The sequence below is a fragment of the Lissotriton helveticus genome, chromosome 5_1 (genome assembly GCF_964261635.1).
Source record: "Lissotriton helveticus chromosome 5_1, aLisHel1.1, whole genome shotgun sequence".
Lineage (NCBI taxonomy): Eukaryota > Metazoa > Chordata > Amphibia > Caudata > Salamandridae > Lissotriton > Lissotriton helveticus.
Window position 1 is genome coordinate 555,754,538 of NC_136065.1, and position 288,358 is coordinate 556,042,895.

The 288,358-nt window shown below is 45.5% G+C and overlaps 1 protein-coding gene across 2 annotated transcripts; it reads right to left on the reverse strand.

Moving 5' to 3' along the window:
• Window positions 1-34,309: 34,309 nt before the first annotated feature.
• Window positions 34,310-229,753, reverse strand: FAS (Fas cell surface death receptor). Of its 2 annotated transcripts, none has more exons than XM_078642877.1 (8): window positions 229,651-229,752; window positions 223,198-223,348; window positions 205,642-205,767; window positions 194,236-194,347; window positions 165,152-165,210; window positions 76,350-76,433; window positions 76,084-76,151; window positions 34,310-36,528 (listed from the first exon to the last, which is right to left on the reverse strand). In XM_078642877.1, exons 1-8 carry the CDS (start codon window positions 229,684-229,686, stop codon window positions 36,526-36,528), a joined length of 639 nt encoding a protein of 212 aa, XP_078499003.1. In that variant the 5' UTR covers window positions 229,687-229,752; the 3' UTR covers window positions 34,310-36,525. The 2 variants fall into 2 exon arrangements, with proteins under 2 accessions (XP_078499003.1, XP_078499004.1); XM_078642878.1 differs by having other exon boundaries at window positions 34,540-36,528; window positions 223,198-223,391; window positions 229,647-229,753.
• Between the last annotated feature and the right edge of the window lie 58,605 nt (window positions 229,754-288,358).

Here is a 288,358-nt window from a genome sequence, read left to right on the forward strand (position 1 = left end):
TGGCTTTGGCTAATAACAAAGCAGTGCTGCTGGTCTTGTTGGATCTGACAGAAGCCTTCGATACGGTCTCTCATCAGAAAATGATTTTTCAACTGAGAGAGGCTGGTCTGCAGGGACAGGCACTGAATTGGCTTGTCAGCTTCTATGACCAGCACAGCCAGACCATCAATCTGGGTCCCTTCCGATCCCAAACCCTGAAGCTTACCAAGGTGGTGCCCCGGTGCTCTTGTTTCAGTCCTACCTTATTTAATATCTATGTGGCCCCACTGGCCAAGATCATCAGGGAGTACGGTTTTACTCCGTTTTCCTACACTGATGATACGCAACTACTCCTGTCCTTTGATAAGGACACAGAGTTTATCGATCAGCGTTTTGAAAAGGGCATGCTAGTGGTGGTGGCCTGCAGTGTTTGGCCCTGCCCCTTCTCTTACTACAGTGACAAAAAATCTAGGGGTCCGTTTGAATGTATTGCTATCAATGAAGTATCAAATCATGACTACTGCAGGGACCTGCTACCATACCCTGAGCCTTTTGCGTAGAGTGTTCCTGTGGCTGCCTCTTTCTTTACTTAGAACTGTGATTCAGGCTTTGATCATTGGCCGCCTGGATTATTGCAATGCTTTACTAGCATCAGCTAACAAATCTCTTCTCAGCAGATTACAGATTTTACAGAATGGTGCTGCATGACTGGCTCTCAAAAAGATGCCTCACACCTCCCCAGGGCCATTGTTGAAACAACTCCACTGGCTCCCTATCCGCCAGAGAATTAAATTCAAGCTTTGTTGCCTCGCCTATAAAGCTCTTTATGGTACGAGCCCTAGCTACCTGGCGGACAGGTTTAAAGTATACTGTCCGAATCGTCGACTCAGATCGGAAGGTAAAGGGTTGCTAGTGGTCCCCTGCTACAGAAAAATATGAACAGGAGGCAAAACTGTCGCCTACCTTGCCCCGAAATACTGGAACACCTTGCCGGAGGACTTGCGCAAATGCCCTAGTCTTTTTCGCTTCAGGAAACTCCTGAAGACGGAATTATTCCGGGAATGATCTATGTCTGTCTTGCACCCTCTCTATGGTAGCGCAGAGATACCACTGTGGAGGTGATTCCAGCGCTTTACAAATCCCTTACATACATATATACAAACTAAGTGAACAGAAGGAACATCTAGAGACCCCACATACTAGGTAGGAATATTAGATGTGATAAAAGAGATGCAAATGTTAAGGCTCCAGAAAGAGATGACATCTCAAGAAATATGTAGCAAAAGGTTACTGGTACCATGGTAGACAAATTATTGGAAGTGTATTAGAAAGCGAGGTAAGCGAGTCGCTTACAGCACCTATGAGGTAAGCATTGATCACTTTAATTCCTAAGGTGGACAGAGAGCATACAGAGATGCCATCCTACCGCCCACTCTTGATGCTTAATGCAAATATTAAGATTTTGAGCAGGCATGAGCCAACAAGCCACTGAGGTTTTTTTTTTTTTTTTTTTTGAAAACTTTTTATTGATTTTAAAACAAGAAAACAAAAGAACAATACAAAACAAGGCAGTACATTAAAACGTGTCAGCACGTGGTCCGTGGGGGGGGTACATAGAGGAATCAATCGGTAGTGCAATCAATAATTGGGGGGGGAGGAGAGGGGGGGGAAGGAGACCAAAATATATACAAAACAACTATATTCCTGCGGAGGAAACGTCAGGTTGGGAGGAAGACAAATCAGCATCAAATTCCGACATTGGGGGAGTACATATATCTCCACGGTATGCGTTCCATTGGGTCCACACGTTCCCCCACTTGCCTGGTTTGCCACGGGAAACATACACCGTTTTTTCTCGAAACATGCACCAATCCATGTTTTGTGTCCACCCCAGAAGTGTCGGAGGCTTCTGAGCGCCCCACAATTGGGCAATATCACGCTTGGCTACCATGTTGCCCAAGGTCGCCCAGCGGAGCTGCGCTTGATTGTAGTCATTCGGCTCCCAGACATTCAACAAGCATCTTCGCGCTTCAGGCATTAATCGCACTCCCGTGACCTCACTCATTACTTCATACACGCGGTTCCAATAACGTATCACAGCAGGGCATTCCCAGATAATATGAAGGAACGTAGCCACCATACCGCATCCGCGCCTGCACAATCCATCCATCGAAAATCCCATTCGAACCAGACGTGGGCCAGTCACATACACCCTATGCAAGATTTTCAGTTGGACGAACCGAAGACGTGCCGGGATAGGCACTTCCTTCGGGGAAGAAATAGCGGACTGCCAGTCCTCATCATCGAGTTCTAGACCATCTCTGGTCCACAACCCTCGAAGACTATCTAGTAGATCAGTCCTGGTATTGATCAACTTTTTATAAATTAGCGAGATCGTGCTATCAGGAACGTGACCATCCAGAATCCGATCCTCGAGCGGGGATGCCTCCGGCACGTCCGAGCCTAGTGGAAAAACAGACAAGACCGCATGCCGGACTTGCGCATATCTGAAGAATTCCTTATCATTCAGCCCATAATCAACTTTCAATTCCTCAAACGTCTTGACCCTGCCCTTGATCCATACGTCATCTACCCTACTGATCCCGATCATGTCCCACCGGTCAAATCCCTTCGATTGCCAAAGGGAGCCCAGTTTATCCGAAGCATATAGTGGGGTAGCCCGGGTCGGCCTGTCGGCCCATCCCGTGGCCGCCGTAGCTCTACGCCACACCTGCACTGCTGTTTTGGTGGGGCCCGTAAGAGTTTCGCCAGCTGATTTCGCATATAGAGCCCTATTGTAGTCCCCACCGGGTAGCAACCATCTGTCCATCGCAAAAGCCGGGTTTAGTGGGGGAGTGTAGGTGCCATGGTTGATGGCCCCCAATTGAGAGGCCCAGTAATAGCGACAAATGTCCGGGAGAGCGATGCCGCCATCGTACCAAGGGAGTGTAAGCTTCGAGAGGGCGATGCGAGGACGGCCCCCCCATAACAATTGCCGCTGTAGACTCTCAATCTCACAAAAATATTCCGCTGGCACTACATCAAGCGTGTTTTGAAGCGCATAAAGGAATCGGGGGAGCGACATCATCTTAAACAACGCAGCTCGTCCCAAGGGAGAAAGGGGGAGTCTGCTCCAAGTCCCGACATCCGCCCGAAGGCGTCTGAGAGGGGGCAGCAGATTGCGCTCATACCGAAGTGTGGGGTCCAAGGTGACAAAGATTCCCAGATATTTGAAACCATCTAGTACCACCGGAATAGGACAATCACGGGGCAGGAGAGGAGTATCACCGGAGAGAACATAAACGCAAGATTTAGACCAATTTATAACTAAGCCGGAATTTTTACGGAAAGAAGTCAAAACGTCGAAAAGGACGATTAACGACTTTCGGGGCGATGTGAGGTACAAAAGGATATCATCTGCATACAGAGATACACGGTCTTCAAATTCCGGAGACCATCGAATGCCCTTCATGGATGGTTCCCATCGCAGCCAAGCCGCCAGTGGCTCTAAAGCAAGGGCAAACAAGAGTGGGGACAGAGGACAGCCCTGGCGCGTACCTCTACCGAGAGCAAAGGAGGCCGAGACACGTCCATTCACCACTACCTGGGCTAAGGGATCAGCATAAAGCAATCGAACCCAACGGATAAAGGTGGGCCCAAACCCGAATTTGGAAAGGACCGCCCAAAGATAGGGCCATTCAATCGTGTCAAACGCCATGGTGGCGTCCAAAGACGCCAAGATGGCCGACTCTCTCAATGTCCCCGCTCGCGCGAGGACTCCATGCAAGCGCCGAAGATTAAGTGCCGTATTGCGATGTGGTATAAATCCGGACTGGTCCGGATGAACCAGATCGCCTATAACAGCCACCAGACGATTAGCAAGAACTTTGGCCAGGATCTTGGGTTCAGCATTTATTAGGGAAATAGGCCTGTATGATTCGCAGCGGTCACGTGGCTTACCCTCTTTATGAATAACCACTATGGAAGCCAATCTCTGGTCAGGAGGAAGAAACCCTTCCGCCAGTGATTCCAAAAACATAGATCGCATATATGGTGCCGCACATCCGGACGGAGCTTGTAGAGTTCTATAGGGAGTCCATTAGGGCCCGAGGCCTTCCCAGAGCGGATCGAACGGATAGCGGTCGCAACTTCATCCGCCGTGGGCGGAGCTTCCAGCAGGTCCCTCTCAGAATCAGACAAGCATGGTAGCGAAATATCGCGTAAAAGCATGTGGGAGTCCTGCTCCGGTCTATCGGACACAGGGGAGTACACTATCCGAAAATAATCGGCGAACCTCTCAACAATCCCAGCAGGGTCCGTGATACTTTCACCATTCGCGTCAACTATAACAGGAACCACTCGACTCGCGCATTCTCTCCTATCCAACCAAGCAAGCAACTTCCCAGCCTTATCTCCCACATCATACAGACGTCCCTGCTGTTCACGACTCATCTCCTTCGCTGCATCAGTCACCAGAGCTCTGTACTCATGTTGTTTTAGGTCCAACAGATGAAGCCTCTCAGGGGAGACCCCAGCATCAAACTCTCCCTCAAGAACGGTAATTTCAGTCTCAAGACGAACAACCTCCTCTCGTCTACATCTCTTAACATTGCCAATCGACGAGAGGGCCTGCCCCCGAATTACAGTTTTGTACGCCTCCCACAAGGAGACAGAAGAGGATACCGACCCCACATTTTCGGCAAAGTATTGATCAATTGTCTTAAGTAGTTCCGCTCTAATCTTAGGATCACGGAGGTACCATGGGTTGATCGGGGCCACTCGACCCTCCGATCCCCCATGTGCGTTCACAACCAACCACAGTGGGGAATGATCCGAAATACCCCTGGCAAGATGTTTCACCTCCCCTATACGGGAAGTCTGGGAGGAGGGCATCAAAACATAATCCAATCTCGAAAGGCTGCCGTGGGCCCCAGAGTGAAAGGTATACTGTTGTTGCCCAGGATGATGTAAGCGCCAACAATCGGTCAGCCCCAGCGCCTCCATGAAGTCCCCAAGCCAGGATTGGAAGTTAGCGAGAACTCGGGGAGGGTAACGATCACACATCCCAGATACTACTGAATTAAAGTCTCCCCCGACTACAAGCAAACCCTCGGGGACTCCCAGAATCACTCTTCCCAGATCTGCATAGGTCGGAGTTTGAAGACCTGGGGGTATGTAAACAGAAAATAATGTAACCACCCTACCCTCCCAACGCCCCACAATGGCGGCGTACCGCCCTCTATCATCAAGTATAATGTCGTCAACAGCGAGGGGGAGGGAGGTCCGGATTAGAATGCCCACCCCTCTGGAGCCAGAAGTGAAACCTGAGTGTGCAATGAGACGATAGCCACGCCTATTCATGGCGTGACACGTATTACCCAGCAAGTGCGTTTCCTGAAGCAAAACCACATCAGGGGACAAGCGTCTCAGTAACTGCAAGACCACTCCCCGTTTAATTCTGTCTCCCAGACCATTTACGTTCCAACACAGTATCCGTAGTCCCCTACCCTCCATCCCAGAGTCCACCCCAAGTCCCCCCCCACACCAGCCGCGACACCACAACACAGAAGATAATCAGCATTATGCCTTGAAAAAAACAAAGAAACACATCCCTGAACTTCTCAACCCCCCAGAACAACATCATACCCCCCACCCCGCACCCCTGCGTTAGACTCAAAAGCCACCCCAACTCGCAGCGTGCCTGTCGCCCTAACATACAACTAATCTACGAAAAGAACCCCAGAGGAGGAAGTCTCACCCGCCCCTCACCCACACCCCAGTAAGACAATGGAGTAGCAATCATTATCAGTATAGCATCGAACCACTGCCGAAAGTCAAAACGTTGGTCCGGGGGCCGATGTCGCTCCCTATTCCTGCTCCGTCGGGCCGCCCTCCGCTCCACCGTAAGGTTCCGATTGTTCAAATCGCCCTCGTCCCGTAGGCAGCGAGTCCAACCAGTCATTAGCCGCTTCAGGATGGTCAAAGAAAAATGTTCTATCGTCGTGGACGATACGCAATCGAGCCGGGAAAAGCATGGCATATTTCATGTCCCTGTCTCTCAGTCTCTTCTTCACTCCTTGAAATCCCAGCCGCTGCTTCTGGACTTGTTGGGTGAAGTCCGGGTAAAAGCTGACCGCGGCGTTCTCATATTCCGTGGGGCCTGATGTGCGGGAAGCCTGCAGTATCACATCTCTGTCACGAAAGTTGAAAATCCGCGCAATGATGGGGCGCGGAGAGGCACCCAGCTTGGGCGGGCCACCCGGGACACGGTGGGCCCGTTCTACTGCAAAAAACTTGCTCAGGCCCTTGGGCGCTAAATGATTTAGGACAAGGTCCTCCACCAGTAGGTCCACAGCTGACGATTCCGTCTTCTCCGGGACACCGACCAGTCGGACGTTGTTCCGTCGTGCTCGGCCCTCAAAATCGTCCAAGCGACGGGAGAGATAGTCACGGGCGGATCTCAGATTACCGACCTCCGTCTGTAGGTCAGAGACGTCGGTGATAAGACTAGTAGTCTTCAGGTCGAGAGACTTGACCTTTTCGTTGGTTTTTGCAAGATCCGCCCTGATCAGATTGACATCTATGGCAACAGTGTCCAGCTTGTGGGTTAGGGCCTCATACTGTTGTCCCATCGCGGCCTTCATCCCAGCAATGGCGCACATGACGTCTTTCAACGACGGGTCATCACCCAGCAGGGATTCGTCCTCAATGCCGGCCGGGGGTTTAGCCATTCCGCTCGGAGAGCTCTTAGTGAGGGTATATCGGTCCATGACGTTGTATTGGACAGAACCTCCTCGAGCTGCCGGTCTGGTCTTGCGCCTCTCTGCTTCAGGCTTGGTGGCCATCTTAGGTCGTGTGTCCCGGAGGGTATTCTGAGACTTAGTGAAAATGGCTACACTCGATGTGCCCGCAGAAGCTCAGAGAATAAAGTGAGGACCAATCACTAGGCAAAGAGCAAGAAAGTCCGGATCTCCGAGCGATGTTGCGAATAGTTGAGTGAAGCAAGCAACCAGGGCGACCAAGGCAAGGTCAATGACGTAGGATCGTCAGAATCGAAACCGAAAGTAGAAGACCGGGCAAGGGAGGTTAGCGCAGGCCGTTGTTATTCAATTACTACCCGGCTGGCAGAGTAGGCAAGCCCGGGGCAGTGCCATGGAGCAGGCCGCAAATATTCAAAAATCCATATCTTCGGTTCCCGGAGACCAAATCGAAATTCGCAAACGGATAAGTGATCAGCAGGGTCTCGACCACAAAAGCCCGTCGTCCAAATCAGGATTAGTTGCAGGATAGTCGATGGAGGTGGCGAAGGTCCGGGAGCTCTGAGCTCACGCGACCATCTTTGGTGCGCGCTAAGCTCCTCCTCTGCCACTGAGGGTTGTTGATAGATTATTGCACACAGAGCAGTGTTGATTTATGCCAGGGAGAATACAATGCAGAATCTGAGACAGGGGGCACATAATATGGATTCATAAGCGCTATTTGTGGTGCCTGGTGCCTGGGTGGCGCTTGAAAGTGAACATGCATTTGATGCAGTCAGCTGGGGCAACATGTGGGTGGTAATGGGCAAAATAGGCATGGGCAAAAATTCTTGACTTGGGTCAGATTCATTACACACCCAACCAACCGCCAGAATGCATACTTGTGAAATCACCTCTGACAACTGAACGCTGGAAAACGTTATTAACAAGGCTGTCCTCATTCTTCATTACTATTCACCCTAGTGATGAAGTTGATGGTGTGTAGATTATGAGCAGGGCTGGTCAAACAGGGCCACAAGATATGGAGCAACATGCATACAGTGTTTGTGTCAGCTGATGTCTCCTTGGTATACATAGAGGAGCCCCAGTGCTCCATTCTAGTCTTCATGCAAGGCTTGATAAATTTGGGGCAGCATCTAGATTGTAAACTAACTGGGACACATCCAAATAATTTCCAGTGCGAGCACTCAGATAAGCGGAGTCGTCTGCCTTACCAAGGTTAAATATACAATGTCAATTTGTAAGTCTCAGACACTTAGGCATTAGAGTCAACTGGAACCCTAAACTGCTCAATACACGTCTAAATATGGGGAGAGGTCTGAGTGGCTTTCGCAAATCTACAAAATTCCAGAATGTACTCCCATTGCCTATTACAAGCTGTATGTCATTGGCCAACATGTTCTTTTAGCCGTCATGTCTTTATGCCTTCCAAAGCCAGGGGCCAGATGTACAAAGACGCTCGTCACAAAAATAGGTTGTAAATTGCGACTGTTCTTTTTGTGACCATTATCTTATTTTTGCGAACTGACCTATGTATTAATAGATCAATTAACAAAATACAGAATCGTAGGGGGTCAGAAACTGAACTGCCTAATTAGTATTAATTGTAAAGGTTGCAATTTGTGATTCACTACGGTTAACCACAATCACAGGTAATATAGACTGAAAAGGTCAGCAAACCATTATACCCCGCTTTAAAGATGAAAGTTCTTGTTTCCAAAATGTTTCAGTGAGAGTTGACAGCGGCCCCCACTACAACTTGGGAGTCAGTAACTTTTCAACCAGAATTCGTGCTGAAAACCATTGATAAATATGGCACCAAATCTCAATTTTGAAAGGACACCTACACTTTTTAAAATGGGTTTAGTATATAAAACAAGACTTTTTAGCAGTTGCAATCCCATAAACGTAGCAAATGTTAAGGTTATAGACACCGCTAACAGGTTTTGTACATCCGGCCCTAGATTAGTTTAAGAGTGCACTAGAATGGGAAGGTAAATTGAGCGGAGTTACTCTTGAAATACTAAATATGGACTGGGAGCTGGGGTGACTGGGGCTGGCAGAACATGTTACTATAATATTTGGCAACACAGCTGCAGCACAACCAGCTGGTCTGCAAACGAGCCGAGCCAAACTCGGAAAACAACCTACTGTTGGGTTCACTTCCGTACAGTACACTGCAGGAAAATGTTATCACAAGAGATTACTCCTAAATGGGCCATCAGGTAGCCAATGTATGAGAAAAAATTACTTCATAAGGTCCTGTGACGGCCATCATTCACACTAGATGTGCCGCAGTCAATAGTTAAAAACTTTAAACATATGAGCAGCAAAATGTTTGTGGCAGAGTGACGGAGGGGCAGACGTGAGATGATTGGTGACTTCTAGATTAACAATAGATTATAGGCATTAGAGGCCTGCGGGTTGGTGGAAGACAGTATTTACAGTATGTGGAGTTGATGCATATGGTACAAGAAACTTGGACGACATTCCAGATGCCCCAAAGGCACAGATACACTGACAAAAATCCTTGATTCCGCTGGATGTGGGAAATTGGTCACCAACCTTATTCCCCAGTTAGAAAGTACAACACAAGAAGAAGCAATCAGAGCCAGTGAGTACTATTGGTCAGTAGAAAGCCCAGGAGAATTGATGCAAGGAGAAGGGAAAAAAACCTGTAGACAGGAGAAACAGATATCCGCTAACACTGGATTTAAACTAACTCGGTTTCATTACCTACACAAAACTTACTTCACACAACAAAAACTTGCCAAAATATACCAGGATTAAGCCCTAGATGTGGAAGAATGGAGGCAGCATTTACACATGTGGTGTGGGATTTACCAGCTACACAGAAATTCAGGAGGCAGTGGTATCAGCCCTGTATAAAACAAAATCTACAGCACAAGAAGACAATATTCAACAGTGTCTGCAAGGTATTTCACCTGACAGGAAAGATTAAAACTGAATTATATGTTTGTGTCAGAAGAACAGTAATAGTGAAATGCAGAATTGTGATTCACTGGGTGAAAGAAAATGCACCAAGGTGTGAGGGGAGGATGAGAGAAGTGATGAATGGCCGACTGAAAGAATAATACATAAAGTAACATAAGACAACGAAAAGGTGATTGAGTACCTCTCTGAATGGGCTGAACTGTTAAAGCGGGCCACAGACCCATCAGATATCAAGCCACAATGAAAAAAAGGCTTAGGATTTGAGTGACGATTATTCCATGCAATGTTGAATTAAAGAGGAATGGGTAACATATATCAATGTCACTGAACTCTAGTAGAAGTAATTCAGGAACATTTAATTGTATGTAACCAAGTTGGAAAACCCAATCATTGACTGAAAGGGACTGTGAATCAATGCTTGCAATCCAGGATCATTTAGCTTTCTTTTTTCTTTTTTGCTTTATTTTGCATTTCCATCAAAACAAAGAATCAAATATGCATGTAAATACAGCAGTCCATAGAGTTAGCGTCTACAGTGTCAATAATATGTTTGACAAAACACCAAATAATAAGACCAGTGGCATTAACAATAACATGTCATAATAGGGTCCGTGACCCGACCCAACTCATGGTTATGAACATTAGTGATAATTCACCTCCAACAGTCATATCTCCCGCTTCCACTGCCCAGCCCAGTTTCTCAACGTGGCGTATTTGCTGTTAACCTCTTCCATGCTGGTGACGGAACCGCTCTGTTACCAGCCTCGGTCGTGCTGTGCTGGTGACGGAGCGGTTCCGTCACAGCCCGCTCGTCGTGCCTGCGGGCGCTGATTTTGTGCCTGCGCGGAACGTTCTATTGAGCGGGCGGGGACGTGACGGAACCGTTCCGTCACAAGCACAGCACTCCCGAGGCTCGTGACGGAGTGGTTCCGTCACGAGCATGGGAGCGCTGCGCGGCACCCCCTCCCCCCCAGCGCTGTGGCGGAATTGCCGCCGCAGCGAAGGTGCTAAAACATGTAAACCAATTATTCAGACATTATCACCCCACTCCCGCTGGGACATTTCCCTGCTTCAGCTGCGATTCATTTTCTTGTCTAAGAGTCTCGACATATGTCTTGAATGGCCCCCAGAAGTCCTTAGGGCAAGACGTACTGGGCAACATGTCTGCATAAAGCTCACTGTTCACATTACAATATGCGAGCAGCAGTGGGCCCATTGTTTGTCTGTGATAGTAATTCCCAGGTCCTGTTCCCAGTCTCTGCGACTTTTAATGTCTTGTAACGGCTTCAGTGAGTCACTAACCCTGTAAAGCTTGGATATCAGGTGTGTGTTATCTTCTTTATCTATGAGTAGCGTTAGTGGAAGGAACGAGATCGGCTCTCATGGGAATGTTGGGAAGGTGGAGAGCAGTGCGGAGAAGATGCGTCATCATACAAATTTGTCCAAAAAGACCGCTGCGCAAAGCGTGTGTCTTCTGTCGGAGAGAAAATATGGGCGTCCGGGTATAAATCTCCCAGTTTAGTCAGGTCAAACTGTGTCAGAGTTCGCTGCACCAGTCGTTCGGATGTAATGGGAATCAGTCGAGGATTAACGACAGGTTGTGCGGAGGAGTAAAGCTTCTCCATTCCAGTGATTCGACAAAGTTTATGCCATGCCCAGCTCGTGGAGGATACAGTCTGAATATCGACAGGGTCTCTGGGAAAGCCCACAGGTAGTACCGCCGAGAGGTGCCCGGGTAACACCAGATCTGACTCTGGTCTCAAATAGGGGATACGGGCGTCAGGGTGATACCAGGGATATGCATAACTACACTGTACCACCAAATAATAGAGCTGAAAGTCTGGCACACTATAACCCCCTCTCTCATATGGCAACTTGAGGACTGCCCATCGTACCCGTGTCTGTTCACCCCTCCAAACATGCCTACTAAGAAGCGAGCAAAGTGTGTTAAAAAAGTTATTGGTGAGGGGATTCGGTATGTTCTTAAAAAAATATAAAAATGTGGGTAGGACAACCATTTTTATAATGGCCACGCTGCCTTCTATTGACAAGGGTAATTTCAACCATTTTTCTATCTGAGTGTCAAGTGCGTTTTTAGCCCTTTGGTTTTGCTCTAAGTTGGCAAGGTATGCTCAGACGTGGGTCACTTGCTCACTTTGCCACTGGATTCAAGCTAGCCTGGCTGATGACTGCTGATTAGCCAGAAACCGGTCCCAGGATGCTAGTTTCCGGTCCAGGGAAGACATGGCTTGGCAGTTCGGGCTGGACTGTTCCCATGAGGCACAGGGTCAGGCTGATTTGCATATGGCCATGTCTGAACTGGGGTGGCGGAGTGAGCTAAAGAATGATGATGGATTAAACCCCGATCAGTTGACTGGGGGTGAGTGCTTGCAATGTTTAACACTCCGTCCATCATCCCCTTTGGTTTTGCGTTTATAGCCCTGCCATAGTAATACTGAGTATTTGGGCAGTGTCCAGGTGGATGTGGATGCATAAGTGTTTACCAATTCCGTACACCATTCAAGGGGAAACTCCAGTTCCCATGGTTTTGTACTGGGTGTCAGTGGAAAGATGACCGATTTATGCCAATTTATTCCCCGCCCTGAAAAACTGCCAAATCGAATATTATCTCTAATCAGCTCCGTTAAATTATCCTGGGGGTGTCTAACATACAAAATAGTGTCGTTGGCATACAATGATACCAATAAAGGTGCAGTATTGAATTGTAATCCCCTATGGAGATGTTTTTCATGGAAATGATGTATGAGGGGGTCCATAGCCAGAATGAACAATAAAGGGGACAGTGGACAGCCCTGCCTACTTCCTCACGTTAGCTGAAAGGGATTAGAAAGAGAGCCATTCAACCGCAGCCGGGCAGTCGGTGTATTATATAAAAGGGCTGTTGTGGCAATAAAGCCCATGGGCATGCCCATGCGGCGCAATATGGAGAGGAAAAAGGACCATTCCAAGGACACAAAGGCCTTCTCCGTATCCAGTAGGATGACGGATGCAGGTGTCTCAGGGTCAATCCTGTGGAGGACCGAAAACAACATGCGGAGATTCAGGGAGGTGGAGCGGTGATGTACAAATGCGGATTGAACTGGGGAGATAATGAATTTCATTTGTTGAGATAACTTAATGGAGATGACCTTTGCTAATATTTTGAAATCTAAATTTAGCAGGGATAGCGGACGATATGAGCTACATTGCGTAGGGTCCTTGCCAGGCTTGGGGAGAAGGATTATGATCGCCTCGCGTAGAGTAGGGGGAAGAATCTGCCTTTCAAGGGCCTCTGCGTATACTTCAATAAGTTTAGGGGCCAGTATGTCTTTGAATGTTTTGTAAAATTCTCCTGTGAATCCGTCTCACCCGGGAGCCGAAGAGCCACGAATGGAGTCGATGGCAAGCGGCACATCCGCTACAGAAATAGGTTCAGCTAAGAAGTCCTGCATATATTTTTCCAGGAATACTAACGCAACTTCGTCTAGGTAGGCCTCTTGTGCTTCTTTATCTTCTCCGAGAGTAGACTTGTAAAAATTGGAGAAGAACCTCTGGAAGCTACTCTGATGTCTTTTGTGGTGGTGTAGGTGTGTGAGTCGGGGGACAGTAGCTCAGTGATGTATGTTTTGTGGTAAGGTGGATGCAATAACTGTGCAAGGGCCCTTCCGGGCCTCTTCCACTCACTGTACCGTCTAGCAGTCTGGTATTTTCCCCAAAATAAAATGTTGCTGCCTGCTGTGTCCCTGTAATCCTCCAAAAACACCAACCGTCTCTGTTCATATGTAGGAGATGTGTGTTGTGTTGTGTTGATGTCTCATCTAGTGTTTTGAGATCCCGCTCCAGTCTGAATAGTGTGTTTCGTAGATCTGTGAGGACGCCTGCGTGTTTTGCTATGCATGTGCACCTGAGGACCGCTTTGAAACTCTCTCACAGTACTGCCCATGAATTTACTGAGCCAGTGTTTAAGTCAAAATAATCTACAATTGCCTCTTGTATTTCTGCCCTGAAAACTTCATCCTGTCGTGCGCGGTTAGGGAACTACCATTGGCGTTCAAATCCCTCCGGACGGGGTAACTGTAACTGTAATTTAATCGGAGAATGATCCGAATAGGTCCTAGGAAGAGTTTCCATCTGGGCGCACTTGCCATAGATGTCCGGAAAGAGTAACCAAAAGTCTATCCTAGTCCAGGTGTTGTGTTGCCCTGAATAATGTGTGCATTCTGTCGTGTTTGGGTTGCGTTTCCGCCAGACATCTAATAGCGAGAACCTATCACATAGCTCCTTGAGTGCACGGCGAGCTCGGGGTTTAGTGTCCTGTGCCCTGGATGTGCTGTCCATGACAGGGTCAGGCAATAAATTAAAGTCTCCGCCCACTATCAGCGTCTGTGAGTCCAGCTTGTCTAGATGCGAGGACGGGGCATGGAAAACGTCAGGGGACATTTATGCAAAGAAATGTCTCTTTCCTGCTAGACAGGATTTCCAGAAACTGTTAAATAGCGTCCATCACTGTCCTGGTGAACGGAACTCATGCAAAAAGGCACCCTATTATGAATTAAAATGGCTGGCCCTTACTATAATTTGCAAAATATCTATTTGCTCCCCAGCTAGACCCAAAGTTTGCCTTGTCAATCTTTGGCAGGTGGGTTTCTTGTAAGAGTGCAACATCTACCATGTGCCTCGTTAAATAGTGTATGATCTGTTGTCGCTTTGTATTGTCATTCAAGCCCCGAACATTCCATGAGAGTAGAGTGAGGCATAATGGACCCTCCACATTACCGAACCTGGTCATCTGGATGGAATGACGATCTCAGTGGTGCAAACTAGTGACTATAAACAGCAGTGAACAGTCCATGACGCTGTGAACAAGCCTGTAAGAACTGACTCATGAATGAAATAACCCACCCACCACCCAGCCGGACACCAACTGGGGAAGGGCCAAACCCCAATTGAAAGTGACAGTGGAGTACAAAAATACTTTACACAAAAATGACATTCCCAAAGAACAATACCCCAAAATGAACCGAACCATAAAAAAAGGATATAACACGGGGGCAGCAACGCTCCGGCTGGACTCCAATAACTGTAATAACATTACAAAATGATGTGACGTGTTCCTGCAGAGCGAAACATAAAAGAGTGTCAAAGAAATTAACTGATCATCCCGTGCCAGCACTCGAGAACAGTTCCGCGCTTGCATCTGAGCCGCTGTGTGGGGGTGAAGGCATGGACTTGGCCTGTTTGTGGGATTGTTCCTCTGTTTATACATCTTGCAGAACTCCTGTGCCTCCGACAGATTATCAAATATTCGGGTCCTGCCATCCACATCTACCTTCAGTCGAGCAGGATATAGCATACCATAATGTAAGTTCAGGGTTCTCAGGGCGGCCTTGACGCTGTAGAATTTCTGCCTAGCATCCTGCACCACGGCAGTGAAGTCTGGATAGAAGGATAATTGGAAACCTTCAATCACAGAAAAGTCCCTGTTATGGTTGTAGCAGACTAGGATCGCTGAAGGAAAACTAAGGGGAGGTGTTAAGTTTTGTCTTCCTTAACTAGTGGGGATTTTGCAAGGCAAACTACATAACTCAATAAAATCTAGTTACTAAGGTACACAAAAGTGACTGGCACTGCTACAAACAATTTATAAAAGTATACAAAATGTATTGTTAGTCTCCCAACTGGGTCACATTCTAAAACATAATTCAAACATTAAAATACCACCTCCCTGACATACATGACAGGGGAACCTCCCTTTCTTTGAGGTGTAATTTGAAACCTTGCCATTCCACGTCACCCTTTTCTCTCACCAAGCGAAGGATCGTGTCTCTGTCCCTGACGTTCATAACATGCGCCACGATAGGCCTGGGAGGAAGACCAGGATTTGGACGAGGGCCAAGTGATCTATGTGCCCTTTCTATGCCATCATGCAAGTGAACTACACGCGACCCCGTGTACGGCTGATTGAGCCCCTTGGAGCAAGTTGATGTTTTGCGCACACGCTCCGAGAACCACATCCTCCGATTAATGGAGTAGATACCCAATGTCCCCACCATGGGAAATATCGAGCCAAGATCTACTCAGTGACCATCAGCGTCCCACCACCCTTCTGCAGTCTCTGAAACTTATTCTTACAAGAGGCATTGTGTTAAGCACCAGGCACTTTAATACATAGTCCTGATGATGATCCCTGTATCATAGGAGATTGGGATCGAAACGTCATCGACAATAATCAGTACCACTTCTGTTTGAATTCGATAAAAGTTGTGGTTACTGTTGATGGTTAGCTTACTTGACTCTATGACCACACCAAGCAACCATTGCTCCTTTGTTGCCTGAAAAACCCTTTATGCCTTTTGCGTTGTATGTTTTCTCTGTAACTTTTCCCCATGTTGGATGCAGGATTGTGTCCCGTTCATTACATGTGTCGCTTTGTGTATGTATAAAATTCCTTCAATTTATAACTCATTAAAATTCTCAGTCCGGCTGGACATTGAAAGTCTATAGTACACATCAAGATCTATATGTTATCCTTTCTGTGTATAATTTACCTAAGGACCATTGTTCCCAAAAATACTCTCTATGACAAAGCCAGGGGTGAGAGACTCCTTACCGAACAGTCCCAATAGCAAAGTTTTGATAAACAGATCCGTGCGGCCTGTGGGGGTTGACTCAGGGTCACCAAGAATTCACACGTTGTTTCGGCGGCTGCGCGCTTCCAAATCCTCATTTTTAATGGCCACTTCTTTTAAAATGTGCTCTGCTCATTCCAGACGTTTAACTGACTGTACTGTACCATCCTCAATGTCCGATATTCGGGCCTCTGCAACATTCAACCTTCTATCGTGCGCTTGTACTTTGGTGCCAAGGCTTGCGATGGTGGCGTCGAGGGAGTCAAAGCGACTGTCTAGCGCCTTGAAGTTGGAACGCATCTCTTGAAGTAATGAGATTGCTGAGTCCGGGGATCCTTCTCCCAGAGTCAAACCTTGTGCAGCTTCTGCCATGGTGGAGGTTTGCGCGACAGAGCTATCAGTGAGTTTCTCGAAAGGAAGCGTTCTGTTTTGGGTCCTTGCGGCCCATGCCTTCCAAGGTGCAACCGCCGTGCCCAGCAAGGTCTGAGATGTGTTCTTGGGATTGCGATCAGGCGGTGACCCAAAGTCCCCAGCGACAAGACTTGAGGGGCCGAGGCCTGCCTGTAGGAGCGTTGTGTCTATGTAGAGCGAGGAGGCACATCGTCTCACGTGCTAGCTCACTGGCTGCAGAGGGGAACCCTGCAATACAACCGTCTATGTTCCAAGTGCCTCAAGTGTAAAGGCCGCTGAGGGGAGACCGGTCCCAAACTTCCGGAGGGAACCAGTGTCCTTAATGTGCGAATTGTACTGCAGGTTATAGAGGTGTCCGTGTTATGAGGCGCCCTGATACGAGCTCTCCGTGTGGGCCAGCCGTCAATGGGGATGTAATTGCTGCCTGTCGATCCGCAGTGACAAGCGTGGTGATCCGACAATGTTTCAGTAGAATCTTACACTGCAGGCCTCAGTATAAAAATTGCGCTGTTCAACGCTCTGTGGGCCTATACCGGGTAGCGGCCCTGATATAGGATGGCAGTGCACGCTGTGTTCATTGCGTGCCCTTCCCCCTGCATGTCCTGTGCGATTGGCAGTGAAACGCTGCTATGCCGGTACCGAAGTATCTCCCGGCCAGCGGCAGAGGTGAAGAGTAGCTGCGGGAGGTCTTCACTGCGGGGGGACGAGGCGGCACTCACCAGGGATCCACGCTGACCTGGACGCTCTGAGCCGTTGCGGCCTCAGGCATCTGGCCAGAGACGTGCATCGATCTTGCGTGCGGGGGGGCGCCTCATCACAGGGCCCCTGCCGTCATCTCCAGGCATCAGGCTACTCCGTTCTTCGACCGGACGGGTCTGCGTCGTTGTAAGCTTCTATTTACCCCGTGCTCGCATCTCGATGTCGGCGCTGGACACAGGAGCACGCCAGGATATTGGAGAGCCGTATGGAGCTTCAAAGCCGAGCGGCGATCTTGGTTGCCGGCTTGGCCACGCCCCCCCATGATCATTTAGTTTTAGATGTAATGCTTATAAACCTAATATATTATATTACATAAAAAGCTAATTTGGACTTTGCCAAAGGGAAAGGTAAGCTATTATGCTTCTGCTGCTTTTCTTACTACCGAAGTGAAAGAAAATAAAATCCTCTAAAAAAAAAAAAACACATTAGGAATTTTGCCTTCTGGAGAGGTGTCCAAATAACCTACATCTCGTAAATCCACGTAGATGCCAGCATCAGTGCTCTAAGAGAGAACCTGGTTCTCAGTTGCTGTCCTCTGTATTCTGTGATCTTCTTCAGTCATGACAAGCACCTCAGATTTGGACCTGAAAATTTACCGCATTGGGTCCTTGAAAGGGGCTCATCATCATAGCAGTTTTAAACTTTGTCATGTCATTCAGATGCTGCCAGCTGACAGAAGGTTTCAAAGTTAGCACCAAGAGCGGCTTTCAATGTCGACGCTTGTGTTGTAGTAAGATCCTAACACATTGAGGATGATGACTTGGAGGGCATTTACTTATTTGGAGGCACCGAGAATAAAGCATATACAGCCTGATTCATGAAGCGAAATAGCGCCCGCAATGGCAGCGAAAACGCAATTGCGGGTGCAAAACATGGAATCGGCATTCATGTACGAAATAGCGAAATCGCTAAAAAATAATAGCGAGCGGAATAGCGATTACGCTGTAAAAGTCGCAGACTCCGGGAAGTCGAGCATTAGCGAAAATGAAATAGCGACCAACCACGGAATCTGCGAATTGAATAGCGAAACGCAATACTGTCTCAATCGGCATTCATGAAAGAAATACATTAGCGAAAAATCGCTAAATCGCACATTAGCGCGGCGCAATTTAAGGACAACTCAAAGCAGGTGGTAACCATAAAAGCCATGATTAACCAAATTTTGAAAAACTGTTAGCCAATCACCAACAGGTCCAGGCCTGACCAATCACACATAAGGACATTCAGCAGCAGCAATAGGCGTTCCACAATGCCTGGGATGTACATGGTGGTGAGGCGGCGAAGGCTACAGCGAGCAGCATGGAGGAGACGCATGAGGCAGGCACGGATTTACCGGCAGCGGGTCACCTTGCTGGGGCAAACCAGAGAACAGATTTATGCCAAATACAGGCTGAATGGGGAAATGATCACCTGGCTGATACAAGAACTCGACCCCATCATGCAGCACCCAACAAGGCGAAACAATTCTGTGCCCACACATGTGCAGGTATTGTGCAGCCTGCACCTCCTGGCATCCGGCAGTTTCCAGGGCATAGTAGCCGCTGCTGGGTGTCATTCCCTGGGTGGCTGTGTATTTGCGCACTTTGGAACCTTTCGGGCCGCATTGTGGTAGTACTACATTGTGGACATACTACGTCTCCCACAATGCTTCAGGGCATTTCCTGATGCACGGCATGACTAAGGGCCAATGAGTGAGCCTATTTGGTCATGGGCGGTCATAGGGACAGGGTCGCAGTCGCATGCCACTTACCTTGGGTGTCTTGGGTGGGGCGGGAGGAGTCCAGAGGGGTGACGCCAACACACGCCTCCCTCTCCAACGTGTCCTCTACCCGGTCCTCCAGGGGGGTGTTGGGTGGGACAGTCGGGCCACCTCCTCCGGTGCCTGATGCCTCACCAAGGCGCTCCGCAACCCTCTCCTTGGCACGCCCTCGGAGGTCGTACCACCGCTTTTTTAATTCCTCAAGGGACCTGTCCGCAACTCCCACAGAGTTCACACTTGCCGCAATCCCCACCCAGATCCTCCTCTTCTCCTGCTCCGGGACCCTCCGGGAGTTTGCACCAAACAGCTGGTCGTGGTTGGCCACCACACCCTCTATGAGGTTCTCCAGCTCCTGTTCCGAAAATTTCAATTTGCGCTTTCGGCCAGCGCTGTTGCTGGGTCCTGCCTGCGGGTCCTCTGCCATAGCGGTCGCTATTTCGGCGGGGTCGGGATGCGCAAACGGCGGGTTGGTGGCAGCTTTCCGTCGTGGACAGTCGACTGTTAGCGTCACTGTGGTGTTTGGGGGTGGGATTTGGCAGCTTCCTGGTTGTGATGTCATCACGGTGCTCGGAATGCGTCTTCCCGTTTTCCTGATCCCGCGAGAATGCGACTCGCAATCCCGTGCAATCGGGATTGCGAGCGCAATCTCGTGCGATCGGGATTGCGAGTCGCAATCCCGATCGCAGGTAGCCGGAAATAGCGATTATTCTGCGTTTTTGGTGGGTCGCTAACGGCTTTAGCGCCCGCATGCGAGTCGCTATTTTTTCTCAGAAAAGTACATGAATGCCGTTTTGCGTTTCCTCAATAGCGAGTCGCTATTGATCGCTATTAGGGACACGCAAAACGGCCCGTACATGAATCAGGCTGATGGAGGCGCTGAGTCAAAACGCTGTATAAGTCACCAGACCTGCAATACTGGGTCCACCAATTGGAGGTACCCAGAAGTAACAGAGACATCTAGAAAAGATCTAGCATGGCAAGCTGGAAGACTTGACCTTGGCAGCGTCAGCCGATGGAGTCAGAAATTCAGGCTTCATCGTTCATAACTCTTGCATTTGAAACAGCTCCAATGAGAAACAGCCTATCATTTAAAAACAGCACCTGACTCGAAACAGTCTACATAGCTGAACCATTTCCTGGAGGAACAAGAGGATTTCTTCTTCCAATTGTGTTTTTTGAGTGATTACCTTTTTGGAAATCGTTCCTTGGTGGGCACTTTACCTGAAGAAGAACGGGAGTGCGTTAGTGCATCCTTTTAGATCTAAGCCGCCCACTCACTGATGGCCTTGGAAAGCATTAAAGAACAGGAATCGCAGGCCAAGAGGTCATTTCTAGCACCAACCTACCCCACTCAGATGTCATGGGACTCCAGCAAGAATATCTTTATATACCATTTGGGACAGGGTTTAAACCCTGACATCCTCTGTGCAATCAATGTAGAAGCCTAGATCCCTTTTAGAAAAAACTTGATGGAGCCTATCCTCTTTCAAAAAGCAAAATGGAGAAAAAATCCTTAGCAGACTGATAAACTGGCTGGGTGAAAAGTCAGGAAAAAAGGATTCAGTGGTCTTCAGCACCATTTTGTCCAGGAAGAAAGGCTTAAGGTTTCTTGAACCAAGAGTGCCTGTGGTTCACTCAAATGGCGTGCAGAAGTGATGGAATCTGGAAATCCATTGTGAGCCTTGAGAGAAATTGGGCTATAGGTTGGTGGGGGCAGGGGGGGGGGGTGAAATCCTACTCATGCAGCAACTACAATCCTTGTCAGGAAAAGGCACAAGCATACCACAAATTACCCTGTGCTCAACCCTCTGGTAGATTGGCGCAGAGAAGTCAGGCTTAACTAGAGGCAATGTGTATAGTATTTATGCAGCACTTCAAACAGCGATAAAGTGGAAACACCACGCAAGAAAAATCCCACATCACTTAAGAAAGATCGAGCAAATTTAATAAATCAATCAAGACTAAAACAACAAAAAAACAGAGCAATGCAACCAGAGGCATGCATTTTTAAAGCTTTAAGTGAAAATAGCACTAAAAATCCCAAAGCACCACTCCTGGAAATCTTGTCAAGCAAGACCGGGAGAAAGTCATAAATGTAGGCGACCACGATGTAAATGTAAATGTAAATGTGGGTGTACTTGTAAAGCGCACTGCGACTCCATGGAGTATCCTGGCGCTGAAGACCGCTGGGGAACCCGTCCTAGTTTTCCCTGTGAGATGGTCCCTTTCTGGGTATCTCCAAGGTGAAACCAGGCATCCCCGGCGTCTGTGGGGGGCCGTAGTAGAGATGAGGCAAGCTTAATGCCCAGAGTTGCCGAGTGTGTTCCCTGGTTAGAGTAGGCACCGAGGCGAGAATTATCAAGTCCGTTTTGACCCTGGTCCACGACCCTGACGCGTCAGGAATTGAACCCTGGTCCCGGGCCGTTCTCTGCTTACGGGTCTGCCGCCTCTAACCAGTGAGCCACACCACTCCACTAAATGATGCAAATGCAAACGATGCAGTGCAGGTTGGATAAACGGACCAGGTTAGACCATCTGAAAAGTTACCTTCTCAGTGCAGCGCAAAGAGCAGGTAAGCGTTGCAAATAGTCATCGATGTAGTGCGAAGAGCAGGTCAGGCATTGTGAATGTGTAGCTGTAGCGCAAAGAGACTGCTGTCATAGCAAATTGTCAAACCAGAGCTTCGCAGTGTCAGTCCCTACAAGAGGTTGATGCTGTAGCGCAAAGGGTCGGGCTGATGGAACTTTGCGTTGCCGTGCTGTGCGAGTGACTAGGTTTTGGCACTAACTGGCCCACAAACTCTATGAGGCCCAGCAAAGGGTCCAGAGCCTGAGGAGCACCACTTGGGGGCCGGGGCTTGATCCAGCTGGAACTCTGTGCTGAATAATGTGATTGTGAGCCTGTTATGTCCCTGTGGCTTTGAACAGGAGGCCAGCAAACTAGCCCTTGGACTCACTCTGGGAACCCTGGGTTCAGGTGTAGGTTCAATCCCTCTGACCAGGCAGCAATCCAGCAATCCAGCAGAGTGGCAGCCCTTTCAGCAGCACAGCAGCCCTTCATCCTGGCAGAGACTCCACAGGTCTAGATGTGTACTGAAGAGTTGGTGTCTGAGGTCCAATATTTAAAATGGGGTCTTCGTTTGAAGTGGGAGATGCTTCTAGAGGTTTCCCTTTGAAGTGTACAGGTTACCTATCTCCCCTACCCTGGCTCCACACTAACTATCGGGAGTATGTAGCCCTTTGTGTGGAGGAAGGACAAAGCCTATTCAAGTGCAACTAGGGCTGTGTCCAGCTCTGCGCTCCCATCCTGCCAGTGATGGCCAATCCGGGCATAACTAAGCTCTCTACTGTGTGTGGCTGTTTAGGAGGTGTTCACAAAGCCCAAATGTCAGCAACACCCAGTCACGTGACCCAGATAGAGGCCGCAGGCACTAAATGACTGAAACAAGAAAATGTCATTTAAAATCTGACCGCCATAAGGGAGGATTTTTTCATTACAATTCAAAAGACACAAAAAATGAACTAGTTAACCGGTTCCCATTTGAAAGTTACAGCTTATTAAATGTAATAAGGTAACTCCAATGTTATTCAACGGGAGAAGTAGGCCTGCAGTAGTGGAAAACAAATGTAAGAGTTTTTCACTGCCAGGATATGTAAAACTTAAACGTACATTTCCAACTTTTGAAATACAATGTATCCTGCCCTCTCTGCTGTCTAGGGCCTACCCTGGGATTACTTATATATATAATAAAGGAAAGTTTAGGCCTGACAAAAGGTTTATTTTGCAAGGTCGACATGGCAGTTTAAAACTGCACACCGGCTGCAATGCAGACCTGAGATATGTTTAAAGGGCTACTTAAATGAGTGGCACAATCAGTGCTGCAGGTCTATTAGTAGCATTTCACCCTAGTAGCATTTCATTTACAGTCCCCAGACACAGGCAGTACCACTTTACTAGTAAATTAAATATGCCACTTGGGTACACGCCAATTCTACCATGATTTAGGGCAAGAGCACAAGCCCTTTAACACTGATTAGCAGTGGTAAAGTGTGCAGAGTTCTAAAGCCATAAAAAATTAAGCCAGCAAAACAGGAGGGTTGTAGGCAAAGCGTTAAGAGGGAAAACCATGCCAAGGATGCCAGGTCTAAAAAGTATCAGTTTTCGTAGCAAGCAGCTGTGCATTGATTCCAAAGACATTCACGTAAGAATCATTAACACTAAGCTCACAACCGACTGGGGCATGACAAATGATTATGGGGGAAACATGGGAGTCAGAACTTTGGAAAGATGCAGCACATCAAGTGATTTAAATAGACAAGATTGATTGGGTAAACACAGCAAACCTGAAAAGCAGATAACCTATAACTACGCCTGTGCCAGGCATTGATGGGCCAATGATAAAACAAACAAACAACACAACCAAATATTTAGCCTGCATGGAGTGAGTGCCACACCAGGCAACAAATTTCTCCCAGCACATAACGTAGATGGATTTAATCAAAGCTTGTTGCAAGGATACCATCTACTACTGTGGATGGCAGTTCAAATGTATTTAACTACAGTCGCTAAATCTCCATGCACAGAGATATAGGTTGCAATAGTTCAAGTGAGGGACCCCCCTGTTGCTGAGACGAGGTCCTTCAAAATTGGAAGCCAGAATGGAAGGCAACTGCTCATGTTAAGGAGCTCTGAGTTCCATATTCTCTGACCCTTTCTCATAACTCGAAGATGGAGTGGGAGTGGCGGAAAGCATGCAAAAGACCTGTGCTCCTTTGCAGTCTGAATGCATCTCCCAGACAAAACTCTGGTGCGGAGTAGTTTTGACATTGTGCGTTCTTGCTGCTGGTAAACAGATCAAACCTAGGCACGCTCTGCAGATTCATGATGCCCATCAGAGAGGCCAAAGTTAGGCTGAAGAAGAGCACAGTAAACTGGAAGTGTTCAGACCCCACCGAGAGCTGCAGATAGCACCCGTGGGACTGCATGACTGGTGTATCAATATATATGTCTAACAAGTCCAAGGACACGATTCAATCACCTGAATCAGCAGCAGAAATAATCTGAGACAGGATGAGTATTCTGAATTTGCCTTTCTGAATAAAGGCATTTAGTGGGCGGTCCTCCAGTGTAAGCCTGAGGTATCTGTAATTTAGTATGAGGAAGTAGTGTGTACATTACCCATTTTATCTCTCTAAAGTTGGCATCCACTCAATGGCACAAAGTGACCTGATCCTACTTCAAGAACAGTTTGGCTTGGATTTCTACGTGTGTTTAGCTTCCACAATTTTGTGTGCTATGTTGGCAGTTATTCATATACCATCTAGCACTGGGAATCCCTGTTCTAATTTTTGTTCTGTTCCCAGTCTATCTTACTCATGTTGGTATATGTGTGACCTATGTGTGAGTGTTCCAGGTTCCTAATGTCCTCCAAGACTTTCTGTTCAAATACTGGGACTTCAGGGCCAACCATGTAACTGGTTGGGCAGAATTGAGAAGGGTGATGAAGGTTGGTAGCAAAATAGCCAGTGTAGGTTTAGCTCGCTTTTAAATCTAATATCGAGGTTCCAGAGCATCAGGTTCCACCTTATTAGGGGTCAGATTTTACAAGCACTAGGGAGATGCATCCTAGCGCTCACATTACCATTATCTTCACCAGTGGTTTTATTACCCTTTCACTATATCTGCACAATATCTTTGGTTGTTATGTTTTGGTATGGTTGTGCTAATGATGAGAACCTGAGCCCACTGGTGAGAACCTACCAGTGGACTCCCACGGTGTTACTTCCGTGAGGCACTCCATACCTGTTCACTCCTATTTTTCATTTCTTTTCATTCTTTAGAATTTATGTCGCACCACACACTGGGTTGCACATGCAGGGAACACAACAAAAAATAGAACAGGGATTCGCGGTGGTAGATAGTATATGAATAACTGCCAACATAGCATACAAAATTGTGGGAGCTAAAGACACGTAGAAATCCAAGCCAAACTGTTCTTGAAGTAGGATGAGGTCACATTATGTTTAATACATTGAGTGGGGGGTTGACCTGATCCATATAGAACCCCTATAGCTCCTTTTTTAACTAAAATCCACTCAATGGCACCCTGGGCCTTCAGCAGAGCGACCTCCTGCAGCATGATTAAGGAATGGCCTGCTTAGAGTCGTTCTTACATAGGGGGTAACAGGATGGAGAAAAACTGAAAGATAGGGTGTAGCCTCTGTGAATGATTTGCAAGACTCATCTGTTCTACATTATAGATATTTAGCTGGGAAGTAAATGTTGTATCCTGCCACCTACTGGCTGAGAATGGATCTGCAAGGGAAAGATGAAGTGGCATGGCAGCCATGCCAAGAAAGCAACTAGGCCTGTTGTTGCTGCACAGGTTAGGAAGGCTGCAGTTGTCTGTATACTAGGCCCATGGGAAAAACCGCTAAACTTCCTGTACTTAAAGCGGAACTGCTGATGGTGGGGGGCAAGAACTCATAGTATCATTGCTGTGGCTTGACTATCCTTCAATAGCTCACAACAGAATCAGCCTTCTTCCTAAACAATTTAGTCAACAAAGGGCAAGTTCGAAAGGAGCGCTTTAACATCCCCTGAAAAACCCAACTGATTGCAACCAGGTGTGGGGTTTAAGCAATACGCTGGTCCCAATTGCTCTTCCAAGACAGTTTGTCATGTGCAAACCAGCCAGTAAGGCAAACTTTGACAGGTCCTGGTCGTCACAAATTGCTTGTGTTAGCGAGGCCCTGATGTCTAGGACAGCTGGCAAGATCACGCTGACCATGCCCCATAAAGAATGTGTGTACCTGTCCAGAAAGCACAGTGCTTTCAAGGATCCTAAGGTTAAACTAGTCAAAAGACAATTCTCTTTCTGGAGCCATCCATACGCTTTGACTTTCTACACGAAGATTGGTCAGGAAGGCATTACGAGTGCCCTTACTCGTTGACAGCAGCATCCACAACCTTTCAAGGGTAGAAGATCAGGATCAACAGAGTCTGGTCTATGTCACCTGGCAACAGGTCGAATGACCAGAGGGACAAATCACAGCTTGGACCAAGTACCCATTAGAGTATCTGTAAAAGTCTAGTTGAATGGCAATAGTGGCCGTGAACAGGTGGGACATGTCTAAAGAATCTCAGTATGGATAATGTTACTTAACCAGAAAGCATCTGTTCTTGGCATGTAGAGCTGTAGATTCACATGCTTTGCATACTCCTGCCATCTTGTGTTGGGTTCGGATGTTTGCACTTTGTTTATCTTCGAAGAAGTCTTTCCAGTCATAAGGTAGGTGACTACTCCTTTCGGTGATAGTGCGCATGGGCATCGACACCATTGTTAGATTGTTTTCCTGCAGAGGGAGAGAATGGAGTTAGTAAGAGCAGAATAGAGATGTCCATGTGTGTGTATATAAAGTAAGAGAGAACTGCAACAGGTATAGTGACCCGGCGAGGGGGGTGGGCGCAGTGAATCTACAGCTCTACATGCCAAGAACATATGCTTACTGGGTAGGTAACATTATCTGTTCGAGGCTTGTGAGCTGTAGATCCCATGCTTTGCATAGACTATACAGCCGTACTATCCCAAAGCGGTGGCTAACCTGTAGCTGTTGCAGTTGTCTGAAAGAGTGTTCTAAGTACTGCCTGGCCTACATTAGCTTGTTGTCTCGCTAACAAATCTACACAATGGTGCTTGGTGAATGTGTGCGGTGTAGGCCATGTTGCAGCTTTACAGATGCCGGCTATGGAGATGTTTCCTAAGAAAGTCATAGTAGTCCCTAGTTTGCTGGTGGAATGCGCGCTAGAGGGTATTGGTAAAGTCCTCTTTTCTTTTGCATAGCATGTTTGAATACATTTAACTATCCACGAACAATACAAGATTTAGCAATAGGATTGTCTTTGTGTGGTGGGGCAAAAGCCACAAAGAGCTGTTTAGTTTTACAAAATGGTTTTGTTCTATCTATGTAATCCAATAATGCTTGTTTAACATCTAATGTGTGTAGAGCGTGTTCAGACACTGAATCTGGTTGAGGAAAGAACACAGGCAACTCAACGGATTGATTGATGTGAAAGGCAGATATAACTTTGGGTAGGAATTTGGGTTGAGTGTGAAGGACCACTTTGTTTTGGTGGACTTGACATAATGGTTCCTCTATGGTTAGTGTCTCAAGCTCACCCACTCTCCTCAGTGATGTAATAGCAATGAGGAAAGCAATTTTCCAAGTGAGAAATTGCAGTTCACATTTATGCAATGGCTCGAAGGGTGGACCCATTAGTCTGGTGAGGACAATGTTAAGATTCCGCACTGGAGCAGGTGGAAGTCTTGGTGGAATAACTTCTTTGAGTCCTTCCTTATTTTGAAGGTAAGCAGCTATTGTAGCGAGATGTAAGCGTATGGATGTGTAAGCTAATCCTGACTGCTGTAAATGTAATAATTACCAAATGATATTTTGAATGGAAGCATCTAGCGGTTTAATATGGTTGTTATTACAATATATAACAATCTGCTGCCATTTAGCCGTGTAGCAACCCCTTGATAGCCAAACTCTATGATTTGAGGTGCCAGATCGCTATGTTGAGAACTTTGGGATCGGGATGTCTTATCTCTCCATGACTCTGTGTGAGGACACTGGATGTGAGATGTAGTTTTTGATAAAAAACTACTGAGAGCACCAACAGGGTAGTGAACCAAGGTTGACGTGTCCATGTGGGGGCTACTAGTGTCAGTGTGAGGGATGTTTGTCTGAGCTTCTGAACCACCAGTTGAATGAGTGTGGGAAGCGGAAAAGCGTAGGCAAATATCCCAGACCAGTTCATCCATAGTGCATTGCCTATGGACAATGGGTGTGGATACCTGGAGGCGAAGTTTGGACATTTTGCATTTTGGTGTGTTGCAAACAGACCTATCTGTTGAAAATCCCACATTTGAAAGAATGGGAGGAGAACTTGTATGGCCTACCTCCAAATGGCTTGTGCAAGGCTTGACAGCTGAATAGTGTGTGCCCCTCCCCTATTTCTGTATGTAATACATGGCTGTCATGTTGTTGGTGTGTATCAGGATAGTTTTGCGTGCAAGGTAAGTCTGAAAGGCTTTGAGCGCTAGAAATACAGCTAGCAGCTCATGATGATTTATATGAAGTTGCTTTTGCTTTTGACTCCACAAACCTTGAATCGTGTGAGTCCGGAGATGAGCTCCCCAAACAGTGAGCGATGTGTATGTTGTTAGCACTGTCTGTGGAACTGGGACGATGAAGGTCACCCTTTAGATAGGTTTTGTTGATTCCATCACTGTAGAGAGCGATGGGTGCGGCCATCTACCAACACTAGATCTGACAATTAACCCTGAGACTGATTCCACAGACGTGCTAAGCATTCCTGAATTATTGCCTGGAAAACTATTATGATGCAAGACGCCATCATTCCCAGTAGTTGCAAATATATACTCGGGCTGGTAATGATTGGTTGGGCTGAAACTTTTAAATTAGAGCCTGAATATTGCAGATTCTGGCTGCATTGGGACAGGCTAGAGTTTTTTGAGTATTGAGAGTGGCTTCTAAGTATGTTTGCATGTTGGAGGGTTGGAGATGGGACTTCAACACATTTACTGTGAACCCGAGATCGTGCAGTAACATAACTGTTATTTGAGTGTACTGGAGACACTTTGGGTAAGAACTGGCTTTGCTCAGCCAATCGTCCAAGTATGATAAGACATGAATATGTTATCTTCGCAGGTGAGTAGCGACTACTGCCAGGCATTTGGTGAATACTCTGGGAGCAGTGGGGACTCCAAATGTAAGCACTTTGAACTGGTAGTGTTGTACCGCTACCACAAACCTGAGATATTTGCGATGAGCAGGATGTATAAGAATATGGAAATATGCGTCCTTTAAATCTAGAGTAGACATAAACTTGCCTTGCTGTAGGAGTGGGAGCACTTGTTGAACTGTCACCATGTGAAAGTGATCTGAGAGAATATATTGATTTAACTCTCTTAGGTCCAACATAGGCCTGAGATAGCAGTCCTTTTTGGGTATTAGAAAGTATACAGAGTACATGCCGGATGTTTGATATTGTAAAGGTACGGGCTCTATATCTCCCCTTTGCAAAAGAGAGTGAACCTCCTGCTTGAGGAGGTGTAGATGCTCTGGTGACATTTTGTGTGAATGTGGAGGAATGTTTGGGATCATTCCTAGGAGCCATCTGTCTGAAGTTATTTTATGCCAGAGGGGGAGGAATTGAGAGAGACATCCCCGACAGGAGTGGAAGGTTCGGAGGAAGAGGATGAAAGTCTCTGTTTCTTTGTTGAGGGAGGCGTACGGGGTGTGGAACCTTTACCTCTTCCCTTGCCATTATTGCCTCTAAATCTACCTCAAAACTAACCTCTTGAAGAGGGTGACTGACTGTTGCCTCTATACGATGTTGAGGTGTTGTCTGTAGACATTCGTTTGAGCCCCCCTGTAGAAGGAGCAAAACAAAAGAACACCAATTGGATGGGGACTGTAGGGCTCCCATAGATTTTACAACGTCTGTGTTCTTCTCCATCTTCTCTCAGAAAATGTCTACCACAGGACTAAAGAGATGCTCTTTATGAAAAGGTAGATTTAGGATAGAAGCCTGGACTTCGGGTTTGAACCCTGAAATTCTAAGCCAGGCGTGCCTTCTTAGCAAGACACTAGTGTTGATTGCACGAGCGGCACTGTCAGCCGCATCTAAAGCGCATCTAATAGAAGTGTTCGAAATTAGTTTCTCTTCCTGAATTAGGTTGTGTGACTTAGCCTTATGGTCATCAGGTAGAACTTGGAGCAATTGTTTCAATTCATCATAGTGCGCTCTATCTTATCTAGCTAAGAGAGCCTGGGTATTCACAATACGCCAGTGATTGGCTGCCTGTACAGCTACTCTTTTTTCCGAGGCATTTATTAGTTTAGATTCCTTGTCTGGAGGAGGGGCATCCACCGAGGTTTGTTAGTTTGCCCATTTATGGGCATTAGAAACCACTAGGGAATCTAATGGTAATTGACCGTTGATATAAACCGGATCTGTTGGTGCAGATTTATACTTATTTACCCTCTGGTGACATTTTGTGTGAACGTGGAGGAATGTTTGTGGGATTGTTGGTAAGCTCCAGGCAATAACCAGATTAGATCATTTCTAGGACCCATCTGTCTGAAGTTATTTTATGCCAGATGGGGAGGAATTGAGAGTGACATGCCCAGACAGGTGTGGAATGATTGGGGGGAAGAGGAGGCAATCACTGTTTGTTTGTTGAGGGGAAGGTGCCGGGTGTGGAATCTTTACCTCTTCCTTTGCCATTATTGCCTCTAAATCCGCCTCAAAAGTAACATCTTGAAGAGGGTGACTGACTGTTGCCTCTATATGATGTTAAGGTGTTGTCTGTAGATATGCTTTTGAGCCCCCCTGTAGAAGGAACGATGTAAAGAACCCTGATTGGATGGGGACTGTAGGGCTCCCATAGATTTTGCAATACCAGTGTCCTTCTTCATCTTCTCTAAGGAAGTGTCTACCACAGGACCAACGAGATACTCTTTATCAAAAGGTAAATTTAAGATAGAAGCCTGGAGTTTGGGTTTAAATCCCAAAATTCTAAGCCAGGCGTGCCTTTTTAGCAAGACACTGGGGTTGATTGCACAAGCGGTAGTGTCAGTTGCATCTAATAGAAGCGTTTGAAAATAGTTTCTCTTACGGAAAAAGGTCGTGTGACTTAGCCTTATGTTCATTAGGTAGAAATTGGAGCAATTGTTCCAATTAAATCGTGCGCTCTGTCTTATCTAGCTAAGAGAGCCTGGGTATTGGCAATACACCAGTGATTGACTGCCTGTGCAGCTACTCCTTTTTCCAAGGCATCTATTAGTTTATATTCCTTGTCTGGAGGAGGGGCATCTTCCGAGGTTTGTGAGTTTGCCCGTTTACTGGCAATAGAAACCACTAGGGAATCCATTGGCAATTGACCCTTGATATAAACCCGATCTGTTGGTGCAGATTTATACTTATCTACCCTTGGTGTAAGAATTCTTCAGCAAACGGGATCTTCAAAAATGTCGTCCGCATGTTTTTGCATGCCCTTAAGCATAGGCAGTGTATGAGTTGATCTCTGGGAACAGCTTAGTGTTTCAAAGAGAAAATCCTCCTCAAGTGACTCTTCATGAAGCTGAACTCAATGATATTCAGCAGCCCTACTTATTAATTCTATGTAGCATACATTATCATCAGGTGGAGAGGGTTTTGTAGGGTATAAATCTGGTTTGTTATCTGCGTTTGGCTCTGTATTATATTCGTCCCATGGATCAGGACTATTATCGTCTACCCCATCCCAATCATCTTGGTTGTCAGGTGATTGTCGTGAATTTGTGGGTGTTATTATTGAATTTGGGTTAGGTGGGGAAGGAGGTGATAGAGGAGGAGGAGAGGGATTAGTACCAACATGTTTTCTCTTAAGAGGAATGTGGTGGTTGTCCTCCGTTCTGATTTGGGTTTTAATGGCAATTGTGCATGAATATGTCCAGTTTTGGGATTGCTGACCAGTAAATTCTTTATTGTTTGATTATTTAAAATCTTACAATACTTCCAATATACAAACATTTTCAAGTTATATAGTACGATACAATAATAAAAAAAAAGACAGTTTTGTCCTTAAAATTGAGATGTTTGGGTCTTAAAACCAGAAATAAAATTTAAAAATTATTTATTTATTGGGATTGCTGACCAGTTCCTTTTGTTTTGGTTTGAAGGCGGGACGTTGAAACAATGCACCTTTGATGGAGTAGTAGAGGTTTTTTGTTTCGATGCCAATATTTTTTGAGCCGATGTTTTGGGCGTCAAAGTGTTAGTATCCGAAGATGATTTTGGTTTCGGTAGCGAAGGAATTGTTACCAAAACGTGTTTCGGTCTCGGTGCCGGGCCCAAAGGCGGTACGTTCGAAACATGGTCTCGGTGCCGACCTTGACCCGAATGCAGAGGAGGGACAAGAGCATTTTTCTTGGGCAGAGGCAGAGTTTGGGGCAGGTGAGGATCGGTATTCACGATACACTGACCCTGGGGGATGTCTTCGTCCATGTCGGAGTCGGCTTCTGAAACGGAAATGTGTTCTCCTTCTTCCTCGGCTCCTTGGGCGTCGAAGACATCATGTTCGGAATCTTCTCCAAAAAGATCTGGAGCGGAACGGCTGTGTTGTTGTTGCATTTCGTGATATAGAACCCAGGGGTCATGGAGCGTCTTCTTGGATCGGAAGGGTCTGTACGCATTACAGTCTTGTTCGTCGTGCTCCAGGGCGAGGCACAAGTTGCACACTTCATGAGAGTCGGTGCGCGGGAACTTGGCGTGGCACAAAGGACAGAATTTAAATGAAGTCCGTTCCATAGACTGCGAGCTGGACCAACGTGGCTAGGCCCATCGTCCTTCCACAAAGTTTCCGATCGAAAAAGATTTTTTTGAACATTACGATACGTGGAGAATGGAAAACCGGATCGAATAACAATACTGTCAAGGGTAAGTGGATTGCGCACCGAGGGGAACCCGAGAAACGGTGTCGAACCGAAGCGCAGCAATTCATGTCCGAAACAGATGGCGGAAAAAATACAATCTAACAATGGAGTCGATACCCATCCTCACTATTATTGGAAGGAGGAGTCACCTACCTCGTGACTGGAAAGACTTCTTCGAAGAAAAACAAAATGCCAACTTCTGGACCCTACAATAGATGTCAGGAGTATGCAAAGCGTGATCTACAGCTCACATGCCTCGAACATAAAATTACCTTGTTTGAACAGTAGGCAACTGTAAATTTAGGACTTCCACTGCGTTTCACATAAGTACTGTGAAGGAGGCACCTTCTTCTGTTGGCAGCCTACATAGCGAGTCTAGCACAGTCTCTGGAGATGTATCCAGCGCCCTAGTATTTTGTAAATCAATGTATAACCTATCGTCAGTAAACAGAGAAGCAAGTAGGTTGCCTGCCTCCTCATTAACATCAGTGTCATGGGAAACATTTTGCATACTCAGAACCGCTTTAGAGTTATTTTCTGACAGTGCTGGCATTGAGACAGTGGTAGAGGATTAAAGTCTGGTTGCAAATTCACTGGTTGTGCTTTCATAATCAAGTAGCACAACATATGCCTACAAAGGGTTCAACATTGATTCAAGGTTACAAAGTGGCATCCAAATAGGGTCCTCATGAAGTGAGTATCAGCACTGGGATGGAAGGTACTGGTATGAGCCATAGGGCTAGAGTGTAGACTCTGTAATAGGCGCAGGAGCCTCTCAATGCTCCATGGGTCCCAAAGGTACACTAGAGGGTGCGCTGAAGTGTCTGAAAGAGCTGCAACATGGCTACTTCGAAATCAGTGATTTAAAGCATGATCTACGGCAGGACCCAGTCAGAGTCTGTAAGTGCTTATAAGTCCTTTCAACTGACGACCTTGCACTTCTCATCTACTTTTGAGTGGCTGGACAGGGTAGAGTCTCACTTAGATGTATTCTGCTTATGGTGCATTCCATTTCAGCTTATCTGAAAGACTTCAAGCAGGAATGGGACTTTCTTTGGAACAGACTCCACGAACAGCAAGTGGCATGTAACTTGGAGTGGAACTTCTGCAAAAACCATAACATCTTCTTGTATTAAGTGATGTAGTTACACCACTCGGTACCGCATCGCCTTTGGGTGCATGAGGGCACATTTATTGAATACGTTTGAGTCTTGCCCGGAGCCCAAGCACCATTGGCTCATGCCACACCAGTCCATGACCGACATCTGCTCCCTACAGCGGCAGCACTTCATGAATCTGATCAGTTTCAGGGAGATATTGTCCCTGGCACTCTAAATGAGAAAAGTATGATGGCATCAGAAGACCGACAGAGTTGAGTCAGAGCTCCGGATCCTCACTGAAAGGTGCGACAGGAAAGGAATTGATGTTATTATGCAGAAGTGTTGCTCTTTTCCATCTCTTCCACAGTAGTATGGATTCACTATAGAATCACATCGGCCACCGATCGAAGGAAGGGAGCATTGTTAAAGCATTCTCTATACCTAGTTTGGGACCTGGGGATATTCAAAAGTTGAGGAATCTGCCGTTAGAAGTAACCAGCAGAAATTAGTTTGGTGTCCTGTAGTTTCACAGTTGGGGCCAATAACTTTGCAGCCTTACTTTAAACGCGAATTGTGCATTCAAACAAAGTAACATTAGTGCAAAAGCAACACACTCACCCTCTCCATTGCAATAAACATCAACTGGAATAAATGGTTACAAGGTGATCACCGAGTCGCTTGGCTGGCATTGATTCCAATAGTGATCAGCACAAAGAGTACACCATGCAAGAAATTCAAGTACCTTGAAGAGAGCTACACTTATTTACGCAAGGTGAGCTGCAGGAGAGTTCATTAAAATGTACTGACCATAAGTTTGCTAGGTCAACGGCAGCGGCGGTTATCTTTGGGCTAAACCAAGACCTGTGTTATTAACTGTGGTAACTGCAGTCACATGTTGTTCTATGTCAAACTATACTTCTTTCACCTCCATTCCAATTCAAGCATGCAGCGTAGCAAATATTATTCACGATTTTCAATCATGTTGCCATCATGAAAGTACATATCCAAAAATTCAAAATCAGGCCATCCGTGAAACGACATATTGGCGTGATCAAAGTTGATAAGGCTATAAATGGTTGCACTAGTCACACAGAGGATGAGAGAAGTGTTGTTGTTGTTGCTGATGTAGGCACAAGATGGAGATACTGAAAAACTGACGCTAGATTTTGTCATCAATCTGTGTTGGTGACTCCTTATCAGTCTAGGATTCTACATTCACGCTAGTGTAATCTGCTCAAAAGTGAAACCTACCCATTCTAATACCTGGGGACAGACCAAGAGGGAGTAAAATCATGTGGAGCAAGAACTAGAGATTTCCAAATGCAAAGAGGTCAAGGAGCAAGATCTAATGCAGGCACAGAGACGCCTGCACACAGACAAAAGCGGCAATTCAGCTAAAAGAGGGTGCAGCACAGCTGACATCTGCAATTGCATCACAGGACACCAAAAGAGCATGACAAACCACACCCATCTGGTTATGTATGGTGCATGACCGTCTACTTTGGTGACTGAGGGTAACTCCCATTCGAATCATATACATATCCTCAGCCCACTTTGCTGAGCTCAGATGCTAGTTACTGCACCTGCAGCCCAGATCCAGCAACCCGTCTTATCTCTGAAACCAAGATCTCACAGCAGTGTAACCCGACAGCACCACAAGTCTTCAAATTATTATTAGCTCTTTATTCCACAATTTCTTAATTTGCATGTACATCAGATGTATAGCGTCATTCGCACCTAGATTGAAGTTGAAGCCAAAGGAGATGATGTCACTGAGAAAGGTGGTAGCAGAAGAAAGAGGTCCGATGATAGAGTTCTGGAGTGCATCAGCATAGAAAAGTTCAGTGGTAAAAAACCAAGAGGAGCACTGGATGCCCAGGAATAATATGCCAAATTGGATGAGAAACATTCCAGTTCAATACTCATGATGAAGAGAGGAAGGAAGTTATCAACAAGGTTGGGTGGTCAACCCACTTAAAAGACAGTAAAGAGTTGTAAGAAGGTAAAATTGTTGGAGGCATCGAAGAGGGCTGTTGCTGTAGAGTGAAGCTCATGAAAGCCAGATTGCAGCTGAATAATTAGACTGAAAGAGGATAAGTAGAGTGTGAGATGGCTGGATATACAAAAACATATATACACAAGCTGAATACTGAATGTGAAAATAGGGAAGCAGCATGTTTAAAATATGCAATGTTCTAGGGACACAGTCAGTCAGTCAAAATATCTTTATTCGGCTAACTACAAGCCATAAAAGAATACATCAACAGAACATTTGAAACAGATTAAAAACATAAGTAATATGTTATAGAACAATAGCAAATTCACTGTCAGAACATCGAGATTATAGTTGGTGGTATAACACAAGATAGCAGCATTTGAGGAACGGGTCATAAATACATTCATAACAGCCCCCTGTCCCCTGTCCCAATAGACGGTAAGCCCAGAGGTACTTATTTAAAAAATAAAAATTTAAAAAAAGTCATTCACCAACAATATCACATAATCGAACAGCCGAAGAAATATATCAGTAAATCATTAAACAGGGACACAATATTCAACATGAACCACAATGTAAAGATGTCACTAAGTTGTGGCAAATTTGCGGTGCATCAAATAACTTATGAGATTCATTAAAAGTGCAAAACATACCTGGATATGTTTTTGGTAAATTCACTGATTGACCTAAAAAAGGAAGAGAGGATTAAGTACATTTATTTTTTACCCAGCAGAAAGTCAATGTTACAAGTGCTTACACAATGAGAACGGTGCTTTGCATATGCTAGTTTATCGCTAGTAAATCAATATTATTATAATTTATTTATGGCTGTTAGAATTCAAGTTGTTTACATCTGTGTTGACCTGTGATCTACCTTGGGAACTATGCCCACATCATGGTACCATGCTAAGCTGCACTTTCACAATTCACATTGATTCTGGTAAATAATAAGGCAATGATTTCGACATTGAAGGTCAGGAATGTTTATTAAACGATAAAAACGACATACAATTCAATTTCCCAACTTTTGCACATGGTCCAATTTAAGACCACATATCCCTGCACACAGTGACACATATTATGGTATTTTATTTCATTGACCGTAGGGAATTTGTTGCACTCTGTTTATTGACCTCACCCACTTTCCATACTCATAATGTATGGAGGGGATTTAAAATAAGGGCTGAAAACAATGCTTTCAGGCCCCCCTCCCCCCAAACTATCTAGCCCATTAGCTTCCTAAAATAATTGTAAACAATTTCAAGTCAATATATAAAAAAGTGGACACATTCTCTTCCTGGTTCTAAAGAACCAAATACACCTTATGCTTGCAAGTTATATATGACATGCCAATTGGTGACTTAGCTGTGTTCTGCTCAACGATGATTTACATCACACCACCCTCATGAAGTCCAGTCTAGGCAACACCAACTCTGCAAGCCATAGGTCCAGCGCCCTCATTTTGTTCTTTGAAAAGTCATTGGATCCCTGGCCAGCTAACAGTTTGCCACACACATTGATACACATGCCATTCTTGATCATTTATAAAAAAACAACAATAATCTGCTTCTTGGCTAATGATGCCACATTGTATTGTACTGTATTGTAATTGCATTTATACAGTGCTTACTACCTCTGATGAGACGTCAAAGTGCTTTTTCGGGTAGTCCATTAAAGGATTAGTTGTGAATTAGTATGGTGAAAATATGAAAGTAATTTGAGTGGTGGATATGTTAGTCAGTTATTTGGATTGAGAAGGATAGCGAAGGGGTAGAAGAGGTAAAAAGGTTTGCATTTATATATCTCTTGCTATCCTTGATGAGGTGCTGAAGTGCTTTTTCGGCGAGTAGCACGCTAGATAGTTTACATCTCCTTCGGTCAAGCAGTCTTTGTTTGTTCTGACTCAAGAGTGGGTAGACTCTGTGTTTGCCTTCTTTGATAATTAAATCAAATCCATCTATGCCTACCTTCCCACCTATTGATCCATGCCAATCTCTGCAAAGCAGGAACCCACCCACGATATCCTCTTTTGAGGAAATCAATGATGCGCCACGGTTAATGGAATTTGAACCCGTAACCATTGATGAAGTACTTGAAGGCCTAAGTAAAATTAAATCGGGTTCCCCAGCAGACCCATTTTCTCCCCGCGCCTGCACTAAGATTACGCCGCTTCTTGCTAATTCTTTAACCGAAATTTTCAACATGTTATTAGAGCAAGCCAATGTACCGATTAGGTGGAAACATGCGCAAGTCAAGCCAATTCTTAAAAAACCATCAGCTGATCCTTCCCTACCAGCTCATTATCGTCCCATTTCCCTGCTACCTTACTTTGGGAGGGTATTGGAGCATTTAATCAACAAACGGTTCACTGCTTACATAGAGAACTACGGTCTCTTGGACCCGTCACAGTCCGGCTTCCGTGCTGCCCATGGCACGGAGACTGCAGTGCTTGAGATTGTTGACAACATTAGGCTCACATTGGACAGAGGGGAACCAGCAATTTTGGTTCTCCTTGATTTGTCCGCGGCATTCAATACCATCTCCCACAGTATCTTGAAACATCGACTGTGGGAGGTGGGTATCAGAGGGAAGGCTCTGGACTGGTTCCAGAGCTGTCTAACAGACCGTTTTACCACCGTTCATGTTGAGTCATTAGTCTCATGCAGTCGTCCTGTCACAGGGCTCTATACTCAGCCCAATGCTGTTTAATTTGTATTTAACTCCATTAGCTCATATCATCAGATCGTATGGTTTTGAGACTGTGTCGTATGCCGACGATACACAACTACTTGTCACCTGTGGCTCTGATTACGTTGGCACACGTTCACGCTTCAAAAGTTGTATGATCAATATAAATAACTGGATGAGTAGTAACAAGCTACAATTGAATGGCAACAAAATCAAAATTATTCTTTTTGGTAAAGCAGAGGAATTCTGGTCACAAGATTGGTGGCCTTAGGAATTAGGCTCATGTCCCTCTCCTAAGTCAGCAGTACGAAACCTATGAATTACAATCGACTGGACTTTTTCAATGAAAACCCATGTCAATCAGGTCCTAGGTATCTGCTATGGGATTATGCGCAATCTCCGTAAAATCTTTAAGTGGATTCCCACTGAAGCAAGGAAACCGCTGGTGCAGGTTCTAGTCATCAGCCGTCTTGATTACGGAAATGCCCTGCTCACAGCATCAAATGAAGATCTTTCCAAGCTTCAGATCCTTCAGATTACTGCAGCCAGATTGGTCCTTGACCTTCCCCCCAGATCTCCAGCTGCCCCTAACCTTAAAAATCTTCACTGGCTCCCAGTGCGTCTAAGAAGCCATTTCAAAATTCCAAGACTTACCCATAAGACAATGTACGATACCGGCCCTAAGTATTTAGCAAAAAAGCTCCAATGGTATATACCAAAGAGATTGTTAAGGTCTGGCACCAAATCATATTTGGTTCAGCCGCGTGCACGTACATCTCGTAATGGCTGTCACTCTTTTTCTTATCTTGCTCCCATGCTATGGAACAAACTGCCATCACATCTTGTATCCATAGTGGATCATAAATGTTTCTGTAAACATCTTAAAACTTGGCTTTTTCCTAAGTAAACACCTTCATAAATAATTACTTGGCCAGGTCAGGAGTTGTGGTCTTTTGTCGCTGTTTGTTCTGCTGCAAGCACCTTGAGACCTTCCAGTGATAAGTGCGCTCTATAAGAATATTTGAATTGACTTGACTACTACGGAACCCATAAAGGATTGGTTGTGAATTAGTATAGTCTGTTATTTGGATTTCAAAGGATATTGGAGGGATAGGAGGGAAGGATTTATAATTGGTTTTTTTGTTTGTATTTTTGTTTATTTGTTTTGGAGCTCATAAAAGTAGGAGGAGGCTTGGGATGAGAAAAGGGGAGGTGGAGGGTGACTACTAAAGGGAGGTGGAGGGAGGAAGAGTCAGAGGGAGGGTTAAAAAAGGCTTGTTTTGGGTGATGAGAATAGTAAAAAGAGGTATAAGATGATGCAAGGAGGGGGGAGTAGGGAAGAGTGTCGAAAGTGTTATTTTGGGGATCATAGTAGTGGCATGAGGTTTGGGATGAATGAGAGAATGAGATGTCCTGCACATCTAACCTGGGCTTCTATTGGAATCCTATAACGCATATTAGCAAGCCCATTGTCGCCGTTTTAGCGGCAGTTTCCTGCCGCTAAAACTGCGATCATTTTAAAGAGGTTCTTGCTAATATGCCCCATTGTTTCCAAACTCAATGGTACTTGTTTTATCTACATCGGAGGATGACAAGCTGAGTAAACCCAGGTTGGGATTTAAAACTGTGACCATAAGGTCACACACAGATATATGCAGCATTAGACCCTGCGTTGTATGGCTTTACACATTTGTTTAAGAGAAGAATTGAGCCGGTTTGAATGTAATGATAATTTCCCACATTCAAACGTTTGCTGTAAATTTGAGGAACTTACTTTTGAAATTCCTCATACCGAAATTAGGGAAAGGTAGTGTATGCAGATACACACATATTAAAAATATTATGAACAACTGCTGTTTTACTGGGTAATGAACTTTATATACGCCATTCAATATACAATTTATTCTTATGTATCACTAAATCCGATAAAAGGAAAGGAAAATGCTTCTTACCAGTATGCATCTGTTCTTGGCATGTAGGGCTGCAGAACCACACACTATTGCATTAGATCACCATCTGGTGGTGGGCCCTGATGATTACACTTTGTTGTTGTATTGGAAGAGTCATTGGGCCAGATGTAGGTAATTCATATTTACCGACTCTTAAATACCGAATTTTACCGATTCGGTATTTAAGAGTCGGTAAATATGAAGGGGGGAGATGTAGGTATTACAGAATCTGTAAATACCGAATCTTTAAGATTCGGTATTTACCGATTCTGTAAATACCGAATCGGTATTGCCCATTGATTCCTATGGACCTTGAAGCCCATAGGAATCAATGGGCAATACCGATTCTGTAATTACAGAATCGGTAATACCGATTTTAGCAAGGGTGCAGGGGGTGTCACTTTGACACCCTCTAGCACCCCAAAGACGGGCATGTGAGCCATGTGGCACACATTAGGGCATGTCTGTCTGTCACATGGCTAGGGTGTGCATGCACACATGTGCATGCACACCTGGATTCGGTATTTTACCACACAATTGGATTGTGTGGTAAAATACCGAATCTGTAAGGCCTGTGGCACTCTCAGGAGTGCCACCTACATTTGGATATACCGAATCGGTAAAAAATACCGATTCGGTATTTTACAGAATCGGTAAATTTACCGAATCGGTAAATTTACCGATTCTGTAAAAATATGCCCCTACAAACCAATTCTTACTTACCGGTCGGTAACGGCCGAAAATACCGATTTTCGGCCGTTACCGACCGACCTACATCTGGCCCTTTGTCTGTTGGATGACTCCTCCCTTAGATCGTAGTGCGCATTGGCATCAACTCCATCGTCAGATTGTTTTCGCCATTGGGCAAATGATGGAGTTGTATGAGTACAGATAAAGATCACCATTTGTTGTGTACCTAAATAAGATAATACTGCAACAGATACATGCAGGCGGGTGGGCGTGTGTGGTTCTGCAACCCTACATGCCAAGAACAAATGCATACTGGTAAGTAGCATTTTCCGTTCGAGGCATATGGGCTGCAGACCACACACTATTGCATAGATTGCACAGCAGTTTCTCCCTTAGCGGTGACCACCCGCATCTGTTGCAGTAGTTTGAAATAATGTTTTGAGTACAGCCTGGCCCACACTTGCTTGTTGTTTTGTCTGCACATCTACACAGTAGTGTTTTGTAAATGTGTGCGGATTAGACCATGTAGCTGCTCTACGGATGTCATCTAATGGTATATTTCCTAGGAATGCCATAGATGCCCCTAATTTACGGGTAGAATGAACCCTGGGGGAATGGATAGAGTGTGTTTTGCTTTTTGGAAACAAATTTGAATGCACTTAACAATCCATCTTGCAATGCCTGATTTTGAAATAGGATTGCCCTTATGTGCTTATGTGGAGGAGAAAAGGACACAAACAGTTATTTAGTTTTACGAAATGGTTTTGTCCTATCAATGTAGTAGAGAAGCGCTCTTTTTACATCTAATGTATGTAGAGCTCTTTCTGCAACTGTTTGCGGTTGAGGAAAAAATACTGGCAACTCAATAGATTGGTTGAGGTGGAAAGGTGAAATAACCTTTGTCAGAAACTCTGGATTTGTTTTAAGAACCACTTTATTGTGATGAAGTTGTATAAATGGTTCTTGAATTGTTAATGCCTGGATCTCACTTACTCTTCTGAGTGAGGTAACAGCTACTAAAAGAGCAACTTTCCAAGTAAGGAACTGTAATTCACACTTATGTAATGGTTCGAAAGGAGGACCCATAAGTCTTGTGAGAACAATATTTAAATTCCATACTGGAGTGGGTGGTATTCTGGGAGGAATTATTCTTTTGAGTCCTTCCATAAACGCTTTGATTGCAGGTACTCTAAACAATGACAAATGTTGTCTGTTTTGAAGATATGCTGCTATAGCAGCAAGATGTAACCTGATTGAGGAGTACGCTAAGTCAGATCTTTGCAGAAGTAACAGGTAGCATATGATGATTTGTATGGAAACATCTAAGGGGTTGATGTTGTTATTTGTGCAATATACAACAAACCTTTTCCACTTTGCTGCATAGCATGCTATAGTGGTAGGACGTCTTGCTTCTTTTATGACATTCATGCAATCAGGTGGTAAATTTAGATATCCAAATTCTAAGACCTCAGGAGCCAAATCGCTAGATTGAGCTGCATTGGGCCTGGATGCATAATCTCTCCATGGTTCTGTGTCAGTAGATGTGGGGAGAGTTTTAATTTGTGATGTGGTACTACTGAGAGCTCTAGTAGCGAGGTGTACCAGGGTTGTGTTGCCCACGTTGGTGCTATGAGAATCAATGTGTGAGAATGTTTCTGTAGCTTGCGTACCACTAATGGAATTAGTGGGAGAGGTGGAAAAGCGTACGCAAATTTGTTTGACCAGTTCATCCATACCGCATTGCCTTTGGATAATGGGTGTGGATAACTGGCGGCGAAGCTTGGGTATTTGGAGTTGTGGTGTGTAGCAAACAGATCTATATCTGGTTGACCCCACTTTTGAAAAAATGGCTAAAGAACTAGATGATGAAGTTCCCATTCGTGTATCTGTTGTCTCTGACGACTTAACAGATCTGCAACTTGATTGTGAACTCCTGGTAGATGTTCTGCTAACAGAAAATTTTTCTGAGGAATGGCCCACTTCCATATGCTCTGCGCCAGCCGGGAGAGCTGTAGGGAGTGTGTTCCTCCTTGTTTTTGAATGTAATACATTGCTGTCATATTGTCCGTCCGGACTAGTACAGCTTTGTTCGATAGGTAATGCTGAAACGATTTTAGAGCTAGAAAAATCGCTAGTAACTCCAGATGATTTATGTGGAGTAGTTTTTGTTGCAGTGTCCATGTACCCTGTACTGTGTGTCTTTGTAAATGCACTCCCCATCCTGTGAGAGATGCGTCTGTGGTTAGTATAATTTGTGGAACCGGTTCTATAAACGGCCGGCCCATGGAAAGGTTTTTGGTGTTCCACCATTGCAGAGAGCGATATGTCCGGTCTTCTACCACCACCAGACTGTTATTTGTTGCTGAGCCTGATTCCACTGACTTGCCAAGCACTCTTATATGGGGCGCATTTGTAGTCTTGCGTATGGTACTATGAAAATGCAAGATGCCATTATTCCAATTAGTTGCATGAACACTCGAGCTGGTAGTGAGTGTTGTGGCTGGAATCTTTTGATAAGATCCTGCATAGTTTGTATTCTTGTTGGGTTGGGGTACGCTATTGCCTTGGAGGTATCTATTGTGGCACCTAGATACTGCTGCGACAGGGACGGCTGGAGATGTGACTTCTTTTGATTTACTGTAAATCCCAGTTTGTGTAACAGGCATATTGTTTGATGCGTGTGCTGTACACATTGGTTGTATGACTTGGATTTTATTAACCAGTCGTCCAGATAAGGGAAGACATGAATGTTGTCCCTTCTTAAGTGTGCTGCTACTACTGCTAGACACTTTGTGAACACTCGAGGTACTGTAGTTACTCCGAAAGGGAGTACCTTGAATTGGTGGACCTTCTAGTATGAACCGTAGGTACTTTCTGTGCGATTGATGGAAGTGAAAGTGGAAGTAGGCGTCCTTGAGATCTAGGGCTAGATGTAGGTAATTCTAATTTACCGATTCATAAATACCGAATTTTACCGATTCGGTATTTATGAATCGGTAAATTAGAAGGATGCAGATGTAGGTCATTTTTAAATAACAATTACCGATTCTGTAAGATTCGGTATTTACCGATTCGGTAAATACCGAATCAGTATTGCCCATTGATTCCTATGGGCCTTGAAGCCCATAGGAATCAATGGGCAATACCGATTCGGTATTTACCGAATCGGTAAATACCGAATCCTGCAAGGGTGCAGGGGGTGTCACTTTGACACCCTCTAGCACCCCAAGTACAGGCTTGTGTGACATGTGGCACACATGCATGCCCTAAGGGCATGTCTGTGTGTCACATGGCACAGGTGTGCATGCACAGATGTGCATGCACACCTGAATTCGGTATTTTACCACACAATAGAATTGTGTGGTAAAATACCGACTCTTAAGGGCCTGTGGCACTCTTCGAAGTGCTAGCTACATCTAGAATTACAGAATCTGTATATTTTCCCATTCGGTAATTTACCAAATCGGTAATTTTACCGAATCGATAAATATACCGTTTCTGTAATTTTAAGCCCCCTACATTGCAAAACCCAAATAGTGGTCGGTAACGGCCGAAATCGGGCGTTACCGACCGGTATTTGGGCTCCTACATCTGGCCTCTAATGTGGCAAGGAAGTCGCCTTTCTTTAGCAACGGTAGAACCTGTTGTAGTGTGACCATATGAAAGTGGTCTGGCATGGGGTGTATTTTGAGTTTCTATCTCTTTTAAGCATTCAATATGTAAAGTATATATTACTAATATTGAATGTTGAGATATTAGGAGCGCGCGAGACCATTGTCTAAGCGACTTTAGTTATTGGGATCGTTAGTGATGGAGGAGTAATAAGGGGGTATCGTTGGGAAACTTCGGTTCTAACATATCCATTGGTGTAGTAGCCATACTGAGATGTCGTCGATATTCTGTTGGGAATTTGATTGCTGTAAGACCTTGGACTGAGTAATTGAGGTTTACTGAATCGCTTTTGATAGAGGAGTCATTGAGGTCGTATATATGGAAACCTAGGTTATAATATATCATTGATTGGAGAAATCACCATTCTAGAACAGCGTAGTTTTTATTCTGAAAAAAGTATAGCGTCCTCCTTTGTTGTGTGTGTTGCACACTGAAACCGTTGCTTGACAAACTTTTGTTGAACCGATATTGGGTTTTATTACGGGAGAAATGTGGATCTTACTGGGAGAAGGTGAGCTTTCATCATATAGTGTGATGTGAATCTGCCGTTTCATGATGGCGCCGCCATGGAGAGAGGAATGTAGTCACCTTCTCTATTTTCAAAAGATGTTCTTAATCTTGAACTCTCACGAGATTATCGTGTCACTGGATTCTGTGGGACGCCGAAGATTAGCGGTTACAGGTATGCCGGGGTTTACAAGGCTGAAAGTTTGACTACGAATTTATACCAGATAGTGGGGCATAATAATTGATTGGTAATTTCCTAACTTACAGGTTTCCCCGTACTGCAGGGACCGGTTGTCAGAAACGGAACGATTGGTTCCGTGTATATAATATCATTGCTCAGGTATACGATCGAAGTGTTAAGAACACAATCCCAGGTACGTTGGTGGGAACAATAGTAGTGTAAGAGTGTCGCACATTAGGAGTTGATAAGAATTCAACTGAGCAGCCTCGTATACATATCTTTTCAGGCTGCCACTGACACTTAGGAACCTTTGGAATACTGAGACTAAATGGTTTCGCGTTAAACATTCGAAGGAGAAGATTTTGATTTAGATGTACAGCGGCCATTTTCTGTAAGTAAGTACTGGGATTTGAGTACTTTTGAGTAATAAACATTATGGGCCCAATGTAGGTAATTCCAGATTACCGATTCTTAAATACCGAATCATACCGATACGGTATTTAAGAACTGGCAATCGGGATTTAGGTAATTTTACCGATTTCATTACAGAATCGGTATGATTGGGTAATTGCCATTCATTCCTATGGGCCTGTAGGCCCATAGGAATGAATGTCAATTACCGAATCGGTAAATACCGATTTGGTAATTGAGGGAAACATTGAAGGGTGGCAGGGAGTCACTTTGACACCCTGTTGCACCCCTCAATTGTGCATGGGTGCACATGTTGCAGACATACATGCCCTTAGGGCATGTATGTCTGCAACATGGCACTGTTGAAAAAGCAAAAAAAAAATGCTTTTTAAAGGTTTTTTTTTATTATTTACCACCAACTTCTAGTTGGTGGTAAATAACGAATTCTTAGACCCCTGTAGCACTGATTGCAGTGCTACCTACATGTCAAAATACAGAATCGGTAATTTTACCGATTCTGTATTTTACAGAATCGGTAAAATGACCGATTCTGTATCTCAACATGCCCCTACATCTCCATCTTCAAATACCGGTCGGTAACGGCTGAAATCGGCCGTTACCGACCGGTATTTGGCGACCTACATCGGGCCCTAAGATCCTGCATCTTATATTTAGGTTTTTGTGAAATAAGTGTAGTGACATATAGTTGAGGTCTCATGCCTCCGTTGTTTTTGAATCCTAATAAAGTGTTGTCTGTTTTTTTTCTTGATTTGAGGTGCTAAAATGATTCACGGGTGTTTGTTAATTCATAACCACACACGGGTCTGTTTTTTAGTCTGATTCACTTGTCACTATGGGGAGTATGAGGTACATGACTATAATCTTTTTAACCAAATGTGCCGCATTGATTATATACTGCTCGCATGCTAATAGTTGCTGAGAGGATGCAGAGTGACCACAATCCTCTGTGTCTTAGCTTGCTAGCAATCTGTGGTAGCCATTTACCAGACACTCTCCTGCCTCACCTTTCTGGCAACACTGAACTAATGATATGCCATGCCTCAAATGGCACCAAGTCTCCGCCCACCCTAATACCCTGCCTGCCTTTAGCTCTGACTTGTAAGTTGTCATTGCCAAGTTGAATTCTTGCCCCAGTGGGGAAATCGACGCCCTTGAAATGGGGGACCAGCACAAAAAATTCTTTAATCACATTTTGTCATATCTTATGGCCCTTATGCCCCATTCCTCAAGGTGCTTTCACAAGCGCAGCTCTTGATTTAACAAGGATTGCATAAAATCTAAAAAACACTTTGCATTGCCCATCAACTTTAAGGAAATTGCCTGTAACCAGTCTTCTAGGAAAGCTTTTAAGCTAAGTTTATCTAAAGCCAAGCAGAACTGGGATAACAAGAGGTGGCGGGATCTACTGGAGGCTTGCTCTGCAAAGACACCACTAAATTTGTATCTTCGGTCAAATGGGGAAACAACGCATCTATGTCCCAACCAGTATACTATACCTTACCACTAGTCTGGTTTGAATGTATACACCAAATGATTCCAGTGCCTCTATTGACGAGTTTCCTCCATTAGGTTAACCCCCAAGTCATGCAGCACCATTGTTTGAATTACAAGATATAAATGCCTCCCTTAATGCCAGTACAAGGGGGAGGGCTCCTGAGCCCGATGGCGTACCCGTGGACATTTTTATACACAACGAAGAAAACTGATCAATACACATAATGGTGCTTTTTAATGCCACTGAAAAAGGAGCCCAGATTCATGGAATGTAGCTGAAGTAATTCTAATCTATAAAGAAGGCGATCTAAATGTTCCAGTAAATTAAACTATTAAATCTAATAATCTAGTAATCTATTCAGTTTAATAATTACATTCAAAAGGTTTTCTGTCGTCTATCTCTGAATAAAATTCAGGACTGGATTTACGATAATGATATCCCAACACCTTTTCAAGCTGGTTTAAGCAGAAAAACGAGTACCATAGGCCAGGTTTTTAATTTTTTACTTCTGTACCGGAAGATAATACTCATCGGCAGAGGCAACTTGTATGTTGCCTTTGTCAATATTAATTCTGCCTTTGACCTCATTCCCCGCCAAAAGCTATGACACATTCTCCAGGAAATCGGAATGCCCCCTGATATTTTGTCATTAGTTATTCAATTGCATGATGGCAATTATACTAAAATGTGTTGGGGCACACAGGGACAGCTCATTGACCGAATTCCTATTAGTGAAGGAGTCCGGCAGGGCTATGTCCAAGCCCCTACATTGTTTTCCCTTTATCTTAGTAACAAGGTACACTTTCTATCCCAGTATCCTTCTAATGCGCCTTCCCTAGCTAGTGTAAAAACACCCATTTTACTTTTCGCTGATGACACTGCTGATCTCCAAAACCCCCAGCGGACTTCATCACTTGTTGATCCGCTTTGATGAGTTTTGCCGCAGCCACGGATTATAGATCAACACAGCAAAGCCTAAATTTCTGACACTCAACCAGCACAAGAACTACAAGGGGAGGCTTGTCCTATGGGTTGAGCATTTCGAAAAGGTGGAATTGTTTGATATCTTAGACATCAAGCTGACTGTATAATGATGTGGAAGCCCCATGTAGACAAAATGACCATAAAACACAGATGAATAGTGGGTGCCATCCTCAAGGAACACCGTATTTCATTTACCAAACCTACAGCACCAGCTTTGCAGATCTTCGAAGACAAAGCATTGGGAGCTGCCCTTTACGGCACAGTTTGGGGCTTTTATAACACCCAGGAGATGACTATATCAGAAAACAAGGTGCTAAGAAACTTAGCTTTCAAATTAGTACACCCTTACATCCTCTCACATTTGACATGGTGTCAGGTGGACACCAGTGAGAAGGAGGATAGCGACAGATTCGGTGTCATGTAGTGCTCAACGACCCCTTACCTCCTCACCCCTCTCTTTCCCTACAGTTCGTAGAAGGAAGTCAGGCAAAACTAGTGGGGACATTATTGACTTCCTCCCCTTTGTTGGACAACAGGAAGTGAGAGGTGGAACAGCCAATAGGAAAGGGGCACAGTCCTTTTAAGACAGAAGACGGAACAAAAAGCAGAGGAGATCCGGAACTGGCAACGAGATTTACTGAGCTAGTGGGAGCGGAGCTGGCTTCTCGGAGGACTGATGCTACGGCGGGGTGGTGGACCATGAGTGAGGAAACGCTGGAGGCGGTTCGCTTACTAGGGATTGAAGACGAAAGAGATCTGACGCAACAGATTCCGCCACACCTAAGAGGATGAGCAGATGTTATTGGAAGACCCTTTTTTTCTGAAATAAAGCATATAATAAAAAGAATAGACAACATGTCATGTGTATTAAGTGCTGCACATGATGGAGAATGTGTGCAACCCTTCGTTGATAGAAATGGATGCAGTAATACAACAACTGGTCCAGGGCCAACGGAACCTGGAATGGGCCCTCGAGAGGCAGATGTCCTCCGCCAAGACCTTTTTAGGGATGCCATGAAGACTCACGTGGAAAGTTTACACAAAGTTGCAGGGGATCAGTTTCAGCTTACTTCTAGCCTTTCAGGAACTCGAATCATGAGTAGCATAGGGACAAACATAGCACCACAAAAGTACGTACCCGGAGAGGACCTAGATGAGTTTTTATCAACCTTTGAGAGTGCGACAATGGCTTGTGCTTGGCCTCCAAGAAATTGCCTTTTTTCTTGGTCCCTTTGTTAACAGGAGAAGCTCAGGCCGCATATCAATTTGCCAGCGCTCAGGAAAACACTCCCTTTGATGATATTAAGACCAATATTCTAGATAATGGGCATGGATGCCGAATCGTATCGGGTGAAATTTTGTAAAGAAAAGGGAGCTCTTGGAGACAATCCCAAAACGATTTTCTTTAAGCTAAAGATGACAGTGGATTAATGTTTAAAACCCAGAGAAAATACTAAAGAAGAAATAAATCAGATATACCTTGAACAATACTTGGAAGCTCTGCCAGTCGCAACCCAAAAGTGGCTTTGACAACATACACACCTCACAGTGGGAGAAACTGTTGAAATGGCCAAAATCTCCTCAAGAGCAGAACCTTGTTTATCCACATGGAATCCGAAGAGATGTCATTGCAACCTACTTGGGGTTAGAAAAAACGAGACAAAAGCCCAAAAATGTGCCCTAGAAGGAACTATAACCAGAAACACGAAACCAGAAGTTGCCCTGTACGGAGTACCCCATTGTTTCGACTGTGGGGAGTATGGCTACATTGACGATTTTGTCCCACAACCGATGGAAGTTAATTGTGTCCCCCTCTCTATTTTGAATACACAAGAATGTTGGCATTGTTTCTATGTAAGTCTACGAATTATTGGTAAATGGGTAACTGCACTGCTGGACTCAGGATGTAGACAATCCATGAGAAAGAGCAATTTAGTACAGTCATCTCAAATCTGTCCAGAGAGGGCGTTTTGGATACGCTGTGTGCATTGGGACATTGAAGACTTATCCTGTAGCCCTTATAACTGTAACAACCTTGAGGAAAGAGAAAATAGATGAAGAAGTTGGTGTCCTTCAGAGCCTATCTGAAGATTCAATCTTGGGTACAGAGAATCCCAACTTCCTAGACATGTTTCTTAATAACCTTAAGGCCATTGGACAGGTAAGGAAATCATATTAACAACAAGGGGAGACCCAAGAGCTATTAAAGATACAGGTAAGGAAATCCCCAAAAGAAGTCTCTTTCCACAACATTTTACTTGCCTCTAAACCCTAGGAGTTAGACAGAGACTTCCACCATACCCAAGGAAATGATGTGACCTTACAAAATGCCTGGAGGGAGGCATGTGCAAATGAGGTAAATAGCAGTCCTGTATACCCTCAATTTATCATCAAAAAAAGATTGTTATATAGGTTAGGTAAAATCGGCGACAAACCTCCGTTATTAGTACCATATGATTTCAGGGAACAGAGTATGCTTTTTCCCCATTCCTACCTGCTCGCCTGATACACCAGGACTCAGAAAATCACTCAGACAGTACTGGGCCTGGCATTTACGCAGCAATAAAAAAAAAAAAAATACTGTCGAGAATGTGACATGTGCCAAAGGAAGAATCCTTATAAATCACCTCCTATTCGCCTCTCTATTATTGGAAAACCTTTTGAACGTACTGGAATGGATCTTATTGGCCCACTCCAGAAATCGATGCAAAGGCAACCAATATGTCTTTGTCGGAGTAAATTATTCCACCCAGAAGGTGTTCTTGGAAAGCACCTACCACCAAAATGAATATGCTACTTACCAGTATGCATCTGTTCTTGGCATGTAGGGCTGCTGACATTCATATCTATAGCATAGATCGCCGCCTAGTGTTGGGTCCGGATGATTGCACATTGTTGTCCTGGAAGAGTCTTCAAAGTATCACGAGATAGGTGGCTCCTCCCCTGGACTACAGTGCGCATGGGCATCGACTCCATCCCCAGATTGTTTTTAGCCATTGTGGTGAAGATGGAGTGTAACAGTGTGAGCGATGACCATGCTAAGAGTAAGTGTAAATTCTGCAGCCGCTACAGGCGCCGGGGAGGAGGGCGGGCGATATGAACGTCAGCAGCCCTACATGCCAAGAACAGATGCATACTGGTAAGTAGCATATTCAGTTTGAGGCATGTGGGCTGCTGAATTCATTTCTATAGCATAGAATATATAGCAGTCCCTCCATTATCGGTGGCCGCCTGTGCCAGCTGCAGACGTTTGAAAAAGTGTTTTTAGAACAGCCTGCCCTACAGCTGCTTGCTGCTTGGAGTGCACATCTACACAGTAGTGTTTAGTAAATGTGTGTGGGGTAGACCATGTGGCTGCCCTACAAATGTCTTCCAAAGGGATGTTACCAAGGAAAGCCATGGAGACCCCCAACTTGCGGGTGGAGTGGGCTCTGGGGGGGACCGTTAAAGTGCGCTTAGCTTTGAGATAGCAAATTTGAATACACTTAACGATCCACCTGGCTATACCTGCTTTGGAAATGGGGTTGCCTTTGTGTTGGGCAGAAAAGGCAACAAAGAGTTGGTTTGTCTTCCTAAAATCTTTGGTCCTATCGATGTAGTACATCAAAGCTCGTTTGACGTCAAGAGTGTGGAGCATTCTTTCAGCCACTGTTTCAGGATTTTGAAAGAACACAGGCAGTTCAATAGTCTGATTGACATGGAACTGTGAAACCACCTTAGGAAGAAATTTAGGGTTAGTGCGCAGCACCACCCTGTTTGAGTGAATCTGTATGAATGGCTCCTGTACAGTGAGCGCCTGGAGCTCACTAACACGTCGCAGGGATGTTATGGCTATTAGGAAAGCCACTTTCCATGTTAAGAGCTGAATCTCGCATGAATGTAGAGGCTCAAAAGGTGGGCCCATCAGTCTGGTGAGGACCACATTCAGGTTCCATACAGGAGCTGGCGGGGTTCTGGGAGGAATGACCCGTTTCAGACCTTCCAGAAAGGCTTTAATGGCAGGCACTCTGAAAACGGAGAGATGCTGCCTGTTTTGGAGATAAGCCGCTATGGTGGATAAGTGTATCCGAATGGAAGCGTACGCCAGATTGCATTTGTACAGATGTAACAAATAACAAATTATGTTTTGAGTAGAAGCATCAAGCGGGTTGATGTTGTGTTCTGCACAGTAAATGACAAACCGCATCCATTTGGCCGCGTAGCATGCCCTGGTGGTGGGCTTCCTTGCCTCCCGTATGATATCCATGCAGTCAGGAGGTAAGTTAAGGTAGCCAAATTCTAAGACCTCAGGAGCCAGATCGCCAGGTTGAGCTGTTGCGGATCTGGGTGCTGAATGTCGCCATGGCTCTGCGTCAAAAGCTGGGGTGTGAGGTGTAGCCTTTGATGCGGTACCACGGAAAGTTCTAGAAACGTGGTGTACCATGGTTGGCGTGCCCACGTTGGAGCAACCAGGATGAGTGTCATCGAGTGTTGCTTTAGCTTTCTTGCCACCAGCGGTATGAGAGGTGCTGGGGGAAAAGCGTACGCAAATCTGCCTGACCAGTTCATCCATATTGCATTGCCCTGCGACTGTGGGTGCGGGAACCTGGCGGCAAAGCTTTGGCATTTTGCGTTTTCCCTTGTGGCGAATAGGTCTATCGTCGGATGACCCCACTGCTGAAAGTACGGGCGGAGTACTGATGGATGTATCTCCCACTCGTGCATTTGGTGGCTGTACCTGCTGAGCAGATCCGCCATCTGATTGTCCTTGCCCGGGAGGTGTTCCGCCATGAGGAAGATGTTCCTCTGAATGGCCCACTTCCACATGCTCTGAGCTAGATGAGACAACTGTGGAGAGTGTGTACCTCCCTGCTTTTGAATATAGTACATGGCTGTCATGTTGTCCGTCCGGATCAACACGACTTTGTTGCACAGATGTACTTTGAATGCCTTCATCGCCATGAAGATTGCCATCAGTTCTAGGTAGTTGATGTGCATCTTCTGTTGCTGCGTTGTCCATATACCCTGCACCGTGTAGTGGAGTACATGAGCTCCCCATCCCTGGAGAGATGCGTCCGTTGTCAGAATAATCTGTGGCACAGGCTCTTGGAACGGTCGGCCCTTGCAAAGGTTGTGTGGAGTCCACCAATGCAGAGAGTTGTATGCCCGACCGGTCACCAACACTAGGTCTTTCAACTGTCCTTGAGCCTGATTCCACTGATGTGCTAAGCACTCCTGAAGCGGACGCATATGTAGTCTGGCATGCGGGACTATGAAAATGCAGGAGGCCATCATGCCTATCAACTGCATGAACACTCGTGCCGGAAACGAGTGTTGCGGTCTGAACTTCTGGATCAGCGACTGAATGCTGTTGACCCTCACAGAATTTGGCTGAGCCGTGGCTGCCAGAGTATCTAGTGTCGCGCCCAGATACTGTCGCACCTGGGCCGGCTGAAGGTGCGACTTCGGATAGTTCAGTGAGAATCCCAGAGTGTGAAGAAGGTGAATGGTATAGGACATGTTGGAAGCGCACTGCTGGGCCGACTTTGCTTGGACAAGCCAGTCGTCCAGATAAGGGTAGACGTGAACGTTCTGCCTCCTGAGGTGCACAGCCACTGTCGCCAGGCATTTTGTGAAGACCCTGGGCGCAGTGGTCACCCCGAAAGGGAGGACCTTGAATTGATAATGCTGATTCTGAATGGTGAATCTGAGGTATTTTCTGTGTGATGGATGTAGTGGAATGTGAAAATATGCATCCTTGAGATCCAGTGTTGCGAGGAAGTCTCCCTGAGTGAGCAATGGAAGAACCTGCTGCAGCGTGAGCATGTGAAAGTGTTCTGAGAGAATGTACTGATTTAGGGTTCTGAGATCCAGTATGGGTCTGAGGGACCCGTCCTTTTTCGGGATCAGGAAGTACAGGGAGTACACTCCGGAGCCCCTGTCCTCCACCGGCACGAGCTCTATTGCCCCTTTTTGCAGCATGACGAGCACCTCCTGCTGCAATAATTGCAAATGCTCTGTTGACATAGGACGGTGCCTTGGTGGGATGTTGGGTGGAGTGGACGTTAACTCCAGACAATAACCGTACTGGATAAGTTTTCTGACCCACCTGTCTGTGGTGATGGATTTCCAGACTGGCAGGAACCGTTGGAGTCTCCCCCGACAGGTGTTGTATGGTCGGGGGGCAGTGACAAGGCGTCACTGTTTGTTGGCGGCGGAGGATCGGGAGTTGTTGTTTCCACGACCTCTGCCCTTGGTGCTGTTGCCACGATAGCCGCCTCTACTCTGCTTGTTGTAAGAGGTCTGCGCCCCACTTTTATTGTACTGTGTTTGCTGGGGCATCTGGCCTCTGGAAACACCTCTATTGCTTGAGTGACGAAAAGTACTACCCCTGAACTGCTGGGACTGGAGAGCCCCCATGGACTTTGCAGTCTCGGTGTCTTTCTTTATTTTTTCCAGGGTGGTATCCACCTCAGGTCCAAATAGGCGATCAGGGTTTACAGGCTGATTGAGGATGGTGGTTTGTATCTCCGGTTTGAACCCGGAGATCCTGAGCCAGGCCTGACGCCGCAGCATCACACTCGTGTTAATTGCCCTGGCCGCGGTGTCTGCTGCGTCCAGTGCACACTTAATAGAGGCATTCGAGATGAGCTTTCCTTCCTGAATGAGCATCTCCGCTGCCTCCTTATACTCATCGGGCAAGTGCTGTAACAGGGTCTCAAGTGTATCATAGTGTGCCCTGTCATATCTGGCCAGGAGTGCCTGAGTGTTTGAAATACGCCAGATATTGGCCGCTTGAGCCGCCACCCTCTTCCCTGATGCTTCTAGCACTTTTGATTCCTTGTCAGGGGGAGGAGCATCACCAGTAGTTTGAGAATTCGCCCTCTTCCGGCCATTAGAAATGACCAAAGAGTCCAATGGCAACTGGCCCTTGATGTAGGTAGGGTCGCCAGGTGCCGGCTTATACTTTTTCTCGATCCTGGGGTTTATAACTCAGGCACGTGTGGGTTCCTTAAAAATGTCTGCAGCATGTGTCAGAACCCCCTTTAGCATTGGAAGAGTCTTGACAGTCTTTTCAGAGGTGGAAAAGGTATCAAAGAGGAAGTCCACCTCAACAGGGTCAGCATGCAGCTGGACGTCATGATTTGTAGCCGCCCTTTCAATGAGAGCATTGAATGCCGCAGAATCCTCAGTAGGGGAGGTTTTGACATTATACACTTGAGTGTCCTGCACAGTGTGCGGATCATCAGGGTCCCCCGCATCTGCCCATGAGTCCTGTTGATCCTCAGTATCAGTGTTGGCAGGGAAGTTGTACTCCTGATCATCCCCCTCCCCAGCCTCCACATCTGAATAAGTGGGTGAGGATGGAGCTATGGCCTGAGGACGTGGATCAAGCGGCTCCACCAGAACTGGGGAATCCGTAGAAGGCTTTTTGCGCTTCAAGGGAATGATGTAGGACTCCATAGGCTGAGCCGGCGTGATCTTTCTTTTGTAGAGTGAAAGTTTACCGGTGTCGGCGTCGATAAAGTGTTCTGACTGCTCCTCCATCTGGGGAAGTCGATGCTTCAAGCTCACCACCGGCTGTGGAGGCTTCGAGCTCGTGGACACCTTGACGGAAGCGTCGTCGACCGTTCTTGGTGCGAACGCCTTCGGCGCCACTTTCGGTGGTAGAGTGAACTGGATTGGCGCCGAGGACTTCTGCTTCACGGCAGCGGGTTTGAGGGTGGAAGAATCCTTCGGATCGACCCCGGAAGCCTTGCTCCTGATGCGTTGTAAGGAGTCCGACACCTGCTTCGTGAAGGAGGCGGACGGTTGCGTCGACCCGACAGGCGTCCTCGGTCTACCAGCATGTGCCGACTCGAGCGCAGAACTTTTGGCCTTCTCCGGTCGATGCGTAGGAAGTGCCTCTTTAGGAGCGCTGTGTCCTCCGGCCGTGACGACGGCCTTCGGTGCCGACGGTTGCGGGTCAGCGGCCTTGACAGTCGGCGTCGGTGCCCCAGTCATCGGCTCGACGCCCTTGAGCGATTTGGCCTCAACGCCCTTGAGCGACTTCGGTTCGATGCCCTTGGGCGCTTTAACCGGATCGACAACCTTCTTCGGCTTCGGCTGCCCCGACATGTCGGAAGACGAGGAGGCGACCGGAGCGACAGACGTCTTCTGTTTCGATGGCGTCTCAATCACTTTCTGTTTCGTCGAGACCGAAGCTTTCACTTTCGGTTTCGATTTCACCAATGGTGGCTCAGCAGAAGTGTTCGTAGTCGGGCCCGTAGGCGAGACCGTGGATCCAGTTGTAAGGTCTTGGGTAAGGCCATGTGGCGATCCCTCGACCTGAGCCTCAGTGATTGTTCGATCGGGGCATAGCTCTTCGCCTGAGCTATCTTCTGTGGCTCCATAGGCCTCATTGTCGTCTCCTACCTCGTCGACGACTTCTTCTGCATCGATTACTTCGACGTCCGCGTCGTAGGTGTAGTCGATCTCCTCAGCCGGAGTAGAAAGCGGCTCTCGAACTTCCTGCTCGTCCGCTTCTTCCCCCTCGAAAATGTCCACCGGTGCAGGTGCTGACCACTGGGCTTCCTGGCGCGCCACGCGCCGAAGTCGAATCGTCTTCTTCGAGCGAAAACGGGAACAAGCCATACAGTTGGCTTCATCGTGATCCGGCGACAGGCACTTGTTGCACACCGGGTGGACGTCGATGTGGGGATACTTAGATCCGCACACGGGACATTTCTTGAACGGGCTCCGTTCCATGATGTGTAGTCGAAAGTCTGGTTGCGTAGACTGGGCCTCGAGCACCGAAGAGCCTCGCGACTCCTCTGGAAGTCCGACTCGGGAACTGAGTCGGAACAGAGCTGGGCACCGAACGCAAGACAATACCGACGCTAAGGAAAGGCCTTCGGGCCTAAAGGAAAGTTTCTATCGATTCCGATCTTGAGTGATCAAATATGCATCCGAACCCAATGGCAGAAAAAAACAATCTGGGGATGGAGCCGATGCCCATGCGCACTGTAGTCCTGGGGAGGAGCCACCTATCTCGTGATACTTCGAAGACTCTTCCAGGACAACAATGTGCAATCATCCGGACCCAACACTAGGCGGCGATCTATGCTATAGATATGAATTCAGCAGCCCACATGCCTCGAACACATTGCCCAGGTCCTGATTGAAGTATTTTCGAGAATAGGCTACTCTAAAGAAATACTTACAGACCAAGTGACCCACTTTGTATCCATCTTATAAAAGAAGTGTGTAAAATCCATAATCTTTCCCACACAAAAACGTCTGTTTATCAACCACAAACAGGCAGATTAGTCAAGCATTACAAAGGTACCTTGAAACTTACCTGAAAGAAGATGCTCACAGGGGAAGGGAATAACTGGCATACAATACTTGGTATGGCTCTTTTTGTTATACGAGGGTCAGTACAAAGAAGCCTGGGTTTAACCTCTTTTCAATTGCTATATGGGAGACAACCTCATAGTCTTATGGAGATGACAAAAGAAGTGCAGAAAAGAGATACAGGAGACAAAGCCCATGATTTCCTGGAATATGCCCAACAGCTAAGATCAAGGATAGGGAAATTCTGAGACCTATCTCACTCTAACTTAGAGAGAAACCAGAATAGACAAAAATACATTTATGAAAAGGGAAAAAAATGTCAACAGTATTTAAGTAAACAATTAGGTGCTAGTTCTCTTACCCACATCCAATACAAAAATTAAGATTGAATGGAAGGGACCCTACAAAATCATTAACCGAGTAGGGAAAACGACCTCCTGCCTACAAATGTTCCCAAAACCCAACAAACGTATCATATAAACCTTTTAAAGAAATGGTGCTTTTTCAACCCCTTACGGACTGTTTCAATTCACTGTCCTACCTTTTGTGCTTCATGGAGCCCCTACTACCTTTCAAAGATTAATCAATAAAGTGCTATAATAACAACATACCTATTCTGCCCTCTGCCTGCTGTATGTCTTCTGAGCCCTCTTATGGCTGAGACATGCAGGCAGTGCCATTCCCCTGAAGGAACTGCTGTGGTGGCACGATTCACTAGCTACTTAGTTTTCCCAAGTGACCCTGTATCTGTGCTCTATGTGCAATGGCTTTTCAGTAAAGGGGTGGATGCAGACACAGAGATCAAAAGAGCAAGAGAGTGTACTTGCATGTTTGACTGTATGAGAGTTTTCCTGCTCCTGTCCATGATGTACCTCTCTTATCCTAGCATGTGAAAGAAGCTTACTCCTTAGCTAACCCAGACATTGGAGCATTTGTCTTGCGATAATTGCCCTATGTGAATGTGGTACCACCTAATGTAGAACTCATGACAAATACTCTTGATGCATAAGGTTTTGAATAAATAGTCACTTTTGGTTTACCTTCAGTGATATTGGTATATTTTAATAATATGAATACAATACATACTTGGAAAATATGTGACACCATTGAATAATCACTGTTTCTTACCATTCCATAGAGGAACTCTTTCCTGAAAAGAACAAAATGAGAAAATGATAAATTGTATTTTTTTTTCTATTTCTCACATTTATACAGCGTGCCTTAACCTAACAGGTTTTAGCTCATGGTACAAGACAGCACAGGCATTGTTGGTTGGTTTTTATACTTCTATTTTATACAATCAATGTTTTTTAGCACACATGTTCACATAGAAACCACAGACTAGTGTTGCAAAAGTGGTACTAAGACAGTCACACCACTGTAAACGACATCCCAGATACATATCATAGTGCACATGTATATGGTATAGAAACAGCACTTCTGCCAAGTGCCAGGTAGGTTTAATAAAGTAAAAATACCATGTAAGTCACTGACAGGGTTCCACTAGCTGAGCTGACTATGTGTTCAGATCACCTGCCATATGGCAGTGAGAGGACCATTTGTAACAAGAGGGGTTTTACTCTGTCTCCTGATGTCACATTGTGTAGGGTGGAAGGAGGGGAGTATAAATGCAAGACATAAGACAGTAAAATAGAAGCAATGAAAGTTCAAACTGAAGACATAAATCTTGAGGATAAAACAATTGTTGATTTAAGATTACATTAATTGAATATGCTACTTACCAGTATGCATCTGTTCTTGGCATGTAGGGCTGCTAACATTCATATCTAGTGCATAGATCGCCGCCTAGTGTTGGGTCCGGATGATTGCACATTGTTGTCCTGGAAGAGTCTTCGAAGTATCACGAGATAGGTGGCTCCTCCCCTGGACTACAGTGCGCATGGGCATCGGCTCCATCCCCAGATTGTTTTTAGCCATTGTGGCAGAGATGGAGTGAAATAGTGTAAAGGATGTCCATGCTAATGATGAATGCAAGATAGTGTCTGCAGCCGCTACGGGCACCGGGGAGGAGGGAGGGCGATATGAATGTTAGCAGCCCTACTTGCCAAGAACAGATGCATACTGGTAAGTAGCATATTCAGTTCGAGGCATGTGGGCTGCTAAATTCATATCTAGTGCATAGAATACATAGCAGTCCCCCCATTAAGGGCGGTTGCCCGTGCCAGCTGCAGAAGCTTGAAAAAGTGTCTTGAGAACAGCCTGCCCTACAGCTGCTTGCTGCTTGGAATGCACGTCCACACAGTAATGTTTGGTAAACGTGTGCGGTGTGACCCATGTGGCTGCTCTGCAAATGTCCTCTAAAGGAATGTTCTCTAGGAAAGCCATGGACGCCCCCAACTTGCGTGTGGAGTGCGCCCTTGGGGGTATTGTTAAAGTGCGCTTAGCTTTTTGATAACAGATTTGGATGCACTTAACAATCCATCTGGCTATTCCCACTTTGGAAATGGGGTTGCCTTTGTGCTGTGCTGAGAAGGCAACAAAAAGTTGTTGTGTTTTCCTGAAGTGTTGTGTTCTGTCAATGTAGTACATCAACGCCCTCCTAACGTCCAGTGTATGGAGCATTCGCTCAGCTACCGTTTGTGGGTTTTGGAAGAATGCGGGTAGGTCAATAGTTTGATTGATATGAAACTGTGACACCACCTTAGGAAGGAATTTGGGGTTAGTGCGTAGCACCACCCTGTTTGAATGTATTTGGATGAAAGGCTCTTAGATTGTGAGCGCCTGCAGCTCACTAACGCGCCTAAGCGATGTAATAGCAATGAGGAAAGCCACTTTCTATGTTAGAAATTGAATTTCGCAGGAGTGCAGTGGCTCGAAGGGTGGACCCATCAGCCGCGTGAGGACCACATTGAGGTTCCACACCGGAGCTGGTGGTGTTCTCGGAGGAATGACTCGCTTCAGTCCCTCCAGGAAGGCTTTAATGGCAGGCACCCTGAAAACGGAGAGGTGCTGCCTATTTTGGAGATAAGCCGCTATGGCGGATAAATGTATCCGAATGGAAGCGTAAGCCAGATTGCATTTGTAAAGATGTAACAAATAGCAGATGATGTTAGGAATGGATGCATCTAGCGGGGTGATATTGTTGTTAGTACAGTAGATGACAAACCGCTTCCATTTTGCCGCATAGCAAGCCCTGGTTGTGGGCTTTCTTGCCTCCCGACTGATGTCCATGCATTCTGGAGGCAGGTTGAGGTAGCCAAATTCTAAGACCTCAGGAGCCAGATCGCCAGATTGAGCTGTTGCGGATCTAGATGCTGAATGTCGCCATGGTTCTGCGTCAAGAGCCGGGATGTGAGATGTAGCATTTGATGCGGTACCACGGAAAGTTCTAGAAACGTGGTGTACCATGGTTGGCGTGCCCATGTTGGAGCAACCAGGATGAGAGTCATCGAGTGTTGCTTTAGCTTTTTTGCCACCAGCGGAATGAGAGGCGCTGGGGGAAAAGCGTACGCAAATTTGCCTGACCAGTTCATCCATATCGCATTCCCTTGCGATTCCGGGTGAGGGAACCTGGCGGCAAAGCTTTGGCATTTTGCGTTTTCTTTTGTGGCAAATAGGTCTATCTTTGGATGACCCCACTGCTGGAAGTACGGGTGGAGCACCGATGGATGTATCTCCCACTCGTGCATTTGATGGCTGTACCTGCTGAGCAGATCCGCCATCTGATTGTCCTTGCCCGGGAGGTGTTCTGCCATGAGGAAGATGTTCCTCTGAATGGCCCACTTCCACATGCTCTGAGCCAGATGAGACAGCTGTGGCGAGTGAGTACCTCCCTGCTTTTGGATGTAGTACATGGCTGTCATGTTGTCCGTCCGGATCAACACGACCTTGTTGCACAAATGTACTTTGAAGGACTTGAGCGCCATGAAGATTGCCATCAATTCTAGGTAGTTGATGTGCAATCGTTGTTGCTGGGTTGACCACAGTCCCTGCACCGTGTAGTGGAGCACATGCGCTCCCCACCCCTGGAGAGATGCGTCCGTTGTTAGGACAATCTGTGGCACAGGCTCTTGGAACGGTCGTCCCTTGCAAAGGTTGTGTGGATTCCACCAATGCAGAGAGTTGTATGCTCGACCGGTCACCAACACTAGGTCCGTCAGTTGACCCTGAGCCTGTGTCCATTGATTTGCTAGGCATTCTTGGAGGGGGCGCATGTGCAACCTTGCGTGCGGGACTATGAAGATGCAGGAGGCCATCATGCCTATCAACTGCATGAACACTCTCGCTGGCAGGGAGTGTTGCGGTCTGAATCTTTGGATCAGTGACTGAATGCTGTTGATTCTGACTGCGTTTGGCTGAGCCATAGCCGTCAGGGTGTTTATTGTCGCGCCCAGATACTGCCGCACATGGGCTGGTTGAAGGTGCGACTTTGGGTAATTCAGCGAGAACCCCAGACTGTGAAGGAGTTGAATAGTGCGGGACATGTGTGAGGCGCACTGTGTTTCCGACTTTGCTTGTACGAGCCAGTCGTCGAGGTACGGGTATACATGTATGTTCTGTCTCCTGAGGTGCGCCGCCACCGCCGCCAGACACTTCGTAAACACTCTGGGGGCAGTAGTCACTCCGAAGGGCAGCACTTTGAACTGATAGTGCTTGTTGTGAATGGTAAACCTGAGGTATTTTCTGTGGGACGGGTGGAGTGGGATGTGGAAATAAGCATCTTTGAGGTCTAAGGTTGCTAGGAAGTCCCCTTGGTTTAGAAGGGGAAGTATCTGTTGCAGTGTCAGCATGTGGAAATGTTCTGACAGTATATACATGTTGAGAGGGCGTAGATCCAGAATGGGTCTGAGGGATCCGTCCTTTTTTGGGATGAGGAAGTACAGGGGATAGACCCCTGTTCCTTCCTCCTCCACTGGCACGAGTTCGATTGCTCCTTTTTGCAGGATTACTAGCACTTCCTGCTGCAATAAGTGCAAGTGCTCTGCCGACATAGGACGGTGCCTTGGGGGAATGTTGGGAGGAGTGGATGTTAACTCTAAGCAATACCCGTACTGGATTAGTTTTCTCACCCACCTGTCCGTGGCGATGGACGACCAAACCGGCAGGAACTGCTGGAGTCTTCCCCCGACAGGTGTTGGATGGTCGGGGGGCAGTGACAGGGAGTCACTGTTTGTTTGCGGCAGAGGAACGGGAGTTGGTGTTCCCTCTGCCTCTGCCCTTGGCACTGTTACCTCGGTAACCCCCTCTACCTTGCTTGGGGTACGAGGATTGCGCACCACCTTTCGTGAATTGTGTTTGTTGTCCCATGTGTCCTCTGGTAACACTACGCGCACCTGAGCGACGAAAAGTGTTGCCCCTGAACTGTTGTGATTGAAGTGCCCCCATGGACTTAGCAGTCTCGTTGTCCTTTTTAATCTTTTCAAGTGTGGTGTCTACATCTGGACCAAACAGTCTGTCAGGATTGACTGGCTGGTTGAGGATTGTAGTTTGGATGTCAGGCTTAAATCCAGATATACGAAGCCAGGCTTGGCGCCTTAGCATGACGCTAGTGTTAATTCCCCTAGCCGCTGTGTCCGCTACATCAAGTGCGCATTTTATTGCAGCGTTTGATATAAGCTTTCCCTCTTGTATGAGCATTTCTCCAGCTTCTTTATACTCATCAGGCAGATGTTGAAGGAGCTGTTCTAGGGTGTCGTAATGCACCCTATCGTAACGCGCTAACAGTGCCTGTGTGTTTGCGATACGCCATACATTAGCAGCCTGCGCAGCCACCCTCTTGCCAGATGCCTCAAGCACTTTCGACTCCTTGTCTGGGGGAGGAGCTTCACCAGTTGTTTGGGAGTTTGCCCTCTTGCGGGCATTTGCGACCACCAACGAATCCAGAGGCAATTGTCCCCGAATATAGGCAGGGTCCCCAGGCGCAGGCCTGTATTTTTTTTCAATACGTGGGTTTACCACTCTCGCTCTTGTAGGTTCTTTAAAGATCTCTGGCGCATGTTTAAGGACACCTTTCAACATAGGAAGTGTTTTGACTGTTCTTTCGGAGACAGAGAAAGTGTCAAACAGGAAATCCTCTTCCACTGGGTCAGCATGCATATCTACATTATGATTTCCAGCTGCCCTCTCAATTAAAGCATTGAAAGCTGCTGAATCCTCAGTTGGTGATGTACGTGCCCCAAAACCTTGTGGGTCCTGCACCACCTGATGACTTCCCTGGTCCCCCGCGTCGTCATACGAGTCCTGATTCACATCAGGGTCATTGCCAGTAGGGAAGTTGTATTGTTCATCTTGGTCATCATCCTCACCCCCTTATTGGTTGGGGGAAGGTGTTGGACTCCTCCTTGGGGGAGGTTGCAGAGGTTCAACAAGGGCAGGTATGTCCTGTGTTTGCCTTTTCTTTTTCAGTGGAATTACAAATGACTCCAGTGGCTGGGAACTGATCTTTCTCTTATAAAGTGTCATTTTCCCTGTGTGGCATCGATATAATGCTCACAGTCGTCTTCAGATGCTGTTTGCCGAGGCAAAATAGCACTGGACGTGGAATGTTCCGAAGTCCCCGAGGTCTTCGGCACCGTTTGGGGTGCAAACGCCTTTGGTGGCACCTTTGGCGGTAGTGTGTAGATAAGTTTCGTCGCCTTTTTGGCAGGTGGCTCCATCGGTTTCGGATCCGATGGCGCAGTCTTTGTCGACGGCAGGGCTTTCTCCCGAATCCTCTTGAGCGACTCGGTGACCTGTTTAGTAAATGAAGCCGAGGGTTTGACGACCGATGCTTCATGTTCGTCCGCTTTGGAGGCCTTCGGCGTGGCAGAAGAAGGCACCGATGAATCCTCGACTCCAACGGTTCGCTGCCCTTCAGCTTTCTTAGGCGCCGACGCCGTCGATGCAGATCCGGTGTCTTTGTGCCGAGGAGTACTGGCTCCGGCTTTCGGATCTTGGCCTGTAGTGGTCTTCGCTTCGACCGTCTGTTTGGAGGTTGACGCTCCAGCTGTCGAGACGTGATGGACTACCTTCTTCGAGGACGTGTCCTTGGCCACCGCGTGTGGCGCCGGTGACTCGACGGCCTTCTTCGGCTTTGTAGGGCCTAAGGGCGACAGAGTCGAAGACGGAGCCGTTTGTTTCGGTTTCGTTTTGGACGTGTCTTCGGCCATCTTAGATGTTGTTGAGACCGTAGGTTTCGGTTTCGGTTTAGGCGTGACGTCGGCCATCTTAGATGTTGTCGACTGTACTGGTTGCGGTTTCAGTTTCGATACGCGCAACAACGGCTCCTCCGGTGTATCCGTGGCCGGGCCCGAAGGCGGGGCTGGGGATATCGCTGCAGGGTCGTGGGTAAGGCCGAGTGGCGATCCCGTGACCTGAGCCTGAGTCGAGTAACTTTCGGGGCATAGCTCATCCCCTGAGCTATCTTCCGCGGCCCCAAAGACTTCTTCGTCGTCCCCTACCTCATCGACGTAGTCAAGGTCTTGGCTCTGTCCTTCGATGTATTCGTCTGGATCGGCCTCGACCTCTGTTGATGGCGGTGAAATTTGAAGATGATGGCTTCGGCCGTCTTCTGCGGGGTCGTCGAATATGTCGTCGGGTGCCGGTGCTGCGTGCAAGGCCTCGAGGCGCGCCGCGCGCCGATGCTTGAGAGTTTTCTTTGACCTGAATTTGGAGCAGGCCATGCAGTTGTCCTCGTCGTGATCCGGCGAGAGACATTTATTACAAACTGGATGCACGTCGATGTGTGGGTACTTGGACCCACACACGGGGCAGCGCTTGAACGGACTCCGTTCCATGATGATGTCGTCGGTGTCTCGCTGCGAGTACAGGGCCTCGATGTCCGAAGAGTAGCAACTCCCCAGAAGTCCGACGCGAAGAGTCGGACGATGCTCGGGACCGTTCGCAACAATACCGACGCGAGTATCGAAGGCCTTTTGGCCTTAAGGAAGTAAGTGTTCGATTCCGACAAGGAGGCGTCGAAATCACATCCGAACCCAATGGCGGAAAAAAACAATCTGGGGATGGAGCCGATGCCCATGCGCACTGTAGTACAGGGGAGGAGCCACCTATCTCGTGATACTTCGAAGACTCTTCCAGGACAACAATGTGCAATCATCCGGACCCAACACTAGGCGGCGATCTATGCACTAGATATGAATTTAGCAGCCCACATGCCTCGAACTGGATTTATATATTTTTTAATGACTACCAAAGTCACGATATAATGATTTGGATTTGAGCCTTGACAAAGAGGGTTACCTTGAAGCACATATTGGCTTGTTCAATACAAGGCTGTGTTGGAATTGTGCTATAAGCTGGACGACTATCTTCCTAACCAAAATTGGTGTTTGCCAATTTGATGAAGCTTTAAAGGGAAATTAATATATTATACAGATAAGACCTCCTATAAGGTTTGACAGGGAATGATGTTGGCGGTGAAAGTGCCACACTAATTATCCGGATACTAATAGGGCTGTAATTACCACAATGCAGAAAAAGGCCAATTATTCACACAAACTGAGGCCAATCCATTGTTGTACTGGTTCATGATGTTAGACCATCCCACTTATCAGTGATGAGGGTGCATAAAGTGATCGAATGTTCACAGAAGCCGATCTTCCAACTCTATGGAGATTTGTAAATTTTTACCACAGAATGTGCTTCTGGGGGCTTTCCTTACCTGGTAGGATTTACCACCAAGCCAGTCACGCTCGATGATGTCAGTGATAGAGTTCCTGATCACAATGACTAAATGTACCCTTTGAAAATCAATTTTGATATATTGATGGCTGGAGGTTCTGTACTGTACTTTTTTGGTTTTGGCTACAGGCCGCATCAGTAAGCTGTAGGTACTCTGAACTTTGGGTCAGTCTTTTGCACATTATTGAATGGGTTTACCTATATCAGCTCCTGAATCAATGAACGTCCTCTCCATTATTGTGTTTTTTTCCGCCCAGGAGTATATTAGTATCACTGACTGGATGTGCCTTATCCTTCCACCGGATACTCATGAGGATTCTTTATTTTTTTAATTTAGCAGTCCATGGGAGTGCATGTGTTGCCTAGTTCTCTCCCCCACTACACTGCCCACCTCCCCTTGATAACATTAGTATTTTTTTGTCATACCTGTCACACTCTCTTTTTATCACACACCCATCCTGCTCCCCATGTTGAGATATTTCTTTTTCTATTTTCAATTTCTTTTCCAGGCTCCAGCAGCAGTAAAGTGCTGCTGGGCTACTCTCTCACTTTTCTGCATTTCGCACTTACTTGTTTCAACTTTTTTTCATTTTAATTTAACGTTCTAACATAGCTACCTGCTATGTTAGAATGATAATTCAAAAACTGCGTCTTCAGTCATGAAGCACATGTCATGACACACACATGCCCATCCATCACACTACATACATTATAAGTAGACATCCTGGAATGGATATTTTAAATAGAGATCTATTAAAGAAAATCCATTCCGAGATTGCCGGCAATGAGTGCACATGCACTTGATGGATGAGCATGTGTGTGATTGTAAACAAATACTGGAAAGGCCAATAACTCGCTCTTTTAGAGACAAGACCTACTGGTTTTGGAAGTGCTGGGGTGGATGGGTGTCCAACTTTCCACTGTGCTCACCTTACCTGCGTGCAACCTGTATTTTATTGCACCTGGTGACTCTTTCAATGGGCACTAGACATACGCCTGGCTCAACAGACTCTCCCTCCCCTGGATCTTGAACTGTTGATGCGTCTCCTGATGGACCATTATCAGGACTGTTCCTTGGGTGAGCAACCTCGGCAAAATCCTACTTTGGAGCAAATGGCCAACAGGAGTTCCTATGTATCGGCACAGTGATTGCTAGGTGAGAGTTTCGTTGAAGTCAATGCACGTTGCCTGGTGACAGTGTCTGCACTGGTTGGAGCTGAAGATCATGTCTGTTCTTTGGAACGTATTAACTGGGCCATAGATATATCCATCTATATGGAGTCGGACCCCATCATGGAGTCCTTTGCTTCTACTATGGCTGATTACATACTGAATTCCTCCGACATGCACCTACTTATTCCCCCTTTTTCCAAATGTTCAATTGCTGGAGCCCGATATTAATTATAATCTTGGTGAGGTCTTTGAGTTTGCCTATATTTTCGTTCTCTTACCTTTTACGTGCTACCTTCCTGACCAAGGGGAGTGTGTCATGTGTTCCATACATGGCCCATTGTAGTTTTCCCTATGTTAGCCTAACTGTGCATGACACAGGACCTATTAGCTTTGCACACGTTACTATATAAACACATGTTTACATAGTAACGTGAGGGCATGAATGTGTGCCACGTGGCACTTTAAAAAAAGCAAAAGGAAAATGCTACTTACCAGTATGCATCTGTTCTTGGCATGTAGAGCTGCAGAGTTGTACACTTAGCATTAGATCGCCACCTGGTGTTGGGCTCGGATGATTGCAGGTTGTTGTCTTGGAAGAAGTCTTTGTAGTCACGAGATAGGTGACTCCTCCCTTGGACAATACTGCGCATGGGCATCGGCTCCATCCTTAGATTGTTTTTCGCCATGATGGGAAATGATGGTGTTTTTCGCCATGATGGGAAATGATGGAGTTAGTATAAGTAAAGAAAAAAGGATGTCCATGCATGTGCATCTAAGTAAGATGAAAACTGGAATGGATACAAGTCCCGGGGAGGCGGGTGGGCGTGTACAACTCTGCAGCTCTACATGCCAAGAACAGATGCATACTGGTAAGTAGCATTTTCCGTTCGAGGCATATGAGTTGCAGATTGTACACTTAGCATTGATTGTACAGCAGTGTCTCCCCTAGCGGTGGTCGCTTGTATCCGTTGCAGTGGTTTGAAAGAGAGTTTTAAGGACAGCCTGGCCTACTGCAGCTTGCTGCTTGGCTTGCACATCAACACAATAGTGTTTAGTGAAGGTGTGTGGTGTAGACCATGTTGCTGCCTTGCATATGTCCTCTAGGGGTATGTTTCCTAAGAAAGCCATAGAAGCTCCTAGCTTGCGAGTGGAGTGCGCTCTAGGAGGAACTGTTAATGTACGTTTAGCCTTCAGATAGCATATTTGTATACACTTTACAATCCACCTTGCGATCCCACCTTTAGAGATGGGATTGCCTTTGTGTGGAGGAGAGAAAGATACAAACAGTTGTTTTGTTTTTCTAAAAGATTAAGTTCTATCTATATAGTATAGAAGAGCTATTTTAACATTTAGAGTGTGTAAAGCCCTTTCTGCTACAGAGTCTGGGTTTTGGAAAAACACAGGTAACTCTACGGATTGATTTAAGTGAAAAGAAGTGATGACCGTTGGAAGAAATGTTGGATTAGATCTAAGAACCACTTTGTGAGGATGTATTTGAAAAAATGGTTCTTGTATAGTGAAAGCTTGTATCTCACTTACTCTTCTAAGAGAGGTAATAGCAACAAGGAAAGCTGTTTTCCATGTTAGGGATTGCAGTTCACATTCATGTAGAGGCTCGAACCCATGAGTCTTGTAAGGACAATATTAAGGTTCCACACAGGAGAAGGTGGCAACCTGGGTGGGATTATTCTTTTTAATCCTTCCATGAATGCTTTGATTGCAGGCACTCTGAATAGAGACAGATGCTGTCTGTTTTGTAAATACGCTGCAATTGCTGCAAGGTGCAGGCGTATGGAAGAATATGCTAAGTTAGACCTTTGTAGATGTAAAAGGTAACAAATGATATTCTGGATGGAAGCATCCAGGGGATTAATTTGATTGTTTCTGCAATATATTGTGAATCTTTTCCATTTAGAGGCATAACACGCTCTGGTAGTGGGTTTCCTAGCCTCTTTAATGATGTTCATACAGTCTGGTGGTAGATTTAGATAACCAAACTCTAAGACTTCAGGAGCCAGATCGCTAAATTCAGTTGTTTTGGGTCTGGGTGTCTGATTTATCCATGGTTTTGTGTTAACAGGGAGGGTGTGAGCTGTAACTTTTGATGTGGAACCAGAGAGAGATCCAGCAGTGTGGTGAACCACGGTTGGCGTGCCCATGTGGGAGCTACCAGGATGAGTTTGAGAGACTGTTGTCTGAGCTTGCGCACTACTAATGGAATCAGTGGGAGAGGCGGAAAAGCGTATGCAAATCTGCCTGACCAGTTCATCCATATTGCATTCCCCTTGGACAATGGGTGTGGAAACCTGGTGGCGAAGGTTGGGCATTTTGCATTTTCGTGGGTGGCAAACAGATCTATGTGTGGATGACCCCACCTCTGGAAGAATGGCTGAAGAACTTGTGGATGTAGTTCCCATTCGTGCATCTGTTGTGACTGCCGATTTAACAGATCTGCTATCTGATTGTGAACTCCTGGAAGGTGTTCTGCCAGAAGATGTATATTTGAGGAATGGCCCACCTCCACATGTTCTGTGCGAGCTGGGACAGTTGCAGAGCGAGCTGGGACAGTTGCAGAGAGTGTCCCCCCACCCTGTTTTTGTATATAGTACATGGCTGTCATATTGTCCGTCCGGATTAAGACAGCTTTGTTTTGTACTTGTAGTTGAAAAGTCTTGAGTGCTAAGAATATGGAAAGGGCGTTGGGAGCACACTGCCTCACAGTCCCAGCACAGTTCACCCCTTTGCATCCTGGTAAATGCAGTACACAGTTCAAACTTACTTCAAAATTAGCTGGAGTTTTTCACCAAAGTTGATGCAGACATTGCTGTATATCTCTAGACACGTGTTTCTGGGTTGAGCCCGTCTTCAGTAGAGAGCAGCAGTATTAGAGATCAAAGAAAAATCATCTGGGGTTGCTGGAAATGCTGCCAAGTTCCTCTCAGGTTACAGTACCACTCACAGGCACACAGGTGCATCTCCAAAGCTCGTCAGCTTGCTAGCTCAAGGGAGCCTATTAAACAGAAAGGGGGTTGGGAGCACATTGCCTCACAGAAAAACTCCAGCTAATTTTGAAGGAAGTTTGAACTGTGTACTGCCTTTACTAGGATGCAAAGGGGCGAACTGTGCTGGGACTGTGAGGCAGTGCGCTCCCAACCCCCATTCTGTTCAAAAGGCTCCCTTGAGCCAGCAAGCTGACGAGCTTTGGAGATGCACCTGTGTGCCTTTGACTGGTACTGTGACCTGAGAGAAACTTGGCAGCATTTCCAGCAACCCCAGAAGATTTTTCTTTGCTCTCTAATACTGCTGCTCTCTACTGAAGACGGGCTCAACCCAGAAACACATGTCTAGAGATATACAGCAATGTCTGCACCAACTTTGGTGAAAAACTCCAGCTAATTTTGAAGGAAGTTTGAACTGTGTACTGCATTTACCAGGATGCAAAGGGGCGAACTGTGCTGGGACTGTGAGGCAGTGTCCTCCCAACACCCATTCTGTTCAAAAGGCTCCCTTGCGCCAGCAAGCTGACGAGCTTTGGAGATGCACCTGTGTGCCTTTGAGTGGTACTGTGACATGAGAGAAACTTGGCAGCATTTCCAGCAACCCCAGATGATTTTCGTGGCTCTAGAATACTGCTGCTCTCTACTGAAGATGGGCTCAACCCAGAAACACATGTCTAGAGATATACAGCAATGTCTGCACCAACTTCGGTGAAAAACTCCAGCTAATTTTGAAGGAAGTTTGAACTGTGGACTGCATTTACCAGGATGCAAAGGGGCGAACTGTGCTGGGACTGTAAGGCAGTGTGCTCCCAACCCCGATTCTCTTCAAAAGGCTTCCTTGAGCCAGCAAGCTGACGAGCTTTGGAGATGCACCTGTGTGCCTTTGAGTGGTACTGTGACCTGAGAGAAACTTAGCAGCATTTCCAGCAACCCCAGATGATGTTTCTTTGCTCTCTAATACTGATGCTCTCTACTGAAGACGGGCTCAACCCAGAAACACGAGTCTAGAGATATAACGCAATGTCTCCACCAACTTTGGTGAAAAACTCCAGCTAATTTTGAAGGAAGTTAAAACTGTGTACTGCATTTACCAGGATGCAAAGGGGCGAACTGTGCTGGGACTGTGAGGCAGTGTGCTCCCAACCCCCATTCTGCTAAGAATATGGCTAGCAGCTCTAGATGGTTGATATGGAACAGTTTTATTTTATTGTTCCATTGACCTTGAGTTGTATGTTGTAAGAGATGGGCTCCCCATCCTGTGAGAGATGCATCTGTTGTGAGCACTAACTGTGGAACAGGTTCGAGGAACGGCCACCCCCTTGTCAAGTTTTTAGTGTTCCACCACTGCAAAGAGCGATGCGTGTGGCTGTCCACCAACACCAGGTCTGTTAGTTGACCTTGAGCCAGGTTCTACTGGTGTGCTAGGCACTCTTGTGAAGGGGGCATTTGCAATCTTGCGTGTGGTACTATGAAGATGCAAGATGCCATCATACCTATTAGTCTCATGGACACTCTGGCTTGCAGAGATTATTGTTGTTGGAAGACTGTGACTAAGGCTTGCATGCTCTGTATCCTTGCTGGACTGGAATACGCTAGAGCTGTAGATGTGTTTATTGTAGCCCCTAGATACTGGTGTACATGAGAAGGCTGCAGGTGCGTCTTGGTGTAGTTGGTCGTGAACCCCAAGTTGTGCAACGTTTGAATTGTTTGATGTGCGTGTTGGACACATTGATTGAATGACTTGGCTTTTATGAGCCAGTCGTCCAGATAAGGGAAGACATGTATTTGCTGCCTTCTGAGATGTGCTGCTACTACTGCTAAGCACGCGTGGTGCTGTTGTTACCCCAAATGGAAGAACTTTGAACTGATAGTGTTGTCCTTGTATTACAAACCTTAGGTACTTACTGTGAGCAGGGTGTATAGGAATGTGAAAGTAGGCGTCCTTTAGGTCTAGTGTTGAAAGGAAATCGCCTTGTTGCAGTAGTGGGAGCACTTGTTGCAGAGTGATCATATGAAAATGATCTGATTGTATGTACTAATTGAGGGGCCTGAGGTCGAGAATTGGTCTTAGTGTCCCGCCCTTTTTGGGAATTAGAAAATACAGCGAGTATACCCCTGTTCCCTGTTCTTCTAAAGGAACTAATTGAATGGCATCCTTTTGTAAAAGTGACAGAACTTCTTGTTGGAGCAGAGTCAGGTGGTCTGTAGACATTGGACGCTGCCTGGGAGGTATGTGTGGAGGGGTTGTTGTAAGTTCTAGGCAGTAGCCATGTTGGATAATCTGACTCACCCACTTGTCTGTTGTGATGGAGTTCCAGACAGGCAGGAACTGTGTTAATCTGCCCCCTACAGGAGTGGAATGCTGTTGGGGGAGCAGAGGGAAGTCACTGTCTTGTGGCGGAAGGGGATCGATTGTTGTTGTTACCGCGACCTCTTCCTTTGTTATTATTGCCTCTGTATCCTCCTCTAAAACATCCCTTGTTAGAGGATGTTTGTGTATGAGATTTGAAAGATGTTGTGGTGTCTGCTCCAGTTTGTTTGGAGCCCCCTCTGTAGAAGGAGCAACGAAAGGAACCTCTAACTGGTGTGGACTGTAAAGCCCCCATAGACTTGGCGGTGTCCGTATCTTTCTTCATCTTTTCAAGTGCAGTGTCCACATCTGGGCCAAATAATTGGTTCTGATTAAATGGTTGGTTTAAAATGGTAGTTTACACTTCCTGTTTAAACCCGGAAATGCGTAGCCACGCATGTCTCCTAAGTATGACACTGGTATTCACAGCTCTAGATGCGGTGTCTGCAGCATCTTGTGCACATTTTATTGAGGCATTTGAAATTAACTTACCTTCTTGTATGAGGTCAGTTGCCTGAGCTTTATACTGATCTGGTAGATGCTTAAGTAGTTTTTCTAATTGATCATAATGAGCCCTATCGTAACGAGAGAGGAGGGCTTGTGTATTAGCTATACGCCATATGTTAGTGGCTTGTGCAACTATTCTTTTACCGGACGCATCAATTACTTTGGATTCTTTGTCAGAAGTTTGAGAAATTGCCTGTTTCCTAGCATTGGACACGTCTAAAGAATCTAATGGTAGGAGTCCTTTAATGTAGACTGGATCTGTGGGTGCAGGCCTATACTTTTTCTCAATTCTGGGGTTCAAAATTCTAGTGCGTACCGGGTCTTTAAAAACTTCCGGAGCAAGTTTGATGACCCCTTTAATCATGGGAAGAATTTGAACAGACCGTTGAGACTGTTCAAAGGTATCTAAGAGAAAATCCTCCTCAGTCTCATCAGAATACGTGGTGACTTTGTGGTAAGCAGCAGCTCTGTTTAATATATGACCAAAACCAATGTTATCCTATGGAGGGTAAGGTTTTGAAGGGTATAACTGCGGGTCAGGAATGTCATGCGCATTTTGTGGGTTTGGCAAGTCCCATATAACGTCATCCACGTGGTATGGGAAAGGCTCATCTGTATCATCCCCTCCACCCAGACTATATTCATCATCATCCTGTTGAGGTGAATGTGATGATAAAAGTGGGGAATGTGCTGGAGAGATTTGAGGTGATATGTGAGGAGGAACAGGAGGAGAAGGAGGAGGTGTAGGAAAGCAAAAGTCCATAGGGAATGTTGCACAGTCCTTTTTCTTGGCAGGAACCACAGGTGTGGGCGGTGCATCTGCTGATCTCTTCTTGTGAGGTGTAGCTTCTACATGGCCTGTTTTTGGGTCGATGTAGATCTTCTTTTGTCGAGGATCTGGCAAGAAAAGTTCCTCCTCATGTACAACCTTCTTGGGCGTCGATTTTTTCGGTTGTAGCCGACGTTGTTTTGTGTCTTTAGACTTGGGTGGTGTTGAAACGTCCTTTGGCATAGTTTTCGGTGCCGAAGGTTTTGTTTTCGGCTTAGTAGGCAGGTTCAAGGGCTTCGGGCACATCGGAATCGGGCCTTGCGGGCTTCGGCACTGAAGAAGGTGTTTTCGGTGTGGGAGCTGGTGTCGTCGGCTTCGAGGCGTCGGATGATAGCTTCACACTTTTAGGTTTAGAAGTGGACGGCTTCGGAGCCGGTACTTCTTTCGGTTCCGATTCTTCTTTAGGCTTCGGTGCTGAGAGGTCTTTCTGTTTCAGTGCCGAGCCATCCTTTAGTTTCGGTGCCAAGCTAGCTTTGGGTTTTGGTGCCGATGGAAGAGGTGGAATCGGCACGTGCGGCTTGCTCGGTGCCGAGGCACTAGAAGGCTTAGTTGTTTTATTCTGAGCCGGGCTCGAAGGCGGGGCTTTCGAACCGGGTGTTCGGTCTTGACTGGGCCCAGCTGGCGGAGTGCTGACCTTTGCCTTCGGTTTGGGACTGTATGTGGTGCAAGGGCAGTAGTACTCATGCACTGACCCGATGGAATGGAGTCATCTGAGTTGTCTGCCTCTGATACGATCTGGAGATCAGGTGAATCTTCTTCGGGAACGAGCAGGACCTCTTCATCGAAGATATCTTCCGGTTCCGGAGCTGATCTCCTCATTTCGTGTCGACGGGCCCTCTGATCCCGGATGGTTTTCTTTGATCGGAAGGATGCACAAGCTGTGCAGGTCGATTTGTCGTGTTCTGGCGATAGACAGACGTTGCAGACCTCGTGGTGATCGCTATGTGGAAACGTTGCACGACATACCGGGCATCTTTTGAACGGAGTTCTGTCCATGAGGTGTAGGCCGCAAGGCGTCGATAGGCCCAACGGCCCGCGTGGATGACCGGAATGGAACTGATGGCGTCTAAACTATTGTAGTCGATGTCAAGGGTAGTTTTTTGAAGTTTGAGGAAGTTTTGCGCTTCGATGTGCTTGAAAAAGTGTTTTGCTAGCCGGAGCGGAGAAACTTTAATCCGAACCCAGTGGAAGAAAAAACAATCTAAGGATGGAGCCGATGCCCATGCGCAGTATTGTCCAAGGGAGGAGTCACCTATCTCGTGACTACAAAGACTTCTTCCAAGACAACAACCTGCAATCATCTGAGCCCAACACCAGGTGGCGATCTAATGCTAAGTGTACAATCTGCAGCTCATGTGCCTCGAACAAGTGCTTTTTTAAAGGAAATCGCTAATTACCACCAACTTGAAGTTGGTGGTAATTAGCGATTCCTTAAGGCTAAAGTGCACTTTCTTTTGTGCTACTTACATTGCATTTAGGAAATCGCAATTTCCAATTCCTTAAATTCAAGAGCAAAATTGCGATTCCTTATTTTGCCAGTGGGTTTAAACTCGCCTAAATTGCTCGCAGCCAAATAGTGATCTCAATTTCAGCATTAGCGCTCGCTATTTGGCCACCTACATCTGGCCCTTATTGTTTTACCCATTTGATAATTGTATTTGATATTTTAGTAGTTCTCGATGATTCAGTGCCATTCTAATAACACGTGCCAAGATCCGTGCACATACTTCAATGTTTCTAAATGGTATACAACAGGAACTGTAGGACATGTACTTTAACAACACATAAAGAAAAATGTATATGTAATGCAAGTGACATTACGCTCTTCAAGAAGGCATGCCTTACTTTAGAGACTCCTGCCTGCGCTGTTGAAGGGTTCCTTTTGCAACCTGAAAAATAAAAAGATACATTTATTTTTAGAAATGTTTTGCCTGCTAGTTAAAAAGGGACACAATAGGTGAAATAATCAGATGCACAGGTTTCACTGACAAAATTACGAAATCTCAGGATCAATTCATTTTGAGGTGATCAGCTGCAGAAAGGAGCACGCCGTTGCTATAATATGAAAAATGAGGCTCTGCACTCACAGAGTACTGCTGCGGCCGCTGTCACTATCAGCACAAACGTTACCACGATTGCAGCGAGGAGAGCCATTCGTGTTCGGTGATTTTCTGTGAAGGACAGGAAAGAGCACATTACCGAACTTCAAATAAAGTGATGAAAACGTAGAATAAAAAAAAAAAAACTGTGTCGAAGTGAGTTCTACTGACTTCAATTAGAACTAAAGAGCTTTTCGGCACTTTACTACCCTCTCTGATGATTTCAGCACAGTCTCCAACTCTGCCCTAAAAAGATATAACTTCTTGAGCAATGTAGAACGTATATTGACATGAAAAATGAACATTGGCTCAGCCAAAAGGTTTTAGGTTTCACCTTTTGTAGAGGAGGCGTTAGTAAATAGATGTGTGACCTTGGGTAAGTGTTGCCTCTTGCTTTCCTAGGATGAAAATTCCATAATGTATAGACATTTCAAGCAACAGCCATACAGAAGTCGGGAGTATGGCTCCTTAACTGTGTAGACTTGTAGTGAACAAAAGATAGTCCGGTTCCAAGTAGTTTCCATGGAGATTTATTTAAGATCAGATGTTACAGCGTGGAGCCCCACCAGGAGCAGCCTTCCTGCTGCTCAGCCCATGCTCCAACTGACATTCTCACTCATCCAACATTCTCTCACCACAGTCACACTGGCTGAGCAGCAGGTATAACAAGACCCCACTAGCAGATTACGCTTTGCCATAACAGTACACAGTATAAAAAGGAATTGGAAGACAAAGCCATGAGTATGATGACCATTCCATTCTAAGGTTCCGCGTGATCTGACTGACTATTCAACTGTATCCTACATTTTGGGCATCACTTTGGGAGGAGAGGAGACTGACCTGAAACAGTCACATGGTCTGGAGTAGGAGAGCGACTGGTCGGGCACCAGAGACCGGCGCTCCCTATCCCCAGACTCTCTATTACTCTAGCCCACTGATAATAGGGAATGTCACACTGAAGAATAGAAAACATGGGAGCCACAACAAAGCCAATGGTGGTGCCACTGACGCCCCATTGTACCTGCACGCCCCATTGTATCTGCACCAAAATTTGGGCCAGTAGCCACAGTGCACGTAATGCTCATAGGGCACCATCATTGATGAATGCCATAATACAAATTATATCCGAGACCCCACTCGATACCAGGGATAACAAATATGCTGAGTTTCTCAAAGTGCCTGACTTGTATTCAGACAACTAACCCATCATTCTCAATGCTCACCGTGCACTCACTGCGATCCCACTGTATTTCCAACGATCACCATGCACTCACACCATTCACCCTCCTCTTAACCCTGCACCCACAGGAGCAGACCTCTCAGCCTGCACTCACATGACACTCCACTCACCTGTCACTCTCACCCTGCAGTCTCACCACTCACCCTGCACGCAGAGCAATCACACTGTACTTACACCACTCACCATGCACTCATGTCGTTCACCATGCACACGTTGTTTACTCTGCACTCACATGATATTCCACACAACTGTCACTCTTACTGCTCACCTTGCAGTCTCACCACCCACCTCTGCACTTTCACCAACACCCAAACTCAAATGGGCACATCCCTCACCCTGCACTAACATCACTCACCCTGCAATAACTCCTTTCACCCTACTTTCACAGGCAAATTTCTCATCCTGCACTTACATGGGCACTCTGGTCACTAACACAACTCATCCTTCACTCAAATGAGCTTAATACTCACTGTGCACTCACACCACTCAAACAGGCTCACCTCTCAACCTGAACTCACACCACACACCCTGCACTTTCTTCTCTCACCCTGCACTCACAGTCCCACTGCTCAGCCTGCATTCACACAGGCACTGCATTCACTCATCACTCACACAGCTCACGCTTCTTGCACACAGTCACAATTGTCTGCCATAACTCACAGGGACACACCACTCACCCTGCACTAACTTCTCTCACCATGCGCTCACTATCACAGCTTACCTTTCACTCTTGCGCTCACCTTGCAATCACACAGGTGCACTGTTCCCACAGTACACACACAGGCACATAACTCACTCTGCCTTCACACCGCTCACACCACTCACCCTTCACTCATTCCTCACATTCTGTGTGCACTCCTCTCACCCGGCACCCACATGGGCCTTTCTATCACCTTACACTCATGTAGCTCACCCTGCAGTCACATCGGCACACCTTTCACCCTACACTCGCAAAACTCATGCTGCATTCACTCACACTGTTCACAATCACCCAACATTTATATGAGCTCACCTCTTATGCTGCACACATAACAAGCATTGGTAAAGCCCCTTGCTATATAACATATGTCTTGCAAGCTGGAGTGCATGCGCAAGTAGCACATACTCTTTCACAGGCAAGACCTAAAGGCTACAAGGCACCTACAAAATATCTGTTCTTTCTACAAAACTAGGGGCCTCATTTACAAAGTAAAATGGTGCTCTGTCGCAAGCCATTTAGATGCGCTGAGCTGCGTCATTGTAAAAGCACAGGGATACGTAATTTAAACAACAATACAATGCATTTGAGTGATTTCCCCTGCACTGGCTCACAGTTGGCTGCCATGCGCCAGTGCAGGCACCCTTGAGTATTGTTGCAACGGTGCCTGAGTTGTGGGGATTTTTTTTGTGTGTAGAAAGGGGCACCTTCCTGCACAAAATCAATAATTGATGGCATTTTCCTCTTTCTATGCGTGCTGCAGAAAGAAATATGAGAAAAAAGCATTTCTCCTCTTTGCACCATACCTACACCTCCCATGGGGAGGCATAGGATTCTGATGCATTCCCAGCTTTACAAAACTTTCTTAATCTGGGAATGTCTCAGGTTCCATGGATGTTGCGTGGGAACACCCGCAGCAACACCCATGGAATGCCCCTTTCATGCAGAGTAATGTTTGAAAGGGGCCCATATTTACAAGAACTGTCCGAGACTGTGGGCACCAGCACCAGTTTCTTTAGGACACTTGGGCTCACATTTCAACAATAATTCAGATGAGTGGCTGAGGCTCGTAAAAGCACACCAAAGCTTCGGCTCTGCATGGGAACACAGGAGCTACCATTGAGGTTTTCTGTTCATCTTCTCAGTTCAGGCACGTTCAGTTGCTGTTACTACATAGAGTGACCAAAGGCTTGCAAATGATGCTATAGTATTTGTCCAATAGCCCCTTGGACTTGTCACTGTGGTGGGCAGTCCATTTTTAGCAGGCTTCAGTATTTTGATGAGTTTGAATGTTTTACATTTATCACTTGAATTCTAACATCTGCACATGACATGGAATCTTTGCGCATTCACCATTTCAGTGCATAGCTTTTGATTCGTTCAAAAAATTAGGCCAAAAATCATAGAGAGAAACTTGTTTACAAACTTTTTGCATAGTTGCCCATTGTACTGTGTGAAACCTACAGCCATTCTTGGCTTTCCATTCACCACAATGCTTCATTATGGAGCATGTGTGTTTTTTTTACATTGTATGTTGGGTCTGAAAATCCCAAGATGCAAAGTGCTACTGGATAAAAAAACATGTTTGCCAAAGCAGTCAAGCAAGATCATATGGATGTTGTGATATTAATTTTTAAAGGGTAGATTAGTTTGTTTACAATAGTGTTACTACTGTGAAAAAAAAACACACATCACAGTATTATACCAAGTATCTTAATTTTTCTAGACTACTGCATGAAGTTATGTCATGGGTTGCCATGACATAACTCATTATTCAAAAACAGTGTATTGTTTTTTTCAACTCTATCAGTTTTAATCAAAATTGTAGTTTCCATTTATTTCCTCTCATGCATTTATTGCCAATAATCTTACACAGTTCCTATATGCACCCACTGTGCCTTGGACTCTCACTGAAATCTTAGTAAGTGAATGACAGTGACTCCATAGAACTAGGTAGTGCACAGGTTTTCTGTCGGACTATGCATTAGAATTATGAGTAGGTAGCCGAGAAAGCTGCTGACTGAAGCCATACTACCTGATGCATGTCTTGGTTTAGAGGAACCTGCCCTATGTCCTGTAGAGATGACCTGTGGCCTGAAGAGTAGACCGACCCTGGTCAAGAGACCCAAACATGAGACAGGCAATCTGAACGGGGGAGGTGACGATGGGCCTCTAGATGACAAACCCACTGGAAGAGTTAACGGGTAAAAGGATCCTTTAACCACAGTAACTGAAGTGGCAGTACCTTAGGAAATCCAGATGCCTTGGCAATACAGTCAACGGCCTCTGGACTTTCCCTTGCTGTGTGCCTGGCACACCTGCATTACTTCAAACCTCTAAATGATTTTAGACCCCCTCCATCCCTTTCCAATGCTCAATCACAATTCCAATACTGCTGCACTGTTCACTAGAAAACAAATTATGAAAAGAACCACGAGTTAACTAACCTTTAACCTCCGGATCACAGAGGACTTCAATAAAGCTTCAAAAGCATGTAGGACAGCACCATCACTGGTAGAAATATGTTCTGCTCATATATGCAACAATATCCTCATTAATAGCTCTGCAACTGATCTAGCCAGAACTATCAACAACTCCTAGGATAAAGGTGTCTTCTCAAAACAACTCCCTAAAACAAACAAAAAGGCTTTCAAACAAGGTCTCCTTCTAACTACCAGACAATAACAAACTGTGTACAGGCAAATAGATTGAAAGCTCAGCGTCAAGACAAATAACTACATTAATTAAAGAAGGTAACCTTCTCTTAAATTATCAAAACAGATTCTGGTATGGCTGTGGCATAAAAGCAGCACTAACTTCCACACAGATTGATTTAAACACTGGAATGGATTCAAATGGAGTACCGGCACACCTATTACTTGACCTCTCCCTTGCCTTTGATTCTGTCAATCTCTTAGACTTGGAATTGGACAAATCTTATTAAAAAATAACTTTGTATCTATAGTCAGCTAGGCCTCTGCAATTGGGAATGGCACCTCTGCCCATAATACTCACTACTAATCAACTTTTCTGGCAGCTTGTCTTAAACAGCCTGGTGCATTCCTACTGAATGTGGCTCGATATGTTTACATATATGGGAACAGTTCAATGTGGCGTGCTAACAATAACCATTGTCTTTTTTTTTTTTTAGTGCCGCACAGGTGTGTGACAGTACATATACATGAAGTAATATTACCAACTCATTGGCACACAACTTCGGAGGAAGGAATGGTATTTAGGGAATTAAATCTATGGTATACCAGCTACCTACCCCAAAGTCATGTGTGGTAACCCAAAAAGCAGTCCTTAATTCATAAAATCATAAAGGCTGGGGCCCAAAGTTTTGTTCAGGATCCTGTGCCCGGCAAGTTCAAATGTCAGGAGAGCTGAATACCAACACTGCCAAGGCTTGATTCTACTGTGTGTCAATTTCATTTACCACCAGGAACTCCGTGCCCCCTTATCTCTCTCTTGCAGGTTCTATTTAATTTTTGCTTTCTCGTTTTGTCATAATTCCTTTCTCCCTTTTGTGCTTTTCTCTCTCTTGTTCTGGAGCAAAGTCTGATGAGGAAGAATTACTGCAGGACCCCGAAAATTACTCCATGTGGGTTCCACCTGCAACTACTGGCTCAAATTAGGCACTGCCACTAAGTCTAACACTTTGAGACCTGTACGTATGGGAAGCTTCAACTTTGAATATTAGGCAACATCCAATTGGGTAAACTAAATTATGCCTTCAGTCATTTACGGAGCAGGAGCATATTTCTGGACTTTCAATTATAAATATTTCACAAGCACATTGTCCTGCACAGAATAAATCAGGAAATTGTCAAAAAGAGTGTTGTCTTGAAATAACTTTTTGACAACATGTCTTAAGTGCTTTGGATTCAACTTTATAGAAGCTGGTTTTAATTATCAATGCACTCAGACTGTTTTTCAAAGATCACTGTGAGTAGATTGGCAACAGTGTAATCTGTTTTTCAAAGATCACTGTGAGTAGCCTAGGAACATTGTCAAATCTACAAAAACATGCTTTTCACAATATCACGTTTGTCCAATATGTTTAAAAATTGCATAGTTTGTCACTTGTTATTCTCATATTGGCTATGAGGATACCTCGTACTCCACTTCTGGAAATTCTTGTCCTGCCCCATTGCTGGAAGTATTAGCCTCCCACGAATTTGGCTCTAGTTGCACCCCTGGTTGCCACCAACCCTTCATCTCACCCCCACATAGAATCAGACAAATTGCAAAATCCTTGGGTTTCAGGACAAGATAAGACATTGAGACCACCCACAAGACATCACCGTCACATGCAGAACCTAACCATGTGTTATTGATGAAATCTTACTTCACTTACCCTAACACCACCAAGGATAGGACACAGCTCCAGTCTGTTTGAATAGCCTCTGGACTTGGTCAGTGCAGTTTACTCTGTCTGAAGACCAGAGAGCTGCAGAGGCTCGATTCAGGACACTCAAGGGCCCCAACAGTGGGGGCACTACCAGCAGCATCAGTCATCTGTGGGCCCCTTGTCATAGCAGAAAGCATGATTCTAGTAGAAGCGGTGTCAGGTAGACTCAGAAAAGACCAAGGACCCACATCACCAAGGAAATGATCACAACAGACCTCATATCAAACAAGGTGACCATAACAGCAGTACAGGGAAGTATAGCAACATAAATATAGATGAGAAGATATTGCAACATTTTTAGGGAGGGCTTGCGTATGAAAGTGCCACTTATTGACATGGTCACCCCTACTTTTTGCCTGGTAACTGATGTGATTTCGACTGGAAGGGCACTGGGTTCCTGCTAACCAGCTCCCCAGTCCCAGAGCTCTTTCCCAAAAGTGTACAATTGTTTCCCCCCAATTGGCAAAACCTTTAGGGCCCTCTGTAAGTCCCTAGTAAATTCTACCCCTGGTAACTAGTACCTGAGGTGCTAAGGAGGATCCCGAAGGACAGCAACATGAATTGTGCCATCCAAAGGGACCCCTCACCAAGCACATGCAACATTTCCATTGCAGGCCGCGTGTCTTGGTGCAGGCAAAAGTGAAAACACAACATGTCACACATCTGTATGCCATGTCCCCCTAACACTAAAAGTAATATTTGTAAGTCACCTCTACAGCAGGTCTGACAGCCCTAAGGCAGGGTGCTGAATATTACATGTGAGGGCATACCTGCATGGGCAGAGTTGCCCCTGTGTGGGTCAGTCCTATTACTGCCAGTGCAAGTTATCAGGGTAGCTATTTTAATACATGTCCTGGACACTGGTGAAAACCAGTGGCTCAACGACGATGTCTTCACTGAAGACAGGGATGTTTGGCATCACAAATCTTGTATTTGTAAACCCACACTGATTCCAGTGTTGGATTTATCAATACATGCACCTAGAGGGTACCTTAAAGGTGACACCTGAAAACCTACCAGCCTCTGGTTTGGCTGCTGACTGGTTTCTGCTAGCCTGTCACCAGAGACACTGTTCTGACCTAAGGTGAGGTCCTAGTGCTGTCAGGAGGCCCAGAACAAAACCCAGCCTCGGAAGAGGGTGTAACACCCCCTCCCACAGGATGACCTTCTGATTAGCCTTCCTAGGCCAGCAAGATTCAAAGAGCTGCCGCCTTTGAAATGCAAACCTGGCTCCCCTAACAGGAGAGGTAGCCAACCCTCTCAGTCCAGTGCTCCCTTGGCGCCTGGACAGGCGGGAACATTGGCTAGTCAGGTAGGCGTGCCACCACCAGGCCATTACTACCAATAAGGTGGACTAAACTGCAGTGGAATTTTTTTTTCAGAAGTAGCAATTTTTGTGGTGGCATACTAAGAAATTCTGGGACAGGATTATGCCCACTTCCCACAGAAAGTGGGCATATAGGGGGCGTAATGACCCGAAGGGTCAGTAGTCCATTGGCTACTATCCTACCCTTCACTATTGTACCTAAATTGAGTATTTAGGGGAGCCCCAGGTACCAGAGAAATAGATCCTGACAACCTGAAGAAAGAAGATGAGTGAGAGGAGTCGCACAGGAAGAACAGAAACCCTAGCAACTCACTTGGCACCAACCCTGCCAGCCTGCCTGCTGACTTCACCTATTGCATCAAAAGTCGATTGTCCAGCAGCTGCTGAGTCCCCAAAGCCTGGGAGACCTGCCTGCCTTCACCCAGGAACCAATACCTCCTGAGGGACAGTGGAACTGTCCCCTGCTTCCTGCAGACAGCAAGGGAAGGACCAAGTGGACTCCGGTCCTGACAAAATCAGACGCTGCCAAGAATCACTGTACTTGCGCCCTCAGCCCGTGTTGAAGTGGGCCAACGGGGTCAGCATGGTCCTCAAGGTACCAAGTCCACTGTGGTGTGACTCCTTGTGAACTCCCCGACGTCGCCTGCAGCCTCTGTTGGCAGGCCCCACCAACTGCTGGTTTTGCTGGAGGGAGAAACCCGACACCCTAAAGACTGTCTGCACCCGGACACTCCATCCTGAGAAGAGGACCAAAGGTGTCCCCACGTCCCCCAACATCACAAGAACCAAAGCAACTCATTGGTTTCCACAGACTGGTCCCCCAGTCCAAACCTGCAGCCCATTTTTACCCCGACCATTCTCCATTGAATAATATTGGGCACCCAACTCTGTTTGGAACCTATGCACCCAGCTGCCCTAATGTCGCTGGTGGTGTACTGTTGGTGCTGCCTTGGACCTTGCCCACTGCTCACCTTAACTCCTGGAAAAAGGTCCTGTAAGTCATTGCCAAGAACCAATAAACAAACCACATAGGATTTTCCTCCTATAGGTTAACATTGCAGAACTCAGAAATTGCACTGTGTTGACTTTTTGAACTGAAAAATATTCCTATTTAAAAACATACTTACGAGGAAGATTTTCTTCTAATGCCTAAACATATATAAGGAGTAGTTTCTGTCCTGTAACTCCAGTTCTGTAGTAGGGGTATCTCTGTTATAGTCATAATCTAGTGAATAGTCCCGCCCATGTGCGTGGACCCCGGCAATCAAAAATAATCTCTTAAGTTGTCAAAATCATGCAGAAACTGCAAAGACACTTAAGAGAGAATTTAAAGACAAATAATGCAGCCTATAACACAGGCTACACTGTCCAGTACTTCAACTAGAAATTCCACCAAATAACACCACACATAAGAAATCCAGCCCAGTTTCTACCAAGAGAAACTTGCCTCTACCCTTAAAAACACTCTGGAATGATAGAGAGGAAGGCATGGACAGACAAGCCCCATAGGCTGCCATTATGTGGCTTAAACAGGATACTGTGCCTTTAAGGAAACCTTCTAGAACCTTCTCCCAGTATCCCAGAATGCATAGCAGGTCCAACTGACTTCAGTTCTTTTTGAAGGCGTAAAAACGCCAGACCTGTAGCATTACTTACATGAACAATTCTCCACCGGGGAGGAGGGCGGGCGCTTATGACTATAACAGAGATACCCCTACTACAGAACTGGAGTTACAGGACAGAAACTACTCCTTCTGTAGTAGGGGATCTCTGTGTATAGTCATAATCTAGTGAATAGAATGGCAAGCCCATCCCCACACCAAAGCGGCGGTGGAGAAAGAACAGAACGCCACTACTGTGCGAACAAATTCCGCAGCGAAGCCTGCCCAACCTGAGCGTCTGCCCTGGCATCAGAGTCCAGGCAGTAATGCTTAGCAAAGGTATGAACCGACTTCAAAGTGGCGGCCTTGCAGATTTCTGCAATCGGCACATTACGGAGCAAGGCTGTCGTGGCAGCTTTGCCCCTGGTGGAATGAGCCTTAGGCTTACCTCCTAAGGTCTTATTAGCTTTTTGGTAACACAATTGTATGCAGGACACAATCCACCTAGAAATGGACTGCTTAGAGGTAGCAAGACCCGTCCTGACTGATCCATAATTGATAAACAACTGGTCTGACCTACGAATATCTTTGGTCTTATCCAGATAAAATTTCAACACCCTCCTCACATCCAGGGAATGCAAAGAACGTTCCGCCGGAGAGGAAGGATTCTGAAAAAACGTAGGCAAAGTTATGGTCTGGTTGACATGAAAATCAGAAATAACCTTGGGAAGAAATTTAGGGTGAGTACGCATCACAACCTTAGCAGCATGAAATACAGTATAAGGTTCAGTACAACACAACGCCTGAATTTCACTCACCCTGCGGGCCGATGTAATGGCCATGAGGAACGCCGCCTTCCAGGACAGGTGCTGCAACGAAGCCTTGTGAATGGGTTCAAAAGGCTCCTTCATCAATCTGGACAGCACCACATTCAATTCCCATGAAGGCGAGGGAAGTCTGACAGGAGGGAACACCTTCTTCAACCCTTCCAGAAAGTCTTTGATCACAGGGATCTGGAAAAAAGAAGTCTGTGAAGGGCATTTCCTGTAGGCAGTCAATGCAGCAAGATGAACCTTAATGGAATGAACATTAAGGCCAGACTGCGCCAAATGTAAAAGGTAAGGAAGGATGACATCTTCCTTGCAGGTTGTAGGGTCATGGTTCTTAGACTGGCACCAGATACAAAACCTCTTCCACTTGTAAGCATAAGAAGTCCTAGTGGAAGGCCTCTTAGACTCCTTCGGTATGACCATGCAATCTTCGGGCAGATTCAGATGGCCATATTGCACTATCTCAGGAGCCATGCCGCCAAACTCAAAGACGAGAGGCTGGGGTGTAACATCCGCCCCCCGAACTTCGTGAGAAGGTCCGGCCTGCACGGCAACCGAATGTGAGGAAGGAGAGATCGGTGAAGCAGGTCCGTGAACCACCACTGCCTGGGCCACTCCGGGGCAATGAGTATCATCCGAGCCCTGGACCGGGCCAGCTTGATGAGCACCGCCGGAATCAGGGGAATGGGTGGAAAAGCGTACAGAAAGCTGTTCGACCAGCTGATCCATAGCGCATTCCCCAGCGTCCCCTGCTGGTAGTACCTGGAGGCGAAGTCTCGGCATTTGTTGTTTTCGGCGGTGGCGAACAGATCTATGTCTGGGGTTCCCCACCTCGCGAAGACGTCTCCTAGTACTTCGTCGTTTATGACCCATTCGTGGTTTTCCTGAATCAGTCTGCTCAGTGCGTCTGTCTGAACATTCTGCACACCTGCCAGATGGGTAGCCGTTATCGTCAGTCCTCTGGCCAGGAGCCAGTGCCAGATCGCCTGCGCCTCCTGCGACAGAGTGCGAGATCTCGAGCCCCCCTGCTTGTTGAGGTAGTACATCGTGGTAGTGTTGTCCGTTTGCACAAGCAGAGAGCTGGTCTGGAAGGACAGAAGAAAGGCCTTCAGTGCCAAGTGAACAGCTCTGAGTTCCAGGAAGTTGATGTGATACGTGGCCTCCACCGGCGACCACGTTCCCTGAATCTGTAGAGTCCCGGAGTGCGCTCCCCATCCCAGGAGAGAAGCATCCGTCATGACAGTCTGCGTGGGAATGTCCTTGTGAAAAGGAACCCCCCTGAGGAGATTCCCCGCCGAACACCACCACTTCAGAGACTGAAGAGCATGCAGAGACAGTCGTATCCTGTCGTCCCAGGATCCTTTCCTCTGATCCCACTGGTCTTCCAAGCACTCCTGCAGCGGTCTCATGTGCAGTCGTGCGTGCGGCGTCAGGAAGATACAAGAGGCCATCGATCCCAGTAGAGAAGACACCGTCCTCACTGTTGTAGATGGAGTCGTCACAAGAGCCTGAACCTTCCGAAGGAGAGATAATCGTCGCTCTTCCGAAGGAGACACGCTTGCTGACAGCGTATTGATGGAGGCTCCCAAGTACTGTATGCATTGGACCGGAGTCGGGACAGACTTGGCCATGTTGATGTGCAACCCCAGCTTGTTCAAGAGAACGCACGTCTTCTGGAAGTGTGCTCGCGCTTCCGAGAAGGAGGATGCCTTGATCAACCAATCGTCCAGGTACGGGTAGACAAACACCTTGTTCTTCCGCAGGTGCGCTGCTACCACCGCCATGCACTTCGAGAACGTTCTCGGCGCAGACTTCAGTCCGAATGGGAGTACTGTGTATTGATAATGATTGGTGCCGACTTGGAACCGCAGGAACTTCCTGTGTTTGTGTGCAATGGGCACATGGAAGTAAGCATCCTGTAGGTCTATAGCACAGAGCCAGTCTCCCTGTTGCAACTGAGGATAAATCTGATGCAACGACAGCATGCAAAACTTTTCTCTGCGAATCCATTTGTTTGCCTGTCGCAAGTCCAGAATGGGCCTGAACTCGTTCTTGTCCTTCTTGCGAACCAGGAAGAACCGGGAGTACAGACCTCTTCCTCTCTGGGACAGAGGCACGTCTTCTATCGCCCTTTTCCTTAACAGGGTATCGGCCTCCACCTGGAGCTCTAGCAGCTGAAACCGCGAGCTGACCGGAGGAATCGATGAAGGCGGGCTGGTGAACCGAAGACTGTATCCATTGCAAACAATATTCAGCACCCACTTGTCCTGAGTAATTTTTCTCCACTCTGCCAGAAAAGATTGAATGCTTCCCCCTACCGGAGTGGGTAACGGATCCGGGGGAAGTAAGTACCTAGGGCCTAGACCCAGCTTGGCCCTTGGGCGCCGGAGCAGACTGCTGGCCTCCCCTGCCCCTCTGGCGCTTCTGGAACGGCTTACGGAACTGTTGTTGTTGTTGCGATTGTCCCGAAGCCTGGCCGCGTCCACGGCCTTGCCCACCGAACCGCCGTTGGAAAGGGCGGTACGCCTTCTTCGCCTCCTTAGGCTTCTCGAGGCCCACAGCCGTGAGCGTCTCGGCCTCCGCCTTCATGCGGGCCATCTCATCGTCCGCATGCTTCCCAAAGAGAGTCTTGCCGGAGAACGGCAGGTTGGCCACCCTCTGCTGTGCGTCCGGTTTCAGGGACGTAAGACGGAGCCAGGCGTGACGTCTTTGGTTGATTCCATGGCAAAACCCATGAGCAGCCAACAGGGAAGAGTCCGCTGCAGCGCTGATGATCTGGTTGGCCACCAGCATCCCTTCACTCAGCACTTCCTGAAAGTCCGCACGCTGCTCGCGAGGCAAGTGCTCCGCAAAACGCTCGAGGGAGTCCCAGAGGGCGCGGTCGTATCGGCCCAACAGCGCCGTGGCACTCGCAGCCTTCATGGAGGTAGCGGCTGTTCCACAGACCTTTCTCCCTGCCGAATCCATCCACCTGGACTCCTTATCCGGGGGAACCGTGGACGACGGTGTGGCGGCATGTTGTTTGCGTGCCGCCGTCACAATTACGGAGTCCGGAGGGGGTTCCGCTCTCAGAAAGGCCGGATCCGAATCCGGGGCCCGGTACTTCCTCAGCAACCTCAATGGCGCCGCCTTCGTCACCGCGGGGGTGAGGAAAAGGTCCATAGCTGGTTCCTCCAGGCCCGGAACCAGAGGCAGGAGAGGGCGAGACAGGTGTTTTTGGTGCAACGTCTCAAATATCACTGATGTTTTAGGCGTGGGCACCGTCAGGGGTATGCCCAGCTTCGCAGCGCCTCTCAAGAGGACATCCTGGAACGCCACCAGGTCATCAATCGGGGACACCCTCGTGTCCGGTGATCCCGACAGGGTAGGAGAATACTCCCTGGAACCAGAGGATCTTGTGCGGGATCGAGATTCGCGCCTCCTATGGCGGCGTCTCGACCGCGTGGACGATCTGTGTCGCGATCTGTCCCGCCTTCCAGAGCGAGAGCGAGAGCGAGACCTGCCAGTCCGTGGCCGCCCCACCGGTTTCCGCGGTGGGGTCTTCCTTGGAGCCTCCTGGGGTGCAGGTTTTGGGGTCCCCTTAGGAGGTACAGGCAAATACGGCAGCGAAGTGGACCTCGGCGGAGGAACTATCGGCTGCGGGGCGGGCCCATGCGGAGGGACCGGTGGTGGTGGGTCGTCCGCTGGAAGTGGAGGCAGGGGCGGAGGATCCTCCTTAGGAAGAGGAGGAGGAGGAGGGACCTCCTTAGGATTAGGCTGAGGTGTCGACCGAGGCCGAGATGGAGTGTACACCGCAGAGTACACCGAGCCCGGTGACCCCTTAGGCGAAGGGGGCTGAGAGCCCGCCCCTTCAGCTGGTGATCGCTTCCTATTGCGTCCCCCACTGGACGCAGCATGACTTCGGGGACTAGAATCCCTCTTGCGCCGCTTTGGAGAGACTGAACGACTCCCAGACGCCGACCTCTTTCTGCTCGACGTCGAGCGTCGCTTTTCAGGCGTCGAAGGACGCTTCCGGGACTCCGGCGTCGAACACCGCCTCCGCGACGTCGACCTCTTCTTCCTCGGCGTCGAACGCCGATCCCTCGACGTCGACCTCTTCCTCCGCGACGTCGTACGCCGCCTCCGCGACGTCGAACGGTCCTTCCTCGACAACGAGCGTCGATGCCGCCGTCTAGATGCTCTCGACGTCGAGGAGGCCCTCGACGCCGACCGGTGCTTCGCCGGCGACCGGCGGTGTCGCCTCGACGGCGAGCGCCGATGCCTGCTCCGTCCATGACGTCGGGAAGAAGACCTCGACGTCGACGGTGATGATGACGTCAACGGCGGCTTCGTCAGCGGTGCCTTCGACGTCGAGTCGTCACGGCGTCTCGACCCGGAGCCCCGGGGAGAAGGGGAGCACACCGCCGTCATCCCTCTCGACGTCGACGTCGATGCCATCGACGTCGACGGAGACCGGGACCGCTTGCCGGACTTCCTGCCCCTGGGGAGCCCCCCAGAGGCCTCAGCAGAGGCAGAGGGAACCTTCCCGGACTGCCCAGACCCACCTGCAGCCTGCAGACGCCTCTCCTCAAGGCCAGACAGCCTGATCCTCGCCCTTTCCTTCAGAGTACGAGTGGTAAACTGCTGGCAGATGACACACTCCTCAGGGACATGATCTTCAGGGAGGCAGACAATGCAGACCTCATGTGGATCACCCTTGGCCTTTTTCCTCCCACATGCTGGACACTTCACAAAGAGTCCAGGCATTTTAGAGCCCTAAAATACCTGAAGCAGCACACAGAAGAGAAAGAGAACACCAAGAGAGTAAACTGCAACACTTTTAAAACACAAAAGTGCCAAAATATGCAATAAACCCTTGAAACAAGGGAGAGCTCAATGCCAGGGTCCTGTAAGCAGGAGCCGGAAAAAAGAACTGAAGTCAGTTGGACCTGCTATGCATTCTGGGATACTGGGAGAAGGTTCTAGAAGGTTTCCTTAAAGGCACAGTATCCTGTTTAAGCCACATAATGGCAGCCTATGGGGCTTGTCTGTCCATGCCTTCCTCTCTATCATTCCAGAGTGTTTTTAAGGGTAGAGGCAAGTTTCTCTTGGTAGAAACTGGGCTGGATTTCTTATGTGTGGTGTTATTTGGTGGAATTTCTAGTTGAAGTACTGGACAGTGTAGCCTGTGTTATAGGCTGCATTATTTGTCTTTAAATTCTCTCTTAAGTGTCTTTGCAGTTTCTGCATGATTTTAACAACTTAAGAGATTATTTTTGATTGCCGGGGTCCACGCACATGGGCGGGACTATTCACTAGATTATGACTATACACAGAGATCCCCTACTACAGAAACATACTTGTTATTTTTTAAATTGGTAGGGATCTCCTTCTTGATTTGTGTGTCTCATTTATTGATCATTGTATGTATTTACAGAAGTCTTACACTCCTCTGTGTTAAGCCGAAGGCTGCTCGACCACACTACTCCCTAATACAGCATTTTAGGATTACCATAGCAAGCCCCCTGTCCACTCATGAGAGGACCCCTTTTCTCTTTACATGATGTATCTCATTTTAATAGTTACTATAAACAGCCAGCTTCCAGTAGCGAAAGATCAACATTACCAACTTACCACATCACCAGAATGAGCCCAAGAACTTTGGGCACTTAACAAGAAACTGTGGGCTTACAAGGCAGGAGGAAGAAGCACAATGTAAAGATATCTGGGATTTCCAAAATTGCTGAGAGCTCATATATCATGGCTTTTCAAGGAATCTTTCTCCCTATTCTATTGGCCAAAGCCCTCTTCCCTCCTTTGGAACTTCAAAGAGGCCATAAGATAAGAACCAGAAACCTCTCAAAATCAAGTATGCAAGAGCCATTCTGGCTTGTCTTCTTGGGCACTATCAAGCAATAGAAAAGTATATAGGTTAACGAAGAAAAATCACATCTTTTGTCAATGAGAAGCAGCATGGTTTCATTTTGGCAGATTTTTTTCCCAAGACACATACAAAACAAAATCCTGATCATTAGTCCCCAAATGTACTATTGTGACATTAAATATGATCTTCTCGAACCTGCTAGAATGTGAATCTCAGTAGAACCAAGGAATTCTGTGAGCCATAAGATCTTGAGGATTTGCTGAGCACCTTTGGGAGGGCCACCTTGGTAAACCTCGATCTGCAGCAATAGGGGAGCCGCAGCAGAGGTTTTGGTGCTGAAAAGCGAGCTGCAAGAATCAGTTATCAAGCGATATCCAGTCAATGAGTACCATTCTGACAAAGTTAAGTCCAGGTCCACCAAATAAAACTTTAAAATACCACTAGCCATGTTTAGAAGGTTACTGGTCTGACATGAAATGACGGTATAAAAACTAGTATTGTGACTGCAAGACTAATGCATTCTGAAATCGTCCTGTATGATAGTAGCATCTTGATGCTCCATACACTGTGAAGTAGAATCCTGCTGTTCAATGAAACCTGATACTGAGACTCCTCTGAGCAAGATAATGGCACGTAGTCCTTAGAAATGTGGAAGACCTACAGGCGGAAATTACTGTGTTTCTGAACTTTAGTCTTTTTCTGTCTTCGCCAAGCAGTCTATATATACGCATTACTTGGTTGCTTGCATACAATGATCAGGTATGGGCTTATGTAGGCCTCAACAGTGAGATACAGCTTTGATCACAAGCACAGTGAGCAAGGGAACCACATCCTTAGCCACTAGGGGTGTTACATCAAACACACAAACAGTGATGGGAGGAATGATTACAAATAGTATAACTACTGGCAATCACTTGGGCGTGAATTCCAATCCATAATTTTTCCCACACTGTGCCAGTCTAGACAGAAGCCTGCCTTACTCAAATCAGTAATGATTCTGCTCCTCATGGAACCAGTCCACTTAAAACTGTCAGGCGAGGCACCCTCAAGAAGGGATCACAGGCAGGTTTTGTCCTATTTGGGCCTAGTTAGAGAGGTACAGCTTGGACCCTAAGTCACAGTGAGCAAATGATCCATGCCTGGGTGCATGAAAGGATCACTTATACACTTCGGGCCTACTTTACAAAGGTACTAACAGTTTTGAGTAAGTGTACAACTCCGCAGTTGTAAAGATACTACTTGTAAAAATCCCTTTGTGAATTGCAAAAAATCATAAACTTGCACCAAATTGCAAGCTTTCCTTTGTGAATCAGGCTCTTTAAGACTAAGTGTCAATTATAAAATTAGCATGGGGACTCTCTGAAACCCACATGACCTGAGCTCAAACTGTTAGATTAGATTAACAAGCTCATATCAGCACCAATGGAATAAGATATGTGATCTTCTCCCCTACACCTAGCAGCTGTACTTTCCCCAATCAATGCCCACCTCACGAGGGTGGACTATTGACTGCATAGTCAATAGCCAATGTGCCTGAGACACTGGACTCTGAAGCGCCCAGAAGCACAAGCCTTAACATAACTATTTCAAAGTCTCTACTTCTATATCCGGTCACTACCTCCCTCATTTATCTCCTGTCCCTTCCTAATCTTTCAGATATACCCATATTAGCCAGACAACTATAGATTTTGTGAAATAGTATTTCTAGGATCATTGCTGACATTACACCATCAGGTTTATAAAGTTGCATGGATGTGTTAGGGACTGGCATATTTCAATCAATCAGGGGAATTGTAAGCGTGCTACACACCTGTGGGGGGTCTCAAGGCTCTAAGGGGGGGGGGGTTGGAGGGGGGAGGGACCGCCGGCCTGTTTAGCCATTGAGCCAGGTCTTGAGAGTCTTCCTGAAGTTGTTCAGGGAGGGTGCGTGTCTGATGTCTGCCGGTTGCTCGTTCCAGGTCGTGGCTGCAATATGGGAGAAGGATCTTCCACCTGCTCTGGGCCCGTGGGTGCGCAGGGTTTTGGCCAGTGTGAGGTTGGAAGATCGGAGATTTCTTTTGGGTACGTGGAAGTTGATTCTGTCATTGAGGTATTTGGGTCTGTTGTTGTGTAGGCATTTGTAGGCGTGAGTGAGGATTTTGAAGGGGACTCTTTTCTCCACTGGGAGCCTGTGGAGTCTTCGTAGGTGTTGGCTGATGTGTTCTTGTCGGGGGATGCTGAGGACGAGTCTGGCTACGGTGTTTTGTATGGTCTGGAGTTTGTGGAGTAGGGACTTGTGGATACCGGCATAGAGTGCGTTTCCATAGCCCAGTCTGTTAGTGATGAGTGCGTGGGTGGGTGACTGTCTTTCTTGACTCAGGGGGGATCAATTTGAAGGTTTTGCAGAGTATGCGGAGTGTGTTGAAGCAGCTGAATGTGACGGCGTTGACCTGTCGGTTCATGGTGAGTGAGGAGTCGAGTATGATGCCCAAGTTCTTGGCGTGGTCTGAGGGGGTAGGTGGGCTCCCGAGGGCAGTCGGCCACCAGGTGTTGTTCCATGCTGAAGGGGTGGTTCTGAGGACAAGGACTTCTGTCTTCTGGGCATTGAGTTTCGGACAGCTGTTGATCATCCAGTCGGCGACGTCTTGTATTCTTTTCTGGAAGTTGAGTTTGGCAGTGGTGGGGTCTCGGGTGAGGATGAGCTGGGTGTCGGCGTAGGATATGATGTTGAGGACGTATTGTCGGACGATGGCTGCAAGGGGGACCATGTAGATTTTGAAGAGAGTCGGGCTCAGTGATGACCCCTGTGGGACTCCGCAGGTGATTGTCGTAGGATCGGAGAGGAAGGGCTGTAGTCTGATTCTCTGGCTTCTTCCGGTGAGGAACGATGGAATCCAGTCCAGGGCTATTCCTTGTATGCCGGAGTCGTGCAGTCTGGTAACTAATGAGTGGTGGGAGACGGTGTTGAATGCCGCTGATAGGTCGAGTAGGATGAGGGCTGCGGAGTGGCCTTGGTATTTCTTTCACACTTTAAAACACCCTTCCCTTTTCGATAGGAGCTGATATAATTAAAACCCTTCTTTCGTAACACTTGGAGCACTGTCATTTTTTTTGTGTAATATAGAAAAAAGTGAAAGTATTGTAGGATTTCACTGCTTTATCTTAGGAAAAGAAAAGTCCAATAAAGAAATACGATACAAAATTAGGAAAGGAGTCAGAAGATTAAGTTTGCATTTTGAAAGGATTATTTGAAAGGCAGATAAAAATATTGCATAATAATTACTTATGAAACAGACCTGTATTTTCGTTATGACTGTAGAAAAGCCTATGTGCACCACGTTTTTACTCTTTGAACGAAAAAAAACCTGTAAATCTAGTACAGCCAACATAACAGCAAAGTAAAACAAATGAAGGCACAGAGGCGATAAGTGAATCACACCGTCTTTGTGACAGAAGTCATCCAAAACCAAGCACTTCCAAACAGAATAGCCATAAAGTAGCACTTTATTTGGATCTGCAAAGTAAGTATGTGAAAAAGTGCTCACTAGATCTAACCTAACAACATAACCTACTGGGGAAACAAATAAGACAATGTACCCATCCATGAAATGCCAAGGTTTTGATGGACAGCCAATCCAAGCAATGGAAAACGATGTAAAACACATGAAAGCTCGTGGCTTAATAAGGGAACCCAATACCTCTCTGAAATTGCCACTGCATATTTTTGATGAACTGAAAGCAGAAAGTCATCCCCATGGCAAAAACTGCTTGTATTCACACCTACAAACATCATACCTGCCAACTCAAACTGTGCCAACTTGTGACACACCATCTCATGGTCTCCCAGTGAGGAGCCGATATCTCACTGTGACAGGAAAATGAGCTGAAAATCACTGTAAATAGTGGTTTTCCAGCTTGTTTTCCAAGGCTTTGAACTGCAGACGTCCATTAAGGGGTGTGAAAACACACTAGGACATCAGCACCAGCCTCAGCAAGCTTTTTTTGGGGGGAGGAGGGGGCTTGGTGCGGGTTGGTGTTCAAAAGCACCTCTTAGGTACTTCTTGGCAATAGGCCTCGCCCCCTGCAAGGCCTGAGCCCCTCCATACACTGTAAGATTTTTGTTCAGGTTGGCAGGTATGATACATTGCTTCTTAAGGTCTAGCTAGAGACAGCTTCCTGCCTACCAGAGCTCATCTCATCACAATACACAGAAAGTGGCTTTGTGTCAGTCCCACTCTGCCCTTGGAGTGTAGAGAAATTACACAGGCATTTTGGAGTGAGGACTGAACATAACAAGCATTTGTAATGCAATAGGTCTTGCATTTACATGAGTTTGAGCTATTGGCATTGTAAATGACAATGCCTTTTATTTGTTTTGGTTTTTAAAACGCACCATACCACGCTTTCACTTTAGTGCCAGCTACACCCCTTCTTTAGTATAGGCAATAGGCTGTGGTTCAACGAGGAGCACTCTCCTGAATGGTCAACGATACCCCAGCCGTGACTTGGTTGAGAATATTGATATTATGGATTAACTGCTGGAATATAGGTGTGATGAGAATTTATTAGTCATATCAATATTGGAACTCATGCTACCCATGACTTATTAGACCTGATGAAGTCTGTGGGATACTGTCAACAGACGAACGACGTGTTGGCTACAATCTTTGATCAGATTTACTGTATCAACACTGACCTGGACTTCTAACATTGGAATAAAGCAAAGAAGTTATTACAACTACAAATTGGTGGACTTACTTTTGGATTGGACATTTGCTCAGAATAAAATCTTGTTTGTACTATTATTTGAGTAATTCTTCTCCAAACTTGGGGACGCCTGGTTGCCGTTACCTATTTATCCTTGGGGCAATTCTGAGCATATTACTTTGTATCGACTCAGCGCAAAATTGGCACTGCCACCTTTTATCTTGTTGCAATGAACCTAGTCATCCACAAAAGAAGTATTCTCTGAAACCCGATTTCCACACACCATCGCTCGTGACCTACGTCGTCTAATGAGTAAAACTGTATGCATGAGCAAATTCAGTAGCCATTTCAATATAAACATATTTACTGTAAATGACAGTGTATCACCACACCACTGCTTCATAATATTTTTCTGCCTATGAGCTCCCAAATGGACCACCAGCTACTACTTACACCCTTACCTCTCTCCTGCTGAATACATTTGCTATACTTTTCCTTCGAATGAAGCTTGTATTTTTCAGTCTCTATGACTTCTGAGGTGTAATGTTAATTGCTCTCATTCACTCTGAAATCGTTCCAGTATGACTCCACCAGGGCTGCATGTGGATACCTGGGGAGCGTGAGCATATTGTTTGACTAAGAAACAATAGTTTGGCACAAGTACGTCAATCCGTTCACCAGAACACGTTAAACATGCATGCACCACTGCCCTAGACAGGAAGCTGAATTAGCAACAGCCAGTTCAACGAGGAAGGAAGCCAACCCCTTCTGCTACAGCTGACAGGAAAGACATGCACGGTTCTATTGCTTATCTTCTGCCTTGTTTCCTGGCGTAGCCTACAGAGAAGAGTTCAGGGCACAGCCAGGCTAGAGTATAGACGGTTTGGGCCTTCATCTGAACCAACAAGTACCCTTCCCCAGCCAGCCGCGAACCCTGCCCATCAAGAGAAGAAGTCTCTCAGGAAAGGACTGCACTTACATGTGATCAAAGCTGCCCGACATTCACTGGTAATCGCACCCCAAAGAGCGGGCGATGGCATCAGAAATCCCCATTTTAAGCGTGTGATACTCCTTCACCCACAATGCATTTGTTACAAAGTTTTTGGGGGAGTGGGAGGGCTGGGAGGGGGGGATCTATAGTTGTGATTTATGCATATACCTTACCGGTTGGCATGGAATTTGCTGAAAGCAGCCAAGTTATTAATTTAACCCAGTGGTGAAAAGTTAACATGGAGACGAAAGTTTGAACATGGGTTTTACGACTAATACGTTTTGCAGGTTAAGTGTTATGTTTTATGCGGGGCGTGGTCTCACGCCGCTTGTAGATTGCGGCTCCTCCGTGAGCTCCGTGCGTTCGTGGAGTTCAGACTCTGATTATAGTCCAGTTTTGCTCCTCGGCAGCAGTTGCGGAGATGGTTTTGTGTGGCTGAAGGGTCAGAGCAGTGATTGCAGCTGCTCTGACACCTCTAGGGCCACCAGTGTGTTTGTAGCAGCGACGGCAAATTTCCTTTCAGCGAGGCGAGCGGCGGCCGCTATTTAGTCTGCTCTGCCCGATTCACACAGCATCAGGTAAACCGGCGTTTCACCACATCAAGGCTCGGCAACGTTTTTTCAGTACGTTTTTTTTTTCCTTTTTAAAGAAACGATGCCCTGATTTCCTCTGTCAAGGATTCTACTGCCTGATAATATCTTCTGATGTTAATGCCCTCAGCCTGCATTATGAGCACCTGATATCAGCCTCTCTCCTCACAAGCTGCTTCTCTCACTGTTCATGACTGCTGCTGCCTCTATCTTTCGCCTTTTTAACAAGTTTATGAGCAGAGATTGTTTTAATTATCTGCTGCATTTCCCATGATGTACCTTGCTGAACCAGCTCTAGGAATTTTTTTTCTCCGTGTTGGTCACCCCTCCTAGCCTCAGCAATCTGGCGTCTGTTTTAATATTTACTTTAACGCTTTGAATTTATTGCCAGATAGTACTTACTACATTGCTGATGGAGGGTGACATCTATTTTTTCATTTGTTTCGTTTTTTTTCTGGAGCCTCACTCTTCATTGATGAGTCTAATCATATGGGCAGATTGAAATCCTCATTAAAAATTGTGTCTTGCTCTCCTCATCGTTTCAAGATAGTGAATGAAGCTCCACTCTCGGTCAAAGCTTCGTCTTCAGGAACCAAACCTAAGAGAGCAAAAAATGATCCCCCTTCCCCCATCCGATGAAGTAAGAGGTCTTGAATCCTTTATGCCCACAACTAATGAGAAACTTCAACAAATAGAGGATAGGTGGATTAGTATCGAAACTAAAGGGTTGGATAAGTAGCAACGCATCAGTGATCTTCATGACGTTTCTACAAAAACTCCGGTTTTGGAGCAGAAACTTCACTGCTAAAACTCCACACAGAGGACCTTGAAAATCATAATTGACGCAATAATTTACATCTTTATGGCCCGCCAGAAAATCTTGACGGTCCAGATATGCTTCTTTTCCTCAAAATCTTTTTACCAGAACTTTTGGACCTTTCACTAGAGCCTTCATTAAATATTCAACGTGCCCATAGACTTGGACGTGTTCAACTTCATGCCTCCAAACCTAGAGGAATTATTATGCTATTTTTGGAATTTACTGATTTAATGCGAGTCCTCTCAGCAGCTAAATCGAAACGTCACCTCAAATGGTCTGGTCACAACATCTTCATATCGCAAGACTTATCGAATGCTACTAATGCCAGAAGAAAATAATTCTTGGCTCTTCATCCTCAAATGAGACAATTGAACATTCGTTATGGTATCCTTCAACCTTGCTTATGTAAAATTACTCATGAGGGTTCCACACGTTCGTTTGATGACCCCACTAAATTGAGGTCATTCCTCCAGAGCATTTCTTCAGGTTCAGCTGGTGGTGCTTCATATAATCCTTAGCAATCTTGTTACCTGTTTGGTATATCTTGTTCATTATGGCTGTTTGTCAATCTATCGCTTTTATCTTTCTCCCTGTCGCTTCATCTCTTGTTTGCGCAGTAACGCTCCATGCACGAGTTTTTGTCACTTTTTCATAGATCCGGACTCTGTTCCTTGATCTATCTTCTTTTGTTTCTATTTGTATTCCTTTTCTCTATTTTCTCTTCTTTCTGGTTTCCTTCTTTCTGTCTCTCTCAATTGCTGTTGTTTAATTTGTAGCATGTGCTCATTTATGATATTTGATTTTTGGTAGCGTATTTTCTCTTTGTTTCTCATGTGTGCAGTTTCTTTCTTTTTAGCCTTATCCCTGATGTGTATCATATCTATACGTGTATGACCCTCCCATCCCTTCATCATGTGTAAGTTTGTTACGTGAAACGTTCGTGGTCTCGGACATCCCGTCAAACGACAAAAGGTACTATCTCATTTGTCCAAACTAAACTCTCAGGTTTCTTTTCTTCAAGAAACGCATTGCAGTGAAGCAGAATCACTTACATTGAAAAGGTAATGGGTGGGTCAAGTTGTTTATTCTCCTGCTGCCTCTGGTAAAAAGGGGGTGTTGCCATACTGTTTCATAAAGCTTTGTCTGCACAAATTCTCTCTCCACAAAATGATGAAAATGGATGTTGGGTAATGGCATAGGTTGTTATACAAAACAAAACATTGGTATTACTAAATATTTATGGCCCTGTTAAACCAGACCCTAAGTTTTGGAATTACATTAGGATTTTATTTTCTTCCATTGATTGTCCCAATATTGTTATTGCTGGTGATTTTAATCAATGGATTGACCCCTTTTCTGATAGATTATCTACGTGTAAATTTAACCCTGATAAATCACACAAAGCATTTCAGTCGGCCATTACCTCTCGTCCTTTGTAAGATGTTTGGAAAACTTGTAACCCCGATTTACTTGAATATACTTTCTTTTCTAACGTTCACCAGACATGCTCTCGAATTGATTATATTTTGGTTAGTAAGTCATTACTTCCCTCTATTCAATCCTCTGACATTGGTGCTATTTTTATCTCTGACCATGCTCCAGTACATACTGTTTTAGACCTCTCACATTGCTCCCCAAAATTCAGCCGATGGAAACTTAGTAATTTCTTATTATCTGATAATGCTTTTATTAACAAGGCTAATTTGTTTATTTCTGAATACTTTTGTATTAACAATCCATTAGATACCTCTATTTCTAATACTTGGGATGCATTCAAGGCCTCTTTCCGTGCCTTCACTATTTCATATGTTTTGAGAAAAAAAAAACAACTCGGAAAAAATACACTGACCAGTTACTGTTGTAATTCTATCTAGGACCCTAATTCGATATTCCTGATTTATGCCCTTACGTGGTTATAATAAATAATATCCTTATAAAGGCATAAGAATCATATCCATATATAGTCGTAGCCCATGCAGTCCACATTAAGCAAGGCTACTTCCCCGGACTCCTAGAAAGCACAACGAGTTCTCTAAACAAACCAAACCTCCAGCAACCTGGGAAATCCCCATTGCTTTTGTTTTGATTTCGTCCTAGAACTCCTGTGAACACTGTAAGAACGCGCAGTTCTTAGTGACATCTTTATTTACGTCTTATGTCCAACCTTACGTCAAACCCGGTACCTTCCAGGTATAAATATACCAACGCTGCCTTAAGCAAGCACACGTTGGTTTGGAGCAGAGCGGCTATCTACTTGCCCGAGAGCCCAGCTGATGCGAGAGCCCACGGACGCCGCCCCCCCCCTTTGACGCACTGAGAGAGACGCTGTCTGTTCTCCTGCCGAGAAATCCAGCTCCGGTGTTTCCAGATACCCTCGCGGGTTACTGGGATATCGAGTCCTGAAAGAGAGATACCAGACCTCCTGCTTTCTATTACCCAGGTACGGAGCTGACTAAACCCTTAAATAGAATTCTTGATTCAGATTCTTGGCAAAACCAACTTAACTTAAACTGCTACTTACTTACTCCTTCCCACGTATTGGGCTTAGGTCAGGTACACCGGGGTAGGCGTATTTAGAAGCACCAGTTGAGTACGTTAGTCAATGTATATATGTGTGTATATATTTTATCTATTTTAAAGTATCTTATGGCTAAGAAACCATATCAATGCTTTTACAGTATTATTTCATAATACTCCTTTTACTGTACACACTTTACTTTACTATGAGTATTGCAATTGTGGCAATTCATTTCTCTTGCATGAGAAAGAAGACTGCTCAATAAATAACACCTTTTATTGAAAACGCCCGTCTCTCTTTTCCCTGCACTCTGGTGAAACTAAGTATGCACACTTGACTGAGTGAAATAGCTGTCTATTGTTTTCACACGACTCTAGAGATACACTCTTATTCTGAGGGAGCAAAGTTGTCATGTTTTATGGTTGTCAGAAGCTAATCCCTTCTTGTCTATCCAAGGAGGTTAAACTCCTCCTCGTTTATTCGAGAAAGTTTCTAGTGACCTCTGAGCTAGCTGGCAAACCTTAAGTCTAATATAGTCAGTAGAGACCTAGTCGACCTCAGTCCTACGTCTACACTGCTGTTTATATTATTCCAATGCGCAGAGCCTATTGGGAATATCGGAACTACACTACATGGCGCCCAACGTTTGGTGAGGCGATAAATCTAACGCAAGACGTTAGAGTAACTCAGTCGTGCTTTTTCACACAGACCCCTTTTTCCCGAAATACTCCAAAAGACGTCTGGAGCGGGTAAAAGGTTAAAATCCACCGGAACTTAGTAGGATGAGAATCCTATGTATAGTTTTTGGTTTAATCAACGTTGAAGGATACAGTGTTCCAAAATATTGTGCACCTAATCTTTGTTTCCCTTGAAACCTGGTCTGCAACCAAAAAACTTTCTGTCAGTAAAAGGCCTGACGGAGACGAAGAAAGAGATGCTACAGCGTCTCAACTGTTGTTGGATGACACAACTATCCAACAGAATGACCCGAATGTTATACTCATTCCGGTCAACGAAAGAAGAACTATAACTATTAAACTTATAGAAAATGGACTGACATCGCGAGGTGGTACAGTCATATTCGTGGTAGAGGCCCATGAATATCGGCAGACAGAGGTATTCTATTCATGGATACACTTTCCAGCAGCAAATGCTGTGACACACGACTTCCACTATTACAAAATAGAGGAACCTCCGGATGAATACACTCCCTTCGAGGAGGTTGAAATCCCATTAAATTACCAAGAGCACATGCTCTGGTTTAAAGGCGCCCTAAAACATAATAATCACATCACCAGGCTCGGTCCACTAGGTAGACCAGGAGCAACGTGGCCGGTTCTAGCCAGCTACACACCACATCCAGACATCGAAAAAATGTCAGACCGGGAACTTTTAGCCCAGCTAAAAATACTAATTAAAATACATAGACAATTGGTCCAATATGTAATGCGGACTTCAACAGTCCAACCAGCAATTAACATTCCACAGCTGACCCCTCATCAGGAGAACACAAACAAAATTACACCACAGAACATACAATCATGTCTTGGTAAAGTACCTACAAAACGGGAACAAATTCCATTCTGGTTAGCACAAAACATCACTCAAATAGAGGCAGTATTTCCTGATACTACACCTACTGAGAAACACAGAATTCTGACTATCTGTCTTCCAATGGGGATCGCACCACATGTGGAGGACTGTGACACTTGGGGCACAGTCTTTGCTTCCATCTACACAAAAACACATGGTGTTCCGTCCATGGCGGTTATACCAGATGTACTAAGACAGATTCAAAATGAATACGGTCCAGAACCTGCTTTAACTCTGGGTATGAAATTATTGAAAGACTTCAAGCAGGTCTCGGCTATATTATTAGGCAACATAAAAGGAGAAGCAGCATCTGTGGCAATCCGCCAGAAATTGAAAGAAACAGATATAGCAGAACAGCCATTTGAACTTGCCAGAATCATAGAAAAATCTTATGAAGAACTAGGTAGAGATAGTTTGGGTGGGAAACCAGTAAAACCCCAACTAACTGAAAATCCTGAAAAAACGTTTAGTAAAAATAATATAAACACTCAAAAAAAGAGCTGGGATGGAAATAAACAATCCACTCCCAGAGAAAAACGATTCCAGTCCAGAGGAAGGTCTCCTCAACGAAGAGAAAGATCTCCTGACCGAGGAAACAAGTCTCCCCAGAGGGAGCCCTCTGAGAAAAGATACAACCTTAGAAATAGGGATAATTTGAAAAAAACCTGATACATATCAAGATATTGATACACGTCCCTCTCGATCTTTTCAGACTTCCTCGCAGAAATCGGAAAGAAGAGGACGGTCAGAACACAGGGAAGAGCACGTCAAGTCCAAAGACAAGGAACCTGCTCATCAATGTAAAAAATTACAATTTCCAAGAAAGAAGGTAGCCAGTATTAAAATAATTAAACATGCCGAGGATACTGAGGACACAACTGAAAAATGGAGAGTAGGCCCAGACAATGCTAGACAGCGCAGCAGAAGTGATCATAGCTCGCAAGATCTTGATGAATCTTCTGGAGACAGTGGACACGAATGAATACATTCAAGTGGAAACTGCAGATACCAGAGTTAGCAAACCTCATAAAATATACGAAATAACATTACGTATAGAGGGAGATAAGACTAGGAAAGTAAGAGGTCTCTTTTGAGATAACCTTTCGAAAGGCTATGACATCCTTTTAGCTGAGAAAGACTGGCCACCAGAGTTTGTCAGGGAGTGCCCTCATGGCGAAGAAATGATTATACCTGCCTTCCCAAATCATATTCCAATTCATAGAAAATATACATATGCAAGAAAATGGGCAGTAGCCCAAGCTCCTGCATTATACAAAAATCATGTAGGATGGGATGAGGACTCTCCTCCTCACAAAATCCAGTTAAAATGTCAACCCACTGCACAAAGGCAGTACCCAATTAAGCAAGAAGCTAAAAAGCAAGTCAGGGAGATCTTAGATCAACTTGAATACCAAGGGGTGATTGAAACATGCACCTCTCAAATCCTTTGTTTCCTGTCTCCAAGCCAGACGATTCATATCGTCTAGTTTTGGACTACAGACACCTTAACTCATGTTGCAAAACATTTGCAGTACAAAACTCACACAGTGCAGCACTAATGAACAACATCGTGCGCAAAAAATACAAAACGACATTAGACATCTGTAATGGATTCTTTTGTCAAAACATTGCACCTGAGAGCAGGTATTTGACCGCGTTCTCAATAATGGGGTCGCAAAAACACTTCTGTCGACTCCCACAGGGATTGAAGAATAGCCCAGGATTATTCTGAGCAAGAGTAACAGAGTTACTACAAATATATGATGATGAAGCATTATCTTATGTCGATGACATCTATCTCACAGATGATGACCTGGAGACGCACTTGAAAAGAGTAAACACCATAATACTTGGGTTTTCAGCTGAGGGCTACAAATTCAACTTTAAAAAGTCACGAATTGCCCATCTAACAGTCCGGTTTTTAGGGTATGAATAATCAAGTGCAAAAGCCTAGCAGACAACTTCTTAGAGAAGTGCGCTGTACTCCAAGCACCTAAAACACTGAAGAACTTACAATCAATACTAGGTTTCCTGAATTTCGGAAGAACATACATTCTAAATTATGCAGAGAGGGTAAAACCTCTCTATGAATTAATAAAACCTGATTTTAAACCAATCAATTGGACTCAGAAACACACAGAAATTTTGAGATCATTGCAAACAGACATGATAGCTAAAACAAAATTGCAAACACGCAAAAACATACGCAACCTTGTAATCCGAGTCATCCCAGGAAGATGCGGATTCACGTACCTGACCTCTAATGAGGGAGAAACGGTACCAATAGCTTACAAATCACATTTGTACACACAAGCTGAAAAGACATTCAGTCTTACGGAAAACATTGTAAATGCGGTTCAAACAGCTGTAGCAAAAGAAAGAGCCCAAGCCCAAGGCAGACATATAACTGTTTTAACAGCAGAATCAGCCTTTGAGGCATTAACAAGCCCACGCAATTTGACTGCTCTGGCATTAGATCCAAAAAGTATACAATGGGAAAATTCTCTTGCTGCAGACAAAGTGAAATACTATTTTGACCCAAACATGGAAAAATTACAAAATATAGAATATGAAGAAGAATATCCTCTGCCAATCGCAATTCTGCCTCTCGAACAGTACAAATGCGTAATCTACATGGACAGATTTCCACAACAACACGATGTAGAGAAAAAATCCTACACGCTGCGTGCGCGATTGTTAAAGGTCACTGGCGCTTTGGTAAATTCAGACCAATAGTCACGAAAACTGAATCACTCAGAAAATGCTCTAATCAACGAGCTGAAATAAGATCTTTCAAGATGGCGCTTGAAAATGCTGATCGCGAATTCCCCACACTAATAGTGTGCGATTCATATTACTGCGTTCAGTCTTATAATGAATACTTGCAGAACTGGGTTCAAAACGGTTTCAAAGATGCAAAAGGTGGCACTATCAAGCATAAAACGCTTTGGGAACAAGTAGTTCTTTTACAGAAAGAACTACAAAAGACTCACGTGATACATACACTGAGTCATCAACGTGATGGCGTTCACGTTGCGGGGAATCCATTGGCTGATGAAGCAGCAAAGGCAGCTGTGCAAACGGCTTCCGTAGCTGCTATCACCCGGTCAAAAACAAAAATAGACAGCGATATGATGCAAGCTGTCAGTGCGTCAGTAAAAAATTACAGAAAAACACTCCCGAAAGGCTTTCCAGTAAAGTACTCATACATAACTGATGCTAATAATGTTCCTTTTGCTCGAATCCTGGAGTGGGGGTTAGGGCAATTCCAAACATGGAACACAGGTTAGGACTAATTATAGAGGCACACGAAGGGCTCGCTTCTGCACATGCTGGTGTTTCCGCCACAATATCGTTATTAAAACAGAGATATTGGTGGCCGCGCATGTGAAAACAAACTAAGAACTATGTTCTAGAATGTGAGATTTGCCAAAGAATTAAAGTATCAACAGTGAAACGACCAGCGCAGACGCCCCTTCTAATCTCAGATAAACCATTAGCTTGTGTTTACCTGGACCACTGTGGTCCCTTACAAGGGGATGGCAACTTTAAATACATCATGGTCGCAGTGGATTCCTGCACGAGATTTATTTGGATGTGGCCCCAGCGCTCGGCTGACGCCAGAACTGTTATAAAAGATTTGCGAGTCTTTATCGGCACATACGCAATTGCGGTGCTACATTTTGACCAGGGTCCTGCTTTTAGCTCTCGAGCTTATAAGGAGGCCATGACCAGCATGGGCATTGAATTGCGGTACTCTTGTCCCTTCCATCCTGAGGGAAATGCGGTAGTGGAAAGAAAAAACCGGGACATAAAGCAATCTATAACGGCGAGGGTATTAGGTTCGGGTGATGGGTGGGTCCAACATTTAACAAGTGTCCAACGTAGTCTTAATAATCTGCCAAGAAATTCTCTAAAAGGTTTCAGTCCGTACGAACTATTGTTCGGGACTAGAATGCATATTCAGGACCTTGATAGTCAGACTTCAGTGGTAGAAGAAAAATGCTTTGATATCAAAGACCATTTGGCTATTTTACAGGACTTAAATGAAACAAGAAAAGGCCTGAGCAACGTAAAGTTAAAACAACAGCCAACAGCCACTGAAGATAAACCACCTGTCCCAGCAAGGCCTGTCTGGATTCCAAAGATTGGGGATCTGGTCAGAGAGAAGATCGCGGTGAAGAAGGAATTTGGGCCTTCTTACAGAAAAGCAGTACCTGTCTTAGCTGTCAGCGGAACAAGATCAGTTGTACTACCGCCCCTTGCTGGTAAAAAGGAGAACCGAGTTATATCCATCGACCTGGTAAAACCACAATCATGTGGCCAATAATAAGTAGTAGGCCCAGTGGACTCCCAAGAAATAGCAGAGTACCAAAATTTGCTACAATACAAGAGGTTCAAACTGAGAGACTAATCACATTCGATAAACCTGCAGTGAATAAAAAAGGACTATGCAACAATGCCATGGATCTTGTGCCTCTTGAAACCCAAATTGCAACAGTTCGTCAAGAAACCCCAGTGAAATGAAAAGTGAAATGAAAAGATGCTTGCTAAAGCGCACTGCGGCCAAGCGGCTTCCTGGCGCTGGGGGGGGGGGGGGGAGTCAGATTCTACAGTGCTACCAGGGGGCTAAACCGGGAAGGCCTGGGAAAAAAGAAAAGTTTTTAAAGCTTTACGAAAGGAAGAATAGATGGGGATGGACCGAATGGACAACGGAAGGCTGTTCCAAAACTGGGAGGCCAAAACCGAGAAGCGGGTACCACCGGTTCGAGATTTGCGGAAACAGGGTACTTTGAGGAGAAGATGAGATGAGGAGCGGAGAGTGCGAGTCGGGGTGTAGGGGGTGACTAAGGAAGCAATAAAGGAAGGGGCAGAGTGGGTGTAGGCCAGAAAGGCTAAGCAGGCTAGTTTGAAGAAGGAACGGAAGTGCACCGGGAGCCAGTGGAGGGACTTGAGGACAGGGGTGATGTGAGAAAATTTGGGGAGATGGAAAATGAGACGGGCTGCTTGATTTTGGATTGCCTGTAGCCGTCGTGATTCGAAAGCTGGGATACCAACATAAAGGCAGTTCCCGTAATCAAGACGGGAGGTGATGAGAGCCATGATGATCGATTTAAGGGCAGTGGTAGAAAAGAAGCGGGAGATTTTCCGGATGAGACGGAGGGACAAGAAGCAAGATGAAATAACGGAGCTGATTTGGGCATGCATGGAGAGGTCGTTACTAAGCTTAATGCCCAAGGTGCGAACTGAGGGAGCGGGTGAGGGAGGGGGGCCAAAGGAGGGGGGCCAGTGGGAAGGGGACCAAGGGTTGGAGGGACCACCCGTGAGGACAAGCTCCGTCTTGTCCGGATTCAGCTTGAGATGATTCGAGATCATCCAATCCGAAATGAAGACTAGGGTGGAACTAAGAAAAGAGGGAGAGTCAGGAGTGGACAGATCAAACATGAGCTGAAGGTCATCAGCGTAATTGTACACGGAGACCCCCAGCTCCAGAAGAGAAAAAATGAGAGGGTAGATATAAAGATTGAAGAGAAGAGGGGAAGAGAAGAACCTTGAGGAACTCCACACACAAGAGGGCGGGGAGGAGCGGAGAATCCTGCAAGATGAACTGCCTGGGTTCTGCCCTGGAGGAAAGATGCTATCCAAGAGAGTGCATCACCTCTAATGCCGGCTGCGCTGACACGGTCGAGAAGAATGGCGTGGTCGGCCGTGTCAAACGCAGCCGACAGGTCAAGGAGCACCAGCGCCTGGGGAAGGCCAAGGTCCGCCTTACCCTTGAGCTCATCCAGAACGGCGGTGACAACAGTCTCGGTGGAATGGCCGGGGCGGAAACCCGCCTGATGGGAAGCTAAGAGGCAGTGCTCCTCGATGTGAGAGGACAGAGAAGAGGTAACATGTCTTTCCAAGATCTTTCCCAGGTAAGGGAGAAGGGAGATGGGCCTAAAATTAGGGGGTGAAGAAGGATCCAGACCCGGTTTCTTGATGATAGGGAGGACAATAGCGGATTTAAAGGAGGAAGGGACGGAACCGAGAGCCAGGGAAGAATTGAGAAGAGTGAGAGGGGGTCCAGGACAGGAGGTGAAGAGAGTTTGAAGGATCCGAGCCGGGGCACAGTCAGCTGGGGAGCCGGACTTAACTTTAGCAAGCAAAAGAGAAAATTGTTCAGAGGTGATAGGGGGAAAATGATCCAGCAGCAAAGGCGGCGGAGGAGGAGAGAAGGTAGCTTGAATTTGAGAAACTGTGGAGATGTTGTTTTTGATGGCAGTGATCTTGTCAATAAAATAGTTGTTGAGAGTTAGACGGAAAGACTGAGATGGGGCAGAACTGATATTTGTGCGGTCGGAGGTGGCAAGCTGCTTGACCAGAGAGAAGATCTCGCGGGGTTTATTAATAGAGAGAGAAACCTTCTCTGAGAAGTAAGCTGTTTTGGCCGACACAATGGCTTTCTTGTAGCTATTCAGTAACAGTTTGTACTTAGTGCGAAGCAAGGGGCAATATTTGCGTCTCCAATGGCGCTCCGAGCGCCTGAGACTAAGTTTGAGGTCTTTTAGTTCGCTCGTGAACCATCTGTTGGCATCGTGAGGCCGAACAGATTTGACTTTCTTAAGGGGAGCAGCGATGTCACAGGAAGAAGAAAGCCAAGAGCTGATAGCATCAGCTTGGGATTCAAGGGGAAGATCCGTCAAATCAGGTGCTGTAGAGGCCAGGGAAGACGAAAGAAGAGCAAGGTTCGTCTTGCTCCAACAGCGGACTGACACATTCTTGGTGAATGGAGTTTTAACAGGGGAAGCAGAAAAAATATTAAAAGAAATCATAAAATGATCCTACCAGATGCAGGGAAGGATGGAGGGAAGGGAAATTTGGCGGCGCAATGACCAAAGTTGGTCTAGAATATGGCCCTTGTCGTGGGTAGGGAGAGTGATGTGAGGAGAAAAGTTGAGTGACTGAAGAGTGGCAGAGAAGTCTTTGGAGGCAGAACATTCTCTGGGATCATCGGGCCAGTAATTGAAGTCCCCAAGAAAAATTACAGACGAGTTGTTAACTGCCAGGGTGGCCAAGAGGTCCTGGAGAAGGGGAACAAACTGAGGCATGGACTGGGGAGGACGGTAAACAAGCACAAAAGTGAGGGGATCAATAAGATTGATGGATCGAGCAACCAGAAAGTCCACATGAGGTATGGGAGGGTGGTCAAGGAGCTGGAATCTGAGCGTTGAACGAATGATCATTGCCACACCGCCACCGGCTTTGCCCGCCGGGCGGTCCATGCGGAGAGCATAGTAGGTGTCTTGGAGAATAGCCAAGAGGTCAGGAAGTGAGTCTGTCGTAAACCAGGTTTCGGTGAGAAAAAGATAATCGGGGGAATCTGTGGATAGAAAATTGGAAAGTTCGATTTGGTGCTTGACTGCCGACCGAGTGTTGAGCAGAAAAGCAGGGGCTACGGAGGGGGAGGGAGACGGGGGGAGAATAGTCGCTTGAGCAGGAGGAGAGGAAGTGAAGGGAGGGGAGAGGGGAAGTGAACCAGGGCAGGGGGCCGCGAGGACACCAAGTGAGTCGAGGCGAAGTGTCAGTGAAGGAGAGAGAGGGCTGGGGGTCATCAGTGCAGTTAATTGAGTGGGGGTGTATGTCAAGGATTGAGCAGAGTCTATGGCCCCAGGTCCCGGCCGGTCGCGGACGGGCGCAGACGGGCTTGCCTTCGGCGCGCAGACGGCGCGCCCGCTGCGCCCGTCCGCTGCGCGTACGGGGGAAGCACATGTTTTATAGGGCCGTTGAGGGCGTGGCCAGGTAGAGTGGGCGTGGCTGGGGGAGCGGCTCGCTGAAGGCGGCGAGCGAGGGGTCCTGGGGCCGCTGCAGCGTCTGCCTAGGCTGCGCGGAAAACTACCAGGCAAGGGAGAGGTCCCTGAATGAAAGGTGAGTTGTAAGTAAAAAGCGCGAGGCGAGCGCTGTACAGGGCAAGCGAGTTTTAAAAATCAGGGCTTGAAGTATAGCTCCCGCGGAAGGCAGGGGAGAATCCAAACTGATTGAGCTCGTAGTCAGCTCCTGTTGTTAAAGCCCAAAGTGGGCGTGGCCAGGTAGAGTGGGCGTGGCTGGGGGAGCGGCTCGCTGAAGGCGGCGAGCGAGGGGTCCAGTCTACAACGATGTAGCCTCAGACTATGCTAGTGAAACAAAGAAAAATCCAAAAGCAACTGAAAATTCGAAAGCAATTCCAACAATTGACAGAACTGCATCTGGCTACTTCATCAATTTCGATAACTTTTCTGAAGATCCAAGCGAACCGGAAGAAACGCCAGCAATAAAAACTTTTAAAGACAAAATAACTGAACTCTTTCCTCAACTCAAAGAAACCTACCTGATTTCTCCATGGATTGAATTTTGGATTGTGTTAGGTGTACTTTTCCTCCTGCTTTGGCTCATCATAGTTCTTTGTTTGGGAAAATTCATTGAGGGAAAATACAGTACAATGGACACAGCAAGTCAGAACATCAACTTGGTCCTAAAGTCACACAAGTAAGCATGGGCGTAAAATCCGCTCCGATCGCGGATTATTCGGATTTTCGGCAAATTCGCAATCCGCGAACTCTCGCGAATTTGTCGAAAATCCGTGAATCCGCTCGCGGCGGATTTTTTGCTTGGTTGCGGCGCGCGGCGTGGTGCACGGCGTTCACTTTCCGTCATTAAGCGTTTGCCGAGTTGTTTTTCTCGATCATATTTTGCGAGTGCCGCGCCATTTTGGATCTTGCTGCGTGATCCCGCGGGAGTTTGGCGCCCGCGAATACGTAATCGCGGCTTGCCACCTTGCACAGCACACCTCGCGAGAGTTCGCAATTGCGAACACGTAGTTGCGGCGGAAAGGAACAATCTCGCACTCGCGAAATAGAGATTTTGCAATTCTGCACAAGAAAATCACCAGCAAACAGGATAAACCTTCAGAAAATTATGATTTTTATCAGAATCACTCCTCAGGTTGACATTTGCATGGCCTTTTGTTTTGCAAGGAGTCCATTTTGGGGGGGGGGGAGGAAGGAAGTGCCCCACAGTCTCCAACTTCCTGTTCCTGTCCAGCAGGCTCCTCCCAGTGCTTTGTCCATCTCCTGGTCACTTTCATTTGGATCTGGAGCTGGAAGGATTACTTTTTGTGGGTGCTGCTGGATATTTGGATTTGAGGCCTTTTTGACTTTCTTTGGATCACTTTTGGATTAGAAATCAACTTTCACAAGTAAGTTTGTTTGGGGCATTACAGTTGCTGCAACTACAATTTTGGAACTTTTTCAGAACATTAAATAAATTATATTGTGGGTAGCCACAGTATCCTGTAGGACCAGGGTTGGTTATGGGTGCATGATACAACTGTTTTGTTGAATTTAAACACCATTGAGGCCATGGATGGGCTGGGATTGTGCTGATTTTTGTTGTTTTTGTCGTTTTTTTGGGGCTGCTGGTGGGGCCCTTTGCCCAGGGGTGGTGAGTGTTGCATGGGCCTAGTCTTTCTGTGGGGTGTCTTCTTGAATTTAAACATCATTGAGGCCATGGATGGGCTGGGATTGTGCTTATTTTATTGTTTTTTGTCGTTTTTTTGGGGCTGCTGGTGTGGCCTTTTGCCCAGGGGTGGTGGTGCATGGACTGAGTGTGCTTGTGGTGTGGTCTCACTCTCTTTAATGTAAACATCATGGATGGCATTGGATTGTGGTGATTTCTGGCTGGTTTTCTGTTTTTTTGGGGTGTACTGTTGATGTGGACTGGCCATGTGGGTGGTGGTGGTGGCCATCTTGAGTGCTGGCTGGTACAGGCAACATGTGCTTGGGGTGCAAGGGGCCATTTTGAAGAGAGGCAGTGTCTGAGGCCTGCACTTATTTTGTCTACCTTTCATCCATTATGCCCAGGGGTAGTGAGTGTTGCATGGGCCTAGTGTTTCTGAGGGGTGTCTTCTTGAATTTCAACACCATTGAGGCCATGGATGGGCTGGGATTGTGCTTATTTTATTGTTTTTTGTCGTTTTTTTGGGGCTGCTGGTGTGGCCTTTTGCCCAGGGGTGGTGGTGCATGGACTGAGTGTGCTTGTGGTGTGGTCTCACTCTCTTTAATGTAAACATCATGGATGGCATTGGATTGTGGTGATTTCTGGCTGGATTTCTGTTTTTTGGGGGTGTACTGTTCATGTGGACTGGCCATGTGGGTGGTGGTGGTGGCCATCTTGAGTGCTGGCTGGTACAGGCAACATGTGCTTGGGGTGCAAGGGGCCATTTTGAAGAGAGGCAGTGTCTGAGGCCTGCACTTATTTTGCCTACCTTTCATCCATTATGCCCAGGGGTAGTGAGTGTTGCATGGGCCTAGTGTTTCTGAGGGGTGTCTTCTTGAATTTCAACACCATTGAGGCCATGGATGGGCTGGGATTGTGCTGTTTTTTGTTGTTTTTGTCGTTTTTTTGGGGCTGCTGGTGTGGCCTTTTGCCCAGGGGTAGTGGTGCATGGACTGAGTGTGCCTGTAGTGTGGTCTCACTCTCTTTAATGTAAACATCCTGGATGGCATTGGATTGTGGTGATTTTTGGCTGTTTTTCTGTTTTTTTGGGGTGTACTGTTGATGTGGACTGGCTTGGGGTGTAAGGGGCCATTTTGAAGAGAGGCAGTGTCTGAGGCCTGCACTTATTTTGCCTACTTTTCATCCATTATGCCCAGGGGTAGTGAGTGTTGCATGGGCCTAGTCTTTCTGTGGGGTGTCTTCTTGAATTTAAACACCATTGAGGCCATGGATGGGCTGGGATTGTGCTGAATTTTGTCGTTTTTGTCGTTTTTTGGGGCTGCTGGTGGGGCCCTTTGACCCGGGGTGGTGAGTGTTTCATGGGCCTAGTCTTTCTGTGGGGTGTCCTCTTGAATTTAAACACCATTGAGGCCATGGATGGGCTGGGATTGTGCTGTTTTTTGTGTTTTTTGTCGGTTTTTTTGGGCTGCTGGTGTGGCCTTTTGCCAAGGGGTAGTGATGCATGGACTGAGTGTGCCTGTGGGGTCTCACTCTCTTTAATGTAAACATCCTGGATGGCATTGGATTGTGGTGATTTTTGGCTGTTTTTCTGTTTTTTTGGGGTGTACTGTTGATGTGGACTGGCCATGTGGGTGGTGGTGGTGGCCATCTTGAGTGCTGGCTGGTACAGGCAACATGTGCTTGGGGTGCAAGGGGTCATTTTGAAGAGAGGCAGTGTCTGAGGCCTGCACTTATTTTGCCTACCTTTCATCCATTATGCCCAGGGGTAGTGAGTGTTGCATGGGCCTAGTGTTTCTGAGGGGTGTCTTCTTGAATTTCAACACCATTGAGGCCATGGATGGGCTGGGATTGTGCTGTTTTTGTTGTTTTTGTCGTTTTTTTGGGGCTGCTGGTGTGGCCTTTTGCCCAGGGGTAGTGGTGCAAGGACTGAGTGTGCCTGTAGTGTGGTCTCACTCTCTTTAATGTAAACATCCTGGATGGCATTGGATTGTGGTGATTTTTGGCTGTTTTTCTGTTTTTTTGGGGTGTACTGTTGATGTGGACTGGCTTGGGGTGTAAGGGGCCATTTTGAAGAGAGGCAGTGTCTGAGGCCTGCACTTATTTTGCCTACTTTTCATCCATTATGCCCAGGGGTAGAGTGTTGCATACTTGCATGGCCCTACTCTTTCTGTGGGGTGTCTTCAATGTAAACATCATGGATGGCATGGGATTGTGCTGATTTTTCTGTGTTTTGTCGATTTTTTGGGGTGTATAACTGAACTGATGTTCCTCTGTCTTCCATTGCTTTTAGGTGCACAAGACTCAAGAGAACCACCAGTGCCAGGAAGAAGTCCTGCAGCGGTGTGTGTGTGCAGCATAACGTCACGCGACGTCACGTCTGGACACAGACAACTCTGCAACTCGTGCAACTGCTGCCTGCTGTTCTGACCTGCTCTGAAGAAGATGGCCCCAAAAAAAGTTACCCGTAGCTCCTCTAGCAAGAAAGGTGCCAGTAAGGAGCAGAAGAAGCAAGTTACCAAGGAGACTGGTGTGCCGCCCGCCCCTTTTTTTGGGAGTAAAAAAAAAAGTATGCCTGCAGCAGCAGCGGGATCTGCTGGGGACCAAGCTGGAAGCAGTACCCCCGCTCCATTGGGCTCAGTGCCACCACCACCACCACGCCAACTTAAGTCCAAGCCCTTGAGTGCTGCAGAGGCAGCCAGTATAGTTCTTCAATCACCATCGACCAGTGATGTTGGCTCATCGCAAGAAAGCAGCAGCAATGTCCCTCAATCAACACAGGTTGTTGTAGCTCATCTGACGAGTGTTGAACAACCACAGCCGCAACAACAATCACATGTGCAAGTACAAGCCCAAGTACATGTGGAAGGAGATGCGCAAGCAGAGGTGCATGGAGGGTCACAAGTGCCCACAATAGTTGTTCCTCCCGAAGTAGGGGCACATCAGGAAATCGACAATCAAGGCGAGGTATCATTTGAGGAAGACAATCCTCCTGATGATCATTCATTGTCTTCCACACCCCTAGCAAGGAAGAGATCAAGGGTGGTGTCTACATCTTCTTCAAGCACACCTCCTTCTGATGATATGGATCAAAATTGGGAACCAGCACCACTGCCGTCTGAGAGTGAGGCACACCATGATCTGACAAAGGTAGTTAAGCGTAAAAGGAAGCTCGTCCAAAGTCTCAGACTTATGGAGTGTGATGATGAGGCTCAACAAGAAGTGGCGGATACTGCTGCTGATGAAGACTCTGACAACAACGACCCAGTCATCATAAAGGTCACTGCAGCCCCAGCGGGCATGCAGCAAACAGACATTTTGACCCTAGCCCGAAAAGCTGCTGAGCGTGATGATGATGATGTTGTCGATGAGGAGGCAGTGGAAACACCACCACAATCATTGGAGTTAAGTAGTACACCAACTCGTACCGCTTCCATATTTCTTTCTGGCAAGAAGGGACCTCCATCCACCTCGACCTTAATTAGTGGCGGTGAAAGTGCACAACGTACAAAAGTTGGGCAATCCAGATCCTCCACTTCATCTGGCATTAGCAGCATGACCACCACCACCAGTATCGCCGCCTCCTCCAGGCCCCACAGACACTTCAAGTCCCCAGTTTGGGACTTCTTTACTGTTGGCCCAAAAAGGGAAAAGTTCGCCATTTGTACCCTTTGTAAGGTTGCAGTTAGTCGTGGTAAGTCAGGTACCAACTATGGTACCGGAGGCCAGAGAGGTCATCTTGAGAGACAGCAAATGGTTTGCGCACCTAGATGCGATCAAGGAAGCCCGAATTGGAAGTCAAGAAAACGTTGATGTTGCATCTGATGATGACGAGGAGGAAGAAGACGTGTCAAACACTTCACTTACACCCAGTACCCCTGTCAGCAGCACACCCAATGTGAGGCACACTAAGAGTGTTGGAGTGAGTGTAGGAGAGTAGGGTCTGCAATCCTATGATCACCCAGATTTTTGCTTTTTGCTGCACTGGTTTACGACTTTCCCTGGCTGTGGGCCTGCTAATCAGACCCACAGCCTAGCTGTTCTCTCTATCCAAATTGTACTCAGGTACTGAATTGGCACTGGGCCCTCTCCAAGTTCCTGTACCCAGGGCTGAGGTGCACCCAGGAGTCTCCCAGGGGCTGAAGCATGTATTATGCCACCCCTGGATTGACTAACTAAAACTGACACAACTGGCTGCACGACAGCTGGGGCAAGGTGGTGTACTCACCCTTTGCTTTAGATATAGTATACCTATATCTAACCCTAAAAATGGACACACAGATCTCCTATCAGTCACTCCTATAGCAGGCCTTAACAATCCTGAAGGCAGAGTGCTTGGAATCGTGTGAGATGGTGCTCTAGCATGAGCTGAGCCTGTCTGCGGCTTTCGGGATCCATCCCTTAGCCGTTTCCATGATATCGCATACCATATACTCTTAAGTGCATTATAATCCTCGCGGTTATGTGCCAACTCTGGTATCGCTTTATCAAAACATGTCGAGTAAGGTGTCATACGAATTGGAATACTAACCCCTCGCCAATTCTGGCGACGGGGTTAGCATTCCACCCTTCTAGAGGGACACGACATGCCTGTAACCTATAACCCGGTTAAAAGTCAGACAGAGCCTTAGCATCCACAAAATGGATGCTGCCACCGAGACACAAGTCTGCCCTCCTGCTGCTGGGAGTCCTCCCAGAGCAGGAGATGAGGACAAAGGGTTTCCTGCCAGGGGCGGTGCCAGCACCGTCCCAGACAGGGTTTTGTGTATTGTAGGTAGGCAGGGCTTTAGAGGAAGGTGACTGCACGTGGCACCCCGGTGCTCACTGTGCATAGGCTGGCTGGAACCAGTTCCAGGGTCACTCCAGACCCTGTGCTGGGGAAAAGCCCGCCAAGGAAGTGGGTGTAACCACCCCCCTCCTAGTCCCACCCATAGGGCAGGACTTAGTCGCGTGCCAGCCCCTTTTTACAGGATAAAGGTAGAGACTGGCCCCCTTCCAAATCAGATCATCTTTGAATCCTGAAACTACTTTCTGCGAAAGGAACTCAAGACTTCTTCCTAAGATTTCTCCCTTGTGACTAAGGAGTAGTCACCCTGCATCCGCAGGCACCATCCAAGAACACTGCGGTCTGCTGTAAGTCCTTCCTCCGGAATCCGACTGCCCAGCTCGACGAGAACCGGCTTCCCTGGCACCTCTGACCTCTACCCACCTCTACAGCCCAGCTGAGAACCGTGGGTGCGACGAGACCTCAAGGGACCGGCCATCTGCAAGACTGCACGACTTCTTTCCAGCAAGCCCGCCGAGTAATCTACTGGTGAGTGCTTTGGGGTCCGAGAAGCCCCGACTCTGAGCAGCTCCAGCTCCGAAGTGCAGCCCCCCAGCATCTCCACGATCTGCGTGGGGCCCTTCTGCTTTCCGCTGCTCACCGCGTTGTTTGGCTAATAGCCCGTTGGCTTGTGGCCTTCCTGACGACGCCCGACGACATTTCTGCTGCTGGTCTGGTTGCTCCAGACTGGCCCTTGCTCCCTTCCAGAAGAGGAGCACCCCGGACCCTCCTGGTCCACTCAAGACGCCATTTTGAGTCCACCGCGTGGGCTTGAATTAGCCAAGGCTTGTTGCCCAATCCTGGGTAACTTCGACGCCAACGACTTCATCCTTCGTGGGACAGCTCGCACCTCCATCCTGGTCGCCGACAACGCCTCCTGGTCCGAGAGACTGCAGAGCCCAGCAGCGCCCACTCACTTGACTGCGGTGACTTCGCCCGGTGCCATCCTGGTGCCCACTTAATCACTGGCTAGTGATTCAAGAACTTGGTCCCCTCTGCTTTCAGGTTTTCTTCTTCCTTGATCCAGGCTTGGATCCATCGAACTTTCCTTCACTGGTCGCCTGCCAGCAACTTCTTCCTTCCAGGCTCCTGGTCCGGCAACGAGATCCCCGACGTCTTTTCAGACCTATGCAGCTGCAGCCCCTGGGCTAGGTAACTTCGGCACTCCGGTGTCCCAGCATAGCCTCACTATCCAAGGGTCAGGATCCACTGTCGTTTTCTCCCTACCAGGTCGGGTTCGCCCGTGAACACTAACTTTGTGAATTCTAGCTTCCATAGACTTTGTCCCGCATCCCGCGTGAGAGTGCACACTCTGCACCCGAGTCCCCTAGGCCTCCTAGTAGTAATCTAACGATTCCCTAGTCCAGTCCTAGCGATTCCAAAGCCTATTAGAACTGTTACTTACCTGCTAGTAATTCGCATTCCACTTTTAGCGTATATGGTTTTTCGTGCCCCTCGGGCATTTGTGTAACGTGCTAACTTAAAAGTATTTTCGTAAGAGTTTTGTTGTGTGCTTAGCTCCCTGTCTCATAAAGAGCCAGGGTAGTCTTGTTATAAATAAATACACTGTTTATTTTCATAACAACTTGTGTGGTGTCCTTTCACTGGGTGTTCAAGGGGTAATGCGATGGTAAAACAGCTGGCTTAACACGCCCTCTAGAGTCTTAGCCTTAGACTGCTCGTATCCATGCTACTAGGATAGCTGGTCTATAAGGTTGACTTACAACCAATCATCAATAAGGGTTGTTTGGACTGATATATAGTGATCACTAGAATAGTGAGCACTGCACATCAGGCCAACTTCTCACATTGGTGAGCAGCGGTTGGGATTTGAGCTTGCTGTTGTTTTACCACACATATCCTAAGAATATCTTGTGAAAGATCACATAAGTACTAAAGGTACATATAACTTAGCTTAGAATACTCTGAGTTCTACTGAACCAGCTGTTGTAGCTCCTAGGGCCTAGCACACCCTAAACTACAACTCTAGCAAGGGATCAGTAGGCAAACATATAGTGTAGGTAAGTGCACCACTTACACCTCACTAGAAAAGCATGTCGACTCAGGAGGACTCTACTGAGACTCCCCTGGTCAGTGTTGACCCTCCACAGGTCACTTCAAGATATGCAGCTCTCAGCTTTCATGAGATGAGACAGATCTGTGTCTCCAGAAAACTGAAGCAGGGGTCTAACCCCACCACTTCCTTTCTGATAGGTCTCTTAGAGACATATGATGCCAGAAAGCTTTCTCAGTTACATGAGAACATGCCAGCCTTAGAGGGAACCTCTGGGGATCCAGATCTCCACAACACTGATTCAGCAGTTGAGGAGGAGGATCAGGAGGTACTCTCTGGGGATGAGGTAGACAAGGGTCTTGAGGTAGTCAGAAGGCTAACTAGGACCAACTTAGACTTACTTGGGCTAGGATCTGGGGGCCCCCCAGTACTAACCCGAAGTGGGCCTAACCTTGGAGTTAGGAGAGATAGATCTCTTTCTAGGGACTCCAATAGATCTCTGCACTCTAATGCCTCTTCTCAGGGGAGAAGGAATCCTCCACAGAGGAGATTTACTTCCCCTCAGAGAAAGGAGCATGAGGCTAGGATGAGACAAGCTGAACTGAGGATTGAAAGGGAAGAAATTGCCCTGGCCAAAGAGAAGCTTGCCCTGGCAAGAGAGCAGCAGATGAGTGGGCTAGCTCCCACTGGTGGCAGCAATCTCCCAAGAGATAGAGAGAAGGGTTTAGATACTAAACACCTGACTAAAATAGTGCCCCCCTTTAAGCAAGGGGATGACATCCAGAAATGGATGGCTGCTCTGGAGAGGGCCTGCACTGTGCAGAACATTCCCCAGAGTCAGTGGGCAGCTATACTGTGGCTCTCCTTTGATGGTAAAGGTAGAGATAAGCTCCTCACTACAAGAGTGGAGGATGCTAACAATTACCAGGTCCTGAAGAATACACTGGTTGATGGGTTTGGTTTAACCACTGAGCAGTACAGGTTGCTGTTCAGAGACACCCAGAAAACTCAGTCTCAGGACTGGTCTGATTTTGTGGATTGTGCCACTAAGGCTTTGGAGGGCTGGTTGCTGGGTAGCAAGGTTACAGATTACACAGGATTATATAATCTAATGATGAGAGAACAAATTTTGAACAATTGTCAGAACCAGTTGCTGCACCAGCACCTTGTTGATTCAGATCTGACCTCTCCCCAAGAATTGGGAAAGAAGGCAGACAAATGGGTCAGGACAAGGATCAAGCAGAACCAGAACCAGAACCAGGGTGGTCAGAAGAAAGCAGACCAGAAGGGTAATGTTAAGAATGAGCAAAATGACCAGAAGTCTTCACCAGGTCCCCAACAAACCAAAGAGGGTGGGGGTCAGGCTTCCCAGAAGAAGAAGACTCAAGAAGGCCAGTCAAAAAGGTGGTGCCAGTACTGCAAAAGTAAATCTCACTGGTTTAGTGAGTGCACCAAAAGAGGAGGAGGACAAACTCCTGCCACTACAGCTCCTAAAGCAACTGCACCCCCTAGTACAGTCAGTAGTGGTAGTGTCACTCCCAAGGCATTAGTTGGGTTAACCTTGGGTACTGAGGGGTCTGACAACTTAGTTGGCACACTCACTCAGGCTGTCCTTGTCTGTACAGGGGATATGGATATGTCCCCTGAAATAAGTCCCAATACTTTGGGCAAATACAGGCAGACACCTTTGATTAATGGCAAAATGGCTCAGGCCTATAGGGACACTTGTGCCAGTGTCACCATGGTGACACCTAACTTTGTGGACCCTGGACAGATCATGCCAGGTACTGATTTCCTGGTGACCAATGCCAGCAATGTCACTACTAGTCATAGTGTGGCAATTGTAGCTTTCTCCTGGGGTGGAGTGAAGGGACAAAAGAAAGTTGTAGTCAGTTCAGACCTCCCAGTTGATTGTTTGTTGGGCAATGATTTGGAGTCATCACAATGGTCAGAAGTGGAGCAGAGGACTCACATGGAGATGTTAGGCTTGCCAGCACATGTGCTTGCTGTGACTAGGTCACAGGCCAGAAAATGCCCCACTGAACAGGTGCTGGATCCTGAAATGATGGACCAGACACCTCCCAAGAAGAAGAGCAGTAAGGGTAAGGCTTTGCCTTCCCCCTTGCCCCAGGTTGAGGATCAAGTCTCTGAGGAGGCTGATCTAGAAGAGCTGAGGGAAACTGAGCCTAAAGAGCTTGAACTTGATCAAGTTGAGTTTCTGGGCTCAGGGGGACCCTCCAGAGCAGACCTGGGGAAGGAACAGTTGAGCTGCCCTTCCCTTGAACCCCTCAGACAGCAGGCTGCTGCTGAGGCTGCAGGGAATGCCACAGGTGCCCACAGGGTATACTGGGAAGATGGACTCCTGTACTCTGAGTCAAGAGACCCCAAGCCTGGTGCAACCAGGAGGCTGGTCATCCCCTTGTCTCTGAGAGGTTTCCTTCTCACCTTGGCCCATGAGATTCCCCTTGCAGGTCATTTAGGTCAGACAAAGACTTGGGACAGGCTTGTCTCACACTTTCACTGGCCCCATATGAATGAGAATACCAAGGAGTTTTGTCGCTCATGTGTCACTTGCCAAGCCAGTGGTAAGTCAGGTGGCACAACAAAGGCCCCCCTCATACCACTACCTGTGGTGGGGGTTCCCTTTGAAAGAGTGGGGATTGACATTGTTGGTCCAATGGAACCCCAGACAGCATCAGGACACAAGTTTATACTGGTGGTGGTGGACCATGCCACCAGGTATCCTGAGGCTATTCCCCTTAGGACCACTACAGCCCCTGTAGTGGCAAGAGCCCTAGTTGGAGTGTTCTCCAGAGTGGGTTTCCCTAAGGAGGTCGTTTCTGACAGAGGTACAAACTTCATGTCAGGATATCTGACTGCCATGTGGAAAGAGTGTGGTGTGAACTACAAGTTCACCACACCCTATCATCCACAATGCAATGGGCTTGTTGAGAGATTCAACAGGACCCTGAAAGGGATGATTCATGGACTACCTGAACCTCTTAGGAGAAGATGGGATGTCCTGATCCCCTGCCTCTTGTTTGCTTACAGAGAGGTCCCACAGAAGGGGGTTGGCTACAGCCCTTTTGAGCTTCTGTATGGGCATCCTGTGAGAGGACCCCTGTGTTTGGTGAAGGAAGGATGGGAGAGACCTCTCAAAAAGCCTGCAACCAACATAGTGGACTATGTACTTGGTCTCCGCTCCAGGATGGCTGAGTATATGGAGAAGGCATCTAAAAACCTTGAGGCCAGCCAGGAACTTCAAAAAGCTTGGCATGACCAAAAGGCTGTACTGACTGTGTACCAGCCAGGACAGAAGGTGTGGGTGCTGGAGCCAGTGGCCCCAGCAGCTCTGAAAGACAAATGGTCTGGGCCCCACACCATCATTGAGCAAAAGGGAGAGGTTACCTACTTGGTGGACCTTGGAACTCCCAGGAGCCCTCTCAGAGTGCTCCATGTTAACAGGCTCAAGGCATATGTTGACAGGAAGGACATGAGCTTGCTCATGGCCACAGATGAGTGACAGGAGGAAGAGAGTGACCCTCTCCCAGACCTGCTCACTCAGAATCCTGATGATGGGTCAGTTGATGGTGTTGTCTTTTGTGGCAGCCTCACTGAACATCAGCAACAGGATTGCAGGCAAGTTCTGCAATCCTTTCGACATATGTTCTCTCTGACACCCAGCCAAACTGATTGGTATACCCATGATGTTGACACTGGAGACAGTCTGCCTGTCAAGAGTAAAATCTACAGGCAGCCTGATCATGTTAGAGACTGCATCAAAACTGAAGTGCAGAAAATGTTGGAACTGGGAGTCATTGAGCCCTCAGATAGCCCTTGGGCTAGCCCAGTAGTTCTAGTGCCAAAGCCTCACACCCAGGGTGGTAAGAGAGAGATGAGGTTTTGCGTAGACTACAGAGGCCTCAATGCAGTCACTAAGACTGATGCCCACCCAATACCAAGAGCAGATGAGCTTATAGATAGATTGGCTTCTGCCAACTTCTTAAGCACATTTGATTTGACAGCTGGGTATTGGCAAATCAGGTTAGCTGAGGAAGCCAAACCCAAGACAGCATTTTCTACCCCTGGAGGGCATTATCAATTTGTGGTAATGCCCTTTGGACTGAAAAATGCACCTGCCACCTTCCAAAGGTTGGTGAATCAAGTCCTCACTGGGCTGGATGACTTCTGTGCAGCTTATCTTGACGATATTGCTGTCTTTAGCTCCACCTGGGAGGATCACCTGGTCCACCTGAGGAAAGTGTTAGAGGCCCTGCAAAAGGCAGGCCTCACTATCAAGGCCACAAAGTGCCAGATAGGGCAGTCACAGGTTGTATACCTGGGCCACCTTGTAGGTGGAGGCCAGGTTCAGCCACTGGAGAGTAAGATACAGGCCATCAAGGACTGGACTCCTCCAATCACCCAGACTCAGGTTCGAGCTTTCTTGGGCCTGACTGGGTACTATAGGAAGTTTGTCAGAAATTATGGGTCCATAGTGACCCCCCTTAATGACCTGACAAGCAAAAAGATGCCAAAGAAAGTTCAGTGGACAGCAAGCTGTCAGAAAGCATTCAATGACCTAAAGCAGGCCATGTGCACAGCACCTATCCTCAAGAGTCCAGATTACTCCAAGCCATTCATTGTCCAAACAGATGCTTCTGAGTTGGGTGTGGGAGCTGTTCTGTCTCAACTGAATTTTGATGGTAATGATCAGCCTATTGCTTTCATTAGTAGGAGGTTGACACCCAGAGAGAAAAATTGGTCAGCTATTGAGAGGGAGGCCTTTGCTGTGGTCTGGGCCCTGAAGAAGCTGAGGGCCTACTTGTTTGGCACTCACTTCACCATTCAGACAGACCATAAGCCCCTCTTGTGGCTAAATCAGATGAAGGGTGAAAACCCCAAACTGCTTAGGTGGTCCATTTCCCTACAGGGGATGGATTTTACAGTGGAGCATAGACCTGGGACTGATCACAGCAATGCTGATGGGCTCTCCAGGTATTTCCACTTAGAGCAAGAAGACTCACCTGGTCAAGGTTAGCTTATTGTCCCAAAGTTTGGGGGGGGGTCATGTAGGAGAGTAGGGTCTGCAATCCTATGATCACCCAGATTTTTGCTTTTTGCTGCACTGGTTTACGACTTTCCCTGGCTGTGGGCCTGCTAATCAGACCCACAGCCTAGCTGTTCTCTCTATCCAAATTGTACTCAGGTACTGAATTGGCACTGGGCCCTCTCCAAGTCCCTGTACCCAGGGCTGAGGTGCACCCAGGAGTCTCCCAGGGGCTGAAGCATGTATTATGCCACCCCTGGATTGACTAACTAAAACTGACACAACTGGCTGCACGACAGCTGGGGCAAGGTGGTGTACTCACCCTTTGCTTTAGATATAGTATACCTATATCTAACCCTAAAAATGGACACACAGATCTCCTATCAGTCACTCCTATAGCAGGCCTTAACAATCCTGAAGGCAGAGTGCTTGGAATCGTGTGAGATGGTGCTCTAGCATGAGCTGAGCCTGTCTGCGGCTTTCGGGATCCATCCCTTAGCCGTTTCCATGATATCGCATACCATATACTCTTAAGTGCATTATAATCCTCGCGGTTATGTGCCAACTCTGGTATCGCTTTATCAAAACATGTCGAGTAAGGTGTCATACGAATTGGAATACTAACCCCTCGCCAATTCTGGCGACGGGGTTAGCATTCCACCCTTCTAGAGGGACACGACATGCCTGTAACCTATAACCCGGTTAAAAGTCAGACAGAGCCTTAGCATCCACAAAATGGATGCTGCCACCGAGACACAAGTCTGCCCTCCTGCTGCTGGGAGTCCTCCCAGAGCAGGAGATGAGGACAAAGGGTTTCCTGCCAGGGGCGGTGCCAGCACCGTCCCAGACAGGGTTTTGTGTATTGTAGGTAGGCAGGGCTTTAGAGGAAGGTGACTGCACGTGGCACCCCGGTGCTCACTGTGCATAGGCTGGCTGGAACCAGTTCCAGGGTCACTCCAGACCCTGTGCTGGGGAAAAGCCCGCCAAGGAAGTGGGTGTAACCACCCCCCTCCTAGTCCCACCCATAGGGCAGGACTTAGTCGCGTGCCAGCCCCTTTTTACAGGATAAAGGTAGAGACTGGCCCCCTTCCAAATCAGATCATCTTTGAATCCTGAAACTACTTTCTGCGAAAGGAACTCAAGACTTCTTCCTAAGATTTCTCCCTTGTGACTAAGGAGTAGTCACCCTGCATCCGCAGGCACCATCCAAGAACACTGCGGTCTGCTGTAAGTCCTTCCTCCGGAATCCGACTGCCCAGCTCGACGAGAACCGGCTTCCCTGGCACCTCTGACCTCTACCCACCTCTACAGCCCAGCTGAGAACCGTGGGTGCGACGAGACCTCAAGGGACCGGCCATCTGCAAGACTGCACGACTTCTTTCCAGCAAGCCCGCCGAGTAATCTACTGGTGAGTGCTTTGGGGTCCGAGAAGCCCCGACTCTGAGCAGCTCCAGCTCCGAAGTGCAGCCCCCCAGCATCTCCACGATCTGCGTGGGGCCCTTCTGCTTTCCGCTGCTCACCGCGTTGTTTGGCTACTAGCCCGTTGGCTTGTGGCCTTCCTGACGACGCCCGACGACATTTCTGCTGCTGGTCTGGTTGCTCCAGACTGGCCCTTGCTCCCTTCCAGAAGAGGAGCACCCCGGACCCTCCTGGTCCACTCAAGACGCCATTTTGAGTCCACCGCGTGGGCTTGAATTAGCCAAGGCTTGTTGCCCAATCCTGGGTAACTTCGACGCCAACGACTTCATCCTTCGTGGGACAGCTCGCACCTCCATCCTGGTCGCCGACAACGCCTCCTGGTCCGAGAGACTGCAGAGCCCAGCAGCGCCCACTCACCTGACTGCGGTGACTTCGCCCGGTGCCATCCTGGTGCCCACTTAATCACTGGCTAGTGATTCAAGAACTTGGTCCCCTCTGCTTTCAGGTTTTCTTCTTCCTTGATCCAGGCTTGGATCCATCGAACTTTCCTTCACTGGTCGCCTGCCAGCAACTTCTTCCTTCCAGGCTCCTGGTCCGGCAACGAGATCCCCGACGTCTTTTCAGACCTATGCAGCTGCAGCCCCTGGGCTAGGTAACTTCGGCACTCCGGTGTCCCAGCATAGCCTCACTATCCAAGGGTCAGGATCCACTGTCGTTTTCTCCCTACCAGGTCGGGTTCGCCCGTGAACACTAACTTTGTGAATTCTAGCTTCCATAGACTTTGTCCCGCATCCCGCGTGAGAGTGCACACTCTGCACCCGAGTCCCCTAGGCCTCCTAGTAGTAATCTAACGATTCCCTAGTCCAGTCCTAGCGATTCCAAAGCCTATTAGAACTGTTACTTACCTGCTAGTAATTCGCATTCCACTTTTAGCGTATATGGTTTTTCGTGCCCCTCGGGCATTTGTGTAACGTGCTAACTTAAAAGTATTTTCGTAAGAGTTTTGTTGTGTGCTTAGCTCCCTGTCTCATAAAGAGCCAGGGTAGTCTTGTTATAAATAAATACACTGTTTATTTTCATAACAACTTGTGTGGTGTCCTTTCACTGGGTGTTCAAGGGGTAATGCGATGGTAAAACAGCTGGCTTAACACGCCCTCTAGAGTCTTAGCCTTAGACTGCTCGTATCCATGCTACTAGGATAGCTGGTCTATAAGGTTGACTTACAACCAATCATCAATAAGGGTTGTTTGGACTGATATATAGTGATCACTAGAATAGTGAGCACTGCACATCAGGCCAACTTCTCACAGTGAGTGAGACACCAACGCGCAAAAGTTCACCAGCGAGCATAATTGGGTCAACGAAGTCATTATCATCCCGTAAATGCTTGGTCCAGGGCAACATTAGAACCATGTTTTCTTCAGACGCGCCATATGAACGCAACCACCCACTGACGCGTCTGTATAACACTAAGCTGGCTAAAATGCTAGCTGTGGACCTTCTCCCTTTTTCTTTTGTAGAAGCGGTAGGTTTTCTAGAATTAGTGGCAACGCTCTGCCCTAAATGGAAGGTTCCTAGCCGGTTCTATTTTGCCAGAGTTGCGGTTCCAGCACTACATGAAGATGTGCTGGAGGCGATTGGGGCAGCTTTGCAGAAGAGTGCTGTTCACACTATACATCTGACAACAGACATGTGGACCAGTGGCGCAGGCGCTGATTACATGTGCATCACTGCACACTGGGTCTCTTTTTCAGGTGTTAAAGCAAAGCTAAACACAGGTGTTGACCCGGACCAAGTTTTTAAAGCTGCTCGGAAACATGCAACACTAGCCATGTTTGGCTTGGAGAAAAGTCACACAGCAGAAAACATTTTGGACGAGTTTAATAAAAAGGTCTTTCACTGGCTGGCCCCAAAAAAACGCCAGATTGGTTATGTTTCCACGGATAATGGCGCCAATGTAGTTAAGGCCATGGATCTGGGTCACTATTTCAGAGTGCCGTGTTTGGCGCACTGTATCAACCTGGTAGTTCAAAAATTCTTGAGTGATACAGACAGTACAGTGTTCGAGGTAATGGCCACCTGCCGCAAAATGTGCAACCATTTCAGCCATTCTTTTAAGGCCCGGAAGCATCTGAGGAGCCTGCTACTTCAACGTCGAATGCCAGTGAAAGCACTCATCCAGGAGGTGGCAACACGTTGGAACTCAACCTTCTACATGCTTGAGCGTCTGTATGAGCAGTATACGGTACTCGATCACTATTTCTTAACAGAGGGTACAGCTCAGAAGGACCTGCGGAAGGGTGCGGCGCAATGGGACATAGTTAAAAGCCTGACAGACATGCTTCGTCCTTTTGAGTTCTTCACACGTGCAGTCAGCCAGGAGGACTGTAATTTGGGAAAAGCTATCCCATTGTTGTGCATGCTGGAGCACCAACTGAAGGCGGTGTCTTTTGAGTTTGAAAAAGATGAAAAAAAAGACCCTTTTATTTTGTCGGAGAAATTATTAGAGCGCCTGCGTGGTGATAAACGTCTTAAAAAGATCAAGTCAGAACAGCATTACATTTGTGCTACTATTCTGGATCCACGCTACAAAAAGGCGCTGGCAGGCCAAGCATTCTTTCCTTTTGCTGATGAAGATGTTCAAAACTACAAACATTGGCTAGCCTGGTCAGCCAAGAGGTTTGAAAAAGAACGGCAGGATATTGAAGGAGAAGGCAGTACATCAGCATCAGCATCAGCAGGCCATCCCCAGTCAAAAAAATCCACTTCTGCACCTGTGGCTGTGGCACAAGTGACCTCTCAGCCGTTAAAGACACCGGCAACCGGATCATCTGCACCACACACAACAGTAACAGTGGCTGCTGTAGAGGATTGGCTAACTTTGCTTGGGTATGGTTCTCGAAAAAATGTCACAGGCACAGCAAAAAGTAAGCAAAGTGGAGGAACCGTTGCTGACCTTGAGTCGATGGTGCAGGACTATCTGAATGACTCAACAGAGGTCTTTCTTAATGATGAGCCATTGCAGTATTGGCATGGGAAAAAACAATTGTGGCCACAGCTCTCCAACCTGGCTATAAACTATTTGTCTTGCCCACTCGCAAGTGTGTCTTCTGAACGTGTTTTCAGTGCTGCTGGTGGCATTGTAACTCCCAAACGGAGCCGCCTCTCTCCCAAAAATGTGGAGCGGCTGACAATGATCAAGATGAATCAGCACCTCATACCACCAGATTACAAAGTACGAGAAAGCACGCCGCACGAAGACGAGGAGGACGGCAACGTAGATGAGGGGATTTGTTCTCTGTTCGGTGACACTGACCTCATCCTGCCTGAATTCGCAGAGTATGATGACGAAATCTTCTTCTTATTCCCTGACACCGAGCCCAGAAAATGAGACAATGAATCAATAACTTTCTTTTTCGTCCTTATTCACTTTTATTCCTGTGTGTCTGTCTTTCTTTGTTTTGCACAGTTAATTTAATTCAAACTTTAATCACCTAATCCCAAAAACAAGCCCATCAGCAGAACTGTCTTCACTTGTTTGCTTATTGATTTGAAGGTGCCGCAGTCTACATTCCTCAGGTTCACAAGTTCTGAAGAACATGCTCCTCTATCCTCCTCCTCCAGACTCCGATTTCCCTCAAAGCAGAGGGCTGGATTACGCCCAATGAAGAAAGACTCAGCACTTGTGGGGGTGTTCTACTTCTTTGCGGGTGAGTTGACGGCTCTGGGCCCATTGCTGTGAAGCTCTAATAACGGATAAAAGTGTTTTGGACCAAATATGAGGCGGAAATTTCTTGCCGTTTTTGCTGACTTGCTTGCCTTTGAGGTGCTCTTTGGCGGGGTTCCGGGTGTTTGTGGGTGAGTTTTGGGGTCTGGGAGCACTGCTGCAACAGTCTAATGTTGATTGCATTTGCTTTTCAGGAAATCCACGGTGGAAAACAGGAGTTATGATGATGACCTAGCTGCACAGCGCGTTTGGACCGAAGGCCGAGAGATATTGTAAGTATGAGATTTTTCTTTTTTGCTGTTTGGGGGTGTTGTCGTGTGCTTTTTTGCGGGTGGGTTGGCGGGTCTTGGGGCATTCCTGGGAAGGTCTAATACCGGATAGAAGTGTTTTGGACAAAATCCATAAGGAAAAGCCTTTTTTTCGCTATTTCTTCTGACATCTTGCTCAATGTAGCGTTTTGGGGGGCTTCCTGGTGTTTGTGGGTGGGTTGCAGGGTCTCTGTCGAAGCACTGCTGCGACAGTCTAATCTTGATTGCATTTGCTTTTCAGGAATTCCGTGGAGGAAAACAGGAGTTATGATGATGACCTAGCTGCACAGCGCGTTTGGACCGAAGGCCGAGAGATATTGTAAGTATGAGATTTTGCTTTTTTGCTGTTTGGGGGTGTGGTCGCGTGCTTTTTTGCGGGTGGGTTGGCGGGTCTTGGGGCATTCCTGGGAAGGTCTAATACCGGATAGAAGTGTTTTGGACTAAATCCATAAGGAAAAGCCTTTTTTTCGCTATTTCTTCTGACATCTTGCTCAATGTAGCGTTTTGGGGGGCTTCCTGGTGTTTGTGGGTGGGTTGCGGGGTCTCTGTCGAAGCACTGCTGCGACAGTCTAATCTTGATTGCATTTGCTTTTCAGGAAATCCGTGGTGGAAAACAGGAGTTATGATGATGACCTAGCTGCACAGCGCGTTTGGACCGAAGGCCGAGAGATATTGTAAGTATGAGAATTTCGCTTTTTTGCTGTTTGGGGGTGTGGTCGCGTGCTTTTTTGCGGGTGGGTTGGCGGGTCTTGGGGCATTCCTGGGAAGGTCTAATACCGGATAGAAGTGTTTTGGACTAAATCCATAAGGAAAAGCCTTTTTTTCGCTATTTCTTCTGACATCTTGCTCAATGTAGCGTTTTGGGGGGCTTCCTGGTGTTTGTGGGTGGGTTGCAGGGTCTCTGTCGAAGCACTGCTGCGACAGTCTAATCTTGATTGCATTTGCTTTTCAGGAAATCCGTGGTGGAAAACAGGAGTTATGATGATGACCTAGCTGCACAGCGCGTTAGGACCGAAGGCCGAGAGATATTGTAAGTATGAGAATTTTGCTTTTTTGCTGTTTGGGGGTGTGGTTGCGTGCTTTTTTGCGGGTGGGTTGGCGGGTCTTGGGGCATTCCTGGGAAGGTCTAATACCGGATAGAAGTGTTTTGGACAAAATCCATAAGGAAAAGCCTTTTTTTTTGCTATTTCTTCTGACATCTTGCTCAATGTAGCGTTTTGGGGGGCTTCCTGGTGTTTGTGGGTGGGTTGCGGGGTCTCTGTCGCAGCACTGCTGCGACAGTCTAATCTTGATTGCATTTGCTTTTCAGGAAATCCGTGGTGGAAAACAGGAGTTATGATGATGACCTAGCTGCAAAGCGCGTTTGGACCGAAGGCCGAGAGATATTGTAAGTATGAGATTTTGCTTTTTTGCTGTTTGGGGGTGTGGTCGCGTGCTTTTTTGCGGGTGGGTTGGCGGGTCTTGGGGCATTCCTGGGAAGGTCTAATACCGGATAGAAGTGTTTTGGACAAAATCCATAAGGCAAAACCTTTTGCCACTTTTTGTAACTTAGGGTTCGTTAGGGTTAGCCCTAGCAGCAGGATTGCATGTGTTTCGGGGTGTTCTATTGCAACTCAGTTCTGGGGTTTTAGAGCACTCTTGGAGCGATGCTGGCTATGGATACTTTTGCTTGCTTGCAAGTGGTTTGAATACAATCCACGGTGGGTAAGGGTGTATTTGGGCCTACTTTTACTTTCAAAGTACGTTTTGTCACCATTTTTCTGCTAGGCCTCGTTTTTTGAGATCTGATTGGGGGTCTTCTACATTTGCGACTGGCTTTAGTAAGGGTCTTGGTGGGAGCATTGCTGGGAAGGTCAAATTTTGTTCTAAAACACAGTTTACAGTACACCTACCTTGAGGGGAAAGATCCGCTATAATATTTTGGCCATACTTATTTATCCTTAAAAAGGTGACTCAGACAGAGTACGCAATTTCAAAAATATTGTACTGTCTATTAGGGAAATCAAAGTGTGACTTTTTGCACCACACAGCTTACATCCCTTATATTTATTTATCAGTGGTATTGTAATAGCACTTCCTGTTTTCCGTTCAATAATTACAGGCCGGGTTTCAGTCGACATCCGCCAGGCAGGCAGTGGACAGGGTGTCTTCTGTCAGTGGTCACCAACATTGATGGACGAAGCGTCAGCTGGAATGGAGGAGTGCCGCTAATAAGAGGAATTGTTTGCTGCATGCAACTTACTTACCAAATTCAACAGGACAACTCCAACAACATACAGAATACAGATACAGTATCCATTGTTTTCTTCTATGAGTGTGACTGCATGTGGTTAGCTTTGTACCCAAAGATTTCTTTATCTTCAATTATTGTTTGTCCATGCTGTGCTTTTTTTTTCTTCTCTCAACAAAACCTACCCAAAAAGAAACCCCCATTCCCATCCATTTTCCAAACCCTAACCCTCTTCCCCCGGGCTGTGTGGTTTTGCTTGATGTCTGACTAAATGACATCAATAATTCCACACACTTGCTGGGGAGGATAAGGTCATAGCAACAGGCTGGTGAAGGAATACGAGGATATCTTCTAGACTTACTCATCTTCAGTACTATTTCTTGTAGTAGTAGGAGCCAATGTCAACTAAATTCAACGCAAGTACTAGTTATACTTGCAATACTTTACCATTTGTTAGGCTACATTGTGGCACTGTTCTAGTTTACTGTCACCTGCTATATTCTCGATCGTACCGTAACCGTTGTAATGCTACAGTAAGGACAAACCAGGTTTCGTTTTCTTTTTTCCCATAGGCATGCAACTGCCACTGTGTCACACCACTAGTGCCACCGCAATGAGGAAATTTCATCCGCCCAGGATTGCCAACCTTAATCCCCATTTCACGTGGAGCCAGCCCTGGGCCTAGCTCTAATTTCTAACACAAATTACAGGTAAGATAAGCGTTTGGTGGGAGGTAGTATAATGGAGTATTAGGACTAGACGAGACATTGACGGTAGTACTACTAAAGTCCTAGGACTCTTCAGGAAAACAAACTTACTGTTACACCCCCACCCACCAGACTGAAAAGCAGTAAAAAACAGGTATGGTCAGATAAAGTTCAAAAAAGTATATTTATGTAGCCCTAACAAAATAATCTCCCTCAAGACCCTCCCTAACCCCAACGATTGTCTTTGAAAAGTCCCAAAAAGAACCCAACTCCCAAATCCCACCCCCCAAAAGTCTCTAAAAAAAGGGCAAGGGACACTCCACTACTGGAGGGTGCTGGTGAATTTTGAGGCCAGGGCATTATACTCCTTGCGGAGGGTGGCAAGTTCGAAGCGGAGGCCCTCCACCAAGTTCTTGTACCTAAGGACCTCCTGCTCCAGGTAGGACATTCGGACTCCTAGGCGGCGCTGGCGTGCCTTGCAGCTCCTGTGGGGGGCAGCTGGTCTTTTTGCTGCTTGGCGGTGGCGGTTGGCTTTGTTAGCCCGGCTCCGTACCGCTGGAGCACTGCGCTGGCTGGCAGCCCGTGGGGTCACGGAGGAGGATGCAGCTGTCCCAGTCGAGGATGTTGTGGTTGCACCGGTCGACTGCGTGTCCTCCTCCTCCTCCAGGGCCACCAGCCGCCGATATTCGGCGACAGTGGCATCCAGCCTCCGTTGCCGGGCCATTCGAGCCTGCTCCCTCCGTGATGTCGATTTGGAAGGAGCAACTATATGAAGAAAGAAAGACATAGTCTGTAACCAATGCTCCTTCACATTAATAACACAAAGTGATTGAGCCGAAAGTTGTGTCACAGTACAAGTAGCAAATTGAAAGCACAGTACATAACTATTGAGGACAGTATCTATCTAACCTCCCACTTCTGCATCCTTGCTCTAACATTAGTGGTAGTTTAATGAACAAATTCTACGACCACTATGGACTTCCATTACAGTCGACTATGACAGTACACCAGTCTTATTCTTCTTCTTCTCTCTTGTTTAGGAAAATTGGTACGTTATCTTATGCAAGCTGGCAGAATGGCAGCGCAGTGAACTTGCACCCGAGAAAAACAGACGCACACCATGATGAGTGAGACAGACTTGCGTTACTGTACCGGTCCAGTACATGCAGGTGGTGAAGCTATTACTTTTCTATTACGGGTGGCACTGAGAATACTCTGTTACAAGGGCTACTGCTTAATTAATTTACCTTTCACCCTACAGTGCAAATGAGTACTAGAAAAGGAAAATGAAGAAGCTAAATAATTAGATTATCTATCACTTCACATGGGATGTATTTGATGACATATGGGATGACTTTAGGTGCTTTGCTTATTATTGAGTGAACAGTGATACACCCACACATGAATGACATACTACTACTACTAAACTAAAGTTATTAAGAGAGGTACGGAGTGTCCACCGTAATAACCGGATATATGCTGTGCTTGCAGTGCAATACAAACTACTGCTACTATTCATGGTAGTATTGGACAAATTTACAATTTCTTTTCCTTGCCTTCCCTACACTGGAACGGACGTGCGGGTGCGGTGTTACATGCTCTTCAAGGTAACAATTAGTTCATCCAGCGACCATCTACTCTCTCTAGATACACATGTGCTATCTAAGAGTCAGATATTACCATGCTCCAGGCATCCATCCATTCAAAGTATATGCACACATACAGTTTCTGTTTCACCCACCCAGGCTGTTGTCCTTCCACCCATCCATGCTTCATCATTGACCCAGCCATGCACCATACCATATTCTTTCCTTCCCAGCCACCACGGGGACCAAGCAAACACATATCATTCTTCTTTGCCAGCCATCATAAATTTCTCGTCCTTCCACACTTACTTACACCCTTCTTTCACTTTTCGTTCATCCCATCCATCAAGTTCATCTCAGATCTTATTGGGATTCTTCTCGCCAAAAACTTCACAGCTAAGTCGAAGTACATTTAGAGGAGGCTACTACCTGGTTGATTTATAATACACCCGTGCAGAAAGCACACTATGCAGTCTTCAATCTCAATAAGTAAGGAATATATAGCTTACCTCTGCCCGCCACCACCGTGTGAACCCTCACAGGCACATTGGTGTCGTCCGGCACTCGCACCGCCTCCTCCCCAGAAGTGTTGTCCTCCTCATCCACCACCTCCGCGCTGGCCCCGCCACCAGATGTTCCACCTACAAAGTACATTTAAGAATGTTAGAATACACCACTCACTACTATATAATATTTGGTCTAGGAGGAATAAAGAAATTAAAAAAAAAAGAAATACAATGTAATAATTTGTAACTGTATACTCTACAGTAAAAATGTCCCTTTTTCCAGGGAAGGCTGTTGTCTTCCTGCACTTTTTGGCACAACTGATGAATGCTTGCTTTTTATTTTTAACACACAACACTTTTTCTCCTAACAGAAGCTTGACTTCTAAGAACACGATCAGGGTCAAGCTCAAGTTCAAACCAGGTGAGAGCTCAGCTCGACCACAAGAAATGTGTCCAATTAATCGTTAGCACTAAGCACTTTTCCATTTTCAGTTAAACGTTTACTTTTATGACAAAGTTGATTTTAATAAATGTGTTTAGTTTTAATAAAGCTTTTAAACTTAAATAGACTCTGTGGTTTTTTGGCCTCCAGACTAGAGTGGATGAGCTAAAGGTTTTGGAATTTTTGCAAGCATGAGTGCCTCTGACACTTCTTGACTGTGACTCCGTACTCTTGTCATGCGTAGGATAATCTAATGATCATTGGGGATCAATCATCGGTGACTTAGGGAGCTAAATGACTCTGCCACACTATCTAGTCAGTAAGGAGAGTGGGGGTTCTTCAAAGTCTGATATCACTGAGGTATGTGGAAAGAAAGTCTACCTGTGCCTATTATAATTGATAAACAATGCACTATTTAGTGTTCATAGTTCGGTTTGTGCAGATTTGTCCCTGCAACAGTAGTAGAATGGATTGTCCTCCTATACAAACCAAAAGTAAAGTAGTATCTTATTCTTTCTTGGTGGTCATTCACCTTTTTATTGTTGGCAATTGTCAAAGCATAAACATTTAGAAGACTTGAAAAGACATTATGGACAATCCCAGAGGACTGCACTCAGTGCATAGAGCTATTGCTGACTAGAATGGGAGTCCAATGGAATTGCCAAATGTGCAATCTTAGTTAGCTACACAGACAGACTAATAAGAATAATCTAGTAATACCACAGGGAGTCATAGTCGAGGCAGGATAAGAATTTAGATCCAGTCTACAAGAAGATCAAAGACGATTTAGAAAAAATCGAATGAGGAACGCTAGGAAAAAATAGGTACTCTATATTAAAATTAAAACTTACTGGGGCCAGCAAAGGAGCCCTCGCCTGCCCGATCCTGGCCTGCATCCTCCTGAACAGCACCCTCCTCCTCCTCCTCCTGTGTCCTCTTGCCCTTGGGGGGAGCTGATGTACAACATGAAAGAAAGAAAGACCAGAAAACATGGATGAGATTTGTCAACCAAACCAAACATTTCAAAAGAACAATAACAAAATATTTTGGAGAAATAGCAAATAGATAGGTCAATATATCCCGTGGAATAGTTGTCTATCTCATGTGGTATACTACGTTATTCGTATTGCCTGATTTGCGGACCGTTGACTTTGAAAGTTCCTATGTAACTCAATAAACAGACTACTAAAAAGGTTTGCCTAGGCCTGGCAGGCAGCAGTCCGCAGCACGCGAAGTGACAGACAAAGTCCATCCTGCTTGCAGATCAGTGAATACTCAAACTATCAATCCACCGACCACCACCACTATTTCTTCTTATAGCCATGTGTCTAAAGGAAGGACTGGACTTCAGTCTGTTGGGGCTGATTTAGAAGTCCCTTGCGGCTCATTTTCCTCCATTGTTGCGTGACTTTTGTGACGCAGCGGCAGAACAAAAGAGTCGCCATGGTGCGGCGTATATATTAAAAAAAAACGTTGTAAAGCCCTGCGCCATCAGGGGGCGTTCCGGCGCAAGGGAGGGCGTTCCTGCGCAGGAACGAATCCTAAAAGTGGCTGAGGGAAATCTACAAGATGTCAACCAGTCACTTTTAGGACAATGATGCGGGACTCAAACCCTGCGCCTGCTTGAAGCCGACGTACGGCTTGATGCAGCATTGGGGAGATAGGGCACCCCAGAGCATTGCTGGAGCTGCGCCATCGTTGGCACGCAACTCCAGCAATGTGCCGCCTTTACGGCACAGATGCGTAAGGCTTCTGTGATGTTTTGGGCCAATGGGTGGTGGTGGCATGGCGCACAATTACTGCCGCATCCCTGCTACTTTTCAGGGATGCGCCGGTAATTGAAAATATGACCCTTAGTGTCTAGCATTACGCAGTTCTTATCTTTACACTACACTCATACATAATTTCTCAGGCCAATGAAATGAACACAAAATACAAAACAAATAAGCATAGTAGCAAGCAAGGCTACTGAGAAGGAGAGCAGTGCACCTGAAATGCATAGAAGATTTTGAAATATAATTTACCTACAATGTAATCGGCAGCATTATTGCTCTTGGTAAAGAACAAAGATTTGCAAATAACAGAGCCGGATAAAACAGAGTAGTGATGAATAGCTACTACTACTCACCAAGCCCGGGGACCTCTACGCCGAGCGCGTCCAGCAAGTCCCGTTCCCGGTCCATGACATCCGTCCAGCGGTGGGTGGCCTGGTTATAGGTGCGCCGGACCCCAGAGAGCTTAAACATGGCCCGGCACACCTTCTCCCACCGCTTCCGGCGCTCCCGGATGCCATAGCCGGTTGCGATCTTGCCGCCTCCCAGGATGGTCTTGGGGAGGCGGCGCTGGACGTAGAAGATTAGTGCGCCCACCTCCTCCGCGCTAAAGATCTCCCGTGGCACCACTTGCTCCCCCCTCAAACACCCGCACGGGAGCCGGGCACGGGGTGCGGGACCCTTCCCCTTCTCAGGGTGCTTCCCGGCTCCCTTTACCATGGTCTGGGCAGAAATAAAGTTAAATGATAAAGAAGAAATAGAATAGTGAAGAAGAAAAGAAAAGAGTTTAAAAAAGTAGTTTAAAATTAACTAAAAGTAGCAGAAAACACAAAAATATAGAGCTAGAAAAATAGAGGGATAGATAATAAGTAAAATAGATCAAATAAACTTCAAACAAGCAAAGGATGGCAGAGATTCAGAGAGGATACAGAAAGCATGCCCAGAACCATAGCAATGAATGAGAAACAAGATGGCCGCGCCCATTCACGACCGCGTGGGTAAGTTCGCGCGAGATTTTCCTCGCGATCACGCGCGAAATTGTACTAGCGAGTAGCACACTTTGCGAGATTACACATAGCGGCCGGAAACGGAATTACGTCACGCAAACAAGATGGCCGCGCCCGTGTACGACCGCGTGGGTAAGTTCGCAAACGTATCACTACAAGCGCCTTGCGAACATGCAAAAAATCACGCGAACATACACGCCGCAAAAAAAAATTTATGTATTCGCACGCATTCGCGGCTTCCGAAATCGATCTCGCACGGATTCGCGCCCCGCGAATCGCGCGAAATTGCAGAAAAACGATTTTTGCTAAACTGAAAGCAATCACCAGGTGCAAAAGTTCAAACTTAACATTAGTAACCATTCACTCTAGGGCTTCCTGAGGGGCCCCTCCAGAGTTCAGTTGCCTATTTGCAACTATTCTATGACCCTGCTATGACCCAAACAGCAGGCTCATAGAATAGCTACAAGTAGACCATAAAGGTCCTGTGAAAAAAAATTGCACTGCAACAGAAAGCAAATTACAGATAAGGAAGGAAGCAGGTGCCAGCCAGACTGAAAGTTTCAAAATTACTGACACATTAATCACCCCCAAATTAATTCATGGCAGTTGAAGAAGGGCAGGTGTGCTTGCTTTCACTGCAACAGAAAGCAAATTACAGATAAGGAAGGAAGCAGGTGCCAGCCAGACTGGAAGTTTCAAAATCACTGACACATTAATCAACCCCAAATTAATTCATGGCAGTTGAAGCAGGGCAGGTGTGCTTGCTTTTTTTCACCCCAATAATATACAGTGATAAACAAACCTAATGGGTGGCAGTGAGGATGTACCAGAGGGTGGCATGGGTGTACCAGAGGGTGGCAGTGGTGAAACAGAGGGTGCTGTGAACCTGTGATGATAAACCAGACGTAGAAACAACATAGTCGCGGCCGTTGCGAGCCGAAAAGTAAGTTCGCAATTGCGAAATGGTCCACAAATCCTCGCGAACGCGCGCCAACACAAGAAACGTAAAAATCCGCAAATCCGCGAGAGTTCGCGTATTTTTGCGGATTGCGAATCCGTAAATTCGCAAATTCGCGTACGCGAGATCCGCTAGATCCGCCCATACTTCATCTCACATCGAGAAAAGAGAACTATCATCAGTGAATGTCACAGCCAATCCAATACCCGGTGGGGTAGCATGGGACAAAACGGATTATGAAATCTATGGCCCCGGTTGAGCTCTTGAAATATCCACATCAGTTCAAGGTTTCATTAAGTGACTTTGTAAAACCGAGTACATTCTCTGATGATTGGCATTTTGAAAGTATTAATGATATGTCAGATTTAGTAATGTCAGCGAAATTTACAGAACATGATTACTTACAGGGTTCATCAAATTATGAAGAAATGTATTGTTATAATCACTTTGCACATCACTATTTGCATAAATCTGCTCAACCTAGAAATGTTTTTAATTATAATCAATGGGAACATTGTGCAACTCCACCTAAAAGCAGTTCGAAAACATTTTACGAGAAATTCCCATACTTCTCAGGGTTTAACACAAGTGATGCAGAAACGTTTTATTTCAAACTGTTAAATAAGACAGGGGTAAAAACAATGCTGACAAATACTAAATTGATCTATTCGGAAACATTTTATGAAAAAATGATTAATTTGGTTTTGAATTCTGGAAAAACAACATTGAAACAAAAACCATCTGGGGTACCAAAGATTGGCAGGTCCAAGGTTTAGAAGCATTATTTAGAGCCTGCATGATCCCAGAACAAATAATATTCTTGAATGATACCATTCAACAGACTACTTGTCTTGGCCTAGCCAAGATAAAAGATTTAAACAAACCATCTATTCCAAAGCCAACACCTGACAGTAATAGCACTACAGATGTTGAGATAGACGTATCCCATATTTTTAACCAAAACAGAACACATCCTGATTGGAAAAAATGGTTGATCTGGCCCACAGACACAAATAACGGTCAAGATAGATTCCTGAACAAAATACAGGGGTTAAAAATGACCAGGCCAGACCCTAGATACTCCCAGAGACAACATCCAGGGATAGTTACAACATACAGTGTAGGCAAACTATGCCTTGAGTGGCTACAAGAATCCACACTGGCTGAAATTAAGCAACACTTGACTTTACTTAAAGACGGTGCTGACTTGCGTGATTTCATAATGGGACCACGCAAACAGCGTCAAAAACGTTTCATAGCGGCCGGTATATACGCTGCGTACAACGAAGCTTGGAAAGTAATGCAAATTGAAACAGCAGAAAAAATACGAGAAATTGATCGTATTAATTTGGAAAAATCACTTTCTATTGTGGACAATGGGTTAATGACTCTGTCCTCCAGAATATATTCACTGGACAGTATTGTATCATCTGCTATTGATATAATAGAGCAGGACTTACTAATGTTCCAACACGGTCAGTCCCAATTACGTTCTATTGTACAGCTTGGCTGGACGTTGCAAAATCTGCGTTCAGGCTACGTACCAGGGCGTTTAATCAACACGTCTTTATTCTCTATCTTTAACCTTACTGATAAACAAATCAGTTTGGCACAAAAAGGAGCAGACTATACAATTCTGAGCATTGAAAAACTTGAGAGATTACCATTGACAATGTCAGAAAGACCTGTCATTGAATGGATAATACACGGAATAATTACAATTCCGATAACGACTTTCCAATTTAAATACTGCCAGGAGTATATACCAGCGGGCCAGTATGAAACGTTGGGTAAAGGGTACATCAAGTCATCATGGAAATTACCTTATACACACACATGTTACAGTGAAAAGAAACAGAATGTATTTCTTAGTGGTAAAAATTGTAAACGATCACTAAGCGGTATACTTCTGTGTCAAGGTATTAACCTGCATGGGGCCTGTGAAGGGACTTCAAATAACCTTTCATGTCACCGGCACGGCACACCTGCAACACAAATAGAGCCATTCTTTAGACGGCTTTCTAACGGGAGCTATATTCTAATAGTGGACCACAGCTGTTGTGGCATGGTGCCAGCGAAAGCCTATCTCGTCAGCGTGAGTTCCATGGTCACTTGATGTATGCAAGTATTGTATCCAAACAGCACTCCAGATACGGAGGCAACAATTTGGCCTTCTTTGAATATCTCTTCTATTCGAATTGATACTTTAAGCAGAATAAAGTCTGTTCTTTTACAGACAACTGTGCCCTTAACGTCATTGTTGGAACTGGCCCTTCTTGCAGGGTCATCCTCAAACTTTTTGCTTCTTCCTCCCTTATTTTTCCTGACCCGTGGCTGTTGGCAATATGACTCTGCGCACTTTACCACTGCTGATCAGTGCTAAAGTGCATATGCTCTCTGTTTAAAGTGTTATTCTGATTGGATATACATGTTTGGCATATTTGTGTCACCATGAAGTCCCTAGTAAAGTGCACTGGGTGTGCCAGGGCTGGTGATGACGAATGCTACTAGTGGGCCTGCAGCACTGATTGTGCCACCCACAGGAGTAGCTCTAAAATGGTGTCTCAGGCCTGACACTGCAGTGCCTATGGGCAGTTTAGAACTGCCATGTCCTCCTGGTCAGTGTCCACACTGACCAGGCCTAACCCTTCCCTTTCTGTGCACATCAGTCACCCCTATGGAAGGCCCAAGGTACCCCCCTGGGCAGGGTGCAGTGTATGTGAAAGGTAGAGCATGTACTGGTGCAGGTAACATGTTCTGGTAGTGAATTACAGCCATTTTCGTTTTTCACTATTGTAAGGCTATCTTGCTCCATAGATTAACATGGGGAATGCTGGCTACAGTGGTTAACAGCATTTCTTCCCATAGGAACAAGATAGGACATAAGTATCTAGTATCCCTGAACTCAGAATTTAATAACACATCTTTTAGGAAAGGTTGTTTTTAAATCCTGTGTTTGAGAACAGCACTTTTAGAAAGTTGCTGTTCTCTTGTCTGACCCTTCTGTGTGCCTGGGCCTGTTTGTGTATTGACTGTCTGGTTTGTGAGTGACAGGGGCTGGGGAATTCCCCAGCAGGATGGATGAGTCAGCACTAGGCTGAATGACTGCAGTTGCAACTGGAGTAGTGGGAGGAGTTAGCACCTGGGCTGAATAGGGCTGTGCCTGCCTTCCACAATGCTGGCTCCACCCCCCTGCTGGGTGGCTGAGGACCCTGCCCCTCACTCTGAAAGGAAAGATGCAGCCAGCAAAACAAAGTGCTCAGGATCCACCCAGAACTGGTTTAGACCAGGCTCAGGGCCCACATGCACCAAGAGAACAAAGACTTTAGGGGTATAAGTACAGGACCCCTGACAACAGAAAATTAGATCATCCTGGAAATCAAGAAGGAACCTCTGCCAAGGAGAAAGCTGAAACTGAAGAAGGAAGATTGTCCTGCTGTTGCTCTGCTGGACTGACCTGTTGCTTTGCTGCCAAGGAGAGGGGAAGGACTTTGCTGTGCTGTGTCCCCTGTCTTTTTTTTTTTTTTTTTTTTCTTTTTTTTTTGGTGTAAGAAGTTTATTCGCACTTAGCATATATGAAAATACATTACAAGTGAGTCGCCTACAACCAATGGTGGCCGGCTACAGTTGTTCTTGCCCAGTCGGGCTCTCTCTGTTATGTACACAGCCCATCAGCCGACATCCATAGGACCGGCGGCGTTTAACATCGTCATCATATACACTTTCCAATTCAGTGCGCCAGTTATGTATATTCTTGCCAGTGTTCACACATTTTTTGGTTACTTAGTCTCCCAACTGTAAACTGGATGGTGTCACCCCTAAATTAACCCGGAGTGTCCATCAAAAAAAAAAAAAAAAAAACGTATACTCTGTGTCACAGCATCCTCCCTCCCTTCCCATACCTCAGTATTCTCGTACACCCGTTAATCACACTTCATGTAGTATTTCTAATCATTCGCGTTCATTCCCTCTTCACTGCCCCGTTTCAGCAAGTAGGTTCTGAGGTATTCCCAATAGTCTTTGGGTCTCGATCTGGCTGGCAGTTCCTCCTCATAGGTGTTCAGAGTGTCGCGACAGTACACCATATCTTCTAACCAATTCTTAACCTCTGGCCCTTTTGTACTGTTCCAGTGCATTGAAACCCTTCTTTTCGCCAGCAACAACGCTACCGCACAAAACTTTCGCCTCGTCGCTCTCAATGTTGGTTCAATACCCAAGAGACACATCTTGGCATCACATAGTAAAGCAGATTCTAACATGGCATTCAGCATTTGCACCACTCGTACCCAGTATCTCGCCACCTTGCTACAATGCCATGCCAGGTGCATGAAATCCGCCCCCTCCTGCTTACACCTTTTACACTTCGAATCCTCTTGTAACCCATATCTCTGCAGTCTCTGCGGTGTATAATACACTTGGTGGAGGTATTTGTAGTGTATGATTCTCAGGTTACCGTTTGGTGTCAGCACGTCTGTTAGCTTGCATGCTGCTGCCCATTCCTCCTCCTCGATGGGTGTCACTAGTCCCTCGCTCCACCTAACTCTAGCTTTGTCTGTGTTGCCCCCTATCGCTCCCTGTAAGCTAGTGTATAATTTAGATACCAGGTGCGATGCCGCAGGCGTCGTGAGAAGGAGTTGTAGGGGTGCTAGCGGGGTCGGCTCCTCCGGATGCGTCGGATAGTGTTCCCTAAGTGCTCTTTGGAGCCTATAATAGTTAAAGGTGAATAGTAGGGACGGGTTGCTGATGTATTGCATTTCATTTATCGTTTGGAAGACCCCATTGGGATACAAATCACCCATTGTATCTATGCCCGCCCTCCGCAGCAAATCCATGCCCACCTGTTCCTGTGTCACTGAGATATGTGGGTTGTGTGCCAAAGGCAGAGCAGGGGCATACAGTGGCAGTGCCTTAGCTGCCTTGCCCATCAATCGCCATGCTTCCGTGGTGGTATCCACCGTGTTTATGTCTCTGTCATGTAGCTTGGGGCGTTTATGTAACAGTATGTTCACCAGTGGTATCGGGTCTGCATCTCCCGCCTCTACCGCCACATGCGTCAGGAAGGGTACCTCGTGATGCCAATAATGTGCAAATTGCGCTTGGGCGCACAGATAATAGAGATAGAGGTCCGGTACCTTGAAACCTCCCTGGGCATACGGAAGTGTCATGGTGCGTAGTTCCAGTCGCGCTTGTTTTCCGGCCCACAGCAGACTAAGAACTAAGGAGTTGATATTGCGAAACACTACCGCCGGCGGTTTTATTGGGATATTATTAAATAAATATAAAAATTTGGGCAGTATCACCATCTTCACGATTGCAGTCCTGTCCGCCAGGGATAACGGGAGTTTATTCCACCTTTTTATTTTGTCCCCTAGGTCCTCTATCGCTCGCCCATAATTGGTGCGTATAACAAGTTCTGGGTCCCTGTGGAACCACACACCTAAGTATTTCGTGGGTTCCTCCTGCCATTCAAGTGGGTAGTCCAGGGGTATAGGGTGCGTGCTATCCGTCAGGGCTAGAATGAGCGATTTATCCCAATTAATTTGTAAACCGGAGTGGTTCCCAAACCTAATGTACTCCCTCATTAGTGGATTCAGGTTTTGTGCCGGGTTTTTGACATAAAGCACCATGTCATCTGCGTATAACGATATGTGGATGGGGCGTGACGGCATCTGTATGGCTGAGTAGTGATGGTGCTGTCGTATTTTACATGCCAATGGCTCCAGGATCAATGCAAAGAGCATCGGCGAGAGCGGGCAGCCCTGCCTCGTCCCTCTGCATATCGGGATGGGTGCTGAGACATGTTTGTTTATTCGTATGCGTGCCGACAGATTGTTATACAGCATTGAAATCCAGCCCAGGAACAACGGGGGGAAACCCATGCGCACCAGGACCGCCTGTATGAAGGCCCACCCGATTGTGTCAAATGCCTTGGCAGCATCAAGTAGCACTGCCACTGCCTTCGTGTCTGGGGATAGGTAATGGGCCAACGCAAAGAGTGTGCGGGTGTTGTGTGTGGTGGCCCTGTCAGGTATGAACCCAGATTGGTCTGGCCTGATTAGTAGTGGCATGAGCGGTTTCAGTCTGTCCGCCAGTAGACTGGCTATTATTTTTGTGTCCACGTTCAAGAGGGACAATGGGCGGTATGAGTCACATTTGTCCTCCGCCTTACCCGGCTTTAGGAGCGCAATGAGTAAGGCTTCCCTCATGGAGCCCGGTAGGGTTTGGGCTGCGTGTGCCGCCCCGTATAGCTTCACCAAGTGTGGTGCAAGCAGATCCACATATTCTTTGTAAAATTCTGCCACGTACCCGTCCGGCCCCGGTGCTTTGTTGTTCGGCAGCCGCTTGATTGTGTCCGTAACCTCCTCGATCGTGACAGGACGTGCTAGGTACTCTCTGTGCCCGTCTGACAGCCAGGCTAACTCCACATCCTCCATGTATGCTAGCAATTCTCCCTGCGTGGGCGTAGGGCGCGCTTGGTAAAGTGTACCATAATGTGACATAAATTCTGTTATAATCCCCTTGATGTCGCTCACCGTTTCCCCCGTGTCCTTACAGATGGCTGTTATATTCTGTGGGGCCCTCCCTGAGCATATCTTGTCTGCCAGTGCCCTACCCGGTCTACCTCCTTCCCCGTAGCGTCTGGCCGTCGCCCGTTTAGTGACGTATTTGAGTTCATCCGATGCAAACTGTTTGTGTTCTGTCAGAAGGGTGTGTATGTCTCCTAGCACCTTAGTGTCTCCAGTGTGCGTGTATTTGTCTTCCAGCTCCTGTATCGCTGTTTCGCGCATGCGCAGCTGCCGCCTGATGTCCTTCAGTATGCCTGATGACGTGCTAATGCATGCCCCCCTGATTGTGGCCTTAAACGCTTCCCACAGGAGGCAGGGGTCATCCGTGGACGGGCCGTTTATAGCGAAGTAATCTATTATTGCCTCATGTATTGTGGTGGCATACAGTGGGTCCTTCAGAGCTGTCGCGTTGAAACGCCAAGTGAAGGGCGGCGGTTCATAATGAGGGACCTCTATCTTTAGCAAAACTGGATTGTGATCTGACAGTGTCCTGGGCGGATGTGAGATGTGTCGAACCCATGTTAGTATCTCTCTGGTACCAAGCCAATAATCTAGTCGCGCCCAGCTGTTGTTTGCAGCATTAACGTGTGTAGCAGCGGTGATCCCTGCGTTACTCTTCCTCCAAATGTCTGTCAGCTGGAGGTCCTCTATTGCGTCCCGCAGCATATGTCTGGCATTTTTGTGGTGTTCCGTGGTGTGTGCAGCTCGGTCTAATTGATCCTGTAGCGCGACATTGAAATCACCTCCCCATAGTATGTGGTCTATATGTGTATCTGCGAGTGTCTGCCAGATTTTCCTGTAAAACCCCGGGTCATCCACATTAGGGCCATACGTGTTTAGTAACAGGAGTCTCTGTCCCCTGACCTTCCCCTCCACCATCACACTCCTGCCCTCTGAGTCCCTGGTCACATTCGTAATGTCAAAGTGTGTTCCCCTACGTATGAGGATGCTAACCCCTCTGGAGTACGTTGAGTAGTTAGAGCTTGTGACTGATTCAGCCCACCGTGTCCCTAGTGTGGATGTGTGTGCAGCATCTTGGTGTGTCTCCTGTAGATACACTATATCCGCCTGCAATCTGTCAAAATAAGCAAACATCTGCCTTATCTTTCTCGGGTTCCCCAGTCCCCTTACATTCCACGTGATCAGGGTTAATGTGTTAACTCTCGACATAGTCATTTGTGTTTATCTTGGCTTCTATCTCAAAGTGCGGCAGCCGTGTACGGCTCCAAACAGGCAGTAAACAGTGAAGTGTTCGATGCGTGATCCCCGCCAGGTCGGTGAGGCCGCTACTACATAGTGTGCGCTCATGTATGGTCTTGGAGTTTGCCATGCTTCTCAGACACAGAGTCGACGATTCAATCATACCCAGTTCCCCCTTTTCCCCCCCACCCACTTTAGCGCCCGAACTGTGCCAAAGCCATCCCTTAACTAACTTAATCTGAACTTGAAAACACATTTTGGGGCGCCCCCGCTCGGGGGTATCGCCAGGTACACACATCTCCATCCACGTAGTGGACGTGGACGGACGCCCATGTCGACTTTTTTATGTCGTGTGTGTAGTTTTTTCACCCTCCACCCACCAAATACCAACAAACAGTAGGCGGGCGCCATCGAACAATTCCCCCCATCAAAGATTTGATATACCTCAGGGACATTCGGTAGCTGCGGTTCATTCCAGTGCTAGCAACGAGGGTTGGACCTAGGGCTAGCGTCTGCACCCCCCTTACTACACGCTACTACCATTGGAGCCACTTGGCCCCCTGTTCATGATGCTTCGTCGTGCAACCATCTGTGGTCCCATGGTCCCCCATTACTCACTGCGAGGACAGACATCTCAGGTCCGCTGCTTCAGTGTTCAAAAAGAAAGGTCTGTGGCAGTACACCTCCAGGCCAAGTGTTCCGGGGTGAGTCAGTGTGCGCCACCCATACGCCTCTGCTTGGTCCCTGGGCCGCTTTCGTGTTCATCAAGGTTTCCATGCCACCCTATCGTTCATTCCACATCGCTGGTCGGTTCCGCTCTGTTCTGCTCCTTCCTTCGCTTCCCCTGCTGTTTGATGAATTCGTGCGCCGCCTGTACTGATTGCAAGATGACCGGTTTACTCAGGTTCGTGATTTTAAGTTTGGCCGGGTACAGCATGGCATATTCCAGACCAAGGTCACGTAGTTTCTTCTTCACCGGCGCAAATTCCTTCCGTGCTTGCTGCACCGCCATGGTGTGATCAGGGTAGAATTCCAGCGTGTTACCCTGGTGTGTGATTTTTCCCATTTCTCTGGCGAGTCGGAGGACTGTGTCTCTGTCCCTATAGTTGAGCGTACGCGCTATGATCATTCGTGGAGCGGCCCCCGGTTTCGGAACTGGCGCCAGGGAGCGGTGCGCTCTCTCGATCAGGAACACTGAGGATAGTTTGTCGGCGCCAAAGATTTCTGTTAGGAGGGACTCTATGTACGTTTCCATCCTCCCTGTGTTGGTGGATTCCGGCAGGCCGGAAATTCGGATGTTGTTCCTCCTGGACCTCGCTTCTTGGTCCTCCACCTTCGCTCGAAGGGTCTCCACCGTTTTCTCCAGTCCTCCGCATACCTTCGACGTGGTTGCATGGTCGTCTTCCACCCTGGATATCCGTTGTTCTGCTTCCTCCAGGCGCTCGTCGTGCTTCTCTATTTTAGCCGCCATACTGTCCACTCGCTGCACCACGCTGTCCAATTTCCCATTCATTTCCTGCAGACTCTGCTGGATTGCACGAAGCACCGCTTCCATGGCAGACCCCTCCGCCATTTCAACGTCACCTTCGGTTTCAAGGGTGGCCGACATTGTTTTGGGCTGCTTCCTTGTTTCAAAGGGGAGCTTGGACTGTTGTTTGTCCGGCTTCCCCATAGTCCGCAGTGGTAGTGGCGAGGTTTGTGCGGCCGCGTTTGGGCTGCCGGCCGTTAGCGTGCTCTTTCCCGCTGGTGCCTGGGCCCCCCCCCTCTGGGTGCGTCTGCTCATTTACCCCCGGGTGTGGCAGTAAGGGGACGTTGATTGGGTTGCTGCTCGATACCGGTCCGGTGTCAGAGTTTAGACGTGGTGAGTACCCAATGGCGCACTCCGGCCCTGAACTCTCTCGCTGTGGGTGTGGGAGGTAGCGTCTACTTCTTCAAGGGAAGCTCCACGCACCTCCGTTGAGCGCACTGTGCAGGGAGCTCGCCGGTCTGGGGGGTCAGCTGGTCTGGTCAGGCGGCGCTTAGCGCTGGGTTGGCTCACCTCGTCAGTCGCTATTCCCGCTCCCGATGGGGCTCCATGCCGCCTGTCCCAGGGGCCGCCGATACCGCCGGTCTCGTGCGTTCCAGCGCCGCCGCCATCTTGGGCGCAGTGGAACGCACACCGGACTTCTCCGTTTTTTTTCCCCGCATCTACCGGCCTCCGTTGTTTTGTCGCCTCGCTGCTCCTACAGCCGCTGCGGCGCGGCCTGGGATCACTCCGCAGCAACCCTCAGCGCTCCGCTGGTCAGTTGGTCGCTTCAGAGCAGCAGCCGTCAGGCGCGGCCATCTTGTCAGTGCCCCGGCGGCGTCTTGGGTTTCCGCTGTTTTCTCGCCGTGCAGCTCACCAAACTCTGTCAGAATCAGATCATTCTGACGGCTTTAGCTTCCGACACGCGGAGCTGGCCGCAGTTCAGCTGGGTCGGTGGTTTAGAAGGGCGAAAGGGTCGTTATGGTGGCGTCCATCCGGCGGAGCTGACAGTTCAGCCAGCCATCCCGCAGTGCGCCCTCTAGCGCCCCTTGTGTCCCCTGTCTTGAAGGAATCTCCAAGGGCCTGAGAAGAGCTGGCTCCCTGTTTTTTGAAGTCCCAGGAACAAAAGGACTTCACCCCCAGCTTCCCTGAACTCTGCTGAGAGAGTTCTGTCCCTCCTAGAGTGCTTGATCCAGTTGTGGGGCCTCTGGAGGTTGGACCTGTGCTGGGAAGCTTGAAACTAAGCTTGAGTGACTTTTGAATCTGAAAAGTGTCGCATCGCTCGCTTGCGGAGCGCATCCCCGACAGTGCGAGAAATTTCCCGCCGCTACGGAGGTCGAGATCGTCGCAGCGCCTGACGCTGCTGCCAGAGACGTCGCATCCTTCGTTTGCGGGACGCACCAGACCGGTGCGGGAGAATCGAACATCGCTGCGAGTATCGTCGCAGAGCCTGTCGTCGCTGGGTGAGAACGCCGCACCGCTTGCTTGCGGACCGCATCACGTCGCTGCGAGTGTCATCGCAGAATCATCGCATCGAGGAGCTGCGAGAGAAAGGATCGCCGCTGGACCGCGCATCGTCGCCCCGGAGATCGTCGCAGCACCTACGAGATCGTCGCATCGTGCCTTTGCGAGAACAGACTTCCTACGGAACCTACGCACCGGAATCCATACAAGTGGCCTTCCTCCCCATACAGACCGGATTCGTCGCAACACGCCCGCTGCTGCAGCGGGGCTGTCGCATCGCCTCCCCAGGGTCTCAGGAGCAACGCATCGCTTGTTTTCCACCGCACCAGCTTCTGCTTTTGGAACTTTGTTGCAACTAAAGGTACTGTGAGTAAACGTGACGCAACTGTGAACTTTTCACGCATCTGTGGTTTATTTTACCGCAACTTGAAGAATTTTAACGCAACCTTAAGAACTCTTTTTGAAACCATATTCTTGAACTGTGTATGTTGGATTTTTGTCGTTTTGGTCTTGTGTAGTTTAGATTAAAAATACCTTTATTTTTCTAAACTGTTGTGGAGTCAGTTTGTGGTGTTTTCACTGTGTTACTGTGAGTGTTGGTACAAATACTTTACGCATTGCCTCTGGTTAGCCTAGACTGCTCGGGCCAAGCTACCTAGAGGGTGAGCAGGGGTTATCTCAGAGGGTTATCTCCTTGCCCTGACTAGAAGCAAGGGTCCCTATTTGGACAGTGGTACCTACCTCTGCCAACTAGAGACCCCCAGATCTAACAGTCATCAAAAGAAACGTATGATCTGCAAGTTGCAAGGACAACAGCAGAGATACATAGCCTTTTATCAACAAATTGCCCTGTGCATTTCACAGAAATGCTAAGCCAAATCCTAAATATGTCAGATACCAGTGGCATTCCACATGTATTTAAGACAATTTTTTGGGGACTGTTAACACCCTTCAAAACAGTTCTGGGCATTTTTCCTAATTTTGTCCATTCTGTCTTGGGCGGCCTACCACTTCTTTTGGGACTCGTAGCAGGAATTTTATTTTTGATCCTTCTCCTCCGATATGGCAAGCCAAGTCGCAGACAAGACTCCAGCAACGATGGAAGAAACGATCCTAGCTATACGCTATCGGGACCGCATAACTAAAGTCCTTGGATTAGCCCGGCTAAGAGATCTGAATATGACCTGGTTTCTTTCATTCAGACCCATCTGGCAGAATTGCATCTTACCTGTGCTTCGATGTATGCTATGCGGAGAAGAATGCATGTTGGACATCTGTCTTACACTACCATCAGCAGTACCAATGGATACAGATACTTTGCTAAGTCCTGTAACGGCTCATGCATCGTGTTGTCCCCAGCGGCTACATATTCTGATGACGGCATTCGTTGAGACTTCATCACTACGATTATGTGGCAGTGAAGTACGAGATGAGAGCAGCATCACCCAGGTACGACCTTCTGTGAGCATTGCTGATCCTGACATCGATGATAGCAATCATTCTCACGACTGTACTGTTGCGGCATTTTCAAACTTGGTCGAACTTTCACCTGAAGCCGTAGACCAATTTTTTGAGAGTCTGTCTGAAATGATGTTCTCCCCTGAACAGAAAGAATAACTTTTCTAAGCAACGAGCACACAGCGTTCCCTGAACTCTGAATTCGGCCTTCAGCTTTGATAAACAAAAGCTACTGAAAACTTTTGGAACTGTTTTTTCCCCTGAAAGCGAAATTATTTTTTCTCACTTCCAAAATATTTACCTTTTTTAGGCACAAAGTACTCTGCTTAAAGTAGAACTATTCTTAGAGAACAGAGCTTCTATTTTAGGAACTCTAGAGACAATATATTACCTCAACCTCTAGCACAAGTACAAGCATTTGTATTATTATGTGATGGAATGGTCTCGACCTTCTCTTCTGTATTAAGAGCCATTCCATGTGTAATTTTCGCAAATCATTCAGCTGATAATTATATGCAATCCTTTTTTCTGAATGATAACACTGTTTGAAAAGCGTACAGTACCAATAATCATTTTCGTGTATTTACCATTTCAAATGCAAAGTATGTATTTTGGGGTGGGTTGGAAAAACACATCCACTTTTATATGTTTACTATTGCTTAGTTTTAGTAATGATGGACATTAGATCGTGGAGTGTGTGTTGTAATTCTATCTAGGACCCTAATTCGATATTCCTGATTTATGCCCTTATGTGGTTATAATAAATAATATCCTTATAAAGGCATAATAATCGTATCCATATTTAGTCGTAGCCCATGCAGTCCACATTAAGCAAGGCTACTTCCCCGGACTCCTAGAAAGCACAACGAGTTCTCTAAACAAACCAAACCTCCAGCAACCTGGGAAATCCCCATTGCTTTTGTTTTGATTTTGTCCTAGAACTCCTGTGAGCACTGTAAGAACGGCCAGTTCTTAGTGACATCTTTATTGACGGCTTATGTCCAACCTTACGTCAAACCCGGCACCTTCCAGGTATAAATATACCAACGCTGCCTTAAGCAAACACACGGTGGTTTGGAGCAGAGCGGCTATCTACTTGCCCGAGAGCCCAGCTGATGCGAGAGCCCACGGACGCCGCCCCTGAGAGAGACGCTGTCTTTTCTCCTGCCGAGAAATTCAGCTCCGGTGTTTCCAGATACCCTCGCGGGTTACTGGTATATCGAGTCCTGAAAGAGAGATACCAGACCTCCTGCTTTCTATTACCCAGGTACGGAGCTGACTAAACCCTTAAAGAGAATTCTTGATTCAGATTCTTGGCAAAACCAACTTAACTTAAACTGCTACTTACTTACTCCTTTCCACGTATTAGGCTTAGGTCAGGTACACCGGGGTAGGCGTATTTAGAAGCACCAGTTGAGTACATTAGTCAATGTATATATGTATGTATATATTTTATCTATTTTAAAGTATCTTATGGCTAAGAAACCATATCAATACTTTTACAGTATTATTTTATAATACTCCTTTTACTGTACGCACTTTACTTTACTATGAGTATTGCAATTGTGGCAATTCATTTCTCTTGCATGAGAAACAAGACTGCTCAATAAATAACACCTTTTATTGAAAACGCCCGTCTCTCTTTTCTCTGCACTCTGGTAAAACTAAGTATGCACACTTGACTGAGTGAAATAGCTGTCTATTGTTTTCACACGACTCTAGAGATACACTCTAATTCTGAGGGAGCAAAGTTGTCATGTTTTATGGTTGTCAGAAGCTAATCCCTTCTTGTCTATCCAGGGAGGTTAAACTCCTCCTCGTTTATTCGAGAAAGTTTCTAGTGACCTCTGAGCTAGCTGGCAAACCTTAAGTCTAATATAGTCAGTAGAGACCTAGTCGACCTCAGTCCTACGTCTACACTGCTGTTTATATTATTCCAATGCGCAGAGCCTATTGGGAATATAGGAACTACACTACATTACAGCACCTTAAACTTCTAGAACATACATATTTCACATCCAAATCATCTACCAATTTACATGAATTGATCGAGGCCAAAGCTGAACTTTATAAACTTGCCACAACGAAGCATGTAATATTCTCCTTAAAGTAAAGTCTAAATTTCACAGTGGCCAAAATAAAGTGGGTAAGATGCTAGCTAACTATTTGAAAATTAAATCTGAATGAAAACTCATGGGTTCTATTTTAAATGAATCAACTAACAAATTGGTATCGTCTGATGAGGAATTGCTAATGTTTTTCATGAATATTATCGTTCACTGTATTCAGATGACACAAATCCCTCCAATCAGAATTTAGATACCTTCTATTCGGGTCTCCCTTCCCCACCCTCTGTACCTGATGAATTTACCTCATTGGAGAAAGAGGTTAGTGCTCAAGAAATAACTAATGCTATTAAATTCTTTAAAAAACCTTAATAAATTATGACTGTAAAATATTTGCCAAGATTCTTGCTTTACGACTTGAAAATATTGTTCCTTTATTAGTTAAAACTGACCAAGTTGGATTTGTGAAGGGCAGGTTAGCCTCAGATAATGCTCGAATGTTTGAAAATATTATTTCCTATGGTAGGAAATCTAAATATCCTCTTGCAGCACTGTCTTTGGATGCTGAAAAGGCTTTTGACCGTATCAATTGGCAGTTTATGTTTAGGACCCTTCAATGGTTTAGCCTGGGTCCGACTTTAATTTCATATTTTAAGTTGTTTCTCTTGTCCTAGGGCCAGTATTTTTGTAAATAATCACTTTTCTAAATTTTTCTCCTTATCTAGAGGCACGCGCCAAAAATGTCCCCTTTCTCCCCTCTTATTTGTTTTATGCCTTGAACCCTTCCTTGAACACATCCGTTTCAATGCTCATAGAACTGGATTCACTTATAATTCCATAGAAACCAAGTTATCAGCATACGCAGAAGATATATTTATTTATATGTCAAACCCTATTACTTCTCTCCCCCCATTCATGGATGTTTGGCTGGACTCCAGTGTTTCAGGTTATAAATTAAACTTCTCTAAGACAGAAGTTTTAACCCTGAATCCCTCATGCTATCAATTTATGTTCACTGACACAAATTGCGCATGGAGTCCCACAAAAATTAAATACCTGGGTATTTGGTTTTCTGATTCGTTAAATACCACAATTAAACTTTTGTTTACTGCATTAATTACTAAAATTCAGTCACTCCTTCTTAGTTGGTCTCCCCTTTATCTCTCTTGGTGGGGTCGCCTGGATACTATTAAAATGATGATTGTCCCGCATGTCCTATACACAGTTTCCATGCTACCTACTCGGATCCCCATCTCATACTTTTCTGAAATTAACTCCATCTGTTCAAAATTTTTATGGAGTAACAAACATCCACAAATTGCTCTTTCAAAACTAATTGGTCCTAAATCTGAAGGCGGTGTCTGCTTCTCTAATTTCAAAGCTTACCATTCGGCCTTTTTGATTAAACAATCCAGTGCTCTATCCTATGACTTTGCAGATATCCCTCTTCCCAAATGGGTTGTTTTTGAACGCTCTTTATTAAAGGATTTATCCTTTCAAAACATATTGTATATGTCTAATAGTACCTTCTTATCCACAAATCCCATTTTAAAATATTCCCAGAGCTTATTATATAACACATATTCCTCAGGATTAACACCATTTCAATGTTGTTTATCCTCCACTTTATGGTATAATAAATATCCCAAATATAAAGGTAAATCATTTTATTACAAATATTGGAAGGAGAAGGGAATTCATTTCGTATACCAATTGATTCACCAAAATTCCGTTATTCACTTTCCTGATTTACAAATCCAATTTCATTTACCCAACTTTTGTATTGATGAATGTACCGCTATCTCAACTGCCTTACTATCACAATTAGCCATTCATGAACTTCCAAATGGTACTCCATCTCTTACACCAACAACCCCATTAGATAGTCTGTTTCAGACTCACAGACCTAATGCAGCTCTTGTCTACAAACTATCGATGTCACATATTGTGGAGAGACCTAAATCCCCTATTGAAAGAGCTTGGGAAACAGACTCTTTCCCTTTCTATCACGACTTGGGATAAGTTAGGGTCTAAGGGCCAGATGTAGGTAATTTGATTTTACCGATTCTTAAATACCGAATTTTACCGATTCGGTATTCAAAAATCGGTAAATGATATGTAGGTAAAAAAAATCTGTATTTTTTACTGATTCGGCCAAATTTCTGTCACCTACATGCGGATCGCTCAATACCGGTCGGTAACGGCCGAAAATACCGATTTTCGGCCGTTACCGACCGACCTACATCTGGCCCTAAATTATTTAAAGTTTCTCTTGCTGCTCGCATAACCCAAACTTTGTATTTTCTTTATAATAAGGCTGATATTACTCCTATTTGTATTTCCAAGTTTTCCCCATCCTCGTCTCCATTATGCTGGTCTTGTTCTAATGATACTGGCATGTTGAGACATTAACTTTATGATTGTTCAAATGTATTAATATTTTGGAAATCTGTTTGGACTATTTGCATGAAACAATTTTAATGTGATTTTCCATTATCATTACAAAACATATTTTTAGGCTCTTCATCACCTGCTGTTGAAGAATTCTATTCTATTTCCATGTTATTTGACTTGTTTATTGCATTAGCATTTAAAGTTATCTTATTGTCTTGTAAAGATAATTCCAAATTATCTTCATTAACTTGGTGGAATTTTATTTGTGATGAACACAGAATTGCTAATGTTTCCTCTATTTCTCTCGCTCAAAAAATTAAAGCTGATCTTCTCTGGCTACCCTTTACATCATATCTCTCTTCACATGCTACTTTACACTAATTCTTTTTTTCTTTTTCTCTATCAACGTGTTCTTTAAATTTTCTGAACTTTCTTCTTTTTTATCTTTCTTTCTTCTTTTCTTTCTCTTTTCTTGTTCTTCTCATGCTGTTTACGTATTGTATTTACATATTGATCACTTTATTGTAATATGTTCATATATTCTATGAATGTGTTGTCTTTCTTTTTCTTCTCCTGAAAATTTAATAAAATTCTTAAACAAAAAAAAAGTGTTGTTTCATGTATTAGTGCTGGAAAAGAATTAACTGTTGCTGCTCTTGTCGGAATAAAAATGGATAAACAGAGCTGGAATTTGGAACAAGCATTTGAATGCAATCACGGCACTCGTGCTTTAGCTGGAAACATCTTAAGCTGAAGCTTGGGTGCCCTGATTGCTTCAAAAGTAAGGAAATAGAAAAACACTTTTTTCTATTTCTTTACTTTTGAAGTAATTGCGGTACCACGCTTTAGCTTAAGATGTTTACAGCCAAAGCATGAGTGCAGCGCTTGTAACCAAAGAAAATAAAGAGAAAAAAATGGCGGCCGCACGTCCTGTTTTTCTCTCTTTATTTACTTTGGTTACAATTGCTGCACTCGCGCTTTAACTATAAATATCTTAAGCTAAAGCGCAGTGCCACGATTGGTTCAAAAGTAAAGAAATTGAAAAACTAAATTTTTCAATTTCTTTATTTTAAAGCAATTGCAGCACCAGCGCTTTACAGTTCAAGCTCAAGTGTGGCAATTGTAACCAAAGTAATTAAAGATGGAAAAAATAATTGCAGCGCGCATGGCACACTGAATGTAAGCAAAGCACATCGTGCCTACAGCAAGAGAAACTCAATAAAGAAAAAAGTGCTTACAGACTTATGAATACGTACCGTGTAACAACCGAAGTAAAGGGGCCAGTCGCCATGGGAGGTTACAGATGAAGACAAGGTGACACTAAGGATGGACTAACAGGCCTATTTATGAATCAGAATCCAGCATTTACGAAGGGCAATGACACAAGCCAATTGAAAAATATGGGCGGAGAGTGGGCGGGGCTCCTATTCCATACCCCACACAACAAGTCTCACAGAGCAGCGCATGCACGCTGACTCTAGGCTCGACCTAAAAAACAGTGGGTGTCCATGTAAAAAAAAAAGTGTAGTTGGGCATCTCAGGGGAGTATGACTCGTATTTGAGATCTATTCAGCTCTGAGGACTGGGAGAGAAGACTGTGAAAGGAGTGCAGGGTAAAGTTGTGACAACCTATCCTTCTCTCCATCTTTCACTCTCTCACTCTCTGGCAGAACAGGCAAGGGTAGTGGCAGTGAATCTTTCAGCACCAACCGCCTGTGCCTCATGAGCAGTGATGTTTGTGTATGGCTCAGTCAACAACACTGCGTGTCCCCTCACTCCCCCATCACAGGCCCACCTATTTGACATCAGCTCCCCAGCTGCAGGAGCCAACACTTTCCTCTGGCCAAGGGGACCCGGGCTGCAGTACAAGTCCTATAGGCACTGCTAAGGGGCTAACTCCAGCAGCAAACTCACACAGCTTCTTAGTCTCTCCACTCAGACCCACTGCTAACCTTCCTGATCCCTTCTCTCCCAAATCTTCAGACAATTCATTCAGCAGAAAGGACATAGCGCTTTCTCTGTGGAAAGCTCCTGGGATCGAAGTACCATAAAAAGGAAAGGGAAGCCCTCCTGTCCTCAACAGCGATCAAAGCCAACTTCACCATTTCATTTCAGAAATTCCTGCATCAGTGCACCATTTCCATTATCCTTGACATATCTGTACTCCTCCTCACTTGCTTCTTTTAGTTTATTTAGTCTACCTATTTTACTTTCCTCCAGTGGCTATCTTTTCTCGTTTCTTTTGTCTCTTTCTTATGTTACCTTCCTCTCTCATATTCTTCCTCCTATATGGTTATCACTCGGGTCTAGTGAACTTGCCGTTTTCTGCATGCACAGTTCACTAGTTTTTGCTACATAAAGATTAGTACTGAAGCAGCATAATGGTGAATGGCTTCACATCAGCACGAAAAAGTACGTTTTTTTCAATACAATAAACTACTTTCCATGTTAATGGCAACATTTGCTTAATGAGCTTCACAATCAGAATGAGTTCAGAGTCTTAACACAATAATATTAAAACATGTTCACTCCACATTATTCCCTACAGTAGACTGCTCTCCGAATTAGGTAGTGGAAAGTGGTTAAGTCTGTGCATTGATAAACCGCACGGTGCAGATTTAAAGAAAAACCAATAAGATACTCATGTTTAAAAATAGACCCCCGTGAATGCCAACAAAGCCACCATTTTCAATGATAAACCTGGACTCTATCACTCAATATGAAACTCTAGATAGAGTAGTAATTCTGTTATGATGCAAAGGACCGACACAGACAACAATTTGCTAGTAGAAGAACTTTAATGAGGCAGATATGAAACTCCACACCATCTTCACCAGAAACAGCTGGACACCAACTGACAAACCGTCACCCCAAGAACCATGGAATCATGATGGAACCCACATACATCACAAAGGAGAGCAACCTAGCTGGAACAGCCTAAGCACAACACAACACATTCTTGCTCCAGCAGAGTGTTAAAGGAGCTGTACAGCAAATGATGTCACACTATACCTCAAAACCCCTGCATACGTCATCAAAGAAAGGAACATTCTATAATGCCTATTGTTGGTAATTTTTAGAAATGGATGACTGTTCTTTCCTCTTCCCTGGAAAGTGAGGTTTTGATCAACAGGTCCTTGTTGGAGTTTGTTAACTGAATGCCATCGAACTGCTTGGTCTGTTCTGCTCTGTCTCCCTCTTGTACGAGTTACCCAAGAAGCTGCAGGATTATCTGAACCTGAATATAGTAACAGATGGGGACAAGCAAGACTATCCAAAGAACATACAGCAGAAATGCCCATTGCATGCTATTAACATTAAGGAGTGGCAAAGAGACCTGGGAGATGAGCAGGCTGTTGGGCAATGGGCAATGGATAGGTTCTGAACATTAACTATGCAAAGTTTCATAAATGCCCATTTCAAATTCATCTGTTTTAGGTATTAATACAGGATAGACTGCACCATAAAACCTCTGAAAAGGGATCTGGTAAAATCACAGGAGGCCTATGCTGCCACTCCTACAAGGGCTATAGGACACCTACGCTTGCTTTGTTCAAGTGTGGCTGACCTACTGGCGAGTGCCCGACTTACTGCACAACTCTAACTGTAAGACAGTGTGGAGTTATGGATGTTGGACATGACCGCATAAAATAAGTAAAGCAAGCAGGTGTAGAAATTTGTTCACATAGCGTTCTAGTTGGGCAAGAGACAACAGGCAAAGGTGTATATGATGCAGGACATGCCAAACCATCTACATTAGCTAAGTGATTCTTTGGGAAAATGTGGTCATTGGAAGTGACCTTATCAGTTTGGGGAGGGGGGAGAGAAAGAGAGAGAGGGAGGGAGGGGAAGAGACAGACAGAGAGAGAAAGAGAGACAGAGACAGAGACAGAGAGAGAGAGAGAGAGAGAGAGAGAGAGAGAGAGAGAGAGAGAGAGAGAGATGTTTACCTGCTAAAATGGCTTATCTCATTATGAGAACTTTGAACATGGAATTATGAAACACAAGGATGACCAGCAGATTATGCGGCCTAATCTGCCCAATCTACTGAAGAAATAGGAATACATATTTTTTGCATATTTTTGGTGTATCACTGAGATTTTGCATTTTATTTATCAAGTATGAATTTAGGGAGAGGCGTGGCTACGGGATCGTCCAAAATGGTCGCATCCTCGTAGAGCTCCGCCGGTCGGGCATTCCCAGCAGCCCTTTCCTGGCGTGGAGCGAGCGAAGCCGCATGGATCACTCTCCCCCTGGCGAACGCTGACCCCGGCCATGGGTCCGTGTCCAGCTGAGACGACGACGGCACCTCTGGAGGCGGTGATCTGGCTGCATGGTGTCGGGCCTACACTGCGGAAGATGGCGCCGCTGAAACAATCGGAGACCGGGTAAGGCGGCGCCACCGTTCTGCCCACCCGCGGACCTCCCACTAGCGCCCGTCACTCTGGGGATTGTCCCCGCTCGCTGTCTCCCGTTCGCCCCCCCCCCCGCTGGGCACACGCATCCGCTGCGGAGGTTTCGGCCATTCGGGCCTGCGGCGCATTTGTGAGGCCGGCGCCCGCGGTGGACTGGGGGGCCGGCTGGGGGTACTAGTGGTGCCGGTCGACTCCCTGAGGGGGCGGGGTGCCGGGGGGTGACTGCGGGCTGGTGGGGGCCTGGTGTCTGCGCTTTTCCCCCCCTTTGGGACCCGGGGGGGGGCGCTCTTGGACGGGGGGTGGGCTTGTTGCCTCACTATCCCGCCCTCCTCCTATCCTTGGCCCTCTCTTGGCCGACCTTGGGAGCATGTCTCGCCCGGCGGCAGCAATTCCATCCTCCTGCTGGCCCACCCAACAATCCTGATCAAGACCCCCGAGGGACTCAAACAAAAGATACTGCGGCACATATTTTCGCCGGACCACGGCCGGCCACAAGGGTCGTAAATCAGCCATCCCAGTGAAGACTCTCGCCAGTACATCGACTCCCCTTGGCATCAGGCAGCACCTGACGGCCTCCTTGCCCTGGCAGCCCCCTGGCTGGGCCTGATACCCTTGGAGCCCTGGGGTAATAACAGCTCCACACAACCACCTTGAACTACCGTCTACGACCTCCCTGAGGCCCGGGTTTCACCATAGCCCCCTACTACCTGGCTAACCTCCACGCCTGCACGTCACAAACGGTATTGCACTACCTGAGGTCCTATCGCGACAATGGTCAAGAAAGACCCAAGACAGCCTAAACTACAATTTGAAAAGCCCCCAGATGTCTCGGTGGACCCCTCTGCGGACCCCTCCGCTGCAGCTGCTGCGCCTGCGGAGGCGGCTGACTCGAACTCACTGGCTGCCGCCATGATAGCCGAAATAAGATCTGGCTTCAAGGCCCTGGACGCCCGTTTCGACGACCTGGATATAAAATTGGCCACTATGAACGCCAAAATCCAGGGCCACGACCGCAGGCTCGACGTGGTGGAGTCCAGGGTTTCTGACCTCGAAGATGGCACCTCTTCCTACCTGAAACGACTAGAGAGGGTTGAGAAGATCCTCAAAGACGTGGCAATGAAGAACGAGGATTTGGAGGCAAGGGGACGCCGCAACAACATACGCCTTCTTGGCGTTCCGGAAACAACACCCACTGGTCCTCTAGACACATTTGTGGAACAGCTCCTGTCGGATCTTTTCGGCAGGGAAACCTTCACCCAGGGCTTTGTGGTGGAACGTGCGCATCGGTCCCTGGGCCCTCGTCCTAAGCCAGGCCTACCACCTAGACCAATCATCGCACGGCTGATGAACTTCCGCGACCGTGACTCGGCCCTCCGTGCAGCCCGTGAGAAGGGCGACGTCCAATGGCAGGGCAACAGACTGTCCTTCTTTCCAGACTTTACGTTCATGGTGCAGGAGGCTAGACGGAAATACCAGAGCGTCAAGGCCATATTGAGGAATCTAGGACTCCGTTATGGTATGCTCTACCCGGCCCGACTTAGGGTTGACATTGATGGCAAGGCGAAAATCTTTGATACACCACAAGCCGCTCAAGATTTCTTCCGCAACTTCAAACATTAGAGAGGTGGTTCGCCCGGTGGCTCTCGGCCACATTCCCCTCCTCAGCAGTCCTCGCAATCCAGTATGGACCTCTTTTCCCAGACCGGGAATGGCTGAATAACTGTTACTGCTCTACTCCAATGTTCAGGAGATGTCTAGTGGTTGTTGCTCGTTCGACTGCATATTACCATTCTAATGTTTTACTTTTCAGACTGCTGGTTGCCCGACTGGCGTGGTGTTGCCATGCCCCATGGTGAATACCTCCATGGTTTATTTTTGTGGGAACGGTACTTGGGTATTCCTCTTTCTAGTTAGGGAGAGGGTGGGTGGAGGGTGGGAAGGTTTTTTTTTTTGGGGCTTTGTGTTCCCTTTTTTATTGCTTATTGCAGTTTGCAAGATGTGTTAATACTATCAGGCAATACGACTAACCGATACTTTGAATCCGCTTCTAAGACATTGCTAATATGGTTACGCTAGGTAATGTGTCCGGTCCTTCCGGACTTTCACTGATGACCTGAAATGTGCGAGGCCTGAATGATAATAGGAAGCGGAGGCGAGTCCTGGCTTTTGTGGCGCGTCATAGGGTGGATGTCCTGTTTATGCAGGAAACTCATTTAGCTGTCACGGCAGTTGGTGGCCTGGCATCAGGGTGGGGCCCACATAGATACTTCTCCAGTTATAGTTCGTACACCAGATGGGTGGCCATCCTTGTACACAAGCGCGTCCAGTTCGCACACTTTGCCACAATTGGCGACCCTCAAGGTCGTTTTCTGATCGTCACTGGGCAGATAATGGGACATAGGATATCCTTGGTCTGTGTCTACGGCCCGAATACTGACACTCCCTCTTTTTTCCAATCCCTTTCCACTCACCTCCTTGCGATAAGACACCGGGCTGTTGATTCTTGGCGGGGACTTTAACCTACTTCTGGACCATGATAGGGACAGCACAGCCTCCACTCCCGACTCCAAACCCCACTCCCGCCTGGCCCTCTGTGATATATGCACACACTATTCCCTTGTGGACGTTGAGGCACACTTACACACTAACAACCCTGCCTTCACTCACTACTCCGGGTTCCACAACACATGGACCAGACTAGATTACTGGCTGGTCTCACCTATGATCGCTGGTTGGTTGGGAGCGATCCACACTCTCCCCCGCACTCTCTCCGATCATAGTCCGATCACGCTTCAACTGTTTGTCCCAAGGGAAGGGGGTTACGAGAGACGTTGGCGTTTTCCCTGGAAGGGCACTACTTGACCCCGTCTATACGGAAGAAATAAGACAAGCGATCGAAGATTACTTCGATTTGAATACTGGCTCCGTTGACACATGGGCAGTACTGTGGGAGGGTTTCAAGGCATTCATTAGAGGGGTGTGCATTTCGAAGCACGCAGGGATCCTCCGAGACCTGCGTTCCACCTTAGACAAGCTTGAGGAGGAAATTACGGCCGCGGACCGCGAACTACTGATTGCCCCCTCGGAGGCCCTGTCCACCAGTCGTTTAGCGCTAAACATGAAATTCCGAGACGCGGCGGACAGAGAACTTTCCTTTCTTAACAAACACTGCGCTGCACGGCGATATAGAGAGGGCGACCGCCCTGGTCGCCTGTGGCAAACACCCTCCGGCCGCCTAGGGGCCCTACTTGTATTATTTCCATGACAGGTCCAGACGGCTCTCCGGTACAATCCACGCCTGGGCACGTTTCCCCTCATTTCCTCTGGCCCCTGATGAAGTCCCCCCTCTGACGTTGCTCATACAAAGTCCATCCAGCGCACATCTAATCTCCAAATTATATAAACTATGCGCTACCCTTAAACCTCTCGATGACTCCAAACTTAGAACCGAATGGGAGACAGACCTGGGTGGCCCTATCTCAGATGAGCAATGGACGTACTGCTGTGCGGCCACGTCGAGTGTCTCCTTGAACAGTCGGCACAAATTGTTGCAGTTTAAATTCCTCCGGCGGATGTATTTTACCCCAGCACGTGCGCATAGAATAGACAACTCCCGACCCCACAATTGCCCGAAGTGCCGCTCCCCTTTTGCAGACTTTGCACACTTAACATGGACATGCCCTAAGATACATCAATACTGGTCAGACGTCCACTCTGCAATGGGGGTTATACTCTCTATACCACTCCTACCCAACTCGGAGATTGCGCTGCTGGGATATGTTGCAAACTTCCCCCGAACCGTTAGAAAATTAGCAGCGCTTGGCTTCATGTTGGCCAAAAGGGAAATAGCGTTGCTCTGGGGTAGCGGGAAGGCCCCTACTCTCCGATCATGGTTAAACAGCTTAGCAATGTGCAACACGAACTGCGAGGAGTTCAGTACTCTGCTCCCCCCCACTTCCAGACCTATTGACATATGGGAACCCTATCGCATTTACATCTCCCGACAACGAGATGCCCAGGAGTCGCTGACACAATCCGGCATCACCCCGGCTGGGGTGGGCTGACCCTCTCAATCTTAGCATCTGTACGGCGTACTCCCAGGATGGACATATTACATTAATGGTCATTTTTGTGTTTACTGCACTTTCATATACATTATTGGTTATTACAATGTTTACCGATCAATAGGATGCCTCCGATATAAAGCAACACTATGCTGCCAGGGTTTTCCCCTCGTAGACCTTCCCTTGACATTTGTAATTTCTGTTCCTATTGTCTGGATATGTTTCGTTACGCTATGATCACTGTCATTATTCGATATATCACTGCAATGCTTTTGTTTTATCATGCACTTGTTGAACTGGTATCTTGAGTTTATCATGTTTTGGCATTATTTTTATTTTGGATTTGCTCTTCGTCCTATGTGAAACTTTAAATAAAGTTTAAAACAAACAAAAAAAATATATGAATATAGGCATTCCGTTAAAACAACATATTTTTAGAACATTCGAAAATACAAGAAACTTGTGATTACCTTCACATAAAGCATTTTTCTGCTTTGTACATCGTTCCAAGATTTTCCCATTTTCACACCTTGAAAAAAAGTTAGAAATCAATACACTGGAAACTGAAAACATAATTGAATTAAAGGGGTAATATTGAGAATTTTAAAATGTGAAAACAACTCTCAACAAAACATCAGCTTCGGGGTACTAAAGAACTGGAAGCCCTTTAAGCCTGCTATTTTCACTGCCTACTCTCATCGCCTGGGCAACAATAAGTGATCTTCGAGTTACATTTGTAACGTTCAATAGGGCATACAATTCATCTCTGCGCTTCTAACTCCTCCTCTTGGACGACACTCCACCCCCTCTTTAATGCCCTCATTACAATTAGTTTCTTTAATTCAGATGAGTCTGGTTAAAGAAATTACCGGCCCAATCAAAGTAATCAGTGTCACAGGAAAACCACAGACCTGTTTACTTTCATCTGGACATTTCAGCTGCCGAAAGCAGCCAAATTCACTGAGCGAAAGTTTAGGCAACAAGCACTGGCAAAGTCGACAGGTCTCGCCTATGCGAGAGCTACTGGCTTAGCAATGTCTTTTAGCCATGTTGAACAGAAGCGTGGCTGTGCAGCATCGCTAAAGATTAAGTTAAAGTGCACGCTGCTGTAAAACAACATATTGACAAACCCAGCAGCTCTCGTATAGGCGATACTCATTGCCTTTGATAAGTCTTGTTGACTGTGTGTTTTTACCCATACTATTCGTTTGTATAGGTAATGCCCTCGAAATGACTGTGCAACCACTGCGACGAGTGCTTCACAATGCGTTTTTGAATCACAAAGTACTTTTATTAAAATTGCATATATGGCCAGTGAGGAGGTTAAAGGTTTTGATTTTAGTTATTATTTTTCAAAACAGAGAGCATCAACAGTACTACTGCTGTGTAAAGGACCATCCATGTGCTATCAAACCTAATCATAGCCCATAAGCCTTGAGATGGTGGGGTCCCTTACACCACAAAATTGCAATCACTCCTCATTTTGCCATGTCAAAAAATAATGAATACTAAAGTATATATGTCCACACCTAATGTCAATTAGTGGCACAATGATTGTAAAATTCTGCAACTTTATGAAAGAAACTTTCTCTGAAAACACAGCACAAAAGTAACCATCTCTCTTATTTTGTAATTGTGTTTTCACTTTGCAGTTTAAAACTGCATGAGTTTGTCAAGACTTCCACACAAACTGGCTAATGAAGGGGCATTGTGAAGAACATACAATCATAGCAATAAGATATTGCAGCTGGCATTAAATAACCCTCTTGAGAAACACCAATGAAAACAAGTGACGGTGGGCATCGAAGTGCAAAAAGGCAAAAACAAATACAAGCAAGGGAGCAGGAAGCACAGCGTGGAGGCAGCATTAACACAACTGTGACATTGAGAGGTGGGAGAGAGGAATGAATATGCTACTTACCAGTATGCATCTGTTCTTGGCATGTAGGGCTGCTAACATTCATATCTATTGCATAGATCGCCGCCTAGTGTTGGGTCCGGATGATCGCACATTGTTGTCCTGGAAGAGTCTTCGAAGTATCACGAGATAGGTGGCTCCTCCCCTGGACTACAGTGCGCATGGGCATCGACTCCATCCCCAGATTGTTTTTAGCCATTGCGGCAAAGATGGAGTATGACAGTGTTAAAGATGTCCATGCTAATGATTGAATGCAAGAAGCAATCTGCAGCTGCTACAGGCGCCGGGGAGGAGGGTGGGCGATATGAATGTTAGCAGCCCTACATGCCAAGAACAGATGCATACTGGTAAGTAGCATATTCAGTTCGAGGCATGTGGGCTGCTAAATTCATATCTATTGCATAGAATATATAGCAGTCCCTCCATTAACGGCGGCCACCCGTGCCAGCTGCAGAAGTCTGAAATAGAGTCTTGAGAACAGCTTGTCCTACAGCTGCCTGCTGTTTGGAATGTACATCTACGCAGTAATGTTTGGTAAACGTGTGTGGTGTGGCCCACGTGGCTGCTCTGCAAATGTCTTCCAAAGGAATGTTTCCCAGGAATGCCATGGAGGCTCCTAACTTGCGTGTGGAGTGTGCTCTGGGTGGGATCGTTAAAGTGCGTTTAGCTTTCTGATAGCAAATCTGAATACATTTAACGATCCACCTGGCTATTCCCGCTTTGGAAATGGGGTTGCCCTTGTGCTGAGCTGAAAAGGCAACGAATAGTTGTTGTGTCTTTCTAAATGGTTGTGTTCTGTCAATATAGTACATCAACGCCCTCTTAACGTCCAAGGTATGGAGCATTCTTTCCGCTACCGTCTCTGGATTTGGAAAGAATGCGGGCAGTTCAATTGTCTGATTGACGTGAAATTGTGACACCACCTTTGGAAGGAACTTGGGGTTAGTGCGGAGCACCACCCTGTTGGAATGAACCTGAATAAATGGCTCTTGTATTGTGAGCGCCTGTAGCTCACTAACACGTCTGAGAGACGTGATGGCAATGAGGAAAGCCACTTTCCATGTCAAGAATTGAATCTCACATGAATGTAGAGGCTCAAAGGGTGGACCCATCAACCTAGTGAGGACCACATTGAGATTCCATACCGGAGCGGGCGGGGTTCTGGGAGGAATGACCCGCTTCAGCCCTTCTAGAAAGGCTTTAATGGCAGGCACCCTGAAAACAGAGAGGTGCTGCCTGTTCTGAAGATAAGCTGCTATGGCTGACAAGTGTATCCGGATGGAAGCGTACGCGAGATTGCATTTGTAAAAATGTAACAAGTAGCAAATGATGTTTGGAATGGATGCATCTAGCGGATTTATGTTATGCTCTGTACAGTAGATGACAAAACGCTTCCATTTCGCTGCATAGCAAGCTCTGGTAGTGGGCTTTCTTGCCTCTCTGATGATGTCCATGCATTCAGGAGGCAGATTAAGGTAGCCAAACTCTAGGACTTCAGGAGCCAGATCGCCAGATTGAGCTGTTGCGGGTCTGGATGCTGAATGTCGCCATGGTTCTGCGTCAAGAGCCTGGGCGAGAGGTGTAGCCTTTGATGCGGTACCACGGAAAGTTCTAGAAACGTGGTGTACCATGGTTGGCGTGCCCACGTTGGAGCAACCAGGATGAGCTTCATCGAGTGTTGCTTTAGCTTTCTTGCCACCAGCGGAATGAGAGGTGCTGGGGGAAAAGCGTACGCAAATCTGCCTGACCAGTTCATCCATATCGCATTGCCTTGCGACTGTGGGTGAGGGAACCTGGCGGCAAAGCTTTGGCATTTTGCGTTTTCCTTTGTGGCAAACAGGTCTACCTCTGGATGACCCCACTGCTGGAAGTACGGGCGGAGTACCGATGGATGTATCTCCCACTCGTGCATTTGATGGCTGTACCTGCTGAGCAGATCCGCCATCTGGTTGTCCTTGCCCGGAAGGTGTTCCGCCATGAGGAAGATGTTCCTCTGAATGGCCCACTTCCACATGCTCTGAGCCAGATGAGACAGCTGTGGAGAGTGCGTACCCCCCTGCTTCTGGATGTAGTACATGGCCGTCATGTTGTCCGTCCGGATCAACACGACCTTGTTGCACAAATGTACTTTGAAGGACTTTAACGCCATAAAGATCGCCATCAACTCCAGACAGTTGATGTGCATCTTCCTTTGCTGTGTCGTCCATAGTCCCTGCACCGTGTAGTGGAGCACATGAGCTCCCCACCCCTGGAGAGATGCGTCCGTCGTGAGGATGATCTGTGGTACAGGCTCTTGGAACGGTCGGCCCTTGCAAAGGTTGTGTGGATTCCACCAATGCAGAGAGTTGTATGCCCGACCGGTCACCAACACTAGGTCTTTCAACTGTCCATGAGCCTGCGTCCACTGATGTGCTAGACATTCCTGGAGCGGACGCATATGCAGTCTCACGTGCGAGACTATGAAGATGCAGGAGGCCATCATGCCTATCAACTGCATAAACACTCTCGCTGGGAGTGAGTGTTGGGGTCTGAACCTCTGGATTAGCGACTGGATGTTGTCGATCCTCGCTGGGTTTGGCTGTGCTTTGGCAGCCAGAGTATTTATGGTCGCGCCCAGATACTGCCGCACGTGGGCTGGCTGGAGGTGCGACTTCGGATAGTTTAACTAGAACCCCAGACTGTGAAGGAGGTGAATAGTGTGGGACATGTCCGCGGCGCACTGTTGAGCCGACTTGGCTTGAACGAGCCAGTCGTCCAGGTAAGGGTAGACATGTATGTTCTGTCTCCTGAGGTGCGCCGCCACGGTCGCCAGACACTTCGTGAACACTCTGGGTGCAGTGGTCACTCCGAAGGGTAGGACCTTGAACTGGTAATGCCTGTTCTGTATGGTAAACCTGAGGTACTTTCTGTGGGATGGGTGGAGTGGAATGTGAAAATAAGCATCCTTGAGGTCCAAGGTTGCGAGGAAGTCCCCCTGGTTTAATAGTGGAAGAACCTGTTGTAGCGTCAACATGTGAAAATGTTCTGAGAGGATGTATAGGTTGAGGGGGCGCAGTGAGCCGTCCTTTTTTGGTATTAAGAAGTACAGGGAATAAACCCCTGTGCCTTCTTCCTCCACTGGCACGAGCTCTATTGCTCCTTTTTGCAGCATTACGAGAACCTCCTGCTGCAATAAGTGCAAGTGCTCTGCTGACATAGGACGTTGTCTTGGGGGTATGTTGGGTGGAGTGGACGTTAACTCCAAACAATACCCGAACTGGATAAGCTCTCTTACCCACCTGTCTGTGGTGATGTTTCTCCAGACTGGCAGGAACTGTTGGAGTCTCCCCCCGACAGGTGTTGGATGGTCGGGGGGCAGTGACAGGGAGTCACTGTTTGGGGGCAGCAGAGGAACGGGAACTATTGTTGCCTCTGCCTCTGCCCTTGGCGCTGTGTCCTCTGTAACCACCTCTATTTTGTTTGGGGTAAGAGGCCTGGGCGCCTCCTCTATTGAAACTTGTCTGCTGTGCCAAGTGTCCTCTGGGAACACCTCTTGTACTTGAGCGACGAAAAGTGTTGCCCCTGTATTGCTGAGACTGAAGAGCACCCATGGACTTAGCCGTCTCAGTGTCTTTTTTAATCTTTTCAAGGGTGGTGTCAACCTCCGGGCCAAACAGTCTGTCTGGATTGACGGGTTGGTTGAGGATAGTTGTTTGGATCTCGGGCTTGAAGCCTGAGATGCGGAGCCATGCCTGACGCCTTAACATAACACTAGTGTTCACCGCCCCTGCTGCTGTATCTGCAACATCAAGCGCACATTTAATCGCAGCATTAGAAATGAGCTTGCCCTCCTGGATCAACATTTCAGCTCCTTCTTTGAACTGGTCCGGAAGGTGCTGCAAAAGCTGTTCCAAGGTGTCATAATGCGCCCTATCATATCTAGCCAACAGGGCTTGTGTATTGGATATGCGCCATATGTTTGCTGCCTGCGCTGCCACCCTTTTGCCCCCTGCCTCCAGCACTTTTGACTCTTTGTCCGGGGGAGGAGCTTCACCCGTTGTCTGTGAATTGGCCCTCTTGCGTGCATTGGAGACGACCAAAGAGTCTAGAGGCAACTGGCCCCGTATATAAGCAGGGTCCCCAGGTGCCGGTCTGTATTTCTTTTCTATACGTGGGTTGACCACCCTTGCCCTGGTGGGTTCTTTGAAAATGTCAGTGGCATGTTTGAGAACCCCTTTAAGCATTGGCAGTGTTTTAACAGTCTTTTCCGATGCAGAGAATGTATCAAACAAAAAGTCAACTTCCACAGGGTCGGCATGCATCTCCACCTTGTGATTTGCAGCTGCCCGTTCAATTAAGGCATTAAATGCCGCCGAGTCTTCAGTAGGAGAAGTCTTTATCCCATAAAGCTGTCGGTCACTAACCACCTGTTGGTCACCCTGGTCACCAGTGTCTACCCATGAGTCCTGCTGCTAATCAGGGTCATTATTGGCAGGGAAGTTATACTCTTCATTCTGGTCATTTCCATCCCCATCTGAGTAAGTGGGTGAAGGTGTTGGACTCCTCCCAGGCTGTTGAGGAATGGGTTCCACAAGGTCTGGAGTATCTGGTGCAGGCCTTTTCTTTTTTAGAGGGATTACAAAGATTTCCACTGGCTGGGATGTAATTTTCCTCTTGTAGAGCATTAATTTGCCCGTGTCGGCGTCGATAAAATGCTCCGATTCATCGTCCTGCGAAAGTGGTCGAGCAGAGCTTCCACTACGCTGAGTCTGCCGCAGCCCCTCCGAGTCATCGGGCACCGTACGAGGTGTGAAAGCCTTCGGCGCCACCTTCGGCGACAGAGTATAGAGGATCGGCGTCAAAGTCTTCTTCGGTGGAACAGTCGCCTTCGGTACCGAGGGCGTTTTCGGCTCCGACGCCTTGTCCCGTAGCCTCTTCAGGGAGTCCGCGACCTGCTTAGTAAAAGAAGCGGACGGCTTCGTCGATCCGACCGTGGGCCTCGATCCACCACCAGGTGATGATCCGAGCGTTGACGACTTCTGTTTGGGCGCGGACGCACCCTCGACAGCAAGGCTCCGGTCTGTCTTGGCCTTAGGCGTCGACGCCGCCGGCTTCGGATCGGCAGATTTTTCCCTTTGCGTCGTGGTTCCAGACTTCGGCTCGGTGGCCTTCGCCGACGCCACTTCGACTGTCCGTGTGCCTGGGGCCGCGGTAGTCTTGGGTGAAGGTGTCTCGACAGTCTTCTTCGACTTCGACTCCACCACCTTAATCGACACATGGTCGACGACCTTCTTCGAGGCGGCCTCCTTGGCCCCCTTGGGTGCCTTATCGTGTTCGACAGCCTTTTTCGGCTTCGAAGCCTCCGAAGACGACGGTGTCGAAGGTGTGTCCGCCTTCTTCGGTTTCGATGGTGTGTCGGCCATCTTAGATGATGTCGAAGCCGATGGTTTCGGTTTCGGTTTCTGTAACGGAGGCTCCGCTGAAATGTCTGTAGCCGGGCCAGAAGGCGGGGCCGAGGACCTAGGGTGAGGGTCGTGGGTAAGGCCGAGTGGCGATCCCGTGACCTGAGCCTTAGTTATTGTACGGACGGGGCATAGCTCTTCCTCCGAGCTATCTTCCGTGGCCCCATAAACTTCCTCGTCGTCCCCTACCTCCTCGACGTATTCCTCTAGGTCCAGGCCCTCAACGGCTTCTCCGTAGTCGGCCTCGACCTCCGCCGATGGAGGCGAGATCTGAAGCTGAAGCTCTTGCTCGTCTGCCTCGGGGTCGTTGAAGATGTCCACAGGTGCCGGTGCCGATCGCTGGGCCTCGAGGCGCGCCACGCGCCGAATCCTGAGCGTCTTCTTCGACCTGAACTTCGAACAGGCCATACAGTTGGCCTTGTTGTGGGCCGGCGACAGGCACTTGTTGCATACAGGATGCACGTCGATGTGTGGGTACTTCGAACCGCACACAGGACACTTTTTGAACGGACTTCGTTCTATTGTAGTTTCGTCGGGGTCTTGCTGCGTCGAAGGGCCTCGATGACCGAAGAGTCACGCGACTCCCCAGAAAACCGACTCGAAGAGTCGGAGTATACACGAGAACCGAACGCCAACAATACCGACGAGGTTAGAAAGCCTTTTGGCCTTCAGAGAACTGTTTTTACCGATTCCGACAGGAGACGTCGAAATCACATCCGAACCAAATGGCTGAAAAAAACAATCTGGGGATGGAGTCGATGCCCATGCGCACTGTAGTCCAGGGGAGGAGCCACCTATCTCGGGATACTTCGAAGACTCTTCCAGGACAACAATGTGCGATCATCCGGACCCAACACTAGGCGGCGATCTATGCAATAGATATGAATTTAGCAGCCCACATGCCTCGAACTGCTATATTTACATTTACGCAGCTATGGCGATGAATCTGAACACAGGCAAACAGTAACAGATCAGGAAACCAAGAAAAAAAGAATCCCACAAAGAACAGATAAAAACCCTAACGAAATGAGACAGTACTTAGCTCCTGCTCTCGTGGGAGGAACAGAAGAGTAAAAGAGTGACAAAGAGGCAGGACTGACCACTAGGAAGCAAGGATCTTTAAAGGACACTGAAACAAACAAATCAAAAGCAGGGGAATGGCTTTAATCCCCCAAGAGAAGTATCCTAAAGGATAGAAGAGGTTGTACGCTTACACTCGACCTAAAAAAAGCAAGCTGGCCTCTCCTGCTAACACACTAACAGTGGTAACATGTTAGATACCAATTTGATGGAAGACTGAAAGGAAAACCTTTCTTTCTTTCTTTCATGGAGTCAATGGCCTTGTGATGATCCTGCGGGAATCATAACAAGTAGAAAAAAAGCAAAACAAATGCCATTCTTTCAGCAGCAGATCCCCTCATCCTGTAATAGATGTACAAGCCGAACACAAATAAGGGCAGATGAGGGTTGGGGTGGAGAAGAAACGGATGGGGCAGGGAGGTAGGAAGAAAAAGAAGCATCATGGAGGGGATAGTTGGGGAGGGCAGGGAAAAGGAGCATCATGGCCAGGGATATGGGAGACGGCCTGAAACACAAGAACTCATAGGTGTCCTTGTATAATGTACACCTGGTGCACATGTAAAAGTCTCCAATGCCTTTGGGCCGAGTTTTCGATATAAAAGTGAAAATAAATGCCTACTCAGTGTGGTCTGCCAGCTAAAGTTGTCCCTTTTCCAACGTCCCCTTTTCTACCAAACAGACTATCTTATAGGAGACAAATATAAGAATATGACACAACCTGCATGAACGCTCTAGTGCAATTGTGCCTTCTCATGTGCATGACCAGAAGAGAGAAATTCCTCAAAAATGTGATAGTCATAGTGAATTCAATATTTATAGAAGCAGTGAAACCATATAGCAGTATCGGCTTCTCCCCTGATTCCATGTTCTACCTTTCTCAACGTAATCGAACTCTGTTTGTCCCCATGACTTGGTGAACACAGGCTCCAGCTGGCAGCACTCAAGGAGCAGTGAGGAAAGTGGCTATTCGTAAGCAGTTTACTGACCACTTGCTACTTCACCCTCTGAACGTATCCTCGTGCCCCCAAGGCGGGGGAGGCTCCGCAATACAGGAGAAAGAACACATTTGCCTAAGGATGCGGATTAGCAGAACTATATAGCACCTTGTCAGCATAACTAAAAGAATCCAGTGCAAACATTGCAAGTAAAGAGAAAAATGGCAAAATAAATGCCGTTCTTTTCAGCAGCAGATCCCCTCGTCCCTTAACTGAAGCACAACCCAAACACGAACAAAGATGAAACAGGGATGGGCACGGGTGGTGGTATAGAAAAAACGGATGAGGGCAGGGGGTGGGAGGAAAAAGAAGCAACATGCGCAGGGGCTAGTTGAATGGAAAAAGAAGCTACATGGACAGGGTTATGGGAGACGGCCTGAAACACAGCACTCATATGAAGTGCTCGAACACACACAAATAGTAGCTGCCAAAACAGGAGCACTGGAAGTATACAAGTAGTTGGTCCATGCTCCTGGGGAGGGTCAAACACAAGAAGAAGACAACGCCCACATGATGAGACAAAAGGGAACAAAGAAAATGTGAGCGGCGCTGGAGCTACCAATGGTAAACTATGGGCACTGAATGTAAAGAAAAGTCTCGAAGAGACCGCACTTGGGCTGTCTAGCCAAGACCTAAAATGAGGAATTACACCATTAACTGGAGCCAGACTTAACGATTATGCCAGCAATTCCTAATTTTTTAGTGGATGCACAAGGTCCAATTTACAATGGGACAGATTTTCCCTGAATCTGGAGTTACCCGTGCCCCTGGTATTAGTAACTCCAGGGGCAGGGGAAATACTGGCCCTTTTACGGTGCCACTCTTTATATTGGCATGTCCAATTTATATATGGTACCTGAAGAAGTTGAAAATGTACACATTCAGTAATAAAGGTATTAATAAATGTACATTTCTACATGTGCATAAATGTGTAGCTGCCATGGTAATATTTTCAAAACTCTAACCACAACATCGTTAAACATATCATATGGGAAATAAAGATTTTAAAAAAATGATTGAATCAGTCTAATAAACTTGAAGGCATTCTCACTTTGACCATACATTGTGGTGAGAGTTGGATAATGAAATAATTTCTGTACAAGCAGGAGCTATGTGTGCTCCAGTGTACCGAGATTCAAAGTTCATGATCGTACAGTTTCCATCAGTCACAACTTAAGACAGTAATGGAGAACTGGGCATATGTACCAGTCTTGTGGTAAGAGCAAGAAGTGAGTTTTTTTGAATGGCATGTAAGCCTTTTGACAAATGTCATAAAATTGTTAGCAATGCCACAATATGGGAGTATTATGAAAGCATCTGTGTTTGGTGTGTGTGAGTATGCTACTGAGAAATGCTTGGAAGGCCTTCCTAAAGCACTTTTCGACACTCAACCTGCCATACTAGCTGTGACCCACTAGGTCGAAGTCATTAAGGGAATGAAAGTTAATGCATTCACATGTTCATACGCAGCTTGCCCAATATGTCTGATCTACCATAGGCTCCAGGTCGGTATTCAATGATATATTACCAGCTTTAATAATAATAATAATAATAATAAGCACATTTGTAAAGCGCAATGGTTACACTATGACCAGTGTGTCCTTGCGCTGCGGTAACGTTGCTCAAGATTCTGCTACCCTCCTCTGCCACCCTACTTATCTCGAGGGAAGAGGTACGTTTTTAAGTTTTTCCTAAAGCAGCTCTCCTGGACCTCCATCCGGAGGCCCACCGGGAGAGCATTCCATTGCTTGGCAGCCGGTAGGCGGAAAGACCGCCCGCCCATCCCAGCTCTCTTGACCGCAGGTACGCACACCAGGCCCACCCCGCCAGACCTCAACTGGCGGGTAGGAGCATAGGGGGTGAGTAAATCCAACAGGTACGAGGGAGCAGTCACCTGCAGGCTCCGATGACACACACAGAGTGTCTTGAATATGGCTCTTTCCTTTATCGGGAGCCAGTGTAGCGCAGCCCGTGCTGCCCTCGCAGACTACCTTCTTGGGCGCATAAGGATTAATCGGGCTGCCGCATTATGCACTCCCAGAAGTCGGGGCATACATTTGGTCGTCGCGCCCAGATAGAGAATGTTACAATAATCCAGGCACGACGTCACCAAGGCATGGACCATAATCTTCCTGGCCGCTGCAGGCAAGACCTTCAGGACCCCAAAGCAGGCGCCTGCCACTCGCCTGGTTTGATAGTCAAAGGAAAGGTTGGTGTCTAACCACACTCCCAGATTCTTTGTCTGTGCACAAGGCGTGGGCAACATCCCCAGATTCTGGGGCCACCACGCCGAGGACCACACTGTCGGTGCCCTTCCCACCACAAGCACCTCCATCTTGTTGCCATTTAACTTCAGGCAGTTCTTTGCCATCCACGCAGCCAGTTCTTTCAGGCATGCAGTGAAGTTGGAGGCAGCCGTCTCTGGTGCCTGAGTCAGGGAAACCACCATCTGAGTGTCGTCAGCATAGGATACGACCCTGATCCCAAACCCCTCGTCAATCTCCGCTACGGGGGCCACATAGAGATTGAACAGGGTCGGGCTCAGGGTCGATCCCTGCAGTACCCCCTGACTCAGCTTTATGACTCTAGAGTAGTGATCATCCTGTCTCACCTGGAAACAACGCCCAGACAAGAAAGATTTTAGCCAACTCAGGGCACTACCCGACACCCCTCCATTCCTCAGACATTGCACCAGAGTATGGTGGGCCACTGTATCAAAGGCGGCACTTAGATCCAACAAGATCAAGGCCGCCGTTTGACCTGAGTCCACATATTGTCTGATTGATTGGGTGGCAAAAAGCAAGGCTGATTCTGTTGAGTAACGGGCTCGGAAGCCCGACTGAGTGGGGTGGAGTACCCCTATGCGTTGCATTCTTCTTCAAGAGGTGTGTGTGACCCTTTAGATGTGTATCATCACACTTGTCGTACTCATCTGCCTACTGAGGCCTATTCTGTTTAGTTAATTGCTGCACTTGTTGTTACTCTGATGACAGGGCTGGGTCTGTGTTTGAGTGCCTTGTGGAAGATGCACCTTCATAGCAGCAGGTGTTATGGGTGGTAGCTTACCTAGTTTGGCAACATCTTATTGACAAATTCACAAACTGAGATTGCTTTGAACATAAGGAATGAACATTCTGATTTCCAGTTTGTGGCTGGCAAACGGCACTGGGTAGCCTTTATATTTTAGATTTGAAATGAAATAGTACTTGCCTCATTCCTGGTGAACATATTGTATTCTATTCATATTATAGAGGTTGTTTATTCAGGCTACTTCCATCATTGCCCTCTGTGACTCCAGCACCTTGAGAGACTGGATTCAGACATCATCAACCACAGCTTGGATGAGCCCACATGAGTATTTTAATCTCACCCTCTTTCTATTTACCATTCCAGTGTATTTTTTAAATTCATTTAGAGTGTTTTATAAAGCGCAAACATGACCCATGGGTATTAGAGCACTGTACATAAGACTGACTGAACAAAAATAAACATAGACAAGTACATCAAAAGTAAAAGACACAATGGGCCGTTGAAACAGATATCAAAATGAACGTCTGTTAATCCATTATTAGGCACTGATCTAGATTATTCTTGTTGGACATTCTGCTGCTGCTCTAAAAATATGCAGTTCTAGGTACCCAGGGGAGCAATGTTTGAGTGGAGTTGTCCTGTGACCAATCTAGATATTGCTGACATTGTGACGTCCGCTGCGCCTAGGGCAGAGGCTTCCCAAGAGACATGAAAGGAATCTATTCATTAGGATCCTTTTCATCTGTTTTTGAAAAAGTGGGTCGATGGGTTTGAACGCACCTTGGGTAGTAAAGAGTTCCAGATCCTTGGTGCCATACCGAAGAAGTGTGTGCAGGTTTTTTTGTTTTCTGAATCTAGGGGGTTCAAGCCTGAGAGAGTTCACACTTCCTAGGTAGCAGCTGCCACCTGAGATTCGAATCTTTTCTGCCAGGTACCTTGGTTCATTAAAATGTAATGATTGGTGTGTGAGGCATGCAATTTTCAGTTGAGTTCTGGTATCATTCCACCTCCAACATAAACGCAAAGCTATCTTTTTGTAACTGTGCACTGAAGCAGGCGTTTTTTATAGTTTTTGACAGCGCTTGAGTGACATACCTACTGACTTTGGCAACGCTAGTAACGATGCAATGTTAAAACCGCAATTCACGAATGAAAACAAGTTAACAGACTATTCCTATATATAAACATAGACAAGTTCTCAACTGATCGTTATCTAGTCTGTTCTGAAGGAGGGTATACAATCACGTAGATTCAAATTTTGGCCTGTAGGTTGTAAAGAGAAGTTTCCAGCGAGAAGGAAATCTACAGCTCAACTTGCCTCAAGTTTCAGAGGAATGTATGACGTTACAACGAATTCCGTTGCAACGCATGCCTTTACCACGCATGCGTTACAACGGAATTCGTTTTCCACGCATAACCTTTACCTCGAATGCTTGCGTGGTGACGTCATACGTCGTTAAGAGAAAGCGGAAGTTTATTTTCCGATTTCTCTTAAACAACGCTGATCTGGTATACATCTCCTGACCTGTTCTTTAGGGGGTCAGTTATTCGCATTCACTTTTCCATGCTACAGTTAGTTGTGAAGTTCACTGGATAACTTACAGGCTCAACCCTTTACTTGGATATATAGTTCAAATGGCAGTTGTTTGATTAGGTGGCATTCAACCATTTGGCTTGTTGCAATGAGGTTAAATGGGCCCTTTACATTTTGTGCGTATTGAGATCTAGTGGTTAAATAATATAATTTGCCAATGGTATCTCTGATTTTTAAAAGTTTCATGTACTAGCCATCTATGACAAAATATTGCATACACTATCCAACAAGGAAGCATTGGAGGGTTAGTCTGTCATTGTGTTGTGACAGGTTATAGTGAAAGGTATGCACGCGCCATGGTTCTGGAATAGAGCTTACTTACATCTCATCACAATTCATCGTGTGTTTTTTTCATCAGATTATGTTTGTTACCACCAAGTGCATTTTTATTGAGACATGTTCAGTGACAGCTACCTGGCCCTTATCAAAGCATGGGCGGCAACTGGTCACAAGTTTTAATTTTTAGTAACAGAAACAAACGATAGCAGACAGCAGGACAACTTGAAATGGTAAACTGAAACTATATTTAACTCATGTGAGAGCACAGATATGAAGATAAAATATAATGAACACAAAACGTATGTAAAGTACAGCAGAAGAACTCAAAGGAATGTGTAGCATGTTTTCATCTTTTAAATTACCGCAAAGCATTTATTATGAAATCAGAGTGACAGACGATGGGATAGGGAAAGTAAAATAAAAAAATAAACAAAACCCCGTACCTTGCGCTTGCCGCATGAGAGCGCAAGGTAAGTGGTTTTATAATTTTTTTTGTTTACTTTCCCAATCCCGTCGTCTGTCCACTTTCCCCCCACCGCTCTGCCGCACCCCCCAATGTTACTTGTGCCGCCTATGCCTACTCCTTCCTAGCCTGCGAGACGACTACCATGTTGGCTACGGATTACAGCTTTATTTTGTGGATCATCATAGAGTTACAGGGTTTGTTCATTATTCCTTCTTTCCACTGTCCTGTAACAGGTAGAACTATGAGAAGGCCTTAGATCGTGGTACAGCATTATACATGCAACTCCTCAATAGCACATCTCAAGAATGTGGGTTAATGCATGTCAAGTGGTCTAAGAGCAGGGTCGGACTGGCCATAGCAGGCATTAAGCATTTGCCCGGGAGGCTGGAGTTTGGGAGACAATTTTGGAGCGGCGGTGACCAGTTTTGCAGCGATGCTTTATTATCGGCCCCCAGTAACAAAAGCAGCAGTGCCAGGGGCCGGGTTATTTAAGCAGCAGTATTTCACACTCACTTGACCCCCCCACAACCCTCCCCTGGGCCGGTTCAACAAAATTGCCAGGGTTGCTTTGGGTTCCCAGTCCTGCCCTGTTTAGGAGTATGGTTGCCTGTAGGTCTGTACACAAGGGAGTTTGTTTTATCTATCCGTGAGTTGTGCTGTGTGTCACACACAGGATTGGCTATCTTAAATGTTTTTATTTCAGAAAGCATAACAAAAACCATTCACAGATGGCCGTACGTGTGGCTGTATACTAGTGCACACAGGGGGGGACAATGGATGAGGAGAGGCTGAGATGGCCATATCAGTCCTCTGCTGCACATGTATGGCACAGCAAAGGACAGAGCTAGTCAGCTAAGGTTTGTTTTTGGCACTTGTGTTTTATTTAATACTTTCGTTTTTATGTTCTTATATTAGACTGTAGTTCTTATAATGATCTCCTCTTAACATGTCTAATGAATTAATTAGTACATCTTTTTATTTTGTAAGGAATGAGCTTTCTAAAAGAGCAATGTTAACCCTTAAATCAACACCCCTTCAATTTAAGTTAACGTGCTGTGAAAAAGATAATGTTACTCACCCAGTAAGCATCTGTTCTTGGCATGTAGAGCTGTCGATTCACATACTTTGCATACTCCTGCCATCTAGTGTTGGGTCTGGATGTGTAGTTGTCTTTAAAGAAGTCTTTCTAGTCACGAGGCAAGGTGGCTCCATCTTTCGGGGATAGTGTGCATTCTGATCGACTCCATTGTTAGATTGTTTTCCAACAAGAGGGTGAGAATGAAGTACATAAGTGTAGAATAGAGATTCCATGCGTATGTACGCAAGAAGGAAGAACTGCAAAAACTACAGCTCTACATGCCAAGAACATAAACTTACTGGGTAAGTAACATTATCCGTTCAAGGCATGTATGCTGGAGGTACACATGCTTTGCATAACTATAAAAGAGTATGCTCCAGAAGCAGTGGCTAACCTGTAGGTGTTGCAGTTGTTTGTAATAGTGTGTTAAGCACTGCCTGGCCTACGTTAGCTTGTTGTCTTGCTAACACATCTACACAGTAGTGTTAGGAAATGTGTGTAGTGTTGACCATGTACCTGCTTTACAAATGCCAGTTAGAGGAATGTTGCCTAAAAAGGCCATAGTAGCCCCTATCGTGCGTGTAGAATGAGCTCTAGGGGGAATGGCCAAAGTTCTTTTGGCTTTTGCATAGCATAATTGAATGCATTTCACCAGACATCTTGAAATGCCTCATTTGAGGATGGGGTACAAAAGGGGGTGGTGATGGAGGGAGCATCTGAACCAATCAAACACTCACATCCAGTCAAAACATCTGGGTTTAATCCATCACCGTTCTTTAGCCCACTCTGCCACCCCAGTTCAGACATGGCTATATGCAAATCAGTCTGACCCTGTGCCTCATGGGAACAGTCCAGCCCGAACTGCCAAGCCATGCCTTCCCTGGACCGGAAACAAGCTTCCGAGGACAGGTTTCTGGCATTACAGCCGTCTTCAGCCCGGCTTGCTTGAATCCAGTGGCAAAGTGAGCAAGGGACTCACGTTTGAGCATACACTGCCACACTTAGGGCGGCCAAAAGCGGTACAAAAGGGGGTGGTGATGGACGGAGCATCTGAACCAATCAAACACTCACACCCAGTCGAAAGATCTGGGTTTTATCCATCACCGTTCTTTAGCCCACTCTGCCACCCCAGTTCAGACATGGCTATATGCAAATCAGTCTGACCCTGTGCCTCATGGGAACAGTCCAGCCCGAACTGCCAAGCCATGCCTTCCCTGGACCGGAAACAAGCTTCCGAGGACCGGTTTCTGGCATTACAGCCGTCTTCAGCCCGGCTTGCTTGAATCCAGTGGCAAAGTGAGCAAGGGACTCACGTCTGAGCATACCCTGCCACACTTAGGGCGGCCAAAAGCGGTACAAAAGGGGGTGGTGATGGACGGAGCATCTGAACCAATCAAACATTCACACCCAGTCAAAAGATCTGGGTTTAATCCATCACCGTTCTTTAGCCCACTCTGCCACCCCAGTTCAGACATGGCTATATGCAAATCAGTCTGACCCTGTGCCTCATGGGAACAGTCCAGCCCGAACCTTCCCCTCGGCTCAGATGATAGCCGGAGGCACCGACGGACAGGTGGGTTTCCGCTCCCTGCGATACAGCTTTGCGTGGATTTGGCTCCATAGCGGTTCTATAGCGGGCTTTTTCACCGTTCTCTTGTCATTTTCTAAACTGGGCCATTCCTTTGAGTATTTTAAGAACCTTAACAGCATCTCTTCATTTAATGGAGATTAGCAATCTCATTTTGCTGTTCTGAGAGTGAAGACAAGTCCCTTTTCTCCGCTCCTAAATCCTTTCCCATCAGCGACATGGTTATAGAGTGATCTCTTTATTTTATATGATTTTAAAGAAATTTGTTTTTCGTCATTATCTAGGCTATTAGAGGTCTCTCTTTCTGGTCACCTACCCTCCAGAGTGACTTTTTTCAGTAATAACATAAAAGAGAGATTTTGATAGAAGACCATTGTTGTAGTCAACAACATATGTATCTTCCCTCCCTTACTTGTAGAGCGGGGCCTCTTTTGACCTGAGCGAGTGCCAGGTGAGGTGAGGCTATCTCCATAAAATGTATGGGTGAGTTTATTCTTCGAGTTTCAACTTGAAATATGGATGTACACAGACATATTTGCATTTGATGTTTCCTGTTTACCACATTTGTCTCTTCATAACTGTTTCTGTTTTAGGAGAGTTTTTCTTCATCACATTGTGAGACCACCATATAGTAAATTACTACTGGTAGGTCATTTTTTCCGTTATTGTGTTACTTTATTTCACTTTTCAATGTTGCAGTAGTGTAATTACAACAGGTCCTGACGAAAGCCTTGTTAGGCTGAAACATGTTGACCATATAGTTTCTATAACTGATAGTGGTATTTGTTTAACACACTATCCTCACTCTGCTTTTAATCTTGCCACTATGATGACCCCTCCCTAATAAAGTTTTTCCTTTGGCATCATACTAGGCAATTTTCGATTATCACACATTTTTTCACCATTCTACACCTTTTCTGTACACTGCAACTTTTCTCCCATTCAACCCACCAACGTATCCTGTTGGCTCTCTCTCACTGGTGGATCTGACGCTAGTATTCCTCTACATATGAACAGAGAGGTACCTAGTAGATACCAGTTTTCAACAAAACCCAGATGATGAGATTCCGCCAATAGGTGGGCTGATGGGTATTATTTTACATACTATACACATCTCATTTCTCTCTCTCCTTACACTAACTACTTTATCACACTACTTTTGAGTGTACATATTACTGTAGTTTTTCCTTAGACCCTTAGCATCCCTTATAACTTTTTTCAAACCTTCCATGAAAGCTTTGATTACTGGAATCTTGAAAAGAGATATATGTTGTCGGTTTTGCGAATATGCAGCTACTGCTGCAAGGTGTAAACGAATAGATGTGTAAGCCCACTCTGTTTGCTGTAACAGCAACAGGTAACAGATAATATTTTGTAAAGGAGCGTCTAGATGATTGATCTTGTTGTTATTACAATAGATAACAAATATTTTCCACTTTTCTGCAAAGCAAGCTCTGGTAGTAGCCTTTCTTGCTTCTTTTAAATAGTCACACATTGTGGTGGTAGAGTTATATAACTAAACTCTATGACTTCAGGAGACAAATTGCTTGGTTGAGCTCCTCAGGATTTAGACGTCTGATTGCTCTGAGTGAGGAGACTAGAGGTGAGATGTCGTTTTTGATGTGGAACCACTGACAGTTCCAACAGGGTGGTGGACCTAGGTTGACAAGCCCATGTGGGGGCTACTAGGATCAGTGTGAGTGATGTTTGCCTGAGATTCCGAACTAGCAATGGAAGTATTGGGAGAGGCGGGAAAGCATAGGCAATTAACTCTGACCAACTCATCCATAAGGCTTTACCTTTGGATAGCGGGTGTGGAAACCTGGATGCAAAGTTTGGGCATTTTGCGTTGTTAACTGTGGCGAACAGATCGATTTGTGGAAATCCTCAGTGTTAGAAGTAGGAAAGGAGAACTTGGGGATGAAGTTCCCACCCTTGAACTTGCTGCTTTTGTCTGCTGCAGAGGTCGGCAATTTGATTGTTTACTCCTGGAAGGTGTTCCGCCAGGAGATAAATCTTGATATGAATTGTCCGGTTCCAAATGTTTTGTGAGAGGTATGACAGTTGAACAGAGTGTGTTCCTCCTTGTTTTTGTAGAGTCAGAGTCAAAAATACTTTATTCGATTAGTTAAAATCATAAAAGTATACTACAAACACATGTAAAAACATATAAAAGCATATAAAAGCATATAAAGAAATATAAAGATGGAGATTTACATTTCATTCATATTTCAGCAAATACAGTACAGGGATGTAGTATACATATAAAACGATGTTTAAAAGAGAACATTAAAAAGAACATTTATGCAGGAAAAATCAGGGTCAGGAGTTACATTTTACTTTTTACTTTTTAGTTTCTACTTTTACTTTTTAGAATAGATCGGACCCCTTAAAAAACATCCCGTTTAAAAACTATGTGGTGCAAGATTTTTATACAAATCTACAGAAATAGGTTGTGTGATATACTACACTTATATTTACATGATTCAATCAGGTGTTGGGGGGTTCAATGATCTGGTACGTTTAGCTCTCATTGCTGCTACCAAAAAACTTGCAACCCCGTACATCACAGTAGGGGTCTCCATAATTTGTAAAAACAACAATGCGGGTTTCACTTGCATAAATCCCCTGTTTCTCATTAATGGTAGTACATGTTTTTTTCTCCCCTCCGCAAAAAAGGGACAGAAAAATACAAAATGGGTCTGGTCTTGGTCGGAAAAGGAATCACATTTACATGGGACATGATCCCTTGGTTTGTTCCATTTCGGGTATTCTCCCAGAAGGAGGTGCATCTGGTTGAAACGAAATTTGGTGAGAAGCCACCGATGATAAGGCCTATTCACTACCCTTAAGTAAGGCTGGATGGTCATGGTAGATACAACAATATAGTGAGCCCTAACAGTGGTTTTCTCTATTTCTTGTGCTTCACGCAGCATGTTTCTAGACTCTAAAAATTGTGTTTTAATCCATGTAACATCTTCTTTACACAGCCTCTCTGGGCTACTATACAAGTCAACACGGCCTAGAAGGGTAGCAGCAGACTTAATATAGCTCAGCCATTTAATATCGTTAGCTCTGTCTCTCCCCATGCAGTCAATGATAATTTGACGATTTAACGTCAAGTTCGGGTTCAACCACATTTTCACCCAAAGAAGTAGAGGGGCCAGGTTAAGAGTATCTTCAATGAATCCTTGCCCTAGTTCTATCAAGACAGAAAAGATGGGTGTGGACTGTGGTAAGCCTAATAGTGAACGCATGGACCTATTCTCCTCCTTCTGTATCAGGGCCAAATCCCTGAATCCCCAAATTCCAGCCCCATATCTAGCCAGAGCCAAGGTTTTGGCTCTATACAGCTTGAGAATGGCTTCCGTTGGTTTTCCCCCCAGTCTTTTAGCAAAGCTCTGTATTGCACCGAATGACCGCCGAATAGCCATTGCTTTATTAACAACCTGTGGAGTCCAGGTGCCCATGTCGTCAAAAATGACTCCAAGGTATGTAAATGTTTTAACTTTGGTTAAAATCACTCCATTGCATCGCAGGGTTTTTGTGGTGTTCTTTCCTTTCCCTAGGGACATAACGTGCGATTTACCCATATTTACAACCAGGTCTAATTTATTCATAAAAGCTCCAAACGAATCAAGGAGCAGTTGTAGACCATTAGGGGTTCTGGCAATGAGGACCGTGTCATCGGCGTACATCAGTACGGGCAACGGTGACCCACCCATATACGGTATATCTGGGGTAGCAGTTTTTAAAACGGAATACAGGGAATTAATATACAAGGAAAATAACATGGGGGCCAAAATGCACCCCTGTCTCACCCCTCTAGCTGATCTAAACCCAGTAGTGCACTTGCCTCCTGTGGTCATACGGACCGAAGCCGTCAGGTCGGTGTGCAGGAAAGCTAAGAAATTAATCAGAGCAGGGTCTAGACCCAACTCAGAGAGAATTGTCCATAGCTTCGACCTATTTACTAGGTCGAACGCTGTGGACAGGTCCATAAAAGCTAGGTGGATTGACCCACTGGAGGCAACAGTATATTTAGAAACAGTCATGTATAAGTTAAAACACTGCTCCTCAGTACCCCTCCCTGTTCTAAATCCATATTGCGTATCACATAAAATTGCATTTTCCTTTTCCCACAGGTTAATTTTATTTAAAATGACTTTGCCAAGAATCTTGAATGAGGAATCAAGTAGCGATATAGGTCTATAACACCTGGGGTCACCCCTTTGCCCCTTCTTAAAAGTTGGTATAATAACCGAATGTGACCAAGTGGTAGGAGCGTCAGACAAATTCATGCATGCTAAATTAAAAACATTCGCAAGTACTATAGACCATATATGAGGATGTGCTTTATACATATCGGCGGGGACCCCATCCGGGCCTGGGGCTTTCCCGCCGGCAGTGTTTTCAATTGCATTTAATACTTCTTTTACCGTAACCCTTAATGGAGTGTCTGTAGGAAAAGAATCTATAGGAGTAAAAGGGATAGTAAGAGTCTTACTTCCATAGATGTTTTCGAAGTGATCTAACCATTGATTCTCAGTGATATTAGCCTCTAATATCTCATTCTCGTTACCACTAAACAAAGGAGAGTTCACTATTTTCCAAAAATTTGCACTATCCCTTAAAGTAAGGTTATCATAAAGTGCTTCCCAGGCCTTGTGTTTTAATTCTCTTTTGCGAGCCTCGGTCGTACTCCTATAATCTTTCCTCAGTTGGGACACTTCAGTTATATTGCGAGGCTTACGTTTTAGGGCTTCTAGAAGTTTTTTATGCGCCTTTGAGCAATCGGCATTGAACCATCCCTGTGCCATACGTGGCTTATCAGATGATTTGATTGTAAGGGTCTCTGCGACATTTTTACATATGGTTCCAAAAGCTTTTGTAACATTTCCTCCTGTGGACAGAGGATCCCTGCATATGTTAAGTTCAACACTTAATTCATCACACAGATTAATAAAAAATTCCTCAACATTAATCTTAGACCATTTAACCCGTCTACCTTGGTCGTGGGCCCGGACTACAGTAGGGTAGGTTGACTGTTGGTCACAATTAATTATGGTAGGGTTTATGTTAGTCAGTTCCATAACGACCGGGTTATGGTCACTAAATGCTGTTATAATGGCATTATATGAGATGACATTTATGAGAATACTAGGTGACACAAAGATATAATCGATAATAGTGTTACTACCTCTCGCACTATAGGTCACCACTCTGTCTTTCGGATTCACGAAAGCGGGTTCAGACATATCCATATCTATCAACAGCTCTTCTAGAGCACCCCCCTTTGCAGAGTGTTCAAAATGCGGATGGGTCAAATAGTCATCATCGTAGGAACTACCATTATAACAGTTAAGTTGACAAAGATGTGTGTTAAAATCACCAAACACAATATAATAAACCAAAGTAGTTTGACTCTTCTTGTAATTGTTTAAAAAATCAGTCAACATTAGAATATTTTCGCCTCCTTGTAACCCTTCTGTTGAGTTGTAAAAATTTACGTATAGGAGTTTTTCCCCTGTATTCATCGAGGCCTCTAAGATGAGACAGTTAGGGGAGTTAATATCTATGATTTTCCTTGTTTTTGTACATAATACATTACTGTAATGTTGTCTGTGTGGACTAGGACAACTTTGCCTATAAGGTGAATTTGAAAAGCTTTAAGTGCTAGGAACACTGCCAGGTGTTCTAGGTAGTTGATATGGAGACTTTTGTGATTGTCGCTCCACAGACCCTGGATTGTGTAATGTTGCAATTGGGCACCCCAACCAGTGAGAGATGCGTCTGTGGTTAGCACAGTCTGTGGAATAGGGTCTATGAAGGGCCGCCCTTTTGATACGTTTTGTGGGTTCCGCCAATGCAGAGAGCGATGGATGCGGCTGCTTACCAACATTATATTGGTTAATTGACTCTGTGATTCCACTGACTCACTAGATATTCTTGTAGAGGACGCATGTGAAGCCTTGCATGAGGTACGATTGCGATGCAAGATGCCATCATTCCCAGCAGTTGCATGAAAACTCTGGCTGGTAATGTTTGATTGGGTTGAAACTGTAGTACCACAGACTGAATTGTGAATTCTGGCTGCATTGGGAGAGGCTAGCCTTTTGAGAGTGTTGATAGGAGTTCCTGGATAAGACTGTATCCATGCAGGACACAGGTGATATTTGTGTGCATTGATGGTGAAGCCTAATTGATGGAGCAAGGTGTGAAATAATCGGAGGGAACCGTGGGGAAGCCACTGCTTATTAGGGGAAGGGGAGTTATGGGGTGTGGTGTTTTTACCCCTAACTTTGGAACAGTTTCCCCTATAACCTCCTCTGACAAAACCTCTTGGAGAAGAGGTTTGTTTTTTACCCTTGTAGGAGAAAGTGTTTTGATCTGAGGCTGTTGACGTAGACCCTCCCCGGTAAAAGAAGCGCCAAAAGGAACCTCTGTTTGAAGGAGACTTAAGTGCTACCATAGATTTGGCAGCTTCTTGCCCATGTCCTGCGATTTCGCCTTAAGACAGTTGGAGGGAGTTCTCTTGCTTTTTAGGGCGGCCTCAGCCTGGAATCAGCTCCCCTTGGATCTCCACAGCACCCAGGACCCCAGGCTTTTCAGGAAAAGACTGATGAGGTTTCTTTTTATCTAGTAGTGCTTTCCACCTCTCCCCACTTGGTTCGCACCGGGTCAATCTTTGAGTAGCTGTGCGCGCTATAAATTACTGAAACATAAACATAGACTTCAGTGTCCTTTTTCGAGCGCATGATCAACTTCGGGGCCAAAAAGATGTTAACTTATCAAAAGATGTATTTAAAATTAATTATTGGACTTCAGCTTTAAACCCGGAAATCAGTAACCAGGCATGCCTTCTGAGTATGATGCTAGTATTTATATCCCTAGCTGCGGTGTCAACAGCATTTAGAGCAAACTTTATGGAAGAGTTGGAAATGAATATCCCTTCCTGGACTAAATCTTGAGCTTTGGCTTTATGCTCCTCTGGGACATATTATAGTAATTGCTCCACTTCCTCCCAGTGCGCCCTATCGAATCTGTCTAGAAGGCCCTGTGCGATAACAATGCACCAGTGATTTGCCACGTGTGCAGCTATACCTTTGCCAGAAGCATTGATGAGTTTTGATTCTTTATCTGGGGGAGGAGCATCCCCCGAAGTTTGAGAATTAGCTCGCTTGCTACCATTAGATACTACCACAGAATCAAGTGGTAACTGGCCTTTAATAAATACTGGATCTGTTGGGGAAGGTTTATATGTCTTGTCTACTCTAGGAGTGAGGATTCGTGCATGTACAGGGTCTTCAAAAATTTTGTCTGCGTGCTCATCATACCTTTCAGCATAGGGAGGGTCTGGCTCGACCTGTGTGTGGATGCATTGGTCTCTAATCGAAAATCCTCCTCTAAGGATTCTTTGTGGCGCTCCACCCCATGGTACTGTGCAGCCCTGGCAATGAGAGAAATTGTCATAAGGTGGAGATGGCTTGGCAGGGTAAAGGTCAGAAGCATTATCCATTTGGGGGTCAATTGTATAATCCGTCCATGGATCCACCGGTAAGTGTGTGTCTCTCTTATCTGTATCATCTCAGCCATTGTGAGATAATGGAGAGTGATGAGGTGTGATGTGTAAAGGATGTAGAGTTAGGGAGGAGGAGGAGATGATGGTAGTGGGCAGAAAGGGCTAGTACCAACATTTTTCTTTTTCAAAAGGATTTTATAATGACTGTCATCATCAGGAAGCTTGTGATTGTATGGCGTCTTGGGGTGATTATGTTCTGTGTCAGGATTAATATAGAGTTTCTTTTGCTTGGGATATGGTTTGGATGGAACAATGTCTATTTTTGGATCCGGAGGTGCTGAAGGGAAGTCTTTGGTTTTCGACACTGAAGGTTTCGGAGCTGATATTGAATGACCTTTCGGCGCAGAAGATTTTAGCTCCGAAGGTTGTTTGCTACTTTTCGGTGTCAAAGGTTTCGGCTCTGAACCGACTTTGTGCTTGGAACTGGAAGGTTTGGGCTCCGAAATGGATTGGTGCAACTCAGTCCCAAGCCAGAAGGCTTGACAGTATGTTTTGGCGCTGAGCCAGGAGGCGGAGCATCAGAAACATCGTCTTGGTGCCGACCTTGGCCAGAAGGCAGAGGCGGTGCCGAAGCCTTAGGTTTTTCAGGGATGGGTTGACAGAGAAAGGGGTTTTCTAGCACTACTAATGTAGTATACCTTGATGTGGAGTTGTACATTAGGGATAATCAAATCCAAAGTAATATGTATCGCAAACCCACGTCCTGTAATGCTATTTTGCACATAGATAGTGCCCATTCCCGGCATCAGATAAGAGCACTTCCATTTGGGGAGATAGTTAGAGCCAGACGCAATTGTAGCGAACACTCACACTTCAAGACATGTATTAACAACATGGAAAAAAGGTTTATTCAAAGAGGTTACTCAAAACGTGACATACTCCTCACGGCCAAAGAAAGGGTCTTAAAGATAAAATGCATATCCACTTTAAAACCTTGTCAAATGGATAGACAGACCATGCCACCCATTAGGATGATCACAGACTTTATGCCTATCAGTATCACCTAATGTAAGAGCCTGAATAAACATTGGCATATTTTAAAGTCAGACAGAACCTTGCGTAAATTTCTAATGGATAAGCCTCAGATCTCATTCTGCAGAGGAAGAACACTTGGTACAATATTGAGCCCTAGTTATTCAGCTAAGAAGCAATTTGAACCGTGGATGACACAATTCTCAAAGGGCTTCTTTAAATGTGGTCACTGCGGTATGTGTAGACATGCGAAAAACAAGACTAAACAATTCAAAGATAAGAATGACAAACTATACACTATTCTGACCAATACAAACTGTGGGAAGTATAATAGGAGCATTGAAGGACCGTGTCAGTAAACACATGCGAGCGATCAAGCAGAATGATATGAGGTACCCTATTGCAGAACATGTATGCAATTGCAATGGCCAGGGTCCTAACAAAAAGTTCCAGTTTTTTAGTATTGAACACATAAAACAAGACCCCTGCAGTGGCAATAGAGAATTGAAACTATGTAGGCATGAGGCAAGGTGGATCATGTGTTTGAGGGCCATTGAGGACGGCCTTAACTTTGATCAGTAACTGCAATATTTCTTGGGTGACTAATATGACACAGTTTAATGACTGATTAGAACCTTCTAACTGTTGAGTATGATCAAAAAGTGTCCGGAAGCTAGAGAAATAAAAGAATTGATTTAGTTTGGATATATGAATCTGTTTAATTTGGCTAGATATAGCACAAGTCATGAATAATATCGTTGTGCATCATATACACTTTGCGCAACAAGGCACTGGTCATATGTTGAGAGTTCCCACGTTGTGCCATGAATGTTGAAACATATCTTGGAACTTTGCTAGCTGCCGATTAATGAAGGCGCGGATCGTTCCACTAAGAATGAGGATTAATTTGCATATTATATTCACTATACTTGAGATTCAGGTAGAAATTATATTATATTTGAGATTCATATTGTTTAAACTATGTAATATATAGATAGCATATCCTATCATAGGTTGTGCATCTGAACATCACAAGGGAGATAATATTATACCACTCAAATATGGTGCTGATTATCCTGAATAAGGAAGTGACCATTTTATTTCTACAAGTTTGGGTATTTGAACATTGTAGTATTGTAATATTTCACCACTCTAAGATGCCGCTAATTATCCCGAACAAGGTTTGGATGTTTTCACATTGTAGTATTTCACCACTTTAAGAAGGAGCTGATCATCTTGAACGAGGAAGTGACCTTTTCGCTTTCAGATTATGGGTACTTATACTAGGAACCCTGAAGGCACTTTGCCTTTACCTGCATCCAGGTGCTGCTGATACGGTCGGAGATACATTTGCACAAGGAAGATGATCAAATTTTAGAATGAAAGGATTATGCTAGCGGTTATTAAGATTGGCCATGCCTTCTGTTACAGGTGCCCCATACTTCAGGGACCTGTTGTAATTCTCGGAGTTATTATCTCCGCGGTTAAAGAAGAACATTGGTATATTTGTCAAAATAACAACTTTATGTTGAGGTAAGATATTGATGCATATTTTGCGCATGGATAATTGTCAAACTTTAGAAAGAATGGATTGTGTTAGCGGATATTAATGTCAGCCATACCTCTTGTTACAGGTGCCCCGTACTTCAGAGACCTGTTGTAATTTTTGGAGTGATTGTCTCTGCTGTAATAATAAAAGAGGAATATCGTTTATATTTGTCAATACGACAACTTCATTGTGGAGGTAAGAACAGCGAGTGGTGGAGTACAATCGAGTATAAAATGTAAGATGAATAGTGCTGGTTATGACGGCATCACGTTCTATTTCAGGGTCGTGGGTTGATATTGAAATATAAACATTGAATACTGGACGCTATTGTATGAAACTGATTAGATTTTGGATATTACCTCTTTAAGGTAAGAGTGACTTACTATGAATATTGCAATTGAGGATTAATGACCTGTGCCTCATTCGTTTCAAACTCTAGTGGTGATCAATTTTTAAACTTTCAACCCCTAAAGATATTTGGTTGGAAGAAGTCGTAATGTACATGTTTCCTGTATATTTAACATTGGGAGAGCCTGCAATTCACTTGGATTTGCTAAGGTTTAAAAAGCACAAGGGTCTGAGTATTGGTTTTAGCATCCCCACAAACATAATATTATGGAGAACTGCATGTAGCTTGGTTGAAGAGATTAAGGAATGCTTTATTGATATATGACAACATTTTGTTTAGATGTGTAGTTAACATGTTTCAGTTACTTGAAAGAGTTTTAATTATTCATCCGAAAATCGGGAGAATAATTATGAATATGTGCACCTATATTTTCCTTTCTGTATACACATGAGTATTGTTTTGAGTAGTCCTTCTGCACAAAGTTCAGGTATTTGGGCTTGCATCATGTAAAATCTTTGTTGCATTTGAAATGCATACTACAACCTTGATATTTGTATTGCTTACAGATCTGCGGAAGTCGTTGGGTCATATCCTATAATGACAAAACACGTTGGCATAAGGGAGTGGAAGACCCGGTTACAATAAAGAAGAAACAAAAAGCCCAATCTACTACTGCTTTATTTCCTTACACTACTGTACTTACTGCATTATACAATGTGTGCTTCAATATTTGTAAACTATCTTGAGTACAGCACACATGACATCACAGTGGGATGTGTGGCTTCTATTTAAGTGATGAAAACAAACTGAAATTCAACACAAATAATTATATCCCTTATAAGAACAGGTACTTGGGTTCAAGCATATTTTATTTGTAAAGTTTGTATAGCGCAAACATGACCCTAGAGGGTATTAGAGCACGTCACATTATAGGGTAGGTAGGAAATAGTTCTGAGAAAAGACATTTGTACATATATGGGAATAGCATGGTAAAGCTGGAGTTCACGGTTGCACAACAATGTTGTGTTCAATATTCAGCATGATGAAGAGCTGTAAACCTTTTCTCTTTCACTGTCAAAACAAAGGACCCTGTACTATGCAGGCATGGACACAGCAATAGTACAGCGCTACATTCTGACACAAAATCAGAAAATTCGGGATAAACCGTGAAGCAGACCAATCAATTCCTACCGTTCCAAATAAACAGTGGTCTGGGCCGCCAAATTAAAGTCATCCATGATCCAGAGCACTGTAATGCTCCCAGAAGGTAATCACTAAATGTAACTCACTCTTACTTTGCCACTGCCTTTGTTTGGAATATGGAACATAATGTGCGCCGACATACCGAAAACATCACTACAGCTACAAACTCAGGCAACCAGATAAAAGATGAGATTCAAAGTTCAGGGGTTATGGAATACCCTCCATTTCTGAAGGAGTCATTTAGTCTGGAGGCAAATCCACTGAAGCACTTCTTCCAGAAATAGGTGAACGGTCTAATAATGCCCAACTCAAAATCAGTCCCTAACTTAAAAAGACACACAACATAACGGGGTACAGCACCCTCAAGCAACAGAAAAATGATACGCTAATTTAAGTTACAAATTACAGTCCCATTTTAAATTATACTCACTTGTCACATGGCTCGCAGTGCGTGCAGCGAGAAGTAGCATTACAAAAATAGTCTTCAATGCACTGGCACTTTGTGTTTTCTTCTGCAGTACAATTTTGGAGGGTCTCTAAGCCTAAAAGTAAAGTAAACAAAATATTAAACTGATGAACTACTTGAAAATGATTATGTTTAAAAGAAATCACAAAAAGTACACACACACAGGACTTTACATTATCACGCACAGATACACCCCTTTATATATTTACTGCAGTTCTGCTAGAGTACCTGCAGATTCAAGCCACTGAAGCTGATGACAAAATCAGTAAGTGAACTTTGTAATATGTTTGAGTGCATCCTGAAAACAAACTTAACCCCTTGTATGCTCATGACGAGCTGAGCTCGTCATGGCATACAGTCGTGCTGTGCTCATGACAAGCTCAGCTCGTCATGAGACCCACCCACGGGGGAAGCGCTGGTGCTCCCCCGTGGGTGTGCGATCCTAAAGTTTTTTACGGGGAAGGCAGGGGAAGACCTTCCCCTGCCTCATCCCGCCCCCCTCCGCATCATCAATGACGTCAGCGCGCATCATTGCAGGATTCCCTTCTTTTTCCAGACGCGCAGGAAGCCATTTGCTTCCTGCGCGTTGGAGAAGAAAGGTGAGTTTTGGGGCTGGGGAGGGGGGCATTACACCGAAAGAGGCATCGGGGGAAAGGAAAGTGTTATCCTTTCCCTCAATGTCTCTTTTGTGCATTCCTGCGGCACGATCATGCCCATATGCAAATTAGTCTGACCCAGTGCCTCAAGGGAACAGTCCAGCCCGAACTGCCAAGCCATATCTTCCCTGGCCCGGATTCTGGCTAATCAGCCGTCATCAGCCAGGTTAGCTTGAGTCCAGTGGCAAAGTGAGCAAGGGACCAACGCCTGCCAACTTAGGGCAATCATAACGCACAAGCTCAGTCTGATTTGCATATGGCCATGTCTGAACTGCGTCAGTGCAGTTCCTTGCGTAGTGATGAACTACTAGCTGTGAAATTTGTGGACAGGAGGGATGTGTACATGCTGACTACCATCCATGATGAGAGTACATCACCTGTGCCTGTTTGGGGTCAGTTGGCTGAAGTGCACAAACCTGTGTGCATTCTAAACTACAATCAGCACATGGGTGGTGTTGACAGAGTAGATCAGAGGTTGGAACCTTACACTGCTATTTGGAAGGCTTATGTTTGGTATAAGAAGTTGGCCATCCATTTTTTCAACTTAGCAACTTTCAATGCTTTTATTGTGTTCAAGGAGTGTTGTCCTTCATCAAAGTTGACATTTCTTCAGTTTCAGCACTCTGTGATAGCTAGCCTTGTTGTTGTGGAACAGGTAAGTGTTCCTACAATTGGAGTGGTGGAGGATGTGGCTCGATTTAAAGATCACCACTTTCCCGATTACATTCCTCCCACATCTACAAAAGACTTTCCCACTAGGAGATGCAGAGTCTGTTGGCGAAGAGGATGCGGAAGGAGACTCGTCTTTTCTGCCCCGGGTGTCCTTCTAACCCTGGGCTGTGTGTGCCTGCTTGTTATAGAGCGTACCACACGCAAAATAGTTTTTGGAAGTATCCATGAGTGGTAAAGTGAACTGCCTGGTCTGTATTGTTTAAACATTTGTATTCTGTTTCAAGGTTGGCATTAGTGCAATGTATTTAGTTTCAGATTTTGTGTTAGTAGATTTGCAATTTGTTTGTGTTTTTTTGTTTAAAAAATCCTAAATGGTATGGCGGTGTGTGGAGCCTGGCGCTTGGCTGGTGGTGTGCGTGGACTGGCACTTGGCTGGCGGTGTGCATGGATTGGCACTTGGCTGGAGGTGTGCGTGGTTTGGAGCTTGGCTGCCGGTGGGCATTGACTGGCACTTGGCTGGCAGTGTGCGTGGATTGGCGCTTGGCTGGCGCTGTGCGTGGACTAGTGCTTGGCTGGTGGTGTGCGTGGATTGGGGCTTGGATGGCGGTGTGTGTGGACTAGTGCTTGGATGGTGGTGTGCGTGGACTGCCGCTTGGCTGGCGGTGTGTGAGTAGTGACTTGCTGCTGGTCACTATACACACTGCTAGCTGAGAGCCACTCCACCCAATCCATCAGCTTGTGTAGTTGCTGTGTCAGGAATGTGGGCATGTGAAAGTGATGAGCCCTTGAATGGCGCTGTCTGCTGGTGTGAGTGTTGTAAAGTGATGGGCCCGCGGCTGGCCCAAAAATGTTTTTGATAGGCAATGTTGATGTTGCCTCAAAACGTTGTGTTCCCTTGCATGTCGCGGGTACTTGGGCCTCCCACACAAGTGATGCACCATTTTTATCGGGAGACCTTGAGTTTTGCAAGGGATTCTGGGTAAGGGAACGTTGGGAGATCCACGCAAGCCATACCTCCTTGGAAGCCCACGGGTGTCTAGTTTTCAGAAATGTGTGGGCTTGGTAGGTTTCCCTAGATTGCCACCGAGCACAGGGCCAAAAACCCAGGTGACCCCCCCTGCAAAAGCAGGTGGATTTAAGATAGGCAATTTTGATGTCGCCTCACAACATTTGGGGCCCTTGCCTGTCGCGGGTACTTGCGCCTCCCACATAAGTGAGGCACCATTTTTATCGGGAGACCTAGTGGAAGTCTGGGTGGTAGGAAATTTGTGTGAGCCCGGTGATGCCACACTTTCCCACACAAAAATGTATGAAAAAAATGTAATTTTACAGCTAAAATTGAGGTTTGCAAGGGATTCTGGGTAATGAAACTTTGGGGGATCCACGCAAGCCATACCTCCTTTGAAGCCCCCGGGTGTCTACTTTCTAGAAATGTGTGGGTTTGGTAGGTTTCCCTAGGTGCCAGCAGAGCTAGGGTTCACAAACTACAGCTAGGCACTTTGCCAGAAAAGGGTCATCATTCACTGCGAAATTGAGGTGTGACCATGTTGTGTTTTGTGCCATTTCCTGTCGCAGGCACTAGGCCGACCCACACAAGTGAGGTACCATTTTTCTCGGAAGACTTTGGGGAAAGCGGGGTGGAAAGAAATTTGTGGATACACGCAGATTCCAGAACTTTCCACCACAGAAATGTGGGGAAAATGTGTTTTTTTGACAATTTTTTAGGTTTGCAAGGGATTCTGGGTAACAGAACCTGGTGGGAAGCAGTCAAGTCACCCCATGCTGGATTTCCCAGGGTGCCTAGTTTTAAAAAATGTATAGGTTTGCTAGGTTTCCGTAGGTGCCGGCAGAGCTAGGGTTCGAAAACTGCAGCTAGGCACTTTGCAAAAAAAGGGTAATTTTTCACTGCGAAATTGAGGTGTGACCGCGTTGCGTTTTGCGCCGTTTCCTGTCGCAGGCACTAGGCCAACCCACACAAGTGAGGTGCCATTTTTCTTGGACGACTTTGGGGGACACAGGGTGGGTGGAAATGTCTGGATCCATGCAGATTCCAGAACTTTCCACCACAGAAATATGGGGAAAATGTGTTTTTTTTGTCAATTGTTTAGGTTTGCAAGGGATTCTGGGTAACAGAACCTGGTGGGAGGCAGTCAAGTCACCTCATCCTGGATTTCCCTGGGTGTCTAGTTTTCAAAAATGTATAGGTTTGCTAGGTTTCTCTAGGTGCCGGCAGAGCTAGAGTTAAAAAACGACAGCTAGGCACTTTGCACAAAAAGGGTCATTTTTCACTGCGAAATTGAGGTGTGACCGTGTTGCATTTTGCGCTGTTTCCTGTCGCAGGCACTAGGCTGACCCACACAAGTGAGGTACCATTTTTCTCATAAGACTTTGGGGGAACACAGGGTGGGTGGAAATGTCTGGATCCACACAGATTCCAGAACTTTCCACCACAGAAATATGGGGAAGATTTTTTTTGTCAATTTTGTAGGTTTGCAAGGGATTCTGGGTAACAGAATCTGGTGGGAGGCAGTCAAGTCACCTCCTCCTGGATTTCCCTGGGCGTCTAGTTTGCAAAAATGTATAGGTTTGCTAGGTTTCTCTGGGTGCTGGCAGAGCTAAGGTTAAAAAACGACAGCTACACACTTCGCAAATAAAGGGTAAATTTACATTGTGAAAATGTGATGTGTTCACGTTGGGATTTGAGCCCATTCCGATCGTGGACACTATGCCTACCCACACAAGTGAGGTACAATTTTTATCGGGAGACATAGGGAAATTCAGATTCGGAAAGCAACTGTTATTACCTATTGAGTTTTGATGCATTTCTGCCTTCCAAATGAAAGACATTGTGTAAAAAAGAAGTCATTTTGAAAAATGACCAATAATTCTCATGCTAGTATGAGTATTCCCAATTAAAAAATTTGCATATATGTACTGTTTCTACACTCATTTGTACCCATTTCAGAAATACAAAGGTGTCTTTCATGCCGATTTTTCCATGTATACATTTTCACACAATACCTGCTATATACCCGATACATAATAAAAAGCCATTGCAAATTGCTACTCAGTTTTTGACTCTGGGTTCGTCTGGTTCTTGGTGAACCTACAAGTCCTATATATACACCCACAACCAGTAAGGTCCAGCAAATGTAACGGTATATAGCTTTTAAAGAGCTGTCATAATTACAAGAAGTTACAGGTGAAAACGTTGACACAAAAGGCTTTTTTTTCAACTAATTTTCAATTTTTCCAATATTTAACTGTTAGTTTCTATAAAGAAACCTTGATGGATCTACAGAAATGACCCCTTTCTGAATTTAAAATGTTGTCTACTTTTCTAAAATGTATAGCTTTCCAGGATCCATTATTGCTTTCATACTCATTTTTACCATTAACTGGAAGGAGGTTGAAAGCAATAAAAATAGCAAAAATAGGCTATGTCCCAGATAAATGCCAGAACTGTGTAGAAAATGTTGGTTTTCTGACAAAAGATTGTCATTCCCTAACAGCTGGGAAAATGGTGATTTCGGCCCCACAAACTCTTTTTTGATAACGTTTGCAGGGAAAAACTCAGACGCTTTCATTTGTAGCCCGTTGTTCCCAATTTTCTGGGAATCCACAAACTCTGGGTACCTTTAGAATCCCCATGATGTTGGAAGAAAAGGACGTACATTTGGCGTGGATACCTTATGTGGTCAAAAGGTTGCAGGGGCCTAAGCGCGCACTACCCCAAATAGCCAAAAAAAGGCTTAGCACAGGAAGGCAAAAGGCCTAGCAGCGAAGGGGTTAATCGGCTTGGAAAAAGGCTGATTGAGCCCACTATAGGCAACGGTCTCACGGCGCCACCATGATCGCAAGAGGGCACCAGATTACAACAAACTGTCCGAATATTGCCCATATATTCAAGGGGTGGGAATGTCCAAATGGCAGACTGTAATTTATAAGTCTGGGGCTCCGAAAATTCTTACACTAGATTTGAATTGCACAAAATAGTTGAATTCATTACGATATGTTGGATAAGACAGACACAAGCCTGTGCTCCTTGAGTCTCAGAAAGAAATGAGTTATTGTCTCTATTTGTCTCTATTTGTTTGTTGTCACTATATGTACTCGATAGAAAGACGAGGCCCTATTGTGTCACTCTCTATTTATTAACTTTTTTTAAAGTTTTATATGGCGCGAACTCGACCCGAAGATATTGGAGCACTTTACATGAGCACCAGTAACGTTACACAAGGATATGCATTCTCCTTGAGGAAGTTGGAGGCTGCGCTGCTCTTTGACGTCAGCCACATATCACTCCTGAACATATAGGATGCACACTGGGGCTCTCAAAAAGTTTTATGGCAAGAAATAGAATTTTTGTGCACAAAGGTGCATTTTATTTTTAGGGGACTGGAACACATTTCGGTGAAGTCAACCTTTATTACATTGTGTAGTTGGTTGCAGGGTGCCCAGAAACTGCTTAATTCAAAGAATCTATGCGCCCAAAAACAAAAATTGATTCAAATAGAAAACATGATTTCTCCTTCTATAAAACCTCATCTCGATGCTATGAAGGCGCCAATTTTTAAACACCAGAAAAGCTAGGTGTCATTCCAACCTGCTCACTTAGTTGTCGCAGAGCATGTATTCCTCGTTCAAAGCAGAATTTATGATGAAAGAGGAAACTGGCAGCTGAGGAGGGAGGAGTGTGGGTGGTGACAAATGTCACCTCAAGTGTTTTCGAAAGTGGAGTGTTATTAAAGGAAAATGATATCGGACACTGACCTGCTCAGATTATGGTGCAGGCAGGGAAGGCAAAGCCTGACACTCAAGAGGCCATAGAGGAACATTTCTAGATGCGGGGCCTCACCGGGCTAAAGAAATGCCTGTGAAAAGAGCCAGGCACCAAGAAGGAGGGGGGCAGGGGATTGGCCGGCAGGGTTCGAACCCACCAATCAGATAGGGGTCTTGGGAAGGGCGAAAAGGGATAAGAAAGGGTCCAGGTCAAGGAAGCCATACTCCTGACCGATCGAAGTTGAACCACCCACATGTAGTGTCCGGCTGGACACGTTCTAGTGTTCTGCCTGTTTTACCCCACACTTTACACACACCCACCACAGGCATCCCCGGTCAGGTGACCCTGCAAATAAAAGGGGCCGGGCGCACGTGCCCTGGGCCAGTTCTGCACCATACCTAACTGTATCAGTGTGGTCATTTATTCTAATATATAGGACTAGTGCCCGCCAACTTTACACCACCCACACCAAAGAGCGGGCATCGCTGTCGCAAAGTTGGGGAAAGAGCAAGCAGAAACAGCACAAAAAATAGACAGACAAGACAGCACACTAGCCTGGGTTGACGAGTCACAAAGCAGTGTCCTTGGGATACCTTTAGGCAGGGACACTGAGGGAGCAGGCGAGGGGACAGCATGAGGTCAGCAGCAGGCGGTCACGGCACTTGCAGAGCGGGTCGGGCCAGACGGCCACCCACACAAATTGACGGTAGCAAGGGTAGCCGTGAGGCCGCAAGTGCTAAGCACCAAAGGAGGGATACCATCACACAGGGGACTGTGCTGAAGTGCTTTAAGGAGTGTAAAGAGCAATGCATCAGAGTGGTGATAAGTTTATAGATGTGATGCAGTGCGGAAATCATGGACTGTACGGATGACCATGGAAATGTGATGTTTAGGTTTCATGCTTTCTAAATAAACTACGGCCGTTATGCACCAGCTAAGTCTCTGACTCTGATTACCCGGTATGGGGAGATCGTTAAGGTGCACGAAGGCTGCGGGCAGAGGGGGGTCACTTGCACGCCTGGGAGGGGTTACAGCCTATCGAGCTTTGTTTCCACAGAGAGGCCTGACAACAAGTTCCAGCGTTCCTTCCACCGTGGAGTTTTCCACCTAGTAAAGAGGCGCTTAATCATCTGCACTGTGGAACGTTTATAAGAAGTACTCAGGGTGACAAACCTGCTTCAGCCCATATGGTAACAGCACCCTGACATATCAATCCAGGTTGAACACAAGGAGTTTAATGAATCACTCCATCGCACATATTTATATACATTTCTACATAATTACATTAGCGGTATGAAGAAGCAAAATTGCTAAGACCGTGCAAGAAAAAGAAAGAAGTGCAGTGATGAGAAAAGGGTGTACAGGCTAAACAGGATTAGTGACACAGAAATGTTATATACACAGTTATAATGGTTCAAAATATATATTGGCTGTTAAACAAATATACAGCCCTTTTTGGGCAAACGGCCACTCTTAATAAATTCACTCCAGGTTCATATATACAGTCATAAATCACATGTATAATGCAGTTGGAACATAGTGGACCAATTCGCAATATTAAAAAAGTGTCTCTTATGTAAAATAGTAGTTGATTGATTCTTTAGAGCAGAATTCTTTGATTGCTCAAAAATATTTAGTATTGATTGTAAGAATTCATTCATTTGATTTTCAAGTGTCGGTTGGGACCATTGTTTTTGATATTACTTATTACCCAGGTCCTTGAACCATTTTTGGGTTACCCCATTCTTTATAATGGTCAGCCCATATGGATCAGAAGGTGAAGCTGGAGAGTTACCACTTCCTGGCTGGAGAGGACTTTTTCTGCTACTGTGTTTTCTTCGCAGGTATGTTGATGAAGGTGTGTGCTGTGCTACTCATCCTACAGGATTACATAGGGAGAAGGGTCGCAAAGACTTACCATGGCAGGACGAGGCACACTGGGAAATGCACGATTGTCTGACAAGTGATTTTGATAGCTGTTAGTGGCATTACTGCGTATTAACGGAAAGTGGCAGTTGTATAGGAAGAGATCAATGTACAGCCTGTGCATTGGTAGATAGAATCTAGTCGGTTGCATAACACAGTGATTACCTGCTAAAATAAAAGTTCTTTTGCACTCTGCCCCTCACTGGCACTCATTGAGGCTAAAATAACAAACGTGCTTATCAAAAAAACACTCCCGCTCCTTCCCGGCTGGGAAGTTGTAGCCCACATTGGGTACCTTGCGGTCCCTTTGTGTTTGGAGGAACCCTATGATGAAGCATGTCACCCTTGGGTGAGTGAGGGTTTTCATCCATATAAAAGTAATGCCCACCTTTATATGGTGTATATAGTTGTCCTACACACAGTGTGAGTTAGAAAATAATTGTGCCACCAGTCGTTAATGTTGGGCTTGCTGGAATATTATGAAAATGTACTGTTTCTATAACAGACATGTTGATTTTGAGATGCTGTATACATTGAGATGAGGACCACACGTCAGGCTATACCACTAAACTCTACAACTTGGATTCTCTCTAGCCTTGAAATACAATTTTCTCTCAGTGGTGTCTTTACATCAAATTAAAGGGGCAGCAGAAGCAGAAAGCCAGGTTGGGATCCCTTCGGGTCGCCACTGCCAAGCTGTGGAATATGCCACCCACTGACATGCTGCCATTGGCAAGCAGTTGCAAACCTGACTTTTCTCTCTCCTCTCTTCTAGTTGCCCTTACTCTTGGCTAGCGCTTTAACACCCTTTGGTATAATGCGCTCAATAAATTTCAAAAAGACAAATACTGACTCCTCTAACTATCCTCAGCACAATGCTATTAGGCAACATAACTCCGCTTTCTGAGCCCACATTTTTTAATCAATCTTTAGTACCAACAAGAGATGGATAAAAAAAGCAATTGACAACTACCACAAACAAAATATACTATAACTAGCAGCAACGATTAAATGTATACAGCTGATGCCAATGAACTACGAGCAGCAATATAGACATAAATGAATTTGGGTTTTTTTCTGCGAAAAAACGGGCAGAGAAGTGAGGCTTGCAAGGCATTGCTACTGAGTACAGATCTCTAGTGAGGTCTGTGAATGAAAAGAAACACCTAGGAAGCTTTACTCTTAAAACAAGGCCTTCCAGAAAACTTCATGTTCTGAATCAGTTTTGCACTGTCACCTAAGGAATGGATGAGAAATTGAAAGAGTTGCAGCTGGTTGAAACTTGCCTCCATTTACTTATAAACTCTGCATGAGCATAAAAGTCAGTCAGGGGTGGGGTAAAACAAGATACTAGGCCTCTGAATTATACAACACGTATATTCTTAGGAGGCTTTTAACAGGCGACACCGGGTGTCAGAAATGTGATATGTTTTTCACAAATAGATTTCACTAGCAAAAACACTTTGTCAAACTCCGGGCGGGAAAGATGCGAAAACAGCACTGAAGTGGCAAACGACACGTGTAATTGCCCAAAAGTGTGTAAACGCTGTTACTTTCTAGCCTAGCCCGGAATTATGCGAACACATGGCAACAGTATTTCAGTTAGAAGAAACAACAAGCATTTGCTTTTAACAGGCCTCTTTCAAGGCATAAACTCTAAAAAAGTTATAATTATATTGCCTGATAAAGATCGAGACCCTATTCATCCCCCCCCCTCCCGTCCCCCCGAGATTCGGATTCCAGCCAATGTGGTAAGTATCAACCACCCGTCCGGGGAACTCATAAACATAGCCTAAGGTTAATAGTATCCAAAGGAAAACAAATGTTGCAGACACTATCTCAGTCTCTCCCAGGAGTATGAGAGTTACAATGAGCACACCATTTAAGGAGTGTCTTACCCATGCTGAAACCTAGTGATCAAGGACTGGAATGAATTATTGTCGTCCGTCTTTCGCGAACTTAAGTTATTCGTATTAACCTGAACGAAAGGCTCAGCAGCACCATGGGTGTTTTGGTGTCTTGTTTCGATTGCTCCACTAGCTTTTCAGGTGTTGGCTCGCTGTGAACAAGTGGAAATCACGTCTTTGTTTCAAAATTGTATCAAAAGTCATAGCTTAGATAATGGTGAGAAAAGAAATCTGACCCTGTAGAATATGAGCGATGAAAACAAATTTTATAAAATCATGATGTTCTTTTCCAAGGTTAAATAAATTTACTCAGTAAAAGGTCGACTACAATGGGAATATTAATAGTGCAGATTGAGGGGACAGGGTTTCAGTTTCCAATTTTGAAAATGGACAAGAATGGCAACTCTGGAAGCCAGCATGAGGGTTTTCATTATTTTTTTTTAAATATCTTTATTCACAATTTTTCAAAGCATGGGGGTTTTCAAAGGTTGTTTAAAAACTTAGGTCTGCAGATTGCTTATCCATGCTGATGTGTTGACACTGAAAACATATCATACGGACTGTGATGCTGGGAGGAGAGGCTGCATCACTGGAACTATGTCAGGCCCTTTTCTGTAGAGTAACTGGGGCAGAGGCAGGTGAGCCTTAAAGAAATTATGCCAGCATGCTACAAGGTTTGTATTCATCCCTGATATACCTACTGCAAAGGCTTTCAGAACGTGGTATTGTTTTCAGCTCTGTAGTGTCCTCCTGTGAAGAGCCGTACCGGGTCATTGTCCCTGGTGAAAGGCATAAGCTCTTCTATTCTTGATCAGAGAGTACGTAAGTATGCATGAAAAGATATGAAGCAAATATATTCCCAAAGGCTCTCATTTTCTTTAACGTACCATAGAATCCTCCCAGACATCAGGAGGGCTAGTTTATCTTGTTAATAGACTGTAGATTGTGGTAGTACTAGTTCAGGATATCTTTTTGCTTGGAGGCCTGTGAGGCATTCGTTTAGCCGAGAGCAGCCAGATAAGAGGAAGCATCTGTGGCAGTGCCAGTTGTGTCACCTGGTAGCAGAAAGTTCGAGTTAATAACTGGACAATGGTCCAGGGTGATGGGCGCCAACTGTTAAAAAGGCCTCTACCAGTGGTGGGTTTGGACAAAGCATCATGTGGTACGGAATGGTGATTGGCCATCAATGATATACAGTTGAAGCTTTGTGTCTTTACCAGGGGCAGCAATATCACCTTAGACCCCTTATTTCCAAGCAGAAGTGCCTTTTGTAAAATCATAATTTCTGGCAGTGCCTTCAAATCATTTTTCAACATCAAGGCTAGCTGCTACATATGGCTTCATATCAGACATTGTTGTTCAACCTTCAGTGTCTGAATAGGGTTGCAGGGGCTGGAAGTATTACTTTTTTTTTTTGTAAACTCACCTTCTCCATGATCGCATACGGTACAACGGTGGCACTCTTGGTCTCTGAAGTACTCTATTCCTTTTCTGCACGGTGTACAGTCTGGCTTCCCATGCTCCTCTGTACAGTCTGAAACTTTATGAGTACCTGTGAGGCCATTAAGAGAGATATATTGTAAAGTAATACACAAATGACAGGCTAGCATTCTTACAACGTTACAAGTCAAATCCTCAACTAAAAACTGATCAGCTTAAACAAGCCTTTTGGCACCTCGTGTCTCCTTAATCAAAATGTATAGAACAAGAGAATATAACTTGTACCTCCTCAGGACACAGTAAATCAAGGTTGAATTCTATTACCTTAGCCTGCAACCAAGGTGTCTTTTTGTTCTCACCTGCAGACAGCTCTGTCTGTGGTCAAAGACCTATTGTGAATAATATTACACACTAGTGGACTTTGGGTCATAACCTTACTCGTCACTGGGTAGTTTATTTTCTATCTCTGCTTCTGATTCAACGGTTTCCCTCCTTATTCTTGTATTTGTTCCACTTAGGATTGTTGCAATCCCATCATGCTTTGATTGGCTAGCGTATATTCTTCCACTGCTTATGTAAAACCTTTAATTGCAGTGTATCTGAGGGAGTATTTTCCCTCCCTCTCTCAGTTCTCCTCTTCCCAACTCTTCTCTTTGAGCTCCAATTCTGCATCCCCTCACCCTCCTATTTTTATTAAACCTCCCTTCCCTGAAGCCACTTGACAGCCCAGCACCCTAACATTTTCCTACTCCCCGGAATAGCAGGCAATGGCAATCTCAAAATGTTTTTTTAACCCTCACATGCATTGAGGGCATCTTGGAATCTTTGTTATGTTTAAAAACTCCAATTTAAAGATGCCAAACTCATATAGGCACACAACTGTGCCAGACATGTTTGAATGGGATTTCTTTAAATATAACAAAATAGATTCAACGATGGTAGCCGCGGAAGCAGGAGAATGAATCCCCAAGAGCCACTTAGGGAAAAAAACATAAGCCCTAACAAAGCCAGTAGGCTTCCCATGGCGAGACAGACAGACAGACAAACACACACACCCAGACGCTCATTGAATGCAGGTAGATAGCGTTACAGTAGTCTATGGTTTTCAAAAGATAGAAACAGTATAACATCAAATGATTTATATGATCTTTAAAAGTTAATTTAGAGTCGAAGATCACGCTAAGATTTTTAACTTGGAAAAGCAGCAAGGGGAAAGGGCCTAACCTGGAGGACCACCAGGAAGATTTTCAAAAAGACAAGTCTGATAAGAAACACCTCAGTCTTTTCGGAATTCAATCTTAAGTAATGACTATCCAGTTGACTATGGCCATCATACAACTGTTGAATCTACCGGCAACTTCCTCAACATTGGAATGGATATAGACAACAATTTGTGTGTTTGCATACGATATTGCACTAAATCCATATGATCTAAACCATGCAGCAAGGTGAGCCCCGTAGATACTGAACTGTGTGGGGCTTAACCACTTGGCTGCTAAGGTACATCCCCCTCTTCCCATTGACTTTCCATTGAAATCAATGGAAACTCCATGACGAGTTACCCTTGTCATTAGCACTGAAGGGGTTAAAGAGGACCCCCTCCCACGGCAAGGAAAAGGTCATGGAAGTGAAATCACCAAGAGAAACTGACCGAGTTCTGTCACTTAGAAAGGATGTTAAGAGGCTAAGAGCAGAACCTTCGATCCCAATCTCCCTTAACAAGTAGATCAGAACTTGATGACTTATTGTATCAAAGGCTGTGGATAGGTCCAAAAGGACCACCACAGCCTTTCCTCATTGTCCAGAATTCTTCTGATCTCTGCAGTTGCCACCAGCAGATTGGATTCCATGCTGTGTGATTTTCTGAAGCCAAACTGAGCTCCGTCTGGGATCTTGTTCCACTCAAGTGCCTCTGCAGAATTTTTGCTGGAAAATGGATGTCTAGAGACAGGGTGATAATTTTTCTCTTCCTCTGAATCTAGGGTGGATTTTTATAAATAAGGTAAGGATCGATACTCTCTGCCATCCAACGTGAAAACGCTTGCTACCATAATCTTAATTAACACAGTTGTAAGAGGGGGAGCAACAGTATATATACTTTATCATTAAAAATGGCCACGGGACTGGGGTCAACCTGGGCCCCGGACTTAGTCTTTAACATCGGCTGGATCACTTTCTCCATTGTGAGGGATGCAAAAGTACTTAAAGGAGGAATCGTTCCGTTAGGGCCCGTGAAGCGAAATATTTGGGGGATGAATCCCTTACTTATCTTAAATTCATTATAAACTATTTTTAAAAACGTTGGCTACGATGTGACAAAAATCCTGCGTAGTGATTGTGTTTGATGGATGGGATAGCAAAATGTACTGTTTTAAATAATTCCTATGGGGAATTGCTTGCGGATTTAATCTTGTCTGTAAAAAATATAGTTTTTCCAGACTTTATTTTGGCTTCATAGACTGATAAAAGCTTCCAATATTTTGCTTTCTCGTCTGGAGCGTAGTTACTCCTCCATATATATTCTCTTGTCTTCTGCAGGCTCTAAGTTCCTTGAGTTTAGGGGAGTAGCATCCTGCGGTGGGGCAGGGTCTAGGGCTGTTAACTAGTCTTTGGGGAGTCAATTTATTAGCTCCATCCACAACGCAAGATAAAACATTTTCTACTAATGTATTCACCTCCCCAGTCATTATAGGGTTGAATAATTCAAGATAGATGCTAGCTAATTTTTGCCCATTTTATTCAACCACTCAAACTGCACCTCTAGGGGTTCTGTCCTGTTTAGGTGGATAATCTGGAATGGTACATTTGATCATCAAATGATGTGACCATGTAACCAGAAGGATACTGTCAATTGTCAGGTCGGACATATTAGAAAGTATGGCATTCAAAGAATGGCCTTTAGAATGAGTTGGGGGTTTTACCGATAAGTGAAGACCGAAATTGGCCATATTATCAATTAATAGCCTTGCTTCTTTGTTATTTTTATCTTCTAGATGGAAATTAAAATCTCCCAGAAGGGTGTAGTTACCGTAGAGAATATTATTCTCAAGCAGGTCACTATAAGCTTCCAAAAATTATTTGAGTTTAGGGCCATACGTTCAGTAAAGCAATATCCCATAGAACCTGGTGCTGGCATAAATTTAGCAATTGAAGGTGAGAGCTTCCACTTCCAAGATCGATAGAGGTACGCATTTGATGTCGCATTTATAAATTAGCACCAACTGCCCCCCTCCCTGCTTTCCAACTCTACCGATCTATAGTCTATGGCACACATACCCTCCTGGGAGAGCAGACACAAAGTCAGGATCTGTCTATGTCTCAGTTAGAAAACTAACGCTGGGGCTGTGAGAATCTAAGTAATCAAATATCTTAAGCTTATGCTTAGTTACAGATCTGGTGTTCATTAGGACACAATTTAGTTTTGAAGATGGACTCCCATGAGAGATGGGCAAACTGCCATTTATAGATAATGATGACGATTTAGCTCGATTTGGTTCCAGTGAGCAGGCGTAATGACAGTTAGTACAGATGAAATTGATATCACTCAAATTGAAATCGAAAAAGATGGAAGAAGTCCTCTTACCATTAGGCTTGTAGACTAGCAGCAACACTCTCGAGTATCTTAAAAATTGACCAAGTGTTCAGTCACAGGCCGCCCATGAACAGGCGCAGACTGGCTTGCCTCTTGCGCACCCGCTGTGCAGACACGGGGCGTGGCCACAAAAGTATCCAATGAGGAGAGCGTGTGCAAAAGCACAAGAATTTAACATACAGTGAACTAATTTATGGTTGTTAATAAGTTTGTTAAAACATTCAATAACTGCTTAATTAGCTAACCAGTAGTGAGATGTAGTGAACCTACTACTGAAAACCATGACTCAGTTTACGTAACCTAGTTTATGTACAGAACTTCTGCATATCTGGAAATTATTGACCTGGACACAGTGTAGACAAGTCATTTTGCTCGAAATATGGATATATATTTTACAGTTGGATCACTGTAGGAAGCAGTGAAGAGCATTCCTATTTTGCTGACAGTTGTTTTATAGTCATCCTGGCTTGGCCTTTTACTTCGGTTATACAACCCCCTCACTGCCAATTTCACTCACCATCATCACTAACATACTGACCCTTCACTACTATTGATTCTGCAGAGTCAGGAAAAGTGTGCCCACAAGCACTGTATTGCGGCACCCAGAGGAAAATAATCAGAGGGAACGTTGTACCTGTCCCCCTCCACCCCTCCCCAAGTGGTGCCCAATAGTCCCGGACCTTTTAAAGTGGTGCTAAAGATTCTCCTGCCAAAACCTGACACTTGCGACTTAGAAAATGTTTACACCACAAAGTGGTCTCAGAGTCGACAGAAGACAAGGACCTACTTGCAGTATCGCTGTTCGGCCTGAATTTGCAGTAGCTCCTGTTATGTTCTTCTCCGCAACAGTAAATCTGGTTCAGCAGGACATCTCTCAAGGGGTATCCAGACTCATGGAACTATCATAAGCTACAGCCTGCAGCTTTGGTCAGCTGGAAATTTTCAACTTCCCAAAAAAAGTGACAAAGTCTGAACGTAGAAATCTTCAAGTGACTTCGTCCAGTTGTGCCCCGAAGAGACAACGCTTCCTCCTCAGACATTGCCGGCTACCTTGCCCAGCTGAACTTTACCTTCTCATGAACTTTTCTTCAAAAGGTAAGATGAGACCGCCCCTAATCCACCTTGTGTAGCCGACCCACGCTCCATCGCGGTCGGCCATAACTTTTGACTTTGGCCAGGTCTGACATGACTAGATATTAGCGGTTAGCACTTTTGAACATTTAGGTGATATTTTTCACTTAAAACTTTAAAAATTCATAACTCTAGTTCTACTTATTGGATTTAATACATTGTGGTCTCATTTCATTTACTAAAATGTACTCAATTTTTCTAAATTGTTTTTGTATTTTTCTTGTGTTTTCACTTTATTGTTGCTAGTGTGCTGCATAAATACATAACGAAATGTCTCTAATTTGAATACCTTGAATATAAAAAAAATCTTTTCAAACTGTATAGAGCACATAAAACCAAATGGCATCAAAGTATTGACAGCAAATAAGGCACTAGAAAGAAGGGGACAACCCTAGTGATATAACTGCAGACAAACAAACCAGGGAGTCACCAAGGCAAAAAGATTATAAAAAATAACCAGGTTTTCACCTGCCTGCGGAAAGCTGCATAGGATTCCAGGCTCCTAATCTTTTCTGGGAGAGAGTTTCACAACCTGGCAGCTCCCACTGTTAAGGCTCGTCCCCCTACCTTGCTTTCCAGAACCTATTAACTATCACCTTCCTCTGTCCTGCCAACCTCAGAGTCTGCTAGGAGTATACCAATTAAAGGCGGCCCTAAGATAACATGAACCCTGTTGATGAAGATCCTTATGTACCAGGCACAGGGATTTAAAAGTCACCCACTTTCTCACTGGTAACCAATGGAGAGTTCTAAAGCCCTCCCTAACAAAGAGGTGTTTAGACCACCCCATTGCCAACTGAGAAACAGCATTTTGGATGACCTGAAGCTTATTTGGTGAGTACTGATAAGCATTTCAATAGAGGGCATAACAGTAATCAAGGTAATAAGCACAATGACAACCACTGACACCCTTATCTCCCCAGGAGGAATGGGGAGAATCTTCTTCAAGATCCTAATGATCCAAAAACAAAAACTCACAATTTAATTTACCTGGGTGTTAAATGTCAAAGAGTTATCAAAGATCACCTCCAGATTTTTTGCTGCGGCCACAAGAAGTATGCCACTGGTTTTCGCCTACCAACGGTCGGGCCAGATTGAATTTTGTGCCCCACAAACCACAATCTCAGTCTTCTCCCGTTCATTGTAAGCCCGTTCTCCCTCATCCAAGTACTGACTTCGGCTATACAGGACCTGAACCATCCGCCACTCTTTACTGATCATCAGAGTTGGAAATGATGATTTGGATGTCATAAGTTTTTGACGTCATCTGGAAACCGAAGGAACGCACTAGTTTCACCAGGGGGTGCCATACAGGTTAAATAGGGAAGGACAAAGGGAAGAAACACTGTAGGACTCCACAGGAAAGCTGGAATTCCCACAGCTGACAGTAAGAGTCCTGTTCACTAGAAATTACTCCAGCAGGTTTAAGGCAGCATCCCTCAGCTCAGCCTGCCGTAGTCTTTGCGCCAACAAGGATGGCGATATGGAGTCTAAGACTGTGGACAGATTGAGAATAACCAAAATAGCTGCACCTCCCTGCTTACCTAGCTGGCGAATTGAATCCGCCAACGCCAGTAGCGCAGATTTAGTGCTGTGGTTCCTCCTAAACTCATTTTGGGAATGGTCCAGGAGATCATGGTCGCTATAAAACTGAGCCAACTCCTGGTTAATGTACTTCTCCTGGATTTTAGATGGGGCGGCAGCAGGGATATAGGGCAGAGAGGTTTTTAAAGCACCCAAATCTCCGTTAGGCTTTATCTTGAGGGTTATGATAATAGCCTTCTCCCAGCACTGAGGAAACCCTCCTGACTCCAGGATCTGAGAATAAACTTTCGCGAAGACTTCTGCAATTAGCTCACGGGCCAACTGTAGTACACTGGATGGACAGGTGTCACCTGGTGATCGCAACGTTTTTTGCCCTAAAAGGGTTTTGTTTTTAGTCACTGGCAAGGGAGAAAATCTGACTAAGCAACTGTTAGTAGGCTGTCCATGGGTACTGTCTTCCACAAAAGAAGCATCTGGTCTGCCAGTAGGTTCTCGAAATTCAGCAATGAACTTCATGATCTTATCCCTAAATTCATTATTCATCTAATCACAAAAATCTTGGAAATTCTCCAACGCTTGATGTGTCGGGGGAGGGGGGATGAGATTGCTAACCGTCTTGAATAGTTCATTAGGAAAGTTAATAGCAGACCTTATCTTCCGCGAAAAATAAGATTTAGCCTCATCAATGGCACTTTTATATTTTCAGATTAATTCTTTATGTTTGTTCTTTCGTTCCAAATTTAGGGGCCGATTAGGATGGCGGACGTATTGCCACCGCCAAGCAGGCGGTGGCGATCCGTCCCCCATCCGTGCCCGTCCGCTCTCAATTTCCCTCCCGCCATAATAAAATGGCGGGGTGGACCGGGGCGTTCAGAAACACCGTTCACCGCTCTTCCGCCACGGTCGGCTTGAGACCGTGGCGGAAAAGCTCTAATATGGTGGCGGTGTCTATCAGACAGATGGGCTGTGAGGTATGCCTTGTGGTGGTATTGGCATACGTTCTTTGCTTTGGGGGCCCGTTGCGGGTCCCCAGGGTGAAGAGTTGCACATGGGGGTACCTATGGTACCCCCCAGCGTTTCCAAGTACAACATGGCAGGCACCGCGCAGTGCCTGTCATGTTGTGCTTTGATACGCACAGCATGCCTTTTTAGCATTGCGGCGGGTCCCCAGGGTGAAGGGGGTGCACATGGGGGTACCTATGGTACCCCCCCCAGCGTTTCCAAGTACAACATGGCAGGCACCGCGCAGTGCCTGTCATGTTGTGCTTTGAAACGCACAGCATGCCTTTTTAGCATTGCGGCGGGCGGTGCTTTAAGCACCGTCCCCCGCAGTGTTAAAAATGCGGGATGCATCCTAATTGGGGGCACGGTTCCCCCGCCTCCGACTTTGTCCGTCCGCCATCCTAATCAACCCCTAAGTGCCATTTTCCATCTCCGTTCCTGCCTATAACATTGCCTTTGAAAGTCTTTAAGTGCTTCTGAAAAACACGGGGTGGATGTTAACACGGGGTGGATGTTTTCCTCCTGCAATAAGATTCATTCTGACAGCAGCCATCTCCTCTATGGCTGGCATAACCCAATTATTAGAATTCTCAGCTAACGATCCAGAGTCACTTAAATCTCTTGCTTGGAATTTGGCTAGGGCTTCAGCCAGATAACTAAGTAAAGCCTGATGCATTTTGTGCCAAGCTACAAGAGGGAGGTAGGTTAATTTAGTGACTTTTGTGGTTCACCCATTCATATATTTTAGTTGTTGCCTGAAAAGGCTCTTTAAACCCCCACTCAATCAAAAACCTAATTACCTATACTGTTGCTCAGCGGTGGGATCTAGCATTTGTGTTAGTGTAGTGCTACTCAGTGACACACTTAAATCTGAGTTGCAGATTAATGTGATGGTCCACTTTTACCTTTAGGTATTGCAGATGCAGAGGAAGATTCTTAATTTTCTGCCTAATGACAATTACTCTGCTTATTGCAGCACTGGTACAATCTTGAAAAGCCTACTGCAATAGTGTATCCAACATAGAGGTTTACCTGCTGTGGAAGACGCCACACTACAGGTAAGTATCGCCAAAACATCTCTTTATTGCAGGAAGCAACACGAAGAACAGGAACCTGCCCACACAATATTAACGTCCAGCCCTACGCGTATCATGTTATTGAACACTTCCTCAGGGGCTCTGGGCTCAAAAGTCAATGGTGAGGCATTTTCAGCGGCATCCATTACATTCACATCACCCCACCTCTGTGGGCGTGGCCAACACTATGTCCTGCTGGTATTTGTGGTTCTCTCTCTGAGTGGCATCACTTATTGCTTTCCATCATTAACTTTTTATACATGTGGATTGTGGCCAGGCTCAAAGTTTCTCGTGCTGCTTACTTTCCTGTACTAATGGCACCTGTTCCATAGGCACATCTGCCGCTTGATGGACTCGCTGGGATGCTGTAACAGCACCGGGGTAGTCTTCCGCGGCTCAGGCACAAACCGCTAACATCCAACAAAGAGGTTTACCTGCTGAAGAAGACGCCACACTACAGGTAAGTATCGCCAAAACATCTCTTTATTGCAGGAAGCAACACTGACTCGCAGTGTTGCTGTAACAGCACCGGGGCAGTCTTCTGCGGCTCAGGCACAAGCAATAGTGTATATCTACACTTGCCAACTGCCATCATTCTTGTCACCAACCTGCTGCATGTCCAGAGTTTGCTGTCAGAGTGCTTCAGTAATTTAATTGTGTTTCCGTGGCCCAGAGAGACATGCACTGGCTAACTCTAGAGCACATGGTGCAAGTTAACCTCTATGAATAGTTCCCAGGATCTATCTTGGAGTAGAAAAAGGAACCTGTCTATGGTTCAGCAGCCTATTACTTCTGCTCATTTTACGCGGTTAGAAAATCAACGTGTTAAATGTGCTACAGGTAAAAGGGCTTCAGGTAGTTTTTTTGCCATCTGGCCATAAATTTTTTTTAACAATCTTCAGTTGAAACTTAGAAAAATGTATAACTGATTTGCTTTTAGATGAGATTTGAAACCCACATGTTTGTTGATCTTTCTCTGCTGAGTTGCCCAGTGGTCATCCCTACTTTTCTAAGCCATAAATCCTCCTGGTGTCCGTGTGCTTTAGAAATGAAATTAATAAATAACAAAATTAGCCCAAAACAGCATCATAGGGGCATTAAATTGACCCTTGGCCTTAGCTGTTATTTTTCAAGTTTTGATCAAACAATATGTGTTCCCACCAGGAGCGAGTAATACAGAGCATACAAAAGAAGCCATAAAAACAACAGTATGATAACGGGTACTTGAAGAGCATGCCTTAAAGGTCATAATACCACCTGAGCTCGTTAAGCATGATTTGCACGTCAACAGCACATACATTAACCAACTTATAAACTCCTCTGTTCAATAAATTCCTTCTCATTCTGGCAACTTCTCCTTTTGAACTATCAAATATGAGCACTTTTGAATCCAGGTTGTCTGAAAAAACATCTTAAAAACATGCAGCCGCTTTGGCCCACCAATTTATTTTGTACCACTAATCCTTTACTCTACGGTTGCTAAACTCAAGTCAAGTCAAGTTTAAAATTTGTATAGCGCACTACTCACCCAGAGGGTCTCAAGGCGCTTGAGGGAAGGGGGTACTTTACTTATCGAATATCCAAGTTTTTAGTTGTTTTCTGAAGGAGAGGTGGTTCTGTGTAAGGCGGAAGTAGGTGGGGAGGGAATTCCAGGTCTTGGCTGCTAAGTAGGAGAAGGATCTTCCTCCCATGGTGGATCTTTGGATGCGTGGAATTGCGGCGAGTGCTTGATTGGACGATCGTAGTTGGCGGGTGGGGGTGTAAAAGGACAGGCGCGTGTTGAGGTATTCGGGTCCTAGGTCGTAGAGGGCTTTGTGTGCGTGGGTGAGGAGTCGGAACGTTATTCTCTTGTTGACGGGGAGCCAGTGGAGGTCTTTCAGGTGACCGGAAATGTGAGCTTGGCGGGGGATGTCTAGGATGAGTCTGGCTGAGGCGTTTTGGATGCGTTGGAGTTTTTTCTGTAGTTTGACTGTGGTTCCGGCGTAAAGGGTGTTTCCGTAGTCCAGTCGGCTTGTGATCAGTGCATGGGTGACTGTCTTTCTTGTTTCGGTGGGGATCCAACGGAAGATTTTTTTGAGCATACGTAGGATGTTGAAGCATGATGATGAGATGGCGTTGACTTGTCTGGGCATCGAGAGGGAGGATTCCAAGATGAAGCCCAGGTTACATGCGTGTTCCGTTGGTATTGGTGCGTTGCCACCATGAGTCGTCCCAGGCGGAGGGGGATGATCCTAAGATGAGGACTTCCGTTTTGTCCGAGTTCAGTTTTAGACGGCTGTTCTTCATCCACTCGGCTACTTCTTTCATCCCTTCGTGTAGGTTGGTTTTGGCGGTGTTTGGGTCTTTGGTGAGGGAGAGGGTTAGCTGGGTGTCGTCTGCGTAGGAGATGATGTTGAGGTTGTGTTGGCGCGCGATGGATGCGAGGGGACTCATGTATACGTTGAAGAGGGTGGGACTGAGTGATGATCCTTGTGGTACGCCGCAGATGACTTCGGGTGGCCTCTGATCTAAAAGGGGGGAGGCGGACTCTCTGGGTTCTTCCGGCGAGGAATGAGATGATCCAGTCCAATGCTTTTCCTTGTATTCCGACATTGCTGAGGCGTTGTATAAGGGTGCTATGACAGACTGTGTCGAAGGCTGCGGAGAGGTCGAGTAGGATGAGGGCAGCTGTTCCTCCGTTGTCCAGTAGAGTTCGAATATCGTCTGTTGCTGCGATGAGGGCGGTCTCGGTGCTGTGTTTGGCTCGGAAGCCGGACTGTGAAGGGTCGAGGGATTTGTTGGATTCGAGGAATGTGGCGAGCTGATTGTTGACGGCTTTCTCAATGACTTTGGCAGGGAATGGGACGAGCAAAATGGGGCGGTAGTTCTTAAGTTCAGTGGGGTCTGCTGTGGGGTTTTTCAGGAGGGCGCTGAGTTTGGCATGTTTCCAGCTTTCCGGGAAGGTAGCGGAGTTGAGGGAGCAGTTGATGACGTCTCGGAGATGGGGTGCGATAATGGAGTCTGCTTTGTTGAAAATGTAGTGGGGACATGGGTCGGTTGGCGATCCTGAGTGGATGGAGTTCAACAGGCGAATGGTGTCTTCAGTGGTGATTGGGTTCCAGGCGCAAAGGTTGTTAGAGGGGGGTTTTAGTTCGGAGGTGGGTGGGGTGGACTGGTCTCCAAAGCTGTTATGTATGTCAGCGATTTTGTTGTGGAAGAACGAGACTAGAGAGTCGCAGAGGTCTTGGGAGGGAGTGACGTCGTTGGTGTCGGCGGTGGGGTTGGTAAACTCTTTGACGATGTTGAATAGTTCCTTGCTGTTGTGGGCGTTGTTAGCGAGTCGATCCTTGAAAGCTGATTTCTTGGTGGATCGGATCAGTTGGTGGTGTTTGCGGGTGGCGTTCTTGAAGGTGGCTAGGTTGTCAGTGGTTGGGTTTTTTCGCCAGGCTTTCTCGAGGGTGCGACAGATCTTCTTGGATTTCTTGATGTCATCATTGAACCAGGGTGCTCTTTTGCTACTTTGCTTGATTTGATGGTTTTTCAAGGGTGCTAATTCGTCAGCGCTGTGGGTGATCCATTGTGAGAGGCTGGTGGCTGCATGGTTTGGGTCCGATGATTTGGCAGGAGGGTTTTGGTGAAGCGATGTGAAGAGCTGGATGGTGTTAATTTTGTTCCAGTTTCTGCGGGGAATTGGTTGTGGGTGGTTGCGGGTCGTAGTCTTTTTGAAGTTGAAGTGAACGCAGCTGTGGTCCGTCCAATTGAGAGCTGTGGTGTGATTGAAGGAGATGTGCTTGCTGGAGGTGAAGATTGGGTCGAGCGTGTGCCCGGCATAGTGGGTGGGGGTGTCAACAAGTTGTTTGAGTCCGAGATTGGCGAGGTTGTCAAGAAGGGTAGTGGTGTTGCTGTCGTTGTTCTTTTCCAGGTGGAAGTTGAGGTCTCCCAGTAGAATGTAGTCCTCAGAGGGGAGGGCGTGTGGGCTGATGAAGTCAGTGATGTCTTCGCTGAATTGTGTGCGGGGTCCTGGTGGCCTGTAGATGAGAGTGCCTCTGAGTGTGGTCTTGGGATCGGTGTGGATCTGGAAGTGAAGGTGTTCGGCGGCTGTGAGGTTATCGTCGGAACTGGTCGTGATGCGGATGGTGTTCTTATGGACGATGGCGATGCCTCCTCCTGTTTGGTTGATGCGGTCCTTTCAGATGATCTTGTAGCTGTCCGGGATGGCTATGGCGATGTCGGGTGCTGATGAGGCGTTCATCCATGTTTCTGTGAGAAAGGCAACGTCCGGCGATGTGGTGTCGAGTAAGTTCCAAAGTTCAATGGCGTGTCTATGGACCGAGCGGGTGTTGAGCAGGATGCACTTCAGGTGGTTAGTGTCGGAGCTCTGTTTGGGGTTTGTGGAATTGGTGTGGGTTTTGATGCAGTCGAACTTGCACGAGTGGCAGGTAAAGGGTCCATGGGTGCACAGTTAAGCACTAGCACTTTTCGAAACTCGAGCGATGTAGGAGACACAAATCGTCATAAAACAGAAAACACAGTGTACATACTTCGTCTTCTTCAGGTACGCAGTCTCGAATTAACTTATGTTGATACAGTGTGAAATGCTGTTTGTATCCGTTTGTCTACTTTCTCAAAAAAATCAATTGTTTACGTTGTCTGATTTTAGCAATATTTTTCTTTCTGATAAATTTGCCAGTGCATTTTTGGTTGCATACCTTGGTCTGTACAATTTATCATGGAACGATTTTAAGTAATTGAACATGAATAAAATAAATTCACAAATACTCAGTCCCAGTTGGGTCATGGGAATCCTACATGCCTATGGAGCTGATTACCCATGATTTGCATATAGTATCTCATTTAGGAGAGGTCTGTGCTCCGCATCAACTGAATCCTTGCATTGCTGTGCAGACATTATGGGGAACAAGGGAGCGGTGAAATAAATGTAAGCTACATTGTTTTTTGCCATCACAACCATATACTTTGAGGAGCGCCAACACTGGTACATTTTCAAGAAAAAATATCTTAGTTTGGCTTAAAGAAAATGCCCAATAAAATCAATAATAACTTATTATGTTGCGGGATTCATTGACAAAAACAGTAGTGTTAGGAAACACAGCTATTGGTGGAGGGACGGCCACTATCCCTTCGTTCTCCCTCCAGCATGGACTTTCTTCCTGAAACCTAGTAGTGAGAGGCGTGTTGGAACTGAAACGAGCCTCGATATAGGGGATTGACACCGCTCTGCCCCGGATGTGCTCACTGCCCTGAGTTTGGACACTGCATGAAAGAACATTGGTCATAGAGATCAAGGGCTTGAGGCAAGGGCTTGAGGCACTAACAGTTCATTTGCAAATAGTTGTTGAAAATTGAACATGACTTTTGGTAAATTGACCAATGTAGTATTAGGTGGGTTTGCAAAAATCACCATTTGCAGGTAGTCGCAGAATGGCCTATTCAGTTAATATTAGTTAGGCAGGTCGCAATTTACAAACAAAGGGATTGTGGCTTGCAAGGCATAGCAGACCACCATCCCTGTGACAGAATTCCCAAAGGTAAACTTTTTTTTTTATAAAAAAAGCAGTCAGATTTCCTTAAAGGAACTGGTGCTGCTTTTTTTAAAAAATATTTCCCATTTTGGAAAACATCTGAGACAGCAGGAGGCCGCTGCCTACCCTGCTAACACTCCTCATGAGGCTGACACGAAGACCCCTGCCCCTTTTGCATATCAGTTACCACAGTATTTGAGGTGTCAATAACTGGTTAATGCTTTCCATCCAGAATTGCAATCACAAAACGTTTACACATCCTAATCCAAATCACAATATGGAAGAAGCACCTCTTTCAGAGCCCTTACAAAATGCGATTCAGGATGGGTTTTGTACATAGCAAAAAGGAACTTTGTGGTCGTTAAGTCAGCGATTTGCACACTGCAGGGTTTGCAATCGCAAAATCCTTTAGAAGATCTGGCCTAAAGTTCTTGTAGATGCTTTGTACCCATACCCGGGTTTCCTTGATGTGTCTTGCTGTGAGCACTGACAGCCAAGTATCTGCCACTAGGTGCTCTATGAAGACAGCCACTGATGAGGTTAATAAGGGCAACATAAAAAGTGACAAAAGTGATTTGTTGAACAATTAGTCCACTGCTTGGAGAGGTGAGAGCAGATGTGATCCAGGCCTGTCAAACCGCTGCCTTCCCATGAAGAGTCACTTTTTGCAGTGTCAAACCCAAGAACCGCTGACCATCATCCACAACACTGATATAGGACCTGATTCACAAAGGCCCTCCACACTTGTAGCAGGGGTCCCGCAGTCGTGGAGGAGTCTCCGCAGTCAGGGCAGAATCTACACAATGATAATTCCTACTGTGGAGATTTCACCCCGAGTGCGGAGACTCCCCCATGACTGCGACAAAGGGCCTCCGCACTTGCGGCAGAGGCCCTTTGTGAATCAGGCCTATAGTGTTACTGGGTGAGAAGGCGTTGTAAGATATGGTGGGTCAGCTCACAACCCATAAAAAGAACATTCAAGATGTGGTCCAAAAAGTGGATGAAGTGGTCTTGAAACTCTGCCCCAGGCAGAGATCTGGACTTTGAGATTTCGAAACCTTCACCATCCGGCCTTTTGAGCAGACTGACTCAAACATCATAAGGCTTGAGGATCTTTAGAGAGCTTGGAACATGTGTATCTTGGGGTTCTGAACAGTTCAAGAAGGTGAGGAACTAAAGAAGGTGGTGCAATTATTCTTGGAATCTGAAGGGCTTCGAAAAGGATCTTTAGATGCTGTTGGAGCACACAGGGTTGAGAGACTCCCTATGTGAGGTATTGGGTTAAGTCAGAAAAGTGAAAGGACTCTTCCAGTAGAACTGAGAAAAACCTAGGAAAATACTTAAGTGCTGAATGAAACTATTAGTAGAAAAGGTTCCAATAGGTAGGAACAGTCGCTTTGTTCTCCAGAGCACTGCTAAGAGAATCAGCAGAAAATATTAGAATTTCTATTAATATGCTGAGAATTGGAGAAAGGAAGCTTCCTAGTAATCTCTTTAGTATACTACATATCTGAACGTGGACCATGCAGAGAAGTCCTTAATATCTGCTAAGGCAGATGCTGTTCAAACGTATCTAGAAGGTATATGGAGTAGCAAAGCTGCAAGAGTGATGACTTTTTATTCCTGAGGTTTTGGGGCATCCTGGCCCATTCACGCCACTGCAAGTGCTTCCTGATTACTGAGCTACTATACAACATAAGTAGCCCGCAGACATGGAGCTGTTATGATCTCTAGCTAGGTATAGAATTTGTTTCTATCCTTCACTCCGGCAATACTTCCCTATCAAATACCATCCCTCTGCCCCCCAGCTGGTCTAGGACCATTGGATGACTTCAGGTTCATCTAAGACACTTTTATGGTGGTATGGTTTTTAACACAAATTGTATTTACTATTTGCCCAATGAGAGTTACTGCTTTAGTCTGTCGATCGCCGAGGCCAGGTGCATTGTGAAATAATTTGCTTATATGTTTTGGTGTAATAAAACATATCACTAATTTTAAAAACCAATGACAAAAAGATTTATGTAGCTGGGTGTCAGGTGATAAAAAGCGTTTAATTCAAGTCAGACAAGCATTTGAAATGCAATAGGCCCCGCATTGGTAAAAGTTTGAACTATTAGTGTTGGTAATAATAAAGCAATGCCAATAACTCAAACATTTAGTAATGCAAGACCTATTGCATTGCAAATGCTTTTTTTTCTATTCCTTTACTTTTGGTATAATAGCGGCACCCGCGCTTTACTTATAACATTAAAAGTAAAGCGCGGGTACCGCGATTATACCAAAAGTAAAGAAAAACAAAGTGGCGCGTGTGTCATGCCTGTGTCTGGGCATGACCATTGCTCCTCCCACGGCCTATTGGTGTCTATGTAATGTAACATAATGTAATGTATTGTAATGTGTATAGTTGTAAAGCGCACTGTTGAGAGCCGGCATCCTGGCGCTGTATACCGCTGGGGAACCCGTCCTGGCTTTCCCTGTGAGATGGTCCCTGCTGGGAATCCCCAAGGTGGAGCCAGGCATCCCCGGCGTTGATGGTGCTGTTGTGGAGATTAGGCAAGCTAATGCCCAGAGTTGCCGAGTGGGACCCCTGGTTAGAGTAGGCACCGAGGCGAGAATCGAACGCATCGGGAATCGAACCCTGGTCCCGGGCCGACTTCTGCTTCCGGGTCTGCCGCCTCTAACCAGTGAGCCACACCACTCCACTATTACTATTACGCGCTTGGTGCATGTAATAGACACCAGTAGGCCGTGGGAGGAGCTATGCGCGCACCTCTGGCCAATTGCGTGCAATCTTTTACAATAAGACGCACGCAAAGGCCAATGGGGGAGATGAAAAGGAAACGCACACCCACGAGCGTGAGCGATTCCTAAGTCAGCTCACATTCCCCGTTTTTCACCTCCAAAATGCCTCGCGCTGCACGAACACTGCTGCGCAGTGCACCGCTAGGCGCGAGGCCTAAAATACGAACAACATTAAAACCTTAGACCTGAAGGGGCCTATGAACAAAAAAGAGCTCAACAAATTGATATTTCATGTTGCGAAATGGAAAAAGATCCTGCTACAGTACCTGTAGGTGGCACCTAAAGGTAGGGACAGGAAATTCTGCCTAACAATGTCTACATAACTGTTTGCAATTTCAAAAAAGATGGAGAAAATGTGATCAAAAGAGAGTGAAAGGCACTGAAGATGATCGGATAGAGTCTTTGGATTAGATTTATATGATGTAGCCACCCAAGGCCATTCAAGTGTTCATCATGTTTGCAGAAGAGTTGCCATTTCGGTGTGTGTTATTTATTTATTGTATGACTGTTCAAAGGTTTTGGTTATTTGGTGCTATTGCTGTAAAGGGTTAATCATGCAGATTATATAAGATGGTCTTATGAACCTCATCATTTCCTAGGCATTTATCATGATCATTAAATTTAGATGTGCCAGAATTCCATTGAAAACCATAAATAACCGCATTTAGGTTCCAAGTTACGTGTGCCACAGGCATGTGAAAATGTCTTAAGATTTTTAAAACAAGGCCTGCACCAGAAATTTATCATTGAACATAAGTAGCTCTTTTTACAGGAAACGTTGTCGACCTGTAAATATAATTATATTAACTCTGAAATGATATGCACTTTTCTATTAATGTAACCGTTAAAGTAGGAGATGAAATACATACCTGTTGCACACATCTTGCAGCAGTATAAACCTGTATAGTACTCCCCGTCGGGACACACAGTCTGCCTTTTCACAACTTTTTTTGTTTCAACTGGTGTTCTCAGAAGTGATTCTTGATTTACATGAGGTGCTTCTATAAGAAGCATACAAGGCTGAAAAATATGTATAATTCGATCAGTACATTTCAAGACGGTGCTCTTGTTATCATTGATATTACAAGGACATGCATAGAATTCAAAACACATTGAAAAAATAAATTCTCTCAAATACATTGTAAAAGTGTACATCTCAAAAGTGCATCGTCCTGCATGACACACCTGAACATTACTACATTAAGGTATTGTAAATAGCTTTTTGATATTACCTTTAAAACAGAAAAAATTGTAGCTCGCCATTTAGGCAACGGCAAATCCTTGATCTACCTAGTCTGCCTTCCAACTTTAAAAAAGCCCTTTTAAGGTGATTTGTACTGGTTGGGTCTAGCTTCTCCAGCTGCATGAGATCTTCAAGCCCTCTGCTACCTCAGAGCAAGTACAGCACCCCAGAAATATTGGTGTGGTGAGATACATGACAGAAGCAAAGTGAAATCTCCAGACCTCCACCTTTGGTGTTCCCACATTTTGCTCCATTCTGCTATGGATCAGGAAGAGTGAGAGGACATCACCTGGATATTATTAACTTCTTCTAGAAGTGGTTCGTAGTAACAAGGAGTGCATGTTTTGGCCGGTCACTTTGAGGTCATGACCACAAGACCTTTTAGAGCTTAGTAAAGCATCCACTCCTTCCCTCACCCCAGTTGCTAGAAACAAGCATCAGTAACATAGTTATTGCTTAAATTGTCTTTCCTGTCACATGCAGCTACTTAATTTCAGTAGCAGTTGCAAATGTAGAATGCTATGCTGAAATCAGACAAAGTGGGGCCATATCAGACAAACAGCACTTGATAGCCCAACAGGCGTTTTGCCTACTTTTAAAGCCGTACACAAACAAGGCCCCCAGTTTCTGATAAAACAGTTAGCTACTTACTGTCCCAGCAGATAACTTAGATCTGCTACTGCGCATCAGCTGATGGTACCACGTACAAAGACAGTGTCTTGTGGAGACAGACGTTTTGTGGTGACAGCAGCTAGGCTCTGGAACGCGTTACCGTTACAGATTCGTTCATCTCAATCCCTTTTCCAGTTTCGTAAGATGATAAAAACATGGCTGTTTAATCAGTAAAGTCATTCCTTGGATCTTGCACTAAGTCTATAGCCCCGAGACGCCCAAGGGCATTTGTTCGCGCTTTATAAATGTCAAAAATAAATAAATAAATAAATAAATACTTTTTACTTCCCGGGCCATTTTTGACTGATTTTGACTTCAAACTTACTTGGCCTCAAATTCTTTTCCACAGATAACTTTTCATACCTTTAGGAAGGACTGTTCCACCATTAGGTAAACCATTATTTCTCATTACTCTTGTGATGTATGAATCAGTCATCTTTGATTGCCTCATATGACACTTATGCCTATTTGTACAATTGTCTCCACAGCCCATTCAATTGCATTTATTGTTCTAAATGCCACATACCGATTTTACAACACCGAATTATTGTTTGGTGGGTTTTTATTAACTCACGATTGTTAGGTCACCTCTGTGGGACCCCCATTGACTGATTTAAATAATTTAATTTAGAAGTCCCTTAAAGATGAGCTGGCCCGCTACCTTTCTCTCCCTCCATAGAAATTCATTGATGGTCATTTTTCATGTGACTCAAAGTGAGTTTTTGCATGAAACCCTCACGGCTGAGAGAAAACACATAATTGTTATTTCATTTAATCACACCGTGTCATTACCACACTGGTTGCCTCTCTCCTATGTCCTAATGAAGAGCCACTGAGATGGGTCAAACTGCCACTATTATCTGGGTCGAAACCTCGACAATATATATTGAATGCAACAAAGCAAAAATCCCCCTTGGACTTCAAAAAAACCTCTAGAACTCCTCCTGGGTGAGAATTTGTGCACTGATTTTCGGGCAGTCAGCTTGCAGGCTGCTTTAGCACGGTCACATATTTTACAGAATTGTATTTGTACAGTCTCTTTATCCCTCACATGTTCTCTGCAGAAGTGCATTTGTGCCACTTTGTTTCCACCTTTTGGAGAAACCGCTTATTCATGATGCATGAAAAAAAAGTCATGTACTTGTGGTACGATATAAGCAAAAATCTAAAAATACATTATTTCTCCATGGTTTTGTTTTTTTCTTCCTTGTTGTTGATTTACTCCTTGTATGACGTCGAATTCCTCTTGGCTATTTGTGTGAATGATTACCGACAGGATTTGGGCCCCACTGAATAATGTGCTGAACTCCTTCCAGGGTAATTTCCAAACACCGGGACACTTTCAGCAGTGCCTGCAGGTTGTCTCCTTTCCATCTGCAACAAGCAACAACGTGCAAGCGGGGACAGGGATTTCTTATTTAAGACTCCTGCTGGGCCCATAACAAAGGCCGAATTTGAGGGGTCATCTGGCCTCCTTTTGTTTAAGTCTCTTAGCTGGGAGCGGATGTATGACGTTATAATGCATACATTCACAACGCATACCATTACAACAAAACTTTTACAACGCAGGATCCATTACAACGCATGCCATTACAACGCATGCCATTACAACGCAGCTGCTATTACAACGCATGCCATTACAACGTAAGTATGGGTATTTTTTTTTAATTAAAGGGAATGTAATAGTGTAAGTGTTGGATAGTGTAGGGGTTAAAATTACTATTCTAACTCCAGGGGGGTGTAATAGTAGGGTAAGTGTCAGATAGTGTAGGGGTTAAAATTCCTATTCTAACTCCAGGGGGGCGTAATAGTAGGGTAAGTGGTAAGTGTTGGATGGTGTAGGGGTTAAAATTTAAGTAAATACTTACCCATACTTACGTTGTAATGGCATGCATTGTAATAGCAGCTACGTCGTAATGGCAAGCGTTGTAATAGCATGCGTTGTAATGGATCCTGCTTTGTAAAAGTTTTATTGTAATGGTAGTGCGTTGTTTTAGTTGCGTTGTAATGGCGGTTTCCCCTGGGAGCAGTCGGGAGCCCCACACCTAATGCACATGAAGCGGAGGGGAACAAAGGCTCACATCTTGTTCACACTTCACACACTTAAGAGGCAGCTTTTTACTTTGTTCAGTCCCTGTTTTAGGAGATATGCATGCACTGTAAAAATGTCAGATGTGATGGTCTTTCCCAGTATTTACACAAAGCAAATTGCATTTATATAGAGCTTACTACACCTGAGGAGGCGTTGAAATAATTTAAGAACCACTATTTTTAGGGCTCGCCTGGCGTTGGAGCGCGAAGCGCTCCCGCCAGCGAGTTCTATAGCCGCCTTCCTCCCTGTCAAGGGAGTAGCAGCTGTGAACGAGCCCGACACAGAGCTGGGAACGAGCCGACTCAGGTCCGTGAACGCGCGGGAACGTCAACGTGCACGTTCACGCGCGTCACGCTCCTGTCCTCCCGCTTCTCTGCCGAGGCGCGCTCCAGGCCGACTTGCTGGTGTGCGTCACAGCGTGTTCCAGCGGCCGGAGGTAGGTAAGTGAGGGACGGGGGGGTGGCGGGATTTGTTTGCTTTGTTGCTAGCTTGTTTAATGTTGCTCTTAGCAGGCCGAGAGTGATCGCGGCTTATTTATGTCAGGGCCCCCAGCCGGTGTTAAAGCTGTGTGTCTCACCGCCCGTTAGCCGCGTCTCCCGATCTGTTGTTTTCTGCCCGTTGTCAATTCTGTGCCCCCGGGGGGTGATCAGCTCGCCGTATGTCGCGCTGCTGCTTTGGCCGCGTCTCAGCCCGCCTGATCACTTTTGCCACGGTCCGCCACTTTCCTGCCGCAGGAGCCGGTCTCTATTCACGCGAGGCCCTGGTCTCTGGAGAGTCAGCAGGCCTCCGTGGACTGCGCACGTTTACCGCTGCTTCCCGATATCAAACCGGAGTTTCGCCGATCTGTGCCGCCCGGCCCCAGACCGCAGCTCAGGCCCCCGAAGTGACTTGGAATGACGGATTATGATTATGGATTAGTGTGAAGGGCCACACCGACCCTGGAGCTCTTCAACTAGTCAGCCATCACGATCGGCTGTTAGCCATGCCCCCGTTGCTGCATTTTTAGTACATTTTGAAATGTAAGCGCCAGAAGCATTTTTTGGTAAAATCAGAAAATGATGTAGCAGATGATAAATTATGTGGCAAATGCGGCAAATCCTTAATTATGCAAAGAAAAGTGGCAGCATCACGTAATCCCAGTAGCCTTGGTTGTACGAGTCCTGCTCCACATGCCGTGCTTGATATACTGTCACTGTGCACATATTTTTAGTCACCATGTATAACATAACTGCATGTTATGTTGATAGTACTACTACAATTGTGTGGTGCATGCAAGTGCATTGTGTTAAAAGAGATGGTAGGTTGTGCATTGTGCTGGGCTCCTGTCAGTATGTGCTCATCTCATGTTTGCCCCTTTTCAGTAACAGGACTTCTTCATGTGGCAGAAGGGCTGCCACGTTGCACGTAAATGAAAAGAAGCTTTAAAGCAGCGGGTCACAGCTCCGTGTGTGTTATCTTCCTTCTCCATCCAGTGTCTGCTACACTACAAATTGGCAACTCCACCCGAACTTTTGTCCGAACCTAAACCTCCAACTGATTGACTCAAGCATACATCTAAACATGCATTATTTTGATATTTGGCTGCTGGACGACCTGGGAAACACTAGAAGCAATTAGTCACATTAAGAACTTTGTGATGGCTTATTTACACTACTGCAGAGAACCATTGTAGAAAACAACTCTTCTCCATTCTGCCCGACGAAACGTTGTATTTGTTTTGTGTCAGGCTACTTGGAGGTACACAAATCCAATGAAAATATTTTTAAAATGTCTGTACTGGACTGGGGTGCTAACCAATACTCTTCCATGCATTGAACTTGACTAATTTTGGGCTGGAGTGGTAAATTGAACCAAAGTAAACTCTAGTCATTTTTCTACTTGCTATGATTTTATTGGTGGTTTTCCCAGCCCTGCACGTTTATAATATAATGGTTCCTACTCTTGTAGCTGTCAAGGATCAGACGTTCACACCTCAAACAATCACTTGCAGTGCCATAGGTCTCGCATTTGCCAGTTAGATCTATTGACATTGTAAATGATAATGCCTTTTATTTATGTGTTTACAAAACCTGTAAGCGGTGCTCAACCGCCGCTTGCAGGTTTTATAAACACATAAATAAAAGGCATTATCCGTAACAATGCCAATAGCTCAAACTCTCGCAAATGCGAGACCTATGGCACTGCAAGTGCTTGTTTCTTGTGCAGCCCTACTCATCCCAATGCAGGGTGCCAGAGGGCTTTACATCAACACATGCATATTACATGTACAATAAACTATATAAGTTTGTAAATTAATGTACATGATGTGTTACATACAACAGGGGGATTTCAAGGTGTAGAAGTCGCATATCATCTTCCATAGCTCACTGTGCTATTATTCTCACAATTCGCTCAAACGTAAACATGATAAGACTTGCTAAACATATATGTGAGGGCTTTGGATCTGATATCACTTCTCGTGATGCCACTTCCTGTAAAGTCGTGGCTTGTGATACCACTTTCTATAATGTCAATTCCTGTGATGGCATGTGTGATGTCGCGCGGCATGAGGCCGCGCGCCGTGGTCACTTGCATATTGCCTAACTAGGGTTAGTCCCACAACTTGTTTTTTTAGGACTTGTGCCCTGTAGCCACAAGGTCAAAGAGTCATCGAGTTCTGCGTTCCTCTTTTAGATCCGGGTTTGACTATCCTGGGACATTGGAATACTTTCTGTGTTTTCCTTAATTAAAGATGGTATAGGGTGCATGCGCGCAACACCCATTGGGCTCACGGAGCTTCAGCCCCCACCCCCTGTCTGTGTGTGTCAGCCTGGGCGGAGACAGCTTCGCTGGCTGGCGAGCATCTAACTGCAGCCTCACCCGAGTACTTAACAGGTCTTTAAAGGACCATTTACTTGTAAACGAGGCTTTTGTTGTGTGTCACCCCTTCTTACAGCCACTCTGTCGGTGGTTGGAATAATTAGCCCCAAACCCCCCCCCCCCCCCCCCCCCCCGAAATTTGGCTCTAGTTGCCCGCCTGATAGGGTCTCTCGGCATCAATTGTGGGAGAACTGCCTGATAAGCCACCACGGTTTTACTGTACAGTGAACACCGTAAAACAGTACAAACCACACTCGCACCCTTGAGAGTCTGCTTAATATTTATTCAATGATATCCCTGGGGGACTGGGAGGGAGGTGGGGGAAGTCTGTCTTGCAACGGCATCTTTTTAAACACGACATTGTGGTGCATTTACGACGTCCAGTTAGTTTGACTGCGCTGCTAGGACTAACGTTCGTACGTTTGTAAAGTACAAAGTTTAAACGTGAATACTTACTGTGAGCAAAAGCAGGCAACGCCGTAAACGGATCATTTTAAGCAGCAGTTATACAATTTGATGAAGAAGAGAACTTCTCATTGCACCGGAAGATACTGGACTGAAGGATGAATAGTTTCGTTTTCTCTTTCTCAGAGCCCGCCCCTGTCTGTTTGACTCATTGGAAAGTCCCTACCACGTGTGTTTACCAGTTTTATTAACCTCGAAGGAGTTTCCTGCTTCGTCTTGAGACGCATGGAGACTGCCTATGACTGGAAAGCATCTTTGTAAACGTCTGTCATTGTCTAAATAAGTGACTGTAAAACTATGTATGGCTAACAATAATAGCCTGCAAAAGTAGAATACAGCCACATGCATGCTTGTGGGTATTCGAAAACCGCATGAAGGTAATCGAAAATGTTATTGTATTCCCTATGTATATAGAGATAACTCTAATCACTAGTATATGTAGTAGACCATTGTACTCTCTACCATTCCTATGTGACTCTTAAGAGTATATCCATTCATATCCCTTCCCTATGTATATAGAGATAACTATAATCACAAGCCTCTTCTTTGTGTGACTTTACATCTTGTACATTTGCAATTTTTTTCTGTGTGTATGTCTTATGTTACGCATGTAATCCTAAATCCTTATGTTTTGCAACTGGTTCTTATGTAAAGCGCTCTGACACCATCGGGTAACGATCGCGCTATATAAAATCGCATTAAATAAATAAATAAACTACAATTTTCTATTTAATTAAGGAGACTGCAGTGCGGCAGTCCCAAGAGTTGGGACAGGCATAGCTGCCATGTTTCCTAGGTAGATGCATGATGTGCTTTTATCCAGACCATGCCCTAAACCAGCAGTAGAAGGACTATTTTGTGTAATTGACAAAGGATGGAACGCATCCGTCCATAGTGCTCATAATCGTGGACATACACAGCCAATGGTTTGATGTGAACTTAGGGTTGTTTAATTTTGATGGGAGCAAGGAGGGGGGCAAGTTTCGTCTGTTATGGGGGTTTTATTGTTGATGGTCAAGTTAAGGAGAGAGAAATATAGTGTTGGGCTGTCCCAAGAGCAGGGACAGGGTGGAGGGAGGCAACCTGGACCACATTGCCTGGTACCTGGTGGAAGTGTCCATTAGACATAGGCAGCTGAATAAATAAATCTGCATGCTGGCGAGATGGGGTTAACGACCCAAGTCACTGAAGTGCGTGTATCTTTGTTTGCTAAGGTCCTGCATGTCGGCCCGTAACATTAGTATAATATTCAAATACATTTCTTCTCTACTTTATTGACATAGCAACCATATACAACGTCCATAAAGTATAAGAGTATATTATGTAGCACACTACAATATCTAGAATTCAAAGGGCAAAACTAAAAGGCTCATCAGAATTAAACACAATCCACTCATCACAAAACTGTTTTCTCTATAAACAGACCTATGCTTATGCAAAATTCTCTTCTTGCTACGAGGCACGCATCCGAAGTTAAAGGACATCACTCTTGTTTCTGTTCTGAAACTGATGAACAAACAATGCCCTGAGTCCATGCATTAATATGTTGTTAGATCAGAAATCTTGTGAGGGGTAACAGAAAATTCATTACACGTGGGCAAGCAACCGTTGTAGCATCTGGGGTGAGAAAAGCATTGCCTCTGTGTTCTTAACAGAATTGAAAAACTTTATTCACAATACTATATATAAATTTTTTGATTTTATGTCAGGGCCAGAGGCTTCAGATTATGCAAGTTCAAAACATATCAAATATCATGGAAAAAGCATTTCTTATTTGCTTGAAACAGAACTCCTTCTACATAGAATGCGACGATCAATCTGCCGTGCAGATAATGCGCTCCAGACGAACTCCAACAGTGAAAGATTTTCAGATAATTGCCCCTCCAACAGAGTATGCACCATAGTGGTATCAATTCCTGCTTCCATAAAATCCATTTGATCCAGCAAGTGAATGTTGGACAAGAGACAGGACCACGGGGGTGTTCCAGAGAAATCAAAAATTGTCCTGAAGGAGATGGTCACATTCTCATATTGCCAAAGACAGCCAATTACACAAAACTTGTGATCTCTTACCTGACAGCCAAATGCTTCAACTACCTCCCCCAGCACATGAGGACAGCTGTGTCACCTATGGATTTCTACAAGAAACGGAACATCTGGCTCTTCATCTGATCCTATGTACAGAACCCATAACTACTCAGAGCCTGGATACCCTCACAGGTGACAAGTTTCACGCTCTACAACTCCGCATTACATTACATCCCCAGAAATGCTGAAAAAGAGACATGTTTGGTATCAGATGTGGTACTTTTGGAAATCACAAAGGAGACTCCTTCCGGAATAAAGTACCTGCCTTCCAAGTCTGATGCTCGAACACCTGAACCCCTTTACATGAAACTAAGCAGAGAAACAAAGCTAGCTTGGCAGAAAGTTGCCTCGGACAGCAGCAAATTATCAGGCTACCCCTGACGAAATTTCAATGCCACATAGGTGTCCCATAAGTTTGAATACTTTGGTTGAGAGGTTACAGATAATCTGATACATCTCAAGAGTTACTCTACCATGCACTCTTTTCTCACAAATGATGTGACCCAATGGAATAACTTAAGGCGAATCAAACAAAATCAATAAGTAAATCAATAACAACAGCTGGGTGTACCAAAAAAGATAATTCATTTTCTATTTCAACAAAATGAAGGTGGGGTACATAAATAACAACAATAAACTCAAGACATAGATTTACAACAGAAAACATATATATGAAACATACAGTAATATCCTTTTTATCAATTTATAACTGCCCACCTTCACCGAATCAAGCAATGAGTCTATCCTTTGCATAGGATTCAGGGCTCAAAATAAATCAATTGATAATTAATTCGGGAAATACAAGAAAAATCGAATTCTCAGGTGAGATGTCTTCAGTTCGTCAATTTATGCAATAGTTGTAAATCAATTGACCTCTCAAAGCAGAGAGAAAGAATGGAGTTCTTTATTTTAAAATTGTCGTGGCATCTATAACATGGTCGGGGTGCAAGTTCGAAACAAATTGGTAACCCTAACAGAAGTAGCCTTTCAAACCTGTCTGAGGTCTCCCACTTCAGTGCTTGTATGTGCAGATTAATAGTACTTTGACTTAGCATTTAAAACTACTTGTGAGGCCTTAAACGTCCCTTTTATTACATCTGTCATCCCTAAGTAACCCTAAGGGCAGGGTGTCATGTAAGTAAAAGGTAGGACATGTACTTTTATGTTTTGCATGCTGTGGTAGTAACAAATAGCCTATTTCATTTTTCACTACTGGGTGTTTTAGAAATGTCCCTTTTAGAAAGAGGACATTTCTCTGCACTTCCTGCTCTGTGTGCCTGGCAGCCTTTCTCCAATACACGTCTGGGGTGGGTGACAGCTGCACTTTGCACATTCCCTCTAGACAGCCACAAACACAAGAAGGTGAGGCTAATCTGCATTCTGAGCATTCATCTGCATTCTGATGGGTCTACCTGGGCTGTGAGGAATGGGAGGGGCTGATAATTACACTTCAATAGGCAGTGTCCTGTCCACACACAAAGCAAAGATTTACCCCACACAGACAGCCTGGAAGGCGGGGCTAGGTTGAAAATGATCATGTGTACTTCAGAGAGCTGTTTTGAAGTCACCCTCTACATCAGAGGTCTTCAATCTGTGGGGGCGACCTCCAGGGGGGGCGCGGAGTCCTGAGAAGGGGGTCATGCATTCCCCAGACTCACTGTTGTGCCTGGATTTCAAAACGTTTGACAGCACACACGGGCCGGCTAATTTTACTTAATAAAATGCTTCATCTGAGTCTCCTGTGCTGTATAAAGGTTTCGTGCCAGGATGCCTGGTCACCTGTAAATGTGCCCAATTAGTTAATTTGCAAGTGCAAAGGGTGCTTGGGACCCCATGAATCACTCCAACCTTTGTGATGACAAAGATTTGTTTTTGTTTTGAGTGGTGGCAAAAAGAGTTAACAACTAGGCTGTGGAGTACTTGCTATTAATCCTAACTGTAGATACACAGCTCTTAGTACCCCTAAGGAGGTGTTGAAGGGACAGTTATGAAAAAAGAAATGCATTACATACGCCCTGGTATTACTGAGAAGAAGATTTTGGAAGCACCATTTTATCATAAAGCTATTTATACATGTTGTATCAGTCTATCTTGTACTGTGTGTAATGCAATGCTAGTAAAACATGACTATCATATTCACAGTGCTTTCTGTCACTGGCTGTGACCCCATAGCACCAAAAATACACAAGTCACTATACTCCACTGCAACAACCAAGATTTAATTTTGTGGCTCCCTGGTTACACACAGACCTTTGCAGCGAATTAACTAATAGAGGTTTAAAAATGTACTACAGTGCATTTTCCACTGAGTAACCACTTTTTAAATGTATTTTTCATTTATGCTGCCCATTATGTTATATGTAGGTACTTGATGGTGAAAGACCTAAAAAACATACAGAATATTTTAGAACTTATTTATGAGAGTCTTGCGCCACCACAGAATCACTTGTTTTGATGCGCCGGCGGCGCAAATGTCTCAATCATACATATGAGGCAGAGCAAAGCCACCCTGCATGACTTTGCATTACCTCATAGATACAGAGTAAGACAAAGCAGCACAAGTCACTGCATTGCCTTACTCTGCATCAAGGAGGTGTTGTTCCATAGGCATTGCGTGGGGGTTCCGACGCATTACCCATGGATTTTGATGCCGCCCCATATTGACAAAATCACGTAAACCTGGGTCAGCGCCAAAAATGTATGCCTCCCCAGCAGAGGCGTAACAAGGAGAAATGTTTTAATTTCTCCAATTGGTTCCTCTTTGTATGTGTGCTGCATTCTGCAGCTCACATAGAAAGAGGAAAACGCCTCTTGGGGTTGTTTTTGTGAAGGAAAGTGAACCTTTGTGCACCAAAACAATCCTTACTTCGTTGGTGCAAGGCAGACATATGTGCCCCAACGCAAGAGGAAAGGATAGGAATGCACTGCATTTTATAAATATGGTGCATTCCTGCCCCTTCATATTGGCGTAGGGCAGTGCAGCAAGAAGACTTGCAGAGCCGCCCTACGCCAACTCCTCATACATGAGGCCCTTTGCTTTTAGCTACACCTCTGACCACGCCCCCACACTCACTGAGCTTTGGTTTGCTAAACACTGTCTAATATTATTTCCCAACCGTAAAAATGATTTGCTGTGTGAATTGGGGACGTTTATGGTTGTCGATAGTCGGCAATGTTGAGGAGGACCAAGTTCTAGAGATTTTTGTTAGGAAAGGTGGTCCTTAGGCATAAACATTTTTTACAAAGGGGTCTCTGCATCAAAAAGTTTGAAGACCTCTGCTCTACATCTAAGGCACTTTTAGGTATAATTACTGGGTCTTTGACCCCTTAAAATTAGACACTTCTGGATCTTGAACTTAGCCTCTGTCAGAATGACTGCTGTGCTAACTATGGGACTCAACTGGACTGCTTTTCTGGAAGGACTGCTTTTCTGCTTGTTGCCACGCTGCCTCCTGCTCACTGACTCTGCTGAAGGAGAGCTAGACTCTGCCTTACCTTCAAGTGATCTCCAAGGGCTTGTTGCCTTGCCTCTTGTTTTCTGAAGTCTCATGTACACAAAAGACTTCCTACAATCATTCTGGTGCTGCTGGACTCTGCAATATGTGAGTCTTACTCTTGCCTGAGGTACCCTTGTTGCAGCAGTTCTCCAGAAATAATTTCTAAAACCATGTCACCTTTCCCCTGAAGTACAAATTCATACATATACTTGACAGTGGGGCCCATAACACCGCAAGTTACTCACAAAACACTTACACCCTACTCCATGGATCGGTGAAATTCAAAGGAGAGCTTCTGTATCATAGTGGAGTGTCTAAAACGAAACCAGATATTTATACTATTTACACCTGCAGTTCAGACGAGTTTACCATAGTTTTCATTACAAAACATTTATTTAGACACGCCACCTTTAAGGTTGACAGATCTGCTAGTAAAAAATTAGGCGTAGGAAAACTCAAGACCAGCTTAATTCTCCATTGATCTAATTTTTATTAAAAGCAACATTTGCATGTCTAAAATGTATTCACTTTATTTAATTCTTTATCCAAAAATCGACATATTTAAAAAGGAAAATAAAGATTTTATTTCAAAACAGTTAATTCCATTTATTTAGGAAAGTTCAGAAATAGACAATAAATTCTAAATTCAGAATGCAAGTATTAGCAAAAGACAGGTAGTTCCCAAAATTCATTCTCTTAACTCCCTAACTCAAAACCCTCACCTAAAGTACATTTCCTGTTAAAGAGAAAATTATAAGTCAGTCAGAATCTTACATCACAGGAAAATCAGCATTCCAGCAGCATCTCTGGTAGAAATCGAGAAGAAGTTTTTTCCTCACTAAAATCAGCACTTTTTATACCCTTTTCACTAGCTCTATCTATCTAAAAGTGTAACTTTCAACATAAATTCGAGTTCTGATTGGACAATTTTGGGGTGGATGAGCATCACCTCATCATTTCAATATTAATTTCGCTTCCATCAGCTAAATTTCAAATGGGTCATTGTTTTGGGCCTCTTCGGGCTTAGTCCTGTTCTCATTTTGCCACCTTGCTGGACTTTCTCACGTTCAGAACCATTGTGCTCATCTTTTGGCACCCATCTATACTTTCAGGCCATGCCGACCTTGAACTTCATTCAGTCCAAGCAGAAGCAGCTCGCATTCGAACTCGGAGTCAGGCTAGCGCCTGCTCAGTTCATTTTCTATTCGCAGTTCAGCAAGTCAGCCATTTTCTAGTAGGCCTCACAGGCCAGAATGGGAACTATCATAGAAACAAACACAAACAAACGTTAATTAAAGAAATGTAGCATTTCTGTTTACCTCCCCCTTGCTAAGGTTTTTCCCTTTTAGTAGTTACCTAGCGAATAAGCAACATTTAAGCGTAATATACTCACTTATCCTCCGGTTTCTGCCACAAATACGTAAACAAAAGCACATTTATGCTGCGTTTTATTATTTTAAAGCTGCTTATTAGTTTACAACATGACAGAATCAAACGATTAGTTAATTATGAGTGCAACACATAAGCAAAATTAATTCCCACGTGTATCTGTATGTGTGCAACTTTTATTCTAAATTGATTAGTTATTCACACCATTCCATTAGCTCATATTATGGTTATGGAAGTGTGACTTAACAAGGGGTACACAAAAGTGTGTTTCTCCATCTTGCTTCATCACCCTCTCCAAGTTCTTGGCCTCAGACGTGGGTTCTGCAGCTGTTTTGCTACTAAACTGAGATATTGTCACTTTTGCGTGCCGATTGAACCTACGCTTTGCCATTCAACACTGACGCAGAGGCTGTTCAACAACAGTGGGTCTACAGACTATGAGGCCCAACAACAATGCTCTGTACAGATCGACGACAACAACACATTGCCTTCACCTCAGCAAAGCTCAACGATGATGCTGAGATCCTACGGCATGGAAAAGTTTGACGCATTGTTCCCTCAGCATCGATGCTTGCTCAATCCAAGGGACATTCGCAGTGAGCTCTGCATGGTTCCTGCCCTCCATCGCAGTCTGTCTGAACTTTGGATTTGCACTGCTCCCTCGCGTCCTCAAGTAACCTTTTGACCACCAGTGACTTCTAAGCACTCATTCTGCTTTTATTATTTAACAATTCATATATTGACTTTTACTGATTGGATTTTTGTTGTTTTAGTCTTGTTTTACTTCGATAAATATTCTCTATATTTCTCAACCTGTTTAGAGTCTTTTTGTGGTTTTCCATTGTGCTACTGTAAGTGTGTGTTCACAAATACTGTACACAGAGCCTGACTGCTCTGTGCCAAGCTACCAGAGGGTGCACACAGGTTATCTTTTAGTGTGTACTTATCTTACCCTGAAGAGAGTGGTGGTCCCTGCCTGGCCTAGATGGTTACCACAGCCAACCAGGAATCCCATTTCCAACATTGGTGATCATTGGTGAGGATATGAGTTGTGTTTGTGCAATATCATATAGTAACTCATTGTTCACTACAACTCTATAATTAGACCAGTTCCATTTTCTCTGCAATGTCTGTGGTCCTACCTGGCAATATGGAATTCGAGCTTGCCAACCTGGAGGCATGCACAGTGGACCAGCTCAAGGGGATCTGCCAGGAGAGAAGGGTTCTCCATGAATGAAGTGCCACGGAGGCAGAGCTTCAGAAAGCCTTAAGAGCATGGGCAGAGGCACACCCATAAGAAGAAGTGGATGAGGAGGAGAGATCTGTGTCTGAGGAAGGATCAGAGTGGGACCTGATAGAGGGTCTTTTCATGCAGCCTACAGAGGGGGGAATCATTTCTTCCAAAGACTGGAAGTCCATTCTAGAGCAGGCAGCAGTGTGTCCTCAAAGAGCCTGTCCCCAGAGGAGCTGAAGGATGGAAGGGAGGAGAGAAAGCTGTGACTAGAGCTTGCAAAGATTGACAGGCCCTTACAAAGATTGAAAAGGAGCAGGCCCTTGCTAGATTGGAGAAAGAGCAAGCGCTAGAAGAGAAGAGGCTGGCCATGGAGGAAAGGAAGATGGCACATGAGCTTAGCATAAGAAAGCTGAATATCAGAGCCCTCCAAGTAGGTACCAGCAACAACAATATTGGTGGCAACATACCTGTAATATCTTCACATAAGTCCCGATTTCATATCCCAAAAGATGTGGTGCCCAGTTATAATGTGGTGGATGACAGAGATACATGATGGTCAGCCTCTGAAGTGGCTTTGAAAGTGTGGAGGGTCCCAGAGAAGTTCTGGGGGGAGTGTAACATATTGTGGTACATACCCACAGTGGGGAGGGACATGCACCTTACATTAGAGGTGGAGGACCATACCAACTACACTGCGATAAAGACCATTTTAGTCAGTAAATGTGGGTTGACACCTAAGAAGTAAGTGCAACATGTCAGGGCCAGTCACAAACTCTCTACACAAAAATGGGTGTATTTCTTAGACTATGTCGATAAGGCATTGAAGGGCTGGGTGACTAGCAGCAAAGTTAATGAATATGAAGGATTGTACAACTTGTTTTTGAAGGAGCACATTCTTGATACTTGTTTTCCAGATCTGCGCTAGCACCTGGTTGATAGCCCGCTTAATAATGCCGGTAATCTTGCTGAGGAGTTGGACCTCTGAGTCAGCACCAGGGTGTCCAGAAGGTATCTTAGGGGAGTCCCAAAAGGGTGGTCAGGGTTCCTACCAGAAGAAGGAGGGGAAATAAAAAGAATGAGCTCTCTAAAGGCCCCCACGACAACTCACAGAGGAAAGGGTCTAATTCACATTCCCAGTCTGGTCACCAGAAGAAAACCTACCCAGACAAAGGTCAGCAGCCCAAGTCCATCAAGTACTGTGAGTGCTACGAGTAGGGACACTACAAGGGGGCTCCCAAGTGTGAAAAAAGAGTACCAACCTCCTACTGGAGAAAAGATTTCAGGGGTGGCTAGCGTAGTGCTTGGGGAGGAGTTTGTCCCAGTTAATGGGGGAAATATACAGGGGTTACCTTAGTGTCCCTGGGTAACATTGAGGTGGTTCCTAAGATCCATGTGTCCTCAAATTCTAAAAAGTATAGGTAATGGGTCACCATCAAATGGTAAGGTGTGGAGTCCCCAAAGATACAGGAGCCAGTATTCATTCATTCCACCAGGTTGTGATGGCTGATAACAGAGAGGTTCACTATCCTGTAGCCCTGGTTTGTTTTGAGTTGCGGGAGTTCAGGTTTTCAGAAATTTACAGTGAGTCCTGCCAAGCATGTGAACTGTTTGTAAGGTAATGACATGGAGCATGCTACCTGGAAGGAAGTGGAGCTGAAGGCTCTTGTGGAGATGTCAGAGTTACTTGAGTGGATCTGTGCTACAACAAGGTCCAAGGCTGCCCAGGAAGGGTTTCAATAAGGGATAGAGCCTGGATTATTGGCCCAGCCAGGTGCTAAGAAAGGTAAAGGCAGAGGGCATGCTAATTTAGCCCCTGAATGTGAGATGGATGGGCCCCCTGTGGTGGCCAGCCAGAAGACCACTAAGAGGACATTGCTCCCCTTGGTGACCTGCCTGAGATTGCTGGATGGCATGTGGAAGGAGGACCCACCAAGGAGGAGTTCTGTAGGGCATAAAGGGAGTGCTCAAACCTTGTGGGCATGAGGAAACAGGCTGAAGCCCAAGCAGCAGTCTGAGGGCCTGATTGAGAGTTTAGCGGAGAGGTTACTCTGTCACAAATATGACGGATATCCCATCGGCCGTAATACAAGTGCCATTGGAGATAATGCACTTATAATATGGCAAACAAGACATACGTCACATTTGGGACTAAATAACCTGTCCACCAAACTCTAAGTCTACATGTGCCTTTTATTGTAAACTCACTTGTGCATTCTACTATCATCTTATCATTTTAATTGCCATGAGGACAGGGAAGCTTCATTTTCAGGTTGCAATGGCATCTTCATGCTGTGAAGCACCCAGCACTGGCGTACGTTTGTGCAGTGATCACTGATGCACTGAAGCAGGGCCAACTGTAGGGCGGTGCGATTAGTGCTGCCGCACCTGGCACTGACCTCAGAGGGTGCTATGTTTATAAATAACTTATGAGTTTAAAATCACCTGCTGAAGAGTATGTTGTGTGTCCTGCAGTTCTCAGGCAACAATAAAAATGGCAAGATAACTCAGGTGATTAATGTTCCTGCTGGAGAGAGATCAGAGTTTTGTCCAGTGGCAGTTTTGGGTCATCATAAAGCTGTTCAGAGGGTTAATGTGCCTACTAGAAATAATGTGTACGTGACGTCTTGGGGGACTAGAAAGAGGCAGAGCACAAGTGTTACTTGGTTTTCTCTATATTTCTTTATTGTTCAAGATGGGAATTAGCTTATAAAAGTAAAGGCATCTTTTCTCCTAGGTACTTCGGAAATTCCTCTGCCTCATCGGGTCTCCAGCAGTGGCCATCCCTCGGAAAGAAGATATATACCCAGGTAAGTGTTTTATCCTTTTCTTTCTATCAATATTGTATGGGAACCAGGAGTGGGGAGGGAGTTTGTCACCCAGTTAATGAATCCTCCACCAGTGGCACTGCGCACTATCATGATAGAATCAGTAAACAAAACAAAACAGATAGGTGCCCTCTTCTATAAGGTCGGATTCTGTCATTTGTAAGGTAATATATGGAGGGAGTGGCTGAAAATAGAGGAGAGGAGAATTGTAGGGAGGGAGTGGGTCATCTTCCTCTTCCTTTCATCCAATACGCTGAAGGGTCCTACTGCTTCGTGACAGTGTACCATGCAGATCACAGAACTGAATTTTATGTGGATAGGTCCGAGGGTTATTGCTTTTCTCACAGAGATCCTTTTGTCACTTGCAGTTCATAAATTACAATCCTAATACAGTGCAGTGAGCTATATACTGCCATCAAATAGCTGCATGTAAACTTCATGGTTTAAGTTTGAATATAATGTTTTTCTCAAGTCTTTCATTATCCTGATGTTACCAAAAATAGTTTGTTTGAGTAGAAATACATTGTTAGTAGTAAATTCAACCCCAACCACTGTGGTACATTTTTTTTTAAGTTTGAATTTATTAATGAATAAAGAAAATAGAACACACAAAATGAAGAAACAGTGAAGTGATAAAACATCAAATTATACAGCAATGAAAAGAATCATATGTTACAAAAGATACATGAATAAAATATGAATAAAATAAGAGAAGATATCAAAATGTGTATACAGAAGAGAATAACGTAAGCATAGCAATATCGAAGAACTAACAAAATTATGCAAGGTATAAAAAACAACAATGTAAAAAATCAAACGACAAGTGATAAGTGATAATAAGCAGAAGGCAATGGGAGAATCAAGGGGGTTTTTGTACTTCAACAGATCTGACATTGGAGATAGTGACTGAGGGAGCAGATGAGGAAAGATAATTTACTAGAGGAAGCCAAAGGAGATCTCTTTTAATTGCCCGGGAGATGGGAGAAACATAATTAGTATCCAATCGATGGTGAAAGCCAACCGCATTCCACCAGGCACGAAAAGTAACATTGGAAGCTTGTTTCCAATTAGAGGTAATAAGGTGAAAAGCAATGGCTATTAAGAGATCAATAAGCATGTAGCATGGTTGAGGAAGAGTGGGAGAAAGAGAGCCTAAGAAAATGTGTGCAAGGGAGAAAGGAACCTGAAAATGAAAAGTCTTTTCGATTTGGAGCCAAACTAATTTCCAAAATTGGAGTATAGAAGGGCAATCAAATAACATATGTTTCAAATCTGCAGAAGGACATGGGCATGACCTGCAAGCGGAGGGAGTGTCAGAGGTAAAAGTGGACAAGTTTAATGGAGTAAATAAAATTTGGTTATAAATAAAATAAAGGGTTTGAGTGGTATTAGCAGCTCTAGAGATTTTATGTATTTTAGACCAAATCTTATCCCAAAAAGGGACCATCCAGTCTTGTGAAAGATCTCGTTCCCAAGCCAACTCAACCTTAGTCTTAGGGCGGTCTAGGGAAAGATGAAAGGATTTATAGAAAAAAGATGCTGGGGGAGAAGAGTCCAATGCAGAGGAAATAGGCTGATGAATGGTAGGGATGTCATTGGAATTTGGTAGAGATTGAAGGTATTGAGTAAGTACAGGGAGTATCAGATTATATTGGGAGCGGGAGGAGGAGGGTAGAGAAAATTGAAATTGAAGATTCGAAAAAGAGAGAGGTTGGTTATGAGTAAGGAGTTGAGATATCCAGCGCAGACCTCGGGTATGCCAAGTCTTCCAGAAAAAGGAGCGGTTACGAAGCTTGAGATGTTTATTATACCAAATGGGTTGAGCATGGGTTGAAGAAAAAGATGGATAAGAAGAGGACAGGAAGGGAAGAAGAAGTGTACGAGAGTGAGAAATAATAGGATTACGGAGACAAGTAAGGGCAGATGAAAAAGATAGGATTTCATGGAAATCAAAGGGAGCAATAAAAGAGGATTCCAATTGCAGCCAAAGGGGAGGATAAAAAGGAAGATCAGTGGAGAGCCAACGAGAAGCCTGTTTCAGAGAAAAAGCGCGGTGATAAGCTCGAAAATCAGGGAAACGGAGTCCAGCATGAGGCTTGTCTTTCCGTAAGGAGGAAAGCGCAATACGTGAACGCTTACCGTTCCATAAGAATTTCAGCAACAGTGAATCGATTTTTTTGAAGTAATAATCAGGAATATGAATAGGGATCATGGAAATGGTGTACAGTATAATAGGCGATAGCATCATTTTTATTGAACTAAGGCGCCCCCACCAGGATAAGAAGAGAGGGTTCCATCGGGTGATGGATGCATCCAATTTCTTCAAAATTCGCTTTCAGAGTGTCAGATAGAATGGGAGCAAACCAAACGCCTAAATATTTAATTTTAGATGGCTGCCACGAAATTGGTCAAAAAGATGCAGTTGACAGATAGAGTTTAGAGGCAGGATTTCAAATTTGTCAGCGTTGAGACGATAACCAGATACAGCGGAAAAGGAAGAAACCTGTTGAGGAAAAGAAGGAAGAGAAGAAATAGGATCTAAACAATAGAAAAGAATGTCGTCAGCATAAACCGAAAGTTTAACTTGTTGGGGGCCATATTGAAAACCAGAAATAGAGTTATCCTGTCTAATTTTGGTAAGAAAAGGTTCGAGAGCCAGGACGGACAATAAGGGGGATACTGGACAACCTTACCGGACACCCCTCTGAAGGTCAAAATATCGGAAACCGCACCATTAATAAAAATTGATGCTTGAGGACTAGAATAGAGTAAGGAAATAATAGAAAGAAATTTTGGGTGAAAACCTGCCCATTTAAGAGCTTGAAACATGAAATCCCAACTAATCCGATCAAAAGCTTTCTCAGCGTCTAAGGATATAACAGCTAAGGAGAGGTCTAATGAAGATGCCCTGCTAAGGATGTCAAAAAAGACTTGTGAGTTATCTGAAGAAAGACGGCCCTTAACGAATCCTGATTGTTCAGGACCAATTAAGTCGGGTAAAAAAGGATCCATTCTGAGAGCCAAAATTTTGGCCAGTATTTTGTAATCGGTGTTGACCAAAGAAATAGGACGATAATTCTTACATAAAGAATGATCTTTATCATCTTTAGGAATTAAACAAATTAAAGCTTGTCGAAACGTACCACAGGACAAACCTGCGTCAAGAAAGGATTGAAACAAAAGTAAAAGTTTAGGTAAAAGAAGGGAAGCGAAATGACTATAGAATTCAATAGTGAATCCGTCTGGACCAGGGGCTTTCCCGTGGCGCAACTATGAAACAGCTTGGGAAATTTCCGCAAGTGAAATGTCCTATTCCAGAGTTCCAAAATCTACATGAGCTGAAATTGGTTGGGGTATAGATTGAAAATAGGAAAGAATCTCAGCTGAAGTAGGAATGGATTCCGGAGTATAAAGAGTCTTATGAAATTGGGCAAATTCATTTAGAATATATTTGTCCTTGAATAATGTGTCACCAGTAGAGGCCCGGATTGATTCTATTTTCGTACGCTCTTTCCGTATCTTCAAGTAATTGGCAAGTAGTTTCCCCATTTTGTTTTGACCGCCGTAGTACCGTGAATTACATTTTAATAAGAGATCGGAAGCGGCGTTTGTGGTAAATTTATTGAAGTAAATTTTGGCTTCAATGAGGTCCTTAAGAGATGAGTCAGTATTAGAGGAGTGATAAGCGAGTTCAAGTTGTTTAATTTTAGTAAGAAGTTGAGTAGATTTAGCTTCCATAAGTTTCTTTTGCTGTGAAACAAAGTTTATAATAAAACCTCTAAAAGCTGCCTTAAAAGAGTCCATACCATAACATAAGGGGTGTCAGGAGTTTGGTTAAGTAAAAAGAATTCAGTGGCAAAGGTGGTAAATTGTGTGCAAAAACTAGGGTTGAGAAGTAAAGAATTATTGAATCTCCATCTGCCCGAATGAGGGGAAAAAGGAATAAGATCTATATCAACTAGGACAGGAGCGTGGTCCGATATTAAAATGGAACCAATGTCAGAATGTATGGCATGTTGAGCTAAGGATTTGCTGAGAAAAATATAGTCAATGCAGGATTGTGAGTGATGGGTAGGAGAATAGAAACTATATTCTCGGAGGTCAGGGTTACTTAATCTCCAGATATCTACTAATGCATTATGTTGAACAGAGTTGGTGAATTGGGAATGTATTTTAGATGGTGCAAATTTTACTTTGGAGTGCCTGTCAAGGATAGGATCATAGATTTGGTTGCAGTCTCCTCCGAAAAGGATATAGTCATCAGTAAGTGTAGTCAATTTGTCTGAGATGGAAGGCCAAAAGGCTTTGTCAATGCCAGTGGGTGCATAAACATTGAATATAACGATAGGAATTTTATCAACAAGTAATTTAACAATTACCCAATGACCATTAACATCGCATTCATGAGAAACATTAGAAACATTTAACTTTTTATGAAACAAAATCAAAACACCATTTTTCTTACCCGCAGCAAGAGAAAGAAATACATGTCCCACCCAACAATGTTTGAGTTTCAAAGCATCTGACTCTGAAAGGTGAGATTCTTGAAGTAGAGCAACATAAGTCTTAAGTCTGGCTAGATGGGACAACACCCGCTGCCTTTTAATTGGATTGTTTAAACCCTTAACGTTCCAAGAAGTAACCCGGAAGGTGCATCAGGAAAAAATGTAAAGCAATAGTATGCTTACGTAGTAATGAAAAGGGAGAATATAAAAAACAATGCAAGAATATAGTAAGTAAGAAAATCAAGAAAGAAAGTGGGTGAAAGAAGAGAACAGAGAAAGGAAGAGTAGAATAAAAACAAAGATGAGAGTAGATGAATAAAGAAAGAAAAGTCATTGACCTTAGCAACATCCTGTGATAGATAAAGACGATGGCCCTCCCAGATAATTTGCTTTTTGATCTTGGCGGCTGAAAGAACCTGAAGTAGATCTGTATATTGTAGAAACAACATGATGACCCCACGAGGTTTAGAAGATACTTTAGGACCAGGGCGATGTGCTCTTTGTATGTCGACAGAAGCTAAGGCAGGTGTGTTTAAAATTTTTGGGAGACAAGACTGGAAAAAAGCTGTAGGATTGGATCATTCTGAAAGTTCAGGAAGGCCATTAAGGCGTAGGTTATTCCTGCGATTTCTGTTTTCCAAATCCTCTGCTTGCTTCTTAAGGTGAAGAATCTCAGCTTCCATAGGGGAATACGAGAACAGGAGTTTTGCACAGATTCTGATGATTGCTCTAGGATTAGAACATGAGAATCTAAGGATGACCATTTATCATGCATAATTTGTAGAGTTTTAGTTGTCGTTTCCATGAAAGGTTTGAGTGCTCGCAATTCCTCCAGAATAAGATCCATAGATGAAGAGGATGAGGTGTTATCTGGAGAGGGAGGATCCTTCTTGAGGCGTTTGGAAGACGCTGAAGTTGTCGGGAATTTACCACCATTATGCGCCCGAAGACACCTCAGACTTGGACATCGCGCCCTCCTCCAAATCCTGTGAGGAAGAATCAGAGTCGGAACAAGTAGGCACCTTGGTAGCAGAAGAGAGCTTCAAGTTACGAATCTTCCCCATGTAGGAGCACAGAGAATTGAAATAAGCAGAGCGATGACCACCAATGTCAAATATTGAGAGAAAAGTCAGTTAGACATAGGAGGTAGTGAAGCCAAAAAGGAGAAAAAGCGGTTATGAAGCCAGACAAAATGGCGGTAAATCTGATAAGAACAGAAAAGTCATTGAATAGGAAACAACAAAGAAAGAGTTCCAGAGGGTCTAAAGGTATAGTGAGTCAACCGTGCAAGAAACCGGAAAGTACACGAACCTACCAACTAACTGAAAGAGATGGTAAACAAAGACACCCTGGTAGATGGTCTAAGGTACCCATCAGTCACCACTCGGAACCGCCCTTCATCATTTGGGATTCCTTTTATAGGCCATATCAAGATGTACTATTCTCATGAGCAAAGGTAACCAAGATAGTAAAGTGGTTCCTTTGACTGGAATAGAAAGTAGTATGGTCCTACACTTCCTTAGAGAGGTAAATGGCAAGTAATACAGTGACTGACAGTGTGCAGTGCAAAAATGGAAAACTAAATACAAAAGAATAAAAATTTGCAATTAAAATTGGATTGGGGAGTAAAGAACAATTTTATTCGGGTGATACTCGTCCTACCAACGTTTAAATTTTTTTGCCAAGACAGGTTTAGAAAATAGCTGTCTAGATGTGGTACCAGGTCGACATGTTTCAGCAATAATGGACGTAATTATCCTCATATCTTGGTTACCTTTGCTCATGAGAATAGTACATCTTGATATGGCCTATAAAAGGAATCCCAAATGATGAAGGGCGGTTCCGAGTGGTGACTGATGGGTACCTTAGACCATCTACCAGGGTGTCTTTGTTTACCATCTCTTTCAGTTAGTTGGTAGGTTTGTGTACTTTCCGGTTTCTTGCACGGTTGACTCACTATACCTTTAGACCCTCTGGAACTCTTTCTTTGTTGTATACTGTTCGGGAATGTTCCCAGAGCTGAGGTCTTTAAATATTCCCTTGGGTCCCCAATCTGACCGGTGTGTTGTTGTTGTTTATTGAATAGGAAACAACAAGGCCACAGGGCAAAACAGGGCAGAAAAGAAGGGTCCAAAAAAGAAATGCGACATATTGGCGCTACAAGTAACGAAATGCGTGTTTTCAAAGACAAAATGGTGTCAGGAATACGAAGAAACAAGCCGCAGTTGAAAGAAAGCCAAAAATACACTGAGGTTGTACTGTATTGAGGGCGCTGGACTCACCTCATTCTAAAACCTGAAAGGCATTCTTTTAATGACGGTCCAGTATAGCCAGAACTACGACAGTCAGAAGCACGTCAAAAAATGAGATGCGTTTCCTCAGAGAAACAAAATGGTGGCCGGGATCTGGGAATCCAAGTTGCTATAAACAAAAGCCAAAAGCACAGTGGGAAGTTATTGTAGCGAGGGCGCTGGGCTCACCTCATCCCAGAAGCTGATGGGTAACAAATTGGCAGCATAACAGTCCATTAGGGCTTAAATATTGATAGACATTAGCGCTATAGATGTGGAAACGCGCTACTGCCAAAAACAAAATGGCGGCCGGGACCCGGAGCTCCGAGTCGCGGCCGAAAGAATGCCAAAAATGCAGTGAGAGTGAAAAATAATGAGGGAGCTGGGCTCACCTCATTCTGACATCCAGATGGCAGCGTTTTCTGGGCGAAAAACTGCCGTCGAAACCACCGAAAATTACCGAAGGGCGGAGGTCGGCGAGGGAGCTCCGCCGCTACGCCGCCATCTCAGGCGACGCCAAAGCCACGCCCCCACTGTGGTACATTTTAAATACTGAGTTTGTGCTTCTCCACACCAAACCCTGCAACTAGTATAGATAACATGTGGTTCCTACACCTTGTAATCTTCACTGTCTCAAATACCATTTCCTATATATTTACACATTTATAATTCATTGCCTCTGTATAATGTGTTTTGTGTGTACGACCAATTTGCAAGCGCAAAATCAGCCGCAAACCTATTTGCGCATGCATAATTGGCCGTATACAATGAATGAAAGGTACTCGGTAATTCAAAAATAGCGATGCGAAGGAATACCGACTTGCAATAAAAGTGACCGGTATTTGCGCACCAATTATAGCGAATCATTTGTGAATCGCAAATCACAATGTATACACCAGTCACACGTAGTGAATATGTGCAAGATGGCCCTTTTGCGCGTGCAATTTACCATGAATCAGAAACAAGTGGTAACCAGGCAAACTTATAAAACCCTTTACACAGTGGCTGCCCTGTACGCGATAGCGAGGAGGATGTGAATAATGGCTGCTCAGCAGAGGAGGAGGAGACAAGAGAGGAAATTCAGTCAGGCTAACCTTGTTTGAGAAGACAGAGGAGAAGAAATATGATCAGTACAGGTTGAGTAGCACTATCATCCTAAACCTCATAGACACCTTGAAGCCACAATTGAAAAGCAGAACTCTGCGCAGCAATGCAATCCTCAGACATGTGCAGGTGTTATGCACCCTCCACCTATTGGCCACTGATAGTTACCAAGATGTCATTGCAGTGGCTAGAGGTGTGTTGCAGAGTGGGCTTACCCAATTATTTCACAATTTCCTAGATGCCATGTACACCACAACTATCAACACATCTACCTGCCCAGGGATGATGAGGAACTGGAAATCCAAAACTGCAATTTTACAGAATTGCAAGGATTCCACAGGTCATAGTGTGCATAGATGGGAACCATGTGCCCATATGTCCTCCATTTCGCATAGAAAACATATTCCGCAATAAGCAAAGCACACATTCCCTCAACATCCAAGTTGTCTGTGATGCAATCAACATCATCACAGATATTATGGCCAAAAATCCTGGAAGCACCAATGACTCATACATCTTCAGACACAGTGGCATTTATCACAAATTATAAAGAGGTGACTTTGATGAAGGATACCTACTAGGTACTCATATGTCATGTCAACACTGAAATGTATTTGCACTTTCATGTCTGTCTGCACGTTGCCTCACAATCATATTTTCATTACCAGGTGACAGCGCGTATGCCCTGCGGCCAATGATATACACACCGTACCTGTCGCCAAACAATCCAAATGAGAGGCGGTACAACATAGCATATAAGGGCACCAAGTCTGTGATTGAGCGCACATTTTGGCATCCTAAAATCACTTTTCAGGTGCCTTCACAAGAGTGGCAGAGCCTCGCAGTATGCATCTGAGACAGTCTGCAAAATAGTGACAACATGTGCAATCCTCCACAACATGGCCTTCAGGGGTGGCTTGCCCATGGATGTGTCTGACTCAGATTCAGAAGATGATGACCCAGGACAACCTGCGGAACCTGCAAAGGATGGTAGCTCTGCAGCAGAGTGTAGGAGGGACAGGGACCAGATAGCCAACAAGTATTTTTCATAGTATGTCCAAATTAAGGACACACTACCCTCTACAAAAGACAGTACAAAATGTGATTGTAACTTTGAATTTAGCTTTAATGTGCGCGCTTGACCAAACAAAATATGGACAACCGGTACATACAAAAACACATAAACAAACAAATGCAGCAGTGAGTTGTGGTTACAGCACCACAGATGCAAACAATGCTATGGGCCCATGACTGGGCAGTTACTGTGCACAAGTCACTTCTTGCCCTTACGTCTAGCCTGGGTTGAGCTTGCCCCTGGTACACCTGCATGGCGGCTGCTGCTTTTCTGCAGCATTGGTGTGTCTGCTGCAGACATGCTACTGTGGCTTGAGATCTTATGGTTAGCTCCCTCAGTTACACCCCTACTGGCAAACATTTGAGTTTGCAGTTTCTCCACTGCTGCTGCAATTTGTTGCAGACCGAGTGCCACATCACCACTGTAGTGGCCCATCTCCACCTGAAGCCCCAGGGTGCGCATCCTGTGTTGGTTAGTTGCCTACGCTAACCTCCCAATGACCCTGGTCAAAGTGTACACCCATTGTCTCCTGCTGCGCTCCATGCGTCTTTGCTGCCCCTCTCCTCAGCCAATTCCTTATACAGATCCCCAATTGCACCTGTGCAGGCATCACCTTTCTCCTCCATGCGGCACTGGCTATCAGCCATCTGCTGAGTTATGTCCCTGAATCCCTGGCTCAGCTTCAGGTTCGATTCAGAAAAGGGGGTGGTGATGAACAGAGTGTCTGAATTAAGCAGACCACTCTTACCCAGTCCAAAGATCAGGGTTTGATCCATCACCGTTATTTAGCTCACTGCCCCATCCCAGCTCAGAACCTGGCTATATGCAAATTAGTCTGTCCCTGGCCCAGTGCATCATGGGAACAGGGAAGACCAAACTACCAAGCCAATTCTTCACCAGAAAGGAGACAAGCTACCGGGGACCGGTTTCTGGCATTTCAGCCTCGTCGGCCCAGCTTGCTTGAATCCTGATGGAGCAGTGAGCAAGGGACTCATGTCTGAGTATACCCTGCCACACCTGTAGTGGCCAAAAACGATTCAGAAAAGGGGGTGGTGATGAACAGAGTGTCTGAATTAAGCAGACCACTCTTACCCAGTCCAAAGATCAGGGCTTGATCCATCACCGTTATTTAGCTCACTGCCCCATCCCAGCTCAGAACCTGGCTATATGCAAATTAGTCTGTCCCTGGCCCAGTGCATCATGGGAACAGGGCAGACCAAACTACCAAGCCAATTCTTCACCAGAAAGGAGACAAGCTACCGGGGACCGGTTTCTGGCATTTCAGCCTCGTCGGCCCAGCTTGCTTGAATCCTGATGGAGCAGTGAGCAAGGGACTCATGTCTGAGTATACCCTGCCACACCTGTAGTGGCCAAAAACGATTCAGAAAAGGGGGTGGTGATGAACAGAGTGTCTGAATTAAGCAGACCACTCTTACCCAGTCCAAAGATCAGGGCTTGATCCATCACCGTTATTTAGCTCACTGCCCCATCCCAGCTCAGAACCTGGCTATATGCAAATTAGTCTGTCCCTGGCCCAGTGCATCATGGGAACAGGGCAGACCAAACTACCAAGCCAATTCTTCACCAGAAAGGAGACAAGCTACCGGGGACCGGTTTCTGGCATTTCAGCCTCGTCGGCCCAGCTTGCTTGAATCCTGAAGGAGCAGTGAGCAAGGGACTCATGTCTGAGTATACCCTGCCACACCTGTAGTGGCCAAAAACGATTCAGAAAAGGGGGTGGTGATGAACAGAGTGTCTGAATTAAGCAGACCCCCCCTTGTTGTAAAATATTTTGTCCACCCTAAGTGTTGAAGGGTATACTCAGATGTGAGTCCCTTGCTCATTGCACCATCAGGATTCAAGCAAGCCGGGCCGAAGACGGCTGAAATGCCAGAAACCGGTCCCCGGAAGCTTGTTTCCTTCCCAGTGTAAGAATTGGCTTTTGTAGTCTGGTCTGCCCTGTTCACATGATGCACTGGGCCAGGGACAGACTAATTTGCATACAGCCAGGTTCTGAAACTGGGATGGTGCAATGAGCTAAAAAACGGTGTTGGATCTAGCCCTGATCTCTTGACTGGGTGAGAGTACTCTGCTTAATTCAGAGACTCTGTCCATCACCACCCCTTGTTGTAAATTATTTTGTCCACCCTAAGCGTGGAAGGGTATACTCAGATGTGAGTCCCTTGCTCATTGCACCATCAGGATTCAAGCAAGCCGGGCCGAAGACGGCTGAAATGCCAGAAACCGGTCCCCGGAAGATTGTTTCCTTCCCAGTGTAAGAATTGGCTTTTGTAGTCTGGTCTGCCCTGTTCCCATGATGCACTGGGCCAGGGACAGACTAATTTGCATACAGCCAGGTTCTGAAACTGGGATGGTGCAATGAGCTAAAAAACGGTGTTGGATCTAGCCCTGATCTCTTGACTGGGTGAGAGTACTCTGCTTAATTCAGAGACTCTGTCCATCACCACCCCTTGTTGTAAATTATTTTGTCCACCCTAAGCGTGGAAGGGTATACTCAGATGTGAGTCCCTTGCTCATTGCACCATCAGGATTCAAGCAAGCCAGGCCGAAGACGGCTGAAATGCCAGAAACCGGTCCCCGGAAGATTGTTTCCTTCCCAGTGTAAGCATTGGCTTTTGTAGTATGGTCTGCCCTGTTCCCATGATGCACTGGGCCAGGGACAGACTAATTTGCATACAGCCAGGTTCTGAAACTGGGATGGTGCAATGAGCTAAAAAACGGTGTTGGATCTAGCCCTGATCTCTTGACTGGGTGAGAGTACTCTGCTTAATTCAGAGACTCTGTCCATCACCACCCCTTGTTGTAAATTATTTTGTCCACCCTAAGCGTGGAAGGGTATACTCAGATGTGAGTCCCTTGCTCATTGCACCATCAGGATTCAAGCAAGCCGGGCCGAAGACGGCTGAAATGCCAGAAACCGGTCCCCGGAAGCTTGTTTCCTTCCCAGTGTAAGAATTGGCTTTTGTAGTCTGGTCTGCCCTGTTCCCATGATGCACTGGGCCAGGGACAGACTAATTTGCATACAGCCAGGTTCTGAAACTGGGATGGTGCAATGAGCTAAAAAACGGTGTTGGATCTAGCCCTGATCTCTTGACTGGGTGAGAGTACTCTGCTTAATTCAGAGACTCTGTCCATCACCACCCCTTGTTGTAAATTATTTTGTCCACCCTAAGCGTGGAAGGGTATACTCAGATGTGAGTCCCTTGCTCATTGCACCATCAGGATTCAAGCAAGCCGGGCCGAAAACGGCTGAAATGCCAGAAACCGGTCCCCGGAAGCTTGTTTCCTTCCCAGTGTAAGAATTGGCTTTTGTAGTCTGGTCTGCCCTGTTCCCATGATGCACTGGGCCAGGGACAGACTAATTTGCATACAGCCAGGTTCTGAAACTGGGATGGTGCAATGAGCTAAAAAACGGTGTTGGATCTAGCCCTGATCTCTTGACTGGGTGAGAGTACTCTGCTTAATTCAGAGACTCTGTCCATCACCACCCCTTGTTGTAAATTATTTTGTCCACCCTAAGCGTGGAAGGGTATACTCAGATGTGAGTCCCTTGCTCATTGCACCATCAGGATTCAAGCAAGCCGGGCCGAAGACGGCTGAAATGCCAGAAACCGGTCCCCGGAAGCTTGTTTCCTTCCCAGTGTAAGAATTGGCTTTTGTAGTCTGGTCTGCCCTGTTCCCATGATGCACTGGGCCAGGGACAGACTAATTTGCATACAGCCAGGTTCTGAAACTGGGATGGTGCAATGAGCTAAAAAACGGTGTTGGATCTAGCCCTGATCTCTTGACTGGGTGAGAGTACTCTGCTTAATTCAGAGACTCTGTCCATCACCACCCCTTGTTGTAAATTATTTTGTCCACCCTAAGCGTGGAAGGGTATACTCAGATGTGAGTCCCTTGCTCATTGCACCATCAGGATTCAAGCAAGCCGGGCCGAAGACGGCTGAAATGCCAGAAACCGGTCCCCGGAAGCTTGTTTCCTTCCCAGTGTAAGAATTGGCTTTTGTAGTCTGGTCTGCCCTGTTCCCATGATGCACTGGGCCAGGGACAGACTAATTTGCAAACAGCCAGGTTCTGAAACTGGGATGGTGCAATGAGCTAAAAAACGATGTTGGATCTAGCCCTGATCTCTTGACTGGGTGAGAGTACTCTGCTTAATTCAGAGACTCTGTCCATCACCACCCCTTGTTGTAAATTATTTTGTCCACCCTAAGCGTGGAAGGGTATACTCAGATGTGAGTCCCTTGCTCATTGCACCATCAGGATTCAAGCAAGCCGGGCCGAAGACGGCTGAAATGCCAGAAACCGGTCCCCGGAAGCTTGTTTCCTTCCCAGTGTAAGAATTGGCTTTTGTAGTCTGGTCTGCCCTGTTCCCATGATGCACTGGGCCAGGGACAGACTAATTTGCATACAGCCAGGTTCTGAAACTGGGATGGTGCAATGAGCTAAAAAACGGTGTTGGATCTAGCCCTGATCTCTTGACTGGGTGAGAGTACTCTGCTTAATTCAGAGACTCTGTCCATCACCACCCCTTGTTGTAAATTATTTTGTCCACCCTAAGCGTGGAAGGGTATACTCAGATGTGAGTCCCTTGCTCATTGCACCATCAGGATTCAAGGAAGCCGGGCCGAAGACGGCTGAAATGCCAGAAACCGGTCCCCGGAAGCTTGTTTCCTTCCCAGTGTAAGAATTGGCTTTTGCAGTCTGGTCTGCCCTGTTCCCATGATGCACTGGGCCAGGGACAGACTAATTTGCATACAGCCAGGTTCTGAAACTGGGATGGTGCAATGAGCTAAAAAACGGTGTTGGATCTAGCCCTGATCTCTTGACTGGGTGAGAGTACTCTGCTTAATTCAGAGATTCTGTCCATCACCACCCCTTGTTGTAAATCAGCTTCAGGTTCAGCAGCCTTACTTGTTTTTGTCTCAGGTGCTGAATTCACAGCATTGTCTGTTCCAGGCCGCCAAACCACACCTGATTGGATGCCCCAGCAGGTGGCTGGGTGTTCAGACTGGCTTGCATTCGCCTTTCGGACTGCTGGGTTTGGACAGGAGTGCATCGTGCTCCTGTTGTGTGCCATGATGCTGTCATCACTCTGGCTGGAGCCTGTGTTGAGGTCTATGTGCCACTGTCTTGAACTTCGAGCTATGCTGCTTCACCTGATCATGTGCTTGCTTGCTAATCTATTGAAACAACAAAAGAGTGTCCTCTGGAGTCTGAGAAACCACAAACAGTAGCAGAAGAACAAAAACTGGCCTCACTTGGATCAGTTAGGAAAGCCCTCACTCACCACCTAGGGGTGACATGCTTCATCATTGGGCCCCACTAAAGAGGCCGAGTGCCTCTTTAGTGTGCTTCAACGCCAGATTTACTGCGGAGCAGGTTTTGTGAGTTCGGGCGTGCAGTGAAAGTAAATTATTTTTGTGGTGAGGGGATGAAAAAGATGTCTTAAGTGTATCCAAAAAAATGTTTATTATCAGATCACTAGGACACATATTTAAAATTGTGTGTAGGAAAGTAGTCCACAATTAATTGTGTGGTTATTTCCAAAGTTAGTTATCTGTCAGTCAACATGTTTCTGCCTTTGAAACGGTGTCAAGTTACCAGGCATTCATCAGGACTAAAAAGATGTATTAAACCCTGGCGGTATGGGCGCGCTAAGGCCCACCCTTACCTAGGGACGTGAAAAGTGAAAAATGGTGAAAAAAGTGCAAAAAAAGGGGAGAGAATTCTCTTCGCAGGTACTCCTGGTTTAGGAGGCTTCAGCACCTGTGGGAATAAAGGGACATAGACAAACATATAAGACAAGACATACAATTAGTGGTCGGTCTTATTTTCATAAGTAAATCTATGGTGCTCCATTCTTTGTGGGTGGACAATGGTGGTGCTATAACCTTATCATTAACACCAACCTCAGTCCCTGGGTAGCTAACCACTAATCACTGGGAAGTGTGGTGAGCTACATGTGAAGATAATAAAATTGTTGTGGTTGTGGGTTAAAAAGAAACACGTGTTTCTATTAAGGATCAATGGACCGAATAGGCTGTGGTCCTGTCACTAATAAAATAAAAGTTAAAATGTCTCATTTATATGGTGTGTTCATGGTACACCATGGGTCACGGGAGGGGGGTGGTAGCGTAATTGGCACACCCTTGATAAACGAAGAAAACAGGGATACACGAGTCAGAGAATAAACTGGATGGTACTTAGCTTAGCGATGTGCTGCCAGTATGTGATCCATCAAGGTTCACGCCATTACTTACGCCCTCGATGCTAGGCACCCTCAGTATACCTCACACCGGACCCCGCAGATCAGGAGCGGGGCCGGCGGGACTGTTTTTAAAGTGATTCTATGATCGGAGCGACTCTGTGGTCGGAGCGACGGTTTCCGGGGGTGCGGCCGCGTTGCTGGTAGGCGGAGTTCCATAGCTTAAGCCAATCGGGAATGGGATTGTGTCGTGATGACGGAGGTAACGTGGGACCGTGTCAAGAAACGGCCGTACCCGTAACCAAAAGCCTGTCGTTGCCTGGGGGACTAAGGTCACATGATCCTAGCATACTCAAGGATTAGAGCGATAGTTCACTTATCCACAAAGTGGACGTCAGATTCAAAATTACGCTAGCTTTATTAGGCTGGCGGATTGTAAATGACACAGATCTATCGTCCATTAGTGACGCGTTATTACTAAAAAATATGACGGTTGGTGGAATTTAAAAACTTTTTTTTTAATTTAACACTCTGGAATGGAGATAGTCCATAATAACTAGGGGTGCAGAAGTAGCAAAAGTGAACGTTTATTACCCAGAGTGTGGGGATTACGTGTCTAGGAGCTAGTACATTTTCCCGTCGCTATATGTAGTGAACTGCTCCTCATGACCGGCAGGTAGTGAGGTCAGAATTCACCAACCACACAAGTTGAGGGTGCGATGTTGGGGGTCAGTTTTGCTTTGGTATTTGACAGAGAATCTGTGATATCATAGGCCTGTTGGGGGATAACCACGATGTTTCTTTGTTTGAAAAACAGTGGACGTTTCAACAGTGCGGTGGGGAATTATTTCAATACAGAATTCCACGGAATGTCATCATTCAATCCAATAAGGTGGGTCCCCAATTTATAGACCCACCTCTGTTCTTTTTGGAACTGTCGATTAGTGATGTTGCTACCAGTATTCAGCTGTTCTATCACAGTCCACCGCATCTCGTTGGTGGTATGGTTATTCTCAAGGAAGTGCCTGCTCATTCTTGTTGTAACTTTTTTGCACCTAATGCTGCTTCTATGTTCGCAGATCCTCTGCTTAACCTTCCTGCTCATCATACCCACATAGCGCAGATCACATGGGCAGGTGATGAGGTATATGACATTGGGAGAGTTGCAATTGGTATGTCCTCTTTGCGTCCACAATTTCCCTGGTTCAAGTGTTAGGGATTTGGAAGGTGTCGTGAGGTGGCATACGCTACAATTTGAGCATGGAAAATGCCCAGTCACTCTTGGAAGACCCCATGAATCTGTCACAGATCATGCTGCTGCTGGTGCGATCTCCCTGGGGCGTGTATGGACCAATGCGTCTTTAAAACTGCGTCCTTTCTTGAAACAAAATAGAGGTTTTTCCCAAGTTTTCTTGATACTCGATATCATTTTCCAATTCTTGTTTATAGATTTTGTCATCGTTTTGGAGAGACTACTATATGTGGTTACACACGTGAGTGGAATCTCCTCGGAGGGGTTGATCTTGTCCTCCAAGAGGGCTTCTCGAGGTTGGTAGCGCGCTCTCTTATACCCTTTATTCAGAGTGGCCAATGGGTAACCTCTAAGATTTCAGTTTTTCATTTAGGCCAAGTGATTGCGCCTTGAAATCCCGTACATCGGTGCAATTTCGCCTAATTCGCAGGTATTGACCATACGGTAGGTTCTCTTTCAATGGGCGGGGGTGGAAGCTCGTGAACTCCAACAAATTATTTTTGGCTGTTGGCTTATAGTGTGTTTTGGTTGATAGACTGGTTCCCGTGACCGTGATTGTTACATCTAGGAAGACCACCTCCGTTCTGCTGGTGGTATAAGTGAATTTCAGGTTTGGGTCCAGAGTGTTGATCCATATCAGGAAAGCTGTCAATTGTTCATCATTACCTGTCCAGACCATCAGGACGTCGTCGATATAACATTTCCATATTTGTATCGCGGGCCTGAAAGGACCATTAGGTGGTAAGATGTGTTTCGCCTCAAAGTTAGCGACATATAGACCAGCCACACTAGGGGCAAAAGTACTGCCCGTGGAAGTACCTCTGCATTGGAGGTAGAGCTGTCCGTTGTATGAGAAAAAGTTCTCTTTCAATGCTAGCGTGGCACAATCAATAATGAATTCCTTGGATGTCTGGTAATTCCAGGCCACTGTATCCAGAGCTTCCCCCAGTACTCTGATGGTATCGTCCTGGGGGATGCTGGTGTAAGGGCTCTCGATGTCTAGAGTGACGAGTGTCACTGAGTGTTCAGCGAAAGTGAGGTCTTGAAGGAGTTGAAGTGGGCTTTTTGTGTCCTTAAGATAAGTAGGTGTGTTTTGTACAATAGGTTTTAGATAGTGGTCACAAAATCGTGACAAAGGTTTTCGAAGGAAAAGAAGACCCCAATGAAGCAATTCGCAAAGGAGACACCGGATTAAGACTGGACGCCACCTTCACACCACCACCACACACAGTCCCAGCAGCCATCACTGCTTTTGACCCTACCATTGAACTGAGGGCACGGATCACCACCCTAGTCAGAAGAGTGGAGGAAGACGGGCAACTGTCTAAGAATGAGGCAGACTTTTTAAGTACCAACGACAGTGTGATCCCTTACTTTTACACCTTACCAAAGACACATAAAAACAGGATGCCCCCTCCAGGACGACCCATCGTCTTTGGCATAGGTTCCCTTTTGGAACCTTTGTCACGATTTTGTGACCACTATCTAAAACCTATTGTACAAAACACACCTACTTATCTTAAGGACACAAAAAGCCTACTTCAACTCCTTCAAGACCTCACTTTCGCTGAACACTCAGTGACACTCATCACCCTAGACATCGAGAGCCTTTACACCAGCATCCCCCAGGACGATACCATCAGAGTCCTGGGGGAAGCTCTGGATACGGTGGCCTGGAATTTCCAGACATCCAAGGAATTCATTATTGATTGTGCACCGCTAGCATTGAAAGAGAACTTTTTCTCATACAAAGGACAGCTCTACCTCCAATGCACAGGTACTTCCATGGGCAGTACTTTTGCCCCTAGTGTGGCTGGTCTATATGTTGCTAACTTTGAGGCGAAACACATCTTACCACCTAATGGTCCTTTCAGGCCCGCGATACAAATATGGAAACGTTATATCGATGACGTCCTGATGGTCTGGACAGGTAATGATGAACAATTGACAGCTTTCCTGATATGGATCAACACTCTGGACCCAAACCTGAAATTCACTTATACCACCAGCAGAACGGAGGTGGTCTTCCTAGATGTAACAATCACGGTCACGGGAACCAGTCTATCAACCAAAACACACTATAAGCCAACAGCCAAAAACAATTTGTTGGAGTTCACGAGCTTCCACCCCCGCCCATTGAAAGAGAACCTACCGTATGGTCAATACCTGCGAATTAGGCGAAATTGCACTGATGTACGAGATTTCAAGGCGCAATCACTTGGCCTAACTGAAAAACTGAAATCAAGAGGTTACCCATTGGCCACTCTGAATAAAGGGTATAAGAGAGCGCGCTACCAACCTCGAGAAGCCCTCTTGGAGGACAAGATCAACTCCTTTTTCACCTGAGGCGGAGGCCTGGTGAAACACTACTCTACTGTCTCTGCCTACTGTGTTTAACTAATCTGTGCACCTGAGGCGGAAGCCGGGTGATAGCCTGCATGTAATTTAAAAATATTGTGTTATTTTACCCCTTTTTATTTGAGGCGTAATTTGTGTATTTTAAACTGCCCACTGCCTAAATCCACATATCGCATTGTTTGCGCGAGCCCCTCCGAGCTCACAGACGATTAAGGGGCTGTGGCCGGAGACGCGTGATCAGCCCCCTCACGATTTCTGGTGAGAAACTACAAGTCCCAGCGCCCTAGCACTGTAGAAGGGACTACAAAGGAAGATGGCCACCGCTTCGCGCAGCGAACGCGAGCAGCGTGCGCGCCTTAGTCTAGCCTGAGTCCAGCCCGTCTGCGCTCGGCCGCGCCGAGGATTGGCCAAGGGCCAACCGCTATGCACAGGTGATGAATCTATCTAGAGGGGACATTCTAGCTCTGAATAAAAATCTACATATCAGCTGCAACCATGTACTCAATGTAGATAAGTGGGTGGGTCCTATCAGTTGCCCTGCCTGCAGACATACCTTGGAACCCCACCACTTTAATATTAAGAAAGAGACATCCAAGTATATGAAGTGTGGTTTGATAAATGCACGATCAATGTGCAAAAATTCCCTCCACATATTTGATCTGATCAATGAAAATGAGCTTGATTGCCTATTTATTACAGAAACCTGGCTTTGTGAGTGGTCCAACCCAGACATAGTGCATGCCCTACCCCCTGGTTTTTCTATTTGCAGACAAGATCGCGTAGAACAGCGTGGGGGCGGCTTGGCTATCATATATAGAGACACTATTAAATGCTCAGTTAGGGAGCTTCCAGATATTAGAGGAGCTGAGAGCCTGAACTTCTGCATACCAGCGCACAACACTTTCACCTTCTCGGGGGCACTACTATACCGCCCTCCCGGCCAACCCACGCAGTTTCTTGCCAGCGTAGGGGAAGTGCTGGGTGATCTGACCCTCAGGTACGCCAATTTTACCCTTCTAGGATATTTGAACCTCCATTTAGATGACCCTAATGACCATTACGCCTCTAGTCTCAAAGAAACGTTGCAGGTTCTGGGACTAATGTTAAGGACTCTAGAAGCAACTCATGAGGCGGGGCACACCCTTGATTGCATTAGTTCCAATCTAGATGAAATGACGGTAAAAGGCCCCGTACCACAAGTTTGGACGGACCACTACTTTATTGAATTCAATATTGAATTAAAGGGGAATGAGATGATGGCAAAGGAGGTAGCAAAAAAGGGGAAAATCCTACCTTGTTGGGGAAAAATCATGGAGCACCCTGACCTTGGTAGATGGGCCAAGGAGAGTAAACCAACTCTCTCAGGGAACAGCACGATAGACTATCAGAGGTTTGAGAGATGGATGACAGAGATTGGGAATAAGATCAGAAATCCAGAAAGAACTGGTACCATAGGGAAAAGGAGACTATCCGCTCCCTGGTTCTCAGACAAACTTAAAGAACAATTAGTGGAAGTCAGACTTTTAGAGCAAAAGTGGCGACGGAGCTATGGGAATAAAGCAAAGGAGGTATATAAGAGTGCAAGGAGATCATATCATGCCTCTATTAAAACTGCAAAAATCAAGTATTTTACCTCCCGCATCGAAGCATCCAACAACAAACAAAAAGAAATTTTCAAAATCGTTAACAGCTTCACTAAGCCCAAAGTCCTAACCCAAGAGATTCCACCTTCCCAGACTTTGTGCAATGACATAGCCAACTATTTCACCCAAAAAATAGACAACCTCACAAAAGACTTTCCACAATTTGAGAAAGAAGAGCCTGGGAATGAAACGGATATGAACCTGCATCAACCCAGATGGGAAAGCTTTAGCCACATTAGCCTGGAAGATTCCCATCAGGGAATATCTTCCCTAAAGTCAGGATCCCCTTTTGACCCCTGCCCCCCTACGTTGCTTAAATCCATAATACAAGAGGCCAATCCATGTATTAATTCCATCATCAACTCGTCCCTCCAATCAGGGGAGATCCCCCCCACAATGGAAGGTGGCGGCAGTGAGACCGCTGCAGAAAAAAGGCTTTACAGGACCCTACAACCTTGCCCAATCTGCGTCCTATCTCCCTTCTCCCTGCTATCTGTAAAATTACAGAATCTTATGTCAATAAACAATTGATGGCATTTCTGGAAGGAAATGACATCCTGCACCCCTGTCAAGCAGGTTTCAGGACCCACCACTCCACCGAATCTGCACTTCTGTCATCTACCGAAACTATTCGTGCTGCACTGGATCAGGGAAAGATGGCTGTCCTGATCCTATTAGATCTCTCTGCAGCATTCAACACGGTTTCCCATGCTATCCTTCTACATCGCCTTGCTAATGCAGGCATAGCAGGAACCATGCTCGAATGGTTTAAAAACTATCTGGCGCACAGGCGTCAGATCGTTATGCTGGGCAATCTCTGCTCCGAGGAAAAAATTATGAAAACTGGGGTTCCGCAGGGCTCAAGCTTGAGCCCCACTTTGTTTAATCTATAGATGGTCCCCCTACTTAAACTAATTTCTTCCTTCAACATTAGTACAATTGCTTACGCCGATGACACCCAGCTGGTTTTGACTCTTGATAAAAATCAATCTAATGCTGAACTGACATTGAGAGAATGCTTGTCAGCAACCTTTAAGTGGATGACACTCAACCACTTAAAATGTAATTCGGCTAAAACAGAGATTGTGCCTTTTGGTCCTAACAACTGTTTCTCTCCGCAGGATTGGTGGGCTGAAAAGGTAGAAGCCCCCCCAAAGACTATCAATGAAGCACGAAACTTGGGCATTAAATTTGACAACACCCTGTCATTTAATCAACAAGCCAAAGAAGTAGCAGGGGTATGCTTTAATATCATTAGGGGTCTTAGAAAATTCTTTGACCTGCTCCCTCTGAGTGCCAGACAGACGGTGGCTGTAGCACTAATAACATCCAGGCTGGATTATTGTAACAGTCTGTATGCAGGGCTAAATAAATCAGCCCTGCACAGACTTCAAATGGTCCAGCACGCAACCGCTAGGTTGGTCCTCAGACTGCCCAGAAAGTCCTCGGCCTCTGCAGCATTGGATGCATTACATTGGCTCCCGGTACATAAACGCATCCTGTTTAAGGTCCTCACCATCACATACAGAGCCATCTATCATCAAGGCCCACTGTATTTGCGCAAGTACTTTAGACAATACCATCCGTCACGGGCACTCAGGTCCTCCACAGAAAATTTGCTCCATGTTCCCAGGTTTAGGCTGATGACTAGTGGAGGAAAGTCCATAGCAGTTATTGGCGCCAGGGCATGGAACAAACTACCTCCGTCCCTGCGTCAAACTGCAACAGAGCAAAAATTCAGAAAACTATTAAAAACATGGATTTATTCTCTGTCTGACTCCGGATGCATAGCGTTACTTTGAACCTTCCCGCAGACAGGTAGTTTCACCCTTGACACGCTGCTGTTTACTGACAACTAGGAGTCTAAGCGCCAAGATGCTCCTTGGAGTGGTAGCGCGCTATACAAGTGCCAAATCACATCACATCACATCACCCCTCCGAGGAGATTCCACTCACGTGTGTAACCAAATATAGTAGTCTCTCCAACACGATGAAAAAATCTATAAACAAGAATTGGAAAATAATATCGAGTATCAAGAAAACTTGGGAAAAACCTTTATTTTGTTTCAAGAAAGGACGCAGTTTGAAAGACGCATTGGTCCATACACGCCCCAGGGAAATCGCACCAGCAGCAGCACGATCTGTGACAGATTCATGGGGTCTTCCAAGAGTGACTGGGCATTTTCCATGCTCAAATTGTAGCATATGCCACCTCACGACACCTTCCAAATCCCTAACACTCGAACCAGGGAAATTGTGGACGCAAAGAGGACATACCAATTGCAACTCTCCCAATGTCATATACCTCATCACCTGCCCATGTGATCTGCGCTATGTGGGTATGACGAGCAGGAAGGTTAAGCAGAGGATCTGCGAACATAGAAGCAGCATTAGGTGCAAAAAAGTTACAACAAGAATGAGCAGGCACTTCCTTGAGAATAACCATACCACCAACGACATGCGGTGGACTGTGATAGAACAGCTGAATACTAGTAGCAACATCACCAATCGACTGTTCGAAAAAGAACAGAGGTGGGTCTATAGATTGGGGACCCACCTTATTGGATTGAATGATGACATTCTGTGGAATTCTGTATTGAAATAATTCCCCACCGCACTGTTGAAACGTCCACTGTTTTTCAAACAAAGAAACATCGTGGTTATCCCCCAACAGGCCTATGATATCACAGATTCTCTGTCAAATACCAACACAAAACTGACCCCCAACATCGCACCCTCAACTTGTGTGGTTGGTGAATTCTGACCTCACTACCTGCCGGTCATGAGGAGCAATTCACTACATATAGGGACTCGAAAATGTACTAGCTCCTAGACACGTAATCCCCACACTCTGGGTAATAAAAGCTCTTGTAAGACCGATCAGGAAGAATTCCTCAATTCCATGGACCAATCTGTCTAATCTCAGACCTATTTCCCTTTTACCATTCTTGGGGAAAATCACCGAAAAGCATTCCAATAAACATCTATCTACCTACTTGGAAAAATCTGGCTACCTCGATCCATCTCAGTCAGGTTTCGGGCCAAAATTTAGCACCGAAACGGCCTTGCTGTCGATTACTGACGATCTTCGGTTGTACCAGGACAAAGGTTACTCTGTGATCCTGGTACTCCTAGACTTATCGGCAGCGTTCGATACTATCTCGCATAACATTCTTATCGAACGCCTGGCTGAGAGTGGAATCGGTGGTATGGCACTGGATTGGATCAGAAGCTTTCTCTCCAACCGCACCCAATCTGTCACCATGGGTGATTTCAGGTCGAAGGAGGTTAACATTACCAAGGGGGTTCCGCAGGGCTCTTGTTTGAGCCCAACCCTGTTTAACACCTATGTGGCCCCCTTGGCAGGTGTAACTAGAGCTTACGGATTCCACCCAGTATCATATGCTGATGATACGCAGCTGCTCTTCTCTTTTAAACATCTTACACCGGAGATAATACAATCTTTCTCCGACGGAATGAAGGCAGTTGCAAGATGGATGTCTGCCAATTTCCTCCAATGCAACGTTGGAAAAACGGAGGTTATGCTTTTTGGTGATGTCAAGGTCCAATGGTCCCCTGACTGGTGGCCTCCTGATCTGGGCCCAGTCCCTGAGCCCAAAACAGTGATCAAGAACTTAGGAGTCAGACTAGAACCAGAGCTGACTATGAAACATCATGTCTCCATTACGGTAGGAACATGTTTCCACGTAATAGGTCTCCTCCGGAGGATTTTTCCTTACCTTCCGGATTCTTATAGGAGAACCCTGGTTCAAGCTCTGATTATCAGCCGTCTTGATTACTGCAATGGTCTCCTGGCAGGAGCTAATGAAGAGGTCCTCAACCGCCTACAGGTGGTACAAAATACAGCAGCGAGGTTGGTGCTCAATGCTCCCCCTAGGTCTCCTTCTAGACCTCTATTGCACAAACTTCACTGGTTGCCAATACGGCAGCGAGTGAATTTTAAGATCGGCTGTATAATCCACAAAGGCCTCAATGAATTAGGACCTGAGTACCTTGCTACTAAGTTTGTTCCCTACGTTCCTACACGTACCCTTAGGTCTGGTGAACAGCTCTTGTTGAACATTCCAAAAATCGCCAAAGCAAGGCAAGGAGGTAGGACCTTGTCTGTGGTAGGCCCAAGTTTTTGGAATGCCCTCCCGCTTTCTTTAAAACAGTGTGGGAGTCATCTAGAATTCAGAAAATGTCTGAAAACTTTTCTGTTTAGCCTATACTAAGCATTTATCCGCTGGTCTCTACTAGACTTCTGGTATTGAAGTATTAAAATATCTCCCCGTAGCTCCATCTAAGCTCTCCACTCTAGGTGTCATAAGCGCGGAGATACTCCTTCGGGAGTTTATTCATAGCGCTATAAAAACCTATAAATAAAAATAAATAAATAAATAAACGTTCAGTTTTGCTAGTTCTGCACCCCTAGGTATTATGGACTATCTCCATTCCAGAGTGTTAAATTAAAACAAAAGTTATTAAATTTCACCAACCGTCATATTTTTTAGTATTAACGCGTCACTAATGGACGATAGATCTGTGTCATTTACAATCCGCCAGCCTAATAAAGCTAGCGTAATTTTGAATCTGACGTCCACTTTGTGGATAAGTGAACTATCGCTCTAGTCCTTGAGTATGCCAGGATCATGTGACCTTAGTCCCCTAGGCAACGACAGGCTTTTGGTTACGGGTACGGCCGTTTCTTGACGTGGTCCCACGTGACCTCCGTCATCACGACTCAATCCCATTCCCGATTGGCTTAAGCTATGGAACTCTGCCTACCAGCAACGCGGCCGCACCCCCGGAAACAGTCGCTCCGATCACAGAGTCGCTCCGATCATAGAATCACTTTAAAAACAGTCCCGCCGGCCCCGCTCCTGATCATCGGGGTCTGGTCTGAGGGTATCGCAGGTATACTGAGGGTGCCTAGCATCGAGGGCGTAAGTAATGGCGTGAACCTTGATGGATCACATACTGGCAGAATGTCGCTAAGCTAAGTACCATCCAGTTTATTCTCTGACGCGTGTATCCCTGTTTTCTTCGTTTATCAAGGGTGTGCCAATTACGCTACCACCCCCCTCCCGTGACCCATGGTGTACCATGAACACACCATATAAGTGAGACATTTTAACTTTTATTTTATTAGTGACAGGACCACAGCCTATTCGGTCCATTGATCCTTAATAGAAACATGTGTTTCTTTTTAACCCACAACCACAACAATTTTATTATCTTCACATGTAGCTCACCACACTTCCCAGTGATTAGTGGTTAGCTACCCAGGGACTGAGGTTGGTGTTAATGATACGGTTATAGCACCACCATTGTCCACCCACAAAGAATGGAGCACCATAGATTTACTTATGAAAATAAGACCGACCACTAATTGTATGTCTTGTCTTATATGTTTGTCTATGTCCCTTTATTCCCACAGGTGCTGAAGCCTCCTAAACCAGGAGTAACTGGGAAGAGAATTCTCTCCCCTTTTTTTGCATTTTTTTCACCATTTTTCACTTTTCACGTCCCTAGGTAAGGGTGGGCCTTAGCGCGCCCATACCGCCAGGGTTTAATACACCTTTTTAGTCCTGATGAATGCCTGGTAACTTGACACCGTTTCAAAGGCAGAAACATGTTGACTGACAGATAACTAACTTTGGAAATAACCACACAATTAATTGTGGACTACTTTCCTACACTCAATTTTAAATATATGTCCTAGTGATCTGATAATAAACAATTTTTGGGATACACTTAAGACATCTTTTTAATCCCCTCACCACAAAATAATTTACTTTCACTGCACGCCCGAACTCACAAAACCTGCTCCGCAGTAAATCTGGCGTTGAAGCACACTAAAGAGGCACTTGGCCTATTTAGTGGAGCCCAATGATGAAGCATGTCACCACTAGGTGGTGAGTGAGGGTTTTCCTAACTGATCCAAGTGAGGCCAGTTTTTCTTCTTCTGCTCCTGTTTGTGGTTTCTCAGACTCCAGAGGACACTCTTTTGTTGTTTCAACAGACTTAACCGGGGAATAAGAGTGGTCCATAACTCTCCCTATCTCTCTTTTTGTTGGTATATGCTTGCTAATCTACTCAGGACTCTCCAGGGAATACCACTTCCTGTTTTGGGGTCCTTCAGCGATCCCAGGAAGTGTTTTGCCTTTTTTCCTTGCGTTTGTAATTTGCATGAGCTGATTGGGTTTTTTTTGGGCTCTCTCTCTATTTGAGCACGCTATAGGTCCTTTCAACCGGGGACTCTATTTGCAAGCGTGTACCAATTCACAAATAGCCGGTACACTACATTGGGATGCAAGTCATTAGCGACTCGCAATTGTGATATCTTTTTGGTGCTTAGGTATCATTTTGCGAGTTGTAACTTGGCGCAATTTACAACTAGCAATTTTGGATGGTTGTCAATCTGGCCCTTAATGCTATTCAGCAAACAAAATAATTGTTCCTGCAGGTAATATGTTTCCAATTATGCATCAGCAAACATTTTCAGCTAAATGTTTGGTTTTAATGCCTGCATTCACAATGTGGACCCCTGTGACTTGCACCATGACTGTTCAAGATCTATCTTTTTTCAATATACTGCTTTGGATAATAACCTTCTACTGACACATTTACTGCACTCTGAAACAAATATATTTGACATATATTTAGTGGTTTTAAGCATATACTTTAGGTAATTTACCTCAATTGCCTCTTATGAAGTGGGTGTGTACTAAATGTGTTTCTTATGTTTCTGTGTTTTTCCGTGTACCCATACTCAATTTTGCCTATATGATTTTATGTTAGTCTCTCTGTTAATATTCATTTGTATGAATATTCCATACATTGGGTTTAAAAGTCATGCCTGTGACTTTTGTCTACCCTAATGGAATTGTTTTCTTTTTAGACACATGCTGGTACTGGAATCCAATATGGATGTAAAAGTTTGTGAAATGCCATTTGTTGACTTATGTGCAGCTTTTGACCTAATCCCTAGGGTAACTGTTTGTGTTTTGGCCCCCACACTGTTCTCACTTTACATAAATGATGTAGTGGAATGGCTGGATAGAGATTGGTGTGATGCTCCCAAGGTGGAAGGTAGAAAACGCCCGCCTCCCTTTTTTTGGATGACACTCATCTGATCTCCGAATCACTTAAGGGCCTACACTGACTCTTGGATGATTTTTTACCACATTTTGCAAAAAGCATGGGTTAGAGCTAAATAACTCCAAAACAAAATTAATTACATTTAACCCTGCAAACAGTAAAATTATTAAATGAAGGTTGTTTGCTCGAAATGACCCTATAGAGGTTACCAATAATTTTGACTATTTAGAGAAAAGATTGACAACAAACCTGGATTGGTCAATGCAGGTACAAACATCACTCAGCTCTTTGCTCCAATATTCAACAACATTGCTAAAGATTTATAACAAAACCTGCCTCAAGAGGGCTGCCCCTGCTATCGACATTTACAATAGCGGAAAAAAAGTTCCTCAGGTCCCTCTTTGCTCTCCCTGAGAGCTTGCCTATGACCTTGCTGCATCATTCTTGATATGGCTTTTAGTAAACTTTTCAAGAAGTCTGAGTATAGGCTTTTTCTTTTTCTTTTGGCATAGAATATGGCCCTCGCTTGTATTGGATACGTATAGAGAAGCCTTAAGGAACCTTTTGTACACACATGGTGCCCTTAAACCCCCATGGCTCAAGTACATTAGAACCACCCTCGAGGAACCTGGGTCTGGAGATACTCTGGGTAAGGCTGGAGGAATCTAATTCCATTTCTAAAAGTGACTGTAAATTGTCTCACTGGGAGTATGTTGTATCTGCAGAAATTATTCGCAGTAACAGAGGCAGCTAACTACAGAATTCCTCAACCACAAAATGCTTCCAGCAATCAAAAAGACTTTGATGAAATTAGGCCTTCGTTGGTTAGGAAACTGTTCTTACAATTTAGGTACCAGTCTCTTCCCACTAGAGTCTTTGGTTCGAAGTGGGCCAATGCGCATAATGTGGGCGATGCTTGAGCAGTGTGTAGAGGGTCTTCAGAGCACATTCCTCACATTTTATTATTCTTTTCCGGCTTAAGCCCAACAAAGGAAAAAATGCCCCCCCCCCCCCCCTGTGCAGAAATCTGGGCACTAGGAGTCAACTGGAGGGCCTTAGAATGCTAATGACGATCTCCTCTCGGTTGGTGATATTTGCTGTATTGAGATATCTTATGGCTGCCTGGATTTGACGTTCAAAGTGCATCCGAGCAAGTAAACAAGATTTGTGAAATTAATCATGAGGAAGGCCTCGGTTGAATCTTTTACTATTTAATCTAATGGTGCCACATTGTTTTTCAGGCAATCCATTTTGTAACATAATTTGATCTATAGTATTGTGACTGTATTTTTACTAGAGATCTTAATTTTGAATCCGAAGTTTCTAATTGTGTTTTAACCAGGGTCGTCTGGCAAACTTTTAAAGTGGTGGGGCGTAAGACGAAGTCATGAATTTGCTCGTGGAAGTGGGCGCAGTGAGTGAAGATAACTGCTTCAAAAGTGGTTTGGGTACTATCTGAGATGTGCATGCAGCCTGAAGACACAAGTGACTCTTACATGGAGGTAAAGCTTTTTAAAATGTTTTAATTTTAATAGCCACAAACAGAAATAAAATTTAAACAAGTTACATGGACAGAAGATTTCTTAAACAATATACCATTAGACCAATAATGATCATAAACAACAAAGAGAGAAAAAGCCCCCCCCCCCAAAAAAAAGATTTAAAAAAGAAAGGGGGGGGGACCAAAGAGAATCAGAGCCACAGAGCATGTAAAAGCATGCATGGGAAACAGGGACATATCCACATTACAATTTATACAAAATTAGAAATTATCCTCTCAATCCCATTGAAGGCAAGACCATGTCCTTTCAAATTTACCCCAAGACTGAGGGCCTCTGGCTTTCGCTAATGCCATCTCCATTTCGTAGATATCTCTTAACAAACCCCAGAATTCATTGACACTTCGGCCCTTGCTCTGGATCAAAGAGTGAGCTATACATAGGCGGGCACAAACTGATACGATAGAAACAAAGGATTTAATAAGGCAGCCTAACTCTGAGAACATTCCCAGGGCCAGCTCTTTCTCAATAACTACTTTATCGTACCCAGCCCAGACTGCGAGAGCAAGGGTGATACCAGCCCAAAATTCCTTCAATTTAGGACTCGAAAAGAACATATGGCATAGATCCGAGGCAAATTCCTGACATTTCAGACAGTATGATTTTGTGTTGTTTGAGCTGGTAGCCCATTTAGATATTCGCTCCGGAGTATAATAAAGCATGAATATTAATCTGATTTGCTGGAGTTTCAGATTAACTGAGGTTACTGCCGAGTCTATTGTTTCCATGATTCATGAATCTCCTCCTTAGTAATATTACAGTTAAAAATCCGACTTAATTTAGCCTCTGTGTGCCATCGTCACTAACCCCCCCAATTAGTTTCTGGTAGGTTGTGCCAATGGCCCCTCGTCTGGCTGCCCCAAAAAAAGCAGACAGAACCTCAGAAAAAGATACAGATAGCTCCAGCTCTAACATACCTAAACCTTGGATAAAAGAATCCCTGATTTGCAAGCAAGTTCTTGAAGAAGTATTTTTGTGGCAGGCTGAATTCCTCTTTCAGAGACTGAAAGGATCGAAAACCCTGCCCGTCGTATAGATGACCCAGCCTTGTCACGCCCTTACATTGCCATTCTTTTCCAACACGATCGTGAAATATACTTGGCAGTAGAGGATTCCCCTATAATAGAGTATAAGAATGCAAATCAGGAAATGTATATGCCTTAGAGATTTCGTGCCATATACTAGCTATGTCCCTTACTATCTTAAATCACACCCTCTTAAAATAATTCGGATCGGATGTTTTTATAAAGCAAGTACCCAGAGTCATATCCACAAGCTAGCTGGTATGAAAGCCAGTTGGGACGACTTTGAGTTCTTTGTCTAGACTCTGTATTCGCCCCGTGAACGCGGCCCCAAAGTATAACTTACAACCTGGGAGTTTAAAGCCACCCTGCTTGAGTGACAATTTTATGCATCCTAGAGATCTCCTGGCGCGCCGATATTCCCAAATAAAACTACCTACAGCGCCATCCAAGCGCTTAAAAAAAGTTTGAGGCACCTTTAATGGGATGGTGCGAAAAAGTCACAAAAATTTCGGGAAGACATTCATTTTGACGATGTTACATCTCCCATATATACTTAGTGGGAGTCGGTGCCAGCACTGTAAGTTAGCAACTACTTTCCTCAAGAGAGGTTAGTAGTTCAAAGATATGATATCCCTGACTTGACTACTTAGAGTAACTCCCAAGTATACTGCATTTTTTGTGACGCCTAAAGACGTTGGGAGATTATCAAGTTGCAAATTTAGTAATGTCTGTGTTTTGTTCAAGTTGAGTTTATACCCAGAAAAAAAGCCAAATCGCTGTGCCTCGATGTTTATGGCAGCCAGAGCGTTTATCGGCTGACTCGAGAATACTGGGATATCGTCCGTGTATGTGGTTAATTTGAGATCTATCCCATTTAAAGTAATCGGGATTATGTCAGCACTTAATAATAGGTGTTTGATAAATGGCTCAATATAAATAGCAAACAACGGGGATAGCGGACAGCCCTGCCGCGTACCCTGGTATATTGTGAGACAGGCGGATGACTGACCATTACGTTTAATTACTGCAGTTGGGCACCTATACATTTTTTGTACAGCAGAGATAAACCTTTGACCGAGACCCATGGAAGTTATTGTTGTCCATAAAGCTCCCCAGATTACTCGGTGAAAGGCCTTCTCAGCATCTAACATCAACATCCCCAGCTGCTGACCTAGCTCCCCCGAGATGTCAAATGCCGCAATTGCAGTATTGATATGTTCCGCTGTGTCTCTTCCGGGGAGGAAGCCGTGTTGTTGGTCGGAGACCAACAGATGAATAATGGAGGCCAATCGTCTGGCAAGAATTTTAGAAAAAAGTTTTGCATCAGCATTTATTAGTGCGATTGGCCGGTAAGAACCCGTTTCATCTATAGGCTTCCCCTTTTTGGGAAAGACGACAATATTCAAGCCATTCCAAGAGAGGGGGACTTCACCGCCTTCCATATGAGAATTACAAAGCTCTAAGTATAATGGGGCTGATATACTTTTGGAGACTTTATAAAATTCCTGCGGGATCTTATCCTCCCTGCCTGCCTTGCCAGCAGGCAGAGCTGCTATTGCTTCCTCAATCTCGTCTGGAAAAACAGCAAATAGCTGGCTTAAGTACTTATGGGAGTGGTCTGGGTAAGGGGGGGATCTATTATCCACCGATTTCTATATGATGCAGGAGTACCTGCTAAGTAGCGCAATTTCAAACGATTTAAGTGAACTTGTAAACACACTCGAATATACCAAACAGAAAAGTTTTGTGTCATTAAAAAATAATCATAAATGATTTATTTACCTCCCAATAGGGTTACAATCTAACACATAATCACAATAAAGATTAGAATCTTCAGGAAGACGCCGCCACGGAGGAGCAGGGAGGCCACTTATGAAACACAAGAGACTTGGACCCTTGATGAAAGAAATCCTGATACTGGGGCCGCGTACTATTTACTTGCCGCCGACGCCCATTCCAAACCAGCTAAAAATGCGATAAGGTTTTAAAAAACAATAAGAAGTTACGCCCTTATTGATGGTGGCTCCTCCGTGCATATACAACACAGAGTTGCTCAGACCGAGAGTTCAGCTCAAGGAAATTGAAAAACCTGAGCATCTTGCAAAAACGTGTGGGATTATTTTGAAATTCTTCATTTTTTAAATAACACAGAAATAATGGAGTCAAAATGTTGTAAAGTCCTGAAGAAGGTGTGAAAAAAGAAAAAAGCACCGAAACGCTGCGTCGACTGTTTTCTGATTAAATTTTGACTTTTTATATGTGACTGTATAACCATGTTATGAGGTTTTTTAAAAACTCTTTTAATATTGTGATTATGTGTTAGATTGTAACCCTATTGGGAGGTAAATAAATCATTTATGATTATTTTTTAACGACACAAAACTTTTCTGTTTGGTATATTCGAGTGTGTTTACAAGTTCACTTAAATCGTTTGAAATTGCGCTACTTAGCAGGTACTCCTGCTCCATATAGAAATCGGTGGATAATAGATCCCCCCCTTACCCAGACCACTCCCATAAGTACTTAAGCCAGCTATTTGCTGTTTTTCCAGACAGGGTTTTCTCCATCTTTCTACTGTTTGAACCCCCCTCCCTGCTGTACAAGATCAGGGGTACCTCCTATTTGTTTTTGCTTCCTCAATCTCCCCAGCCCCAACATCTTTTTGCAGAAGCTCAGAATAAAAAGAGTCCAAAACTGGCATTGCACACTCCTGTATATAAGCCGAGGCAGCTTGCTGATCAAAGTGACCAGAATCACCATAAAGGTTGGCATAAAATATCCTAAATTGTTCTAAAATATCTGTAGATCTTGTATAGGTCAAACAATCTACCCCTTTATTTGATTTGACAGATGATTTAGCCCTTCGATCAGCGATTTGATTAGCCAACAATCGACCCACTTTTTCACCATATTCATACTGATTTGTTCGAAACTTATGACAACTATGTGCAACTTTGTCCCATAGCCTTCTCATAATCTTGGCTCTAGCCTCAATAACCTGCTGGTAAATCAGTTGTTCAGCGGGATCTTTAGAAACTATGGCTGTTGCATGTAAGCGCTCAAGATCTAAACAGCGCTTTTGTTCTTGCTCCAGATGGAAAGAATCCTGTCGATTTTGTTTAATGACATATTACTGCATGGCGCCTCTTACACATGCTTTTAGACAATCCCATACTATTGTAATAGGGGGAACAGCCATAACAACGCGGGCATTACCCCGTGCTGCTATTACAACGCTGCTTTTACAATGCAAGTCGTTACAACGACTTGCGCTGGAGGGCGCTGTTGGATAGGGAATAGTTTAATTTTCTATTACAACACCTTCCCTACTGTAACGTGGGCTGGAGTTGGAATAGAAAATTAAACTATTCTACTATCCAGCGCTTACAGCGCAAGTCGTTGTAAAGACTTGCGTTTTTAAAACAGCGTTGTAATGGCACGCGGGGTAAAAGCCCACGTTGTAATGCCATACAACCTTATAATAGTAGCTGTGCCCCTGTTATTATCTATATACTCCTCTAATATGCTTTTTTTTTTTAAATCAAGATATTCCAAGTTGTTGAGGAGATGCCTAGGAAAAGTAAATTCCCTAGCAGGTTCGGGGAAATTAGGCTGCAGCTGCATTGTTAGCATGACTGGATTGTGATCGGATGTGATTTTGGGACATACTGTAACAAGCGCATTCTCTAAAATAGCCCTGCCAGCAAATATCATATCTATCCCTGAATAATGTTTATGCGGTGCGGAATAGAAAGTAAAGCCCGGAACATTCGGAAATAGCCTTCTCCACGAGTCCTCTAACTGGAGCAAATTAAGGAGTTCTAAGACTGCGGTCCTGGTTCTGTATATTCTGAAGCGTGCAGCAACATTAGTAGTATCGATTTTCCTATCAAGAATACAATTAAAATCTACCATCATGATCTTTTCACCAGACCACTCGAGGAGGTTAACTGAAGAATGATGTCCGGGCAGTCGATATTCGGACCATGTACCATGCATTTTGTAAACGTACGCCCAGAAATGAACATCTGTGAGATAGCCCATCTCTTCTTGGAGTCTGCCACAGATCGGAGGACAACAGCCCCACATCTCTTAGATTTCAATAAGGCCACCCCCGAATAGAAATAGTTTGTGATTTACAGACGATAACATCATACCCCAGCTGCTTTAACAATGCTCTATCTTTCTATGCGATGTGCGTTTCCGCCAGTCCCAATATGTGGGGCTTAAATACGCGTAGCTCTTCTGCCACTAACCGTCGCTTACTAGCTTGATTGAGCCCGGCTACATTCCAACACATACATTTAATTTCTGACATCGGATAATAAGTGTAGACCTGGTCCCATCGTCCTCTCCCCAAATGCGTGCCCTTCCCTCCAGTGCTCTGCCCATTTTTAAATCCCCTCTCCACCACCTCCCTCTCCCCAACCGCCCCTCCCCACCCCAGTACCTACAAAAAGGAATTGCCCCGTTCTTTGCTGTCCCATGTTGACAGCATGCTGACGACACCCTCTCAATCCCCTCTCCACCACCCCGTTCCCACATCACCCAGAATAACCCAGCACAATCCAGCCCGCCAATATTACTTAGTGTCCTGTATCTAATAAGACAGCAACCATTTTCAGAGTCGTTTGACATCATGAGTCTTTGATATTATATCCAGGAACAAAGAGAGAGAGAGAGAGAAAAAAAATGTCAATAAAAAAAAAGGAGAGAAAATAAACCCCTCTCTCATCTCAGAGTCAATCCTTGCCAGATGCTTGCCATCTTGAAAGAGCTTGTTTTGCGTCCTGCTCATTAAAGAAAAAGTGTTGTTGTCCGTCTTTTACAATCTTAAGATGGGCAGGTTCTTATAGGAACACTTGCGAGAATACATTTTTGAGAGGATCCATTAGCTGACGGAGCTTCCATCGTTTACCCATGGTTACCTTGCAGAGATCGGACCGCACAAAGATGGACATTGCATCCACCCTAACTGGAGATGACGGACGTGCCTTGAAATATATAGCTTGGCATAGCCAGAAGTTGACTAGGCAGACAAGAATAGGTCTAGCAAAGTTAGGTTTAGCACGATTTCCTTGGGAAATTGATAATGGTAATCGATGTGCTCGTTGCACTTGCGTGTCCATATCCCAGTCCCCAAGATCCGGGAAAGCCTCCTGCAAGAGTTTAACGATGAAAGTCCGTGGGTCATTGCCTTCCCACCCCTCTGGATTGCCGAAGATCCGTAGGTTCTGACGCCTCTGTCTATTTTTCGAGGTCTTCGATCGTGGACTGCATTAACAACATTTGAGAGTCCTGAATCTTTACCTGATTGACTGTGTATGATTTAGAGTCCTCAACTGCAGCAACTCGCTGCTGTAGGTCTGTCACTTCAGAGGATAACAGGCTAACTTTTGATGTTACCTCTGCCCAAGCTTGTTTAATCTCCTTTCTGTCGTCACTCGCCTGTGTAAAGTATGCCTGAGGCTCTACTCTCTGAGCACATAATTCTTGCATAATGCTAGAAAGTGATGGTTCTTCTCCTGTCTGCTCCAGATTGTTAACTATGGGAACTATTGGACCTGATCCTGGCACCGTTGACGATGTTAGTGGCACTACAAAGTTTGTTGTTGGGGAGAAGACTGGGGGCATCGGGAGCTGCTACTGGGGGGAGATGCAGATTTTTTTTCCCCCACCATCTGCTTGTTTAATATTGGCACTAACCTCCTCTGATAGTTCTGTAGGAGTAGTTGCTGTACTGCTGACGTTAAAAAGCCTAGAGATTATATTTTTAACTTCCCCTTTTGAAGATACCCACTTCCGCAGTGGGCTAGCCCCAGGACCAGGCTTAAAAGTACTAGTTGACGCCTCATTTAATCACCCCATTGTATCAATCCCTGGTTGCTTTACACCCCCGCACCGGCCCCCACCTCGGTTTTTCCCACATTTGCCACCTTTGCATATCTTGGTGATTTTAGGACTGTTAACTCTTGCGTTTTTCAACGCATCTCTGCCCCCTCTGCCAGGGGCACTATAATGGCTATCTTGGACGTCCTCCCAGCTTTCAGCCATATTGAACCATCCTATATCAAGAGCCGTCGAGGTGGTGCAAGGTCCGACTGCCCCAACATTAGAGATGGTATCAGCGAATGAATCAGTGAGATTATGGACATGTTGCCCTGTTTGCTCAGGTTGTTCCAACTGTGATTCACCGTCAATACTAATAACTCCGGAGCTGCAGCGGTTATTCCTGCAGTTATCCCTACGGCTCCCCTTCTGGGGGGTTTTCCCCCACTATTATCTGATCTGGAATCTCCGCAGGATCCTTGAGTTCCTGCATAGTTGAATCATTATGTCCGATAATTGTTGCCGTAGTTGTTGCGGGGCTATCCATTATTTTACCCAGTAGACTGTCCTTCTCCAACACAAAATCACCAGCCAAACTAGTTGTTGAATTAGTTAGATTGAGTGCTTTTCCAGTTTCCGGAAGTGCAGATAGATGATGCTCAGCAGCAGATGTGGCCCTAGCGCTGACTAAACAGACCTCCCTGCTTCTCACATCTAGTATTGCAGCTTTCAGTACATCGGCCATCACAACACCCGGAATGGAGTTTTCAGACCCACATGACCAAAGCAGTTCAGTTGCTCTCCCTGACTGAAGTAATTTCAGGATTGTCTTGCCAAGCTGTGTCCCTGGATTAGAGGAAATAACAGTATCAGCATCAAGCAGAAAAGATGCGGCACATTTGCCGGTTCAGGGCGCCTTCAAGACGCAGGAAAGACCAGGCGGCTGACTGTATGCCTCCCTAATCCAGGAGAACATACGGGACAAGCGGGACAAGCAGGTCAGGCGATACCGGCAGGTAGGGGTGTGCTGAGCACTAGATGACGGCACACAGGAGGCTCGGCGGGGGAGGCATGGAAAGCGTCCTCAGACAAGCGACGCTACTCCGCCATCTTCCTTTCCCAATGCCCTACTACGCCATCTTCCTTTCCCAATGCCCAGACATGGAGGTAAAGCTAAATGGCTGAGCTGCTGATTTTGGAACTGGGCCAGGTTCAAGCCCTAGCGTAGGCTCAACAGCCTCTGAATCTGGGCCAATCACTTAACTTGCCAAGGCCTAAGAAAAAATCTGACAGACCTCATGTAATGTATATGATATAAATCGAATATCCGAGGCTTGCACCGGTCGCGGCCCCTGGTCCACATATTTCCTTCTCTAATCTAAAGAGAGAATATCCGAATTTCCACCATATCAGGAGGACATCGGGCAAAACATATTATTAGAACATCAAGTCGAGATAATCTCCAATATCTTCTTCCACGGACCAGGTGGCAATTTTAAATATCGCAAATTGCAGATTTTAGATTGTTCGAATTTTCTTGAGATTGACTGATTGGGAGCACCATTGCTCGCGTTATCTGTCTGGATCAGTTAACTTGTTTGGCACTCGCAATATCATGATGAGCTCCACATGTAGAACATAACGTCAGGACTGGACTGTTAGTAATCATCAGAAAATTAAGATCAGTGAGGACTTGAATAGTATCTGCGCAAGTTAACAAGGATTTCATCAACTTACATCAGTGATTCTGAAATTGATTGAAAGAATACGATAAAACGTGGCTACTCTTGAGGAAGGCGCTGGTCGCCGAAACGCTCGTCGAGATAACAATACTATGCCACCTACTTCTTTTTATATTAATTCTCTCTTTTTTGATATAACTGTATGAATTTGTGAATTTTATTGTTTATTGTACCTTATTTTGTGAATAGGTTAACATTTTAATAATGTATAATCAGTTTTAATGTTTTAATTTGTTTTTCAAATCCACGGAACTAATAAAAAAGCAAGTACCTTTTATGTCATTTGGTTCTTTACCTCTCACTTTTTATTACTTACAAGCTCATTGTTAATGGCCTAGGTTGTTACTCTCACATCCCTAATCCAGGAGAACATACGGGACAAGCAGGACAAGCAGGTCAGGCGATACCGGCAGGTAGGGGTGTGCTGAGCGCTAGATGACGGCACACAGGAGGCTCGGCGGGGGAGGCATGGAAAGCGTCCTCAGACAAGCGACGCTACTCCGCCATCTTCCTTTCCCAATGCCCTACTACGCCATCTTCCTTTCCCAATGCCCAGACATGGAGGTAAAGCTAAATGGCTGAGCTGCTGATTTTGGAACTGGGCCAGGTTCAAGCCCTAGCGTAGGCTCAACAGCCTCTGATTCTGGGCCAATCACTTAACTTGCCAAGGCCTAAGAAAAAATCTGACTGACCTCATGTAATGTAATCTGGTGCTGAGGCAAAGCGCTCTGATTCCTTTAGGACAAGATCGCTCAATAAACAAAAGGCAGCAGTCACAGAGATTCAGATGCAATAAGTCAACTGAATGGTTTACTTTGCTAGGTACCAAAATATATACGTGCTTGCGTTCATGTATTCCAGTTCCAGTGTGTATGATAACTCACGGCTAGGTGAAGACGTAGAAGTCTGCCATAATAGCGGAACAAGCAGAATCTGTATTTTGTCATTTGCCCACAGAACAAAATCCAAATTAAGTCGCTGGAGAACAACACGGGGAATCCAGATCAGAGCATGTCCTTCGAGTATAATCCATCCAGTCACGCTCCCTGGTGACCTACCTCCTATTGCCAGTTCTCTTCTAACTGCGGCGATGTTGTGCCACTTACAGGTCACAGGTTCACCGTTCAACTCCTAGTAAGATAGGTTGATTGGTTAATGTGCACACTGCAGAGACCTCCATGTTGCCTGCAGGTCATGGGTTGCAGTTTTTAGTAAGCTAGTTTAGAAGGCTCCTCTCATCTTCTGTAGAGTTCAGATCTGTGTATTATCTGCGGTTTTCAAATTCGGACCTTCGCAAGGGCATGTAAGCCTTTCCATTTTGAAAGGTCAATAAAACTGGAACCACTGTTGTGGTGGGTATAAAATGCGTGCCGTACTGGGGAGAGAGAGAGAGGGACAGGCTCCTCCCACCTCTAGCCCGTGCTGCGCAGTAACTTCATGTGCACACACAGTCTGCACCAGCCAATCCAGATGCTGCCTCTTCCGCTACAGCAGCGCCTGGATTGGCTAGGGCAGGCTGCCTCAATGCTCATACTGAGATGGCGGCTGTGGGTTAGAGTCACGCCCGGTCTCACTGAAGCACAGGTGAGGAGACAACTGGCAGGCCTCTAATGTGCATGTTGGGCTGGCCGGAGAAAGGCAGCCGTCCAAACCGACATGTGCACTTGGTCTCAGGTGTGGTGGCTGACTCTATGAGTGTCAGTGTCTGTCATGTTAAGCAAGCCCACCCTACCTCAGGCCTTCTGCACAGACTTAGGACCCGCCCCGCCTCAGCCTCCTCAATTATGCATTCAACCGGCTTGCGGCAAAGGTTGACTGACGCGGGCAGAATGGAAAGTTACGTTCAGAGTCTATCAGAAACTACAAATTACTCCCTAGTGGTTTGCTGCTATGCTCGATGAAGAGTAAACGGAATTTGCACTTTAATCCCTAGGGATTCATTGTTATTTTGCACATCCTTTTGAGGTCAAAAAGCTAAACAACCTGGGGCTTCATGTGGCCATTTATGTTATTGTGTCTGTAATTTTATTCTTACTAGAGGTTTACAAATTTTAAACTATAAAAGTTTTTCCACCTGTGCTTAACTTAAACTTAGTGGTATTGTGTATTAAATACCACAAAAAGTCTAAATGGAAAACTGTACCTTAATGCACTAGAAGCTCTTATATGCTCTGTGAACAGATATATTTTGTTGTGTACAGTCAAGCCAAAGCCTAGTAGGATATGTTGTATATTACGAACCCTGGTCCACCTTACACCGCTTTTTTAGGTGGATAATTTATTTATGCATCTTAAGTCTAGCCAATGTTAAATGTAGTAGACATTGTTTTATTGTGTTATGATGTACAGTGGTTGCACATGTGCTCTGTTTAAAATGCCTTGGCTCATAACAAGTAATATTTGCCCCGCAACGTTTTTACGACACCTATGGCTATCGATCAGTGTGTTTTAAATATGATTTTTTTTATATTGTACTTTTATGATCCTTGGTTGATCAAAATAAACTCTATGACTCACTGACTGCCTGAAATGCCAATGAAGAGTGTGCACTGAATTTAATGGACAGAGGATGTACCCTTACGGCTAGAGCGGACAACCTCAAAGCTGGGTAACCAGGTTCGAGTCTCAGCAGTGACGCTCAACATCCTGTAATTCTGGGCAAATCACTTACAGGTAGATTCATCAAGCATTTTTGCGAGCGCAAACGGTGCGAATCGCAAATTCGGCCGTTTGCGCCCGCAAAAATGGCATTTGAGATTTATCAATGGTTCATGAACTCGCAATTTGAAAAATCGCAAATAATTGTGATTTATCAAATTGCGATCGCATTTAAGGAATCTCAATTAGAGATTCCTTAAATGCTATTCATGAACCTTTTAAAAATTGCGAAATCGCAATATTGGGCCACTATTTACCGCGAAGTCAGACTTCGTGGTAAATAGCGAAAACTTAGAAAAATGCACTTTTCTAAGTTGCATGTTACACACACACATGTCCTTTGGACATGTGTGTGCGCAACACCTGTGTACATTTGCTTTTCAGGGGTGCTACAGGGTGTCCTTTGGACACCCCTGGCAACCTTGAAATTGTATCCTTATTTGCGATTACAAATTGCTAATCGCAAATAAGGAATGACTCCCCATTCATTCCTATGGGCCTTTGGCCCATAGGAATGAATGGGGAGTCATTCCTTATTAGGTCGAGCCTGGAATTCGCATCCAAAGGATGCATCCAGGTGGAGACTTATAGCTAGCTGACTCGGGGGAATGAAGGACAAGAAACTGCCACGAGCTTCTCTTCGGCTGGATTACACTGCGTGCACGCGCACCCACATTCACGCATGCGCACATCACAGCCACACGCATACACAGCCACACGCATACACAGGCACACCCCCCCGCCCCGCCCCCGCACCTACACACACACTAGGGCACCTACACGCACACACAGAGACCCCCCCACACACACACCAGCGCACCTACACTCACGCACGCACACATACAAAGACCCCTCTCCCCCCGCCGCCGCCGCCATCGCACACACACACTGCATACACACACGCTCACACACAGGTGCCAAGCCCCACTTACCGCCTCAGCTGCCTCTCCTGACTTCTGCTGCCATCCACTCTGTGGGCGCGGGCTTCTCGCAAAGTCGGAAGTCCCGCCCCACGACTGCCGTGAGCGTGCACATCCCAAGACCGGAAGTTCGGGAGAGTGCACGCTCACGGCTTGTTTTCAAATTAGGATCTGTCAGACTTGTGTAAACTGAGGCAACGAGGTTCATCTGCACAGTGTCCGGGCAGACAGTGAAAACTCTGGAGGGCCAGTCCTCTCGGCGCGTGCACGGTAAGAAGAGCTCCTTCACGGATTCACTACACTTGTGTCACCCTCGGCCACGTTGCTGAATTGGGGAAGGGTTTGCACGGAGTCTTTCCCGGGCTGGCGAGACACTTATGTTTCCTGCGGTGTAGCATTGCTTCTGTCTTTCATTTATACTTTTAAACGCTGGGCTTCCTTTCCTAACGCGCTCTTTTCACAGTTTTCACACCCACCCAAATGCGCTGTTGTTTCTACGGCGCATTTGTCTTACCTAAGTTGCTACAGGCCGGGGCACTTGATAAGCGTGGAATGAAGTCCCTAAGTTATGTAACTAGATCAACAAAGGCAATGCGTGTTTACTGTGGGTTTTTAGCCTCACATGGTATATCCATGTCCACAAAAATAAGGGAAGTGTTTCCTCCTAGAACCCTGCGCAGCCCTGTCTGAAGCAGCCTGGGTTTTTCCAGAGGCGTTTGCACCAGTATTTAGCATGCGCCCATACTCTGTCCCGCCCACTGCGAACAAGAAACACACAGGTTTACTATAGAGCTCAATCTGTACTTATGGGGGTTGCTAAGCAATACTACAGTTTTCTTACACTTAAAAATGCTCACACAAGCACCATCAGAAGGCAACAATATATTTTATCATGTTTATGATTTTTGGTGAACGCTGGCCTTGATATTTTGAACCTCAATTTCCGGAGCTGGTGCTTCAAATAAAATATATATAAAACAAATATCCTCGTTTCCTGGTCCCTAGAGCTTTTGCATGCTTACTGTGACTCAAGCAAGCACCCCAGGGGTGAAATGCTGGCCCTATATAAAATGCCTAATTCAAGCGTTAAATACTATGGCGTCAGGCGTGTCAGCGAAGCGACAATGCATTTCCGTCACAGTCGTCACCCAAGAAAGCAAACGGGACGTTCAAGCAAGAATACAATAGCGGTAGACAACTACCCATGCATGTAGTGTACGTAGCCGTCCAGCTGAGTGGTAGGCCGGATCTGGTAGGAAGCCCTCACTCTCAGAGTATTACTTCTTTTAGGTATATGGAAAATACGTATGGAAATGCACCCTTCATATCTGAAGGTTATCAGCAGTAAAGTAGCGCTTATAAAAAACCCACGTCAAATAAGCGCATAGAAATCAACCACGTAAGGTAAACATGGGGAACAGTGCATAAAGATGGGTCCGATTCCTGGCTCTACTCGAGGTCTTCTTGGTCCTCCAGCCCATAACGAGCCGAGCTTTCGTGTGCTTTATGCCTGTCACCCGCTTCAACCTCGCGGGCCAAGAAATAAAAAGACATCAACATTTGTTGTAAAGCTAGAAAAATAAAACGATTTAGTGGCTAAATTAAACAATGTGACACACAAAATGATAAATCCACGTCTCCTCACTTGACCAAACAAAGCTTCCACATGATAAAGAAATGCACTTTTTAAAAATTTTGAACAGACTATATTTTACATGATGTTTGTTGTAAGATTTACATAGGAATCATGTCCAGGGCGCACGGAATTTGTTGGCTCCCCCCACCTCTAGGATATATAGTTGTTCTGAATAAGAGGCGGAGTTTACAGCGCCCACTGCCTGTAGCTGGGCACATGCGGGATAACTTGGAAACCAGTCTGGCAAGAAAAACACTTTCGTGGTTGGGAACTTTAATTATCAGAGATGGTCTCAATGCAAACATTTGCTGTGTCTGATGGAGCTCGTGTTGTACCTCCTACCCTCCACCCGCCACCCCAAATACCAAACAATGTCAGATCTAGTCATGTCTAATTGCCGTTCCTAGAAGCTAAGCCCATCTTTCCTGAATTTTCATTTGTCTCGACGGCTGTGCACCACATTTCTTTCGGTTTCCCCGCCCTATTCACTGCTTCCTGCTTGCCCTAACTTACACATCGTTTTATCTTCCCAGCGGTGTCTCGGATAGGATTTCTTAATCATAACCCCCACCGCCCAAATTCTCTGCCTCTGATACACTCTATCTATTGCCCTCACTCTCTCTATCTATCGCCCTCACTCTATCTATCGCCCACTATCTATCTATCGCCCTCTATCTAGCTATCTATCTATCTAGCTAACTATCTCTCTATCGCCCTCACTCTATCTATCGCCCTCACTATATCTATCGCCCTCACTATATCTATCGCCCTCTATCTATCTATCTATCTATCTATCTATCTATCTATCTATCTATCTATCTATCTATCGCCCTCTATCTATCAATCTATCTATCGCCCTCACTCTATCTATCTGTCTATCTATCGCCCGCCCGCTATCTATCGCCCTCCCTCTATCTATCTATCACCCTCACTCTATCTATCTATCGCACCACCACAGCATCCCTCAGGGGCAACACAGCATCACTATGCGCTACCAGAGCTTCACTGAACGACACAGCATCACTCGTTGCCATCCCTAATATCACTAAGCGCCACCACAGCATCAATCTGTGCAACCATTCAACTGGTTCAAATATGTTCTCTCAATGTTTCAAACTTCATTACAAATGTCACAAAAAGATGTTAATATTACACTTCTGTTCTTAGATTTTCCTCACAGTAAAATACACTGAACATAATCTTCACAAAAGTTAATTACAAAAGCTTAAGCTATTGCCATTATACATTACAATAACTTTTATTTAGGTATTAATTATTTTTAAAAAAACTAAAAACCATTGTTATTTGTAATATCAATACATCTAAGTCACGTAAATACAAAACATGTTGCATTACAAATGCTATAGGTGTCACATTTTCAAAATTTAAACGTATTGGCATTGTAAATGACAAAGCTATTAATTTCGCTATTTTCAAAACCAACACATAAATAAAAATTTGTCATTTACAAGATCAATAGCTCAAACTTTCCTAATGCGAGACCTATTGCATTGCAAATGCTTGTTTGCGATTAGCAATTTGCTAATCGCAAATAAGGAAGCTGTAGGAATCGCAATTTATTTTGCAATTTCTACATGAATCCCGTTTTGCGAGTCTTTAATAGCGATTCCTTAATAATCGCTATTAAGGACTCGCAAAACGGGACAATGATGAATCTAGGGGTTAATCTCCCCGTGCCTAACAAAAATGAATGTGTCTGTCTGTAATGCAAGTGGGGCTCATGTAAAGCGCTCTGATACCTAATACCTATGGGTCAAGTTTAGGCTATGTAAAACTCTAAATAATATATATATATTTTTAAATCATTGATAACAGAATACCACTTTGGAGTATGGGAGTTTGCGAATTTAGATGTCTACGGTTTAGAGGCTCCCACTACGGACGTGGGAGTTTATTAAATTAATGTTCAAGTTGAAAGACATCATGCAACATTTATTATGGAGTGTGCAAGATACCGTGAGTGGGTGAACACAAGTTGAAAGTCACCCTGTGACGTTTATTTTGAAGTATGCCGGATGTCCAGAGTGGGTGAGCACGGCTTGAAAGACACCCTGTAACTTGTATAATGAAGTGTGCAAGATACCCTGAGTGGGTGAGCACATGTGACATTCATTGTGGAGTATACAAGATACTCTGAGTTGGTGAGCACCTGTTTACATCAGTGCTTGCTTTTTTATATGTGTGGGTTGAAAGTGATATGTTTTTGTTATGTCACTAAAGACTAAGGTATGGGAGTTTGAAAGTTACCCTTTGTGGACGTGTGTTCTGCAAAATACACGTTTTTGCAGTAGTTATACTGTTTGTGAATGGGGGGGACTACTTTCTTGTGCTTTTCAATTCTTAACAAGTGTTTTGTTGACTTGTGTGGGTTGAAAGATACCTACTCGAATGTATGTTTTGTGGCATTGTCATCAAAGTATGGTGTGTGGCTAGCTGGTGTAGTCTGTTGGAAGTATTATGTATTTCTGTGTGTGGCTGTTCTGTGTAGTGTTGGGGGTTAAGAAAAGAGAAGGAGTGGTGTGTGTTTCTTGGGTCTTGTATGTGTAGATGTAATTTTTTTGTCCTGTTGGGAGTTTGGGGTATTTTTCACTGTATCGTTCGGAACATTTGTGTTGTTCAGTTTATCCAGTGTGTGTGTGCCTCAACTGTGTTCCATAACGAAAGAGGTGTTTGGTGATGTTATAAAATGTCAGGATGGTGGGGTTTCCTTGGCAGGCTGTTTGCCAGTGTAAAAAGGGCTGGACTGGAAGTTACATATGCGCCTCAGTAATTAGTGTAGCTACCTAACGTAAAATAAATCATCTCCTAGTCAAGCTATATGTCTGCGAATTTCTACTCACCATTTTGCATTATAAGAAAAGGATAGCTTGGATAGCTTGGAATAAAGTTGTGAAGTATTTAGAGAGAGAGGGACAGACCAATTTTTTTTAAAAAAAGAGTTGACAAATAAAACATGCATTTCATGAATGCACACATTACAGTCACATCTGCGGCACTATGACTATCTCCTCTGCCACACTAAATTTTGTGGATGACTATCCAAAAATCAGTTTCACTGATCATATGAAAAAGTAAGGAAATGGTTTGAGTTGTATTTCACAATGCAGAGCAGGTCTTTAATTTCAGCTTGAGTGCTAAATGTATTCAGAGGTGAAGGAAGTGTAAACATGAGCTAAGCTTTTATTTTGAAATCGATTAGTGCCTGGTTCGTCGTGACTGCTGTCAGTTGCGTTTGGGGGAAGTGAATATTAAGGGTGTTGGATCCTACCAGTTCCCCCAGCTCCTCCCCTGCGGCTATGGCCGTGCTTTCCGACCCTACAAACCTATGCATATTTCCTCTTCTCAGGGGCAGGAGTAGGAGCATACCTACTGTAGGAAAAGTGACAAAACAGTCCAATATCCAATGGGGAAAATAATTTTTTCAATGGAAAACCGACAAAAGAATAGAGTAAATGTGCAAATCCATATTTTCACCTTTATCACACATGCAACATTTCTGGCTTGGTGGTAATTCTGCATGAGTAAACATTTCTTTTTAAATAACTCTACCACTGTCCTAGATCTCCTTGCACACTCCTGGGATTCTTTGTGAATCTAATTAAATTTAGAAATTTGCTCCAAATGTAGGATACATTTTACTAGAGCACATCTCTGATTTTTGCAGCCCTAATTATGGGAATTGGGTTCAGTGTTTTAATTTTTGTCTTTAAGGCTTTCACTTTTAAAATGCCCATTTTCGCTGGGGGGTGTGGTCTAGCAGCGCATGGAGTAAGACATGCGTTCGGTGAGCTCCTTGCTACTGCTGCCCTAAAAAGCAAATTAAGCGGGACCGCGGCACAGGGGGCCCCACCGGCAGACTCACCAGGCATCGGAGAGGGTGCAGAACTGGTGGCGCGAATATCGAGTGATACTGTCTCGTACAGCCACCTCTGGGTCCGACTCCCTCCACGGCCAAGACTGCGGTCGCCATCTTGGGCCGCACGAAGATTCCCAACACAGAAGACAGCGTCGGCAATTCCACCTGGGGAATCATTAGGCGGCCTGGAAAAGAGGACCACCGAGTCTGGGCTCCATTGTGACAGTGCCACCGGCACCGGCAGATCGGCTCTCGAACGATCGTACGAAGACGACCCCAAGGCTGCCATCTTGGTGCGAGAGAGGCCGGGTGGAACAACAACAGGGCCACTGAGCGGGCCTTGAACAGCAGGCGTCGGCCCACACAGCGAGTGACCTGGTGGAGCTACGCTGGGAGGCAGTAGGCGACCCTCGTCCCTTCCTCCCCTGCCCCGGGGGTGCCACTTCCTGACTTGCAGCTCCGGGGTTTGAGGAGGCCGGCCCACCAGCTGTAGGAGCTCACTCAGCATAGGTCCCCTTGTGAAGAACGGTGGAGAGGCGGCAGTCGTGGGTGACATTGGCGCATTCTGGGGTGAGTCTAGAGCCTACAGCCAGAACTTGCGAGTCACAACCTTGGCCCACTCTGAATTGGGGAGCGAGCTGGGGGCCCCTGAGAGAATCACCCGGAGAGGGGAGACAATACATGGAAGCGAGCACTAGTCAAAGCACAGCAGTGAAAGGCGCAAGAGGCAAGGCTGCATAACAGGCTTAGTAACCGCCAAAGCAGAAGATGGGAGTGGGCATACAGAGGCCCCTAAGCAGCACTTCACTGCACGTGACCTGCAGGAGACCGGATAAGACAGTTGTATAAGTGCTGGTGT

Bases quoted from the DNA above. Each gene is read 5' to 3' on its own strand.
- FAS (XM_078642877.1), bottom strand. From the start codon at position 229,686: ATGATCCGTTTACGGCGTTGCCTGCTTTTGCTCACA. The intron at 165,211-194,235 runs GTGAGTATAATT...CTTTTTTTCAAG, and splicing joins CACTGCGAGCCATGTGACAA to GTGTGAAAATGGGAAAATCT. The intron at 76,434-165,151 runs GTAATCACAAGT...TGTCCTTCACAG, and splicing joins GAAAAATGCTTTATGTGAAG to AAAATCACCGAACACGAATG.